The sequence below is a fragment of the Heptranchias perlo genome, chromosome 22, assembly GCF_035084215.1.
Source record: "Heptranchias perlo isolate sHepPer1 chromosome 22, sHepPer1.hap1, whole genome shotgun sequence".
NCBI lineage: Eukaryota > Metazoa > Chordata > Chondrichthyes > Hexanchiformes > Hexanchidae > Heptranchias > Heptranchias perlo.
In genome coordinates, this window is record NC_090346.1 from 49,427,271 (window position 1) to 49,654,008 (window position 226,738).

General features: G+C 47.9%; 5 protein-coding genes and 1 long non-coding RNA gene across 8 annotated transcripts in view; 2 read left to right on the forward strand and 4 right to left on the reverse strand.

The window, feature by feature from the left end:
- Positions 1–11,367: 11,367 nt before the first annotated feature.
- On the forward strand, positions 11,368–35,881 carry trap1 (TNF receptor-associated protein 1). Its single transcript, XM_068003590.1, has 18 exons — positions 11,368–11,596; positions 12,009–12,164; positions 12,709–12,791; positions 12,936–13,076; positions 13,896–13,967; positions 14,592–14,752; positions 15,137–15,246; positions 21,107–21,180; positions 22,852–23,007; positions 23,281–23,401; positions 26,087–26,156; positions 27,514–27,661; positions 29,264–29,449; positions 30,026–30,164; positions 30,535–30,620; positions 32,382–32,527; positions 33,749–33,821; positions 35,550–35,881. Exons 1-18 carry the CDS (start codon positions 11,401–11,403, stop codon positions 35,649–35,651), a joined length of 2,220 nt encoding a protein of 739 aa, XP_067859691.1. The 5' UTR covers positions 11,368–11,400; the 3' UTR covers positions 35,652–35,881.
- A 13,719-nt stretch (positions 35,882–49,600) lies between these two features.
- On the reverse strand, positions 49,601–70,611 carry atp6v0cb (ATPase H+ transporting V0 subunit cb). Its single transcript, XM_068003595.1, has 3 exons — positions 70,313–70,611; positions 57,458–57,641; positions 49,601–50,392 (listed from the first exon to the last, which is right to left on the reverse strand). The coding sequence occupies exons 1-3, from the start codon at positions 70,386–70,388 to the stop codon at positions 50,188–50,190; spliced, it is 465 nt and encodes a 154-aa protein (XP_067859696.1). The 5' UTR covers positions 70,389–70,611; the 3' UTR covers positions 49,601–50,187.
- Positions 69,984–142,471, forward strand: LOC137340803 (uncharacterized). Its single transcript, XR_010966869.1, has 4 exons — positions 69,984–70,087; positions 95,670–95,876; positions 127,030–127,129; positions 142,205–142,471. It is a non-coding gene; the product is annotated as an uncharacterized lncRNA (long non-coding RNA).
- On the reverse strand, positions 102,647–145,364 carry tbc1d24 (TBC1 domain family, member 24). 3 transcript variants are annotated; one of them, XM_068003591.1, is made up of 8 exons: positions 145,314–145,364; positions 135,607–135,667; positions 125,205–126,269; positions 115,942–116,100; positions 112,298–112,361; positions 110,509–110,604; positions 107,849–108,128; positions 102,647–107,266 (listed from the first exon to the last, which is right to left on the reverse strand). In XM_068003591.1, exons 3-8 carry the CDS (start codon positions 126,191–126,193, stop codon positions 107,112–107,114), a joined length of 1,743 nt encoding a protein of 580 aa, XP_067859692.1. In that variant the 5' UTR covers positions 126,194–126,269; positions 135,607–135,667; positions 145,314–145,364; the 3' UTR covers positions 102,647–107,111. The 3 variants fall into 3 exon arrangements, with proteins under 3 accessions (XP_067859692.1, XP_067859694.1, XP_067859693.1); XM_068003593.1 differs by lacking the exon at positions 115,942–116,100; XM_068003592.1 differs by lacking the exons at positions 135,607–135,667; positions 145,314–145,364 and adding an exon at positions 144,600–145,306.
- A 14,833-nt stretch (positions 145,365–160,197) lies between these two features.
- On the reverse strand, positions 160,198–195,707 carry coro7 (coronin 7). Its single transcript, XM_068003073.1, has 21 exons — positions 195,623–195,707; positions 187,831–187,876; positions 182,312–182,366; positions 181,623–181,680; positions 181,155–181,300; positions 179,776–179,871; positions 175,656–175,811; positions 174,437–174,578; positions 173,583–173,758; positions 172,811–172,919; positions 170,514–170,600; positions 168,713–168,855; positions 168,300–168,404; positions 168,052–168,137; positions 167,332–167,473; positions 166,555–166,644; positions 165,518–165,634; positions 163,973–164,108; positions 162,196–162,287; positions 161,378–161,464; positions 160,198–160,879 (listed from the first exon to the last, which is right to left on the reverse strand). Exons 1-21 carry the CDS (start codon positions 195,705–195,707, stop codon positions 160,871–160,873), a joined length of 2,163 nt encoding a protein of 720 aa, XP_067859174.1. The 3' UTR covers positions 160,198–160,870.
- Positions 195,708–224,520: 28,813 nt separating this feature from the next.
- Positions 224,521–226,738, reverse strand: part of telo2 (TEL2, telomere maintenance 2, homolog (S. cerevisiae)) — a 13,711-nt gene continuing 11,493 nt past the window's right edge. Inside the window, exon 12 of the mRNA XM_068003074.1 lies at positions 224,521–224,536. Within this exon, the coding sequence (XP_067859175.1) occupies positions 224,521–224,536 (16 nt within the window). The remainder of the gene's footprint in view (positions 224,537–226,738) is intronic.

Here is a 226,738-nt window from a genome sequence, read left to right on the forward strand (position 1 = left end):
TGTTCCTCACCTCACATCCCCCTTCAGGCGTGACCAAACCCCCGGCCAAGTTTTGTCCACAATCCTTGGGCCACTGTGGTTGATTTTGAAGCTTATTTTGAGATTTTATACAGCATGGAAACTCCAAAGCAGCAGAAAACACGGTGATTAACACAGTTGCTTCGATATTAGCCTCAGCCTCTTGACTGGGGAGCAGTGCAGACAAAACAACATTCAAATGTCTGATTCCCAAAACTCTTAACACCAGGCTGACTAATCAGTTCACATCCAGCGACTAAAAGTTCAAATCCAACCACAGCAAGGTGTGAAATTTAATTTTGTTAAAAATGATCATGAAAGTTGCTGAATTATTGTAAAAGGCCAACTGGTTCGTTGGTGTCCTGCAGGGATGGGAACCTGCTGCCCTTACCTGGTCTGACCTACATGTGGCAACCAGTCCCACACCATATGGTTGATGTTTAATGCCAACAACGCATGGGCATTAGGGTATTGCCAGTGTCACAAGAACAAATATTAAAAATATAAATGTGTAAATGTTTCACTGTATAGTTTAGGGTGTGTCATGTACACATTAGTGTATATCATTTTATTCTGTCTTGTATGGTTGAATTTAGGTTTCTCTCACCAGATTTTCAGGATAAAGCTGGCCCCTTGTGGGAGGGGATGTGATTGTTTTATGACCCGTTGCCTCCATGTTTGTGACTTATTTTTCCATAACTCTTTTAGAAATTCTCCAGCTACAATCACAGCTTCAGCGAAGGGCATTAGGAGGCGCAGGTCTCTGTGTGCAATCAGAACTTTAAAAACTGGTCCAAGATTTTTCATGTTTGAGCTGAGGAGCGTGCTGTTGCCGATTCCCTGTGGTGATTAGGACGGTGTGTTCTGAGCCTCAGCTCTTCTTTCTATTGGCAGGAAACGTCAAGCTTCTACAGTCTACTCGGCATGTGTGTGTATCAAGTGCAAACTCCCATGTGTAGTCTTCAAAAAAGTCACCATTCCCCCAGTCCTCTTATTTCTGTAGAAGCCTCTTTCAAAGGGAGGACGGTATTCTGTTGTATTGTACCACAGTCTTAAAGTGGAACAAAGACAGCTGGATACAAAATGTTGGATCCCAAGTTACCTCAAACCAGCATTGCTGGGGCATAAAATGAAGGGGGGGAAGAGAAGGAAATCTGAAGTGCACACATCAGAGATTGTGGAACAATTCAATGAAATATACTTACAACTTTGCAAACTATAATTATAAATGATGTGGAGATGCCGGTGATGGACTGGGGTTGACAATTGTAAACAATTTTACAACACCAAGTTATAGTCCAGCAATTTTATTTTAAATTCACAAGCTTTCGGAGATTTTCTCCTTCCTCAGGCAAACGTTTGCCTGAGGAAGGAGAAAATCTCCGAAAGCTTGTGAATTTAAAATAAAATTGCTGGACTATAACTTGGTGTTGTAAAATTGTTTACAATTATAATTATAAAGACAGATCCCAATAGCTCTGCTACACTCATCACTCACTGCCTCTGCCCATTGTGGAGAGAGACAAAACCCTGCAATGGCCCTTCTGAAGCCTTGATGAAAGGCTGACACTGCAGACATATAGATCCTAACAGTACCAGCTCCTCTCTCAGTCATGGAATGCCTGAACGTTTGGAAGAGGTCACTGTCAGCAAGGATCTCCAGTACAATCAGGTCCTTCCCAGTGCCAGATGTTGCTAAATATGGGAGTGCTTGCTAGTGGCAGCAGACACTCCGTGGTGAGACTGGAGAACTGGATCAGCGGGTCTGAGTGGAGTTGTGCAAATAACATCTAACTTAAAATGTCTCCTTCAAGCTAAAACAGCTTTTCTAAACTAGACTTTAATTGAAAGTCATTCTTCTCGAGCACTCGTGCATGTTAAATGTATTCACGTAATATGAATAACTTATTCCCATTATTACATTTCTAATCCCATCATTTCCTACAGGGGTTAAAGCAGTTTCTCAGTCAAATTAAATGTTCCACTCCCTTGGGTAAAGCTGAGAGCCTAAACCATTGGCTCAATCTGTCCTTGGATCTCTCAGGAAAGTCTGGGATTGTGTCTCCAATTGGTTCTCTTGAACTTTGGACCTCAATTTGATTGGACTAGACCGTGGAGAATAGTGGTTGAAGATTCTGGACAAGTCATGGGACTGGTCATAAGAACATAAGAAATTGGAACAGGAGTGGGCCATGTGGCCCCTTGAGCCTGCTCCACCATTCAATAAAAATATGGCTGATCTTTGACCTCAACTCCACTCTCCCACCCTATCCCCATATCCCTTGATTCCCTTGGAATCCAAAAATACATTCAATGACTGAGCATCCGCAGCCCTCTGGGGTAGAGAATTCCAAAGATTCACGACCCTCTGAGTGAAGAAATTCCTCCTCATTTCAGTCCTAAATGGCTGACCCCTTGTTCTGAGACTGACCCCTAGTTCTAGACTCTCCAGCCAGGGGAAACAACCTCTCAGCATCTACCCCATCAAGCCCCCTCAGAATCTTTTATGCTTGAATGAGATCACCTCTCATTCTTCTAAATTCCAGAGACTATAGGAGCCCATTTTACTCAATTTCGTTTTTTTTATTCGTTCACGGGATGTGGGCGTCGCTGGCAAGGCTGGCATTTATTGGCCATCCCTAATTGCCCTTGAGAAGGTGGTGGTGAGCCGCCTTCTTGAACCGCTGCAGTCCGTGTGGTGACGGTTCTCCCACAGTGCTGTTAGGAAGGGAGTTCCAGGATTTTGACCCAGCGACAATGAAGGAACGGCGATATATTTCCAAGTCGGGATGGTGTGTGACTTGGAGGGGAACGTGCAGGTGGTGTTGTTCCCATGCGCCTGCTGCCCTTGTCCTTCTAGGTGGTAGAGGTCGCGGGTTTGGGAGGTGCTGTCGAAGAAGCCTTGGCGAGTTGCTGCAGTGCATCCATCCTGTTGATGGTGCACACTGCAGCCACAGTGCGCCGGTGGTGAAGGGAGTGAATGTTTAGGGTGGTGGATGGGGTGCCAATCAAGCGGGCTGCTTTATCTTGGATGGTGTCGAGCTTCTTGAGTGTTGTTGGAGCTGCACTCATCCAGGCAAGTGGAGAGTATTCCATCACACTCCTGACTTGTGCCTTGTAGATGGTGGAAAGGCTTTGGGGAGTCAGGAGGTGAGTCACTCGCCGCAGAATACCCAGCCTCTGACCTGCTCTCGTAGCCACAGTATTTATATGGCTGGTCCAGTTAAGTTTCTGGTCAATGGTGACCCCCAGGATGTTGATGGTGGGGGATTCGGCGATGGTAATGCCGTTGAATGTCAAGGGGAGGTGGTTAGACTCTCTCTTGTTGGAGATGGTCATTGCCTGGCACTTATCTGGCGCAAATGTTACTTGCCACTTATCAGCCCAAGCCTGGATGTTGTCCAGGTCTTGCTGCATGCGGGCTCGGACTGCTTCATTATCTGAGGGGTTGCGAATGGAACTGAACACTGTGCAGTCATCAGCGAACATCCCCATTTCTGACCTTATGATGGAGGGAAGGTCATTGATGAAGCAGCTGAAGATGGTTGGGCCTAGGACACTGCCCTGAGGAACTCCTGCAGCAATGCCCTGGGGCTGAGATGCTTGGCCTCCAACAACCACTACCATCTTCCTTTGTGCTAGGTGTGACTCCAGCCACTGGAGAGTTTTCCCCCTGATTCCCATTGACTTCAATTTTACTAGGGCTCCTTGGTGCCACACTCTGTCAAATGCTGCCTTGATGTCAAGGGCAGTCACTCTCACCTCACCTCTGGAATTCAGCTCTTTTGTCCATGTTTGGACCAAGGCTGTAATGAGGTCTGGAGCCGAGTGGTCCTGGCGGAACCCAAACTGAGCATCGGTGAGCAGGTTATTGGTGAGTAAGTGCCGCTTGATAGCACTGTCGACGACACCTTCCATCACTTTGCTGATGATTGAGAGTAGACTGATGGGGCGGTAATTGGCCGGATTGGATTTGTCCTGCTTTTTGTGGACAGGACATACCTGGGCAATTTTCCACATTGTCGGGTAGATGCCAGTGTTGTAGCTGTACTGGAACAGCTTGGCTAGAGGCGCAGCTAGTTCTGGAGCACAAGTCTTCAGCACTACAGCTGGGATGTTGTCGGGGCCCATAGCCTTTGCTGTATCCAGTGCACTCAGCCGTTTCTTGATATCACGTGGAGTGAATCGAATTGGCCGAAGACTGGCTTCCGTGATGGTGGGGATATCAGGAGGAGGCTGAGATGGATTATCCACTCGGCACTTCTGGCTGAAGATGGTTGCAAACGCTTCAGCCTTGTCTTTTGCACTCACGTGCTGGACTCCGCCATCATTGAGAATGGGGATGTTTGCAGAGCCTCCTCCTCCCGTTAGTTGTTTAATTGTCCACCACCATTCACGACCATTCACATAGAAAAACCCTCTCATCCCAGGAATTAATCTGGTGAACCTTTGTTGCACCGCCTATAAGGCAAGTATATCCTTCCTTCGGTAAGAAGACCAAATCTGTATTCCAGGTGTGGTCTCACCAAAGCCCTTTACAATTGCAGCAAGACTTCCTTACTCTTGTACTCCAACCCCCTTGCAATTAAGGCCAATATACCATTTGCCTTCCTGATTGCTTGCTGTACCTGCATGTTAACTTTGTGTGTTTCGTGTACAAGGACACCCAAATTCCTCTGAACACCAACATTTAATAGTTTCTCACTATTTAAAAAATACTCTTTTTCTATTCTTTCTACCAAAGTGAATAACCTCACATTTCCCCACATTATACTCCATCTGCTACCTTCTTGCCCACTCACTTAACCTGTCTATCTCCCTTTGCAGACTCTGTGTCCTCCTCACAACTTACTTTCCCACCTAGCTTTGTATCGTCAGCAAACTTGGACACATTACACTCAGTCCCTTCATCTAAGTCATTAATATAGATTGTAAATAGCTGAGGCCCAAGCACTGATCCTTGCAGCACCCCGGATGTGCTCTGTAAATGGCCAAGAAATGTGTGCAGAACGTGAGTGGTGTGTGGGTGAAATGTTTTAATCACTCAATGATGCCTTAAAATAACCTTTTTTTCCCCTCAAAAGAACTTAACATTTGAAAAATTGTGTGTACATGGGGTTGGGGTATTAATCTTTAAATGGAAATACTCCAATCCCTTTTAATTGGCAGGTTACATATATCTTTCTCAAAATGTCTTACATTTGGTAAATGCTGCTATTCCGTTCTTATTTGTCTCTGGCCAACTCCACACAACCATTGGAACCAATATTACTGAGTACATGGCTCCCACTCAACGTCCTGGTCTGGGAATCTCCAGTCTGATTGGCTCACTCTGGAGCCCCGCCCATGAGATCCTCACTCCTGATTGACTCACTCTGGAGCCCTAGCAACATAACCAGATTTTATATTATTATCAGGTCTCTGATTTCTCAAAACAAAATCATCAGTGTCCATTCGAGAAACATATGAACAAGAGTAAGACATTTAGCTGTTTCTGCTGGTTGGGGAGTCTAGGAGTGGGGGACGTAGCCTAAAAATTAGAGCCAGGGGTGAAGTTCGGAAACACTTCGACACGAAAAGGGTGGTAGAGGTTTGGAACTCTCTTCCGCAAACGGCAGTTGATGCTAGCTCAATTAATTTTAAATCTGAGATTGATAGATTTTTGTTAGCCCCATACCTTTGGTTAAGGCGGGCATATGGAGTTAGGTCACAGATCAACCGTGATCTCACTGAGGGGCTAAATGACCTACTCTTGTTCCTATATTCCTCAAAGCCATCATCTTGAACGTAGGAATTCACAAATCCAGCAGATCATCCGTGGAGGGGTCAGAGAATTGTTTCTTCTCTGGATCATATGTGGCAAACAACCACAAAACTATGTGACATGGACAATGAGGCTGTTAATGGATTGATGTGGAAATGATCCCAGGCCTCAGAGTCCAAGATCATTCCATATGATTGAAGCATTGAGAGAATCCATGAGAGAGAAGGGTGAGGTTGAAGTGTTAACAAGTGCTTTGAACCTTTCAACACAGTCTTGCTTGCAAACAATTGGACCCACGCCAGCTTGAGATTCCAATGTGAGACGCTCAACAATGGAGACATTCCACATTTCAAAGCACTCAATGGTTTCTGGTTAAGTTGTATGAATGTTAAATTTACAGTTAAAGTTGAGACACAGTCTCTTAGTGTTAATGAAGTAATTGTTCTAATGTGATTGAGTTTTGTTGCCTGTTCATTGTATCTCTTTAGACACTCCATCCTTGCACAGCAGCTAATTCAGCCAATGTGTAGGTAGTTGTAAACAATTTTACAACACCAAGTTATAGTCCAGCAATTTTATTTTAAATTCACAAGCTTTCGGAGACTTCCTCCTTCCTCAGGTAAATGTTTCAGGAGCTCCTTGAAGCCTACGCATTTATACATATAGAACAATACATGGTGTTTACAGACTGCCCCTGCAACTGCCCGTTGCCAAGGCAATCACCGTGTTCAGACAGAGAGGTGTCACCTGCAGAACCCCCGAATACACATTCAACAAAAAAACAAACAGGGAAAAAAAAAGAGAAAAAAAACAGAGAGAGGCAATGTGTAGGTACACTAAGCTGGAAAACTACCAAAAGCTGACGAACAACTTCAAGACTGTCAACTCCAAAACCACCCTGAATATAAGCCAAGAGACAGAGAGTTTGGAGGGAGGGAGCGTGTAGAACGGGAGGAGGTTACAGAAATAAATGGGGGGGCTGGTGGTGGTGAGGCTGTAAAAGGATTTGAAGACAAGGATTAGAAATTTGAGGTGTTGGAGGACTGGGAGGCGATGTAGGTCAGTGAGCGCATTCATGAGCGATGGATGAATGGGACTTGGTGTGGGATAGCAGAGTTTTGGATGAGCTCAAGTTTAGAGGGTGGAAGATTGGAGGCCGGTCAGGACAGCTTTGGAATAGTCAAGTCTGGAGGTGACAAAAGCATGGATGAGGGTTTCAGCAGCAGATGAGCTGAGGCAGGGGCGGAGACGGGCGATCTGGAGGTGGAAGTAGGTGGTCTTGGTGATGGAGCGGATATGCGGTCAGAAGCTCACCTCAGGGTCAAATAGGATGCCGAGGTTGCGAAAAATCTAATTCAGCCTCAGACAGTGGCCAGGGAGGGGGTGGAGTCTGCCTCTGAGTATAGCAATTCACTTTGCTATACTTTTACTGAATCACTGTTGTTTCTTTTTATCAAGAAGTACATCTTTTTTCTATGCACTTCTTAGCTTGCAATCAATATCACATTAAACAACAGCAGCATAAACTCCAGAAAAATAAATTATTCAACCATATTCAACGAAAAGTGTTTGGAAAAAAAGCTTTTTTTCATTTGTTCATCAACACATGATGTGACAGTGTAAACATATCATTGCATCACTTGTGTGAGATGCCATTGAGACAGAAATTGCTCTTCTCCTTTCCTAAACAAAATAAAGATTAATTACTATAAGTATATCCTTCCAATCCAGGTCTTGAATCCATAATCTAGGCTGACACGTCAGTACAGTACCGAGGGAGTGCTGCACTGTCGGAGGTGCCTTCCTTTGGATGAAACGTTAAACCCAGGCCCCATCTGCCCTCCCAGGTGATTGTTAAACATCCCATGATACAATCTGAAGAGCGGTAGGGAGTTCTCCCAGTATCCCAGCCAACATTCCCCTCTATACCACCAGAAAACAGATTACTCATCTATTCATTTCATTGCTGTTTGTGGGATCTTGCTGCGTGCAAAATAACAGTGTCTTGGCCAACATTTACGCCTCACCCAGCATCACTAAAACAGATTATCTGGTCATTATCATGCTGCTGTTTGTGGGACCTTGCTGTGCACAAAACGGCTAGGAACATAGGAATAGGAATAGGAGTAGGCCATTCAGCCCCTCGTGCCTGCTCCGCCATTTGATAAGATCGTGGCTGATCTGTGATCTAACTCCATATACCTGCCTTTGGCCCATATCCCTTAATAGCTTTGGTTGCCAAAAAGCTATCTATCTCACATTTAAATTTAGCAATTGAGCTAGCATCAATTGCCGTTTGCAGAAGCGAGTTCCAAACTTCTACCACCCTTTGTGTGTAGAAATGTTTTCTAATCTCACTCCTGAAAGGTCTGGCTCTAATTTTTAGACTGTGCCCCCTACTCCTAGAATCCCCAACCAGTGGAAATAGTTTCTCTCTCTCCACCCTATCCGTTCCCCTTAATATCTTATAAACTTCGATTAGATCACCCCTTAACCTTCGAAACTCCACAGAATACAACCCCAATTTGTGTAATCTCTCCTCGTAACTTAACCCTTGAAGTCCGGGTATCATTCTAGTAAACCTACGCTGCACTCCCTCCAAGGCCAATATGTCCTTCCGAAGGTGCGGTGCCCAGAACTGCTCACAGTACTCCAGGTGCAGTCTAACCAGGGTTTTGTATAGCTGCAGCATAACCTCTGCCCCCTTGTACTCCAGTCCTCTACATATAAAGGCCAGCATTCCATTAGCCTTATTGATTATTTTCTGCACCTGTTCATGACACTTCAATGAACTATGTACCTGAACCCCTAAGTCCCTTTGGACATCCACTGTTTTTAACTTTTTAACATTTAGAAAGTACCCTGTTCTATCCCTTTTTGATCCAAAGTGGATGACCTCACATTCGTCTACATTGAATTCCATTTGCCACAGTTTTGCCCATTCACCTAATCTATCAATATCGCTTTGTAATTTTATGTTTCCATCTACACTGCTTACAATGCCACCAATCTTTGTGTCATCAGCAAACTTAAGATATGAGACTTTCTATGCCTTCATCTAAGTCGTTAATAAATATTGTGAATAATTGAGGACCCAACACAGATCCCTGTGGGACTCCACTAGTCACATCCTGCCAATGTGAGTACCTACCCATTATCCCTACTCTCTGTTGCCTTTCACTCAGCCAATTTCCTAACCAAGTCCGTACTTTTCCCTCGATTCCATAGGCTTCTAACTTAGCTAACAGTCTCTTATGTGGGACCTTATCAAATGCCTTCTGGAAGTCCATATAAATAACATCCATTGACATTCCCCAGTCCACTACTTTAGCCACCTTTTCAAAAATTCAATCAGGTTTGTCAGGCACGACCTACCTTTCACAAATCCATGCTGGCTCTCTCTGATTAACTGAAAATTCTCGAGGTGTTCAGTCACCCTATCCTTAATTATAGACCCAAGCAATTTCCCCACAACAGATGTTAAGCTAACTGGTCTATAATTCCCTGGTTTCCCCCTCTCTCCTTTCTTAAAAAGCGGAGTCACATGTGCAATTTTCCAATCTAGAGGGACAGTTCCTGAATCTAAAGAACTTTGAAAGATTATAGTTAGGGCATCTGCAATGTGCTCACCTACTTCCTTTAAAACCCTGGGATGGAAACCATCTGGTCCTGGGGATTTGTCACTCTTTAGTGCTATTATTTTCTTCATTACTGTTGCTTTACTTATGTTAATTTTATCGAGTCCCTGTCCCCGATTCAGGGCTGCTGCATTTCCTATGTTACAACAGTGACTACACTTCAAAAAGTACCTCTTTGGCTGTAAAGGGATTTGGGTCATCTTGAGATGGTGAAAAGCGCTATATAAATGCAAGTTTGTTTGTTCTTCTAATAATGACTATAATCCAAAAGGAGTTCAAAAGCAAACTACTGCGGATGCTGGAAATCTGAAATAAAAACAGAAAATGCTGGAAAAGCTCAGCAAGCGAGACAGCGTCTGTGGAGAAAGAAACAGAGTTAACGTTTCATGCCGAAGACCTTTCATCAGAACTGGAAGATGTTAAAGATTTTAAGCAAATACAGGGCCAGGGAAGGGGGGGGGGAGCGAAGTAAAGAACAAAAGAGAAGATCTGTGATAGGGTAGAGGGCAAGAGTGATTAAATGACAAAAGGGATGATGGTGCAAGGCAAGGAGTTTACTGCGAATACAGTATACATTTAGTATACTATGTTCGCTGTATACATTTAGTATACTATGTTCGCTGCTGACATTGAATACAGTAGTTTACTGTATTTGCTGCTCACAATGCAGTCTCCTCTATATTGGGGAGACCAACCGTAGATTGGGTGATCGCTTTGCTGAACACTTCCTCCACTCAGTCCGCAAGCGTGACCCTGACCGGTCGTCTTCCATTTTAATTCCCCGTCCCTCTCCCACTCTAACCTCTCTGCCCTCGGCCTCTTACACTGTTCCAATGAAGCTCAACATAAGCTTGAGGAACAGCACCTCATTTTTCGATCAGGCATTTTACAACCTCCCGGACTCTAGATTGATTTCAATAACTTCAGATCATAACCACTGCTCCCATTTTAAAAAATAATTTTAAAAAATTTATTGGACTGCAGCTGACAGTTACGGTTCTGCTGTGACCATTTACAGCTTACTCTAGACCGATCTTTTGTTTCTTAATCTGTCTCATTAACTCCTTGCCTTGCACCATCATCCCTTTTGTCATTTAATCACTCTTGCCCTCTATCCTAGCGCAGACCTTTTGTTCTTTCCTCGGCTCTGTACTTGCTTAAAAACTTTAAATTTTTAATATCTTCCAGTTCTGACGAAAGGTCTTCGACCTGAAACATTAACTCTGTTTCTTTCTGCTGTCTCACTTGCTGAGCTTTTCCAGCATTTTCTGTTTTTACTCCAAAAGGAATTCACTGCCTATGAGGTAATTTGAAATGTTTCTGAGATGTTTAGTGTTGGTTATTCTCGCTTAAAAGTCTAATGACTGTCGGTCAGTGAGAGCTTTTAAAATACAGTAGTTACACTTACTGGTGTTCTAACCTTTAAACACTTCAGTTCAAGTTTGTGCTTCGTAGAGTTGAGCAGGTTGGTCAAATCTCCCTGAAACCACCTTTTAAAGGTAGTTTGACAGTTTCCTTATTAAAATAATATAAAGGGGAGAATCTGTGTTTCATTCCTTTGACACTGAGTTTACACCTCAGTGACCTTCACGGTGATCTGTGGGAGGTGAAGGGCCAGTTCATCACTCAGCGACACACCTGTTCTACTTTAGGTAAATTAAACTTTAAGGAAATGTAAACAAAAATTAAATATTGAAAATAAAAGTTAATTAGTTATAAAATGAGGACAAAGGGCCTTCAATCCAGGCTTCTCTCTTGAAATTGGTTCAACGTCCTCGCCGCTCTCTGCTCCAATTAAATTCACTTTTTCTCTCAGTGAGAAGGAGGGAAGATGATTAATTTTGCTCTTTTTAATTATTTTTTTCTCCGGTTTCCAGTTCTAATCAGGCGCTGAGCGGGCAGCCCGAGTCGCGCCGTCAGCCTGGGAGGACCCCGCCCGCGCAGGGACGTCACTGGCGCGACGGGACAGGCTGAGCAAACATGGCGCAGATCCGGCTGACCCGCGGCTGCTCGCTCCTCCGGGCCGCCCGCTCACCCGCACCCGGGGTCCGGGCCCTGCCCTGGGCCGCCCGCTCACCCGCACCCGGGGTCCGGGCCCTGCCCTGGGCCGCCCGCTCACCCGCACCCGGGGCCCTGCAGGCGGCGACCCGAGGGTTGGGGAGCTGTGCCTCAGCAGGTGAGGGGGGAGGGAAGGAGGGAGGGAAGGAGGGAGGGTGGGCGAGCGAGGGAAGGAGGGAGGAGAGAAGGGGGGACGGGAGAAGGGGGACGGGAGAAGGGGGGGGGGGGGGGGACGGGAGAAGGGGGGGGGGGGGGGGACGGGAGAAGGGGGGGGGGACGGCGATGGGCGTTGATAACTTTAATTATTGGAAATTGTTTAGATGGAGTTGGAGCAGGTTGGATGAGGTGATTGGCATCAGTAGGAGGGCAGCGTTGCTCCTCGTTGCATTGGCGAGGGGGTACGGGAGGCAAAATGAAAGTTAGAAGCTCTGAGGGGGTTTGTTTGTAACGGGGGAAGATTTTTGGGATTTCTCTGTAAATAGAAATTCCCTTTTTTGTTCTTGACATCTTGTTGCTGATCATTTTTGTAGAAAGAGGGACTTTCGACCTCCGATGTTCCGTCTTTTTGGGTGACCACCAGGGCTGTGACCCCACTCTCACCCGGCGCCCTTACAGCACGCAGACAGCACAGAGTCAGGAGGAGGAGCCGTTACATAACATTATCACCGATTCCGAGAATGTGGAAGGTAGGTGAAGACACGGGCAGCTCCTCTTAAAGTTATAAAGCACATGAGCTTTCTTTTTGTGGTTTATAAAGTCATTTCATAGAATCTTACAGCACAGAAAGAGGCATTTGGCCCATTGGGTCTCAGCTGGCTCTTTGAAAGAGCTATCCAATTAGTCCCACTCCCCTGCTCTTTCCCCATAGCCCTGCAAATTTTTCCTTTTCAAGTATTTATCCAATTCCCTTTTGAAAGTTATTATTGAATCTGCTTCCACCGCCCTTTCAGGGGATGCATCCCAGATCAGAACAACTCCTGCGTAAAAGAAAATCCTCTGGTTCCTTTGCGAATTATCTTAAATCTGTGTCCTCTGGTTACTGACCCTCCTGCCACTGGAAACAGTTTCTCCTTATCAAAATCCTTCATAAATTTTGAACACCTCTATTAAATCTCCCCTTAAGCTTCTGTGCTCTGAGGCGAACAATCTCAGCTTCTCTAGTCTCTCCACTTGTGGTACATTTTAATCCATTTGTTCCTCGATTTCTCTTAAATTCCATCCTTTTTGCAGGATCTTTCTCCAAGTATGAATTCCAGGCAGAGACGAAAAAGCTTCTGGATATAGTGGCACGGTCGTTGTATTCTGAGAAGGAGGTATGAAATGAAATATCTCCTTTCCTAACAAGAAGTGTCTTGCTGGTTTTATCGCTGTAAATTCAGATGGTCTCGGGCCTGTTCTGAGTCTCAGCCTGAATGAATGGTTCTTTACCCCGTTATTTGTTCCTTAATGTTTCCTAGGTATTTATTCGCGAGTTGATATCCAATGGAAGTGATGCCCTTGAGAAGCTCCGTCACAAACTGGTGAGCGATGCCCGGGACCAGGGGCCTCTGGAACTTCACCTGCAGAGCGATACGGAGAAGAGAACCCTAACCATCCAGGTGGGTACAGTCACAGTGTTCTCTTACTTAAGTGATGCTTCAGTTGTACAGAGCTCTGGTCAGGCCCCACCTGGAGATACTGGGTCCAGTTCTGGTCACTGCACCTCAAGGAGGCTATATTGGCCTTGGAGGAGGTGCATCGTAGATTCACCAGAATGATGCCAGGGCTTAAAGGGTTAAATTATGAGGACAGGTTGCACAGACTTGGCTTGTATTCCCTTGAGTTTAGAAGGTTGAGGGGTGATCTAATTACGGTTTTTAAAATGTTAAAAGGATTTGATGGGTAGATGGAGAAATATTACTTCCTCTGGTGGGGGGAGTCCAGAACTAGGGGGGGCATAACCTTAAAATTAGTGCTAGGCCGTTCAGGAGGGAAATCAGGAAGCATTTTTTCTTCCCACAAAGGGTAGTGGAAACGTGGAATTCTTTCTCCCCCAAAAGGCTGTGGGTGCTGGGGGTCAATTAGAGCTTTCAGTCCTGAGATCGATAGATTTTTGTTGGGTAAGGGTATCAAGGGATATGGAGCAAAGGTGGATAAATGGAGCTGAGGTGCAGACACAGGCACAGAGAGACACACAGAGACAAGTGTAAATCCTGGAATCATTTAAGAAACAATTAGCTGCTGCAGTGAGGGGGAAATGTAGAGTCTCTGTCCTCATCTGTGATTGTGTTGTAATCCTGTGCCAGTCGGGAGTGTAAATGGTGCAGCTGCATTCGATGGGTTCTGCTGTACATAGTTAGAGTAATACTGAAAAAGACAATTCTGACACTGAGCCTCTGGATTTAATAGTGCTGTTAATGTACTCTCTCCCCTCACAGGACACTGGCATAGGGATGACCAAGGAAGAACTCGTTCAGAATCTGGGAACTATTGCACACTCTGGATCTAAGGTGGGAAAAGCCTGGGATTGGTTCATTTCTCTTTCTCTCTGACAGACCAGGACCCATCTACCCCACCCACTCCCTCCTCCTCTCCCCGTGTTCTCCCCTTCTCTCTCCAAGGTACTTGTGTTTGGCTGGGTATCGTTCCACAGGCAGCCCTCTGGTACCTCACCCAAATGGCCATTCTTCACTCCCGAGCCTGAATTGGCCGTGTCTGCTGTTCAGTCATGGGAGGCACCACTATCGGGCTGAATCCTGTCCTCACAGGTGTCACCTCAGCCGGCAGCAGGAGTCCAGGCTGCCCCACACCCCCCTCCAATCCTGGCCCAGGGGCCACCTCCCCCTGCTGAGAGCAGCTGAATGACCAGAGCCCAGGGATTGAATCTGGGGCTTTCTGGTCACAACTATGCTTTTGAATGTCACAATATAGCTTCCGTACAGTTAACCAGATACCAGGACAAGCTGGGGCGGGGCTCACTGCTTCTGTCCCTTTTTTAAACTTTGGCGAATGAAAATGTGATTGTTATGTCTGTCTGTTTGATTCTAGATATGAAATTTCTATGGTCGATTTCCTCCTTTGCAAATGAGCCTTTTTTAAATTAAAAATTGTCTTTCCTTTCTCGTTGAGCCTAGTCTTTCCTCGAGGCTCTGCAAAACCAGGCAGAGGCCGGCACTGGGATCATCGGGCAGTTTGGGGTTGGATTCTACTCTGCGTTCATGGTGGCTGATAAAGTGGAGGTGTACACACAGGCCGCGGAGACAGGAAGCACCTCGTACAGATGGGCCTCTGATGGGTGAGGAATGTAAACCTCGTCACCTCCGCAGTTCATACCGTGGGCGCCATCTTCCAGCTGGTAGGAGGAGCTGGTGAGAGGGGGGTGGTGGGGGCCCTTTTTATTCATTTTCAGGATGTGGGCGTCGCTGGCAAGGCCAGAATTTATTGCCCATCCCTAATTGCCCTTGAGAAGGTGGTGGTGAGCCGCCGCCTTGAACCGCTGCAGTCCGTGTGGTGAAGGTTCTCCCAGAGGGGCGCGGGGCGGTGAGGGGTGGGGCGCAGCGGGGCGGTGAGGGGTGGGGCGGTGAGGGGTGGGCCGGGGCGGTGAGGGGTGGAGCGGAGGGTCTGAAAGCAATGATTAAAGTCTTGTCGTGATGCTGTGCTCTGGACTCTGTACCTCCAGCTCTGGGATGTTTGAAATTGCTGAAGCCACTGGGGTGAGGCCGGGCACCAAGATCGTGATCCACCTGAAGGAAGATTGCAAGGAGTTTGCAAATGAAGATCGGGTTAAAGGTGAGCGGTGAAAATATACCAGAACAGCTAAACTTGGTGAAACTCAAAGATGCTGTTTTCAGAGTCATGCGACGTAATCCCTCGCCCACTTTCTTGCCGTTTCTCTCTCTCCCGGTTGGTGAGCCTGGCTGGGCCTCCCTCTGATAATTTGCACAAGTGGCCATTCTTTGTGAGTGAAGCCAGCCCGTGTACGCCAGGCTATTCTTCACAGGAGGGCATCGCAGCTGAATGTGATCCTATCGTCTGGCCGGCTGGAGAGGAGCGGGGAAATGTTGGAGTGGGTTTGGATAGCGATCATGAGTGGGAATCTTGGCTGATTTGTCCAGCCCAGGGCGTCCCATTTACAGCCAATTAAGTACAGTCACTGTTGTAATGTAGAAAACGTGGCAGCCAATTTGCACACAGCAAGATCCCACAAACAGCAGAGGTAAATTAGCAGAAAATCTGTTTTATTGATCTTGTTGAGGGTTAAATATTGGTCACGACACCGGGAGAACTCTCCTGCTCTTCTTCGAATAGTGTCATGGGATCTTTTACATCCACCTGAGAGGGCAGATGGGGCCTCGGTTTAACGTCTCATCCAAAAGACGGCATCTCCAACAAAGTGGCACTCCCTCAGCAACGTGTCAGCCTGGATTATTTGCTTATGTCTCTGAAGTGTTGCTTGAACCCATGACCTTTTGACTCTGAGGCGAGAGTGATACCCACTGAGCCAAGGCTAACATTAAGGCCAATTAAACCATGCTGTGCGCTGCCCCAGCGAACTCGGTAAAGACCAGGAACTGTACCCAGAGTCTTATTGCCTCGGTATTACACTAGTGGAGCTGAACCAGCTCGGGAGTTAGGAGGGATTGATTTTTAAACAACTTACTCTGTTCTCTCAACGCCTTCATGCCCTGTTCTCCGGCCAAGTATACAATGGTTGACCTGTCCCTGAACCTCTGCCTGTGCTTACCTTCAGCTAGAGGATTTGGGAGAGCTCCTGCTGACTGATATTTAACAGTTTCCCCTCAGCCCCTCTCTGGGGGATGCACTAGGGTCTGTATGTGGCCAAGATCAGGAACACTCTGTGTAGTTAAGTGCAGTGTGAGCCCTTTACCTACGTTGTAATGTCAGCCCTCTGTGTGTATTCGAGCTGGTGAACGGTTTAACTCTGCACTGTGTGTATTCGAGCTGGTGAACGGTTTAACTCTGCACTGTGTGTATTCGAGCTGGTGAACGGTTTAACTCTGCACTGTCTGTATTAGAGCTGGTGAACGGTTTAACTCTGCACTGTGTGTATTAGAGCTGGTGAATCATAGAATCATAGAATCATAGAAGTTACAACATGGAAACAGGCCCTTCGGCCCAACATGTCCATGTCGCCCAGTTTATACCACTAAGCTAGTCCCAATTGCCTGCACTTGGCCCATATCCCTCGATACCCATCTTCCCCATGTAACTGTCCAAATGCTTTTTAAAAGACAAAATTGTACCCGCCTCTACTACTGCCTCTGGCAGCTCGTTCCAGACACTCACCACCCTTTGAGTGAAAAAATTGCCCCTCTGGATCCTTTTGTATCTCTCCCCTCTCACCTTAAATCTGTGCCCCCTCGTTATAGACTCCCCTACCTTTGGGAAAAGATTTTGACTATCGACCTTATCTATGCCCCTCATTATTTTATAGACTTCTATAAGATCACCCCTTAACCTCCTACTCTCCAGGGAATAAAGTCCCAGTCTGTCTAACCTCTCCCTGTAAGTCAAACCATCAAGTCCCGGTAGCATCCTAGTAAATCTTTTCTGCACTCTTTCTAGTTTAATAATATCCTTTCTATAATAGGGTGACCAGAACTGTACACAGTACTCCAAGTGTGGCCTCACCAATGCCCTGTACAACTTCAACAAGACATCCCAACTCCTGCATTCAATGTTCTGACCAATGAAACCAAGCATGCTGAATGCCTTCTTCACCACCCTATCCACCTGTGACTCCACTTTCAAGGAGCTATGAACCTGTACTCCTAGATCTCTTTGTTCTATAACTCTCCCCAACGCCCTACCATTAACGGAGTAGGTCCTGGCCCGATTCGATCTACCAAAATGCATCACCTCACATTTATCTAAATTAAACTCCATCTGCCATTCATCGGCCCACTGGCCCAATTTATCAAGATCCCGTTGCAATCCTAGATAACCTTCTTCACTGTCCACAATGCCACCAATCTTGGTGTCATCTGCAAACTTACTAACCATGCCTCCTAAATTCTCATCCAAATCATTAATATAAATAACAAATAACAGCGGACCCAGCACCGATCCCTGAGGCACACCGCTGGACACAGGCATCCAGTTTGAAAAACAACCCTCGACAACCACCCTCTGTCTTCTGTCGTCAAGCCAATTTTGTATCCAATTGGCTACCTCACCTTGGATCCCATGAGATTTAACCTTATGTAACAACCTACCATGCGGTACCTTGTCAAAGGCTTTGCTGAAGTCCATGTAGACCACGTCTACTGCACAGCCCTCATCTATCTTCTTGGTTACCCCTTCAAAAAACTCAATCAAATTCGTGAGACATGATTTTCCTCTCACAAAACCATGCTGACTGTTCCTAATTAGTCCCTGCCTCTCCAAATGCCTGTAGATCCTGTCCCTCAGAATACCCTCTAACAACTTACCCACTACAGATGTCAGGCTCACTGGTCTGTAGTTCCCAGGCTTTTCCCTGCCGCCCTTCTTAAACAAAGGCACAACATTTGCTACCCTCCAATCTTCAGGCACCTCACCTGTAGCTGTCGATGATTCAAATATCTCTGCTAGGGGACCCGCAATTTCCTCCCTAACCTCCCATAACGTCCTGGGATACATTTCATCAGGTCCCGGAGATTTATCTACCTTGATGCGCGTTAAGACTTCCAGCACCTCCCTCTCTGTAATATGTACACTCCTCAAGACATCACTATTTATTTCCCCAAGTTCCCTAACATCCATGCCTTTCTCAACCGTAAATACCGATGTGAAATATTCATTCAGGATCTCACCCATCTCTTGTGGTTCCGCACATAGATGACCTTGTTGATCCTTAAGAGGCCCTACTCTCTCCCTAGCTACCCTTTTGCCCTTTATGTATTTGTAGAAGCTCTTTGGATTCACCTTTGCCTGATCTGCCAAAGCAATCTCATATCCCCTTTTTGCCCTCCTGATTTCTCTCTTAACTCTACTCCGGCAATCTCTATACTCTTCAAGGGATCCACTTGATCCCAGCTGCCTATGCATGTCATATGCCTCCTTCTTATTTTTGACTAGTGCCTCAATCTCCCGAGTCATCCAAGGTTCCCTACTTCTACCAGCCTTGCCCTTCACTTTATAAGGAATGTGCTTACCCTGAACCCTGGTTAACACACTTTTGAAAGCCTCCCACTTACCAGACGTCCCTTTGCCTGCCAACAGACTCTCCCAATCAACTTCTGAAAGTTCCTGTCTAATACCATCAAAATTGGCCTTTCCCCAATTTAGAATTTTAACTTTTGGGCCAGACCTATCCTTCTCCATAGCTATCTTAAAACTAATGGAATTATGATCACTGGTCCCAAAGTGATCCCTCACTAACACTTCTGTCACCTGCCCTTCCTTATTTCCCAAGAGGAGGTCAAGTTTTGCCCCCTCTCTAGTCGGGCCATCCACATACTGAATGAGAAATTCCTCCTGAATACACTCAACAAATTTCTCTCCATCCAAGCCCCTAATGCTATGGCTGTCCCAGTCAATGTTGGGAAAGTTAAAGTCCCCTACTATTACCACCCTATTTTTCTTGCAGCTGTCTGTAATCTCCTTACATATTTGCTCCTCAATTTCCCGTTGACTATTTGGGGGTCTGTAGTACAATCCTATCAAAGTGATCTCTCCCTTCTTATTTTTCAGTTCTACCCATATGGACTCAGTGGGCGAACCCTCGGATATATCCCCTCTCACTACTGCCGTGATGTTCTCCCTAATCAAGAACGCAACTCCCCCTCCTCTCTTACCTCCTGCTCTATCTTTCCTATAGCATCTGTACCCTGGAACATTGAGCTGCCAGTCCTGCCCCTCCCTTAGCCATGTTTCAGTAATAGCTATAACATCCCAGTCCCATGTACCCATCCATGCCCTGAGTTCATCTGCCTTGCCCATCAGACTTCTTGCATTGAAATAAATGCAGTTTAATCTAGACTTCCCTTGGTCTTTGCCCTGCTTTCTCAGACCATCTGTCCGGTCATGTTCTGTACACTCTCCCTTACTGCCTTTTGTTTCTGTCACCACTTTATTTCCCACTGACTTCCTGCATCGGTTCCCATCCCCCTGCCACATTAGTTTAAACCCTCCCCAACAGCACTGGCAAACACTCCCCCTAGGACATTGGTTCCAGTCCTGCCCAGATGCAGACCGTCCAATTTGTACTGGTCCCACCTCCCCCAGAACCGGTTCCAATGGCCCAGGAATTTGAATCCCTCCAGCTTGCACCATCTCTCAAGCCACGTATTCATCTTAGCTATCCTGTCATTCCTACTCTGACTAACCCGTGGCACTGGTAGCAATCCTGAGATTACTACCTTTGAGGTCCTACTCTTTAGTTTAACTCCTAACTCCCTAAATTCAGCTTGTAGGACCTCATCCTGTTTTTTTACCTATATCGTTGGTGCCTATATGCACCACGACAACTGGCTGTTCACCCTCCCCCTCCAGAATGTCCTGCAGCCGCTCCGAGACATCCCTGACCCTTGCACCAGGGAGGCAACATACCATCCTGGAGTCTCGGTTGCGTCCGCAGAAACGCCTGTCTATTCCCCTTACAATCGAGTCCCCTATCACTATAGCTCTGCCACTCTTTTTCCTGCCCTCCTGTGCAGCAGAGCCAGCCACGGTGCCATGAACCTGGCCACTGCCACCTTCCCCTGGTGAGCCATCTCCGCCAACAGTATCCAAAACGGTATACCTGTTTTGGAGGGAGATGACCGCAGGGGACCCCTGCACTGCCTTCCTACTCTTCCTCTGTCTGTTGGTCACCCATTCACTATCTCCCTCAGTAATTTTTATCTGCGGTGTGACCAACTCACTGAACGTGCTATCCACGACTTTCTCAGCATCGCGGATGCTCCAAAGTGAGTCCATCCGCAGCTCCAGAGCCGTCAAGCGGTCAAACAATAGCTGCAGCTGGACACACTTCCCGCAGGTGAAGGAATCAGGGATACAGGAAGGAGCCCTGAATTCCCACATCCCACAAGAGGAACATGACACGGCCCTGGGATCTCCTGCCATGACTTAACCCTTAAATTAGCTTAAGAACAACTACAATGTCAAGAGAAAAAAAACTACTTACCACTCCCTTTAAGGAGTTTACTCCTTTAAATTGTTCTCAATTTAGAGAATGTTAACTACACTAGGGACCTTGATTCACTAAAAAATAAACGCTACTTCCTATAAGACCTGCAGACCTTCCCTTTCCTTTTACTTCAGTTACTGTCGATAAGGAGAAATACTCACCTGAACCTACTCACCAATCAGGTGCCTCCCCTGTGTCGCGTCCCGATCTGATTCCTGACGTCACTTCGAACTCGGTCGCAGCTCCGCTCGGCTCGGCTCCTCTCAGCGCTCTGAAATCCCGCCTTTTATCGGACCCTCCCTCCGCTCGGCTCGGCTCCTCTCAGCTCTCAGCTGGTTTAACTCTGCACTGTCTGTATTCGAGCTGGTGAACGGTTTAACTCTGCACTGTGTGTATTAGAGCTGGTGAACAGTTTAACTTTGCACTGTGTGTATTAGAGCTGGTGAACGGTTTAACTCTGCACTGTGTGTATTAGAGCTGGTGAACGGTTTAACTCTGCATTTGTTTATATTCCAGAGGTGGTGAACAAGTACAGCAACTTTGTGAGTTTCCCGATCTACTTGAATGGGCGCCGATTGAACACACTGCAGGTGGGTGGATGAAGAGGCCCCTTTTCACCAAGTGGTAATTGGAATAGAAACCAGACTGAGCTGAGCTGCGGGATTCTGCTTCAAGCAGAGTGAGGATTTTATGAAGTAGACTCTTGTGCTGTTGAATCAGCTGGTAGAATAATTGATGCTGTGGAGGGAGTTAGAAGGTGGTCATAACATCGAGGGTTTCATCTGACATCATTAACTGCACTGGGAATGGGTGAAAAATTGGCTGATGGGAAGGTATCAGTGTGTAATTGACGGAGGGGTTAATTTGGGATGGGGGGGTGCGGGGCGGTGGTGTTGGGGGGTGCGGGGCGGTGGTGTTGGGGGGTGCGGGGCGGTGGTGTTGGGGGGTGCGGGGCGGTGGTGTTGGGGGGTGCGGGGCGGTGGTGTTGGGGGGCGCGGGGCGGTGGTGTTGGGGGGCGCGGGGCGGTGGTGTTGGGGGGCGCGGGGCGGTGGTGTTGGGGGGCGCGGGGCGGTGGTGTTGGGGGGCGCGGGGCGGTGGTGTTGGGGGGCGCGGGGCGGTGGTGTTGGGGGGCGCGGGGCGGTGGTGTTGGGGGGCGCGGGGCGGTGGTGTTGGGGGGCGCGGGGCGGTGGTGTTGGGGGGCGCGGGGCGGTGGTGTTGGGGGGCGCGGGGCGGTGGTGTTGGGGGGCGCGGGGCGGTGGTGTTGGGGGGCGCGGGGCGGTGGTGTTGGGGGGCGCGGGGCGGTGGTGTTGGGGGGCGCGGGGCGGTGGTGTTGGGGGGCGCGGGGCGGTGGTGTTGGGGGGCGCGGGGCGGTGGTGTTGGGGGGCGCGGGGCGGTGGTGTTGGGGGGCGCGGGGCGGTGGTGTTGGGGGGCGCGGGGCGGTGGTGTTGGGGGGCGCGGGGCGGTGGTGTTGGGGGGCGCGGGGCGGTGGTGTTGGGGGGCGCGGGGCGGTGGTGTTGGGGGGCGCGGGGCGGTGGTGTTGGGGGGCGCGGGGCGGTGGTGTTGGGGGGCGCGGGGCGGTGGTGTTGGGGGGCGCGGGGCGGTGGTGTTGGGGGGCGCGGGGCGGTGGTGTTGGGGGGCGCGGGGCGGTGGTGTTGGGGGGCGCGGGGCGGTGGTGTTGGGGGGCGCGGGGCGGTGGTGTTGGGGGGCGCGGGGCGGTGGTGTTGGGGGGCGCGGGGCGGTGGTGTTGGGGGGCGCGGGGCGGTGGTGTTGGGGGGCGCGGGGCGGTGGTGTTGGGGGGCGCGGGGCGGTGGTGTTGGGGGGCGCGGGGCGGTGGTGTTGGGGGGCGCGGGGCGGTGGTGTTGGGGGGCGCGGGGCGGTGGTGTTGGGGGGCGCGGGGCGGTGGTGTTGGGGGGCGCGGGGCGGTGGTGTTGGGGGGCGCGGGGCGGTGGTGTTGGGGGGCGCGGGGCGGTGGTGTTGGGGGGCGCGGGGCGGTGGTGTTGGGGGGCGCGGGGCGGTGGTGTTGGGGGGCGCGGGGCGGTGGTGTTGGGGGGCGCGGGGCGGTGGTGTTGGGGGAGTGCTGAGCAGATTCCCCAGGGATCAGTGTCTGGACTTGGATTCTGAAGCTCGATGAAAACTGGTCACGGAGTGGGTTGGGGAGATGTAATGTGGAATTCGTTGTCAGCTGGCCGGCCTGACTGCCAGATTTACCCGGTGAAAAGGAGAATTAAAATAATTTAACACTGAATTTGTGTCTGTTTCAGGCTCTGTGGACGATGGATCCAAAGGAGATCAGCGAATGGCAGCACGAGGAATTCTACCGCTACATCGCGAAGGCTTACGACAAACCGCGTTACACGCTGCACTACCGGACCGACGCCCCTCTCAACATTCGCAGCATCTTCTACGTGCCAGACATGGTGAGTGCGGCCGGTCAGAGTCTGGTCTCGTAACTCCACCTCGTCACTGGCAGTAAATCCCCCCCGTGTGCAGCATATAAGGCATCACGCCGTCTGCAACCCTTCAGTGTTCATTTTGTTTAATGATACGTAGCTGGTTAGCCCAGAAAGACTCGTGTTTATACAGAATCTTCGAGACTCTGGGGGGTGAGGGGCACGGGGTGGGGGGTGAGGGGCTGGGGGACACAGTTTGTATCTTTCACTCTTCGCTGAATCCTTTCTCTCCGTTGGCAGAAGCCCAGTATGTTTGACGTGAGCAGAGAGATGGGATCCAGTGTGTCCCTGTACAGCCGGAAAGTGTTGATCCAAACCAAGGCCAGTGAACTCCTGCCCAAGTGGCTCCGCTTTCTCCGCGGTGAGTATCAGGCTCCGCATTCCAGATTCATAGGAACATAATAGGAGCAGGAGTAGGCCATTCGGCCCCTCGAGCCCGCTCCGCCGTTCGATAAGATCACGGCTGATCATCTATGTCAGTGCCATTTTCCTGCATCATCCCCATATCCCTTAATGCCTTTAATATCTAGAAATCTATCGATCTCTGTTTTGAATGTACTCAATGACAGCCCTCTGGGGTAGAGAATTTCAAAGATTCACCACCCTGTGAGTGAAGAAATTTCTCCTCATCTCAGTCCTAAATGTCCGACCCTTTATCCTGAGACTATGACCCCAGGTTCTAGATTCTCCAGCCAGGGGAAACATTCTCCCTGCATCTACCCTGTCGAGCCCTGTAAGAATTTTGTATGTTTCAATGAGATCACCTCTCATTCTTCTAAACTCTAGAGAATACAGGCCTAGTCTACTCAATCTCTCCTCATACAACAATCCCGCAGTCCCAGGAATCAGTCTGGTGAACCTTTGTTGTACTCCCTCTATGGCAAGTTTATCCTTTCTTAGGTAAAGAGACCAAAATTGTACACAATACACCAGGCGCAGTCTCACCAAGGCCCTATATAATTGCAGTAAGACATCTTTACTCCTGTACTCAAATCCTTTTGTAATAAAGGCCAACATACCATTTACCTTCCTAATTGCACCTGCATGTTAGCTTTCATGTGCAAGGACACCCAGGTCCCTTTGAACATCAACATTTCCCAATTTTTCTCCATTTAAAAATACTCTGCATTTCTGTTTTTCCTTCCGAAGTGGATAACTTCACATTTTTCCACATTATATTCCATCTGCCACATTCTTGCCCACTCACTTAGCCTGTCAAAATCCCCTTGAAGCCTCTTTGTATCCTTCTCACAACTCACATTCCCACCTAGTTTTGTGTCATCAGCAAACTTGGAAATATTACATTTGGTTCCCTGATACAAATCATTGATATAGATTGTGAATATCTGGGGCCCGAGCACCGATCCCTGCGGTACCCCACTATTCACAGTCTGCTAACCTGAAAAAGACCCCTTTATTCCTACTCTCTATTTTCTGTCTGTTAACCAATTTTCAATCCATGCCAGTATATTACCCCCAATTCCATGTGCTCTAACTTTGTTCACCAATCTCCTGTGTGGGACCTTATCGAAAGCCTTCTGAAAATCCAAATACATCACATCCACTGGTTCCCCTTTATCTATTCTACTAGTTACATCCTCAAAGAACTCCAATAGGTTTGTCAAACATGATTTCCCTTTCATAAATCCATGTTGACTCTGCCAAATCCTAAGTGTTCTGTTATCACATCCTTTATAATAGATTCTAGCATTTTCCCTACTACTGATGTTAGGCTAACCGGTCTGTAGTTCCCTGTTTTCTCTCTCCCTCCTTTTTTAAATAGTGGGGTTACATTTGCCACCCTCCAATCTGCAGGAACCATTCCAGAATCTATAGAATTTTGGAAGATGACAACCAATGCATCCACTATCTCTATAGCCACCTCTTTCAAAACCCTGGGATGTAGATCATCAGGTCTTTGGGATTTATCGACTTTTAGTCCCATTAATTTCTCTAGTACTTTTTTTTACTAATAACTTCTTTCAGTTCCTCATTCTTGCCGGACCCTTGGTTCTCTAGTATCCACATCGATCCATTGCCAGGGTCGCTGCTGTCCGAGCTTGAACTACTGTTCATGAGTGCACCTGTCAGAGCGGCCTACTCACCTTTATAAACAACTCGATGTTATCTGCCTCTCTCTTCCTTTCCCCACCAGTGCATTTTCTCCCTTTGTCTCCTTGAGGCGCTGACACATGCTGAGCCTCCAGTACCCGAATGGCAGGCCTTAGAGAGTGAGTGCTGTTAGGCTATTGCACAGTGGGAGGAATCACAGCAGAGCGTGGATCTCAGACAGGTGGACTTCCACCGGGTAGGGGGTATCCGCGACTGGCCTTTCCCCTCCTAAACTCTGGATCCTCAGGGATTTACCCCGTCTTGGGGCCGATCACCGGGGCAATTAGGGATGGGCAATAAATGCCGGCCTTGCCAGTGACGCCCACACTCCATGAACGAATTTCAAACCAATCAGTGTCACCCGGTGATTACATAGAATTACATAGCAGGCACAGCACAGAAACAGGCCACTCGGCCCAACGGGTCCATGCCGGTGTTTATGCTCCACACGCGCCTCCTCCCTACTTCATCCAACCCTATCAGCATATCCTTCTATTCCTTTCTCCCTCGTGTGTTTATCTAGCTTCCCCTTAAATGCATCTATTCTATTTGCCTCAACTACTCCATGTGGTAGCAAGTTCCACATTCTAACCACTCTCTGGGTAAAGAAGTTTCTCCTAAGTTCCCTATTGGATTTATTAGTGACTATCTTATATTTATAGCCTTTAGTTCTGGTCTCCCCCACAAGTGGAAACATCTTTTCTACGTCTACCCTATCAAACCCTCAGTCTTTTTTCCAGAGAAAAGAGCCCCAGCCTGTTCAATCTTTCCTGATAGTTATAACCTCTCAGTTCTGGTATCATCCTAGTAAATCTTTGTTGCACCTTCTCCAGTGCCTCTATATCCTTTTTATAATATGGAGATCAGAAGTCCATCAGTTATATTAAATGTGTTTTTCATACAACTTCATCTCTTTGCCTTGTGCTCGGTGCAGGTGTTGTGGACAGTGAGGATATCCCACTAAACCTCAGCAGAGAGCTGCTTCAGGAGAGTGTGCTTATCAGGTAGGTGGGGTTAGAGAGTGAGATGTAACCTGGAGCTCGAACAAGGCGCTGAGTGACTGGAATCATGAACCCTTCAATTAGATTCCAGCCTGTAACTCACTCCCGGGTAACGGTTATTCTATACATAAGATTGTGACAATGCCGCAGATACTGCCGTTCCTTCAGTACCCTGGCCAAATCACCATTCTTGTGAGTCTAGACTGTGGGAATTGGGGGTAGTGAGATGGGATAATGCTATTGCAGCCAAACCTCACCCTATTCTCCCCTGATGTCCGGCCATGCACTTTCCAGCAGGAATGTCTGGGTATCAGTTACAAACATCAGCTGCTTTCTCCCCCCTCTCATAGCTTGAGATTAAATATAGAACTCTCGCTGCTGCCCCTGCTGAGATCAGCTGCCTCAGTACAGGCTGGAGATCAGGCTCGGTGCAGTACCACACTGGTCAGTGCATTTACTAGGGCGATGGGCAGCAAAGCTCAGTGAGCCTCCTGGGCCCCCCCACCCCCTTTTTGGGTCTGTATAAATCACGGGAATGTGTTTCTGCCTGGGTCTGTATAATTCGCAGGAATGTGTTTCTGTCTTGGTTTGTATAACTCACGGGAATGTGTTCCTGCCTGGGTTTGTATAACTCGCGGGAATGTGTTCCTGCCCGGGTCTGTATAACTCACGGGAATGTGTTCCTGCCTGGGTTTGTATAACTCGCGGGAATGTGTTCCTGCCTGGGTCTGTATAACTCGCAGGAATGTGTTCCTGCCCGGGTCTGTATAACTCATGGGAATGTGTTCCTGCCCGGGTCTGTATAACTCGCAGGAATGTGTTTCTGCCTGGGTCTGTATAACTCGCGGGAATGTGTTTCTGCCTGGGTCTGTATAACTCGCGGGAATGTGTTTCTGCCTGGGTCTGTATAACTCGCGGGAATGTGTTTCTGCCTGGGTCTGTATAACTCGCGGGAATGTGTTCCTGCCCGGGTCTGTATAACTCGCGGGAATGTGTTCCTGCCCGGGTCTGTATAACTCGCAGGAATGTGTTTCTGCCTGGGTCTGTATAACTCGCAGGAATGTGTTTCTGCCTGGGTCTGTATAACTCGCGGGAATGTGTTTCTGCCTGGGTCTGTATAACTCGCGGGAATGTGTTTCTGCCTGGGTCTGTATAACTCGCGGGAATGTGTTTCTGCCTGGGTCTGTATAACTCGCGGGAATGTGTTCCTGCCTGGGTCTGTATAACTGGCGGGAATGTGTTTCTGCCTGGGTCTGTATAACTCGCAGGAATGTGTTTCTGCCTGGGTCTGTATAACTCGCGGGAATGTGTTTCTGCCTGGGTCTGTATAACTGGCGGGAATGTGTTTCTGTCTCTGTAGGAAGCTGCGAGATGTTCTGCAGCAACGACTGATCAAATTTTTCCTGGATCAGGGGAGGAAAGAGCCCGAGAAGTTCATCAAGTTCTACGAGGATTACGGATTGTTCATACGCGAGGGGATTGTGACGACAGCGGAGCAGGATGTGAAGGTGAGCTGGTGTGAGATCTCGATTTAATGGCAGTGAAGGAATGACTGATTCACTTCTACATGGGGCAGGGGTGTGTATTTTTTCCTACTTTTTCTACGATTTTCAGCCCTCCCTCCCCAAACGCCATGTGTTCTCGGTGTACAGATGGTTTGGAACTGGGTTGTAGGGGCGGGAATCTCAAAATTTGACAATGACATGGAATTAAAGGGTTTGTCAAACAGTGAGGAGGGCTGGAAAAGTCTTCAGGAAGATATAGGCTAGTGGGATGGGCAGACAGGTGATTCAGTGCGAGGAAAAACGAAGAATGGAAGCGGAGAGTCTCTGGAAAGGTGCTGAAGGGTGTGGATGTTCAGAGGAACCTGTGGGTCCAAATATATCATTCACTGAATGTGAGTACAGGGAGATCAAAGTAAAAGAAGGCTGCCAGTGTTCTGGGTTTTATAAACAGAAGTGTAGTATTGGTAAATAGTAATATTGTTATGATCTGGAATGCGCTGCCTGAAAGGGCGGTGGAAGCAGATTCAATAGCAACTTTCGAAAGGGAATTGGATAAATACTTGAAAGAGAAAAATTTGCAGGACTATGGGGAAAGAGCAGGGGAATGAGGCTAATTGGATAGCTCTTCCAAAGAGCCAGCACAGGCATGATGGGCTGAATGGCCTCCTGTGCTGTAAGATTCTATGAAATGATAAATTTGTACAAAACATTGGCTAGGCCACAGTTAGAGACTGTGTGCAGTTTTGGGCACCCCATTATGGAAAGGACATTAAACCCAGAGAGAGCGTACAACATAGATTCACCAGGATGATGCCAGGGAAGAGAAACTATAGTGTGATGAGAGACTCGAGATACTGGGACTGTATCCTGGAGCAGAGAAGGCTCAATAGAGGTGTTTTTTAAATTATGAAGAGTTTTGATAGAATAGGGAAAGGATAGTTCCTCTGTCTAGGAAGTCAACAGTGAGGAGCCATCAATTTAAAATGATCAGAGAATGAGGCGAGCGGTTAGGAATTTCTTCTCTGAGGATTGTTGGAGCACGGGGTGTTTTACCGCATGGAGTGGTTTGAGGCCAGAGACCATTGCACCTTTTTTTAAGGGAAAATTGGATAAATATTTAAAGCGGAAGATGCAGGTCTGTGGGGAGAGAGGGGAGCAGTGGGATTAGTTTTGGATTGCTTTAGCAAATAGCTGGCACAGACAAGATGGGCAGAATGGCCTCCTTCTGTGCTGTAAACTTCTCCTGGTTCTACGGAGTGCTGTTGGGGTCCAGAACCATGTGCTGCATCAGCCCCCTGGTACCTTGCTCATGTGAGTTTATGGAGAGTGTTGAGTGAGCCTGGTCCTGTTAGTACTCGAGGTTCACACACACACCAGGGGCAGGAGCCAATTCTAGTGCCCAAGCTGCAGCCCTAGATCACACCTGCAAACCGAACACAGACCGGGGATTCAACCCGGACTCTCCCGGCCTGCATAACTCGCTTCCATACTGTGTAGTCCAGCCTGTTAACCATCGGAGTTACTGAATTAAACGATGACCACGGGCGTCATTGGTCCTCATCGAGGTTCTGCTGCTACTTTTAACCGACTGCATTGTGTGTTCAGGAGGATATTGGAAAACTGCTGCGGTTCGAATCGTCTACACTGCCCTCGGGTCAGGTGACCAGTCTAGCTGAGTACGGCAGCCGTATGAAGGCGGGGAGCAGAAATATTTATTACCTGTGTGCGCCAAACCGTCACCTGGCAGAACACTCTCCGTACTTTGAAGCCATGCAGAAGAAGGAAATGGAGGTGAGGGGGCGGTGGGGGGGACTTCTAATGATGGGTTTTCTGACTGTTACTTTACGGTTCCTGTCCGCTGTGCCTGAAGATGGGATTGGTGTGGACCAATTTCCCTGCTTCCTACTGATCGTTAAATGAGTTTTCCATCAGCGTTCTTGCCAATGGCTTTCTGTTACGCTGCACTGATGGAGTAAGTCGTAAATCAACCAGAATACCTGCCCTCATCTCCAGCAGGGTGACGTATTATTCCAGCCCCTCCCCCTCCCCCAGGCTCTCACTCTCCCCATACCCAATGTACATCTAACTATGCAGCAAGTGAAGGGTCTCTACATAATAGTCACAAGTGTGGACCCTGCCTGATTTTCTTTACCCCCTCTCCCCTCGCCACCACTCCCCCAGAATCCAGGGACCAACCATGGGATTTTCCCAGTCTTATACGGCTCAAGACTTCAGTGGGCGCATTTACCCACTGAGCGAGGCAGAGGACCCAGCTTCATGTGACTCTCAGGCCTTCCATCTCTCCCTGTGCTGGTTGGACAGGTTCTAAACTGATCCTTCCACTCTCCCTGTATCTTTCCCCGGTAGGTTCTCTTTTGCTACGACCAGTTCGATGAGCTCACTCTGCTACACCTGCGGGAGTTTGACAAGAAGAAGCTGATTTCTGTGGAGACTGACATTGTGGTGGATCATTATAAGGAGGAGAAGTACGAGGACACCAAGCCAGGTACGGCACACACCAGGTACTGTGCTCTGTAGGAGGGGCCGCAACTGTTGAGAGCAGTGTTACACGTCCTGGAGGGTTAAGACTGGCTCAGTCCCACATTTGTCACTTATCTGAAGGGCACTAGTGACCATCCTTGGGGGGATATCGCCATGTCTCTCATTTTGTTGGTGTGTGTGTGTGTGTCTCTGTCACACTAACTCTTGTTTGCCCGCGGGCCTCGGTCGCGCCCGCTCTGGAAAGGTACATGAAGAGAACGGGTGTGATTTTTATTAAAAAAATAACGGTGAAAAGTACAGAAATTTTGGACATTTCTTGAATTATCGTCTTCTCACTGATTCCACTGACAGCGGAATTGCTTCTCCTTTCACAGCAACTGACCGTCTGTCCGAACCTGAGGCTGAGGGGCTCATGGCATGGATGAAGAATGCACTTGGGGAACGAGTGGCAAACATTAAGGTAATAATAATAATCCGACTAAATCCCCGTCCATCAGCTCAGCAGCGCCGATGAGGTAGAGTGAATTCCCTCCACGGCGGTTCTGAACTGGCCCCTTCAGTCACCAGTATCCCTTTCTGTGACAAGTCACTCTTGACAATGTCTATCCAGTACTTCCTTGGTCTATCTGGGCCTCTTGCCCATGAAAGGTATTCTAGTCGTTTCCACTCTTCAGACGTGCTCAAACCACTGCTGTCGTCTTTCTCTGATCTGTGTAAGTGTCGTTTCTTGTCCAAGCCATTCTTGATTCTCTGTATCCTGGATACTCCGTGTTCCTCTCGCCCAACCCGTCTCTGCTGTATCTTTTGTTCATCAACCTGAACCATTCCAACACGCCGATCTGTGTGATAATATGGGCGATAACCATCACCACATAAACTCTTACCTTCGTTTTTACCAGAATATCTTCAGCCTTCCACATCCTGCTTAATTTTCCAAAAGCAGCGGAGCCAAGTCCTACCCTTCTGTTGTCTTCACAACTCCCATTCTCTGACACTAACCACAGACGTTTCCACCCGTTCGACTGTATCTCCTCCGACTGGAATGTCTAGAGCATAGAACTCGGAGCAGGCCACACAGCCCCCTGAGCCTGCCCCACCACACCTTCCTGTGATGATAGACCATTAAGGAAGCCCTGAGAGAGGATTAAATGATGCAGGCTCCTCTCCTACAGGAATAGCAAGCTTGTAGTTACAGCTCTAGTTTGGCAGTGAGCACAGGGACCCAGTCTGAACACTAAGAACCAGTGTAAGTGTTAATGCCACCATCGTAGGGCAAAAGCACCTCGACCATTTTTCACCTGAGCCTGGATGGCGAACATTCGCGAGCTATTCAACTGTGCTGGGCCGTTGCCTCTGAGCCTGAGCCTGCCCTCGCCCAACCTCCACACTCCAGCGAGCGTCACTGGATAGCGATCAGGAACGGGAATTTATGCCACCCCCTCCCAAGGACCTTTGAGTTTAATTGTAACTTTGCAGCACGGTTGAGATAGGGCGCTCTGCAGTGGGTGGGATTAAACATGTTGCCCCGTCCCCCTGACCCTGTCGCACTGCCTGTGATTAACAATATTTGTCCAGTTCTCGCCTCCCTTTTCCTAATTTTTTTTGTTGTTTAAAAACAAATTTAATAAAAGTTCAATAAAAGGAAGAAAGGCTTGCATTTGTATATAGTGCCTTTTAAGATGTCTCAAAGTGCTTTACAACCAATGAAGTACTTTTGAATACAGCAGCCAAATTGTGCACAGCAAGATCCCAGAAACAGCAATATGATAATAACCAAATAATCTGTTTTTAGTGATGGTTGAGGGATAAATATTGGCCAGGACACCGGGGAGAACTTCCCTGCTCTTCTTCGAATAGTGGCCGTGAGATCTTTTATGTCCACCTGAGAGGCAAGACAGGGCCTCAGTTTAACGTCTCATCCAAAAGACGGCACCTCTGACAGTGAAGCACTCCCTCAGTACTGCACTGGGAGTGTCGGCCTGGATTATGAGCTCAAGTCTCTGGAGTGGGACCCACGACCTTCTGACTCGGAGGTGAGAGTGCGACCCACTGAGCCACGGCCGACACCTCTGCATAACCACCCTGGAAGGGGAAAACTCTCCTCTTCAGTTAGTGCTGTGGGAGTCTGAACATTCAGGCGGGGCCTCGGGCTTGTGTTTCGTGTTAGATTGTCTCTCCAAATCAATTCCAATTTCCCTTTTTTCCCGGTGTGATGAATCAGTTGACGCCACGGTTGGACACTCACCCGGCCATGGTCACCGTGCTGGAGATGGGCGCCGCACGGCATTTCCTGCGCACGCAGCAGCTCGCCAAGACTAGTGAGGAGCGGGCTCAAATCCTGCAGCCCACGCTGGAAATCAATGCCGGGTAAGTTTGTGGCAGGCCGGGTAGTAGGGAAGAGAACGAGTGTGCTTGACTCCACCGCCAGAGATTACCCTGAGAGAGAGCTGGTGGGGGGGCCAGGATCTACCTCCCCCTCCTCCCACCTCCCTCGGTCGTGGTTACAGCTTGGCTGCTGAGTGGGTCTGGGTGTGAACCTGCTACAATACAGTGCTGGCAAGATGGTGTCAAGGTGCTGCAGTAATGTGTCTCAGTAGTTGTCCGTAAGTTGCACCATATCACCATGTGTACATGCGCTGAACATCAGGGCAGTGCAGTCCTGTGAAGCATCAATGTGCAGCGTAACTGAGCGGTGAGATTTGGGTTCGTGCCTCTAATTAATTACCAGCTGTTCAACTTTGGGGGGAGGTGCCTAGCAGAAGCCGAGTGCAGTCTCATTGGCAGAGAGGTGCGCCCAGGGCTGATACCGAGAGGCGTGCGCCCAGGGCCAGGCTCAGGCTCCTGCTGACTTGTGCCACGTGGGTTTGATGGTGAACGATCCATATCTAAATCGGCTGCATCCAGTTTAAAGGATTGCCAAGAATAATTGCTGTTCGCTGTGACCTTTTATTTTAATATGATGAGGGGCGAAGCTGCCATCTGGTGAGATGGTAGAGGTCTTCCTGACCGCACGGAGCAGGAAGTTCCGGGGGAGGGGGTCTAGTGTTTCACTTTGGCTGTTTTTCACTCCCAGGACCGAATTTCCAATTTGCGTTTCTGGTTCTCAAAATTAGCCCCCCATCCCCATATGTCCATTCGGGACCTCATCAACATGATTATTCTTAACTGCCCTCTGAAGTGATCTAGCAAGCCACTCAAGGGCAACCAAGGATGGGCAATAAATGCCGGCCTTGCCAGTGACGCCCGCATCCCAAGTGAATTGTTAAATAGTTTTAATGGAGTACAGGTGTTTAATGGGCATTGTGGGGTTTGCAGGTGAGCTCGGCCTGGGAAACTGTTGTGGAGCAGCCTCCTGGGATCAGCATGGAACCGATTTAGACACATCAGTAGAACAAATCACTGGACCAGCCAGTGTAACCTACAGTGAGGCCGGCTCTCTCTATATATAATATATATACACACACTCTCTCTTCTTGCGCTCGCTGCCCTCTGTCAAACACTGTGCAGTCTGATGTATCCTTCACTGACTACAGATTGTGGTCATTTAGGAATTGTCCATTTATTGACCTGTATCCTGTACTGTTTCAGTCATACTCTGATTAAGAAGCTGAATGAATTACGAGACAGGAATCCAGAGCTGGCTCAGCTGCTGCTTGACCAGGTGAGTGAGGGTCTGAGTATAATTATCCGCTTCCCCATGTGCATCGATTTGCCCCAACCCAGCGGCATTGGGGTCGGGGCAAATCAGAAAGTGCGGTTTGAACCAGTTAGTTGTGCTGGTAATGAGACAGTGATCCCAGAGCTACACATTCCTAACGATTGGAATTTGGGGTTTTTATGGGGAGGTATATTTACTTTGGGTGACTCGACACCATCACATGGTGGTGATTGTTACTGAGCCCTACAGACCAGGAAGGTCCTAGGTTCAGGGCCTTGGTCCTGAGTTAGCCAATCTCCGTGACAGGGCTCGGCTGTAATGGGCCGGGGCAAGGGTTCCTGCTCTTTTTATTTGGTAATGAACTGCAGGATACTGACATACAACCCAGCGTGTAACACAGAACATGAAGTAGTGAAAACAAAGAAAGAACTTGCATTTATATGGCGCCTTTCACAACCTCAGGATGTCGCAAAGCACTTTACAGCCAATGACGTACTTTAAAAGTGTAGTCACTGTTGTAATGTAGGAAACGTGGCAGCCAATTTGTGCACAGCAAGATCCCACAAACAGCAATGAGACAAATGACCAGATATAATGTTGGTTGAGGGATAAATATTGGCCCAGTACACCGGTGAAAACTCCACTGCTCTTCAAATAGTGCCGTGGCAGACAGGGCCTCGGTTTAACATCTCATCTGAAAAACAGCACCTCTGACAGTGCAGCACTCCCTCAGTACTGCACTGGGGTGTCAGCCTGGATTATGTGGTCATGCCTCTGGAGCGGGGCTGGAACCCACAACCTGCTAACTCGAGAGGTGAGCGTGCTACAGCTGACACCAGAGGAGGTGCTCTGCTCCACCCCAGAACAGGACACTCAGACCCTGCCTTCATCTCCAGCTGTGAAATCAGTTGAGAATTTGTAGAAAAAATGTTATCTCTTTTGCCTGTTTTCTTGCTTTCAGAAAAAGTCCCTCACTTAAGAGGGAGGTAGGCGCATGTCACGTTACCACTGTTTGAAAGCAGCAGATTAGTGCAGCCGCTGGTCATCAGCCTGAATGGGGGCAAAATGTCTGATTTTGGGGCAGATTTTCAGTGTTGAATTTGCTGCAGTTCCGGCTCCTGCCACGTGGTGGTGACGTTGAGCTGAGGAAAGTGGTGATGCAGCACCTCCGGTGGCAGAGGTCGGGACTGCAGCTGGCTGAAGGCATCAGGAAGAGACTGGGCAGAAATTTCATCTGGCAGCTCAGGTTGAGGATCAAGTGTTTCGTATTTTGCTTTTCATCTTGAGGTACAGGACTTGCCCTTTCTGTCGCAAAGCGGTCATCCTGCTGCGAGGAGGAAGGGTGGGGGATTGGGGCAAGCTCTGATTGATTTATCCTCCCTGTGCAGAAGCGATCGGCAATGGGTCAGAAGCCCCGTGTTTGACCCTGCACACTCCGTCATTGTATCATTGCACTGATTTTCATTTTATTGCACCCTTCTCTGACACGCTCCCCTCCTGTGGGGCAAGGGATGCTGGGGCCGCAGTTGACGTTGATTTGCCCCGGCTGTGAGTGGGAGGTCGCTGTGTGTGTAGTTTCCACGGTGAGCCTGCTGTGCAAAGGCAGGGGGGTAAAGAGCAGTCACCAGTGAGCTGATTACATTTGAAAATCGACTGGGGTGGTGTGGGGGGAGAATTAACAGGCAGTTTGTTTGGGGTTTGATCTAACTGTCGGTGTGTCGTTCCTTTCAGATTTACGATAACGCCATGATAGCCGCAGGTCTGAACGACGACCCTCGACCTATGGTCGGCCGATTGAATGACCTCCTGACGAAAGCCCTGGAAAACCATTAGTGACCTACGGGGGGCCTTTGTGTCCCAGGTCGCTGCGTGTGGAGAGTCCACCTGGGATAGTCGAGACAGGTCCAACTATCAATTGAGGCAGCCAGTTGTGATTTGACTCTGTCATCGCTGGGGCCTGAGTTTGACATCGTGCCTCGTAATTTCTCCAATCACAAACACTTGATACAAATGTTATAAATTGAGATAAACGTGTCTGCCAGTAAAATGTTTCCAAATGATAACTTTCCTCAGTCTGAGGGCGCTGCAGTTCCTTGTGATGACTCATGTCTCTGGGCTGTTAGACGGGAGTTTCACTTACCCCATTTTACTCGATCGCTATGGAGGAGATTGCCTCTCTTATTTTCTGCACTGCTTTGGTTTCTGGCACCGAGACACCGATCAGGCGAGGTAGCCCACTCTCTGCCCTCGGCCAATCCTGCTACAGGCAGTGACCTGGGATGGCACTTACTCCGCCTTCCCACTCCCTGTGGGAGACTGTCTGCTTGGCATCTGTCCGTGGGGCGTGATTCCGACTGGCAGATCCACGAGTTCTGAGCCTCGTCCCACAGAACAGCTGGTTGGTACCTCTGGCCACCACCGTGCTCAGCGCACTGCCACTCCTCGCCCTGCGTGTCCACACTGACTGGTTCCCTGAGCTGCATTGCAGTAACCTGACAGCTCTCTGGTGCTCATAGTTTATGCATCGCAAACCCGGAGATTTAATTAACATCCATCTGTACAACCTGTAAACCGTGCTATAAACAGAATGTGCGTCTGAGGAAGATTCCAGTCAGTGTATTGCATCGATTGAGTAAATCTAAGATCCTAACACACACCTGCAGCTCTGTGCGGAGTCGGGCGAATATCGCGTGCTGTGCCTTCGGGCCCACAGTGAGTGCTCTACCAGACAGTGTTTTATCAAGCCCCTTTAATTCTCTAACCTTTAGCTGAGGTTAAGTGGTGACCGTGCATTAGTTTCCTGTTATGTTGCAGCAGCCACTCCCTGCAGACCTGGGCTCGGGGCTTGTTTTTTTTGCACTGATTGAAAGTGATCTTTAAAGGGGAAGCACTAGAAACGTGGCCAAAAACACCAGAAATAAAATCGTGTTATTGCTGCTCACCTGCCGTACTGAGAGTGAACCCTTCAATGGCTCAATCAGAAATCTGTCCTTTTCTGTATTTGCAAACAATCCACTTCTCTCCTGCGGCCTGAGTGTGGTGACGTTGCAGAGTCAGACAGGCGTCTCCTTGCTCACTTCCTCATTTGTGTTCACAAGTTAATTTCAGATGAGAAAGGCCATTTGATTCATCCATCCAGAGACATTCTAACCTAGTGATGGTTAGTTGGATGATAGGGGTTAGAGATGACAGTTATGGTTGGTTAATAGTGGTCAGTTAGATGAAAGTGATGGTTAGTTAATAGCAGTAGTCAGTTAAATGATAGTGATGGTTAATAGTGGTTACAGAGTCTACAGCACAGAAAGAGGCCATTCGGCCCAACTCGTCCATGGCAGCATTTATGCTCCTCACAAGCCTCCTCCCACCAGTTAGACATACAGTAGTGCTGGTTAGTTAATATGAGTTGTTAGTTGGATGACAGTGATAATTGGGTGGGAGTGGGGCCTTATCGGCTGCAAAAAAAAAGTCAGGGTGACTTCAGTCAGTAGCAGGATTGGTGGATCTGCACGGGTTTCCTTCAACCAGGAGTCAGGCACCTCTGGTTCACTTTCCTGCTGCCTGAAAGGTGGAATCGGCAGGGGATGGGGGTGAGAGGTTTAAATATAAATCATGTTGGCTGCTTTGAGTTGGGATTTGGCTGCTGCTGTGTGTAGGTGGGAAGGTGTTGATTTGAGGGTGTTGAAAGTAATTTGCTTATTTATGGAGCAGAGTCTGGTGCAGATCGCACGGCTGCTGTTGCGCTCTGAGGTTTAAAAAGAAATCACTGAATTTTAAAGTGGGATCTTGGTGTTCTCAGAATATTTTGGCACTTGCACAAAGCCAGTGAATGATATTGTTTGCTGAGAATACTGGAGGCAGAACAGTCTTTTAGAAGAAAGAATGTGAACTGTTCTCATTGGGGTACGATTTCACAGTTAACAGGCACTGGCTCATTTAGTTCCTCTGCCCCTCACCCAGGGAGGTGAGGCACAAGCTTGTGATCTGGGTGAGATCAAATCAAACTCAGAACAGGTTGAGGGTCGAAACCGGGACATTCTGGGTCCGTGTGAGGCTTGCAATGCAGGATGTGAAGATTATGAACAGATAATACCCTTTTGCATGTAGAAAATGTATTGGGGGCAACGCATGCCTTTGTGTTTATAGAGCAGGACTTTAACCCACCTTGTCAGTTACTAAGTTCCCACTGGCTGTGAAACATTGAAATATTAATGAGAGAACCAGGTGCGGGAGATTTTGTCATGGCAATCTAAACGCTGCATTAATAGTGTCACAAGCCGAGGGAGAGCGTAGGGCAGGAGCAGAGTTAGGAAATGGCCAAAGGAACTGGGCAAAATTTGCCACAAAACGTCTCCACAGGGTTTCTGCGAGGGAGCTGCCTCTCCGTCCTGTTCTGATTTTTTAACTGAATTCAAATTCCCAAACTGCTACGGTGGGATTTGAACTCACGTTCTCTGGATTACAGCATGCATGGATGTAGTGTAAAGCTCCCTCTTCCCTGCCCCATTGCCCCAATAACAGAAGAGCAGCCCCTATTGTACCAGTGGTGCCCCGTTCCCATTTCCTACATCTGAGTTTCAATTAGTTATAGAATCATAGACGTTTACAACATGGAAACAGGCCCTTCGGCCCAACATGTCCATGTCGCCCAGTTTATATCACTAAGCTAGTCCCAGTTGCCTGCACTTGGCCCATATCCCTCTATACCCATCTTACCCATGTAACTGTCCAAATGCTTTTTAAAAGACAAAATTGTACCCACCTCTACTACTGCCTCTGGCAGCTCGTTCCAGACACTCACCACCCTTTGAGTGAAAAAATTGCCCCTCTGGACCCTTTTGTATCTCTCCCCTCTCACCTTAAATCTATGCCCCCTCGTTATAGACTCCCCTACCTTTGGGAAAAGATTTTGACTATCTACCTTATCTATGCCCCTCATTATTTTATAGACTTCTATAAGATCACCCCTTAACCTCCTACTCTCCAGGGAAAAAAGTCTCAGTCTATCCAACCTCTCCCTATAAGTCAAACCATCAAGTCCCGGTAGCATCCTAGTAAATCTTTTCTGCACTCTTTCTAGTTTAATAATATCCTTTCTATAATAGGGTGACCAGAACTGTACACAGTATTCCAAGTGTGGCCTAACTAATGTCTTGTACAACTTCAACAAGACATCCCAACTCCTGTATTCAATGTTCTGACCAATGAAACCAAGCATGCCGAATGCCTTCTTCACCACCCTATCCACCTGTGACTCCACTTTCAAGGAGCTATGAACCTGTACTCCTAGATCTCTTTGTTCTATAACTCTCCCCAACGCCCTACCATTAACGGAGTAGATCCTGGCCCGATTCGATCTACCAAAATGCATCACCTCACATTTATCTAAATTAAACTCCATCTGCCATTCATCGGCCCACTGGCCCAATTTATCAAGATCCCGTTGTAATCCTAGATAACCTTCTTCACTGTCCACAATGCCACCAATCTTGGTGTCATCTGCAAACTTACTAACCATGCCTCCTAAATTCTCATCCAAATCATTAATATAAATAACAAATAACAGCGGACCCAGCACCAATCCCTGAGGCACACCACTGGTCACAGGCCTCCAGTTTGAAAAACAAATCCAATACAACCACCCTCTGTCTTCTGTCGTCAATCCAATTTTGTATCCAATTGGCTACCTCACCTTGGATCCCGTGAGATTTAACCTTATGTAACAACCTGCCATGCGGTACCTTGTCAAAGGCTTTGCTAAAGTCCATGTAGACCACGTCTACTGCACAGCCCTCATCTATCTTCTTGGTTACCCCTTCAAAAAACTCAATCAAATTCGTGAGACATGATTTTCCTCTCACAAAACCATGCTGACTGTTCCTAATCAGTCCCTGCCTCTCCAAATGCCTGTAGATCCTGTCTCTCAGAATACCCTCTAACAACTTACCCACAACAGATGTCAGGCTCACCGGTCTGTAGTTCCCAGGCTTTTCCCTGCCGCCCTTCTTAAACAAAGGCACAACATTTGCTACCCTCCAATCTTCAGGCACCTCACCTGTAGCTGTCGATGATTCAAATATCTCTGCTAGGGGACCCGCAATTTCCTCCCTAACCTCCCTTAACGTCCTGGGATACATTTCATCAGGTCCCGGAGATTTATCTACCTTGATGCGCGTTAAGACTTCCAGCACCTCCCTCTCTGTAATATGTACACTCCTCAAGACATCACTATTTATTTCCCCAAGTTCCCTAACATCCATGCCTTTCTCAACCGTAAATACCGATGCGAAATATTCATTTAGGATCTCACCCATCTCTTGTGGTTCCGCACATAGATGACCTTGTTGATCCTTAAGAGGCCCTACTCTCTCCCTAGTTACTCTTTGTAACTAGGGATTTGTAGAAGCTCTTTGGATTCACCTTTGCCTTATCTGCCAAAGCAATCTCATGTCCCCTTTTTGCCCTCCTGATTTCTCTCTTAACTCTACTCCGGCAATCTCTATACTCTTCAAGGGATCCACTTGATCCCAGCTGTCTATGCATGTCATATGCCTCCTTCTTCTTTTTGACTAGGGCCTCAATCTCCCGAGTCATCCAAGGTTCCCTACTTCTACCAGCCTTGCCCTTCACTTTATAAGGAATGTGCTTACCCTGAACCCTGGTTAACACACCTTTGAAGGCCTCCTACTTACCAGACGTCCCTTTGCCTGCCAACAGACTCTCCCAATCAACTTCTGAAAGTTCCTGTCTAATACCATCAAAATTGGCCTTTCCCCAATTTAGAATTTTAACTTTTGGGCCAGACCTATCATTCTCCATAGCTATCTTAAAACTAATGGAATTATGATCACTGGTCCCAAAGTGATCCCTCACTAACACTTCTGTCACCTGCCCTTCCTTATTTCCCAAGAGGAGGTCAAGTTTTGCCCCCTCTCTAGTCAGGCCATAAACATACTGAATGAGAAATTCCTCCTGAATACACTCAACAAATTTCTCTCCATCCAAGCCCCTAATGCTATGGCTGTCCCAGTCAATGTTGGGAAAGTTAAAGTCCCCTACTATTACCACCCTATTTTTCTTGCAGCTGTCTGTAATCTCCTTACATATTTGCTCCTCAATTTCCTGTTGACTATTTGGGGGTCTGTGGTACAATCCTATCAAAGTGATCTCTCCCTTCTTATTTTTCAGTTCTACCCATATAGACTCCGTGGGCGAACCCTCGGATATATCCCCTCTCACTACTGCCGTGATGTTCTCCCTAATCAAGAACGCAACTCCCCCTCCTCTCTTACCTCCTGCTCTATCTTTCCAATAGCATCTGTACCCTGGAACATTGAGCTGCCAGTCCTGCCCCTCCCTTAACCATGTTTCAGTAATAGCTATAACATCCCAGTCCCATGTACCCATCCATGCCCTGAGTTCATCTGCCTTGCCCATCAGACTTCTTGCATTGAAATAAATGCAGTTTAATCTAGACTTCCCTTGGTCTTTGCCCTGCTTTCTCAGACCATCTGTCCGGTCATATTTTGTACACTCTCCCTTACTGCCTTTTGTTTCTGTCACCACTTTACTTCCCACTGACTTCCTGCATCGGTTCCCATCCCCCTGCCACTTTAGTTTAAACCCTCCCCAACAGCACTAGCAAACACTCCCCCCTAGGACATTGGTTCCAGTCCTGCACAGATGCAGACCGTCCAATTTGTACTGGTCCCACCTCCCCCAGAACCGGTTCCAATGTCCCAGGAATTTGAATCCCTCCCTCTTGCACCATCTCTCAAGCCACGTATTCATCCTAGCTATCCTGTCATTCCTACTCTGACTAGCCCGTGGCACTGGTAGCAATCCTGAGATTACTACCTTTGAGGTCCTACTTTTTAGTTTAACTCCTAACTCCCTAAATTCAGCTTGTAGGACCTCATCCCGTTTTTTACCTATATCGTTGGTACCTATATGCACCACGACAACTGGCTGTTCAACCTCCCCGTCCAGAATGCCCTGCAGCCGCTCCGAGACATCCCTGACCCTTGCACCAGGGAGGCAACATACCATCCTAGAGTCTCGGTTGCGTCCGCAGAAACGCCTGTCTATTCCCCTTACAATCGAGTCCCCTATCACTATAGCTCTGCCACTCTTTTTCCTGCCCTCCTGTGCAGCAGAGCCAGCCACGGTGCCATGAACCTGGCCGCTGCCACCTTCCCCTGGTGAGCCATCTCCCACAACAGTATCCAAAACAGTATACCTGTTTGAGAGGGGGATGGCCACAGGGTACCCCTGCACTACCTGTCTGCACCTCTTACTCTGCCTGGTGGTCACCCATTCATTTTCTGCCTGTACTCCCTTTACCTGCAGTGTGACCAACTCGCTAAACGTGCTATCCACGAGTTTCTCTGCATCGTGGATGCTCCAGTGAGTCCACCCGCAGCTCCAGCTCCAGCTCCGAGATACGATCGGTCAGTAGCTGCAGGTGGACACACTTCCTGCACACATGGTCGGCAGGGACACTGGTAGTGTCCATGACTTCCCACATCTTGCAGGAGGGGCAAATCACGGGTGCGAGGTCTGCTGCCATGACTTGCCTTAGCTTAGTTACCCCTTTTAAATTACGTTGAAATTAGAAAATGTTAACTATACTAGGGACCTAGGTTCACTAAAAAAAACACTACCTGCTATAAAAGCTGCTTAGTTTCCCAGCTCTTAGTTTAAACCAATGCCCTAATTTAGAGAAAATAAAAACAGTAATACTCACGAACCAATCACTTACCTGCTGTCCTGTGACGTCACTCCTTGGTTTTCTGTTGTTGTTTTTGATCCGCTCAGGTCCCCCACCGCTCTGGTCTCGGGCCTGGGGCCGCCGCTCTTTTATCCCCGCTCTCGGTCTCTCTCCTCTGCTCCCGCTCAGGTCCCCCACCGCTCTGGTCTCGGGCCTGGGGCCGCCGCTCTTTTATCCCCGCTCTCGGTCTCTCTCCTCTGCTCCCGCTCAGGTCCGCCGCCGCTCTGGTCTCGGGCCTCGGTCCGCCGCTCTTTTATCCCCGCTCTCGGTCCCTCTCCTCTGCTCCCGTTCAGGTCCGCCGCCGCTCTGGTCTCGGGCCTGGGGCCGCCGCTCTTTTATCCCCGCTCTCGGTCCCTCTCCTCTGCTCCCGATCAGGTCCCCCACCGCTCTGGTCACGGGCCTCGGGCCGCCGCTCTTTTATCCCCGCTCTCGGTCTCTCTCCTCTGCTCCCGCTCAGGTCCGCCGCCGCTCTGGTCAAACTGGTCAGTTCTGAATTGGATAGAAACCCATAACCCATGTTACACGAGACAGCGAGAGGATAATTCATCCCATCAGTCTGCCCTGGATTTGAATCCAGTTCCTGGGAAAGGCCAGTGTCTGACCTACTGTGTCATTCATTTCCCTCAATGACGTCTCAATTACACAAACTATCATTATTGATGACCTCTGTCCTCACTGATAATAAACCCAATCCCGCTCCTACCACAGATTTGTGCAGTGTTTTTTTGAAAGAGTTAGGTACAGGTTAGCTGCCCTTGCTGTGAGTCTGGTTCGTGTCACCCCTGCCTTCTAATGTTGCGTCAGACCTGTTAATTTTGCCACACCCATGTACCGTGCGCTGACTGTGACCCGGTGCAGTGTGTGTGTTATAAATCACACTCCTGAGCATGGTGGAAGGGAGAAATCAGTGACATTGCGGAATCAAGGCAGCAAGGTCAGCATCGATCCCCTGTATCAGTGCCGGCCCCAGGGGGCACACAGGACTCTGCCTCTTACTGTGGTACACAACTGGGAGAGAGCCTGTAATCTGCCTCTCTGGCCTACACTTACCCACTTACATGGAGGGGAACTGGGGGTCAGTTTAAAAAAAATGAAAAACATTTTTTTTAATTATCCACTTGAAAATGATTCCCATCAATTATTAATCATCTATTTTTTTAGACTTAGCTGCAAATTGGCAGCTGGAAGGAGAAAATAATTTTGACAAATGTTTTGTAAGCCTACCAACTGAGACAGACCAAGTGGGATTTGAGAGATGGCAAAGCCCACCTGGCTATACGATTCCCCCACAAATTGGGGTTGTGTTCTCTAGAGTTTCGAAGGTTAAGGGGTGATCTGATCGAAGTTTATAAGATATTAAGGGGAACGGATAGGGTGGATAGAGAGAAACTATTTCCGCTGGTTGGGGATTCTAGGAGTAGGGGGCAGAGTCTAAAAATTAGAGCCAGACCTTTCAGGAGTGAGATTAGAAAACATTTCTACACACAAAGGGTGGTAGAAGTTTGGAACTCTCTTCCGCAAACTGCAATTAATACTAACTCAATTGCTAAATTTAAATCTGAGATAGCTTTTTGGCAACCAAAGGTATTAAGGGATATGGGCCAAAGGCGGGTATATGGAGTTAGATCACAGATCAGCCATGATCTTATCAAATGGCGGAGCAGGCACGAGGGGCTGAATGGCCTAGTCCCGTTCCTATGTTCCCTCCCCAGCTCTAACATCTGCTCTGGGTGAATGGCCACGAACACCTCAGGCAACAGAAGGACAATCGTGGTTCTAATTCGATTAAACAGCCTCGTCATCGTCAAGAGTTTCCTGCAATAGTTCCTGAATCAAAGGCCGGCTGCAGGGGCTGGGCCTGTCGCTCCTTCAGAGGCCTGGGGCCAGGTGCATACAATAGTGTCATCTGTGGCTCAGTGGGTCGCACTCTCACCTTTGAGTCAGAAGGTTGTGAGTTCAAGTCCCATACCAGAGACTTGGGCACATGATCCAGGCTGAAAGGTGCAGTATAAATGTGTCTTTATTGCTGCAGCCAGGAGTCGGTCAGTCACACGGGACTCCTGATTTTCCCCCAACAACGCCTGCACCCAGTCAACAGCTGGGCAGCCCCACCCTCCAGCAAGCCCCTTGGTCAACATTACTAGTATAGGAGAAATGTAAGGAATCTTACAACACCAGGTTATAGTCCAACAATTTTATTTTAAAATCACAAGCTTTCGGAGATTATCCCCTTCGCCAGGTGAAGGAGATAATTTCCGAAAGCTTGTGATTTTAAAATAAAATTGTTGGACTATAACTTGGTGTAAGATTCCTTACATTTGTCCACCCCAGTCCATCACCGGCATCTCCACATCATGGCTAGTATAGGAGAAGGAGAGGACGGATTCAAGCCTGGGGAAACCAACCGCTCGAACACACAGGCTCAGTGGAGGAGACAGTGGAGAAACCATCATTTGAAGAATTTGACTTGCTGCAGTCAGTGTGAGTTCAGCTTTTTGCAGCAATAATTCAGTCAGGATTGGCATCAGGCCACTGTAACTACTTAATAAATTAAATGTACTTACCACACATTGATATCTGTTCTCGTTCTATTTGGTAACTCCTCCACGATTTAATCTACTGCAAAACCAATGTCATTGAGAGCGAATGAGCTTATCGTTATTCAGCTCGATAATATCTACCGGCCTTGAAACCATTCCCACAGAAAATGATAAAACAAACGCAGGCTAAAGCTCTGCTTCTGTCTTATACCAAAGAACGGAAGAAATTACATTTATATAACACTGTTCACAACCTCAGGATGTCCCAAAGCTACACCTATAATTGTACAAATTAAAACAAAATAGGAATCACAGGAATATATTCTGTACCTATTACTGGATACAATACTCCTGTCTTTTATTCTTTAATTCATTCTCAGGATGTGGGTGTTGGCAATGCTGGCATTTATTGCCCATCCATTTCAATGGAAATTAGTGCTCACTCCCAAATGATTCCTCAGACCAAACTGGTTTAATTAACAAAGTATTATAGCTACTTTTTTGGTTAAACACAATGAACATGCAAATTTGCTTTTTACCTTCCAGCCCACATTGCAGAAAGAAGACCTGCTATAGAGAATCATTGGCTGTAATCCAGCATGAGCAGGACAACGTGTAAAGAAGTGACTCACCTGTTGCACTGCAGACGGCACGGTCAGGGTATTAATTAGTCTCGTTGCTGCAGCTGTTGGATAAAATGGGGTCAAGAAGCAGAGGAAGGTTCAAACAGAGGGAAGTATCTACAGGCAGTGCACGTACAGCAATAATAGAACTAAAATATTCATTGAGGATGTGGGCGCCGCTGGATTTATTGCCCCATCCTAATTGCCCTGAGTTTGATACAACTGAGGAGTTTGTTAGGCTACTTCAGAGGGCAGTTATGAGTCAACTACGTTGGTGTGGGACTGGGATCACATGTAGGCGCAGATCAGGAAAGGACGGCAGGTTTCCTTCCCTAAAGGACATTAGTGAACCAGTTGAGTTTTTACAACAATCCGACAGCTTCATGGTCACTTTTATTTCCAGATTTAAAAAACTGAATTCACATTCTCAAACTGCCCATGATGGGGATTTGAATTCACATTCTCTGGATTATTAGTCCAGTAACAACTTCTACACAACCGTACGGTATCTTACCTCATTAAGGAAGGCAGATGAATGGTGACATCTCAGGTAACCAGATCAGCAGTGTGGAAAATGTGACACTACTCAATCCCTTTGTAACCAGCCGCTCCCCAGGCAACAGCAGAAGGATCCTAGTTACTGTCTGCGATTCACCCCTGCATTGCTGGTGTGGCTGATTACCTCTTTCGACATGGTGAATACATTAAAATCAGAGTCAGCATGCAGCAAGAGACAAGGGCAGGATTTTGCAAGGATTTTGCATGGATCCGAGGAATCACTGCTGGAAGACCCTCGTGGATGAAGTGGACAGCAAATCACTCAGGAGGGTGAATCTGAGCAACTTTTCAGCATACTGGGTACCCAAGGTGGTAAGAGACAGGTAGATTGTAAGAATAGGAGTGGGAGTAGGGAGATAGTCTATAGTCAGGGTATAGATGGCCTTTTGGTGTGATTGGGGGTCCCTAATGGTACATCAGCTCCCTAGAGCCCGGGTGAAAAACTTCTGGAAAGGGAGGGAGAGCAGCCAAAAGTCATGGTCTGTGTTGGAACTAATGACAGAAGTAGGTTTGAGGTTGCAGAGTGTTTAAGGAATTTGATTCCAGATTGGAAAACAAGATCTCAAGGGTAGTAATCTGCAGATTGCTTCCTGCGCCACATTAGGCAGGTTAAGGAGAGACAGATCAGGAAGCAGCTGGTGCTGGAAGGAAGGGTTCACATTCTAAGGGCATCAGAGATTTCTAGAATAAGGGAAAGCAATATCCAGAGAATGGTCAGCACTGGAACCAGAACAGCAGCACTGTCCTTGTTGCAAGCTGTGGGTGAGGATTTAAACTAATCCAGCAGGGGCAGTAGGTTTGAGGCTAGAGAGGGAGAGCAGGATTAATAAAACTGTTGGATTAGAAACAGTCATCTTATCTGAAATTAAGAGTGAATCAATATCAGGAGAAAGAGGCTTTGTGGTTAATCGCGATTAACCGTGATTAACAATTTCACTTAGTTTTAATTGCATATTAAATGCTCTTTGAGGAAGTAAGCAGCACACTGGACCCAGTTTAGGTTTGGACAGGGCTGAGAACTTAATATTCCTGGTTAACATTCAAGGAAGATAGGGAGAGATAGAGGGTGGGGTGTCTGTTAGTGACAGACAATCACGATACTAGAACATAAGCATGCCATGGGGTTTGTTTTAAGATAAAAATTTGCTTTTACGTAGTGCTTTTAATATAGAAAAGCAATGGTGCTTCACAGGCGATCAAACAGACACCAAGCAGAAGGAGATATTAGGACAAGTGACCAAAAGCTTAGTCAGAGGTGGGCTTTAAAAAGGAGCAGGGAAGAGGTGGAGGGGTTTAGGGAGCAAATTCCAGAGCATGGGGTCTAGACGGCTGAAGGCAGACACCAATGTTGGGTGAGGTGAAACGAGAAACACAAAAAGACCAAAGTCAGAAGAATGGAGTGTTCATGGGAGGGGTTGTCAGGCTGGAGGAGGTTAGATAGGGAGGGATGAGGCCATAGATTAAAACTGAGAATTTTAAATTGGAGGCATTGGGATTAAACAGAATCTGGAATCTAAACAAGGGGTTTGGTAGTTTATATATAAATGGGATACCAGGGGAGTGAATTACAAGCTGAAATCTAATTGTGGGGTATGCATCATTTAGAAAGGTGTGCCAAGACAATTACAGGAATTCAATGGATATTTAGGAATGACACTTACCAGCAATCGGCCAGCAACCAGGAACAGGAACCCTGACCGTTTCTGCCTTCCCTGTGCCAAGCATATAGATCACTTTTAGCAGCCGTATCTCCACACTGGCTGTGATCAGAAAAACTCAACCAACAGGATCAAACCCAAGTCTATCGGCTCAGTACCATACGGCAGAAGATTTACTAACTGAATCATAGGGGTTTTTTTGCAGGGGCGGAGGAGAGGGGAGAAGCTTAACATCCAGTTTATGCCCTGTTGCATTGCAAATAACATTCCTGCAATCAGCACTACTTGCTTGGCGCACACGCAAACAGGAACATTATTCCCTGTTTGAGAAGTTAATGTTCCATAACATTATTTGATGGCGGATACACCAGTCGGTGGAGGGAAGTGTAATTGTAAAGTTCCAAGGCCCGGTCTGACATTCAGATCAGTGCCCCTCTCGTACACGAATGAGGGGGGGCTTTTTTGGTAGTCACTTCTCCCTGACTGAGGTGCTGACCTTTGCTGGGGTCCAGTTTAATCAACTTTCACTACATTACTGGATTCCCCTCCCCCCCCCCCCCGATGGTGGATTGGTTAAAATGATTTCTTCCCAAATTTAAAAAATGCCCCCAAAGTTTAGTGTCTTACAGAAAATGTCATGTTTAAAAATCAGCAACAAAAAATCTTAATGATCAAGAATTCAGCACAGTACTATAGAACATTCTGGAGGCGAGCGAACAGACATGCCTGCATGTAATGGGATCAAGAGATTGAAGGGATGTATACTATACAAGCTGATTGGCCTAATCTTGCAGCCAATAAGGCATAAACCAGATCACAGGTCTTACTGTAGTCTGTTTATACCACATTTAATTAATCTGGCAGCTAATTAGGTAAAAAGGTGGCTAAGTGGCATGTGATATTCCTTGATTGGGTTCCAGTGGAGTTGGCAAGTGCAGCTGCTAATTAGGCTGGTGTGCAATTAAATTCTTATGCTTTGATAAGACTGTTGGAACAAGTGACAGTCTAAAACATACATTGCCCCTACCAAAGGGTAGAGAGCTCCACATCTACTCATTTCACCACAGGAAGGAGCTTGACTCAAGGCACTTGCATTGAAAGATGTTTTACCCTGGGATCTGAGCAGCTGCACTCAGCCAGGCTTCGGAGGAGAAAGGTGGTCTCCATTTCAAACTTGCAGTTACAAAAAGCCATTAAATAGCTTCTCATTACTCCTTAAAAAGATATCTGAATTACAATACAATCTTTTGACTGTTCCTTTTATGTCATTTTTGCATAACTCATTTTAATAGACATGAATAATATTTGAGCAGCTCATCTCAATCCTACGAGATCTGACTTGTCAGGTGAAGCAATTCACCCAGCCCACACCTGAATTGCAACAAGTCACTTCCTTTCCTTGTAACCTACATGAATTTTTAGCATTGGTGTCAATGTTCAGGACTTTAGTAAATGAATCATGTTACCTTTCAAAACAAGCACAATGTCATCACAAGAGAGTGAGTGCTCTGGTTAAGTCAGTGATTATAGATATTCCAAGACAGGCAATAATTAGTACTGAAGACCTGGAATGCCAGGCTTTGACCAATCAATGCATAGGAACGTTCAGAAATAAAATGGGAGGCAACTTCAAAACTTAGTTGAGGAAATTTTTTATTTGGAAACATCAGAAATGCGAAACCCAACACTGGGTGCACACCTTTTATGAGTAGGCATACGTTTTACTACTGGAAACATTTACATGTGCCTCAGGATGTTAAAAACACAAGTAGAACTCACTCCAATACCAGGACACAAAAGTAGGACTATGATCAGATCCAATCTTTTAACCAATTATTACATCCAGGGAGATCTGAGCAAATACAATTACCGACAGTGCAATAATCTACTATATCATGGGGACTCCAGAAACTCTGCTCCATTATAACAATGTATGAACATGTTAGATCTTTATAAATAAAATCCAGTGAAAAGAAATGAAACATTACAATTCTAATTTATCGAGTGCTCCTCAACAGTAATATGGATTGGAAATTGCACAGGTGTTTAGGAGCCACTGAACCTGGCTCTTAAAACCAAGACAATTCAATATCTAAATACACAGGACAATCACTAACATACATTGCGCATTTACAAGAGATTGACTACCAAAGTGAGACAACTGTACACATTCTGGAGTTAAGACCATTAGAATGACGGAGCTAAATGCTGTATTTGCAGGATTTATTTCGTGGAAAGGATCAGAGCGACAATCAGACCATAAAGACCCAACACTTCAGCAAAAATGAGGATCAGGATCATCCCAACAAATAACCTTGGCTGCTGTGCAGTTCCTCGTACACCAGCATCACCTACTATGCCAATAGCAAATCCAGCAGCAAGACCACTCAGTCCCACGCTCAAACCAGCACCCAGCTGAAGGAAGCTCCTGTAACGTGAAGATAAAAAAGTGTTATATTCAAGTTTGTGGTATGTTTTATTTGCTGAGAACACTCAGCCCTCAAACATCCCAGAAGTACTCCACAGAATTACATTATGCTGTGTTGTGAGTAAACATTCAGCTGTCAAACATGGCAACTTTGAGCATCAATTTCACAGCAAATACGCTCAGTTTCATCCTCTAACCTCCAGATACAGTTTTCAGTCTAATCCAGAGAAAACACTGCCCTTTAAGACTTGCAGCTTTCTGAGCAAATACTTTCTCACCCATCAAAACTTTGCAAGCCAAGTCCTGACTACAGATTACAGACAGTAAAGAACACTTTGAACAACTGCAAATTGCACTAAATCAGGAGAACCAAGGGGGATTGTTCATTTCTACATTGAGAATGAAGACAATTTAACAAGTGAAATTAGTACAAAGACTGAAGTGTGGGAACTGGTAACCGCCCCCCCTACACCCAGAGGGTCAATAATGCACTGGGGTAGATACACATTTTGATACAAACCACATGTGGAGGGCAGTTACTGAAGCACCAATCTGCAGGTTAAAAGTTATCCACAGGCACACAATAGGCTCGAGGGAATGCCAGTCACAAAGGGCCTTGTGCAGGGATATTTATCTCAATCAGCCTGCTGGATTCTTTAAGGGGGGTGGGGAGGAAAAAAGACAGGCCTTCTTAAACAAACCTGGATGTGGACTGCAGGGAACTCCATAAGGTGAAAGAAGAGAATAAATTAGACACTCATTGGAGCAAACAGACCTAGAGTTGATCCTGGGTTTAATGAGCCTCAATGAAAATCTAGATTATAGCCCACAATTTAAAGAAATGCAGAGATCCAACTAGGGGGTCATTCAATGACAATTCTTCAGAGACAAACCTTGATTCTGATCATAAGCTTTAGACTCCACTGCAGAGCATTGGTTGAGTCAGCAAGTTAGAGGCAAGGGTCAATATCTTTGGTTTGCATTGATGAATGAAGAGTGATGTCTGCCAGTATCAATGCCTCAGCACTGGTACAAATATTTCTACTTACACTGCAATCTTGGAGATGAAATGAAGGCTATGCAGATGAAGGAAATATTCCATCAATAGGAGGATTTGCTACCCAATACCAACACATATCCATCTGGTTCAAGTCTTCCACAAACTTAACTTTGATGCCAAGTTACTTGTAGTTTGACCACAGCAGGTAATACCGTAGCCACCTTCTCTGCTCCAGTGTTAGCTGACACTAGTGAGGTTAGAGCTGATTTGAAGTCAAAATAAGCACCTCAGAAGATCTGAATGGATGTGAAATATAGCTCATCCACATCTTCTGGTGTTTCAAACATGTCCCAACTTGGAAAACAGGGCTTTGGTTTGAATCAAGGTGGAAGTAAATGTCGAGAACAAGATCTTCAGCACAAACATGTCTATAAAATCAGGAGCTCAAAATGTCACCAGGCAGAAGCTTTCTAATCATTCAACACTCTACATACAATGATATCTTGGATCAAACCTGAAGCCACAATAACAGTGCATTTAGCTGACAATGGCCAGTGGGAAGGCTGATGTACACAATTGACCTCATCTGATATCTGGGGATGGGCATTAGGTACTGAAATTCCTGCTTTCCTGCAATGCTCAGTGGTAACTTTTTGTAGCAGCATCCCCTCCAATATGCACATCATGGAGCAATAGGAAAAAATTATAAATAATGGGCTAGCTTGATTTGTCTACAGTATATTTGTAAATATCTACATCAGAGGTTGGAAACTAATAGGGATTCTATGTGCAGAGGGTACTGCAGCAGACAAAAGCAATTTAACCATATTCTTGACCAATGACTTACTCCATACAGAACATTGGCATTCTGCAGGTGGCTAACCAGCTGCATCATCCTACAGCACTAGACAAGTTATCTTGGAGTGGAGCTCAACTGTATCCTGACCCATGTCCATTGCAGGGTCTTATGCAAACATTGGATTAACAGTAGAAACTAGCTACCACCTGGTGTGCTGGCCTCTACAATAGATTAACCAATCGATTTGAGATATGCTTTCATAGACAAAATGGAAGGACTAGATCATTTGAACTCACATAATGGAAATGCCAAAGCATCAGTGGTTTAGGAAGTTAGATTAAAAAAGGACCAGAGTTTGCCCAGAGGTTGAACAAGGAAATATCTTGGAAATGTAAAGGCTGCTGCATTATTGCTGTATCAGCACAGATCCAGCATACCCACACCCAGGTCAATGTGACACGCTTAAACTTCAAACACTGATCCAAGTCCAATTTGATCAAGATTTCCAGACTACATGTGTTTTCACAAGAGGAACAGAACCATGCTATTCCACAACATTTCAGCAGCTAGCAGCAGTAAGGCACTTAAAACTGCTAGTTTAATTTACACCTCAACACCAAATCACATCTTTACATGAATAATATTGTCTCTGCAAAGTATTTTAAGACAGAGACCCATCACATGGATAACCAGCACTGACTCATCTAACACCTCAAGTTATCTTTTAGTTACCAGTGCAAAGTGACAGTGACAAATAAGTACAGCAGACATGGCTCAGTGTCCCACTTCAAAAAAAAAATCCAGGACCAACAATCCTGGTCAGAGAGAACCATTTTCCAATGGTAAATGTAGGGTTTTGAATTTAGTCTTTACACTTTGTACACTGCATTGACAGTCACTTGGTTGCTATGCTCAGAAAGCTACCAACTACATGACTTTCGTGTTCTCATCCAACAAAAAAAGCAGCCAACACACCCACCCACAAACTTTGTTCTGCAGATCCTTTTGCCTCCGACATAAAGGCACAGCACGAGGGAATTCTGCACTTAGTGGGCCAGCTGTTCTAATGTCAGCTCATCCAATAATGTTAAACCACAGCCATTCATGAGTAGCTTTTACCAGTCATTTAAAGTATTAGTTCCAAAAACATTTCAAAAGCTACATCTGCTCTGTCCATCCTATAACTTCTACCCCTTTTAAAGCTTCAGCTGGTTTTGCTGCCCTCTTCCAACCTCCTGGTCTACAACTACTGCAATATTTATACATTAGATCCTAATGCTCAAATATTGCACTCTTCAAGCCTGTGAATCAGAACAATAATCACAGAATGCAGCCATTCAGCCTGCTTTTTGAGGGCACTAAATATTTATAATATTTTGTTTCTAATCAACTGGAGACAAGTTGTCCCTTACTTGACCCTTTGTGCAGTGGAACTACAGCACACAAGTTTAAGAGCCAGAATGCTCCACTAACCCTTCAGAGACACTGCTTCCTCCATTGGCTGAGTCATCTTGCAAGTTGATTCCAGCAAAATCTCCCAAGCTCAAAGCAAAACCAATTGCTCCAATATCACCTGCACAAGTTACAGACAACTGTACCTCTCCATTAGTATTTGAAATGCATCACTTGCAAAAATTGAAATTTAAGAATGCCAAAATATTTTAGAATGACAGGCTGTTCAGCACAACCAGCCCTTGTTACAATTTATCCTCCACACAAGTTGCCCAAATCTCTCATGCCCTTTCCTAAACATTCACTCCCTTCACCACCGGCGCACTGTGGCTGCAGTGTGTACCATCCACAGGATGCACTGCAGCCACTCGCCAAGGCTTCTTCGACAGCACCTCCCAAACCCGCGACCTCTACCACCTAGAAGGACAAGAGCAGCAGGCGCATGGGAACAACACCACCTGCACGTTCCCCTCCAAGTCACACACCATCCCGACTTGGAAATATATCGCCGTTCCTTCATTGTCGCTGGGTCAAAATCCTGGAACTCCCTTCCTAACAGCACTGTGGGAGAACCGTCACCACACGGACTGCAGCGGTTCAAGAAGGCAGCTCACCACCACCTTCGAGGGCAATTAGGGATGGGCAATAAATGCCAGCCTTGCCAGTGACGCCCACATCCCGTGAACAAATAAAAAAACATCCTTCATTCATTTAGGGCTTTGTGGCTGTCAAACTTTGTTTGATAACACTAGATGCTAGAACAGTCCCCATGGATTGGAAGGTAGCAAATGTAGCTCTGCTATTCAAGAAAAAGGGAGCAAACAGGGAACTATAAGCCAGTTAGCCTGACATCGGTAGTAGGGAAAATACTGGTATCATTAAGGACATAGTGACAGGGCACTTCAATCATTAAGTCAACATGATTTATGAAAGGGAAACTGAGTTTGAGGGTGTAACTAGCAGGGTAGATAAGGGGGAAACCAGTGCATTTATTTTCAAAAGGCATTTGATAAGGTGCCACATAAAAAGGTTGTTGCACAAGGTAGGGGCTCATGGGGTTGGAGGCAATATATTAGCATGGAGAGAGGATTGGTTAACAGACAAATCAGTCATTTTCAGGTTGGCAGGTGGTAATTAGTGGGGTGCCACAAAGATCAGTGCTTGGGCCTCAGCTATTTACAATCTATATTAATGACTTGGATGAAGGGACAGAGTGTATTGTATCCAAGTTTGCTGATATAAAGCTAGGTGGGAAAGTAAGCTGTGAGGACAGAGTCTGCAAAGGGATAGTTTGCATAGGTTAAGTGAGTGGGCAAGAAGGCAGCAGATGGAGTATAATGTGGGGAAATGAGGTTATTCACTTTGGCAGTTAGAAAAATTGATTTTTTTTTAAAAAAGGGTGAGAAACTATTAAATGTTGGTGTTAAGGGATTTGGGTGTCCTTGTACAAGAAACAAACATACAGGTACAGCAAGCAATTAGGAAGAGAAATGGTAGGTTTGCCTTTATTGCAAGGGGGTTGGAGTACAAGGGTAAGGAAGTCTTGCTGCAATTGTATAGGGCTTTGGTGAGACCACAACTAGAGTACTGAGTGCAATTTTGATCTCCTTATCCAAGGATGATATACTTGCTTTAGAGGCAGTGCAACAAAGGTTCACTAGATTGATTCCTGGGGAGAGGGTTGTCCCATGAGGAAAGATGGAGTAGAATGGGCCTATGGTCAAGAGCAGCAGGCACACGGGAACAACACCACCTGCATGTTCCCCTCCAAGTCACACACCATCCCGACTTGGAAATATATCGCCGTTCCTTCATCGTCGCTGGGTCAAAATCCTGGAACTCCCTTCCTAACAGCACTGTGGGAGAACCGTCACCACACAGACTGCAGCAGTTCAAGAAGGCAGCTCACCACCACCTTCTCAAGGGCAATAAATGCTGGCCTCGCCAGCGACGCCCACATCCCGTGAACGAATAAAAAAAAATGAGTGGCGATCTCATTGAAACAAGATTCTGAGAGGGCTCGACAGGGTAGATGCAGGGAAGATGTTTCCCCTGGCTGGAGAGTCTAAAACTAGGGGACATGGCCTCAGAATAAGGAGTCAGACATTTAGGACTGAAATGAGGAGGAATGTCTTCACTCAGGGTTGTGAATACTTGGAATTCTCTACCCCAGAGGGCTGTGGATGCTCACTGAATATATTTAAGACAGAGATTTTTGGACTCTAAGGGAACCTAGGAATATGGGAATAGGGTGGAAAAGTGAAGTCAAGGTCAAAGATCAGCCCTGACCTGACTGAATAGCAGAGCAGGCTTGAGGGACCATATGGCCTACTCCTGCTCCCATTTATGTTTCTTATGCTCCTGTGAAGCACTGTGGGACAGTTTACCATGTTAAAGGTGCTATATAATTGCAAGTTGTTGACAAACTATCTAACCTATTCTTAGATTTTGGAATGGTCTGTTTCAAATCATGCACTTTAGTGCATTCCCTTAAAAAAATCCTTCTGTCCTAAATCTATGCCCTCTTGTTCTAGACTCAACAACCATTGGAAACTACTGTTGTCTATCTAGTCCCATCCCTTCATAACTGTAATCACCTCTATCAACTCACTTACCTGCTGTAATGAAAACACCTCAATTTTTTAAGTCTCTAATTTATTTCCCAATAAGCAGCAGCCTGGTGATTCTGTGATGTACCCTCTATTGCCCCACCATCCTTCCTATGGCATGGAACCCAAAATTGCACAGTACTCCACTGGAGGTCTAAGATTTTAAATAGTCACCATTACATCTTGACTTTGCTATTCTGTAGCACTTGCCATAAAACCCAGTAACTTCATTGGCTTTATGGCCACATCCACTCAATGCTGAACCCCCTGCAAATCACTGCTCTTCCACATCACCCAACCTCCCCTCCAGACTAATGTTTAAAACCAATATATTTTACACTTAGACATTGAATTTCTTGCCCATTCCAGCATCTCAATACCACCATGCAGCTTTTGCTCAGATTTACTATGCTCCTATTTTAGGATCATCTTCAAACTTGGATGCCACTCCCTCTAGCCCTATATTCAAATCATTGAGGTACATATATAGTGAATAGTCCCAGAACAGAACCCTGCAGGACACCACTACCCATTTCTATCCAAAGAAATGGTCATCAACTCTAATCTGATTTGCTACCTTTCCCTTAATTCCATACCCTTTAATCTTCCAATAGTCTGTGGGGTACCCTGTGAAAAGCTTTGATAGTCCATGTACACTACATTTACCACCTTCAGATCTAGCAGGATTGTCAAGCATGATTTTTTCTGAAATGTGTTGTCTGCTTCTAGGATTCTCATCTAGATATTCTGCAATTTCATTTAATGATTCCAATACTTTCCCTACCACACATGTTAAATCAACTGGCCTGTAATTACCCATATTAGATCTGCTGTAAACTCACCCTCTATTTACTGGAGCAGCATAGAACATTGTATTCATGGTGTACATCCACCACATGCAGTTTTGATACAGTACATAGGCCAGTATCTAGTGTTCAAGAAAAGCTGTATCCCAAATATTTCACCATGAAGATCACAACTTTAATGTTTGTGATACGATTGACTTGTCTAATGCACTCAAATAGCTTTCTCTGGCAAATAGTTTGTCACTGAACACTATGCAAGCTAAATATGTCACTGCCAGACCCATGTTAGCAGTTACTTACTTCAAGGACAATTGTCCTGGACAAAATTTTGAATCGATGAACTGAAAGAAAAATGTTACCACTCCCACACCCTAAAATATTCTCAGTAATGTGACTTACTTGAATAGCGTTATCTTTTCTGTGAGTGAGTTGGCAATTAGTACTGCCACCACCAGTCCATAGATAGCAATGATACCTGCCATCACAACTGGAATGATGGATTTCATGATTAGCTCAGGCCTCATGACAGACATGGCAGCAATTCCTGTTCCACTCTTAGCAGTTCCATATGCAGCTCCTAGAGCTAAGGAGAAAGCATCAGAAAGTCAGAACACTGCAAATCAGCCATAAAACAATTATACTCTTACAGAAGGGACTCAAGAAACAGCACTTTTCATCCTTTATACTATCTGCACACAACTGGTTTAGACTCCCAGTTGTAAAGGTTGATTCAGATCTTTTTAATGCATACCCTAGAACAATGGGACAAATAGTTCATTAGGTGTAAACTGCTAGGAAGTAAGTTAGAGGACAGTAGATAACTAAGCAGAGCAGCTTGTGAAAACCTCAACCCCTGTAATTCAAGTAGGCACACAGCTACCACATTTTATAGTTATGCAACAGGCATAGTAAGGCAACAGATGGCACTGCCAGCTGCAACATTGGGGGGTCTGATTTTACCAACTGAGTTGCTGTATGTTACTCTGGTTTAGAAGATACCAGTTTTCATTTTTTCCACTACAAATCCTTTTCCTTTGTAGACTAGGAATTCACAAGTTACTTACCCCAGGAGCACTGCATTTTTACAAGTTCTTAAATAGCTTGTCAACATTTACTCTTCCTAAAAAGAATCCATATGTAGCAGTTAACTATAACAAAAGCATGAATTCTCCACTTCAGCCCCTAGAGATACACCAACTGTAGCAAGGACAGTCAGTGAATTTCAGCTGGCTGTAACAAGAACAGCCCCAACACAATGTCAAGTATTTCTAAGCCGCACATGTTTCTATTACCCAACAGTGGCATGACATTCTTTGGGTGCTGTGGCAACAGATGCCTGAAGTTAGGGAAAAAGAACCCTAGCCAGCAATCCCCACTAGAATTGTGTCGGTAGAGACATTTGGTGAGGACAAGTCCAAGTTCAGCTATGATGCAATCGATAATTTAATAAATTGATCCACTATCAAGGCTCCCATGTACAGAATGTCTACTTACATTCAGTGTAGAGCACAAACAGGCCATTTGGCTCAACTGGTCCATGCGCCACACGAGCCTCCTCCTACCCTTCAACACTCAAGAAGCTCGACACCATCCAGGACAAAGCAGCTCACTTGATTGGCACCCTATCCACCACCCTAAACATTCACTCCCTTCACCACCGGCGCACAGTGGCTGCAGCGTGCATCATCCACAGGATGCACTGCAGCAACTCGCCAAGGCTTCTTAGACAGCACCTCCCAAACCCGCGACCTCTACCACCTAGAAGGACAAGAGCAGCAGGCACATGGGAACACCACCTGCACGTTCCCGTCCAAGTCACACACCATCCTGACTTGGAAATATATAGTCGTTCCTTCATCGTCGCTGGGTCAAAATCCTGGAACTCCCTACCTAACAGCACTGTGGGAGAACCTTCACCACACGGACTGCAGCGGTTCAAGGCAGCAGCTCATCACCACCTTCTCAAGGGCAATTAGGGATGGGCAATAAATGCCGGCCTCACCAGCAACACCCACATCCCATGAACGAATAAAATAAAACCCCATCAGTATTACTTTCTATTCCTTTCTCCCTCAAGTACTTCTCTAGCTTCCCCTTAATTGGGTGAGGAATTAGAGAGTGACTACATTCTGATGGAATAGTACCCTAGCACAAGAGTCCATCACCACTGCAGAAGCGCACAATGTTTGAGTACTAAAACTTGATCTGCTGGATGCTAAAAAGTTACTTCTGAATGCTTCTGCTTAGGATAATTATAGATTAGAGCCATGAGATACTGCTACCGCACAGTACTAAAATGACTGCTAAATGAACATTAGAAAAATTGCCTCAAATTGAGGCAAGCACAAATAAATTTATACTTCTCGCAACAGCAATCTTTGATGGGGAGAAATAAATCATGTATAGTTTAGTCTTGAGGTAACATCCAGTAATTTTAAGCTCGAGTATGTGGTCTTATAAACAACTTCCTTTAATGAGATACCACAAAGTTTACACTATATGCAACATTTGTATAAAGCAAGATACAATCAGATTATGCAAACTTTAGTCAGTGCTAATAAGACCACAGACTGCTTAAACCAGCACCATCATCACACTTGATATGAAGCCCAATCGTTGACTCTATACAAGCAAAGCTGACATGAAATGTAACAGCATTGGATTTCATAACTGCACATTGAGGAGCTCAAGTATAGTCGCATCTCTACACCCAGCGGAGGGGGAAGGTAGACAACCAGTTTCCTGTAATAACTCCATTCCACCAGAAGGTGCAACAGGAAATCCCTTCAAATCTTGTGGGGAACTGGCCAGCTAACAATCAAGACATAGGGTGCAGGAAAAAAAAAGTTAGGCCAAGTTCTATTTAATTAGAAGATTCCCTACCCAAGTAACTTAAATGTTGATATTATGGCTGGCTAGAGATTCTTGTGGAATGTCCCTCCCTGCTAAACCAGGCCAATATGATCAATTGGAGGGAGCACTGCCCATGTACCATCAGTTTGGCAGCAATTGGTGATCCACCAAAACAGCTAAGCAGCATTGGCTGCAACCTGTCAGTCCAAGGAGAGAAGCACAGCATTACTAGAATGCTTCTGTAAGTTTCTAACCACAAAGATTTAGCATGAAGCCCCAAATGAGAACAATGTTGACAAAGGACAACACTTAACTGTCAATTTACTTTTCTCCTAGTTTATCACCCCTACCACCATTCCAAACAAACTCCACCCACCCAAGGTTGTTCCCAAGAACTGAAATAGCAAGCTAAATGGCACATACTGTATTTCATTGGGATTAGATGGCACACTATATCAGGAACACATAGCAATGGCTAGGTCTCAAATTTTACTTGTTCAGGAATAGGAGATGACTCCCATTTCTCAAGGATTTCAAAAAGCAGTCTAGAGACTGCCATTTGTGTAGACAGCTAAAATTGCATCAACAGGGTTTGAAGTAAGCTGCCAAATCACTACACGTTTACTTACTAAATAGCTAGGTCTGCATTAAATGCAAAAGGTAGTCCTTCAAACAGCTAATAACAGCCCAAAGTAATTACATTCACAGACAGAACATCTTTCAGCACATTATTCCCAAAAAAAAAATCTGTCCAGTAACTCAGATTTTTGCTAAACAAACCCAACCCCCAACTTCATGTTGGATCAATGTTGCTAATTGACTGCAGGGCAACACATCAAAAGCAGAGACTGCCCACATTCCAAGGTGAAGGAGTGAAGATTAGATAGTAATCAAGTATAGGAACCCCAGCCATTATTCCAGGAGAGGGCAAGTGAGAGCTTCCACTGCTGTACCAACTGTCATCAGCAGAGTCAAACATGTAGTGTGCAGCAGAGACACCCAACACAATTAGCTGCAGCAGAGAAGACCCATATTCAGAACTAGTGTGTAATGTCTGAGCATCACTAAGGCTCTTTTTAAAAAAAAAATTCAAGAGCGGAGAGTCAGAAGGGAATAAAATTGAGAGCAGCAAGAGAGGGGAAGACCCAGGGGAAATCTACAATACAAATAGTACAAACAGTTGTTCAAGAACAAGTGAAAGGGAAAAGCATAGAGCAGCAGAAAAAGTGTACTTTAGGCACGACAGAAAAAATAAAAACTAGAAGGCGTAAGGCAATTAACCCAGCATCAAAGCTGTGGCAGGGGGTTGGGAACCTGAGCAGGGAGACAGGAAAGCGTGTCAGGAAGGGACAGAAGGTATGGAGTAAAAGGTAAAGTGTTAAAAAAGGAAAAAGCAGGAACTAAGTGTCACAAAACATATTTGAAAGTTCTTTATCTGAATGCACATAGCATTCGTAACAAAATGGACGAGTTAACGGCACAAATAACTACGTATGGGTATGATCTTGTGGCCATTACAGAAACATGGCTGCAGGGTGACAACGACTAGGAATTAAATATGCCAGGGTATTTAACAATCAGGAAGGACAGGCAGGAAGGAAGGGGAGGTGGGGTGGCTATGTTAGTAAAAGAAGGAATCACTAATACAGATAAATGATATTGGGACAAAGGATTAGGACAATGAAACAGTTTGGGTAGAGATAAGGAATAATAAGGGGAAAAAAACACGAGTGGGCATAGTATATAGGCCTCCTAATAGTTGCAACTCTGCTGGAAGAAGTATAATCAGGAAATAGTCAGGGCATGTAATAAGGGAACAGCTATAATTATGGGGGATTTTAACTACCATATTAACTGGACAAATCAAATTGGGCAGGGCAGCCTTGAGGACGAGTTCATTGAGTGCATCAGGGATGGATTTTTTTTTTTTTTTTATTCGTTCACGGGATGTGGGCGTCGCTGGCAAGGCCGGCATTTATTGCCCATCCCTAATTGCCCTCGAGAAGGTGGTGGTGAGCCGCCTTCTTGAACCGCTGCAGTCCGTGTGGTGACGGTTCTCCCACAGTGCTGTTAGGAAGGGAGTTCCAGGATTTTGACCCAGCGACAATGAAGGAACGGCGATATATTTCCAAGTCGGGATGGTGTGTGACTTGGAGGGGAACGTGCAGGTGGTGTTGTTCCCATGCGCCTGCTGCCCTTGTCCTTGTCCTTCTAGGTGGTAGAGGTCGCGGGTTTGGGAGGTGCTGTCGAAGAAGCCTTGGCGAGTTGCTGCAGTGCATCCTGTGGATGGTGCACACTGCAGCCACAGTGCGCCGGTGGTGAAGGGAGTGAATGTTTAGGGTGGTGGATGGGGTGCCAATCAAGCGGGCTGCTTTATCTTGGATGGTGTCGAGCTTCTCGAGTGTTGTTGGAGCTGCACTCATCCAGGCAAGTGGAGAGTATTCCATCACACTCCTGACTTGTGCCTTGTAGATGGTGGAAAGGCTTTGGGGAGTCAGGAGGTGAGTCACTCGCCGCAGAATACCCAGCCTCTGACCTGCTCTCGTAGCCACAGTATTTATATGGCTGGTCCAGTTAAGTTTCTGGTCAATGGTGACCCCCAGGATGTTGATGGTGGGGGATTCGGTGATGGTAATGCCGTTGAATGTCAAGGGGAGGTGGTTAGACTCTCTCTTGTTGGAGATTGTCATTGCCTGGCACTTATCTGGCGCGAATGTTACTTGCCACTTATCAGCCCAAGCCTGGATGTTGTCCAGGTCTTGCTGCATGCAGGCTCGGACTGCTTCATTATCTGAGGGGTTGCGAATGGAACTGAACACTGTGCAGTCATCAGCGAACATCCCCATTTCTGACCTTATGATGGAGGGAAGGTCATTGATGAAGCAGCTGAAGATGGTTGGGCCTAGGACACTGCAGTATGTAACTGATCCTACAAGGGGGCAAGCAACCTTGGACCTGGTCCTGTGTAATGAGCCAGGATTAATTAATAATGTCCTAGTTAAGGATCCCCTTGGAATGAGTGACCATAACATGGTTACATTCCATATCCAATTAGAGGGTGAGAAGGCTGGTTCTCAAACAAGCGTACTGAGCTTGAATAAAGGAGACTATGATGGTATGAGGGTGGAATTGATTAAAGTGGACTGGGAAAATAGATTAAAGGGTAAGACGGTACATGAGCAGTGGTGTTCATTCAAGGAGTTATTTTACAACTTTCAAAAAATATATATTCCACTGAGGAGAAAAGGGTGTAAAAGAAATGACAGCCATCTGTGGATAAGTAAAGAAATTAAGGACAGTATCCGACTAAAAACAAGGACATAAGGTAGCCAAACTTAGTGGGAGGATAGAAGATTGGGAAGTCTTCAAAAGACAGCAAAAAGTAACTAAAGGATTGATTAAGGGAAGATAGATTATGAAAATAAATTAGCAAAAAATATAAAAAGATAGCAAGAGTTTCGACAGTTATATAAAAAGAAAAAGGGTGGCTAAGGCAAACACAGGTCCCTTAGAGGATGAGACCAGGAAATTAATGGTTTGAAACATGGAAATGGCAAAAATGCTGAACAAATATTTTGTTTCAGTCTTTATGGTCGAGGACACTAAGAATATCCCAACACTGGACAAACAGGGGGAGGAGCTAAATACGATTAAAATCACTAAGGAATTGGTACTCAGTAAAATAATGGGACTCAAGGCAGATAAATCCCCTGGACCTGATGGCTTACATCCTAGGGTCTTGAGGGAAGTGGCAGTAGGGATTGTGGATGCTTTGGTAATAATTTTCCAAAATTCTCTGGACTCGGCAAACGTCCCGGCAGATTGGAAAACTGCTAATGTAACATCCTTATTTAAAAAGGGTAGCAGGCAGAAGGCTGGAAATTATAGACCAGTTAGCCTAACATCTGGGGTGGGTAAAATTTTGGAATCTATCAAGGAGACAGTAGCAGAACATTTGGATAAACATAATTTAATAGGACAAAGTCAGCATGGCTTTACGAAGGGGAAGTCATGTCTGACAAATTTGCTCGAGTTCTTTGAGGATATAACGTGCAGGGTGGATAAAGGGGAACCAGTGGACGTAGTGTATTTAGACTTCCAGAAGGCATTCGACAAGGTGCCACATAAAAGATTATTGCTCAAGATAAAGAATCACTGGATTGGGGGTAATATTCTGGCATGGGTGGAGGGTTGGTTATCTAACAGGAAGCAGAGAGTTGGGATAAATGGTTCATGCTCGGACTGGCAACCAGTAGCCAGTGGTGTTCCGCAGGGGTCGGTGCTGGGTCCCCAACTCTTTACAATCTATATTAACGATTTGGAGGAGGGGACCAAGTGTAACATATCAAAGTTTGCAGATGATACAAAGATGGGAGGGAAAGTGGAGAGTGAGGAGGACATAAAAAACCTACAGGGGGATATAGACAGGCTGGGTGACTGGGTGGAGGTTTGGCAGATGCAATACAATATTGGAAAATGTGAGGTTATGCACTTTGGCAGGAAAAATCAGAGAGCAAGTTATTATCTTAAAAGCAAGAAGCTGGAAAGTACTGCAGTACAAAGGAATCTGGGGGTCCTAGTGCAAGAAGATCAAAAAGTTAGTATGCAGGTGCAGCAGCTGATCAAGAAGGCCAACAGAATGTTGGCTTTTATTGCTCAGGGGATAGAATATACAAACAGGGAGGTATTGCTGCAGTTATATAAGGTATTGGTGAGACCGCACCTGGAATACTGCATACAGTTTTGGTCTCCATACTTAAGAAAAGACATACTTGCTCTCAAGGCAGTACAAAGAAGGTTCACTCGGTTAATCCTGGGGATGAGGGGGCGGACATATGAGGAGAGGTTGAGTAGATTGGGACTCTACTCATTGGAGTTCAGAAGAATGAGAGGCGATCTAATTGAAACACAAGATTGTGAAGGGGCTTGATCGGGTGGATGCGGTAAGGATGTCCAAGGATGGGTGAAACTAGAACTAGGGGGCATAATCTTAGAATAAGGGGCTGCTCTTTCAAAACTGAGATGAGGAGAAACTTCTTCACTCAGAGGGTAGTAGGTCTGTGGAATTTGCTGCCCCAGGAAGCTACATTAAATAAATTTAAAACAGAAATAGACAGTTTCCTAGAAGTAAAGGGAATCAGGGGTTACGGGGAGCGGGCAGGAAATTGGACATGAATTTAGATTTGAGGTTAGGATCAGATCAGCCATGATCTTATTGAATGGCGGAGCAGGCTCGAGGGGCCGATTGGCCTACTCCTGCTCCTATTTCTTATGTTCTTATGTTAGTGGGCCACTTTTATTACCCAAGTTGGTGGTTAGGGTACCTTCGTGAAGGAATTGTTTTTAAGTGACTTGCTTGCTAGGTTACTTCAGAGATGATCAAGAGTCAACCACACAGCATGGGATTGGAGTTGGTAGTGAACTAGACCAGTTAGGGGCAGCAGGTTCCTCTCCCTGAAGGACAGGGAACCAGTTTGGTTTTTACAACAATCCAGCAGTTTTCATGGCAATTTCTTCTGGTGCCAGCCCACAAGTGACTGGATTTATTGAATCCACTTTCCCCAACCTATCATAGCAAGATTTGAATTCAACCTCATTAATAGAGGACAATAACCAACTAAACCAACATCCCAACTGTACACAGCACCAGGATATTAACAACTGCTTTGGCAGCCAACTACTGAAACCATGCACAGTTCAAGCTCTTGGCCTATGGCTTCAGATATTCTTAAAAATAGCCAAATATATACACAGGTCTCAAAAAGGACAAGTTAGCAAAGCTTCAGTTAAAATTTAGAGTTCACAGAATTCATGAGATTCAATTAGAAAGTGGCTTTAAAAAGTTACTGAAAAGGGAAAAGTTACAATGTGTGAAACCTTCATTGTGTTCCAGAATAGAGGGGATCCCTTGGATTACCACACTGCAGCTTAACATCTAATACGACCTTAGCAAAGAAAATATAACTGTCACTGAAGTGCACAAAAATCCAGATACTGCCACTTAGTAGCTGATTATAGAACCTAAATTCCCCAGTTGAACTTCAGTACCTGGCTACTTATAGACCACAAGTTTCAGTTGCAAGGAAAGTTTTTGAAATGATATAGATCTTGCAGATGAACACTTGGAATAGTACATGAAGTCAGAGAGAAGGCTGAAAATCATTTACCATTGTGTCTGAGACAGGGGAAATGTACAGTAGTTATTTTTCAAAAAGCTTTGAAAAGATAAGATAGGCAAGTTAAGGAGTCACAAATTGAAGGTATCATACCAGATGGAAAATTGGCTTAAACAAAGCTATAAATGGATTAGTGAGCCATTCAAACCCTGCCATTTGATTATAGCTGATCTGTACCTCAATTCTTTTTACCCACCTTTACTCTACATCCCTTGATATACTTACCCAACAAAAATTTATCAAATAGAAACTTCCCAGCATGGAAAGAACAAATGAGGAGCAATGCAAGTAGAATGAGGATTTTGGTCTTTTAAACAGTAGTTCTCAAACACTCAGCCATGTCCTCATTCCAGCCTCCTGGACATACCACCCTCCTGCATCCCCATCACTGGCAGAGCCTTAAGTCATTCCTGTCCTCAAACTCCCTCTGCATGCTACCCCTCATTTAAAAAAACTCTTCAAAATTGTTTGACCTACTTTGTCAACTCAGCAAGTAATGCTTGGCCATTTACCCTGGGACTTGTATTGTTAAAGGCTTCATACTAGAGGCTATGGCAGTATAATAGTTATGGTACTTATGAAACTGCATTCAATAAATCTGGTAAATTTGTGGACTGGTACCAGAAAAAATGACATGGATTGTAGTACATACCCAGCTGGTTCATTAATTTTATGCAACCAGGATGGTACAAGGTGAACTAAATGAACTTCCCCCACCACCCCCCCCCCCATTCTTGCAATTCCTATAAATGGAAGGTGAAACAAATTGAACAAAGGGTTCAAGAAAATGGAACTCTTCTGGAGAATGGACTGAGGATGTGGCAAGGCAGTACTGTTCAGCCAATGGACATTTCCAGTCCTGAAGACTTCCAGGCTCATTTCCCCAAGTTGGGCCATTCTACCTTCAAGTTGAGGTCTGGGAGGTGGAATAAGCTGCAATGATGCAGTAAACATGCTTAAAATCCACACATGTGGAGATGCCGGTGATGGACTGGGGTGGACAAATGTAAGGAATCTTACAACACCAGGTTATAGTCCAACAGTTTTATTTGAAAATCACAAGCTTTCAGAGCTTACCTCCTTAGTCAGGTGAGTGAGTGAGGGACAAAGGAGGTAAGCTCTGAAAGCTTGTGATTTTCAAATAAAATCCACACAGGTTGGTGACAATGCTGTGTCGGATACACCAGGCAGAATCAATGCTTACAATGGGATTACATGATCAATATATTTCAACACTTATCACACCAATTTGTTGCAGGTGGAATTTTCCACTTACAAATTTAGTAAAAGAACAAGCTGCTCCAGCAAGTCACACCCTAAAGATGAATTATGCAACTAACTGGGAGATGCCCGTCAAAGCAGCTCAGGACAAGATTATTCTGCTAGTTGTTTTTTTAAAAAACCTTCACCTCCATTTAAGGCAACAAACAGAGCAATTTTTTTTAAAAAGATAAACTTGCAAGGTCAAAAGGGACACTATGCCTTTCCTTGTACAAAGGTCAGGAGACAACCAGACTAGATGGTAACCAATACAAGATCCATTAAAGAGATCAGTGAACAATTTAGAATCACACAGAACCATGCTCTTAAGTTGTTTGTCAAATGGGAGCACATCAGCATTTGGCAAATCATTTACCACAGCCAAGCTGACAGTTGTTAATATTTCAGTGACACTAGTTACATTAAACATGGGGAGGCAGTATCCAGAATGGGCAACTTTTGTCCAAACTGTTCAGGCCTTGTTTCTTTGTACATGCTACATTTACACGTGAACACCTTCCCAAGCCAGTGTGGCTGGCTATAGTATAAAGGAAGAGTCCATACTTCCACAGATGCACCCTGACTTGGTGTATTCAGCATATTCTGTTTTTATTTGATTGCCAGCATCTGCAGTATTTTGTTTTCGTTCTAGTGCGGCTATATCCTGTCACCACAAGAGCTATTTTTAGACTGGATCAAGTGTACACACCTTTGATCTCAATTTGAAAAATGTTGCATGTATTCCACATTGTTACCTGGAACCAACATGTTGGAATAAACTGGCAGCTGGCATTGATGTGTCTGCTGCTCAATAAATCAAAAGCAACATGCCTGTTCTAAACAGAAAGGTTTCAAGATGGCTGCTTAATCTAATTCACTGTAGGAACACAGGACATATCCCTAATAAACTGGTGGGCAAAAGTAGGGAGTGAGCATGATCTGATCTTGTCACAGGCTCAGACATTTTGTAAGCTGTAGAATTTCATGACATTTTTAAAACCTCATACCAAAAAAGTGGCTATTCTCTGAACCTACACAGTGATTGTTAGCACTGTATAGGAGTATCTATTTTTCACATGCACACTCTTCCTTCTCCTCCCTCCCCACCTTGCTGGGGAGGCAGGGGGTGTGGTGGGATGGAGAAAGACGACCAGCTAACTTAGGCCAGTAATTCAACCTGGGACCCTCCAGTCTATGCTAGAAAAGGTAGGAGGATGTGCGGTTATAAGTTGTGCAACCCAGTTACTTTCACTTTCTGGGTGGTCATTTCCACAGTCCTTTTGGTTACTGTGAAGATTTCCAATGAACTTTAAAAATCACTAAAGTGGTCAACACCAGTGTAAGGAATTTCATTAGTCGGAACAGAGCCAAACAAAAAATAGGCAAAGCAAAGTTTCCACCAGTCAAAACATTTCCAAACTGCATACTGCAGTCCTATACAGTAGCAATTTGAGGACTACACTGAGCAATGAAACAGACCAAACAATTTAAAGGTTAAGTGTTACACCACTAATATTCTAGTGCATGCCAACTGAACTGCTTTTAATGTGGTTAAAGATTGCCTGTTAGTGGCATACATATACAATCAACTCATAGATCACATCCAATACAAACAGCTATTGGCCAAATCAGTGTTAACAGCAGTCTCACCCCATTCAGATGTTTAACAGGTTCAAAGCAGGTTAGTATTTTAATTTTTAAAACTTCCCTTCCCTCCAATTCAATTACAGAGTAATCACTTGAACGTGACATTCTTTGGAATATTTTACTGTGAACCCAGCCCAGTTTCTTAGTGTTTGTAATCATTTAAGGAATTTACATTATTGCAGCATAGTGGAAGATTTAAGCAAGTCAAGGCAACAGCTTTTGCAATGATTACAAGAATCAAACCAATGAGAGATTACAATGCCACTTGCTCACTGCATGAGTCCAAATGCATGATGGCAACTGTGCAAAAGTATAGATCTCCACAGTTGAGCTTCATAAATATAAATACATACACTGGATATAAAACACACCCTAGTATCCATTTGGGCAAACCAATTTCAGTTCCTGTGTAAAGGATTTACATCTTTCGTGAAACCACACCATTGCAGCATCAAGCAAATCCCAATTTCAAAGGGTGCTCCTTTAGGCTTTGAAAGCTACACAGGAAATGTGTTTCCAACTATACTCAATTCATTTGCTACTCAATTATATTCATGCAGCAACCCAAACCTATCAATGATAAAAACTAGAACATCTCATTGTTCGTTTGGGCAGCTATAAGCATTTGTCTCACGACAAAATAGTTTCAGGTGGAAAAATAAAATTTTACGGTGGGTTGTGAAAGATCCGAATCTATTTTAAGTTAATATTTTCCTTAAAAAATTAGACTGATCTTTGAAAATGCAGAATGTCACATTATTGCAGAATTGGGAAGCGAAAAAATGTTGCAGTACACGTATATACAAACTAACACCCGCACCCCGGTCATATGATCGGCTCGGGACTGCCCGCTCCGGAAATTGCCGAACCCCCACCCCCAGATCCGCTATGCAGCACGGAGACACCCAGCAGTCGCTTGACGAGGCAGAAGAGCCGGCCGGAAACACCCGAACGCGGCCGAGTCGCTCACGGAAAGAGCCGAAACGGCTTCGGCGGCGGCTCGAGCTGGCATCGGAGCAGGATCGTCCACCTACGCAGGCGAGAGCGTCCGCCGCAGGAAGCAGCAGCAGCAGCAAACCCGTCCCAAGCATAGGTGAATAGACGCGATATCATATATAAATAAATAAAACACGCGGCCATTTTACATATATATCACATTCAAAAATAAAAGCCGCTGAGAGGAGTGTTTGCCGATCGACTTCGCGCCCCCCTCAGCTGAAGCGGGAGAGGGGGTGGGGGGGGTTTACGCCGATCATTAGGCCGAACAGCAGCAGCTGGCTTCCCGTCCCCTCCCGCCCAAAGTAAATGCGCGACTCACCGCTAAAAACCATGGCAGCCGAGGCGCCCATCACCGCGAAGAAGGGCGAGTATTCGGGAGCGTCGGGGGTGGACATCTTGTCAGCTACTCGTGCGGGGACTAACACTACCTACAGTTAATGTACACAAAGCGGGGCGGCTTGTCCTGCTCTTTTTTGTTTCCTATTTTTTTTTCCCCCCTCGTGGTTTTCTCTCCCTCTCGCCCGCTGCCGGTTGCCTAACGCCGCCACCTGTAACAGAGACTTCGGGAGAAGCTCCGCTCCTACTCGACCCTAAATACAAACTACTGACAAAATGGCGGTGCGGGGAGAGTCACGTGACGGCGCCCGGGGAACCTGCCACCGCCGCAAATAGGGGGGGGGGGCGCGATCGCACACTCCACGCATCAATTTATCTTCAAAATTACTGTTTAATTTACCTCTCAGCGACACGATACTTTGGATCTGATAATAGGTTTATGAATCTATACACGAGCATTTTCTGTCTTTTATAAGTTTGATGCAATGGTTGTCAGCGACCTTTCCTCCCCGTCTCCCCTCTGCTTGGCCGCTGTGTTGGTCGCCGCCTCTGCGGGCGGTCCTGTGAATCTGCTTCATTATTGAACAGGGAAGGGAAGGGCCATTTAAATGAATGTATTTGCAATGCATTAGACACTAAATGCAACACCACTCACCTCTGATCTCAGCTCAGGTCATTCAAATCCTTTTCATTATTTAGATAGTGTCACACTAGTTTGCAAACCTTGACTATGTTCAACATCTTTTCTGCTTGTAGAAGACACCAAATGTGCAGGAACGTGACATTTCATTCAATCTACAGGACAGGTTTTGCACAATACACTGACATCTACATGGACAGATGTAATCTCCATTCCAGGACATTCAGGGTACCCAAATCACAGAAGTGGCCAAGAGTGTGCTACAATGCCTGAAGGGCTGAGGGCATTTTTATTGCAAACTCAAGGTCATTTGTGTAACCCAAAGAAGAAAAGATTACCCTCTAGTCTGATACCTACAGTAAATGTTTGTTTCGATGTATTGCTGGACTTAAATTTAGTTTGAAAGCAACAAATCTGAAGGTGGCCTAGTAGTGCAGAAGGTTGTCCATGAAGTTCCTATTCTTAATTTAGGTGTAGTCACCAAGTGGAGATGATGTGCTTCTTGATACGGTTAGTGGGCAGTCAGTGGGTGGGTCACCCTGGGTGCTCTTGTGGAGCTTCTCGTTGCCAATTACAGACCCAGACATGGACAGTTTACTGTTCAGATCATTTGAGAGAATGCTGAATCGCCTGCACAGGCTCCTGACTCCAGGTACAAAACAGAAAACACACAGCAGGCCCATTAGCATCTATAAAGAAAAGACAGGTTAATGTTTCTGGCCATCATCATCATGGGAGCACCATCACCACAAGGACTGCAGTGGTTCAAGGAGAAGATCCACAGACACTTTCTAAGGGCCACGAGGGATGGACAATAAATGCGGCCTTGCCAACATCACTCACATCCCAAGAACAAATAAAAAATAAAGCTGTAGGCAAACCTTCTGACTTCACAGCTCCAGGTTGCTGAGACAGGATTTCCAGACAGCCTTTTAAAAAGTTGCATATGAAAGGCTGCCACACAAGCTTAAGGCCATGGATAGCCTAGTTAAAACTAGGTGGACAAGGAGTTGGCTGAAACGGAGGAAGCTTTGGTTATTAGTTATGTAAATGATGTTGGAATGGGGAGATGAACTGAGTGGAGTGTCCCAGGGGTCAGTACTAGACCCCCTACAGTTTCTGATCTGTATAAATCACCTAGAAAGAAAGAACTGGCATTTATATAGCGCCTTTCACAACCTCAGGATGTCCTAAAGTGCTTTTCAGCTAATTAATTACATTTGAAGTGTAGTCACTGTTGTAATATAGGAAACGCGGCAGCCAATTTGTGCACAGCAAGGTCCCACAAACAGCAATGAAATAATGTCCAGATAAGCTATTTTAGTGATGCCGGTTGAGGGATAAATATTGGCCAGGACACTGGGGAGAACTCCCCTGCTGTTCTTCGAAATAGCACCATGGGATCTTTTACGTCCACTTGAGAGGGTAGACAGGGCCTTAGTTTAACGTCACACCAAAAGACTGGAGTGTCAGCCTGATTTATATGCTCAAGTCTCTGGAGTGGGAATATGAACTCACGACAGTCTGACTCAGAGGTGAGAGTGCTGCTCATTGAGCCAAAACCTAAATTCAGAAAATAAGTTGGTGAAATTCACAGAAGATATCAAACTAAGGAGGAGTTGAGAGTGGAGCAGTAGAGACTGATTGAACAGCCATGGAGTCACAGAAGAACCGAGACAGTAGGGCGATTTTCCAATTTGTTGCTCCCAGAAGGCAGTGGCATTTGCAGGGATGCATCTTGGGAAGAAGTCATGGCCTGCATGCCTCCCCGTGAGCACAATCTCCCCCGCTGGGAGCACCAACACAATCTCCCCCAATATTTGCAGGTGGACAGATGGAATTCAATACAGACTCGTACAAGGTTTTACACATTTGAAGGAAAAAATGGGGGACAATAATGAGTGTCGAACTAGCTAGAGGAAAAGATCTGGGAACAAAAGCAGATTCACCACTGACCGTGTCTGTTGTTGCAGAGAGGCAATTGACGAACAGCCGGTAGCATCAGCAGAGAATAGGGTAGATTAATCTCTTTAGGGTGCGCTGTGCCTGGAAGGAGGCGGCTGCCTGTGTTTGCCCATTTGGAGGACCCTGGAGTACTCCAGACCCACTCTCTGCTGGGCCTTGCACCTCAACATCAGAGAAGAATTCAGTGCTACAGACCTCTCATAATATAAATCTTCTGTTTTATTTGCATTTTGCTATGATGCCTGGATAAATATGGGATCGCCCCAAAATCTCTCAGTAGCTCAGATGTCATTGTAAAGTTTCCAACTGATGCACTAGTTCATGCCTGAGTCTGCAGCGAGCTCCTATAACTTTGCACTTCCCATGTGTTGTGTAAGACTGTACAGAATAAAGCAATTTCCCTGTAATGAAGCAAGGGAACAACAATTTCAACACTTATTATCTCAGCACTTTTTGAGGGATGAGGAGGAGGATGCTGGAATTTGCTCGGTTGTTGGATGGAAATTAATTCCTGCAATTTGGCAACTCTGGAGGGTCACATTCACAGTGGTGATTTCATCGTGATCAAGAGGCTGAAGGAAAGTGAGTGTGTAATGGTGTGTATCTATATTTGTGTGCTTGTGAGTGTGTTTGTGAACATGTCATTGTATTTGTGTGCATGTGAGTACATGCACACTAGTGGGTGAAAATGAGTGTATATGTGAGCATGTTTCTGCATTTGAGCGTCTGCGTGTGGGCATACATGTGTTTGCGCATGTGTGTGTACACACTAGTGTGTTGTGCACATGAGTGTGTGCATGCGTGTGAGTATGGGCATGTGTATATGTGTATATGTGTGTGCATGCATTTGATTATGCACATGTATGTATATGTGCACGTGTGAGTGTTTTTATGCACATGTGAAAGTGTGTTTGTACATGTGCAACGGGAGACTAGCAAGGGTGGGGTTTTGAAAGCACACTTCTTGATTTCAGAATGGCAGCGATACCATGACACTAGTGATGGAGATGGTGCAGCAGAGGCCATGATAACTTCTTACTGAAGAAGAATCATGTGGTGAATGGGAGGCAAAGCGGAGGGCCCATAATAAGCCCCTGGGCCTAATGGCCTACATCCTAGGGTTCTAAAAGAGGTGGCAGCAGAGATAGTGGATGAATTGGTTGTGATCTTCCAAAATTCTCTAGATTCTGGAATGGTCCCAGTGGGCTGGAAGGTAGCAAATGTAAACCCGCTATTTAAGAAGGGAGGGAGGGAGAAAACAGGGAACTACAGGCTACTTAGCCTGACATCGGTCGTCGGGAAACTGCTGGAATCCATTATTATGGAAGTGGTAACAGGGCACTTAGAAAATCATAATATGATTAGGCATGGAGTCAACATGGCCTTATGAAAGGGAAATCGTATTTGATAAATTTATTAGAGTTTTTTGAGGATGTAACTAGTAGGGTAAATAAAGGGGAACCAGTGGATGTCGTATATTTGGATTTTCAAAAGGCATTTGATAAGGTGCCACATAAAAGGTTGTTACACACGGTAAGGGCTCATGGGGTTGGGGGTAATATATTATCATGGATAGAGGATTGATTAAAGAACAGAAAACAGAGAGTAGGGATAAACGGGTCATTCTCAGGTTGGCAGGCTGTAACTAGTCGGGTGCCGCAAGGATCGGTGCTTGGGCCTCAGCTATTAACAATCTATATTAATGACTTAGATGAAGGGACCAAGTGTAATGTATCCAAGTTTGCTGACAACACAAAGCTAGGTGGGAAAGTAAGCAGTGAGGTGGACACAAAGAGTCTGCAAAGGGATGTAGACAGGTTAAGTGAGTGGGCAAGAAGGTGGCAGATGGAGTATAATGTGGGGAAATGTGAGGTTATTCACTTTGGTAAGAAGAATAGAAAAACAGAATATTTTTTAAATGGTGAGAAACTATTAAATGTTGGTGTTCAGAGAGACTTGGGTGTCCTGGTACAAGAAACACAAAAAGTTAGCATGCCGGTACAGCAGGCAATTAGGAAAGCAAATGGCATGATGGCCTTTATTGCAAGAGGGTTGGAGTACAAGAGTAAGGAAGACCTCACCTGGAGTACTGCATACAGATTTGGTCTCTTTATCTAAGGAGAGATATACTTGCCTTGGAGGTGGTGCAACAAAGGTTTCACTAGATTAATTCCTGGGATGAGAGGGTTGTCCTATGAGGAGAGGTTGAGTAGAATGGGCCTATACTCTCTGGAGTTTAGAAGAATAATATTATGAGGGGGCTTGACAGGGTAGATGCTTTGAGGTTGTTTCCCCCGGCTGGAGAGTCTAGAAGTAGAGGACATTGTTGCAGGGGTCGGCCATTTAAGACTGAGATGTGAAGGAATTTCTTCACTCAGAGGGTTGTGAATCTTTGGAATTCTCTACCCCAGAGGGCTGTGGATGCTGAGCCATTGAGTTTATTCAAGGCTGAGATTGATAGATTTTTGGACTCTAGGGGAATTAAGGGATAATGGGATCGGGCAGGAAAGTGGAGTTGAGGTTGAAGATCAGCCATGATCTGATTGAATGGCGGAGCAGGCTCGAGGGGCCGTATGGCCTACTCCTGCTCCTATTTCTTATGTTCTTATAATAAGGATATATTTTATTTTTTTAAAGAACTCATGGTCTGATCCTCCTCCCACTGCAGGAGGACACCTGGAAATAAGGACTTCACTTCATGGGCTTTATTGATAGCGACTGAATTTGGCTCCCAGTTCAGACTGATGTTTCAGACACATTACTGTGACACGGCTGCAATTAGGAATTCGAAGATGTTCCTTCGCTCCACCATTGGTGGCCGTGCCTTCAGCTGTCTAGGCCGTAAGCTCTGGAATTCCCTCCCTAAGCCTCTCCGCCTCTCTCTCCTCCTTTAAGATGCTCCTTAAAACGTACCTCTTTTACCAACCTTTTAGCCACTTGTCCTAATAGCTCCTTCTTTGGGACGGTGTCAATTTTTGTCTGATTACACTCCTGTGTAGCACTTTGGGACATTTTATTACATTAAAAGTGCACATAAACACAAGTCGTTGATATTGAATGTCACTTCGAGAAAAATACAGGAAGCAAGTGTATCCAACCTTCAAGGAGGGGGGGGGAGGGGAGAAATAGAAAATTAAAAAGGAAATGATATGTTTAAACGGTTATGACAAAAGTACTTTTGATAATAGGGTGACATTTACAGGAAGAGACTGCTTTAATAGAAGACTGCTAGCTCTCTTTTATTGGATTATTAATAGTCCTGTAAATAGTGTATCGTATTCTAGGAACTAATGGATTCATTACTTATATAAAGCTAAGTCTTATGGGTCTTTGTGTAGAAGGCAGAACCAGAGTCATGAGTCGATCACAAGCTGTTGCCCAGTTTCCCAGATCCTGGTTCAATAAGTGTGTGACTGGCTCATGAGAGGGGCCTTCTGCTCCGTACCTCTCATTCCACTCCTACCTCCTAGACATTTGTTACTTTTCCCAGTTCATTTTTTTTTTCTAATTTTATTTCCTTTTCTCCCCCTTCCCCTCTCTGGAAACCTGGGATCCGGATAGCTCATTGCTATCTTACCCAAGCAGCCGTTCTGGACATGTGAGCCCAGATAACCGGATGTAGGGATGGATCTTGAATTAGCGCTGCCGCTGTGGAGCTTCGCGTGGTGGGAGCACGCATCGGAAATTTGGGCGTGGAGTGCGGAAGGAAAACTAATCTGTAAACTCTGCCCCACGTTTTCCTGCAATCGCCATTTGGAACAATTTGAGACCTTGCTTTATACTCACACTGACTTTTTCAGTGATATTAGTTTTACAGCCAATGAATGGAGCAACTGTTATTAGTGAGGCAAACATGGCATTCATTCTGCGCACAGCAAGATCCCACAAACAGCAGTGGGATGAATGATGGGTATTTCTGTTTTTTTAGTGGTGTTTGGTTGAGAGAGCAATGTTGGCCAAGAGACCAGGAGAACTCCTTGCTCTCTGATAGTGCCATGGGATCTTCGATGCCCCTTTTATTAAGCAGCCGGTACCCACATTTAACATCAAATCCGCAGCACAGTGTCTCTGATAATGCTGCACTCCTTCAGTACTGCATTGGAGTGTCAGGCACATCAGGCTCCCCAATCCTGATGTCTGGCAACTCCTCAATTTTAAAATTCTCATTCTTGTTTTCAAATCCCTCCATGGCCTCGCCCCTCCCTACCTCTGTAACCTCCTCCAGGCCTACAATCCTCTGAGATCTCTGCGCTCCTCCAATTCTGGTCTTTTGCGCATCCCTGATTTTAATCGCTCCACCGTTGGTGGCCGTTCCTTCAGCTGCCTAGGCCCTAAGCTCTGGAATTCCCTCCCTAAACTTCTGTATCTCTCTCTCTCCTCCTTTCAGACGTAAACAATTTTACAACACCAAGTTATAGTCCAACGATTTTATTTTTAATCCCACAAGCTTTCGGGGGCTTTCCCCTTCCTCAGGCGGTGTGGAATGACGGAGCAGAGGGTGAGGAGAAGGCATTGTTTGCCTCACTAATAACAGTCGCTCCATTCATTGGCTGTAAAACTAATATCACTGAAAAAGTCAGTGTGAGTATAAAGCAAGGTCTCAAATTGTTCCAAATGGCGATTGCAGGAAAACGTGGGGCAGAGTTTACAGATTTTTTCCACACCGCCCGAGGAAGGGGAAAGTCCCCGAAAGCTTGTGGGATTAAAAATAAAATCGTTGGACTATAACTTGGTGTTGTAAAATTGTTTACAATTGTTAACCCCAGTCCATCACCGGCATCTCCACATCCTTTAAGACGCTCCTTAAAACCTGCCTTTTTGACCAAGCTTTTGGTCACCTGTCCTAATATCTCCTTATGTGACTCAGTGTCAAATTTTGTTTGATAATCGCTCCTGTGAAGTGCCTCGGGACGTTTTGTTACGTTAAAGCTGCTGTATAAATAAATGCAAATCGTTATTGAATCCACAGATTACTGATCCAGGAGCAAGGTTGCTGGTGCTGACAATAAATGTAATTTATTTAAAGCATTTCTCTCCATACACAGCCAATTTCCTTACTCAATGCAGTTATCAAGAGCCGCTGGTATTGTCACCAGTCTGATTGAGTGGCTGATTTTCAGCCCCTGCTCTCATGCTCTTTGTTGTCCAGCTCACAGTCAGGGCTGTGCAACCATTATCTTTAAGCTGCCTGCCTTCTCCTCACCCTCTGCTCCGTCAATCCATAGTGATTTTATTACCACCGCTCCCAGGCCTCTTTTGGTGCAGCTGTAAAACCTACTGACTGCCAGGAGGGCCACAAGAGTGTCCCCGGGGGGGGGGGGGGAGGGGAGGGGGTCGCATGGGGGGGCGGGAGAATAATCACAGAAAAAAATCTGCCTCCTGACCCACTTTTATTCCAAATCTCATTCGGAAACCATAAAAATGAGTTGGTTTCTGAGCTTGAATACTGGTTCAAAGGTGATGGTTGAGGCTGTTACCCGTGTGTCGGGGGAATTAAGACTGTCGGTGATTGTGTGCTCGGTCCTGTGCTGACAGTAAGAGCACGGTGATAGTGATGATGATGATAGTGGTGATGGTGATGGTGGTGATAGTGATGGTGATGGTGATAGTGGTGATGGTGGTGATAGTGATGGTGATAGTAATGATCATGTTGATGGTGATGGTGATAGTGGTGATGATGGTGATAGTGGTGATGGTGGTAATAATGGTGATGGTGATAGTGATGGTGGTGATAGTGATGGTGATAGCGGTGATGATGGTGATAGTGATGATGGTGGTGATAGTGATGATGGTGGTGATAGTGATAGCGGTGGTGATGGTGATAGTGGTGATGGTGATAGTGATGGTGGTGATAGTGATAATGGTGATAGTGATGGTGATAGTGGTGATGATGGTGATAGTGGTGATGATGGTGATAGTGATGATGGTGGTGATGGTGATAGTGATGATGGTGATAGTGATGATGGTGATAGTGATGATGGTGGTGATGGTGATAGTGATGATGGTGATAGTGATGATGGTGATAGTGATAGTGATGGTGATAGTGATAGTGATGGTGATGGTGGTGATGGTGATAGTGGTGATGGTGATAGTGATGGTGGTGATAGTGATGGTGATGGTGATAGTGGTGATGGTGATAGTGATGGTGGTGATGGTGGTGATAGTGATGGTGATGGTGATGTTGATAGTGGTGATGGTGATAGTGATGGTGGTGATGGTGATAGTGGTGATGGTGATAGTGATGGTGATAGTGATGTTGATAGTGGTGATGGTGATAGTGATGGTGGTGATGGTGATAGTGATGGTGATAGTGATGGTGATGGTGATAGTGGTGGTGATGGTGATAGTGGTGATGGTGATGGTGGTGATAGTGATGGTGATGGTGGTGATGATGGTGATGATGATGATGGTGATGGTGATAGTGGTGATGGTGATAGTGATAGTGATGGTGATGCAGCATTGCGGTGATCTGCTCTAACCTGCCTGATGCTTTCCTCTTGCTTTTTGTCTCTTTACAGCCGCTGACGCAATTATGACTCAGAAATAAAGCTCGGAAAATGCTGGAAACACACAGCCGCTGTTAAGAGAAAAGACGATTTAACGTCCTGTCTTCATCGGACGTGTCTTCTGCTGTCGAGTCTCCACCTGCGCCGTTAACCTGTCTTTGTACAGTCGCCGGCCCACCTGCTGTGTATTTCCAGCAGTTTCTGTTTTTATTTCAGGTTTCCAGCTTTGCAGGTTTTTATTTTTCCGTTTATCTGCGTTCTGACTCAGTGCCGTCAGTTTGAAGCTAATTGTTTGCTTTATTGTCACCAGTGAGTCACCACAGGGTAGAAGCGATGGTGGATGTGATGTGTTGATGTCCCAGATCTGTGACCTTTCCCCTCCCTTTAGACACAGGATTATAGCGTGAAGCTCCCAGGCTGCACAGACTGGTGCCAATCCCTCAACGAGTAATAGTGATCTAGTCTATAATACCAATAATTCAAGATGATCTGGGTGTGACAAACAATCATCATTCAACCACTGCTGAGCTGTAATGATGTGTTTCTTTATCCATTTCCCAACATATTTATCTGTATATATTTATCTGTATTTATTTATCTGTATATATATATAGTGGGGAATTTTAACCTAACTCTCCCGGCGGGAAAGGGATGGCTGCTCGTTTTACACCCCGTGCGATTTAACTTTCTGTTGACTTTATTCGGGCGGCTGATCGGCACCCGTCAGTTTCCCGCTGGGTGAGTGAGGTTGAAATGACCTACCCACCAATCTATCTACCTGGAGGGTGGAGAACGGCAGGCTGGCCAGGAGAGCATTGGAATAGTTAAGTCTGGAGGTGACAATGGCACAAATAAAGGTTTCAGCAGCAGATGGACTGTGGTAGGGTGGAGGTGGGTGATGTTACAGAGGTGGATGTTATTTGGCTGATGTGGTGGTGGTAAGGGGTTTAGCCTTACACGTCCCCATGGTGCAAGGTGCAGTATTACTCACCAATGCAATAGTGCTGCACCAGGACACCTTGTAAAAATAACCACTGCCAGCTGCACTGGTGGCTCGGTGGATTAATGCACCATCCTTTGTGGACCCGAGCTATACCCGGCACACAGAGGGCCTAGACTCAATTCTTGGTCTGTGCTGAGTTGCCTGATCGCAGCCAGGGTAGTGGTAAGGGTGTTAAGGTTGTTCTCAGTGCCCCTGGGTTAGATGAGGAAACATTAACCAGGGTTCCTGCTCCTGATCCCTACTGACTTGCCAGTTAAATGCTTGGTTATATTGCTGACTCATGTTGTGCAATTGTTTGGCTATAACACCCTGTCATCGTCAATTGGTTGGAGTTTAGGAATGTTAATAGGATGTAGGGGACTGCTGTAGCATTAATTATCGGAATATTGCTTTAAGGGTTCATTGCCTAGGGTTCTTGTGAAGTACAATCACTGAATATTGACAAATCTCAGACCATAAGAACCAACAATAAACTACTTTAAATTGCCTTCCATTCCACAGTGAAGCTCAATCGAGACCATTGGGGGGTGAGGCACTATCCACCGCACTGCTCAGCTGTCCTGTTTTAAAATGAGCCCCCCCACACTGAGAAAAGGGGATGCTGGTGTACAAAATCCTAGACCAACAAATTCAGCCGACCAGTCAGTTCCACAGAAGACTGCGTCCCTAACCCAAGGCCTGACCCGCGTTCCAACCCTTCCATACACCGCTGCTCTCGAGGGATTCCAGGCGGCACTCCCCCACAGAGAAGGAAATCAGGAAACCCCTTACCACTTAGCTACCCCGCTGCATCGGCAGGGAGCTTGGAATAGGCAGGGTCATAGGAGCAGGGTCACGGGGGCGGGGTCATAGAGGCAAGGTCATGGGGGCGGGGTCATGGAGAGAAAAAAATACAAAGTGGAGAAGGGGAAGAATTTATATTCATAAAGGAAACTGCCCCCTTTGCCCGGTGGGCGAACCTGGTGTGGTCCTGAGCATCACACTGGGTGGGTGGCAGACTGCAGGTGTATACCTGGTGAAGCTTTGAAACCAAAGTTCATCTCCTCAGCAGCTCATTGAGTAATTGCTGGGTACAATCTTTACAGAGGTAGCTGAATTCGACCGGAGCAGCATGGTACCCTACGGTTGGCCTCAGTGCCCTGGACTAGTGGGAGGAAACAATTAGCCAGCGTCCACAGTCCTGATCGTTTTCCAGAACCCTGTGTTGATGTCTGTTGAGGACTTGGCTGATGGCCCCCATGGTTAAGTGACCATGAACCTCACTATTTAGGTTCTCACATGAAGAATGGCTCCTTGGGTGAGATGGGAAAGGGCTGGGGCACCAGGGGAACCGCACACAATCGGAGTCCGTGACTTCAGGAGATTGACGTATTTTGTGATATCATGACCCAAGCTGAAGCTGTGGGATCTTTTACATTCACCTGAGAGATGGCCCAGCACTCCCTCCATACTGCACTGGGAGTGTCAGCCTAGATTATGTGCTCAAGTCTCTGGAGTGGGATTTGAACCCATGACCTTCTAATCCAAAGGTAAAAGTGCTACCCACTGAGCCACAGCTGACACCTAACCTTAGCTGATCTTAGCCAGGGCAATGCAGAGAGCATCGCAGTTGGCCTCAGTGCACCCAAGCTGACGAGGGAAAAGAATCGGCCAGGATTCCCCTTGTGATTGGAAGCCAGTGACCCTGATGTAAAATGTACGTTTGTGGGTGTCTGGCGAGGACACGATTGAGCTCGGCTGAGATGCATTCCTGCTCCCCCACTTCCCAATGGTTGAACAGCCTGCTCACCAACGATGAATGGGACATGGGCAGGGTACCAAAGAGCTGTACCCCAGCAGGGGGCGAGGACTGCAGAACGAAAACTGCTGGAAGCTCTCAGCAACATAACCTGAAACCTAAAGAATAATACTGGCCGTGTTTACAGGAGCTGAATTTATTGCTTTCATTGTACACAGTCACAGTTTACAGTGTACAGCCCATAATGATGATATTACACTAATGTGCAGCTTTCTGTAAACTTACAGCCAGCCCACTGTAAGCTACGCTGGCGGTGGTATTAAGGCAAGAAAGGACTTTCATTTATATAGCGCCTTTTACAACCTCAGGACGTCCCAAAGTGCTTCATAGTCAATGAAGCACTTTTTGAAGTGTAGTCACTGTTGTAATGTAGGAAACACGGCAGTCAGCTTTCACACAGCAAGATCCTGCAAATGCCAAATGACCAAATAATTTTAGTGATGTTGATTGATAGATAAACATTTACCAGGATACCAGGAGAACTCCCCTGCTCTTATTCAGATATTGTCATGGCATCTCTTAAATCCAGTTGAGAGGATAGATGAGACCTTAGTTTGTATATCATCTGAAAGTCAGATGACATACAGTTGTACTGAGCTATCAGTCTAGATTACATACAGAAGTGCCTGGACTGGGCTAGAACTCATAACCTTCTAACTCAGAGGTGAGAGTGCTACCAACTGAGCCAAGCTGACACTTGAAGCTCATATTAGCAAGTTATCATCAAGTTGGACTGCAGTGTAATAAATATCCGCCCCAAAACAAGTAAGTCAGCCCACACAAGTAAGGGTTGAAATTGCAGAGCCTCTGGCCACAATCTTCCAATCCTCCTCAGATATGGGGGTGGTGCCGGATGAGGCAGGATTGCAAATGTTGCACCCCTGTTCAAAAAAGGGGAGAGGGATAAACCCAGCAATTACAGGCCAGTCAGCCTAACGTCGGAGGTGGGGAAAGTTTTAGAGACATTAAGCCGGGACAAAGTGAATTGGCACTTGGAAAAATATGGACTAATAAATGAAAGCCAGCACGGATTGGTTAAAGGCAAATCGTGTTTGACGAACTTGCTTGAGGTCTTTGATGAAGTAACGGAGAGGGTTGATGAGGGTAGTGCAGTTGATGTTGTGTATATGGATTTCCAGAAGGCGTTTGATAAAGTATCACATAATAGACTTGTTAGCAAAATTGAAGCCCATGGGATTAAAGGGGCAGTTGCTGTGTGGATATGAAATTGGCTAAAGGACAGAAAGCAGAGAGTAGTGGTGAACGGTTGTTTTTCAGACTGGAGGGAGGTGTACAGTGGTGTTCCGCAGAGGTGGTTATTGGGATCACTGCTCTTTTTGAAACACATTAATGACCTGGACTTGGGTATAGAGGGTATAATTTCAAAGTTTGCAAATGACACAAAACTCAGAAATGCAGTAAATAATGAAGAGGATAGTAACAGACTGGTGAAATGGGTAAAAGAACCAGAGGCGACATGAAGAAAAACATTTTTACGCAGGGAGTTGTTATGATCTGGAATGCACTGTCCGAAAGGGTAGTGGAATAGTGGAATTGATTAGTAGGAGCAAGCCTGAGGATTTCTATTCCATAATAAACTGGTAACTAGCAACAAAAGGGGACCATCCTACCTGATTCTATATTTCCTAATCTGGGTCCGCAATGACAGCATCACGTATTCTGAGGTCAGGTAGTATATCAGAGTGAACGATGTATATAGAATCATAGAAAGGTTACAGCACGGAAGGAGGCCATTTGGCCCATCGAGTCCGAGTCTATGCAAGAGCAATCCAGCTAGTCCCACTCCCCCACCCTTTCCCCGTAGCCCTGCAAATTTTTTCCTTTCAAGTACTTATCCAGTTCCCTTTTGAAGGCCATGATTGGATCTGCCTCCACCACCCCCTCGGGCAGTGCATTCCAGATCCTAACCACTCGCTGTGTAAAAAAGTTTTCCCTCATGTCATCTTTGTTCTTTTGCCAATCACCTTAAATCTATGCCCTCTGGTTCTTGACCCTTCCGCCAATGGGAACAGTTTCTCTCTATCTACTCTGTCTGGACCTTTCATGATTTTGAATACCTTTATCAAATCTCTTGCAACTTTCTCTGTTCCAAGGAGAACAACCCCAGCTTCTCCAGTCTATCCACGTAACTAAAGGCCCTCATCCCTGGAATCATTCTAGTAAATCTCTTCTGCACCCTCTCTAAGGCCTTCACATCCTTCCTAAAGTGCGGTGCCCAGAACTAGACACAATACTCTAGTTGTGGCCGAACCAGTGTTTTATAAAAGGTTCATCATGACTTCCTTGCTTTTGTACTCTATGCCTCTATTTATAAAGCCCAGGATCCCGTATGCTTTTTTAACCACTTTCTCAACCTGCCCTGCCACTTCAACGATTTGTGCACGTATACCCCCAGATCTCTCTGTTCCTGGACCCCTTTTAGAATTGTGCCCTCTAGTTTATATTGCCTCTCCTCGTCCTTCCTACCGAAATGTATCACTTCGCATTTCTCTTCGTTAAATTTCATCTGTCACGTGTCTGCCCATGCCACCAGCCTGTCTATATCCTCTTGAAGTCTATCACTATCCTCCTCACTGTTTACTACCCTTCCAAGTTTTGTATCATCTGCAAATTTGGAAATTGTGCCCTGTACACCCAAGTCCAAGTCATTAATATATATCAAGATATATTTTAATGACCTCTGGGGAACACCACTGTACACCTCCCTCCAGTCCGAAAAACAACCGTTCACCACTACTCTGTTTCCTGTCCCTTAGCCAATTCTGTATCCATATTGCTACTGCCCCCTTTATTCCATGGGCCACAATCTTGATGATAAGCCTACCGTGCAGCACTTTATCAAACACCTTTTGAAAGTCCATATTCACCACATCAACTGCATTGCCCTCATCGACCCGCTCTGTTACCTCATCAAAAAACTCTATCAGGTTAGTTAAACACGATTTGCCTTTAACAAATCTGTGCTGACTTTCCCTAATCAATCCACCCTCGTCCAAGTGACTGCTAATTCTGTCCCGGATTATCATTTCTAAAAGTTTCCCCATCACTGAGGTTAAACTGACTGGCCTGTAGTTGCTGGGTTTATCCGTACACCTTTTTTTGAACAAGGGTGTAACATTTGCAATTCTCCAGTCCTCTGGCACCACTCCCGTCAGGTAAATCTTCCTCCTGCTGCCCCGGGAACAGCTCCAACCTCAGAAGAACCCCTCCATGACATTCAGCCCAGAGTGGCAGGTACTGAGTTCATTTTCTGAGGGCAGCTCTGTTAAAATGATCCGGCAGCTGATGACAAGTTTTCAACCGACCACTGGGTGGTTGCATTCGAATCCGTTCAGTGTGCGAAGCTGACAGAGGATCTCGGAGCAAGTCACTTTAATAGAAGGATCAAGCTCTCTGACTGATTGAGATGCTTATCTTAAGCTAGGATTTATAGAAGAAGCAGGACTCAGATTGACTCAGACTGAACGGCTCATTGTGCTTCTCTCCACAAGTAATGAGTCAGTGCACACAGGGCGTGAGACCGCCTAACTTTGGGAGAGTACTGGTATCTTTAGATATGACCTAACAAGGCTGTTTCTAGACGTTGATTTAAACACTCGTGTGGGCCTCCCCAATAAGTCAACAGAGGTAAATAAGTCGACCCTCCCTCCCCGACCCCCCACTGTAACTCCAGCAGGAGACCAGCTGAACCCCCACAGAGACCTGGTCTAATCCGAGCCAGGTCAGGTCTCCACCATTTTTCGGGGAGTTCCAACAGTCAAAGAATCTTACAGCACAGAAGGAGGCCATTTAGCCCATCGTGCCTGTGCCAGCTCCTTGAAAGAGCCATCCAATTAGTCCCACTCCCCCTCCCCCTCCCCCCCCCCGCCCCCGCTCTTTCCCCATAGCTCTGCAAATTTTTCCTTTTCAAATATACAATTCCCTTCTGAAAGTTACTACAGAATCTGCTTCCACCGCCCTTCAGGCAAGGAGGGTGGGAATGGGACAAGTAAAGAAACAAAAGATGGGTCTAGAGGAGCTGTAAATGGCAACAGCAGAACCATTACCAGCAACTGCTGCCCAAAAACACTGTTTAATCTTCAACTTCTTCCAGTTCTGTTCAGGTTGTCGACCTGGAACGTTAACTCTGTTTCTTTCCCCACAGGCGCTGCCTGACTTGCTGAGTATTTCCAGCATTTTCTATCTTTATATCAGAGGTGTTTAAAGTTGGGACGAGAGCCAGCTCGAAATTCCAAAGTCTCCTTTAGTTGATTGCAGGGTCAAAGGTTAAACTCACTCCCGCTGAACAAGAACAGGCTTCCTGTTTGCCTTTTACTTTCAGCTGATAAACCAATGATTGTGGAGAGGAACGGCAGTTCAATCCAATTGGCTAATCTTTGCTGAGCCCCAGTCTTCTTGATGAAGCTCTTGTATGGAACTTTATCAAACGCCTTCTGAAAATCCAAGATTAAAAAGAGTAGGAGATGAGGCCGATCAGCAAGGAGTGATTGGGCAATGGTGAGCTTGGGTATTAGGAAGAAGGAAAGTAAGTAACGAGTTCCACATTGTTGTGGGAAAGAATCAGTCGGACAACCATGTGATGAATCTTGATTTCAAGAGCATATGGAAGGAAATCAGAAAGTTAACCACAGGCTGATAAAGTCAAACTGTGAGCAGAAACCACAGCAAAGTGAAACTCTACAAATGGTTTGACACCAGGAAACGAAACACCTTTTATGGAAATTAGACATCTCTATCCAAACATATTTAATACAGATGTTATAAATATTAAGAAACATAAATACAGTGAGTGGCCTTTTTCGTGACAGTGTATTAAAAACAATGATTTCTGAACAGGGGATCTGGTCATTACATTGAAATCCCAGACTCTGTTCCCGTTTTCCGATTTTAGTTCCTCTTTCACCAGCACTGGAGGTTAGAGATTTTCATTTCAAAGCGACACAAATGCTGGAAATATGTTTCGTAAGAGAACAGCTGGCTTCTGTTCCAGTCTCCTCCCAGTGAGAGGCAGTTCAAGGAAGAGATGTGTGGTTAGCAATGGAGAACAAGGTTATATCTAAAATGGGGGAGCAGCTGCAACAAGTAAAGAACTGTACACCCTCACGTCACATGGTGATAAACACCCTACACCCTCACATCACAGGGTGATAAACACCCTACACCCTCACATCACAGGGTGATAAACACCCTACACCCTCACGTCACAGGGTGATAAACACCCTACACCCTCACATCACAGGGTGATAAACACCCTACACCCTCACATCACAGGGTGATAAACACCCTACACCCTCACATCACAGGGTGATAAACACTGTACACCCTCACATCACAGGGTGATAAACACCCTACACCCTCACGTCACAGGGTGATAAACACCCTACACCCTCACATCACAGGGTGATAAACACCCTACACCCTCACATCACAGGGTGATAAACACCCTACACCCTCACGTCACAGGGTGATAAACACCCTACACCCTCATTTCACAGGGTGATAAACACCCTACACCCTCACGTCACAGGGTGATAAACACCCTACACCCTCACGTCACAGGGTGATAAACACTGTACACCCTCACATCACAGGGTGATAAACACCCTACACCCTCACGTCACAGGGTGATAAACACCCTACACCCTCACGTCACAGGATGATAAACACCCTACACCCTCACGTCACAGGGTGATAAACACTGTACACCCTCACATCACAGGGTGATAAACACCCTACACCCTCACGTCACAGGGTGATAAACACCCTACACCCTCACGTCACAGGGTGATAAACACCCTACACCCTCACATCACAGGATGATAAACACCCTACACCCTCACGTCACAGGGTGATAAACACTGTACACCCTCACATCACAGGGTGATAAACACCCTACACCCTCACGTCACAGGGTGATAAACACCCTACACCCTCACATCACAGGGTGATAAACACCCTACACCCTCACGTCACAGGGTGATAAACACTGTACACCCTCACATCACAGGGTGATAAACACTGTACACCCTCACATCACAGGGTGATAAACACTGTACACCCTCACATCACAGGGTGATAAACACCCTACACCCTCACGTCACAGGGTGATAAACACTGTACACCCTCACATCACAGGGTGATAAACACTGTACACCCTCACATCACAGGGTGATAAACACCCTACACCCTCACATCACAGGGTGATAAACACTGTACACCCTCACATCACAGGGTGATAAACACTGTACACCCTCACATCACAGGGTGATAAACACCCTACACCCTCACGTCACAGGATGATAAACACTGTACACCCTCACATCACAGGGTGATAAACACCCTACACCCTCACATCACAGGGTGATAAACACTGTACACCCTCACATCACAGGGTGATAAACACTGTACACCCTCACATCACAGGGTGATAACACTGTACACCCCTCTTACTATTATATTCCCATTATAAATTCCTGTATCCACATTTCTGATGGAAACTGTCTATGTAAACTTGTCACAATGTAATTACATCCTCCTACCACCAGTGATGCTGTGGCACCTCACAGCAGGGAGAGTTTAATACAGTGTGTTAAGTTTACATGAGCTGTTTCCATTAGAAATGTGGACATAGAAATCTATAAAGGAAAAAGTTGACATGAAGTACATACAGATGCAAGATTTTTAATATCTGTACTGTCAACCTTTTGCATTATAAATTCCCATGTCAACATGTCTTGAGTTAACATCCTATGTAAACTTGTTATGCCAGTGGAGGCACTGCAGCAATGACACTGGCAGGAGGCTGTAATTACACTGTGATAAGTTGACAGGCAGTTTCCAGCAGAAATGTAGACACAAAAACTTAAAATGGAAATAAAAACACGGACAGAATGTCTGACTTTAAAATGAAGCTGTGTTCTGTCTGTGCTCCCTGGTCCAATTAACCGCTGCTCTCGAACCCCACTTGCCCTGAAGACTACACACAGTCTTGACTCTCTGTGCAACATCACGGGAGATCGACAAGTGTTACAGATGGATATCTGAACTGTGAATCAGACAGGAGTTCCTATTGTGGCTTGTTTCTCCTTTGGCTGGCTGGAGTAGGTGGGTACATCATACCTCCCATAGCCGATGATAACATTGTACCAGACATAGCTCAGTACAGGCTGCCCTGCAACTCTCTGGTGCCAGGCTTCAGTATGCTCTTATTAAGAGACCTGTTTAAAGGTTCTGGATTGCTCCACACTCTCATGTAGAGCACTCACTGAAACAGGCCCCCAGTAACACATAAATCCGTGGCTCTGAGGCCTGCGATTTTTCTGCTGATTTTCTCCCCGCGGGCCCCCTCTCCTGAAAGAGTTGACTCCATAACCGCAGGTAATTTCACCATCACCGACTCTTCACATCGCAGGCCGGGCTGTGGGTGTCACGTGATGTGATGACACACACTCAGGATGAGAAAGGCCGGCAGGTTCATGTGGTTTCAGTGGCTCGATTGTGTTTTCAGTGTAGTCTTCAGGGCAAGTGGGGTTCGAGAGCAGCGGTTAATTGGACCAGGGAGCACAGACAGAACCCAGCCTCGTTTTAAAGTCAGACATTCCGTCCGTGTTTTTATTTCCATTTTAAATTTTTGTATCTACATTTCAGCTGGAAACTGCCTGTTAACTTATCACAGTGTAATTACAGCCTCCTGCCAGTGTCATTGCTGCAGTGCCTCCACTTGCATAACAAGTTTACATAGGACATTTCCACTAGACATGTTGACATGGGAATTTATAATGCAAAAGGTTGACTCTTGAGTTTGGTGCCATTAGCCCCACAACGCAGTGAAATGTTGAAAACCTCCACTCGTTCTGTCAATAACACAGAGCTGGCATGAAAAATGGCACCGGGGAATCAATAGACCAGTGACATAGTGCCCCGATCACCAGAAGGACTGGATAAATAGAGGACACTTCCCTGCAGATGGAAAGCACGCTTGGATGAAGACCCCAGACTATTATTGTGCCCATGTCAGAGTCACTACATGAGGGCTGCTAAAGTCACCCGCCTCGTCCCAGGTCAATGCTGGTGTCCATGTGTACAAGAAACAGTCAGGCACAGGACGGGTCTACTGATTCCATGTGATCCTTCTATAGAAAAGAGCTGGGGCTCTAGAAAAGAGAAGACTGAGGGGTGACCTGATAGAGGTCTTTAAGATTATGAAAGGCTTTGATAGGGTAGACGTAGAGAAGATGTTTCTACTTGCAGGAGGAGACCAGAACTAGGGGTCATAAATATAAGATAATCACTAATAAATCCAATGGGGAATTCAAGAGAAACTTCTTTACCCAGAGAGTGGTTAGAATGTGGAACTCACTACCACAAGGAGTAGTTGAGGCAAATGGCAAAGAAGAATTTAAGGGGAAGCTAGATAAACACATGAGGGAGAAAGGAATAGCAGGTTATGCTGATAGGGTTAGATGAAGAGGGGTGGGAGGAGGCGCCTGTGGAGCATAAATACTGGCATAGACCTGTTGGGCCGAATGGCCTGTTTCTATGCTGTACATTTTATGTAATAACACTTTTTTCTTGAGTAGCAGCTGATGAAATCTCTGCTCTGTTTTGCCCCAACCAGTTTTATACCTGTATCAATTGCAGGAAACCCTATAGTGTGTGTCTCCAGTCATGTAGCACAGTGTTTTATCAACTAGAGTGAACAAACGGCACCTGAATTTGACCCTGAGGAGTGCACAAGGATCTATCGGAATTACAGGGCAATGAAGGGAGAGGGGGGTACAGTAGCATAGACGCTGGCCTTTCACCTCTAATACCCAGGTCCCAATCTGGTGCTAATTAATGGTTCGAAAGTTGGTGAAGGTTCTCCCACAGCGCCTCATGGATGCCCAATTTTGAGCTACTAGATCTGTTCTGAATCTATCCCATTTAGCACGGTGGTAGTGCCACACAACACGTTGGATGGTGTCCTCAGTGTGAAGACGGGACTTCATCTCCATGAGGACTGTGCGGTGGTCACTCCTACCAATAATGTCATGGACAGATGCTCTAAGGGTTCAACATGAATTAAGTTGGTGCAGTTTTTTTTATTCATTCATGGGATGTGGGCGTCGCTGGCGAGGCCGGCATTTATTACCCATCCCTAATTGCCCTTGAGAAGGTGGTGGTGAGCCGCTTTCTTGAACCGCTGCAGTCTGTGTGGTGAAGGTTCTCCCACAGCGCTGTTAGGAAGGGAGTTCCAGGATTTTGACCCAGCGACGATGAAGGAACGGCGATATATTTCCAGGTTGGGATGGTGTGTGACTTGGAGGGGAACGTGCAGGTGGTGTTGTTCCCATGTGCCTGCTGCTCTTGTCCTTCTAGGTGGTAGAGGTCGCGGGTTTGGGAGGTGCTGTCGAAGAAGCCTTGGCGAGTTGCTGCAGTGCATCCTGTGGATGGTACACACTGCAGCCACGGTGCGCCGGTGGTGAAGGGAGTGAATGTTTAAGGTGGTGGAAGGGGTGCCAATCAAGCGGGCTGCTTTGTCCTGGATGGTGTCGAGCTTCTTGAGTGTTGTTGGAGCTGCACTCATCCAGGCAAGTGGAGAGTATTCCATCACACTCCTGACTTGTGCCTTGTAGATGGTGGAAAGGCTTTAGGGAGTGAGGAGGTGAGTCACTCGCCGCAGAATACGCAGCCTCTGACCTGCTCTTGTAGCCACAGTATTTATGTGGCTGGTCCAGTTAAGTTTCTGGTCAATGGTGACTCCCAGGATGTTGTTGGTGGGGGATTCGGCGATGGTAATGCTGTTGAATGTCATGGGGAGGTGGTTGGACTCTCTCTTGTTGGAGATGGTCATTGCCTGGCACTTGTCTGGCGCGAATGATACTTGCCACTTATGAGCCCAAGCCTGGATGTTGTCCAGGTCTTGCTGCATGCAGGCACGGACTGCTTCATTATTTGAGGGGTTGCGAATGGAACTGAACACTGTGCAATCATCAGCGAACATCCCCATTTCTGACCTTGTGATGGAGGGAAGGTCATTGATGAAGCAGCTGAAAATGGTTGGGCCTAGGACACTGCCCTGAGGAACTCCTGCAGCAATGTCCTGGGGCTGAGATGATTGGCCTCCAACAACCACTACCATCTTCCTTTGTGCTAGGTGTGACTCCAGCCACTGGAGAGTTTTCCCCCTGATTCCCATTGACTTCAATTTCACTAGGGCTCGTTGGTGCCACACTCAGTCAAATACTGCCTTGATGTCAAGGGCAGTCACTCTCACCTCACCTCTGGAATTCAGCTGTTCTTTCCATGTTTAGAACCAAGGCTGTAATGAGGTCTGGAGCCGAGTGGTCCTGGCGGAACCCAAACTGAGCATTGGTGAGCAGGTTATTGGTGAGTAAGTGCCGCTTGATAGCACCGCTTGATAGCACTGTCGACGACACCTTCCATCACTTTGCTGATGATTGAGAGTAGACTGATGGGGCGGTAACTGGCCGGATTGGATTTATCCTGCTTTTTGTGGACAGGACATACCTGGGCAATTTTCCACATTGTTGGGTAGATGCCAGTGTTGTAGCTGTAGTGGAACAGTTTGGCTAGAGTATTCAGCACTACAGCTGGGATGTTGTCGGGGCCCATAGCCTTTGCTGTATCCAGTGCACTCAGCCGTTTCTTGCTATCACGTAGAGTGAATTGAATTGGCTGAAGACTGGCTTCTGTTAAGTTGCGGATATCGGGAGGAGGCCGAGATGGATCATTCACTTGGCACTTCTGGCTGAAGATGGTTGCAAATGCTTCAGTCTTGTCTTTTGCACTCACGTGCTGGACTCTGCCATCATTGAGGATGGGGACGTTCACAGAGCCTCCTCCCGTTAGTTGTTTAATTGTCCACTACCATTCACAACTGGATTTGGCAGGACTGCAGAGCTTTAATCTGATCCATTGGTTGTGGAATCGCTTAGCTCTGTCTATAGCATGTTGCTTCCGCTGTTTAGCATGCATGTAGTCCTGTGTTGTAGCTTCAGCAGGTTGGCACCTCATTTTTAGGTACGCCTGGTGCTGCTCCTGGCATGCTCTTCTACACTCCTCATTGAACCAGGGTTGATCCCCTGGGTAATGGTAGAGTGAAGAATATGCCGGGCCATGAGGTTACAGATTGTGCTGGAATACAATTCTGCTGCTGCTGATGGCCCACAGCGCCTCATGGATGCCCAATTTTGAGCTACTAGATCTGTTCTGAATCTATCCCATTTAGCACGGTGGTAGTGCCACACAACACGTTGGATGGTGTCCTCAGTGTGAAGACGGGACTTCATCTCCATGAGGACTGTGCGGTGGTCACTCCTACCAATAATGTCATGGACAGATGCATTTGCGACAGGTAGATTGGTGAGGTCGAGGTCAAGTAAGTTTTTCCCTCGTGTTGGTTCGCTCACCACCTGCCGCAGGCCCAGTCTGGCATCTACGTCCTTCAGGACTCGGCCAGCTCGGTCAGTAGTGGTGCTACCGAGCCACTCTTGGTGATGGACATTGAAGTCCCCCACCCAGAGTACATTCTGTGCCCTTGCTACCCTCAGTGCTTCTTCCAAGTGGTGGTCAACATGGAGGAGGACTGATTCATCAGCTGAGGGAGGGCGGTAGGTGGTAATCAGCAGGAGGTTTCCTTGCCCATGTTTGACCTGATGCCATGAGATTTCATGGGGTCCAGAGTCAATGTTGAGGACTCCCAGGGCCACTCCCTCCTGACTGTATATCACTGTACCGCCACCTCTGGTGGGTCTGACCTGCCCGTGGGAAGTTTCCATCCACTTCCTCATGGCGCATAAATACCATCGATTTGCCCTCATAAATACTGTATTGGCAAACTCGCTCAGAGGCTACAGAATGGCACACTGGTGCAATGGGGGGCATTCTGCTGGGATTAGGGTAGAGACACATTGTTGGAACCGTGTACAGAGAGCTTTACTCTTTTCACAGATTTATCAAGCAAGTGATAAAGACCTTGTTTCCAGAGGAAAGAAGGCATCAGCTCAACAGTGCACAGTGTCAGGATTCCCAAGGGTGCAGAGCGGTCATGTACCCTGTACAGACTATTGAGCCCGACTCCCACCTCCCGATAGGCAAGGTGCACTGCTACCCTCTGGGGAGGGGAGGGGAGGGGAGGGTCACCAATTCTGCTTGGACGTATTCCTGGAGGTTTCAGCACATGACCTCCTGTCTCCAACCGCCCCACCCAGTCAAACAGCCTTTGCCCCCAGCTCCAATATCAATTCAAAGATAATGGAAAAAAATCATACCATTTTTTAAAAAATGCCCCAATGATTTTTCTCCTGGGTTGCCCAGGAAATTAATCTTTAATTCCTGAAGAGACCAGGACAATCCTGGAGGGTCAGTGACCCTAGGAGAAGGTGCCCTGAAACACTCAAAACAGGGCGACTCCCTTCACACCTACCTCAAACAGCACCATGTCCATTTTGCCAGTCCCCAAACATCAACAGCTCACCTGTACATAGTGCCTTTAACAATAACTTGCATTTATATACCACTTTAACATGGAAAAACATCGCAAGGCGCTTCACTGAGCCAAGCTGACAGCCTAGGTCCTAAGCTCTGGAATTCCCTCCCTAAACCTCTCCGCTCCTTAAAACCTACCTCCTTGTCCGCGCTTTTGGTCACCTGTTCTAATATCTCCCTATGTGGCTCGGTGTCACACTTTGTCTGATAATCGCTCCTGTGAAGCGCCTCGGGACATTTTACTACGTTAAAGGCGCTGTGTAAATGCTGCTGTTGTTGTCATCGGGTGTAATATTAACAAGGTCTTTAGAATGGAGGGTTGCTGCTCACAGGCATTGTACATATTGAGCAAATGACACCTGCTGGTTATCAGAGAAATCTGTGCAATGCTGGGAGGCTCTGCCTCAATCCAGCCTCTCCTCAGCCTGCGACACATTCTATCTGGATAGAACAGGGGCTGGCTGAAGCAGCTTGTGACTGTTCTTATGCTGTGCACAGTGCACGGGAATGAAGGACATTCAGGGCATGCAGTATCCACAGCCCATCGTTATGTCAGCTGTGGCTCAGCGAGTCGCACTCTTGCCTCAGTCTAGGCTGACACTCCAGTGCAGTACTGAGGGAGTGCTGCACTGTTGGAGGTGCCGTCTTTTGGATCAGATGCCTGTCCTCTCAGGTGGATGTAAAATATTCCACGGCACTGTTTGAAGAGCAGGGGAGCTCTCCCCGGTGTCCTGGCCAACATTTATCCCTCAACCAACACCTAAAAACAGATTATCTAATCATTTATTTCACAGCTGCTGCATTTCCTACAACAGTGACTACACTTCAAAAGTACTCGTTACTGTAAATTGCTTTGGGATGTCTTGAGGCCGTGAATGGTGCTGTATAAATGAAAGTTCTTTCTTTTCTTTTTAGGGAGTGATGGGGAACTGTGCAGGAGCTGGGGAGAGGGAATGCTACACACTCAATACTGGCTTTAAATGAACTACCAGCCTGTCCCTCCGCTCTCACTGGCACAGCAATTGACATCAGTCAGCTCCAGAGGAAGATTCATAACCCTTTCAATACTCTCTTGTTCTGATTTTTTTTTGAGAGAAGAACAAGCTGTTCTCCATCAGTCAGGTACAGTCGTGAAGTGGTTACGTTACTGGACTAGTGATCTCGGGAACGCGAGTTCAAATCTCTCTGTGGCAGTTTGAGAATTTGAATTCACTATTAAAAAGCCGGTCAGTAAAATTGACCATGAATCTGTTGTAAAAACCCACTGATGTCCTTTAGGGAAACTGGCCGTCCTTACCTAGTCTGGCCTCTATGTAACTCCAGTCCCATGCCATCGTAGTTGACTCTTAATAACCCTCTGAAGTGGTGTAGCAAGACACTCAGTTGGATCAAAAGTGCTAATGGTTCAAGAAGGCTCAGCACCCCCTTCTAGGGCAACTGGAGATGGGCAATAAATGCTGGCCTTACTAGTGACTGACTCATTCCAAGCACCAGACCCCCTAGTCTGTGGTCTTCATATTTCTTACTTGTTGGTTTGTTCCATTTGAATTTCGTGGATCCTGGAGGTTTGGGAAGGGCTGTTCTTCGTACTATTGCCTCATTGGTGGATAAACCCTGAATCAGAACCCCAAGATCTGTTAGTATGGCAACTTTTGATGTCAGCAAATTAATGGGAACAAGGGTTTAAATTTTTATCTGTGGCCCCCAAGGCTCCAGGGCCTGCAGACAAAAAGCTGCCGTATGAGCTAACTGACCCTTTATACAAGAGCAATTAGATAAAATCTTCAAATGACAAGTTGGTGGCAGATGAAACTGAGGTACAAGACAGGAGTTTAAAATGACTCCTGGGCATCCTGAGCCTTATCTTTACATAGGTTGTGAAATTTATTATAGTCTCCTTGGTAACAAATTCGAGAGGAGTGAAACACACAATTACAAATATACAGACTTCACACTTGGTTCAGTTATGGTTATGACAGCCTGCTCTTTTTGTTTTGAGAGAGGCTGGAAGATATGAACTTGAGATGATCCGCAACAACCAGAAGAGAAGTATAAAAAGGAACAAAGCACAAACCACCCTGTGATATAGATTTCTACTCCAGGATCTTTATACACAGTGATATGGCCAGCGATACACAATGATTGTCTCAGCCTGTTCACACAGGCTGACTGCACTCCTGGCCTCACCCTACGTTCACTGGCAGAGTATCCAGCGTTAGTTATTGGGGGGCGATCACGAGAGGGAGCCTTCATCAATTTTTTCCTTCCCTAGTTCAGGGTACTGAGGTCAACGGTCATAGCCACCTGCTGCCCCCCCAGAGTTCAGCTAAGTGAACAGAGCCCAGGACTTCAAGCTGTAACTATCTGTGTGTACAGCTGAGTGCTAAAGCAGGGGGCTGGCTGGCTGGCTGCTTCCTCCATTCAACCAGCGAGGGATGGGCTCTGGTCATTTCGTCCCTCTCTGAGGCAAGGCATCGCCGCCACAGCACACTGCTCCCTCCAGTGGTCCAGTGGAGAACTACAGGAAACAAACAGCAGATTTGAGCATCGGACTTAATGCAACCGCTTTGGAATCTGGTGCTTTTTCCACAACCGTTTATATAAATACATAAAGTATCTCTAGTTGGTGGATTTTATATTTTGACGGTGAGTCAGTCAGACCGAACTTCCTGCCTGACAATCTCAATGTTTTTTTCATTCTGCTCTTGTAGGTGTTGGAATCACAAGTGTTTCTTCTCACTAACCTCTGAAGGTGCCAATGGCTGATTTTGTTCCTAGCCTAGGGGCACCCCTTACAGAACCCTAGTTGAGATTAGCTAACTCAATCTCTCTCTAATTACTGGGGTCTGTGAGATACATGGGGGTATAGTAGTGTAGTGGTTATGTTACTGGGCTAATAATCCAGAGAACATGAGTTCACAATCCCTCCATGGCAGTTTGAGAATTTAAATTCAGTGAAAAAAAAATCTGGAAATAAAAAGCTGGTTATTGGTAACAGTGACCATGAAATTGTCAGATTATTGTAAAAACCCAAATGGTTCACTGATATCCTTTCGGGAAGGAAACCTGCCGTCCTTACATGGTCTGGGCCTACGTACGACTCCAGTCCCACACCCATCTGAAGTGACCTAGCAAGACACTCAGTTGTATCAAAGCCGCAGTCGGAGGAGGCAGCCCCCCTTCTCCGGGCAGCCCCCCTTCTCAGCCCTGGATGGGAAATTGACTTTGACCTCCTGCCCTCCCGTCCTCATTACTGAAGTCTGCTACCCTCTGGAGGCCAAAGAGGGAACGACACCTACAAAATGCAAAAATAACTTCCCCCCCCCCCTCTCAGGTGCCCTGTGTTGCTGCACCCCGTCAATTTGTGCTGGATTCATATCAGGTTTGTGGGGCTAGTCCACTGCACCACCCAGCAACCTTAGCAATCTCACCCATCCGCCATTCATTTCCTAACTAACCAGCTCCTTAGTCACAATCTCGCTCAAAGATTTGCCACTCCCCACTTCCTGCAGCTGCACGAGTGTCCCTAGGTGACGCAGTCTGTCCTCGCCTGTGTCAGGGTCACACCATAGCAATTCCTATGTCCGTTCTCTCCTCACCCACCTCCGCCCTTTAGAAACTCCAGCTAACTGAGAGTTCTGAGGCAGGACTCAGAACCATGCCCTCACCCAGTTCCACTGGTCTGTGCCCCAGTGAAGATTCCCGTCCTCAGATCCCCCATGACATGCTCCACCCTAATTGGGAGTTCATCAGCCAGACACCCCGGCCTGACTATCCATTCCTTGGATTCTGATTGCTGCCCTCGTCCACCCTTTCACTCCACCATCGAAGGCTGATCAGTCAGCCTGTGTACCCGTCCTCTGGAATTCTCTACCAAAACCACTTCACCGTGTCACATCTCCCCCTGACTTAAAAAACCCTCCGAAAACAAACCGTCTCCCCACTAAATACCTTTACTTCCTGCTCGGCATCCTCCTGCCCTGGTTGTCAGAGGGATTCTTTAACAAGATGGTGATCCAGGGAGCCTGTGACAAAGATATACTTTCATTGTGTGAGATTATTGATTTGAATTCCACATTACTAGTAACAGCACGCGAGGGGTTAAAAGCCTAGGTGCACACAGAAAATGACTAGCCTGTTCGATACACATTCAACTCGGAACCCAGGCACTACAGGAATGGGAATTGAAGGGTCAGTAACCAGAGGACAGAGATTTAAGATAACTGGAGAAAAAATGGGGGCGGGGGACACGAGACTTTTTAAAAAAAACTTAGCAAGTTATTATGATCTGGAATAGCTGAAAGGGCGGTGGAAACAGATTCAATAGCAACTTTCAAAAGGAAATTTAATAAATACTTGGAACTAATCAGATAGCTCTTTCAAAGAGCCAACACGGGCTCGATGGGCCAAATGGCCTCCTTCTGTGCTGCGTGATTCTATGTATAGGTATTTAGTAAGTCTGTCGAAATGAAAAGCTTTCATGTGGTAATGTTGGCTTTCATGTGGATATGGGGAAAAAGCGGGAACAGGGTACTGAGTTAGACGATCAGCCATGATCATTTTGAATAGCAGAGCAGGCCTGAAGGGCCGAATGGCCGACTCTTGCTCCTATTTTCTATGTTTGAATGCCGTGGCGTGGATCGCTCTAGTTTATAGTATCTTTGGCGGTTGGTGGGACAAAGTGTTAAGTTTGCTCCAAACTAGGAGACAAACATCCCATGTAATTGGTTATTCATTGAGTATGCATATAGGTAGCAGGACAAGTTGAGAAGCTATTAAAAAAGCATAGGGGATCCTGGGCTTTATTAATAGAGACATAGAGTACAAAAGCAAGGAAGTTATGCTAAACCTTTATAAAACACTGGTTAGGCCTCAGCTGGAGTATTGTGTTCAATTCTGGGCACCGCACTTTAGGCACGATGTCAAGACCTTTGAGAGGCTGCAGAGGAGATTTACTAGAATGGTACCAGGGATGAGGGACTTCAGTTACGTGGAGGGATTGGAGAAGCTGGGGCTGTTCTCCTTAGAACAGAGAAGGTTAAAGGGAGATTTGATCGAGATGTTCAAAGTCGTGAACGGTTTTGGCAGAGTAAATAAGGAGAAACTGTTTCCAGTGGCAGAAGGGTTGGTGACCAGAGGACACAGATTTAAGGTGATCGGCAAAAGAGCCAGAGGCGACATGAGGAAACATTTTTTTTTACGCAGCGAGTTGTGATGATCTGGAACGCACTGCCTGAAAAGGCAGTGGAAGCAGATTCAATAATAAATTTCAAAAGGGAATTAGATAAATACTTGAAGGGAAAAAAATTACAGGGCTATAGGGAAAGAGTAGGGGAATGGGACTAATTGGATAGCTCTTTCAAATAGCCGGCACAGGCACGATGGGCAGAGTGGCCTCCTCCTGTGCTGATACTATGATAAGTTTCTGTTAATGGGATTTATTTCTGAACACTTTCAAAGTGTTTGGAACAACACTTCTGTGGCTGAGTTTACCCCAGGAGTCAGTCAGTCTACAGCCATGGAAGGGACTGGGCCAGTTTGATTCTGCGGTGGCTTCACATCCAGTGCAGTGGCAAGGATTTTCTGTTCGACCCCGGAGTGTTACTACATTTAACCAGATATTGAGCAGGTAAAGGCACACATATGCTCGTAGGAGGCACGAGGCCAAACCAGACAGAATATCCAAAGTCAAATCCAAAAACATAACAGACACTCACTAATAGAAAGACTTGCATTTATGTAGCACCTTTCACAACCTCAGGACAACCCGAAGCTTTTTACAGCCAATGAAGTACTTTGAAGTGTAGTCCCTGTTGTAATGTCGGAAACATGGAAGCCAAGTTGTGCACAGCAAGATCCCACAAACAGCAATGAGATAACGATCAGATAATCTATTTTAGTGATGTTGGTTGAGGGATAAGTATTGGCCCAGGACACCAGGGAGAACTCACCTGCTCTTCATCGAATAGTGGCCGTGGAATCTTTTACGTCCACCTGAGAGGGCAGGCAGGGCCTCAGTTTAACGTCTCATCCGAAAAATGGCACCTCCGACAGTGCAGCACTCCCTCAATACTACACTAGAGTGTCAGCCCGGATTATGTGCACGAGTCCCTGGAGCGGGACTCGAACCCACAACCGTCTGACTCAAGAGGCAAGAATGCTACCCACTGAGCCACAATGTATCACACAGGATGCGTCAAGGTGGTCTGCAAATGGAGAGTTTGCTGCTTAAACACAATTGTACCAATGCAAATACATTCAGTATAAACCATATGTCACAGATTAGAAATAAATTCCATATTGTATAATTTTAAGTGGAATTTGCCACCATGAACAAAGGCTGCATTAACAAGCTAGAAAAAAATTCACCCCACGTCTCTTGTTTTTGTCTCTCTGCACGGGTAGTGAACCCAGACACAGTACTGGAAGAAAACACTGTGACCGATACTTGCCTGTGATGTGGTATCAGACAATGTGCCAAGTGAGCTCTGCTGTTCTGCTGTGGGCTCGGTTGCATCATTGTGTTGTTTTAGCCTTTGTTTCACTGTAATTAATCCTATTTCCCTCACAAAAAGTGCATTTTTTTTTGGTTAAATAGTCTTGCCACAGGATCTGATTACTCCCACGCTGTGAAATATTGAAGTGTTAAGGTCATTAGCAACAGCCACTTGGGACAATGTTGCGTGAGGCTGTTTGATGCTGGAATACAGGCAGCATGTGTGTAAGGTTAGCCCAGTAAATATCAGACATTTCTTTTCTTTGCATGTAATATTACCTTGTGTTGAACAAGTGGAGTGAGCCTTTGGCTCAATGGTAGCACTCCCGGCTCAGTCAGAAGTGCAGATTTCAAACCCCATTCCAGAGTCCCGGCAAGTGGAGACCAGCGCTCTGGCTCTAAATTCTGGGCTGACATCCAGCGGGATTCTCGTGTCCGGTGGCTGGCCCCCTCCCGCCCCCCATCATCATCATATGGACTGTGGGATCCCATAAAACCCTCTCTCCATGTAGGACCAATCCCCTATCGACTGGTATAAAGATGGTTACAGCCATGGAAGGAGTGTTCACGTCGCACAGACTGTTAAACAGCCTGCAAATCCTTCCCTACTTCACATTGTTCTCCAAGGGAAGATACAAAAAACATGTGGAACAAGCACTTCCACCATCAGGTCTGTACAGCTCAGTAGCACTACCATTGCCAATTAAGCTAGCGGGAAGAACATCAATGATTCTCAAACACATTTTTGCCCCTACTTTTTCCCCCTTAGTCTCCTGAAGGTGCAGACGTATCCTGGGGTTTGGTTCCCTCTCTCAAGCGTGTGGCCTTTCTTCAGGTCTGACCCATGGCACTGAGTGTTGCCAGGTAACATGATTAAAGTGCCATACCACTGCGTATAACCGTTAAGTTGCAGGGACAGTCCTTGCCTTCAAGGCTGATGCAGCTGGCCAGGGCATTTATAACACAATATTAAGCCCATTGCAATAGGCTCCAGTCTACCTGCAAAGAAGAGCAGAAGCACTTGTGACAACAAAGGTCCACTGGGTGGTGCTGCAGAACCTCTGGATGGAACCAGAAGGGTAGAAAGGTCCTAAAGGAGCCTCAGCCAGTGATCCCACTCCACACCTCTAATGCCACTGGATAACACATCTACAGAACACCACTGCTAGGCCCACTCGATAAAATCTCCTTCCACCCCACTCTTCCCCTCCCTCCCTCCCTCCGTCCTCCCCTCCCCTTCCTGTGAAGGTGGTACCCCCCTGCTGAGCTAGGGTTTCATGGATATCAGCATGTGACCGGCACCTCGCCCAAACAGCCAGTCTTCAGCTGTGTCCCAAGCAGCCCCTGTAACCTCTCTCAACACTAAACATCAGTTTCACAGAAGGAGGAGTCAGACTGCAGCAGTAAAATCTCATTTTAATATTGTAGACAAATTTCAAATAGTGCACATCTTATTGCACTGTCAACTTCAACAATGGTGTAAGACAGGATTGCTTTTTAAATATGTAATCTATTCTACACATGAACACACTTGAGACTGGGGTAGTTTCAGGAATCCCATTTTCACTCGGGCCCCGAGACACTCACTGGTCAGGTAGGCTGATGGGTTTTCTCAGCTAGTGGCTGCGACACTCAAGTTAATGACAACACACAAATCTGATAACACTTGACAATTTCCTGAACACGAGTTTGAAGTTGCCTCGACCGGGCAGTGTTGTGGCCAGCGCTGCCTCCACTGGGGTCTGGCAAACTCCTCAATGCCCCGTTAATGCTGTCACCTGGGAGCAGGATTGCTTCCAATGCTCGCACGCCCCAAGTGGTGACTTTCTGAGTGAGTGCACACTGCTGCAGGGATTCTCAGAACCAACAGCTGATAAACTGGAGTCACACACGATCCACCCACAGAGTGACGCAATGTAAACAGGATACACTGGATATGCAGATCATTTCAGCTGCTTGTAACTCACTCAATGACACTTTGAAGATTGCCTTTGGCCACCTTGCCACAATATTGCTTCCAGCCCGGCTGCAATGGTATCTGAATATAGCTCAATTGCGACATTATACACAATACAAGCATCAGGAAGCAATTTTACTCTGTCACAACACACAGCCCTCACGCTTAGGGACTAGAACACAAGTCAACAAACAAATTAAGGGGAAAAAGAACACAGATCTGGCCTGAAATATATATGGGACATTCACAGATTACATCTTGAAGTGACACAATAAGTAATTGTAGAAGAAAGATATGGTGCAATCACATTCATTTAAAACAAACACAGACATAATCCATTTCTATTTTATAGCACACAGGACCGTTTAACCTCTGTAGCCTGGTGGGACGGCAGGTTATGTCATCGCTGCTCGAACCGGTTTTACCTGTCACTTGGGGTGTGGGTCAGCCAGAGGTGACCAGCGTGTGCTGCTCCACCTGCTGTGTAGGGGGGCTCCAAAATCGAAGACCCCCCCCACCTGGGTCCCGTGCGCTGGCACTGTGAGCTTGCCAGCGTGGTGTGTGCGCGAATAGTCAACGCAGTGATGTCACAGCGACACTCGCCACCAGCCGAACCGGCTCAGCGCTATTACAGTGCGGAGGGAGCTCGGAGCAGTGGCAGATCAGGAACCCCAGGGAAAGGGAGTCCCAGCTGCACAATAGTACCAACGGTACAAGCCCTGTGTGTTAACAGTAATGCGATAATGTGACAGCACCTTCAGACTGCTAAAGGTTTTAGCGCCTCTTAATACAAAACTAAACATTTGCTCACCAACTTTTAACCAATTACACGGTTTCCACATAATATTTAATAAAATACGAGTCCGTTATTACATGCAGCATCTACACAACACAATGCATTCGCCTTGACCCCAGACCACTTTTACAATAGTACTGCACCAGAATGAACCACAAACACAAAGTTGCATAGCACGTCACAGTTACATAGAGATATTTACAATGGCTTGATGGTAAAAGTGAACCAGCTGTTGCCATTTTCTCAGACACTATGCTGCGTGCCCACTGCTATTGCAGGAACAGTCCCACTCCCGGCATTCTGCTGGCAGCTGGGTGACTTGGACACAGATATGTAGCAAACATCCCACACTAACGCACGGTTTCAGCTTACGTTGACAGGTTTCTAGAGATATGGTTCACTGATTTTAAAAAAAATTGCACACTTATACAAAACAAGGCCTTTCCTAAAGCAGGCAGCAAGCTGCACGGTCTCAGAACTCTGAAAATTCAGGACCTCAACTGGAGATCTTGGAATCATTTTATGATTATTCAATTTAAAACCCTGAGCAAAAAAAAACACTCCACCAATTCAAACTGCTCTTTACAAGACTTCAGCTCTGAAATATGAAGCCCAACACTCCGTGAACTTCAGATAACCCAAATTGAAACTCTTCAACAAATAACTTGTGATGGGAGCTCTTTAGACTGGAGACCTCTGGCTTAGCACAGTGACTAGAAACAGCAGCTTGTGCAGTGCTGGCTCCCTAGCCTCAAGAGGCCCAATTGGAGCAATGCTTGTGATGGCGTTTGCAAACTCCCTGCCCAAGGCAGGTGACCGTAGCGAGCTGCCATTCTCTCCACTGGACTTCAGTTACTTTATGTATTGAAGTGAGAGTCAGCCTGAAATGCAGCCTCAATCATCTATCTCTTTCATTGCTTTTCATGACCATTTGACTCTCTGTATCCAGTGAGTACAAGTTTTCATCAGTTACTGACTGCATTGTTCTATTTTTGATCTTTGGCAATTTAAGTTATACTTTAACACCATTTCTATGCTTACAGTTCTGAAGGGTCAAGTTTAAAGATGCTCATTGGGGCTCGATATGTAATTTTTTGCCTAGGAATTATGGTGCCTAGTGAGCTTCATGGAGCAGTTTTTCCAGGACTGTAATCCAATGACACGAGGTTCACGAGGCACCACAAGTGAATCACTCGGCAATACAAGAGAAAGAGAAACCCGTGGCCCTGAAATTGCGCTCTGTGAATATTAGTGTACAAGTGTGTAAGCACGTTCAGAGAACATTCCTCTATCCACTGTTTTAATGGAGTCTTTAATCAGTTCATTTTAAGTGTTAACTTTTCCATTAAAATAATGGACAAGGTAATTTCTCAAACACAATGTCCGCGGAGAGTAATTTCACGGCCAGTAGTTCTTCATTTCTAATGTATTCTGGTTAACATCTCAATTAATTGTGTAGAATTGGTGGGGGTATTGGAATAATTAAACTGCAAACAGGAAAAGCAATTTACACATGTAAACTTCACTCTGAACTGGCGTCTTTTAAATCGGTAAAACTCACAAGAGCCTCCTTGAAGTTGTCTGAAAGTAAATCTGGGTACCATGAACATTTGGTATCCCAAATGCAATAAAGGATTTATACCTGCTCGACGATGCAGCTTGAACTCTGCTCCACCCAGCCCGGGTACAGCAAGTTTCCAAACTAACATGGACCTTTCACGGTTGGGGATATGTGGGCACTGGGATATGTGGTGTCTTTTGCATGTAAACAAACAAGCAGCTGCTCCCGAGAGTTTAGTATTAACACTAAGGACTGCATTTCATATATACTTCTAGAACACTGCGAAAGAAATCCTTGATGGTTGTGCACACTTCTGCAATTCCACTATACATTTAGCATTAAAAAAAAAAAATCATGTTAAAGATATGCAATGTCAGGTTCCCTGAGTCAATAGCTGGGCCACACAGGCCAGAAGGTGCTCGGTTCATTCTCCAGCCGGTGATAGATTTGCTAATCTCAGCCTAGCCAGCAGCAGGCTGCTAAAATCGGGAGAAGGGAGGGGGACAAGAATTGGACAGGGCTCCCTCTCCTGACTGATACTCAGTGACTGCTCCTTAAGATGGAATCGTATATCTATCTGGGTGTTGGAGGCTGGACCAAGCTGGCTGAGGGCAATAACTGTGTGTGGAGAGAACAGGTTTAAAGCATGCAAAGTGTCACTTCAAATGTTCCCAAAACCTAGTGACATGGTGCATTCTCATCACCTCCTTGTATAAGATCAGTCAAACTGATGGCTTCCAGAGAGCCTGTTCTGCCAATGACATTTTGCTTGAAAAGAGCAACGTAAAGCAATAAAATGAAAAGATACGAAACTAAACAAAACAGCCTCTGGGAGATGTGCAACAGATTGTACACAGTGCTGACCCAATTAGATTAAAATAAACTCTTCTTTTAATGATGTGTATAAATGAACCTCCTAGTTCCCCCCAAAAAGTGGCATTATTCCAACTACAGGAGCAAGTTTGATCCTCGCTACAATGTAGACTTCACTGAAACGGACTCTGGGATCGCCAGTGCCGAAGCTGTGTTATAATGTGATAGCGAGGAGGAGAAACTTTTAGTGTGCAATGTCACACAGGAACCTAATTTCCCATCGCCATGTGATAAACTTAATCAAGCTTTTTTTTTCAAAATAAAAAAAACTATTAGAAAGGCAGTCTAGTTCTCAGTAATATAACTGAAGTATTGAGCTACTTCACACAACACTGTAGCACTCTCACTGAGGGGCCATTGTTAGATCCACTTGGCTGAAACATTTGCTACAGCTAGGTTCATGATTAATTAAACTAGCATTAGGTCACAAACATACACACGGTACAATCATAGCACATCGATTGCTGCCTCCTCTCCGAGAGCGGTTTAATTTTCCTACTACTGACCCTCCCACCCCCTGGTGGCCCGAGGTAAAAATAATACTGTACTAACAGAAACAAGGAGCCCCACCTTAGCAGGAATCCAGTTCACTAGGTAGACACCAGACCCTGACCAAAAGGGGATGGAGTAGTTGAAGAGATTCCTCGAGACAGAAATATAACCTAAAGATGTTTTCAATTGGTCATGATGTCCTGGAAGCCCCACACTTCCAGCACACTAATCTGGAAAGTTTCTGAGCACAGAGGAAGATTGTCAAAGGTACTGGAGCGTCCTGTCGTGCCACGGTTCAGGTTTCCATCAATGTACAATGCAGGGCAGCCGCCACCACCTGATGGAAAGGTAACAGCAACACCTTAGTTCTACTTTACTAATAAGTTTACAAATTTAAACGTAATAGGCATTTTGCTTTGCCAACGTGAACAGGTGAGCAGTTTTTGGTTGGGGGCGGGGTGGGGAAAGAGGAGGAAAGGATGTAATTTCATGCATTTCCAGAATTATCAACTCTGCCCTAACAATTCTTTGCGTAAAAAAATCCTAGTATCTATACGCTTTCTGAACCGCCTTATCAACTTGCCCTGCCACCTTCAAAGATTTGTGAATATGCACCCTCAGGTCTCTCTGCTCTCACACCCCCCTCAAAATAGTACCATTTACATTATACTGTTGTTCCTCCGAAAGTGCATCACTTCACATTTATCCGCATTAAATTGCATTTGCCATGTGTCTGCCCATTTCACCATTCTGTCTATGTCCTCCTGAAGAATGCTACTATCCTTCTCACTATTTACTATGTTGCCAAGTTTTGTGTCATCCGCAAACTTTGAAATTGTACTCCCTCTACCCACATCCAGATCAGTCATTCACACACACACACACACACACACGCACGTATCACTTAGGCTTCACTCACCAACTGTAATGTACTCCGCACTTCCAGCCATGAACATCGAAGTAGCCTTGGATGTCAAGTTGAAGTGACGTGTGGCAAGGAAGGGTGATAATCTGTCTGAGGGGTCTTCGGAAGAAGCCAGCAAACCCTGTTCTTGGGGGAACTCTGTGCAACTTTTTGATGAATCCAGCATACCAGGTTGTTGCGGTGCCTCTGGGCAAGCATCGAGAACACTTTTAGGAGCTTCTAACTCTGGATGTTTAATGATAACCCATTCATATCGCTCCATTTCAGGTTGTAGCTGAAAGTAACAAACAAAAAAGTTTACATTTCAGATACAAGAGGCACTCTTCAAAGCAGCATTTAGTAATGGCTGTCAAACCAGTTCTTTTTAACTGTACTGCTGAGATGCGATTACCACTATTTCTGTTAATGCTGTAAAGCAGAAGAATTGCGACTGGATATTTGAAAAGAGCTTTGCATAGGCACATGCTTGCCATATATGCTTGATAGGTTGTTACATAAGATTAAATCTCATGGGGTCCAAGGTGAGGTAGCCAATTGGATACAAAATTGGCTTGACGACAGAAGACAGAGGGTGGTTGTAGAGGGTTGTTTTTCAAACTGGAGGCCTGTGACCAGCGGTGTGCCTCAGGGATCGGTGCTGGGTCCGCTGTTATTTGTTATTTATATTAATGATTTGGATGAGAATTTAGGAGGCATGGTTAGTAAGTTTGCAGATGACACCAAGATTGGTGGCATTGTGGACAGTGAAGAAGGTTATCTAGGATTGCAACGGGACCTTGATAGATTGGGCCAGTGGGCCGATGAATGGCAGATGGAGTTTAATTTGGATAAATGTGAGGTGATGCATTTTGGTAGATCGAATCGGGCCAGGACCTACTCCGTTAATGGTAGGGCGTTGGGGAGAGTTATGGAACAAAGAGATCTAGGAGTACAGGTTCATAGCTCCTTGAAAGTGGAGTCACAGGTGGATAGGGTGGTGAAGAAGGCATTCGGCATGCTTGGTTTCATTGGTCAGAACATTGAATACAGGAGTTGGGATGTCTTGTTGAAGTTGTACAGGACATTCGTAAGGCCACACTTGGAATACTGTGTACAATTCTGGTCACCCTATTATAGAAAGGATATTATTAAACGAGAAAGAGTGCAGAAAAGATTTACTAGGATGCTACCGGGACTTGATGGTTTGACTTATAGGGAGAGGTTAGATAGACTGGGACTTTTTTCCCTGGAGAGTAGGAGGTTGAGGGGTGATCTTATAGAAGTCTATAAAATAATGAGGGGCATAGATAAGGTAGATAGTCAAAATCTTTTCCCAAAGGTAGGGGAGTCTATAACGAGGGGACATAGATTTAAGGTGAGAGGGGAGAGATACAAAAGGGTCCAGAGGGGCAATTTTTTCACTCAAAGGGTGGTGAGTGTCTGGAACGAGCTGCCAGAGGCAGTAGTAGAGGCGGGTACAATTTTGTTTTTTAAAAAGCATTTGGACAGTTACATGGGTAAGATGGGTATAGAGGGATATGGGCCAAGTGCAGGCAATTGGGACTAGCTTAGTGGTATAAACTGGGCGACATGGACATGTTGGGCCGAAGGGCCCGTTTCCATGTTGTAACTTCTATGATTCTATGATGAAGACTTCAAAGACTGGCAGTATGAAACCCAGGGGTGTGGTGAGGTTTTATATGGGTTTCAATAACTTATTCAAACTGTTCTGTCTCCAGTCCCCCAATGGCTTTAATAAATGTCTAGGAAACCAACTGCTAATTTGCAGTACACAAGATTCAATTGAGAGTTAGATTTCTGGAGTTCTTATTGAAGAACGAACGAACAAACTACAGCGCCTTTTAAATCCTCAGGATTCCCCCAAAGCGCTTCACAGCCAATGAATTATTTTGAATTGTAGTCACTGTTGCAATGTATGGAAATTACAGGGTGCATTCCCTTGGGTATTACTCTTGGATAAAACCACAACAGGGGCTGCTATACTGCACTGTTACAGCTACATGTTCCACAGCCCCCTGCCCTCCCCCCCCACCTCCAAAAATATTATTTATTGTAGAAAACAACTTAACCAATAAAGATCTGTTCCTTTTATCAAACCTCAACTACATTTTCTACAGCAGAGTGATAGAGGTGGAAAACACATGCAAGAAGACCACCAGTGGAAAGCTATGCCAAAAGCCTTCCTGCCCACCATTAGATTAGGCTTGAATGCTAAAGGTAACGGATAACTTGAAAGTTACCAGCAGCTGCTTTAATTTGAGAACATACAGATGGCACTATTTGGGGACAGAACACCTCTCACCCTCTGAGGCAGGTCGATCCAATAGTACTGCATGTCAGAAAGGAGTTACAAAAATTAGATTAGCCCAACCAAGATAGCTGTTATTCGGCAAATTAGTGATTATAGAGGAAATGCATACAGGAAATCATTTTCTCTAAGGACGGACTGTTCTTTAGGAATAGTTATCTCCAGGGCACTTGTGTGCAGACTACGTGCTAAAACCAATTTCTCTACAATTCTGCTTCAGTGAACACTCGCTGTTTGTCACAGTGCCACTCATGTGCCAAAGCTAGGTCAGCATAAATTTCTGGCCTTTCAGCAGTAAGCAGCCAGAGGCCATGCAATATTAGCCAAAGGAAACCAACGACAGTACCTTGAATACAAAACATTCCCCAGTGCCAAAATAACTCAGCTTGTTTCCTCCTCGTTTTCGTTCTCTCCAATCCGTTGAAAGGTAGGCGCCACAAACCTGTTAAAGTAAGGACATAGTAACAGTGTTAGGCAGGATATTAAGACCGTCGACCTACCTATCTACCGATGGTGAACTTCCAGTAACCCTGAATCCCATTCTCGTTCCTTCTCGAATCCCATTAAAGGTTTCTTGTTCCACCACCCATTGTTTAAATCTGTCCTGCATACTTACCACCCTTTTAATAAATAAAAATTGCTCCTGCATTTTCTATTTTCTTTTCTTGTCATTAATTTGTAAATATGACTCCTTGTGCCTAAATTCTGTACGTGGCAGAAAAACTTACTTGGATCTAATCTGTTCAAACCTTTCATAATTTTAATACTTCTATCGTATCCCCTCTCAATCGTCTCTTTTTAAAGAGAGAAAAGACCAAGGGTACTCAACCCTCGTACCTCATTCTCTTAAGCTCTGGGAACAACAGGGTAACATGACTTCAATGCAGGGACGCCAGCTCAAAACACATTCACTAACCTTGTGGTGCCGTAAAATTGTATGGGGTGGACTAGCCTGCTCATTATTCCCATAATTTCCTGGTCCAAACCCAAGTTTTAGTTCCTGGATTCCAAACAATAGATGGTCTCCAGCTGGCCAATGCTAAAAGTCCTCATATTAGTTAATTAAGGATGTCAATGGGAAAAGTAGTGTTTAATATCACAAGGTTTTGCTGCAACCATCAAACCAACCTGGGGATAGGAAGAAAGGTCAAGTTTTGTATGTGATCAACAGCATTGTGAAAACTAGGTCCTGAACCCTGAAGGAGACGGGAAGCACTTTAGCTACAGGTGTACCTGAAAATTAGTTGGATGAGGTAGGGCAGGTTGGGCATTCAGCTGATCCTGCTCCAGGGCAGCACTCTGTGGCCCTGGAGTTCCAACAGGCTTTCTAATTCTTCCCCTGCTATCTCATGGAGTCCCCCCATCCCAAGCACCATCAAGGCTGCACCTGTCCTTTTCCGCTATGTTTGACGGTTTTCCTCCAATTTCTATCTTCCGCAGTGATGGTCACCTATCTGCCCCATTGCTCATTTTCTGGTCTCATCCTTCAGAATTTTACAGCAAACAGAGCAAATAGCAAAGCAAACAACATTTATTTACTCAGCAAACAAGATCTATTCAAAGAGTCTCTACGAACTACAACCAATAGAACTCATGTAAAATCAATCCCAGTCACTCACAGCAGTGCGGTCTCCAGGCGTGACTGACGGGGGAAATGATCCAATCATTTCCATTCTGGCTGGGAATAGCGGTGTCACTATATGCAGCCATTCATGACCTATCGTGGTGTAAATTCATGACCTGCTGACTTAGACCCAGTCATCCCTGCCAAGATTGGCCCTGAATAGGTTCTCCTTGGATTAGTCCTAATCAAGACTCTCATATCTATTGTCATAGTTTAGAAGATCTTTCGAGGTAACTGTTAATAGTCAGACACCTGGAACAAGATTACACCAGTTAAGAACTTGTCCTTAAACTGGTTAGACTGATACTGTTCTCCTGCTGTGTGTACCTTTCCTTTTTTCCTATTTGTATTTTGTTTGGGTTCTTCCCACCCCCCCCCTCCTCCTCCTCCTCCTCCTCCTCCCACCCCACATGTTGTAGTAATTGCTCTCTGCAAATCAAAAGGTGCAACCAATTATAACCCTGAAAGTGTTTTCTGACATACAATAGACAGTGTTAAATACTCAACCTACCTCTGCTTCCATCGTTTTGATGAGAACGATGGTTGGTTCGTACCCCTCACAGTGAGCATAAAATCTGGGAAAAAAAGTAGTACATTTAACTATATGGACAAACCTTTGCTTTAATTTTGTGATCTTCAGGGTGAAACGCACACAACGGAGAATTTTACCACTTCTGTCAGCCACTGATGTTTTTTTTTTATTCGTTCACGGGATGTGGGCGTCGCTGGCAAGGCCGGCATTTATTGCCCATCCCTAATTGCCCTCGAGAAGGTGGTGGTGAGCCGCCTTCTTGAACCGCTGCAGTCCGTGTGGTGACGGTTCTCCCACAGTGCTGTTAGGAAGGGAGTTCCAGGATTTTGACCCAGCGACAATGAAGGAACGGCGATATATTTCCAAGTCGGGATGGTGTGTGACTTGGAGGGGAACGTGCAGGTGGTGTTGTTCCCATGCACCTGCTGCCCTTGTCCTTCTAGGTGGTAGAGGTCGCGGGTTTGGGAGGTGCTGTCGAAGAAGCCTTGGCGAGTTGCTGCAGTGCATCCATCCTGTGGATGGTGCACACTGCAGCCACAGTGCGCCGGTGGTGAAGGGAGTGAATGTTTAGGGTGGTGGATGGGGTGCCAATCAAGCGGGCTGCTTTATCTTGGATGGTGTCGAGCTTCTTGAGTGTTGTTGGAGCTGCACTCATCCAGGCAAGTGGAGAGTATTCCATCACACTCCTGACTTGTGCCTTGTAGATGGTGGAAAGGCTTTGGGGAGTCAGGAGGTGAGTCACTCGCCGCAGAATACCCAGCCTCTGACCTGCTCTCGTAGCCACAGTATTTATATGGCTGGTCCAGTTAAGTTTCTGGTCAATGGTGACCCCCAGGATGTTGATGGTGGGGGATTCGGCGATGGTAATGCCGTTGAATGTCAAGGGGAGGTGGTTAGACTCTCTCTTGTTGGAGATGGTCATTGCCTGGCACTTATCTGGCGCGAATGTTACTTGCCACTTATCAGCCCAAGCCTGGATGTTGTCCAGGTCTTGCTGCATGCAGGCTCGGACTGCTTCATTATCTGAGGGGTTGCGAATGGAACTGAACACTGTGCAGTCATCAGCGAACATCCCCATTTCTGACCTTATGATGGAGGGAAGGTCATTGATGAAGCAGCTGAAGATGGTTGGGCCTAGGACACTGCCCTGAGGAACTCCTGCAGCAATGCCCTGGGGCTGAGATGATTGGCCTCCAACAACCACTACCATCTTCCTTTGTGCTAGGTATGACTCCAGCCACTGGAGAGTTTTCCCCCTGATTCCCATTGACTTCAATTTTACTCGGGCTCCTTGGTGCCACACTCGGTCAAATGCTGCCTTGATGTCAAGGGCAGTCACTCTCACCTCACCTCTGGAATTCAGCTCTTTTGTCCATGTTTGGACCAAGGCTGTAATGAGGTCTGGAGCCGAGTGGTCCTGGCGGAACCCAAACTGAGCATCGGTGAGCAGGTTATTGGTGAGTAAGTGCCGCTTGATAGCACTGTCGACGACACCTTCCATCACTTTGCTGATGATTGAGAGTAGACTGATGGGGCGGTAATTGGCCGGATTGGATTTGTCCTGCTTTTTGTGGACAGGACATACCTGGGCAATTTTCCACATTGTCGGGTGGATGCCAGTGTTGTAGCTGTACTGGAACAGCTTGGCTAGAGGCGCAGCTAGTTCTGGAGCACAAGTCTTCAGCACTACAGCTGGGATGTTGTCAGGGCCCATAGCCTTTGCTGTATCCAGTGCACTCAGCCGTTTCTTGATATCACGTGGAGTGAATCAAATTGGCCGAAGACTGGCTTCCGTGATGGTGGGGATATCGGGAGGAGGCTGAGATGGATTATCATGTATCCTAAGGCAAGATGCAGTCTACAAATCCTACGGACCCAACAAGATGTCTCAGCAAACCTATTGTACGCTCTTCAAGTGGAAGGCCCTGACATCCTAGGCTACCAATGCTGTGGAAACCTCACTGTTTACATTGTGGCATAGATACCACGGCACAGAGTTTGAAGCTCATAATCCACTGCATTATTTCTGGTTGCAATGGCTGGGAAAGGTAGGTAGAGACCAGCAATTAGGAAATCGCATTACCCGCCTGTACGAGCAGGCTGTGGTGGTCAGAAAACAGAGGCAGAGACCCTATCCAAAATACAGGACCTCCAGCACTCCCTCAATGCTGCACTCAAGTGTCAGCTTAGGTTATGGTCTCAAGTCCTGGACTGGAGCTTGAACCCACAACCTCCTGATTCAAAGATAAGACTGCCTTTTCTTCTCTTTCACACTTCCATAGCTCGCACACCCAGAGTCCAGCACCAAGTTTTTTTTCTAAAAAATTAAAAGATACTTTGTGCGGGACTCAGAGTGAATCGGAACAGGGTTCTGAAAAAGTCATTGGAGCTCTGAGAAGATATAGTGGGGTGGGAGAAGAGAGAGGTGGACAAGGAGGAGGAGACTGGGTGGGGGCCCCAAGGCTGGAGACAGACATCTGGTTGAACCTCTCACCATGCTGAAAATTGGTGTAAGTTCCATAGATGGGCCAGTCAGATAAATTGTTCCACAGAACAATCAAATCCCACAGATCAGCACTCGACAGAGACTCAAATTCTGTAATAATACTAGTCAATCGCCCATGGCTTTGGACATTGGGAGTCAAATCCAAGTGAAGTGGACGGTGGATAATTAGACCAGGCACACAGATTAAATTCAGCCCCCATTTTAAAGTCATACATTTTGCCCTTATTTTTATGTATTTCCATTATGAGAGGGTTGTCCTATGAGAGGTTGAGTAGACTGGGCCTATAATCTCTGGAGTTTAGAAGAATGAGAGGTGATCTCATTGAAATATAAAAGATTCTGAGAGGGCTTGACAGGGTAAATGCTGAGATTGTTTCCCCTGGCTGGAAAGTCTAGAACTAGGGGGCATAGTCGCAGGATACGGGGTCGGCCATTTAAGACTGTGATGAGGAGGCCTTTCTTCACTCAGTGAGTTGTGAATCTTTGGAATTCTCTGCCCCAGAGGACTGTGGATGCTGAGTCGTTGAGTACATTCAACGCTGAGATTGATAGATTTTTGGACTCGAGGGGAATCAAGGGATGTGGGGATTGGGCAGGAAAATGGAAAAGATCAGCCACGATCTGACTGAATGGCGAAACAGGCTCGAGGTGCCGTATGGCCTACTCCTATGTTCTTACAAATTCCTCTGTCCACATTTATGATGGAAACTGTCTATGTAAACTTGTCACATTGTAATTATACCCCCTGCCACTGATGACGCTGCAGTGCTTCCACCAAAGGGGGTGTAATTACAGCGTGACGCGTTTACATAGACAGTTTCCATCATAAATGTGGACATAGGAATTTATAATAGAAGTGCATGTAGACGCAAGATTGTTAATAAATTGTATAGCTAAATATATGTTTCTTCCATTTATGACTTCAGTGCTAGTGAGTTATGGAGCCTTCACCTCGTAGAACACAGTATTCAACAACTTCCTACGCAGTATCCTTGGTCACCCACTGAGGTCTGTGATTACTCTGTCATGCACAGAGGAAACAATAGTTTGCTATTTGAATGTAATAAAATTGTACAAATCCTCAGTTCTACTATAAGGAACCCTTCTTATACTTTACCTATTCAGGCTATAACCATGGTTCGATGTAGTAAAAAGCAACGTTGGTTGGCAAAGGGCAAATCGTTCTGGGATCCAGGACCAAATCTCTCTCATTTCCTTTGCGCTGACAATATCAGATTTGAAGTTTTCCACATGGACTGCTAGATGAACATTTTGTCTGCGAGAAATCCACAAAAAGGTCAAGAAAATACGAAGTAAAGGAGTGGATCAGAACCTTCAGTTAATCTATACTGCCTTTCGATTGTGAAACTAAAAGAAAGCCGAGAGCATTTACAGTTTAAGTGAAGTAAAACAATTAAAGGTGTCGAAACTTAACACTATACCAATGTATTAACACCCAAACCAGTAGTACAAAGAGAAAATTTTATTTTAACTTTTATACAAGGGAAGAGCACCTCAAGACAATGGTTGAGGATACATCTTCGCTGAGTTCAAGAAACAGCTCACGTTTATACAGCTCAGTAACAACGCCCACCTGTCACAGAATATGGGTGTACACGTACATTCTTTATTGGCTCAGGGAGTTGGTCAATCAAGTAATGAGCCTGCCCCTCCCGAACGTCCATAGCCCTTTATTACTTTGGCGCGTAGGCCTGAGCATTCCCATCCTCCTCACATTTCTGTCCTGGTAATCAGTAGAGTTGAAGTCAGTCTCAAGGCCACATGGCCTTTCAAGAAACTGTATTCTCATTATATTTTGTAGTCAGCAATACCCTTATCTGCTGCGGGGGGGGGGGGGGGGGGGGGGCAGACGGTACCAAGTACCTGCTCAGCTAACATGTGAGTTAATAAAGAGTTAATATGGTCAAGTATCCCTTCATGCACTTCCACATTCCCCCCTTTTGTCCTTCATAAAGGATGAACCCCAACAAATCGGCCACGCCAATCGGCCAATGTACAGGCATTTCAAAGTGGAATAATTTTACCCAAATGGAAATTCTGCTGAAAACATAAGCTGTTGCAGATATTCTATACTTGCACAAAAAACTGGACAACTGTGCCTTTAAGGATTAAGCCCTTTTATTACTGACTTTGCTTGGGTTAAGGCTCCTGCGATAATTCCTCAAATCGACAACTATTGGAAGAGCAATCAAACTGTATGTTTTTTTTTTGAAGTTGACAGAAAAGACCATTTCTTCAAATCTCCACATTTTAACAAAGTTAAGTTAGAGGATATAAAGGTGGGGAGTGGTGGTTTATTCGAAGAAAACAACAGCCTCTGCCATCAATGATTTTAAGCCAAATGACCTGCAACTATAGCGGGTCAAACGCATAAGCTGGTTCCCACATCCTATTTAAATTACATGCTACGTTTCACTGCCTCAAGTTTAAAATTTAATGCCACGTCGTCATTCTTACCTTTCCCTTACATAGCTATGCTGCCTCTGCAAGTGAGCTTTACACCAGTGGCTCAAGTATGTACTATATGGGGTCTTGGCAAAAGGAAGAGGAGAAATAAAAGACCCTCAATAGTAATTGCTAATTATTACTTTTTCACGCAATGCATTCTATTACTCTCACTCTCTGGAGTTCTGGTTGATTTTATCTGTGCCTACACTTTGCTCCTCTCATCATTTTCCCTCTTACCCCTCTCTCAGTTCACAGACTGCAGCCGCTGGTGTAAAACCCCCTTGCAGAGGCAGCGTAGCTTTATTCAACCATCTCTTTTCCCATTTAGCCAGCTCAAGATCAGCAGATAGTTAAGAGCTGCCGAGGCAAATAAGGGACTGCAAGAAAAACATACAAGGCACGGCTTTAGAGAACGCCTTCGTTGAGAGTGGATTTACATGATCCCACTGGACTGTGGTTGGTACCGAGGGCAATCATGAAAATACAGTGGCACAAAGTGCTCTCTACATAAATGGTCTTATGCACCTAGTTCAGACACATTGGGCTGACAGCCATGGCATCTTACCAAGCCATTGGGTATGTGTTGGCTTTCAAAGCGTTGGGCGGGGGAGGGGAAGAGAAAGAGATGGCTGAATGAACTTATACAATGGTCACACGTCCATAAATTTTCTCAGGTGTGAGAACTGGGACAAGAACAGTGCCAGTTAATGCTCCACAGAAAGTACAAGTTGTCTCAGATGCATCAACAGTGTAAACATAGCTTGGAAGCAATGCTCCTGTGACAGGCAGTCGTGAGGCAGGATGGTGGTGCTGAAGATTTTGTATGCTTGCAATACGAAACAATAACACTATCAGCTAGAAACTTAAACTCTTACAAATGAGCAGTTGTTCGCACCATACTGCATTACAATGCCCAATTTAACCCTCGAAACCCACGTCAGGAATACAGAAGGTATATGCCCGTTTTGCACTATTGCCAAAGACCAATTTCATCCCCCCAAATGCCTTGAGAGATTTGCATCAACGAGAGCAACTGCTAATGTTCTGATTCCAAGTTTTAAACTGTGAAACTTTAACCAGAGTGGCCCTTTTACAACACCTACAGGGCTACTCTTTTGAATCTGCTGCAGGCTGACCAAGACTGCAATTATACTTGCCCTCCCACCTGCAGTCCAAATGTCCCAGGTAGCGAGCAGTGCAAGAACATGTGATATTGACTCTCCGGTCAGTCCACTGTTGATTTGGGCACGAGATCAGCTGAGCTGGGGGGAGGGGGGAGAAAGGGGTGTTGGATCTCTATCCTCTCTCCTTTTATCTCCACCCTCTCCCAACTCTTACTGGGGGGCAGTTTGATGGACACCAGCAGCCCTGTGGCACTTCACCCAAGTGGCTCCTCTTCATCCACAAGCCACGACAGTAGGCTAATCAACTATGGAGAGAGTCGCAGCCGAGTCTGAGCCTGTTGTCACAAGATATGGACGAGCACGCTTTCCAGTAAGAGTCAGTGGCGATCAGAAGTCGGGACCCTGACCAATTTATTTTTTCCTACCTCAGGGGTACTGAGGCCAATTGTAACTCTCCTCTCCTCCCCCCCACTTACCAGCTGATCGCGTCAGCCACCCAACTAGCAATTGAACATGGGGCTTCTCAGTATCACACCAGGTAATGCATTTGGAATTTTGCTGCACCAGTCATAACCTCAATTTGCAAACCTTTGCCAAGTGCTGTGTGTGTGCGTGTGTGCATGCGTGTGCGTGCGCGGGTGTCCCAAGTTTTGTGAAGGAAGTCTTTCTATAGCCTACCTTTGTCTGTAAATCGGACATTGAGGACGTAGTTTAACAGGAACAAATTTGGATGTCATAAAGAACACAGACATAATGAAGGAGGGAAAAAAAAAGAGAAAGCAATCAATATAATTCCCACATCCCAGAGAAAAAAAGAGAAAGCTTCTACCCACAAAACACAAGAACGTTAGCTACTACATGCTAAGCACGTAAATAAAATCACAATCACTCTGGCTCTGTGCACAATAAGGGTTCCCTTGTAACTGTTCTGACAACTCTCAACAAAAGCCAATATTTAATTATACTTAAAAGGAACTGAAATTTACTTTTGGCATTGCTCAATTTTATTCTGTTTAGTTTTTGCACCGTGAACAATTCTAACCTTGGTACTGTCTGATGCGACTGTTCAATGATCTAAGGTGATGTGAAAAGCATCACAATCCCACCGGGGTTTTTGGGAGAGGGATGGTGCTGTGCAAAGGTTATTTGATAACCCTAAAATCTCATGACTTTTATGCTCTGGAGGTCCATCGCTACAGTCCCCGTTCAGTTTTAAACTCAGTGAAGTATATTAATATGAAGGGTCGGAGTTCAGCTTCGCAAAGGAGGACCTCCTCTAGAAGCCCCTTCTGAATAAAAGGAGCATTTTAAAATTGAGTCTGTGGCAGGATTGTAATTCCACTCCTCCTCAGACCTGCATTCTTTTACTAGTCTGCCAAGAGCAGTATGTGTTTAACAGACTGTTTAAAAGAAAAGGACTGTTCCTGTGAGTAGTCATCTCTTCCTTTCCAAAATTAACCAAAGAAATCCACAAGAAACAGAGTGACTCAAACCATGCTGTGAAAGAATGAAGAAGAAAAATTCCATGATAAGGTGATCTCACCTTCCAACAATACAAGCTCGCTGGCCCTCAAACTGGAGGAGTGGGATACCTCCCAACACCTCCCCCTATTAGCAGAGTGTATAGAAGTCTAGTTTCTGAATTCACTAATCCACTTTCTCTTTCTACCTAAGATGGTATCCCAGCCGGTAGAGCGAGAGGCAAACGATAGGCATAATGCAGGCTGTGTGAAGGACAAGCCATTCTATATGCTGAGAGTTGGGATTGTACAGTAGGACAACTTGAATCAGTAGCTCTCACTTGCTCCCACATCTGATACAGCAAGGTGTTGAAACCAAAGTTTGAACCCAAGAGCACAGTGGTGTCAGGTGTAAATGCACTGGGTAAGCATGGATTAGGAGCGTATAGTGTCACTAAGTAGTGCAAATACAGTAATATATTCAGAGGGAGATGAATTAATTAAATGTGAAACTAATTGCGTTAGTGACGAATTCCAGCCAACAATTGAACCCTGATTGAATCTGCTCTGTAAGCTGCACTTTCCTAATAGTTACCTGCTTTTGTTACCTGTTCGGTCACTTGCTATTTTAATGGAATATAGTTCAAATGAAAAACGGATGGAAAATAGTTACCAGTTATAACACACGTGAATGCTGTTTTAAGGGGAAAAATGAGTTGTCAGAACATGATATACTTTAAACTCTTTAGTTGATAACCCAAAGTGCAACTAACAACAGCACCAAAAATGCTTGAAACTACTCCTGTAAATGACAATTCGATTAGCTGTGCACAGAGCCAGCACACATGGATCACCAAGAGAAAAATGTCTGCGTATGATTTGTAAACACATATAGGCATCAGGATTACTGGTTCAGGACCAACACTTCCCTAAAGTTGTTGGCCCTAAATTCAAAGGCCCACAGATCAAAACAATTTATAATTTGACTGCCATTATCTGGCATCGTTCTGCACTAAAAGCATAAAGTGGGGCTAGATGAAAGTCTCAGCACAATGCTCTTTCATCTCCGAAGCCTGGGTCTGAATCTAGTCCAGACTGATGGGATGATAAAGGCACCACTCTGCTGGCTGAAAATGACACTCTGTGTTGAAAGTTTAGGGCAGTCGCGAGCCATCTCCCAGTGTGCACAGATGCACAGCATAAAACTGCTCGTACTTTGGTACAATCACCAGAGAGAAATGGAAATGTCATCCTGACAAAGAACCCTCTTCCGAGTTTGGGACAGAATAGAGGAGAGTTTATACTGCATGCGCTATACTTCACTTGGGACTCTCGATGGGAAGTGCAGGGAACTTTATCCCGATTCTGATCTGATATTGCTTCTTTCCCAGGACAGATATACCTTGTCTTTATCACAAAAATAAACTGAGTAAAGGCTAATTTCTCCATGTAAATGAAAAACCAATGTAGTAGACAGCACAATGCAAAATGAAAAGACAAGTCAATATTACCCATGTAAAGGCCAGTGCAGGACATGGTGCTGCGGTCTGACACACTGTCGTGCAACGGCAGAAAATAGGACACAACTCCAGGCACGATACAGAAAGCTGCAGAACAGAGACTTGGTTCTTCCCCAACCAGGCTTTTTAGGCACTGCCAAGTAATCAGCTCACAGCTGGTGTTGGCAGAGGTGTAGCCAATATCAAGAATGGAAAATGGCAAGTGGTATGGGTTGGATCAAATGTAGACAGATGATTTTTTTTAAATATAAAAGGGCAAAAGATTAACTTTTATGAATAACCTACTGCCAGGTGAGGCTCGAATACAACACGCTGACATTTAATTGCATACACGAGTTTAAAGTGTGATCGAGGCAGTATCCTACCGATGATTACAACAGGTCATTTCACAAATGCTGTGGGGGAAGTCAGAGACCAAGGAGAGAAGAGGGAGGATACAAAAAGTTAAAAGGAACCAAGGCTAACAGCAAAACAAAAAAACGTGAAATGGAGGTGTAGAAATCTACAGCAACTGAATTAAGGAAAAGCACATCACAGTGAGGCAGGGACTGTGTGTGAGAGTGAGTGTGTGAGAGTGCGAGTGACAGACAGCGAGACACACACACACGCGCATGCGTGCAGGCACGGAGGGCGAGGCGCGTGCGCGCAGGCACACGCACAGACACACAGTATTCCAGCACAATCTGTAACCTCATGGCCCAGCATATTCCTCACTCTACCATTACCAACAAGCCAGGGGATCAACCCTGGGATTCCTGGGATGGCAGGACTGACTTATGAGGAGAGATTGGGTCGACTAGGCCTATATTCATTAGAGTTTAGAAGATTGAGAGGTGATCTCATCGAAACATATAAAATTCTAACAGGACTAGACAGACTAGATGCAGGCAGGATGTTCCCGATGGATGGGGAATCCATAACCAGGGGTCACAGTCTCAGGATACGGAGCATGCCATTTAGAACCGAGATGAGGAGAAATTTGGTGAACCTGTGGAATTCTCTACCACAGAAGGCAGTGGAGGCCAAGTCATTAGATGTATTCAAGAAGGAGATAGATATATTTCTTAATGCTAATGGGATCAAGGGATATGGGGAAAAAGCGGGAACAGGGTACTGAGTTAGACGATCAGCCATGATCATTTTGAAGGGCCAAATGGCCTACTCTTGCTCCTATTTTCTATGATTCTACGATTCTATGATCACAGAAGCCAGTCTTCAGCCAATTCGATTCACTCCACGTGATATCAAGAAACGGCTGAGTGCACTGGATACAGCAAAGGCTAAGTGCCCCGACAGCATCCCGGCTGTAGTGCTGAAGACTTGTGCTCCAGAACTAGCTGCGCCTCTAGCCAAGCTGTTCCAGTACAGCTACAACACTGGCATCTAACAGACAATGTGGAAAATTGCCCAGGTATGTCCTGTCCACAAAAAAACAGGACAAATCCATTCCGGCCAATTAACGCCCCATCAGCCTACTCTTAATCATCAGCAAAGTGATGGAAGGTGTCGTCGACAGTACTATCAATCAGCACTTACTCACCAATAACCTGCTCACCCACGCTCAGTTTGGGTTCCGCCAAGACCACTCTGCTCCGGACCTCATTACGGCCTTGGTCCAAACATGGACAAAAGAGCTGAATTCCAGAGGTGAGGTGAGTGACTGCCCTTGACATCAAAGCAGCATTTGACCGAGTGTGGCACCAAGGAGCCCGAGTAAAATTGAAGTCAATGGGAATCGGGGGAAAACTCTCCAGTGGCTGGAGTCATACCTAGCACAAAGGAAGATAGTGGTGGTTGTTGGAGGCCAATCATCTCAGTCCCTGGACATTGCTGCAGGAGTTCCTCAAGGCAGTGTCCTAGGCCCAACCATCTTCAGCTGCTTCATCAATGACCTTCCCTCCATCATAAAGGTCAGAAATGGGGATGTTTGTTGATGATTGCACGATGTTCAGTTGCATTCGGAACCCCTCAGTTAATGAAGCAGTCTGAGCCCGCGTGCAGCAAGACCTGGACAACATTCAGGCTTAGGCTGATAAGTGGCAAGTAACATTCGCTCCAGACAAATACCAGGTAATGACCATCTCCAACAAGAGAGAGTCTAACCACCTCCCCTTGACATTCAACGGCATTACCATCGCCGAATCCCCCATCAACAACATTCTGGGGGTCACCACTGACCAGAAACTTAACTGGACCAGCCACATAAATACTGTGGCTACAAGAGCAGGTCAGAGGCTGGGTATTCTGCAGCAAGTGACTCACCTCCTGACTCCCCAAAGCCTTTCCACCATCTACAAGGCACAAGTCAGGAGTGTGATGGAATACTCTCCACTTGCCTGGATGAGTGCAGCTCCAACAACACTCAAGAAGCTCGACACCATCCAGGACAAAGCAACCCGCTTGATTGGCACCCCATCCACCACCCTAAACATTCACTCCCTTCACCACCGGCGCACTATGGCTGCAGTGTGTACCATCCACAGAATGCACTGCAGCAACTCGCCAAGGCTTCTTCGACAGCACCTCCCAAACCTGCGACCTCTACCACCTAGAAGGACAAGAGCAGCAGGCACATGGGAACAGCACCACCTGCACGTTCCCCTCCAAGTCACACACTATCCCGACTTGGAAATATATCACTGTTCCTTCATCGTCGCTAGGTCAAAACCCTGGAACTCTCTTCCTAACAGCACTGTGGGAGAACCTTCACCACACAGACTGCAGCGTTTCAAGGCGGCGGCTCACCACCACCTTCTCAAGGGCAATCAGGGATGGGCAATAAATGCTGGCCTCGCCAGCGACGTCCACATCCCATGAACAAATTTTTAAAAGTGAGACAGACAGACACACAGACAGACAGAGAGAGAGAGAGACAGACAGACAGACAGACAGACAGAGAGAGACAGACAGACAGAGAGAGAGAGACGGAGAGAGACGGAGAGAGACGGAGAGAGACGGAGAGAGACGGAGAGAGACGGAGAGAGACGGAGAGAGACGGAGAGAGACGGAGAGAGACGGAGAGAGACGGAGAGAGACGGAGAGAGACGGAGAGAGACGGAGAGAGACGGAGACTTAACACGATGGAACATTTTATCAAAATTAGAAAAGCAACTTGTCACCTATAGGCCAGATGAAGAAAAATTATTTTTCATCTTTCCCTCTCATTACTCTAAATACAGATCAGACTCATCAGTTTTGAACATTTTCAAAGCTTAATGCAGCAAACTGTGAAGTATAAAGCTTGACTTTAATTCATTTTTCTCTGCCCTCTGGGGTTGCTGCGGCCAGTGCCAAGTGCTGTTTCAATCCACTTGAAGCAGCCACTCGGCAGCGCACAAATGAGACCAAAGTTGACTCAGTGTCAGGGTGTCTCTCCATCCATGGGAGGCAGCTCGACCTTACTCAGCACCTTGGACAAGATGGTCACTGGGTGCAGCCAAGGCAACAGGTGCAGAAGAAGTGAACAAACTTGACGCAGGGATTGAAAGTCGATGTCATTGTACAACCAATGCTGTAGTTGCACCAGTTCCTCTGCAGAGTGCCATATATTTTCACAGCACTGCAGCTTCATGCAGAACCTCCAAGGTTATGTTTTTGAATGATGTGTCAATCTTCAATTAATGGCTACGGATAAAGGTTAGAATTCCCTTCCAGCTCCCCTTAATTCAAAATCAACTGATAGAAAATTGTCTAAAAAAGGTGTTGGGGAGAGAACATTTAAACAAAGAGTTATACATTGGAATGCTTGTTTTACTGTTTAAACAGTGCTCAAAATATTTTAATGTTGCAATAAACCAGAGAAAATACCTCTTTTGATTTACAGTGATGCCTTTTTGCTTCAGTGCTTTTTCATTGGCATCACGGAGCAAGCGAATCTCCTTCCTGGTAAAGAGGCGGATAGAAAACGCTTTCTCCAACAGCTTCTCCACCGGGACGTGTGCAGCAATGCCTTGGACAAAGCTCTGGATGTCAGCTCGAACATTGGCAGATTTCTCAGGCTGTCCGGTTCTGATTTTTCGGAAGAACTTGAGGAGAGCCAGCGCTACCCTGTACAGTACCTTAAACCCTTCGACAAAGAAGATATCCAAGACACGGGCTGCATAATTGAAGGGCAGGTCTCCAAACATCCACCGCAGCCAATCGGAATAAACCTCCAGCACATCCTCCGAAGCACTCACTATCAGCTTGTGAGCGCCCTGGCAGTATTTGTTGGCCAGGTCTCCGAAAGTCATGCAGGAGGATTCGTAGGCCAGGAAGGTTTGGTCTACAAAGTGTTTTGTACGGTCGTTGCAGGCCAAGAGACGGCACACCTTCTCGAAGCATTCCGCCTCGTCTGCGGTGTAGTGCAGGAGCAGCGCCACAATGGCTGGCAGCACAGGACAGAAGGAGATGTCTGGAAACTGGCTGGAAATACACACCACGATCTTCCTAACGGCACTGATCCCATCTGCGTTCAGAAAATAGTTCGGGATGGTGCTGCCATCCACAAATTCTGGCAACGATAACGTGGAGGCGTTTCTTTTCCCAGCGATTTTCCCCACAATATCGTTGTACACCTCAGCGTCAGGAGTCACGGTTCTGCAGGGGACTGCTTTGATGATTTGCTCGTAGATTTTGGCTCTTAGAGAGTGGTTCTTTGCCCAGTAACCTTGTCTGGCGTATTGCTTTAGCAAGTTGCCATCTATGTAAGATGGCACCACAGGACTGTCCTTCTCGTGGTCAGACATTTTGTCCCAGGTCACGAAGCGGTTACACTGCGTGTCAGACGCAGCCGAGGAGTTCACCAATTCTTCCATTTCAGTGCTGGGAGGGGGTGGGGGTGGGGAGAAAGGGGGAGGGGTATTTAATTTTCAAGGTGCACCCATGTTTTCACTGTTGGGCAAACAAAAAAAATCACAAATTAGCACTTTACACCCATTACAGCTTTAACATCTATAAGGATACACACATTAAACAGAGGACAAATCACTGACTGCAGGAATATGGATTGAATACTCAAATAGGAGGGGACAGAATTCCCATTTCAAAAGGGAATCAAAGGGATAAAGGGTCAGGACACAGGCAGGAGGAAGATGCAAGTAGCATGCAGGACATGACCTTGAGCAGCAGGAAGCTGCACATGTGCCAAATAACCTTTACTCTGTCCTATATATTTGTAGGTTAGTTTACATTTGAAAATGACTGGGGTTCCAGAACTATCACGTTTCTCCTGTCTGACCTGTTCATGTCCTTTTGAAGACAAGGTCCCCAAACATCATACTAAACAGGTACGGCCTACCCAAGAAAAACAAAATAATTTTTTTTTAAAATGTAGTGCCATTCATGTGATCAGGGTGAGACGTTAAACTGAGGCCCCATTTTCCCGCTCAGGTGGACGTAAAAGATCCCATGGCGCTATTCTGAAGAGCAGGGACTTCTTCTGGTGTCTAGGCCAACAATCCTCCTCTCAACACCATAAATAACAGATTATCTGGTAATTCGTTCCATTTGCTGTTAGTGGGGTCTTGCTGTTCTCAAATTTGCTGCCATGTTTCCCCATGTAATAGTAACTGTACTTCAAAAGTAATCCATTGGTTGCAAAGCACTTTGGGCCATGCCAAGGAGGTGATTCAAGATCATTCTTCTTTTACAGCAGGCATCCCATCCCATCAGTGGGGTCATACGAGTGCAGCATTGAGCTATGGAAAGGCACTTTCTCCAGAGGGACGAACAGGAGCTGAATGAAGATGCAGGTAAATTTATGGTGCAAACCTGTTACTCCTTAAAAAATTTGCCTTTAAAATTTGTTTTTGCCAGAAGAATTGTTATGCTCTGAGTAAGTTAGTAACAGTTTGATCGGTCCATAGATCAAAATACTCCATTTAGAAAGCTCCTAGAAGGATATTTTTGCCCAGCAAAAATCAGACAAATGTTTGGCAGGATCCCACTTGTTCCTTTTTAACTAAAATGTTATTGTGTGGCTGTATGGACTGTCAAAATGCAGAAAAGTGTGAAGTGATACATTTTGGTAGGAAGAACGAGGAGAGGCAATATAAACTAAAGGGTACAATTCTAAAAGGGGTGCAGGAACAGAGAGATCTGGGGGTATATGTGAACAAATCGTTTAAGGTAGCAGGGCAGGTTGAGAAAGTGGTTAAGAAAGCATATGTGATCCTGGGCTTTATAAATAGAAGCAGAGTACAAAAGCAAGAAATCATGATGAACCTTTATAAAACACTGGTTGGGCCACAACTGGAGTATTGTGTCCCGTTCTGGGCACCGCACTTTAGGAAAGATGTGAAGGCCTTCGAGAGGGTGCAGAATTAGATTTACTAGAATGATTCCGGGGTGAGGGACTTTAGTTACGTGGATAGACTGGAGAAGCTGGGGTTGTTCTCCTTGAAAGAGATGGTTGCGAGGAGATTTGATAGAGGTATTCAAAATCATGAAGGGTCTAGTCAGAGTAGATAGAGAGAAACGATTTCCATTGGCAGAAGGGTCAAGAACCAGAGGACATAAATTTAATGTGACTGGAGAAAGAACCAAAGGCGACATGAGCAAAATCTTTTTTTTAAACACGCGCGTGGTTGTGATCAGGAATGCACTGCCTGAGGGGGCGATGGAGGCAGATTCAATTGTGGCTTTCAAAAGGGAACTGGATAAGTACTTGAAGGGAAAAAATGTGCAGGGCTACGGGGAAAGGGCGGGGGAGTGGGACTAGCTGGATTGTTCTTGCATAGAGCCGGCACGGACTTGATGGGCCAAATGGCCTCTTTCCGTGCTGTAACCATTCTAAGATTCTATAAAACAAAGACAAGCAATGGTGCTTCTGTTTCAAAGTTATGTTTCAAGTTGTGAGTGCTGATGAAGTTACATCATCCTGAGAGTGTTTAGGGTCAACACACTGTGTGTACAAATCACAAAGGCTGGAAAAACAGTCAATATCGGAGACAATTACTTTCAATGCAGTATAAACAAACTGGGTTAACCATTAAGCTCATTAACCTCTAGGTCACAGCACCAAAGACAGTGACAACACAGCTCCAAACAGTGACAACACAGCTCCAAACAGTAAAGCTATTTCAGTTTGGAATACAAGATTAAAAGCAATCATTTCAACCCATCCCTTTTGTACATCCATTATTGTAGATTCATGGGGTTTAAATATCAAGGTTGTAAGTTCTATGTGACCTTGTAATCCAACTGTAAACTCACAACTTCTGTGTTTAAAAATGTAAAGCTGAATGGAAGCAGCTTATCAAAAGTGAAATATTGCAGATGCTGGAAATCTGAAATAAAAACAGAAAATGGAAGATGGAAATACTCAGCAAGTCAGGCAGCGTCTTTGAGAAAGAAACAGAGTTAACGTTTCAGGTCGATGCCCTTCGTCAGAACAGGTTATTTTGTGTGCTCTGGGAATACTTCTCCAATGGGTTTGCTCTTACATTTCTGTCAGCAGATACAAGCTTTCATAGAAACATAGAAAATAGGAGCAGGAGTAGGCCATTCAATATGATCATGGCTGATCCTCTATCTCAATACCATATTCCCACTCTCTCCCCATGTCCCTTGATGCCTTTTGTGTCCAGAAATCTATCTAGCTCCTTCTTAAATACATCTAATGACTTGGCCTCCACAGCCTTCTGTGGTAGAGAATTCCACAGGTTCACCACCCTCTGAGTGAAGAAATTTCTCCTCAACTCAGTCCTAAACCGTATCCTGAGACAGTGACCCCTCGTTCTGGACTCCCCCAGCCAAGAGAAACATCCTCCCTGCATCCAGTCTGTCTAGTCATAGAATCATAGAATCATAGAAGTTACAACATGGAAACAGGCCCTTCGGCCCAACATGTCCATGTCGCCCAGTTTATACCACTAAGCTAGTCCCAATTGCCTGCACTTGGCCCATATCCCTCGATACCCATCTTCCCCATGTAACTGTCCAAATGCTTTTTAAAAGACAAAATTGTACCCGCCTCTACTACTGCCTCTGGCAGCTCGTTCCAGACACTCACCACCCTTTGAGTGAAAAAATTGCCCCTCTGGATCCTTTTGTATCTCTCCCCTCTCACCTTAAATCTGTGCCCCCTCGTTATAGACTCCCCTACCTTTGGGAAAAGATTTTGACTATCGACCTTATCTATGCCCCTCATTATTTTATAGACTTCTATAAGATCACCCCTTAACCTCCTACTCTCCAGGGAATAAAGTCCCAGTCTGTCTAACCTCTCCCTGTAAGTCAAACCATCAAGTCCCGGTAGCATCCTAGTAAATCTTTTCTGCACTCTTTCTAGTTTAATAATATCCTTTCTATAATAGGGTGACCAGAACTGTACACAGTACTCCAAGTGTGGCCTCACCAATGCCCTGTACAACTTCAACAAGACATCCCAACTCCTGCATTCAATGTTCTGACCAATGAAACCAAGCATGCTGAATGCCTTCTTCACCACCCTATCCACCTGTGACTCCACTTTCAAGGAGCTATGAATCTGTACTCCTAGATCTCTTTGTTCTATAACTCTCCCCAACGCCCTACCATTAACGGAGTAGGTCCTGGCCCGATTCGATCTACCAAAATGCATCACCTCACATTTATCTAAATTAAACTCCATCTGCCATTCATCGGCCCACTGGCCCAATTTATCAAGATCCCGTTGCAATCCTAGATAACCTTCTTCACTGTCCACAATGCCACCAATCTTGGTGTCATCTGCAAACTTACTAACCATGCCTCCTAAATTCTCATCCAAATCATTAATATAAATAACAAATAACAGCGGACCCAGCACCGATCCCTGAGGCACACCGCTGGACACAGGCATCCAGTTTGAAAAACAACCCTCGACAACCACCCTCTGTCTTCTGTCGTCAAGCCAATTTTCTAACCAATTGGCTACCTCACCTTGGATCCCATGAGATTTAACCTTATGTAACAACCTACCATGCGGTACCTTGTCAAATGCTTTCCTGTCAGAATTTTATATGTTTCAATGAGATCCCCTCTCATTCTTCTAAACTCGAGTGAATACAGGCCGAGTCGACCCAATCTCTCCTCATACGACAGTCCTACCATCCCAAGAATCAGTATGGTGAACCTTTGCTGCACTCCCTCAATGGCAAGCATATCCTTTCTTAGGTAAGGAGACCAAAACTGCACACAATACTCCAGGTGTGGTCTCATCAAGGCCCTGTATAACTGCAGGAAGACATCCTTGCTCCTGTACTCAAATCCTCTTGCAATGAAGGCCAACATACCATTTGCCTTCCTAACTGCTTGCTGCACCTGCATGTTTGCTTTCAGTGACTGGTGTACAAGGACACCCAGGTCCCTTTGTACATCAACAATCCCCAATCTATCACCATTTAAATAATACTCTGCCTTTCTGTTTTTCCTTCCGAAGCAGATAACTTCACATTTATCCACATTATACTGCTTCTGCCATGTATTTGCTCACTCGCTTAAATTGTCTAAATCGCCTTGAAGCCTCTTTGCATCCTCCTCACAACTCACGATCCCACCTAGTTTTGTGTCGTCAGCAAACTTTAAAATATTACATTTGGTTCCCTCATCCAAATCATTGATATATATTGTGAATATCTGGGGCCCAAGCATTGATCCCTGCGGTACCCCACTAGTCACTGCCTGCCACCCCGAAAAAGACCCATTTATTCCTACTCATGTTTCCTGCCTGTTAACCAATTTTAAATCCATGCCAGTATATTACCACCAATCCCATGTGCTTTAATTTTGCACACTAACCTCTTATGTGGGACTTTATCAAAGGTCTTCTGAAAATCCAAATAAACCACATCCACTGGTTCTCCCATATCTATTCTACCAGTTACATCCTCAAAAAACTCCAGTAGGTTTGTCAAATATGATTTCCCTTTCATAAATCCATGTTGACTTTGCCTAATCCCGTTGATATTTTCTAAATGTCCTGTTATCACATCCTTTATAATAGACTCTAGCATTTTCCCTACTACTGATGTTAGGCTAACCGGTCTGTAGTTCCCTGTTTTCTCTCTCCCTCCTTTTTTAAATAGTGGGGTTACATTTGCCACCCTCCAATCTGCAGGAACTGTTCCATAATCTATAGAATTTGGAAGATGACAACTAATGCATCCACTATTTCCATGGCTACCTCTTTTAGTACTCTGGGATGCAGATTATCAGGCCCTGGGGATTTATCAGCTTTCAGTCCCATTAATTTCTCCAGCACTATTGTTTTACTAATACTAATTTCCTCTAATTCCTCCTTCTCACTAGTCCCTTGGTTCCCTAGCACTTCTGGGAAGTTATTTGTATCCTCTTCCGTGAAGACAGGACCAAAGTATTTGTTTAATTGCTCTGCCATTTCCCTGTTCCCGACTGTAAGGGCCCTACATTTGTCTTCACTAATCTTTTTCTTTTTACATACTTGTAGAAGCTTTTACAGTCTGCTTTTACGTTCCTTGCAAGTTTACTCTCATACTTTATTTTTCCCCCTCTTAATCACTCTCTTGGTCCGTTTTTGCTGAATTCTAAACTGCTCCCAATCCTCAGGCTTGCTACTTTTTCTGGCAACTTTATATGACTCCTCTTTGGATCTAATACTATCCTTAATTTCTTTTGTTAGCCATGGTTGGGCCGCTTTTCCTTTTGTGTTTTTGCGCCAGAAAGAAATGCATAATTGTTGCAATTTATGCATTCGATCCTTAAATGTTAGCCATTGCTTATCCACCGTCATGCCTTTTAATGAAGCTTCCCAATCTATCATAGCCAACTCACTCCTCATACCTTCGTAGTTTCCTTTGTTTAGATTTAGGACCTTAGTTTCAGATTGGACTACTTCACTTTCCATCTTAATGAAGAATTCTATCATGTTATGGTCACTCTTCCCTAAATTATTAATTAACCCCTTCTCATTGCACAATACCCAATTTAGGATAGCCTGTTCCCTGGTTGGCTCCTCAACGTACTGGTCTAAAAAACCATCTTGTACACACTCCAGGAATTCATCCTCCACAGTATTGTTGCTAATTTGGTTTGGCCAGTCTATACGCAGATTAAAGTCACCCATGATTACTGTAGTACCCTTGTTACATGCATCTCTAATTTCCTGTTTGATCCCATCCCCTACATTACCACTACTGTTTGGAAGCCTATAGACAACTCCCACCAGTGTTTTCTGCCCCTTGGTGCTTCTTAACTCCAGTGTGTCATTGTGACATTCTGTTTACTAAACACCAGCAATGGTCTTGGAAAAAGATTTGGTAACCATAACCTTTCAAACAGCAAGCTTTGTTTTGATATTTGCCCTCTCCAGTCGTCTCCCGATCTCTGCGGAAGGTGCTGACTCATGCTGGGTACCGCTCACAAGGGCCCTCCAGTATCCAATTCAAGCCCCTAGTCCTCCCCTCCTATGTATGCCTAGAACTGTTAGTGTAGGCAGATTGATTGTGGAGAGCATCAGTGTCATCTCAAATCTGTGGCCACCCAATGTCCATTCATGCGCACTTTTCAGGTTCTGCAATTGAGAGCAGGAAACCTGGCCAATTCCGTCCCACACCCCCAGGAACACTGAAACCAAGTGTAGTGCCCAAATTACTCGTCCAATTTTACTGGGAGGTTATCAGCTAGAATCACTTGGTGTTAATGCAGCATTACACTGCTTCTGCTCAATGCAGCCTCAGCTGAAGTATGGTGCTATAATGTGGTGCTGGAGACTGGCAGCATAGTCCTTCCCCATGCCACCAGAGGCAACACGGCAATAGCAACCAAATTTTCAACACTGGCATGGTTTAAGGTCACAAGTAGGTGAACCTGTCAACCTAACCACACAGGGAAGCTTTTGGATTATTGGCCAATAAATAACCTTTTTCTGACATTGGAGGAAGTCCATGGACATAAACGTTGGTGATTACAGTTTGGAAGGAATTTCGCAAAAGCAGTGGTTCCCCTTTTGTTGTTTGCACTCTGAAATCCACACCCCAGCGCCCTGGCAGGCTCACGTTGTGGAACCACTTCAGAAGCAGTTCTGCAAGACAATTCAGTTTCCTACAGGCAGCCCTTAATCAAAGAGTGCCTATAATGGTGTGCCCGTTCTTTCACAAGACGCAAGGCCAGGAGTGTGCGGTCCATGCGGAAAGTAGTCAGTCAATCATGCAAGACTCCTCTGTTAACTTCCAAGCTTTGCCAGTAGCTGAGTAGCCTGGAGCCCATTTACACTCAAAAGGGATTACTTGGGTAAGAACTATCATTGGTAATGAGATATGAATAGGAATATGCAAAAAAAGACAGTGACACTGACATTAATTCAAAACACACGCACACACATGGACCGGAGTTTAAGGCAGAAAAGGCTATTGTACCACAGAATTGAAAAGCCCAATATCCAACACCTGGGCCACAGAAGCTCATTCTGTAAGGTAAACTCTATGTCGCAGTAGATGCTGGAAGTGTCACAGTGCACATTTCTGTAATGTGGTTCTTATTTTAATCTGATAACACAGTAAACTCAAAAAGTGTAGCACGAGAGCTGGTGCACACAGTCTTTACACTAGGCATTTGAGTAGCACAAGATTGCTCTCGTTTGTGTGGTAGTTCCATAGTCAAGTTCCCGGGTCCTAAACTGCACCCTCCGTTAACTTCAGCTCATCCAAAACTCTGCATCTTATCCCACACCAAGCCCTGCTCGCCCATCATCACTGCCCTTACTGACATACACTGGCACCCAGTCCCCCAACACCTCAAATTTTAAATTCTCATGTTTAAATCATTTCACGGCCTCGACCCTCAATATCTCCAACCTAATCCAGCCCTACAACCATACCCCTGAATTCTCCGTTCCTCTATCTCAGATGCTGTCATGCACGCCTCCCCCTCTTCATAAAAAAGAAATACATTGAATTGATGGAAGTGTTTAAACATCCAAGCTGCTTAACAAAAGGGACCATAAAATAGGTTGAGAGTGGGTTAGGCACCAAGGAGCCCGATTAAATTGAAGTCAATGGGAATCAGGGGGAAAACTCTCCAGTGGCTGGAGTCATACCTGGCACAAAGGAAGATGGTAGTGGTTGTTGGAAGCCAATCATCTCAGCCCCAGGAGTTCCTCAGGGCAGTGTCCTAGGCCCAACCATCATCAGCTGCTTCATCAATGACCTTCCCTTATCATAAGGTCAGAAATGGGGATGTTCGCTGATGATTGCACAGTGTTCAGTTCCATTCGCAACCCCTCAAATAATGAAGCAGTCCGAGCCTGCATGCAGCAAGACCTGCACAACGTCCAGGCTTGGGCAGATAAGTGGCAAGTAACATTTACGCCAGACCAGTACCAGGCAATGACCATCTTCCCTTGACATTCAACGGCATTACCATCGCTGAATCCCCCACCATCAACATGCTGGGGGTTACCATTGACCAGAAACTTAACTGGACCAGCCATATAAATACTGTGACTACAAGAGCAGGTCAGAGGCTGGGTATTCTGCAGCGAGCGACCCCCCTCCTGACTCCCCAAAGCCCCTGCACCATCTATAAGGCACAAGTCAGGAGTGTGATGGAATACTCTCCACTTGCCTGGATGAGTGCAGCTCCAACAACACTCAAGAAGCTCGACACCATCCGGGACAAAGCAGCCCACTTGATTGGCACCGCATCCACCACCCTAAACATTCACTCCCTTCACCACCGGTGCACTGTGGCTACAATGTGTACCATCCACAGGATGCACTGCAGCAACTCGCCAAGGCTTCTTCGACAGCACCTCCCAAACCCGCGACCTCTACCACCTAGAAGGACAAGAGAAACAGGCACATGGGAACAACACCACCTGCATGTTCCCCTCCAAGTCACACACCATCCCGACTTGGAAATATATCACCGTTCCTACATCGTCGCTGGGTCAAAATCCTAGAACTCCTTTCGTAACAGCACTGTGGAAGAACCTTCACCACACAGACTGCAGCGGTTCAAGAAGGCGGCTCACCACCATCTTCTCAAGGGCAATTAGGGATGGGCAATAAATGCCGGCCTCGCCAGCAATGCCCACATCCCATGAACGAATAAAAAAAATGCCAATTGTGATCAATTATACATAGGACACTGGGACCATGAGGAAGCAGTCACCAGTACAACCTCAAATGAAAGATGGAAGAAAATAAGTTGGATTTTAATTAAGGGAAATTGAGAAAAGAATATATAAAATAAAAACTAGAAAAGGAAATAGCAAGAGCTTGCACTGTACCAGAGTCTATGGTGTCTGGAATGTCTCATTGTCAGTGTTTTCCTTCAATGCTTGCCTCGTTCTGAAAGTATATATGGGAACTTGATGAGTACATGTTGTACATTTGGCACATCATACCCCAAGACAGATATTCTGCAGCCCCAAGCTGAACAAGTTATGATCCAATTCAAGAGGACATATTGTACCTCCCACAGAAAGCTGAGGTAGATCAACCCTACTTAGACATAAAAAAGTGAATGCCAACAAATTTGCATTTTGAAAGCTGTACAATGGAATGCATATCCAATCTGAGATGATCAGCAATCTGTACAGACTGCAGAACAAAGACCACGATACCAAAGTACAACTTCATTCACATTTTTTAAAAATTCATTCTTGGGGTCTGGGCATCGCTGGCATTTATTGCCCATCCCTAGTTTCCCTCGAGGAGGTGCTGGTGGGCCTTCACCTTGAACCGCTGCAGTCCGTGAGGTGAAGGTACTCCCAGAATGCTGTTAGGTAGGGAGTTCCAGGGTTGTCACCCAGCAACCTAAGGAAGGATATACTTCCCTTAGAGGCAGTGCGATGAAGGTTCACTAGATTGATTCCTGGGATGAGAGGGTTGTCCTATGCGGAGAGATTGAGTAGAATGGGCCCATATTCTCTGGAGTCTACAAGAATGAGAGGTGATCTCATGGAAATTAGCTCACCACCACCTTCTCAAGGGTAATTAGGGATGGGCAATAAACGCTGGCGTCGCCAGCAACGCCCATATCCCATGAACGAATAAAAAAATGTACAAAATTCTGAGAGGGCTTGAAAAGGTGGATCCCGAGAGGCTGTTTTCCCTGGCGGGATAGCCTAGAACTAGGGGTCATAGTCTCAGGATAAGGGGTTGGCCATTTAGGACTGAGATGAGAAAAAATTTCTTTGCTCAGAGGGGCATGAATATTTGGAATTCTCTACCCCAGAGGGCTGTGGATGCTCAGTCGTTGAGTATATTCAAAACGGATAGATTTTTTGACACTAAGGGAATCAAGGGATATTGGGATCGGGTAGGTAAGTGGAGTTGAGGTCGAACATCAGCCACAATCTTATTAAGTGGCGGAGCAGGCTCGAGGGACCGTATGGCCTACTCCTGCTCCTATTTCTTATGTTCTTATGAAGAAAGGGCCGATATACATCCAAGTCAAGAAGGTGTGTGACTTGGAGGTGATGGTATTCCCATGCATTCCTACCCTTGTCCTTCTGGAGGGCGTGCCGAAGAAGCCTTGGCGAGTTGCTGCAGTGCATCCTGTAGATAGTACACACTGCAACCACAGTGCGCCGATAGTGGTGCTGGAATTTATGACCTAAACATTGAGCTCAGCTTCCAACGTAGCCATGCCAAAGCACTCATTAGTTTGAACAGTCAGATCAAGATAATAATGTTTAGTGAATGCATGTTTACATCTAGTAGCTGCTTTGCAAATACAGAAGGCTGCTCTTAATGCTTTAATTCATCCACAATGTGGCCACAACACAATTAGAATGGGCTCTAACTTTCTTTGATGATTCCTGACCAGCAAAAGAATGAAAAAATACTACAATCCAGTTTGATCTTTGTCGTCGAGTGCTGGATTTCCTTAAGGTTTTGGTGCCAGATCTAGTCAATCTAGATACAGAACTGTGAAGCCTGTAACAGAAACAGCCGAGTGCCAGGTTGAATCTCAGCGCCATCATTTCCCGAGACAAGTGAAACACAATTTTAGGCAAAAATGTCAGTAATACTCTTATCTTCCAAAAAGATGAGGTGGAGCTATCAAAATGTAAAGTTCACAAAATGTGAAGTAAAATTGCAGGAAGACAATAGCTGCAAAGAAATGGATTGATGTCCGAATCAGCTTCTGTTAGCGTAGGCACCATTGGTAGTTCAACTTCAGTTCTTGCCATACATGAGGAAAAGGCAAGCAATCTATTACAGACCTGTACCAGTTACAGGGGAGTATGCAGAAGCAGCCCAGTTTACTCATCTCCAATTTTTCTTCTCCTGGTAGGGAATGCAACACACCTTTACTTGTCACCTCAACAGCCTGGCCAAGCCTGGGAACTCTCTACATGCGGAACATAGGGATCGCTAAACTGCACATTTCCATGCTCGTCTTCATTGGCAGATTCCGACAGACTGGCTATGATTTATACACAAGCCACAAAGCTAGATTACTGCAATACAACATCACTTGCTCATTGGGTCATAGTGCAAATACCTTACTACACGTACGGAGGTTCTGACCTTGGGTAAATTGGTTGTACTACAACCTCGCATGTGACTAATCTAGCTCGTAAAACCAATTACAATGCAATATGGTGCTTTTAACGCACAAAAGTCAACAGTGTACTCTCCAGCTAATACAGGCTGCATGCAGTAGGAATACATAGATATATACAGTACAACCATAAAATGGCAGCTCAGCTAAAGGTAGCTAGGCCCGATTAAGTTACTCAGCAAGATCACTGGCTGATTAATTCCTGGCAATACGCCAGGAGAGAATGCAGAACAAAACCTGTGTGTACACTGCTGGTAAATTACACTCATCTTCCAAGGAAAATACCATTACACTCTGAGAATGGCAGTCATTTTTAAAAGGCATTTGCCATATCGTATGGTTGGTTCTCAGAGAGGATACTGGAGCACAAGTTAGGAAAAAAAAATTGAAACAAAGTTTTATTGAATTATTTTATATTTGCAAAACACTAATTGTGGTTCCCATGGTGATGAATAGCATCAGATGTCATCGGCACTCCTCGTGATGTTAGTGTGGCCATCAGCTTTGTGGGGTGTACTATTTATGCAGATTGGTAATTGGGGAGGGGGGGAACTGATCAGTTCTCCTCCCCCTCCACCCACAGTAGGGACTAAGAGTGATACTTTTACCTGCACATTATATTTGCACTATTAAACCAGTAGTTGATATAGACATTATATTTGGTTGCAGTCACAGTGGATATCATTGATTTTAATCCAAGGCAGCCCTGAGGCCTGGGAGAAAGAGAAGCTGGCCTGCAGGTACTTGATATGCGAGGGGCAGGCACAGAGAACATTTGTTAATACAGAATGCTAACGTTATGTAACAAGTGCATATCATGCATGCTGGAGCACATGTACAGTAATAGTGCGACTTCTGTTCTGATCACTATGCTTTTTTTTTAAATGGTGTTATAGTACATGTATTTGCTCAAGCTTCCTCAAAGTGTCTCAGCCACCTGTCCAAATGTTTAACCAATCTGATGTTTCAGTATAAAATACCGACAGAAATTACAACACAGAAACAGGCCTTTCGGCCCAACCAGTCCATGTTGGTGATTATTCACCACATTATCCTAATCCCATGTCCCTTTATTCCCCTTTTCTTCAACCACCTATCTAACCTGTTCTTAAAAATTGACACAGCCTCTGCTTCAATCACTAATTCCGGTGGTGAATTCCACAGCCTCTCAACCCTGTGTAGAAAAATAAAGTTTCTCCTGCTCACTGTCCTAAATCTCTCGCATTTAACCTTATATCTATATCCACCAGGTCTAGACCCCTCGACCACTAGAAACAGTCTGTTTCTATCTACTCTGTCCCATCCCTTCATCATTTTGAACACCGCTGTCAAATCATCCCCTAATCTCCTGTTATAACAAAAACAGCCTCAATTCTTCAAGTCTTTCTACGTATCTGTATTTCCTCATACTGGATAGCATCAGGGTGAATCCATGTGTACCCTCTCTATTGTTTCAACGTCCTTCCTATAGCGTGGAGTGCAAAACTGCACACAGTACTCCAACTGTGGTCTTACTACGGTTTTATATAGATTCACCATTACCCCTCTACTTTTAGATTCTATCGCTTGTTCAACTATGTGCCCTGGATTTTATGACAACAATAAAGGGGAATCGGAAATGAAAACAGAATCTGCTGGAATTGAGCAGATCAATCAACTGAAAAAGATGGGTTTGATATATCGAACGGGACACTTCTTCGAAACTCAGCGTGCAGATGTTGGGAAACAATTCACCATTAAAAAGAGAGCATAACATTAAACCCACTCTCCTCCTTTTCAGATGCCGCCTGACCTGCTGTGCAATCCCGGCACACTGTTTTTGTTTGTGTAGTCCAGGTGCTGAAGGTTTAATAGAACAGTGTTCACAGAAACAGGACCAGAGGCAAGATACTGTACTGTCTGTCCTTACATTATACACACTGCATTAACCCACCCTCTCCCCTCCCCCAGCCCTAACGGCAGCGTATATTTGTGTGCCATGTACTACACCGCAGAGTGATACAATGTGGGCTGGTGTCCACAATTCACCAATCAGGTTGTCCTGGTGGTGGGGATGGGTCACACTGATGCGTAGGAACACCTCACCTCCCCACTTATTCAATGGAGTAAAATGCTACATGAGAGAATCAAACTGCATTATCCTTTCACAATGATGCAGCGGCAGCAACACTGCATCCCCTGGAAAAATGCAAATGCTGAGGGCATTCAGCATCACAGGTATCAGTTAACACGACACTAAGTCTCAGGATTTAAAAAATTGGAACTGGAATATATTCTGTATCTGTACAAGCATTTCCTCTTCATCCACACGTTTATCAAAAATATGTTTAGGCAAGCAGATTGTCGAGTGCGCAGGGAACACATGACTGAGAAGAACAGCAAGGACCTTGAGCAATGGGCCAAATTCAATTTTTCTGAAGATAAAGAGCAGCAGATCTTTTATGATGCTTTTAGACATACTGCAGTCAGACACAGTGAATTGATGCCTTCATTTAAAACAGGCCAGCCTTACTGTTAGGGTTGCCAACCCTCTAGGGTTGTCCTGGAGTCTCCAGGAATTAAACATTAATCCCCAGGACACCGTTGCAAGCAACTCAGGAGCAACATGATAGAATGTACAGCACAGAAACAGGCCATTCGGCCCAACTAGTCCACGCCAGCGTTTATGCTCCACATGAACCTCCTCCCACCCTTCTTCATCTAACCCTCTCAGCATAACCTTCTATTCCTTTCTCCCTCATGTGTTTATGTAGCTTTCCCTTAAATGGAACTACTCCTTGTGATAGCAAGTTCCACATTCTAACCATTCTGAAATAAAAACAGGAAATACTGAAAAAGCTCAGCAAGTCAGGCTTATCTGTGGAGAAAGAAAGAGTTAACGTTTCAGGTCGAAGACCTTTCGTCAGAACTGGAAGATATTAAAGAGTTACGTTTTTAAGCAAGTACAGAGCCAGGGAAAGTGGGGGAGGGGGAAGAAGAGGGAAGGTCCATGATGGGGTAGAGGGCAAGAGTGATTAAATAACACCACTCTCCGGGTGGATTTGGGGCAGTGTAGTACATTGGTACACAAATATACAGCGCCGTTAGGACTGGGGATGGGGAGAGAATGGGTTAATGCACTCTATGGGCATTAAAAATATCATTTCCTTTGAACATTGTTTATTCGTTATGAAAATATTGAAGATGGGGAAAGAAGGCTGTTTGGGTGGAGCAGTTGGAGGCGGGAGGTCACGTGATGAAACCTCCAGGAATACGTACAAAGTTGGCAAACCTACTTATTAAACAAGGCTTCTTTTGCAACAGGCATTGTACGGAACTCTGCTAAAAGAGGGGTGCGTTCTAACACGAAGCAGGCTGTTCTGCAGAGCAAATTGAGTTAAGTTTATCTGGCATGGGAAATTCCTTTTGGGAAGAGGAAGCAAGAGAACTGTTTTGGAATATTCTTTGCAAAACAGGTAACGAGCTTTGCAAAAGAGAGGAGGCTCGGTAGAAAGCATCCAAGGCACTAATAAAAATTCACATTTTAATAAACCAGTCTTCGCTGAATCAAAGTGGGCAGGATAACCATACTGAATATCTTATTAGACATGCAATTTTAAAACTAAACCATAAAGGCATTTTTTTCCCCATCAGTTTTATTTTATTTTGGAGGCTTTGATGGATTTGAAGTCTGATATCAACAGAAAAAGTAAATTGGCAGTGCCAGTACTGAGTAAAGGCACATGTTGGATTTGGGCAGTCATACCCTGCTCTACACAAATTGGTTTGGTTGTTCCTGCACAATCAATATTGAAATTTAGCATTAAGGAGCATTGCTTAGATCACTTGTCTTTCATTCAATGACACATTAGAGAGGGCACATTTCAATGGACCATACTATGTTTATGTTAGTTTACTGGCTGAAGTGGAGGATATTAAAGTGTACCTTGCACACAGAGGACATCAAGGATCATTCGATTGTTGCCCGGCAGGGACAGCTCGCTCAGCCCTGTGTCTTACAATAACTGCGCTTAGGAAGCCCAAGAACTTGTACCATGTGGCATATACAGACTTCTGAAAGTGGTGCTTCAGTAGAATACAATAGCTCAACTCAGCACTACTTCAACTGATCGTTTGAATAAGATTGCACTAATGATCCAAATGTATTTCACAACCAGTCAACTTTATTTTCGTGGGGAGATGCGTTCCAAAAAAGCAATGCAAATATGCCCTATTATTTCAGCAAATTCAAACATTTGCATTGCACGCATCATGGATGCAAGCTGTCAATTATTTCTGGCAGGGTTAACTTTTTTTGTTGTTGTTTTCTGCAGGGTACTCAAAAAAAACACAAGTCTTTGGTTGCCTGACTGGACAAGAAAACACTGCTCTCAAGTAGTCACAGTGAGAAAACAGGACTTCAGGATGAAACGCAATTCATGCTCACATAAATGTGCTTTGGTATTAGGGTGGTCACAAAACAAGCAACAACCTGGAAAGCTCTGGTTTACAGCCCAGCCCAGCGTTGGCAGCGTTCTAGTTCTAGTTTGTGTAACATTTATACTGAAATCACTGATTTAATATTAAATGTTACAATAAGACAGCTTGCTACAGATTTCGTCGATCAGTATGCTATCTTACGGGGCCTCGAGAAACTTGTTCTATTCTCTGACATGGGCCCTTTTGGAGAAGGTTGGTTACAAGTGGTCTGAAATTTTGTTCTCACATTTTCCTCCCCCACCAGTCGCACTTCCAAAGAAAATGCACAGATTGCAGGTATTGTGAACTTTTAAAATCAAGTAGGCCCTAAATGAGCGCAATATGTTTTAAATAGGTGGGTCAGTGTTCTTACAAAATACAATAATATTTTTTTCTGGCAAACTCTTTCTAGAAACAATAATTCATGTTGTTCTTATCCTGTTCAAAATGTGAGGAGGGTGGATCACACTAATCACTGTGTGTATCAACATTTCAATGTATTTACAAAGACCATGTGTACAATTTTGACACAGTGACCAAAGCAATTCTTCCCTACTTACTGTGGAACACTCTCCTCTTCCTCTTCCTCTCCCCCACCACCCCAAAAAAAGGCTGTGCATGCTGGGGGTCAATTGAAATTTACGACCGAGATCAATAGACTTTTGTTGGGCAAAGGGTAACAAGGGGTCTGGAGCAAAGGCAGATAAACGGAGTCGAGGTACATATCAGCCATGATCTGATTGAATGGCAGAATAGGCTCGAGAGGCGGAATAGCCTACTCCTGTTCCTATGACTTAATTACATTGAGCAGCTGTGTCAGACATAGCCTGATGTCCAACATTCCCAAATGGGCAACTTGATGTAAAAAAAAGTCAAGTAAAGATTACTACAGTATCAACACTCTGTCGAGCATTTAGTGACTATGACATTATATGCATGGCCAATGCTAGGAACTCCTACGGGGAGATTCCATCAATGCCAGCTTGGAATTTGGGAAATTGAGACACAAGAGCCCAAATGGATTCTTGGTTTGATGGTCTGGAAACTGAAGCGCTGGAAAATTGGGAATTTTTCTGACCACAATTATGCATGCTCACAATTCTCTCCAATGTAAAACATCACAGCTGAAAAATATTATGATCCTGAGCACCATTTAAAGAGGAGCAATCATGCCAAGATCAGCACAAACAAGTCAGCAGAGATTAGAGGAACACTATGCAGGACTACCATTCCACATCCACACTGGCCCAGGGTGCTACAACCCAACAGCTTGATCATATTTCAGTTTTGCCGGCACCACAAATATGACAATGCAAACTTTCCACAGTACAGCCGAGCCCTAGTTACTGTGGCTAGCGTAGAATTCAAGCTTGTACTAAGTATAGTTCTTGCTCAACTTTGAAGATGGAGAATAAAACCATTAACTTGCTTTCTGACCCCAGAAGCCAGCAAGCAGTACATTAGCAATACTCCTTCCCCCACGTGTTAAAGAGAAATGTGAACAATCTTACAACACCAAGTTATAGTCCAACAATTTTATTTGAAAATCACAAGCCTTCGGAGGCTTCCTCCTTCCTCACATTCACCTGACGAAGGAGGAAGCCTCCGAAAGCTTGTGATTTTCAAATAAAATTGTTGGACTATAACTTGGTGTTGTAAGATTGTTCACATTTGTCAACCCCAGTCCATCAGCGGCATCTCCACATCGTGTTAAAGAGAATTATTACAGGAGCACAGCTGCTGAAAGACTCAAATCTGAGTCACAGGTTAATTTGCTCCTTGGCAAAGAATTCAAACTGCTCAAAGGCTGTCCAAACAATAAATAAACTACCCTCTCAGAAGACATAATTTTGGTCTGAAGGTTTTATTTTAGCATTGATGAGTGGGAGGAAATGGAGCCTCAATATTCAGCACTCCCACACTGCACCAAATATGGGAACAATCTCTGGGGAAGTCTTGGGAGTTTCCTGTGGGGGTTTCATTCAAACTAAGTGCCAACACTTCCCAATTAAGGAGCTGTTAGTTTTATGGTTTAAAAGGCAGTGCATTATCTGGGAAAGATTCTGCATTGGTCGGCAACACTGTCCTCGCTAGTCATGGGACAACAAATTTATTTTCGGATTAAAGTGACGCTTGGCACAAAACTAATGGGGGAAGAGTTAGAAAAACAATCAAAGACATCAGCAACAAATTCCTTTTTGTTTTTCATCTGCTTTATAAATACAATCAACGTTACATAATAAACGGTACCTGAAGTGACAGGAATGCTGCGGCTCAGCCCGTAGGCTCAGATAACAACCAAAACTTCTGTTTCTAAGTAATGCTTGTTACTATCAAAGCGTCCTTTCGCACTATGTTCCAAAACACCCTCAATCTGTATTAAATGGCTTTTTAAACGTTGCATTCAGTTTGCCTTGAACATGCTTTGCAAATTATGTAACCTGTTGCAAGAGCCAACTAAAAAAAAAATCAATTTCCAATCTGGACGCGTAATGAAGTTAGAACGTGCACATTTTCCAATGCAAAATAAAGTCTAATTCTAATGAATTGCCAATTTACCGAGCAAAAACAAGGCAACAGCAAAGCAGCCAGGCTGCAATTATCAGTGTGCATTTGTCAATTTGCAATGCAGCCCTGATGGAAAGGATGGCTTGTGGAGCCCCGACTCAGGTCCCCAATTGCACCGAGGTGGGTCGAGCGGCGGCGCCGACTCCCTCCTGCACGGGCTCGCTCGAGCTCCGGGTCCCTGACGCTCGCGACCCGGGGGGAGGGGAGCGGCGAGCGGCGAGGCGAGGGGGACATCTCCTCATAAACCGAAAGAGGGACATTTAAAATTTAAACGGCCGCTACAGACGTGGCTTTTCAGGTTCCCAAAAGGGCCCGGACCGTGTCCGGCCGCCGCCCCGGGCTGTCAGTGCAGACCACGGGGCGTTTTCAGCGCCCGCTCACCCGCCTGTCACTCACCGTCCTCCGCGCCCAAGCTGTCGCTCGGTGTCCCACTGGCCAGCGGCGCCAACGCGCATGCGGGCTGCGCAGGCGCAAGACGTAATTTGATGAGCAGCGGTTGACATTATAACCGATTATTTTTTTAAAGTTGTTTTCCAGTTTCAAAACCAACAATCAAAAGAATAACTTCCCTCCGCGTCTCCAGTGTTTTAATGGACTACATCTTAAGGTAGTAGATGCACCTGATCTGCCTTCGCTGAATATATTTAAGATGTGGAGATGCCGGTGATGGACTGGGGTTGACAATTGTAAACAATTTTACAACACCAAGTTATAGTCCAGCAATTTTATTTTAAATTTTAAAATAAAATTGCTGGACTATAACTTGGTGTTACGAATATATTTAAGGAGTTGGATAGATTTCTAGACACAAAAGGCATCAAGGGGCATGGGGAGAGAGCGGGAATATGGAGATAGAGGATCAGCCATGGTCATATTGAATGGCGGGGCAGGCTAGAAGGGCCGAATGGCCTACTCCTGCTCCTATTTTCTATGTTTCTATGACCAAGTGTAAGGAGTCTTACAACACCAGGTTATAGCCCAACAGCTTTATTTGAAATCGCAAGCTTTCGGAGCCTTGCTCCTCACTTCACCTGGCGAAGGAGAAAGCCTCCGAAAGCTTGTGATTTTCAAATAAAGCTGTTGGACTATAACCTGGTGTTGTCAGACTCCTTACATTTGTCCACCCCAGTCCATCACCGGCATCTCCACATCTATGACCAAGGGGAGAAATTTTTAGTCACAAGCCACAAACCTGAGGTCTCCCACCAATAAATGTAGTTAAAAACAGCGATTTGTACGCACCACAAGGCTCGCTTGCCCCTGTTTTTCATCCTTATTGTTGGACTGGAAAAATAGGCTTGTGAACAGAAATCCAAAACCTCCAGCCTCCCCTCACCTAACCTGATATATATATATATATATATAAGAATGATTAGCCACTCCTATCCTCACATACATAAGTAGTTAAATCACACATGTCGCATTTAGGTAGCAGCAAAGCATGATGGGATACTTGACCATTATGGGAGCAGTTCGTGACTCACACTGTAAAAGCTGACAAAGGCAAGTTTGTTGGATTTATGGCCACCACCTCACTTATCTCCAGAACACATTAAGGAATGTTTACCCAAGGCCGAGGCTGACATTGTTTATCCTAACCAGCTTGCTTCGGATGGTTAAGGGAGGAGCGGTGGATATCTCCAAGGTCACCCCAGCACAAAAGGGAGTAAGGGATGAGCTGATCAGGACTTTGTGAAGACCCCCGTGCAGTCTCAATGTCTGGGACTTATGTGTTTACTGATAAGGGTCCTCCTCAGGAATATGAGATGTTTAATGTCATGGGACGACCCAAGGTAGCCCCTGACAAGAGAGTGGCAGACTATACCACCCAATGAAACCCACTGTAGTTACGTAAACATGTACCCTCACCTTTCACAGCAGGTGGGTGTTGCTTATTGAAAGATATAAACATGCTTGTAGTGCTGATGTTCCTTTGAGAGTTGGGTGCGAGCTCAAGGAAGCTTACCACTCTCCCTTTGTGCAGAAAGCTTTCAAATAAACTTTAACTTGGTCAGCAGTTCCGTCTCCGTGCGGTTTTGCTCCAAAAATTCGAGTCTAACGTTATTTTTCTCATTTGTTACTGTTGGGGTGGCCCTTCAAGGTCACTATGTTCTTTACAATAACTTTCATTTATATTGCGCTTTTAACGTAGTAAAATGTCCCAAGGTGCTTCACAGGAGCGTTATCAAATGGAATTTGACACCGAGCCTCATAAGGAGACATTAGGACAGGTGAGGTAGGTTTTAAAGAGCATCTTAAGGGAGGAAGCGAGGTAGAGAGATTTAGGGAGGGAATTCCAAAGCTTAGGGCCTAGGCAGTTGAAGGCACGACTGCCAATGTTGGAGCAAATAAAATCGGGGATGCACAAGACACAAGGATTGGAGGAGCGCAGAGCTCTCAGAGGGTTGTAGGGCTGGAGGAGGTAACAGAGATAGGGAGATTACATGCCATGCATGGACACTGTTTAAACTATGTACTGCAGGCATAGACTGGATGTTAGGCAGTTCTTCTTTTCCCAGAGAATAGTGAACCTCTGGAATACTTTGCTGGCTGGTGTGGTGGGTACTGACTCTGTGCCATCAAGAGGGAGCTGGACTGGTTCTTGACTGGGACAGAGAGCCCATCATATAGAATGTAAGTGTCTTTATAGATAATACTTGGTCCACATGATCTCCTGGACTGGTTTTGATTGCATGAGGGTGTCAGGAGAGGAATTTTCCAGAGTATTTTTCCTTTATTGGTCCTGCGTTCTTTCTCTTTTTTTCTTCTCCCAGGAGATTACATGGCCTTGATATCTGTTCCTCTTTTTGTTACAGCCCTTTCACTAGCAATATTTATGGTCAAACTCCTGACGCAAGATTAAGCCAAAGAACAATAACGTCCAGGAAACCAAGGGCCACATAGGTGTGCACCATTGAGTCTCAGGAGCCACATATAAAGTTTGTTCTCATTCATTTGTACATAGCCTAAGTTGGTGATAAGAACCCATCATGGCATGTAATCTCCCTATCTCTGTTACCTCCTCCAGCCCTACAACCCTCTGAGAGCTCTGCGCTCCTCCAATCCTTGTGTCTTGTGCATCCCCGATTTTATTTGCTCCAACATTGGCAGTCGTGCCTTCAACTGCCTAGGCCCTAAGCTTTGGAATTCCCTCCCTAAATCTTTAACGTTTATCTACCCACGAGGCAATAGTGCTAAAAGTAGCTCTTTCCAATCCTCCAGACCCACAAAATCCAAGAAGAAACCAGTGAATGAGAAACGTAAATGCAAATAGCATTGGATTGCCAGGGTCTAGAGGCTGTAGTTTGGATATTGCTGACATGAATTAAGACAAGTATTATGACGAAAGCCTTGGCAAAGACTAAGCCAAGCAGAACCATAAGATACCTATTCAGGGTCAACATAGGCAAGGATGGTTGGGATCAGCACAGCAAGGCAACTTACACTAAGGAAGGTCTTCATTTTAGTCATGATGTGGAGATGCCGGTGATGGACTGGGGTGGACAAATGTAAGGAATCTTACAACACCAGGTTATAGTCCAACTGTTTTATTTGAAAATCACAAGCTTTCGGAGGCTTTCTCCTTCGTCAGGTGAGTGTGGGATTCGGATTCCATGGAAGGTTACTGCATTATAGTCAGAGAACAATACCTGGTGATTACAGATAATCTTTCCAACTGCCCGTTGTCAAGGCAATCAAAGTGTTCAGACAGAGAGATGTTACCTACAGGACCACCGAATACACAAACGGCCAGAACAAAAGACAGAGAGAGAGAGAGAAACATCCGAAAGGAAGAGAAAGACAGAGAATGACCCGTTGTATTAAAAACAGATAACTTTTTTTCGCTGGTGGGGTTATGTGTAGCGTGACATGAACCCAAGATCCCGGTTGAGGCCGTCCTCATGGGTGCGGAACTTGGCTATCAATTTCTGCTCGACGATTTTGCGTTGTCGTGTGTCTTGAAGGCCGCCTTGGAGAATGCTTACCCGAAGATCGGTGGCTGAATGTCCTTGACTGCTGAAGTGTTCCCTGACTGGGAGGGAACCCTCCTGTTTGGCGATTGTTGCGCGGTGTCCGTTCATCCGTTGTCACAGTGTCTGCATAGTCTCGCCAATGTACCATGCTCCGGGGCATCATTTCCTGCAACGTATGAGGTAGACAACGTTGGCCGAGTCACAGGAGTATGAACCATGTACCTGGTGGGTGGTGTCCTCTCGTGTGATGGTGGTATCTGTGTCGATGATCTGGCATGTCTTGCAGAGGTTGCTGTGGCAGGGTTGTGTGGTGTCGTGGACGCTGTTCTCCTGAAAGCTGGGTAATTTGCTGCGAATGATGGTCTGTTTGAGGTTGGGTGGCTGTTTGAAGGCGAGTAGTGGAGGTGTGGGGATGACCTTAGCAAGGTGTTCGTCGTTATCGATGACATGTTGAAGGCTGCGGAGAACATGGCGTAGTTTCTCCGCTCCGGGGAAGTACTGGACGACGAAGGGTACTCTGTTGGTTGCGTCCCGTGTTAGTCTTCTGAGGAGGTCTATGCGATTTTTCGCTGTGGCCCGTCGGAACTGTCGATCAACGAGTCGAGCGTCATATCCCGTTCTTACGCACCCATGAGGACTGCCTCAACTGGGATCTTGGGTTCATGTCACGCTACACGTAACCCCACCAGCGAAAAAAAGTTATTTGTTTTTAATACAACGGGTCATTCTCTGTCTTTCTCTTCCTTTCGGATGTTTCTCCCTCTCTCTCTCTCTCTGTTTTGTGTTCTGGCCGTTTGTGTATTCGGTGGTCCTGTAGGTAACACCTCTCTGTCTGAACACTTTGATTGCCTTGACAACGGGCAGTTGGAAAGATTATCTGTAATCACCAGGTATTGTTCTCTGACTATAAATGCAGTAACCTTCCATGGAATCCTAATCCCACACTCACCTGACAAAGGAGAGAGCCTCCGAAAGCTTGTGATTTTCAAATAAAACAGTTGGACTATAACCTGGTGTTGTAAGATTCCTTACATTCATTTTAGTCAGCGAGGCTGTGAAGAATCAGCCTAACAAGAGGGAAACACTATTTTTTTTTGTTATTCGTTCTTGGGATGTGGACGTCGCTGGTGAGGCCGGCATTTATTGGTGAGTGAGCCGCCTTCTTGAACCGCTGCAGTCCGTGTGATGAAGGTTCTCCCACAGTGCTGTTAGGAAGGGAATTCCAGGATTTTGACCCAGCGATGACGAAAGAACGGCGATATATTTCCAAGTCGGGATGATGTGTGACTTGGAGGGGAACGTGCAGGTGGTGTTGTTCCCATGTGCCTGTTTCTCTTGTCCTTCTAGGTGGTAGAGGTCACGGGTTTGGGAGGTGCTGTCGAAGAAGCCTTTGTGAGTTGCTGCAGTGCATCCTGTGGATGGTACACACTGCAGCCACAGTGCGCCAGTGGTGAAGGGAGTGAATGTTTAGGGTGGTGGATGGGGTGCCAATCAAGCGGGCTGCTTTGTCCTGGATGGCGTCGAGCTTCTTGAGTGTTGTTGGAGCTGCACTCATCCAGACAAGTGGAGAGTATTCCATCACACTTCTGACTTGTGCCTTGTAGATGGTGGAAAGGCTTTGGGGAGTCAGGAGGTGAGTCACTCGCCGCAGAATACCCAGCCTCTGACCTGCTCTCATAGCCACAGTATTTATATGGCTGGTCCAGTTAAGTTTCTGGTCAATGGTGACTCCCAGGATGTTGATGGTGGGGGATTCAGCGATGGTAATGCCGTTGAATGTCAAGGGGAGATGGTTAGACTCTCTCTTGTTGGAGATGGTCATTGCCTGGCACTTGTCTGGCGCTAATGTTACTTGCCACTTATCAGCCCAAGCCCGGACTGCTTCGTTATCTGAGGGGTTGCGAATGGAACTGAACACTGTGCAATCATCAGCGAACATCCCCATTTCTGACCTTATAAGAACACAAGAAATAGGAGCAGGAGTAGGCCAATCGGCCCTTCGAGCCTGCTCCGCCATTTAATAAGATCATGGCTGATCTGATCCTAACCTCAAATCTAAATTCATGTCCAATTTCCTGCCCGCTCCCCGTAACCCCTAATTCCCTTTACTTCCAGGAAACTGTCGATTTCTGTTTTAAATTTATTCAATGATGTAGCTTCCACAGCTTCCTGGGGCAGCAAATTCCACAGACCTACCACCCACTGAGTGAAAAAGTTTCCCCTCATCTCAGTTTTGAAGGAGCAGCCCCTTATTCTAAGATTATGCCCCCTCGTTCTAGTTTCACCCATCCTTGGGAACATCCTTACCGCATCCACCCGATCAAGCCCCTTCACAATCTTGTGTTTCAATTAGATCGCCTCTCATTCTTCTGAACTCCAATGAGTAGAGTCCCAATCTACTCAACCTCTCCTCATATGTCCGCCCCCTCATCCCCGGGATTAACCGAGTGAACCTTCTTTGTACTGCCTCGAGAGCAAGTATGTCTTTTCTTAAGTATGGAGACCAAAAATGTATGCAGTATTCCAGGTGCGGTCTCACCAATACCTTATATAACTGCAGCAATACCTCCCTGTTTTTATATTCTATCCCCCGAGCAATAAAAGCCAACATTCCATTGGCCTTCTTGATCACCTGCTGCACCTGCATACTAACTTTTTGATTTTCTTGCACTAGGACCCCCAGATCCCTTTGTACTGCAGTACTTTCCAATCTCTTGCCATCAAGATAATAACTTGCTCTCTGATTTTTCCTGCCAAAGTGCATAACCTCACATTTTCCAATATTGTATTGCATCTGCCAAATCTCCGCCCACTCACCCAGCCTGTCTATATCCCCTTGTAGGTTTTTTATGTCCTCCTCACTCTCCACTTTCCCTCCCATCTTTGTATCATCTGCAAACTTTGATATGTTACACTCAGTCCCCTCCTCCAAATCGTTAATATAGATTGCAAAGAGTTGGGGACCCAGCACCGACCCCTGCGGAACACCACTGGCTACTGGTTGCCAGTCCGAGAATGAACCATTTATCCCAACTCTCTGCTTCCTGTTCGATAACCAATCCTCCACCCATGCCAGAATATTACCCCCAATCCAGTGATTCTTTATCTTGAGCAATAATCTTTTATGTGGCACCTTGTCGAATGCCTTCTGGAAGTCTAAATACACTACGTCCACTGGTTCCCCTTTATCCACCCTGTACGTTATGTCCTCAAAGAACTCAAGCAAATTTGTCAGACATGACTTCCCCTTCGTAAAGCCATGCTGACTTTGTCCTATTAAATTATGTTTATCCAAATGTTCTGCTACTGTCTCCTTAATAATAGACTCCAAAATTTTACCCACCACAGATGTTAGGCTAACTGGTCTATAATTTCCAGCCTTCTGCCTACTACCCTTTTTAAATAAGGGTGTACATTAGCAGTTTTCCAATCTGCCGGGACCTTTGCCGAGTCCAGAGAATTTTGGAAAATTATTACCAAAGCATCCACAATCCCCACTGCCATTTCCCTCAAGACCCTAGGATGTAAGCCATCAGGTCCAGGGGATTTATCCGCCTTGAGTCCCATTAATTTACTGAGTACCAATTCCTTAGTGATTTTAATCGTATTTAGCTCCTCCCCCCCAGAGCATGATGATGGAGGGAAGGTCATTGATGAAGCAGCTGAAGATGGTTGGGCCTAGGACACTGCCCTGAGGAACTCCTGCAGCAGTGCCCTGGGGCTGAGATGACTGGCCTCCAACAACCACTACCATCTTCCTTTGTGCTAGGTATGACTCTAGTCACTGGAGATTTTTCCCCCTGAATCCCATTGACTTCAATTTTATTAGGGCTCCTTGGTGCCACACTCGGTCAAATGCTGCCTTGATGTCAAGGGCAGTCACTCTCACCTCACCTCTGGAATTCAGCTCTTTTGTCCATGTTTGGACCAAGGCTGTAATGAGGTCTGGAGCCAAGTGGTCCTGGCGGAACCCAAACTGAGCATCGGTGAGCAGGTTATTGGTGAGTAAGTGCCGCTTGATAGCACTGTCGACGACACCTTCCATCACTTTGCTGATGATTGAGAGTAGACTGATGGGGCAGTAATTAGCCGGATTGGATTTGTCCTGCTTTTTGTGGACAGGACATACCTGGGCAATTTTCCACATTGTTGGGTAGATGCCAGTGTTGTAGCTGTACTGGAACAGTTTGGCTAGAGGCGCAGCTAGTTCTGGAGCACAAGTCTTCAGCACTACAGCCGGGATATTGTCGGGGCCCATAGCCTTTGCTGTATCCAGTGCACTCAGCCGTTTCTTGATATCACGTAGGGTGAATCGAATTGGCTTGTTGATGTTATCGTGTAGTCTCTTTAGTGATTCCTCACCGTGGGTCCATAGAAAGAAAATGTCGTCGATGTATCCATAGAAAGAAAATGTCGTCGATGTAACCAGCATTATACACCAGATACATCGACGACATTTTCTTTCTATGGACCCACGGTGAGGAATCACTAAAGAGACTACACGATAACATCAACAAGTTTCATCCCACCATCAAGCTCACCATGGACTACTCCTCAGAATCAGTTTCTTTCTTGGACACACGAATCTCCATCAAAGACGGGCACCTCAGCACCTCACTCTACCGCAAGCCCACGGACAATCTCACAATGCTCCACTTTTCCAGCTTCCACCCTAACCACGTCAAAGAGGCCATCCCCTATGGACAGGCCCTGCGAATACACAGGGTCTGCTCAGACGAGGAGGAACGCGATGGACACCTACAGACGCTGAAAGACGCCCTAGTAAGAACGGGATATGATGCTCGACTCATCGATCGACAGTTCCGACGGGCCACAGCGAAAAATCGCGTAGACCTCCTCAGAAGACTAACACGGGACGCAACCAACAGAGTACCCTTCGTCGTCCAGTACTTCCCCGGAGCGGAGAAACTACGCCATGTTCTCCGCAGCCTTCAACATGTCATCAATGATGACGAACACCTCCACTACTCGCCTTCAAACAGCCACCCAACCTCAAACAAACCATCGTTCGCAGCAAATTACCCAGCCTTCAGGAGAACAGCGTCCACGACACCACACAACCCTGCCACGGTAACCTCTGCAAGACATGCCAGATCATCGACACAGATACCACCATCACACGAGAGGACACCACCCACCAGGTGCACGGTTCATACTCCTGTGACTCGGCCAACGTTGTCTACCTCATACGTTGCAGGAAAGGATGCCCCAGAGCATGGTACATTGGCGAGACCATGCAGACGCTGCGACAACGGATGAACGGACACCGCGCAACAATCGCCAAACAGGAGGGTTCTCTCCCTGTCGGGGAACACTTCAGCAGTCATGGACATTCAGCCACCGACCTTCGGGTAAGCGTACTCCAAGGCGGCCTTCGAGACACACGACAACGCAAAATCGTCGAGCAGAAATTAATAGCCAAGTTCCGCACCCATGAGGACGGCCTCAACCAGGATCTTGGGTTCATGTCACACCACACGGACCCCACCAGCGAACAAATGTTATCTGTTTTTAATATAACGGGTCATTGACTGTCTTCCTTATCTCTCTCGCTCTCTTTTTTTTGGGGGGGTTGTATATTCAGTGGCCTTTTAGATGACACCTTTCTGTCTGCTCACTGTGATTGCCTTGGCAACGGGCAGTAATCACCAGGCTTTGTTCTGTGATCTTAAAATGCAAAGGATTCAAAATTGTCTTTTCCACACCACCTGAGGAAGGGGAAAGCCCCCGAAAGCTTGTGGGATTAAAAATAAAATCGTTGGACTATAACTGGGAATAAATTAGTCATGCTTCTTGCTCCTGATCAGAATCTAGTGACTCTTGCTCAAAGCTGCGTGTGTATGGTACATTGAAGGAGGAGGGGATCAGGTTTGGATCATTAATGCCTTCCACAGTCAGATAACCTGCCAACCCTCACTGCCCGGGCTCTCTCACAAATAAATGTCCTGGTCATTTTGGCTGGGTATCGGAGATCTGCTGGCAGCAAGCAGAACCATACCCCTGCAACTGTGAGTACTTCCAGACAAGGGGAGGGGATATCAGAAAAACAAATCAATGAGGTATTCTCACTGAGCATATGGATTTATAATGAGGTGATCACAGCATCGGTATCAATATCACTGTGATCTGATGCATATGTACAAGCAATTAGTGAGTGGTTAAAAATCCATAAACTGCATGAACAATGCTTTTGGTAAAACAGTCCAACACCATAAAACCATTGGGTAGGCACAACAAACTCTCTAATACAGTAAATAATTCCCAGTTGTTCCCCTTCCTGCTTCAGGATCAGTCTGCGTTTCATTGTAGGGTCTGCAAATCACAGAATGCAAAATGCAGAGAAGTTAAAAGAAGGGAACATCTTTCAACTTATATCTCAGCTTAGATCAATTGGTAGCGCTCGCAACTCTTAGTCAGAAGGTACACTCCATGGACATGAACACATAACCTCGGCAGACACTTCAATGCAGTTTTGAGGGAGTGCTGCATTAACTGAGGCACCATCCTTCAGAGGAGATGTTAAATTAAAATCAACAGAAAAGAAAATCGTCTGGAGTGAAAGTGGGCTGCTGATTCGCTATCGCTGGTTTTGAGCTGCCGGGAAAGACAGATTTATGGCCCAATATATTTCTTATATAAGGTATCTTGTATATGGATTTAGTGTTTCTCTAGCTTACAATATGTAGATTCCACCACATCTCACCTCACTTCAGAAGGCACAAGTGAGCTCGGCACTTTTGGTAACAGGCTAAACTATTAAAATGGTTTATTCATGAATAGTTACTTATAGAAGTGAGTAATATAGGCAAGATACTGAACAGTTTTGATTTAGACCAGAAGTCTGGAAACAGTACACAAGAGATTAATCAAATAAACCAGTCACATTCCTTTGAATTCTTCTTAAAGAATTTGAGATTAAGTACTTTTCAGAAAGAAAATAAGCAATCTTGTTTCTGAGAAAAAGCAGAAAACAGTCTTTGTATGAATTATGCAAGTTAAGTAATTTAGTTTACCCCATGTGACTTGGCAAAATAAATTAATCTTTTAATAAAATGAATCTTTCTCTTATATATTCTTAGTCCCTTTGAAGCACAGGCCCCATCTTTGAAACTCTGCTGAACAATATCACATTCCTTATAAGCTGTAAACACACATATTTGTGCCTAGGACCAGCGACACAGAGGTCGTGTGTTCAAATCTCACCATAGCGCCAGGAAAAAAAAAATGACCATGAAAGGATTGTCCTTCAGGGAAGGGAACCCACCACCCCACGGCAATCTGGCCTACACGTGACTCCAGCCCCGCACTGTTTCTATGCCCTTTGAAGTGGCCTAGCAAGTCACTCAGTTGTAAACAGAGATGGGCAATAAATCTAAGTCTTGTCAGTCTTATCTACCTGCTGAAAGCAACATATAAAAAATTAAACACACAGGCTATTTGATGAGGAATGTAACTATACCATTGCTAGGTCTGCATCACCTGGCACATTCCATTAACACCTATTTCAAAGCATCTTTAACTTAATTGACCTTTCCTGAAAGCGAGCAGTCTTCTCCTCTCAGCCCATCTTAACGAATAGATCAGAATATCCACGTACTTTGTTCCCTTTAAAGACAGGAGGTTTCTTGTCCCTGAGCAAACCTGCTGACAGTAATGAAGGTGAACCTTCACTTTGAGTGTGGTATTTTTAAACTGAGAATGTAAACAGGAGAAACACAGACATTGTTCTCACTCAGGCCAAGTACCTGAACCTCCTTTTAGGGTTTGATAAAGGAACCTTGTGGACCATTAAGCAGAACCTCAGACTGCAGCACTGGATCCCTGGGTTGATGGGGAGGAGCGCGATAAGGACATGGAGGTTAATGCCTAAAATCACAAGGTGGTAGGTGAATCAAATAAACTATGTCAGCTGTGGCGCCATGGTCACACTCTTGTCTCTGAGTCAGAAGGACATGGGTTCAAACCCCACTCCAGAGACTTGAGCACAAAAATCAGTAACTTGTCTGTTCTTTTTACAGATGCTGACTCACCTGCTGACTGCTTCCAGCATTTTCTGTTTCAGGCTTCCAGCATCTGGAGCATTTTTCTTTTTACATAAGTGTCTTAATACCTGCCCGAAATCACTGCCCCGCACAGATTCCATTTAAAAACAGATCCACAAAGGAAGTGGACGCCACACGCTGGTGATTTAATCAGCCGGCTTTGCTTTTTTTTCCCTCTCGAAGAAATAATTTAACTCACCTGTTAGTTTTCTCTCTCGTTTCCAGCTGCTTGGTTTTAATGGACTGAGATCTTTCTTGGACCAAGGCCAGCCATTGTAGATCAGAATTGTTTTTATACAACAGGTAGAAGCTTGTCCTTTAATCCCAGGATTAACTGCTTAAAATAGACGTTGCCTCGAAATAATGGTTCATCAGCTGCATTCAGGAAAGACTGGCTGTCTGTGCTTTTTAAATGAAGGAGCTACTCTTAGATGCTGGAAACAATGAGTCATGTACAGTAATCGTGAATAATATACAGTTTCAGCTATTTCAGGTAGCTGGGGCTGTTAGAAAAAATTAATTTACCACAATAGAACATAAAAGCAGAAGATATTTTATAAACCAGGAAAAGCCCATTAGACCCAACAGCTTGTCCCTTTTGTTCCCCCGAGATAAACCCCACCGTATATCTCAATCCTCTCCCTCTCTCTCCAGCAATGTATCTGATCAGATCCTTGACCATAGTGAACAATTCACACAATCGCCATCAATTCCTTTCATAATCCTGAAAACTTCAATTAGGTCACCTCAAAGCCTCCCCTTTACCAAAGCCCGACTTCCTTGATCTTTCCCCGTAAATTAGATTCCTGGGGTTATACCTAATGATGTGTGTCTGGTTAATACTGAAACACATTTTTATACATTTACAGATAACACAGTGTAAACTGTAACCACCAGAAAAAAAACGCTTGCATTTATAAGGCGTGTCTCTCGGGAACGTCTGTGTGTCACATACAATGAATTCCTTCGATATGTAGCCACTGTTATATACACAAACACCAGTGTGTTTCAAGGGTTATCACAATGCTCACAATAGGTTGCTGGAGCCCAGAGGTGACAGGCTTTAGCCTGGTTCAGATGACCCCTTCAATAATATCCTATTAACTTACACATAAAATATTGTTTGGATATTCAAAATTGTGATGTCAAATTTCTGTTGTGATATCCTGTCAGATTTGACCCTGGTTATCGATCGCCCTTACCTGATTCGCCATTTTGATCCTGTGATGCTTGCGATTTATTGGCTGGGTTTCCTGCCAAGTGTAATATCCCATTCTCATGTCCTGTCCAATTGAAATTGCCGATTAGCCACAGGTGTGACTATGGTGACGCTGTTTCAGCACTAATTTCCCAGCAACACTAGGAACATGCCATTGCAGGGACTCAGTTCGCAGAGACAGGGCATTCCTCTCAAGAGATTACGTTTTGATTGCAAAGTGGATAGAAACGAAGGCTTGCTGGTTTGGTTCCAAAATAATCATTTGAAGTTAAAGGTGCTTGGAATCAAATGCAAATGGATTTGTGCCCAGTCTCTGGCTGAGGTTCAGGAAACCATCACTTCAAGTTGACAGCTTTGTTCAAATGTGAAATCACCTTTGTGATTTCCTGGGTCCTGGTTTGAGCTTCACTGTGGACAGGAGGCCCACCTCACCTGGGCTACTGCAGCTCGGGATCTTCCTGTTCCCCTTTACTGCAACCTCCAGTAGAGCTGAGCACATGAAGACACAGAGAGTAGACTGGAACCTGAACACAAGCCTGTGTTATGGACGCTGGGTGACATTTAGTATTATTAAGTGTGAGTGATGTAGTGTCTTATTTTCATACCCAGGGAAATAAAAGGTAAATGATCTGTAACTGTGTGAAAAGCACTGTATTGAATTTTTTGAATTCACAGACTCACAGCCCAGACCGGTCGATGCGTCATTGTGACCAGGTCACAGACTCACTGTCTAGACCGGTCGATGGGTCACTGTGTCCAGGTCACAGACTCACAGCCCAGACCGGTCGATGGGTCACTGTGTCCAGGTCACAGACTCACTGTCCAGACCGGTCGATGGGTCACTGTGTCCAGGTCACAGACTCACTGTCTAGACCGGTCGATGGGTCACTGTGTCCAGGTCACAGACTCATGGCCCAGACTGGTCAATGGGTCACTGTGTCCAGGTCACAGACTCACTGCCCAGACTGGTCAATGGGTCACTGTGTCCAGGTCACCACAAACTGAAGATCAGGTTTTCAGAAGATTACACAGGAACCCAACAAGCTTTTGGTTAAATTCAAAGTCGATCAAGTGTCAGGTTTCCCCGCACATCCTCCTGAGCAGCAATTGAACAACAGGACAACTCTAACTCTCACTCTTTGGCTGCAAGTTTTTTTTAATGAATATGCATTCCTGATTAGAGAAGAAACTGGAAACAATGCAAAATATTGACCCAGGCATAAATCCACATGGAGGGTGCACATGGGGAGGGAGAGGCTGTGTGGGGGGGCTGGGGAGGGAGAGGCTGTGTGGGGGGGGGCTGGGGAGGGAGAGGCTGTGGGGGGGGGGGCTGGGGAGGGAGAGGCTGTGGGGGGGGGGGCTGGGGAGGGAGAGGCTGTGGGGGGGGGGCTGGGGAGGGAGAGGCTGTGGGGGGGGGCTGGGGAGGGAGAGGCTGTGGGGGGGGGGCTGGGGAGGGAGAGGCTGTGGGGGGGGGGGGCTGGGGAGGGAGAGGCTGTGGGGGGGGGGGCTGGGGAGGGAGAGGCTGTGGGGGGGGGGGCTGGGGAGGGAGAGGCTGTGGGGGGGGGGCTGGGGAGGGAGAGGCTGTGGGGGGGGGGCTGGGGAGGGAGAGGCTGTGGGGGGGGGGCTGGGGAGGGAGAGGCTGTGGGGGGGGGGCTGGGGAGGGAGAGGCTGTGGGGGGGGGCTGGGGAGGGAGAGGCTGTGGGGGGGGGGGCTGGGGAGGGAGAGGCTGTGTTGGGGGGCTGGGGAGGGAGAGGCTGTGGGGGGGGGGCTGGGGAGGGAGAGGCTGTGGGGGGGGGGCTGGGGAGGGAGAGGCTGTGGGGGGGGGGCTGGGGAGGGAGAGGCTGTGGGGGGGGGCTGGGGAGGGAGAGGCTGTGGGGGGGGGGCTGGGGAGGGAGAGGCTGTGGGGGGGGGGGCTGGGGAGGGAGAGGCTGTGGGGGGGGGGCTGGGGAGGGAGAGGCTGTGGGGGGGGGGCTGGGGAGGGAGAGGCTGTGGGGGGGGGGCTGGGGAGGGAGAGGCTGTGGGGGGGGGGCTGGGGAGGGAGAGGCTGTGGGGGGGGGGCTGGGGAGGGAGAGGCTGTGTTGGGGGGCTGGGGAGGGAGAGGCTGTGTTGGGGGGCTGGGGAGGGAGAGGCTGTGTTGGGGGGCTGGGGAGGGAGAGGCTGTGGGGGGGGGGCTGGGGAGGGAGAGGCTGTGGGGGGGGGGCTGGGGAGGGAGAGGCTGTGTTGGGGGGCTGGGGAGGGAGAGGCTGTGTTGGGGGGCTGGGGAGGGAGAGGCTGTGTTGGGGGGCTGGGGAGGGAGAGGCTGTGTTGGGGGGCTGGGGAGGGAGAGGCTGTGTTGGGGGGCTGGGGAGGGAGAGGCTGTGTTGGGGGGCTGGGGAGGGAGAGGCTGTGGGGGGGGGCTGGGGAGGGAGAGGCTGTGGGGGGGGGGCTGGGGAGGGAGAGGCTGTGTGGGGGAAATGTTGCGGCTGTACGTATGAAGATTGCAGAAGAGATGTTTATGAGGGATGAGGGAGAAACGCATCCCTGTGCATGCAGTGGGGGGCGGGGGGGCGGCCCCGTGCGTGACGGGCGGGGAAGATGCGCTCTTGCCCATTAATGTGCTTGTGATTAATGGCACTTGATCAGACAGGAAGCTGCAGCTCAGCCAATAGGAGGGTCTGTCAGGAGATGAAGTACTGTAGAGATGTCTTTGGCTGAAATCTAGTCATCCTGAAACAGCAAGAAAGCAACAGGTTAGCTTTTAACACACAGCACCGAGGAAAAGTCATCAAGGTATCATTTATATCCTCAAGACCATTAATGAGCAGAGGTCACGAGGTTGACGACGACACTTGACCTCCCTGTTGAAATGAGCAGTACTTCCTCCCCCTCCCCCCAAGCCGCCAACCTCTGACCCATTGATCGCACAACAGAGATGCCGATTAAAGCCCAAAGACCCCACCCGAGGAGCCCAGAGACCCTCCTCCCAGTTGGGGAGTGCAGAGCCTCCTGTCTGTTGAACCCCGAACTCCCTGCCCACCATCTTAGAAGCCCAGGCCCTTCCACCTGTACACTGAGGAGCCCAGAGACCCCTCCCAGAGCTCGGAGAACCCTGCCCATCAACCTTGCTCCCTGCCAGCAGTCAACGTGCCCAGGACCTCCCCCACCTGCCCGCCCCCAGTCACAAGCTCAGATCAGTAAGAACAGCACAGCACTGACATCACTCACCCATTCATCCTCATCCACCCCCTCAAACAAATCCTGAGGCAGGGGATCTTCCATGTTCCCGAGCTTTGCCACCATGGCACTCAGCAGCTGTGAGGAGAAAAGACAGTGAGGGACTGCTCACACACAGAATTACATCAAATGTACAGCACAGAAACAGGCCATTCGGCCCAACTGGTCTAGCCCGGTGTTTATGCTCCACACGAGCCTCCTCCCCCCTCCCTACTTCATCTCACCCTATCAGCATATCCTTCTATTCCTCATGTGTTTATCTGGCTACCCCTTAAATGCATCAATACTATTCGCCTCAACTATTCCTTGTGGTAGCGAGTTCCACATTCTCACCACTCTCTGGGTAAAGAAGTTTCTCCTGAATTCCCTATTGGATTTATTAATGACTATCTTATACTTATGACCTCTAGTTCTGGTCTCCCCACAAGTGGAAACATCTCTACGACTACCCATTCAGTCTCACTCCCTGTTGCTGTCTCCTGAGCGAGAGGGACAGACTGAGCGAGAGGGACAGACTGAGCGAGAGGGACAGACTGAGCGAGAGGGACAGACTGAGCGAGAGGGACAGACTGAGCGAGAGGGACAGACTGGCACAGACAAACAGAGAAAATAAGTCTGGCACAGAGCACGAAAGAGACATATAAAGAGAAGATATAGAAAGCGAGAGACAGCGAGCGAGAAAGTGTCACTCGCAGGCAAGAAAGTGAGAGCGGGCGAGGGAGGGGGCGGGAGGGAGACCGAGAGACAGACACAGAGAGGGAGAGGGCGAAGCAGAGATGGATATATACATATTTTGAACTAAAAATTACCTCCTCCTTTTTCTCCTCGTCTGTTTTCTCCTCCAGGTAGAAAGCTGAGGGCTTGTATTTCCTGACTGGGGCCTCTTTAGGGGCATCACTCACTGCAGAACAAACACAGCATCAATATCAGGCTCTGCTCTCCCCAGGCCCGTCACAGACAGGAGGCAAAGCACAGATCTGCATCCCAGCCAACAAGCTACAGTGAAGAACTGTCAATACCCCTGACCCCTGTCGCAGCGCGGGGCGGGTACAGAATAACCAGCATTGTACAATTAACAGAAAGGTGTGGGTGGGAAGGGGGAGTGGGGCGGAGGTTGTCCCTTGTTATATAACGGATGCAGTGAGTGGAGGATGGTCCCCTTGTTATATAACGGATGCAGTGAGTGGAGGATGGTCCCTTGTTATATAACGGATGCAGTGAGTGGAGGATGGTCCCCTGGATATATAACGGATGCAGTGAGTGGAGGATGGTCCCCTGGATATATAACGGATGCAGTGAGTGGAGGATGGTCCCCTGGATATATAACGGATGCAGTGAGTGGAGGATGGTCCCCTGGATATATAACGGATGCAGTGAGTGGAGGATGGTCCCCTGGATATATAACGGATGCAGTGAGTGGAGGATGGTCCCTTGTTATATAACGGATGCAGTGAGTGGAGGATGGTCCCCTGGATATATAACGGATGCAGTGAGTGGAGGATGGTCCCTTGTTATATAACGGATGCAGTGAGTGGAGGATGGTCCCCTGGATATATAACGGATGCAGTGAGTGGAGGATGGTCCCCTGGATATATAACGGATGCAGTGAGTGGAGGATGGTCCCCTGGATATATAACGGATGCAGTGAGTGGAGGATGGTCCCCTGGATATATAACGGATGCAGTGAGTGGAGGATGGTCCCTTGTTATATAACGGATGCAGTGAGTGGAGGATGGTCCCCTGGATATATAACGGATGCAGTGAGTGGAGGATGGTCCCTTGTTATATAACGGATGCAGTGAGTGGAGGATGGTCCCCTGGATATATAACGGATGCAGTGAGTGGAGGATGGTCCCTTGTTATATAACGGATGCAGTGAGTGGAGGATGGTCCCCTGGATATATAACGGATGCAGTGAGTGGAGGATGGTCCCTTGTTATATAACGGATGCAGTGAGTGGAGGATGGTCCCTTGTTATATAACGGATGCAGTGAGTGGAGGATGGTCCCCTGGATATATAACGGATGCAGTGAGTGGAGGATGGTCCCTTGTTATATAACGGATGCAGTGAGTGGAGGATGGTCCCTTGTTATATAACGGATGCAGTGAGTGGAGGATGGTCCCTTGTTATATAACGGATGCAGTGAGTGGAGGATGGTCCCCTGGATATATAACGGATGCAGTGAGTGGAGGATGGTCCCTTGTTATATAACGGATGCAGTGAGTGGAGGATGGTCCCTTGTTATATAACGGATGCAGTGAGTGGAGGATGGTCCCTTGTTATATAACGGATGCAGTGAGTGGAGGATGGTCCCTTGTTATATAACGGATGCAGTGAGTGGAGGATGGTCCCTTGTTATATAACGGATGCAGTGAGTGGAGGATGGTCCCCTGGATATATAACGGATGCAGTGAGTGGAGGATGGTCCCCTGGATATCTAACAGCGATAGTGTGTAGATTACTGAGCAGTGGGTGTATAATATTGGATGGTAGTGAATGTTATCAGGTCCCAGTGCTTCATTAGACTCAGGAGCTCGCAAGGTCAGCATGTGCTCGCTAATAGGAGAGACGGGGGACGCAGATACCTGGGGTCATGCCTTCAGGCTTCAGGCCCATCTTCTTGTGCTGTCCGTTGGAGCCAGCCAGCCAGGCAGAGGCCGAGAGAACTGGTCTCCACCACACGGTGGTGTCGGGGAAAATATCATCTTGGAAGAATTCTCTCTGTGAGGTGAGAAGAGCAGAATAATTTTTTTTAAAAAGGAATGAGAGAAATATCTGTAAGGAAAAGGAAATTCTGAGAAGGGGCCAGAGAGATTGGAACTGAGGGAATCTGCTCAGCGTCTGACTCTGGCACCAGACTGGGGGTACACTGGGGCTGGTCCAACTTACACACCAGACTGGGGGTACACTGGGGCTGGTCCAACTTACACACCAGACTGGGGGTACACTGGGGATGGTCCAACTTACACACCAGACTGGGGGTACACTGGGGCTGGACCAACTCTCACACCAGACTGGGGGTACACTGGGGCTGGACCAACTCTCACACCAGACTGGGGCTCGACCAACTCTCACACCAGACTGGGGGTACACTGGGGCTGGACCAACTCTCACACCAGACTGGGGGTACACTGGGGCTGGACCAACTCTCACACCAGACTGGGGGTACACTGGGGCTGGTCCAACTCTCACACCAGACTGGGAGTACACTGGGGCTGGTCCAACTCACACACCAGACTGGGGGTACACTGGGGCTGGTCCAACTCACACACCAGACTGGGGGTACACTGGGGATGGTCCAACTTACACACCAGACTGGGGGTACACTGGGGCTGGTCCAACTTACACACCAGACTGGGGGTACACTGGGGCTGGTCCAACTTACACACCAGACTGGGGGTACACTGGGGCTGGTCCAACTCTCACACCAGACTGGGGGTACACTGGGGCTGGTCCAACTCACACACCAGACTGGGGGTACACTGGGGCTGGTCCAACTCACACACCAGACTGGGGGTACACTGGGGCTGGACCAACTCTCACACCAGACTGGGGGTACACTGGGGCTGGTCCAACTCACACACCAGACTGGGGGTACACTGGGGCTGGTCCAACTCTCACACCAGACTGGGGGTACACTGGGGATGGTCCAACTTACACACCAGACTGGGGGTACACTGGGGCTGGACCAACTCTCACACCAGACTGGGGGTACACTGGGGATGGTCCAACTTACACACCAGACTGGGGGTACACTGGGGCTGGTCCAACTCACACACCAGACTGGGGGTACACTGGGGCTGGTCCAACTCACACACCAGACTGGGGGTACACTGGGGCTGGTCCAACTCTCACACCAGACTGGGGGTACACTGGAGTAGTTGTTTGCTGATGTCCAGACTGGAGTCAGTATAGAGGAGCATTTCACCCCAATAGCCTGGATTCAAACCCAGTTCCCAGCTGTCAAAGACTTGTGTCCAGCCCATTGCACCACCCGGTCAGGGATGGACGAGATCTTGCACCGAACAATCGAGCCACACAGGAGGTCTTGTACTCAGACTTGCCCCACTGTGTTCGCCCATGCCAGCCCCAAAGCTTCCACATTTCCAAAACAATGTTGATCTTCTCACCTTAACCCGTGGAACTTTGAAAACGATGTACTCCATGGAACTGTGCCCCAAACGCAAGGCTCGCGCGACCTCCACCTCCCTCACGTTGCATTCAGTCTTTGGTAAGAAGCCAAATCCCTGGAAAGGGCAAATAAAGGGGGCGATTCAGATTAAACAGGGTCACAGTGCAGTGTGTGGGGTGTCCAAGGGAGAAAATGAGCCAATTGCATCCCGGCTTTGTAGCAGACCGCTAATCCCCACCCCATCCCCCACCCCAGTCATTAATCCCGCCCCCTTACCACCCGACCCTCTCCATTCCCCTCCCCTCCTTATTGTAAAACACTCACACACCTTTCTGCTTGTGGAGAGCACCATATAAATCTAAGTTCTTACCTCAGTGTTTTATGACTCCAATGTTGTATTCAAGAATCAGAAGCTGGACTGGTGGGCTCCTGCTCTCCGGAGGCCCCCCCCTCTCCTATCACCACCCCGACAGTGGTTGCATTGCCGGGTATGGGCCAATTACAGATACAGGATTCTGACTCTTTGCTGGTTAATCCTGCAGCAGGAAATGCTGCTACAAGGAAGAAGGGAACACGGATGGAAAGACTCCCGTTCTCAGATCCCACATATTTGTTTTAGAAACCAGGTTGTGTAATATCCAGGGACAGGCACCTAATCACCCGAAAACCAAACAAAACGACCCGTGACTGTACCAGAGGGAAGAACAGCACGACCCCCGACCTCAACTTCCAGTTCAGCTGTTTGGGTCATCATTCCCTCCCTGAGAGCCCGCACTTTTCCCAAACTCTCCCGCCTGCTCCATCACCTGTCCTAATCATTCTCCATGTACACAACCCACCCTCATGGCCTTGCTCCACACGGGGAAGATTCCCCCTTACTCTGCATTACTCCTCCTGAGGAACCCCCTCCTGGTTACTCATAGCCCAGCGGACTGTGTCTGATACCCCCGGGTATAAGACCGGACCACCGTGGGGTATAGGTTGTAATGAACAAAACAAGAACTCAGTAACACCACAGCTCGGCCCCACTCCTACCTTGTGCGGATCGGTCGAACTGAAACTGCTGCACTGCAGGAAATAGGGATCTTCAGTCTGAACCTCGTAGATATGGACCCTGGTATCACCCTGTAGGAGAGCAGCGCCATTAATGATAGAGGAAGAGGCAGCATATCCTGACAATGAGCAACACCGGTCGCCCAGCGCGGCAAGCGAGCAACGCCGGTCGCCCAGCGCGGCGAGCGAGCAACGCCGGTCGCCCAGCGCGGCGAGCGAGCAACGCCGGTCGCCCAGCGCGGCGAGCGAGCAACGCCGGTCGCCCAGCGCGGCGAGCGAGCAACGCCGGTCGCCCAGCGCGGCGAGCGAGCAAAACCGGTCGCCCAGCGCGGCGAGCGAGCAAAACCGGTCGCCCAGCGCGGCGAGCGAGCAACGCCGGTCGCCCAGCGTGGCGAGCGAGCAACGCCGGTCGCCCAGCGCGGCGAGCGAGCAACGCCGGTCGCCCAGCGCGGCGAGCGAGCAACGCCGGTCGCCCAGCGCGGCGAGCGAGCAACGCCGGTCGCCCAGCGCGGCGAGCGAGCAACGCCGGTCGCCCAGCGCGGCGAGCGAGCAACGCCGGTCGCCCAGCGCGGCGAGCAACACTGGTCACCCAGCGCAGCGAGCGAGCAACGCCGGTCGCCCAGCGCAGCGAGATGATGATGAGCTGGGGAGGGAGAGGCTGGTGAGAGAGAGAGAGAGAGAGAGAGAGAGAGATAGAGAGAGAGAGATCATGGCTGTGACAATCGGCTGCCGCTGCGAGGAGCCTGCCCTGATACTGACCTTGCCAGTGAGATAGACGGTGCTGGTGTCCTCATCGTAGAAAGGGATGAGAGTGGATGGCGCTGCGTCGATGCCAGCCGTTGCCAGCGGTCCCGCCGACAGCGACCCCACGTTGTAGAGGTAGATCTGACGCTCGCTGCGGCTGCAACACAAAGCACGGAGCAGTCAGGCTGAATCCTCGAAGGGATCGATGTGCAGCTTGGGATTTTATTCACAAACTACATTTCCAGACGTGTTATCCATAACGGTTAGTGTTTATGTGGTCTGTTAGCCGGAGTGTGGCAGATGCCAAGTCCAGCTCCCAATCCTGGGCCACTGCTATTCCAATCATCATTCAGCTGGTCCTGGACATGTCGGGAGCACTGCTGTACGGCTCAGATTTCAAATCTGACCTTAGTGGTGGGACCATCCTGTTTTGTGTTTATAACCCAGAAATCAGCTGCATCAGAACAAGGCGGCAAATGGACCCAGCCTGGCACAATGTAGCTCCCCAGACCCCACCCTCCCCTTACACATACAGCCCATCTACACTTGTCAGCCGTGACTCAATGGTAGCTCTCTCGCCTCTGAGTCTCAAGGTTGTGGGTTCAAGCCTCACTCCAGGAATGTCATAGGATCATAGAATGACGCAGCACAGAAGGAGGCCATTCAGCCCATCGTGCCTAGCCGATATCTGATATCGCCCAACCCTAATGCACCTTTTTGTTATTTCTTGCTTACCCGTCGAAGCCAGATACCAGCAGGTACCGCGCGTCGCTCACCCACAAGATCCGGGCCCCTCGACTTCCCGCTGGTCCGGGGCCTTCCTGCAAAAGCGAACCAGGAGTGTAATTGACACAACACGGACACCGCGTGATACAGAGGGCGGGCGGCGCGCACCGAGCGAAAAACAGCACAAAGTTTAAACTGAGACACAGACAGCGCGGGTCTGCACGATGCCAGGTGCTACCTGAGAATGTGGTCATTACCTGCACTGGGTTCACTGAGCGGCGAGGATCGTACACACGGACTTTGCCGTCCTTGCTGACCGTTGCCAATTGCTGCCCACTGGGGCTCCAGGACAGGCTGAAGATCTGAAAAAGAACAAATAAAGATTTAAAAAAAGAGCGAGGACGAGAGAAAGGGAGCACAAATAACCCTGGACGAGTGTTGAGAATTGCACTCGATCTACAAGCTCCACTTTCTCACTTGCCTGAGCTGCTCGGAATGTCGGACAGTGGCTGGAACTAAACCTTGTGACCCAGTGCTGTGATGGAATCTTTATACCCACCACTGACCAGGTCAGTCCAAAATCACTCTCACCTTCACAGGCCTAAAGGTACAGAACCTGAGGTGGATACTGTGCTGTGTCCCACTCCCCATGTTTTTACGTTTAGCGTACCTGGTCTGTGTGTCCCCTCAGTACGATCTCCTCTTTCCCTGAGCTGAGGTTCCAGATCCTCACAGTCATGTCGTAAGAGGATGAAGCTAAGATATCAGATGCCAGTGGATGGAATCTGATGGAATAGATTTTCTCCGTGTGACCTGCCGGAAAATGGGAATGAAAATTCAATCGGCACAGTGATCGGCATCCAGCTCCCAAAGCACTCCTGCACTCAAAACTGGGGGTACATGACAATTTTTAGAACCAGCAAATGGCCATTTAGTTCAACAAGTCGGTTCCATTGTCATGGACCAGCTGTTACTCATCATCTCACCATGTGTCAATCCCCTCTCCCTGAAGCACACTGCCGCCTGACTCTATTTATACTGCCCATTTCAATCACTTTCTCCGGTACCTTGTCCTATAACTTCACAACCCTTTGGGTGAAAAGATTTTGCTTGGCTTCCCTTCTCACTCCAAACTCCTTAATTTTTAGTTGGTGTCCCTGGGTGGAGAATCAGACAATTAACAGGAGGAGGAGAAGGTTCCAGCAACATCCCCAACCTCATCCATACCCGAGTGTGAGACACAAGGCAACCGTAGCTGGCCAGATCCCAGGGTCCGCACCCAGATCCCAGGGTCCTGCCAATTCCATTCACTCCATGTGACAAGAAGCAGCGTCTCAATGCTGCGGACTAGAACCAGTTGCACCTCTTGCCGAACTGTTCAATTGCATCTACGACATTGGCATCTACCCAACCATGTGGAAGATGGTCCAGGTATGTCCCGTCCACAAAAAAAAATACAGAATAATTCCAACCCAGCCAATTACCGTCCTATCAGCCTCCTCCCAATCACCAGGTGATTCATCAATACTACGGCACCCTCTCAGTGACGACCGGTTTGGGTTCCACCAGAATTATTTGACTACAGAAGGCATCACAGCCTTGATCCAGACAAGACATCAATTTTCAACCAAGTATGGCACCAAGGGGCCCGAGCAAAACCGAAGTCAATGGGGATCAGGGGGAAGCCCCTCCAGTGGCCGAGGTTATACCTGATGCACACGGAAATGGCTGTGGTTGTCAGAAGCCAACCATCACTGCAGAAGTTCCTTTGGGCAGTGTCCTTGGCACAAATATCTTCAGTTGTTTCATCAAAGACTTTCCCTCTGTCATGAAGTTTGGAGTGAGGCTACTCACTGATGATTCTACATTGTTTGGCTGCATGAACAACTCCACCAACAACGAAGCAGCCCATGCCAAGTCTGTTCCTTCACTGCCACTGGACCAAAATCCACCGAGTTAAACATCACCCTCCCTCTCCTGAAGCCACACCGACTCTCCTTTAACAGATTATGCATTTCGAAGAGCTCACCCACTAGATCGCTCCAAATCAGTTTGCAGAGTTCCCCGACAAACTACAATAAACTTACTGATCTATAGTTTCCAGGTAAACAATGGGGTTCTGTTGGCCAAAGTCCAGACCTCAGGAATCTCTTGGAATTCAAATCATTTACAAAAACATCAGCTAAAGCTTCAATAATGTCTGACTTCATCTCGTTTAAGGCTCACAACACTCAGTTGCCTGAACTACGTCCTTGGTCTGTTCTCATTGCTTCTGATGTTTTATAACCTTGTCTGGCCTTTCTTTGCCTGCTCTCCACCTCCTCCTCCGTCATCCAACTTTAGGCACATTTTTCACCTCTTTGGCTAAAGATGGTTTGTGAAATAGTTTTAATAACTCTGCTTCTCTCAATATTTTTCAGTGGACCAATAGCAAAGAGACACTCACAGCACGTCTCTCAGCACTAACTCACCAGGGAGGGTTTTCTCAGGGACGGAGAGGATCTCAGTCAGCCCTCCAGATGGAACTCTCCAGATTCGAATCTTTGCATCCTCACCAGCTGAAACCAAACAGTCAAACATACTCAGGCTGACACACATGCTCAGGGGGAATTCCAGTTACATAGAATCCTACAGCACAGGAGGAGGAGGCCATTTGGCCCATCGTGTCTGTGCCGGCTCGTTGAAAGAGCTATCCAATTGGCCCTGCTCTTTTCTCAAAGCCCTGCAATTTTTTTCCTTTTCAAGAATTTATCCGATTCCCTTTAGAAAGTTATTATTGAATCTGCTTCCACCGCCCTTTCAGGCAGCGCATTCCAGGTCAAAACTTGCTGAGTAAAAAAAAAAATTCTCATCTCCCCCTCTGGTTCTTTTGCCAATTATCTTAAATCTGTGTCCTCTGGTTACCGACCCTCCTGCCAGTGGAAACAGTTTCTTCTTTGTGCGATTATGTTCACAGGGTAACCAATTCACCGGGCTACTCGCAGGGGAACCAATTCACCGGGCTACTCGCAGGGGAACCAATTCACCGAGCTACTCGCAGGGGAACCAATTCACCGAGCTACTCGCAGGGGAACCAATTCACCGGGCTACTCGCAGGGGAACCAATTCACCGGGCTACTCGCAGGGGAACCAATTCACCGGGCTACTTGCAGGGGAACCAATTCACCGGGCTACTCACAGGGGAACCAATTCACAGGCTACTCGCAGGGGAACCAATTCACCGAGCTACTCACAGGGGAACCAATTCACCGAGCTACTCACAGGAGAACCAATTCTCCGAGCTACTCACAGGGGAACCAATTCACCGAGCTACTCGCAGGGGAACCAATTCACCGGGCTACTCGCAGGGGAACCAATTCACCGGGCTACTCGCAGGGGAACCAATTCACCGGGCTACTCGCAGGGGAACCAATTCACCGGGCTACTCGCAGGGGAACCAATTCACCGAGCTACTCGCAGGGGAACCAATTCACCGAGCTACTCACAGGGGAACCAATTCACCGGGCTACTCACAGGGGAACCAATTCACAGGCTACTCGCAGGGGAACCAATTCACCGGGCTACTCGCAGGGGAACCAATTCACCGAGCTACTCACAGGGGAACCAATTCACCGGGCTACTCACAGGGGAACCAATTCACAGGCTACTCGCAGGGGAACCAATTCACCGGGCTACTCGCAGGGGAACCAATTCACCGAGCTACTCGCAGGGGAACCAATTCACCGGGCTACTCGCAGGGGAACCAATTCACCGGGCTACTCGCAGGGGAACCAATTCACCGAGCTACTCGCAGGGGAACCAATTCACCGGGCTACTCGCAGGGGAACCAATTCACCGAGCTACTCGCAGGGGAACCAATTCACCGGGCTACTCGCAGGGGAACCAATTCACCGAGCTACTCGCAGGGGAACCAATTCACCGAGCTACTCGCAGAGGAACCAATTCACCGGGCTACTCGCAGGGGAACCAATTCACAGGCTACTCGCAGGGGAACCAATTCACAGGCTACTCGCAGGGGAACCGCTGGTAACGGGAATGTATGCGCGGAGCTGGTATGGGAAGTACTGAGGATTGTGCTCATCACAAGGACTGATCACCATGTCCACGACCAGCTGTTCAGTGTATCTCATCATTTTACACACTTGCACTAACGCTCAGCTCTCGGTGCACAAGTGGGAGTCACTGGATAAGGCAAGAAATACCTCGATCAGTTGTCGGGTAAACAGACCAGAAATGGAAAACAGTCTGGTTAAAGGGGAGAGAAGGTAGTGGAATCAAGAGAAGATCAAGAAATTGAGTCTCCAAAGTGAATGGAGAGAATGAAGTTAGGAGGAAGACAACATTAAACACGAGTGGGAAAGAGACTGTCCATGGGGAACCCTGCTGAGAAAAGGGATGAGAATTAGAGAGTGAGCACAGATGAGAGATGAGGATTAGAGAGTGAGCACAGATGAGAGATGAGGATTAGAGAGTGAGCACAGATGAGAGATGAGGATTAGAGAGTGAGCACAGATGAGAATTAGAGAGTGAGCACAGATGAGAGATGAGGATTAGAGAGTGAGCACAGATGAGAATTAGAGAGTGAGCACAGATGAGAGATGAGGATTAGAGAGTGAGCACAGATGAGGTTCACAGCGAACGATAAGGAGGAGACAAGCAAACTACGATTTGAACATTTACAACATTGCTTCCCCGATAAAGGATCTCCCCCAGACTACAGCAGTGCCCCACGTGCTGGGAGGTCAGAGCCTGAAGAATGTGACAGTACCGACAGCGAGACGATGGCAATCGAAGGGATCCCAGCTGAGGTCTGCTACAGCGGAGCTGTTCTCGATGGTGGGGAGGGAGCTGTCAGGCAGCCGGCCAGGTTTCGAGAGCTGTGGGAGACAAAGAGCACTGAACAGAAAGATCTGTAACAAACCGAACATACGAACAACCGACAAAAGATTTCAGAACTCCAAGGCACTATCACTGGCCTGGACAGTGATAGTGGGTCAGATGAGACATCACAAACAGCCAGGCCACACTTAGAGTGGTAGATACAGAGTAAAACTCCCTCTACACTGTCCCATCAAACACTCCCAGGGCAGGTACAGCATGGTTAGATACAGAATAAAGCTCCCTCTACACTGTCCCATCAAACACTCCCAGGGCAGGTACAGGGTTAGATACAGAGTAAAGCTCCCTCTACACTGTCCCATGAAACACTCCCAGGGCAGATACAGCACGGTTAGATACAGAGTAAAGCTCCCTCCACACTGTCCCATCAAACACTCCCAGGGCAGGTACAGCACAGGTTAGATACAGAGTAAAGCTCCCTCTACACTGTCCCATCAAACACTCCCAGGGCAGGTACAGCACGGATTAGATACAGAGTAAAGCTCCCTCCACACTCTTTACAGCCCAGGCAGTGTTCTTCTCTATGAGCCTCAGCCCTGACCTGGGCTTCTCCTGAAAGTAACATTTTCACATAATACAGTTGTATTGTTAACATTGGGCTGGTCGGTACAGAGTGACAGAATCCACTGCCAAGTGATCACCTCCAGCACGGCGATCTGCCCCCCCGACACCGATAGTGGAACTGCAACTCGCTCCCGATTCACGCAGAATCCGTCTGACTCGCCTGGCGTGGTCAGGTTCAACCCTCTCAGATTGGTGATGTGCGTGTCCCGATGGGAAACTGTGCCCTGCACGTGTCTGAACCTCGAATTGGAGCCTGAGAAATTACATCGAAAAGCAGATGTTGAGAATGTGCTCGTCAGACATGGAAACACCAACTCATGACCTCCTCCTGCAATTGGTTCAAAACAATCCAACTTCAAGTGGCCACAGTGAGCACGTCGCGCGGTCCGTCCTGACCCCGCCCCCGCGGTCCGTCCTGACCCCGCCCCCGCGGTCCGTCCTGACCCCCCCCCCCGCGGTCCGTCCTGACCCCGCCCCCGCGGTCCGTCCTGACCCCCCCCCCCCGCGGTCCGTCCTGACCCCCCCCCCGCGGTCCGTCCTGACCCCCCCCGCGCGGTCCGTCCTGACCCCGCCCCGCGGTCAGTCCTGACCCCACACAGTGAGCACACCGCCCGGTCAGTCCTGACCCCACACAGTGAGCACACCGCCCGGTCAGTCCTGACCCCACACAGTGAGCACACCGCCCGGTCAGTCCTGACCCCACACAGTGAGCACACCGCCCGGTCAGTCCTGACCCCACACAGTGTAAACACCCAGTTTGTCACCCAAATCTATCTACCAATCCTCTGCCCCTTGGCACATTGCTCAACCATTGTATTCAGATTGCACCTCATCTTCAGTTTTCCTTCCGGTGTCAGATACTCTGAACAGCAAATCATTCCAACCCACCCGGAGCACTGATAGCGATTTTATTGGCCTCTCTCTAACTCACCCAGGATGCTGTGCAGGGATTTCTGGCTCTGAGGGGTTGTTACAAAATCGCTGGACTTGGTGCTGGTGCTGGTTGGAGAGGTGATGGACGAAGAGGTCATTGAGGTGATGGAACTAGAGGATGATGTCTGTCCACTGAGAAGCTGCAAGGTGATAAAAAAAAACACACAACCCCAAACAGGGGGCTCAGGAACAAGGGGAGGACATGCAGCAACATTTCCAGCTGCTGCTTAACAGAAATTAACATTCAGTTGACACGTTTCTACATAAAGATCCCAGGGTGAGAGAGAAGTGGAGAAACAAACACCACAATCAGGGAGCTGCACTACTTCCTGACCCCTGTCCGCAGATATCTGAGCAACAGTCCTCGACCTGAGCTCAGGGCCTCTCCCCTCCCTCTCTCTATAACCTCCTCCAGCCCGACACCCTTCCCTCTCTCTGTAACCTCCTCCAGCCCTACACCCCTCCCCCTCTCTGTAACCTCCTCCAGCCCTACACCCCTCCCCCTCTCTGTAACCTCCTCCAGCCCTACACCCCTCCCTATCAATGTAACCTCCTCCATGGCCTCGCCCCTCCCTCTCTCTGTAACCTCCTCCAGCCCGACAACCCTCCGAGATCTCTGTGCTCCTCCAATTCTGGCCTCTTGTGCATCCTCGATTTTAATCGCTCGACCATTGGCGGCCGTGCCTTCAGCTGCCTGGGCCCTAAGCTCTGGAATTCCCTCCCTAAACCTCTCCGTCTCTCTCTCTCCTCCTTTAAGACGCTCCTTAAAACCTACCTCTTTGACCAAGCTTTTGGTCACCTGTCCTAATATCTCCTTATGTGGCTCAATGTCATAAATACCTTGTACATCTACCCCCCACCCACACCCACTCCGGTGATGTCCCACTTAAACTGTAATCCCCTCTACCATTCTTACCCCACTCACTGTCAATCAAACACGAGCCCCACATACGCGATGAGTGGTTATGATTTTGGTGACAGTGTAGAAAGGGCTGTTTGGTTTCCCTTGCAGTCTGTTCAGAGGGGTGGAAACAACTGGTTTCTCCAAGAGAGTGGGAATATTCTCCTGCTCCCAGTCTGCACCTGTGTGAAATATTCCAATGGTTCGTGAGACCAACACATGGGGCCTGGAATGGAGGAGGCGACTAATCAGTAAACAAAGGCAATGTTAGACCAGCACTGACGGGGAGCTCACTGGCGATTGAAATACTCCTTACTGGCTTTTCCGTTCCCCAGGACACTTCTTCCGTTTCTTCCTCTTCCCTTGGGCGCTGTTCCTTCAGTTGTGTTGAAGAGCCCTGCAAGCTGGGGACAGTGCTGGAGATGAATCTCTGCCTTGTGCATTTGCTTGGGTGTAAACAAACTTTCTGCACCTACAGGAACAAAAACAGCAGTTACAGGAACTCGTGAGACCCCACAGACCGAAATCTATAATCCTCTGTCTAGCACAGAGACAGTGTGTGACAGGACCAGCTCCGCTGTCAGGAGTGACAGTTTAATGACTCTAAAAGGACTTACAATCGTGATAAAGAAACTCTCAATGTAACCAATAATTCCACAGCTCAACAAAGAAGCCGAGCGATAGTGAATTAAACTCCAATGACCCTGAGCGATAGTGACACTGAGCGATAGTGAATTAAACTCCAATGACCCTGAGCGATAGTGACACTGAGCGATAGTGAATTAAACTCCAATGACCCTGAGCGATAGTGACACTGAGCGATAGTGACACATAGAAACATAGAAAATAGGAGCAAGAGTAGGCCATTCGGCCCTTCGGGCCTGCTCCGCCATTCAAAATGATCATGGCTGATCGTCTAACTCAGTACCCCGTTCCCGCTTTTTCCCCATATCCCTTTCGCATTAAGAAATATATCTATCTCCTTCTTGAATACATCTAATGACTTGGCCTCCACTGCCTTCTGTGGTAGAGAATTCCACAGGTTCACCATCCTCTGAGTGAAGAAATTTCTCCTCATCTCGGTTCTAAATGGCATACCCCGTATCCTGAGACTGTGACCCCTGGTTCTGGAGCCCCCATCCATCAGGAACATCCTCCCTGCATCCAGTCTGTCTAGTCCTGTTAGAATTTTATACGTTTTGATGAGATCACCTCTCATTCTTCTAAACTCTAGTGAATATAGGCCTAGTCGACCCAATCTCTCCTCATACGTCAGTCCTGCCATCCCAGGAATCAGTCTGGTAAACCTTCGTTGCACTCCCTCCACGGCAAGGACATCCTTCCTCAGATAAGGAGACCAAAACTGCACACAATATTCCAGATGTGGTCTCACCAGGGCCCTGTATAACTGCAGTAAGAAATCCCTGTTCCTGTACTCAAATCCTCTTGCAATGAAGGCCAACATACCATTCGCCTTCCTAACTGCTTGCTGCACCTGAATGCTCACTTTCAGCGACTGGTGTACAAGGACACCCAGGTCTCGTTGCACCTCCCCTTTTCCCAATCTATCACCATTCAGATAATCTGTCTTTTCTGTTTTTACAACCAAAGTGGATAACCTCACATTTATCCACGTTATACTGCATCTGCCATGTTCTTGCCCACTCAGCCAACTTGTCTAAATCACATTGGAGCCTCTTTGCATCCTCCTCACAGCTCACATTCCACCCCAGCTTTGTGTCGTCTGCAAACTTGGAAATGTTACATTTAGTTCCCTCATCCAAATCATTGATATATATTGTGAATAGCTGGGGCCCAAGCACTGATCCCTGCGGTACCCCACTAGTCACTGCCTGCCACCCCGAAAAAGACCCGTTTATTCCCACTCTCTGTTTCCTGTCTGTCAACCAATTCTCAATCCATGCCAGTATATTCCCCCCAATCCCATGTGCTTTAATTTTGCACACTAACCTCTTGTGTGGGACCTTATCAAAAGCCTTCTGAAAATCCAAGTACACCACATCCACCAAATCTCCCCTATCTATTCTACTAGTTACATCCTCAAAAAACTCAGTAGATTTGTTAAGCATGATTTCCCTTTCATAAACCCATGCTGACTTTGTCCAATCCCGTTAATGCCTTCCAAGTGTTCTGTTATCACATCTTTTATAATAGACTCTAGCATTTTCCCCACTACTGATGTTAGGCTAACTGGTCTGTAATTCCCTGTTTTTTCTCTCCCTCCTTTTTTAAATAGTGGGGTTACATTTGCCACCCTCCAATCTGTAGGAACTGTTCCAGAGTCTATAGAATTTTGGAAGATGATCACCAATGCATCCACTATTTCCAGGGCCACTTCCCTTGGTACTCTAGGATGTAGATTATCAGGCCCTGGGGATTTGTCAGCCTTTAGCCCCATTAATTTCCCTGGCACTATTCTTTTACTAATACTGGTTTCCTTCAATTCCTCCCTCTCACTAGACCCTTGCTTCCCTAACATTTCTGGCAAGTTATTTGTGTCCTGCTTTGTGATGACAGAACCAAAGTATGTGTTTAATTATTCTGCCACTTTTTTGTTCCCCATTATAATTTCCCCCATTTCTGACTGTAAGGGACCTACATTTGTCTTCACTAATCTTTTTCTCTTGACATATTTATAGAAGCTTTTACAGTCAGTTTTTATGTTCCCTGCTTGTTTACTCTCATACTCTATTTTTCCCCTCTTAATCAATCTCTTTGTCCTCCTTTGCTGAATTCTGAACTGCTCCCAATCCTCAGGCTTGCTGCTTTTTCTGGCAATTTTATATGTCTCCTCTTTGGATCTAATACTATTCCTAATTTCTTTTGTAAGCCGCAGTTGAGCCACCTTTCCTGTTTAATTTTTGCACCAGACAGGAATGAATAATTGTTGTAATTCCAGCACACATTCTTTAAATATTAACCATTGCCTATCCACTGTCATCCCTTTTAGTAAAGTTCCCCAATCTATCATAGCCAACTCACACCTCATACTTACGTAATTTCCTTTATTTAGATTCAGGACCCTAGTTTTGGATTCAACTACTTCACTCTCCACCTTAATGAGGAATTCGATCATGTTATGGTCGCTCTTCCCTAAGGGACCCCGCACAACAAGGTTGTTAATTAATCCTTTCTCATTGCACAATACCCAGTCTCGGATCGCCTGTTCTCTAGTTGGTTCCTCAATGTATTGGTCTAGAAAACCATCACGTACACACTCCAGGAATTCCTCCCCCACAGTATTATTGCTAATTTGGTTTGACCAATCTATATGTAGATTAAAGTCACCCATGATTATAGTTTTACCCTTCTTGCATGCGTCTCTAATTTCCTGTTTAATGCCCGACATCTCCACTACTGTTTGGGGGCCTATAGACAACCCCCACCAACGTTTTCTGCCCCTTGGTGTTTCTTAGCTCCACCCATACAGATTCCACATCGTGATTTTCCGAGCCAATATCCTTCCTCACTATTGCATTGATTTCCTCCTTTACTAACAACGCTACCCCACCTCCTTTCCCTTTTTGCCTGTCCTTCCTAAATATTGAATACCCCTGGATGTTCAGTTCCCATCCTTGGTCACCCTGCAGCCATGTCTCCATAATCGCAACGATATCATACGCGTTAATATCTATCTGCGCTGTTAATTCATCTAGCTTATTGCGAATGCTCCGCGCATTAAGACACAATGCATTTAGACTTGTCTTTTTATGATTGCTAGTCATCTTAGTTTTATTTTGCACTTTGGCCCTATTTGTTTCTCGCCCTTGTTTTCTCTGCCTTCCACTATTGCTTCTTCCCTTTCTGTCTTTTGTTTCTATCCTTGTTTCCCCCTCCTCTGTCCCCCTGCTCAAGTTCCCATCCCCCTGCCATTCTAGTTTAAACCTTCCCCAACAGCACTAGCAAACACCCCGCGAGGACATCGGTCCCGGTCCTGCTCGGGTGTAACCCGTCCCAAATGTACAGGTCCCACCTTCCCCAGAACTGGTCCCAATATCCCAGGAATCTAAATCCCTCCCTCCTACACCATCCTGCAGCCACGCATTCATCTGGTCTATTCTCCTGTTCCTATACTCACTAGCACGTGGCACTGGTAGTAATCCTGAGATCACTACCTTTGAGGTCCTGCTTTTTAATTTATCTCCTAACTCCTTAAATTCACCTTGCAGGACCTCATTCCTTTTTTTACCTATGTCGTTGGTACCAATATGGACCACGACTACTGGCTGTTCACCCTCCCCCTCCAGAATGCCCTGAGCGATAGTGAATTAAACTCCAATGACACCGAATGATAGCGAACCTGAGCGATAGCGACCCTGAGCGATCGCGAATTAAACTCCAATGACACCGAATGATAGCGACCCTGAGCGATAGCGAATTAAACTCCAATGACCCTGAGCGATAGCGACCCTGACCTTCTCATCAGATCCATTGAACCATTCCAGCGCAGACATTGAAGGAATGTTACCAGGAGTGTCCGGGAATAAATCATCGTGGAATTCCTGCAGAGACTGGGATAACAGACACGGAAAATAAAGCATTACACCACTGGTACTTTCTGGTGAAGGGACTTATTGCCTATGGTTAACTAGTTATTGCTGCCATGGCGACTTCACACTGAAATAATTGGTGAGGCCGGGAACCGATTGTGTTGGGGGGTGTTTATTGGGGGAGGGGCTGTGGGGGGTTTATTGATGGGGCGGGGACTGATTGTGGGGGGTCTATATTGTGGGGAGGCGGCTGACTGCCGGGGTGGGGGGGGGGAGGGGGTTTGACTGCCGGTGGGGGGGGGGCTGACTACTGGGGGGGATGGGGGAGGGGGCTGACTGCCGGGGGGGTGCGCTGACTGCCGGGGGGGGGGGGGGGGGCGGGGGGGTGCGCTGACTGCCGGGGGGGGGGGGGGGTGCTGTTTATTGTGGGGAGGAGACTGATTGTGGGGGTTTATTGTGGGGGGGACTGACTGGGGAGGATGTTTACTGATGAGGAATTAAATGGTGTTGAAAACCCTCAGAGTTTGTGAGGGTGAAAGGGTGAACGGTGAAAGATTATATCTGCTGATCAAGGAGTGTAAACTCTGGATGATACTCAAGGCACAAAGAGAGAGGAAGATTTTCATGCAAAGGGCAATTACAATATGGGATAGATTGTCACAAGTGACTGAGGGGAAACATGATATCTGAGAGGAATTAGGGTAAACGAAGAAAAATATTACAGGGAAATGGGATGGTGATTGGATCGGTTGAGTGGGTGGGGGAAGGGGCTAGCATTGGCACAGATATAATGGGCCGAATGTCTCCCCTCCCCAGTCTCTACATGTTGGGGTTGGTGGGTCCACAGTGAGGTCTCTGTAAATGAGCTGTAACTCTGCTCATCCGGTCCCAGAGTCATGGGCCAAATGGTGCCCCGCCTCCCCAGCCCCGGGCCCGCCTCCCCGGCCCCGCCTCCCGGACCCCACGTCCTGGGCCCCGCCTCCCTGGCCCCGGGGCCCCGCCTCCCCGGCCCCGCCTCCCGGACCCCGCCTCCCGGGCCCCGCCTCCCCACCCTCCCGGGCCCCGCCTCCCCACCGTCCCGGGCCCCGCCTCCCCCACCTCCCGGGCCCCGCCTCCCCACCTCCCGGGCCCCGCCTCCCCACCTCCCGGGCCCCCGCCTCCCCACCTCCCGGGCCCCGCCTCCCCACCTCCCGGGCCCCGCCTCCCCACCTCCCGGGCCCCGCCTCCCCGCCTCCCGCCCGCCCCCCGCCTCCCGCCTCCCCGGGCCCCGCCGGCCCCGGCCCCGGCCCGCCTCCCCGGGTTACCTTGCGAGGCACGTTGTAGCTGATGGGCACGATGGCGTTCTGAGTGAGCTGCAGCACTCGAATCACTTCACACGACATCACATCCAGCGCGAGTTTGGGCACCATGGCGACGCCCTTGGATTTCACCTCCGTCAGGCACTGATTAACTGAGGAAATTTCACAAAGTTACAACAAGACCCGAGTGGTACCAGCTCGCCAATAGCTGGCAGTCTCTGTGCCAACGTATCGACAATGACAAGTCAAAGCCTCAGTAGAGGAGCGCAGCGAGAGGCCAATTCTGTGCAGCAGGTTCCAAGTTCGGCTGCAACTAATACATTAGAACAGGTTCATTCATAAACTACAGCACTGGTGGAAAGATAGAAATATTGACGTGTAGGGATGTAAAAGTGGAGGCCCAAAAAGCTGCTGTGTTTCTCAGGCCCGCACTGTGATTTGCTGAGCTAATCATTCCCAGTGACTGAGCCTCACCTTGGGTTAAAGTGGCCTCCGCAGCAGACACTTCAAAGCAACGCAGAATGTTATCACCCTGCAAGGAAGAACAGAAATGATTAGATGCAGCACAGCCGTATATAACCTCACACACGTGCACACACTCATACGCGAGTGTGCGCGCGCACAAACGCACAGAGCGCGCACAAACGCACAGAGCCGCGCGCGCGCACAAACACGTACAAATCAACTCCATTGACCCCTCACTCAGCCAATGATATTGAGAATAACTGAGTTTCCAAGACCCAGACGTTTGCCCCCAAACCGCTGCAGGTGTCTCCCCCTCCTGATCGCTGGTGGTGGTGGTGGTGGGTGGGGGAAGTGCTGAGCGAGTCACTGCTGTAGGAAGACACCCGTTGGGAGCCAATAAATATGGGGTTAGCCCCGGGGTTCTTGATGGTGATCTGGAAATCAGGTTCTGAAATTGAATCGTGTTGCAGCCACCAACTCCCAGAGGTTCCACTGATGTAAATGCCAGTGGAATTGCTCGCTTTAACCAGGCTGAGATGTGTGATTTATCTCGCTGCTGTGAGCTGGTTGGAATTGTCTGGGTCTACACCTCGACTTGTGCCCCGTCGATTACTGCAGTGATTTTCAGCTTGTATCTGCATGTTAAAAAGTGTTGAGAAAGTCAGTGACTAGCTGGAGCATCAGGTCCTATTGCTCACCTTTCCAGCCAGGATCAGCAACCCAGAGTCAGCGTCGTACAATGGGATCAGCGGCCTGGGGAAAGGAGACAGAGCAGATCAGGAGTCTGATCACAATACACAGACCCACAGACCCTCCCCCAATCTGATAATACACAGACCCTCCCCCCAGTCTGACAATACACAGACCCACAGCCCCTCCCCCCGTCCGACAATACACAGACCCACAGCCCCTCCCCCCGTCCGACAACACACAGACCCTCCCCCAGTCTGATAATACAGACCCACAGCCCCTCCCCCCATCCGACAATACACAGACCCACAGCCCCTCCCCCAATCTGATAATACACAGACCCTCCCCCCAGTCTGACAATACACAGACCCACAGCCGCTCCCCCCATCCGACAATACACAGACCCACAGCCCCTCCCCCAATCTGATAATACACAGACCCACAGCCCCTCCCCCCGTCCAACAATACACAGACCCACAGCCCCTCCCCGGTCCGACAATACACAGATCCACAGCCCCTCCCCCAATCTGACAATACACAGACCCTCCCCCAATCTGATAATACACAGACCCACAGACCCTCCCCCAATCTGGTAATACACAGACCCACAGCCCCTCCCCAATCTGACAATACACAGACCCTCCCCCAATCTGATAATACACAGACCCACAGACCCTCCCCCAATCTGGTAATATGATGTGGAGATGCCGGTGATGGACTGGGGTTGACAATTGTAAACAATTTTACAACACCAAGTTATAGTCCAGCAATTTTATTTTAAATTCACAAGCTTTCGGAGATTTTCTCCTTCCTCAGGTAAATGTTTCAAGATCTCCTTGAAGCCTACGCATTTATACATATTGAATAATACATGGTGTTTACAGACTGCCCCTGCAACTGCCCGTTGCCAAGGCAATCACCGTGTTCAGACAGAGAGGTGTCATCTGCAGAACCCCCGAATACACATTCAACAAAAAAACAAACAGGGAAAAAAAACAGAGAAAAAAAAACACAGAGAGAGGCAGAAACATCCGGAAGGCAGAGAGAGCCAGCAAATGACCCATTATATTAAAAACAGATAACATTTGTTCGCTGGTGGGGTAACGTGTAGCGTGACATGAACCCAAGATCCCGGTTGAGGCCGTCCTCATGGGTGCGGAACTTGGCTATCAATTTCTGCTCGACGATTTTGCGTTGTCGTGTGTCTCGAAGGCCGCCTTGGAGTACGCTTACCCGAAGGTCGGTGGATGAATGTCCATGACTGCTGAAGTGTTCCCCGACTGGGAGGGAACCCTCCTGTTTGGCGATTGTTGCGCGGTGTCCGTTCATCCGTTGTCGCAGCGTCTGCATGGTCTCGCCAATGTACCATGCTCTGGGGCATCCTTTCCTGCAACGTATGAGGTAGACAACGTTGGCCGAGTCACAGGAGTATGAACCATGCACCTGGTGGGTGGTGTCATCTCGTGTGATGGTGGTATCTGTGTCGATGATCTGGCATGTCTTGCAGAGGTTACCGTGGCAGGGTTGTGTGGCGTCGTGGACGCTGTTCTCTTGAAAGCTGGGTAGTTTGCTGCGAACGATGGTCTGTTTGAGGTTGGGTGGCTGTTTAAAGGCGAGTAGTGGAGGTGTGGGGATGGCCATAGCGAGGTGTTTGTCCTCATTGATGACATGTTGAAGGCTGCGGAGAACATGGCGTAGTTTCTCCGCTCCGGGGAAGTACTGGACGACAAAGGGTACTCTGTTGGTTGCGTCCCGTGTTAGTCTCCTGAGGAGGTCTATGCAATTTTTTGCTGTGGCCCGTCGGAACTGTCGATCGATGAGTCGAGCGTCATATCCCGTTCTTACTAGGGCGTCTTTCAGCGTCTGTAGGTGTCCATCGCGTTCCTCCTCGTCTGAGCAGACCCTGTGTATTCGCAGGGCCTGTCCATAGGGGATGGCCTCTTTGACGTGGTTAGGGTGGAAGCTGGAAAAGTGGAGCATCGTGAGGTTGTCCGTGGGCTTGCGGTAGAGTGAGGTGCTGAGGTGCCCGTCTTTGATGGAGATTCGTGTGTCCAAGAAAGAAACTGATTCTGAGGAGTAGTCCATGGTGAGCTTGATGGTGGGATGGAACTTGTTGATGTTATCGTGTAGTCTCTTTAGTGATTCCTTGCCGTGGGTCCATAGAAAGAAAATGTCGTCGATGTATCTGGTGTATAGTGTTGGTTGGAGGTCTTGTGCAGTGAAGAAGTCCTGCTCGAACTTGTGCATGAAAATGTTGGCGTATTGGGGTGCGAATTTGGTCCCCATGGCTGTTCCGTGTGTTTGGGTAAAGAACTGGTTATCGAAGGTGAAGACATTGTGATCCAGGATGAAGCGGATGAGTTGTAGGATGGCTTCCGGAGATTGGCTGTTGTTGGTGTTGAGTATTGATGCTGTCGCAGCGATGCCGTCATCGTGGGGGATACTGGTGTATAGTGCCGAGACGTCCATCGTGGTGAGAAGTGTTCCTGGTTCAACTGGTCCGTGGGTACTGAGTTTTTGTAGGAAGTCTGTAGTGTCGCGACAGAAGCTGGGGGTTCCCTGTACGATGGGTTTCAGGATGCCCTCGATGTATCCAGAGAGGTTCTCACACAGGGTTCCGTTGCCTGATACGATGGGACGTCCGGGTGTGTTGGCTTTGTGTATCTTTGGGAGGCAGTAGAAGTCTCCCACGCGGGGATTACGTGGGATGAGAATGCGTAGGATGCTTTGAAGGTCTGGATCGAAGGTCTTGATCAGTTTGTTGAGCTGGTGGGTGTGTTCTTTGGTCGGATCTGCGGGTAACCGTCTGTAGTGTTCCTGGTTGTCCAGTTGTCGGTATGCTTCTTTGCAATAGTCTGTTCTGTTCTGTATGACTATGGCTCCTCCTTTGTCCGCTGGTTTGATGACGATGTTGCGGTTGGTCTTGAGAGCGTTGATGGCGTTGCGTTGTGCTCGGGTGACATTCTGGACTGTCTTCTGAGTGCGGCTGATGAATCTGTTACCCGCAGATCGGATCTGCGGGTAACCGTGACGGTTACCCGCAGATCCGACCAAAGAACACACCCACCAGCTCAACAAACTGATCAAGACCTTCGATCCAGACCTTCAAAGCATCCTACGCATTCTCATCCCACGTAATCCCCGCGTGGGAGACTTCTACTGCCTCCCAAAGATACACAAAGCCAACACACCCGGACGTCCCATCGTATCAGGCAACGGAACCCTGTGTGAGAACCTCTCTGGATACATCGAGGGCATCCTGAAACCCATCGTACAGGGAACCCCCAGCTTCTGTCGCGACACTACAGACTTCCTACAAAAACTCAGTACCCACGGACCAGTTGAACCAGGAACACTTCTCACCACGATGGACGTCTCGGCACTATACACCAGTATCCCCCACGATGACGGCATCGCTGCGACAGCATCAATACTCAACACCAACAACAGCCAATCTCCGGAAGCCATCCTACAACTCATCCGCTTCATCCTGGATCACAATGTCTTCACCTTCGATAACCAGTTCTTTACCCAAACACACGGAACAGCCATGGGGACCAAATTCGCACCCCAATACGCCAACATTTTCATGCACAAGTTCGAGCAGGACTTCTTCACTGCACAAGACCTCCAACCAACACTATACACCAGATACATCGACGACATTTTCTTTCTATGGACCCACGGCAAGGAATCACTAAAGAGACTACACGATAACATCAACAAGTTCCATCCCACCATCAAGCTCACCATGGACTACTCCTCAGAATCAGTTTCTTTCTTGGACACACGAATCTCCATCAAAGACGGGCACCTCAGCACCTCACTCTACCGCAAGCCCACGGACAACCTCACGATGCTCCACTTTTCCAGCTTCCACCCTAACCACGTCAAAGAGGCCATCCCCTATGGACAGGCCCTGCGAATACACAGGGTCTGCTCAGACGAGGAGGAACGCGATGGACACCTACAGACGCTGAAAGACGCCCTAGTAAGAACGGGATATGACGCTCGACTCATCGATCGACAGTTCCGACGGGCCACAGCAAAAAATCGCATAGACCTCCTCAGGAGACTAACACGGGACGCAACCAACAGAGTACCCTTTGTCGTCCAGTACTTCCCCGGAGCGGAGAAACTACGCCATGTTCTCCGCAGCCTTCAACATGTCATCAATGAGGACAAACACCTCGCTATGGCCATCCCCACACCTCCACTACTCGCCTTTAAACAGCCACCCAACCTCAAACAGACCATCGTTCGCAGCAAACTACCCAGCTTTCAAGAGAACAGCGTCCACGACGCCACACAACCCTGCCACGGTAACCTCTGCAAGACATGCCAGATCATCGACACAGATACCACCATCACACGAGATGACACCACCCACCAGGTGCATGGTTCATACTCCTGTGACTCGGCCAACGTTGTCTACCTCATACGTTGCAGGAAAGGATGCCCCAGAGCATGGTACATTGGCGAGACCATGCAGACGCTGCGACAACGGATGAACGGACACCGCGCAACAATCGCCAAACAGGAGGGTTCCCTCCCAGTCGGGGAACACTTCAGCAGTCATGGACATTCATCCACCGACCTTCGGGTAAGCGTACTCCAAGGCGGCCTTCGAGACACACGACAACGCAAAATCGTCGAGCAGAAATTGATAGCCAAGTTCCGCACCCATGAGGACGGCCTCAACCGGGATCTTGGGTTCATGTCACGCTACACGTTACCCCACCAGCGAACAAATGTTATCTGTTTTTAATATAATGGGTCATTTGCTGGCTCTCTCTGCCTTCCGGATGTTTCTGCCTCTCTCTGTGTTTTTTTTTTCTCTGTTTTTTTTCCCTGTTTGTTTTTTGTTGAATGTGTATTCGGGGGTTCTGCAGATGACACCTCTCTGTCTGAACACGGTGATTGCCTTGGCAACGGGCAGTTGCAGGGGCAGTCTGTAAACACCATGTATTATTCAATATGTATAAATGCGTAGGCTTCAAGGAGATCTTGAAACATTTACCTGAGGAAGGAGAAAATCTCCGAAAGCTTGTGAATTTAAAATAAAATTGCTGGACTATAACTTGGTGTTGTAAAATTGTTTACAATCTGGTAATACACAGACCCACAGCCCCTCCCCCAATCTGACAATACACAGACCCTCCCCCCAATCTGATAATACACAGACCCACAGCCCCTCTCCCAATCTGACAATACACAGACCCTCCTCCAATCTGATAATACACAGACCCACAGACCCTCCCCAATCTGATAATACACAGACCCACAGACCCTCCCCCAATCTGGTAATACACAGACCCTCCCCCAATCTGGTAATACACAGACCCACAGCCCTCCCCCAATCTGACAATACACAGACCCTCCCCCAATCTGATAATACACAGACCCACAGACCCTCCTCCAATCTGACAATACACAGACCCACAGACCCTCCCCCCGTCAGACAATACACAAACCCATAGCCCTCCCCCAGTCCGACAATACACAGAATGTACAATTGGCCCAGCACCTTTCAGTCAGTGAAAGGAAGGGAGCATCAGCCCAGGTGCCTGCTCCTGATCACGGTCCAGTGATCCTATTGGCGAGTATGCACATGTGGGGAGCATCGGGTGAGAACGGGATCAGAGGTGGTGCCCTCCATGGTTGAATAGTTTTCCACACTCACTTGGATGAGACACTGAGGAGCAATCAATATTTGCAGAACTGTACCCCAAGCAGGGAGTCAATGTTTTCAGGACAGAAGACAAAGTGTCACGAAAAAGACCTACAGATGTGGGGAGCCAGATATCTCCACCATCTTCAATTAGGTAAGGAAACAGCTTCCAATTTATCTGTGGTCGGATCACAGCTCTCACATTAGAGACAGTTAATATATTTATGATTTGCTTCTTTTACAAGAGCTCAAACACACAGACAGAAGGCGCAATTAAGAGTCTTACTGAACATGACTGACTGTCTGGCTCTGCGGCAGCGATTAAAGTCACCGCTGGGATCTGAGTATCTGAAGCTGTGCAGAATCGAGTGAAGCTGTCACAGGAGGCGGCACAGGTCGAGGACAGACCTGCTGGGGGCTCTGTCCTACAGAGTCCATTCAGTGCTGTCCTGCCTTGTGTTTAGTAACTAAAGGCACTCGACTATAATTTTACAGCTACCAGTAGCCCACCACATGTGAGCCTAACCACCAAGTGTCATCACGGAACCCAGGGGGTGCAACAGAGGGAGCAGAGGGAGAGGGGATAACCTGCGAGTCTGATTCAGTCAATGCTTCCCAGCAGCAGTCAGTGGGCGATGATCAGGGGTGAAAACCTGGCTGACCTTTTACCCTCATTAGCTCAGTGGAGCCAAGACTGGACCGAGACCCCCGACTCTTCCCTCTCCCTGTGGCGGACGGACTAGTAAAACCCGTCTCCTGTCGCATCACAGAGCCTCGCTCAGACTCTCTCACAATCAAACACCACATTACAATATAAACAGAGTGCGGTCACAGAGGCAGATTGAACCTGTAGTGATGCAAACTTCCATTAGAGGGCAGGCTCAGTCTGCTTAATATCTGACTATAAAACACCAGGAGCCTGGGGGGCACCACGAGGGGGGGGCGGGGAGGGGGGCACCACGAGGGGCGGCGGGGAGGGGGGCACGGGGGAGGGGGGAGGGGGCGGGGAGGGGGGGCACGGGGAGGAGGGGGCGGGGAGGGGGGGCACGGGGAGGAGGGGGGGCGGGGGAGGAGGGGGCACGGGGAGGGGGGCACGGGGGGGAGGGGGGCTAAAACGGGGAGGGGGGCACGGGGAGGGGGGCGACCGGGGGAGGGGGGCTAAACGGGGAGGGGGGGCCACGGGGGAGGGGGGCACGGGGAGGGGGGCACGGGGAGGGGGGCACGGGGAGGGGGGCACGGGGAGGGGGGCAACGGGTGAGGGGGGGCACGGGGAGGGGGGCACGGGGAGGGGGGCACGGGGAGGGGGGCACGGGAGGGGGGCCAAACGGGGAGGGGGGGCACGGGGAGGGGGGCACGGGGGGAGGGGGCAGGCTCAGGAGGAGGGGGGCACGGGGAGGGGGGCACGGGGAGAGGGGCACGGGAGCGGGGCACGGGGAGGGGGGCACGGGGAGGGGGGCACGGGGAGGGGGGCAAACGACGGGGGGAGTGGGGGGAGAGGGGGCCGGGGAGGGGCATGGGGGGGGCAGTGTGTGGTGAGGGGTTGAGGGGGGTGGGAGGTGAAGATTTGTGAATTTTGACGAGGTTCAAACAGCGACCGTTCCTCTTTAAAATGACTGAGATCCCGATTCCAGCTGTGCAGAGCCTCCAGTCTCAGAGTCTCACTCTCCAAATCCCTGCATGTTCACAGGACTGACTGCCCCACTCTCTCCTCCCCCACTCTCCCTCCCATCCCCCCTCCCCTCCACTCTCCCCTCCTCCTCACTCCTCCCTTCACCTCACTCTCCCTCCCTCCCCCTTCACCTCACTCTCTCCCTCCCTCCCCCCTCACCTCACTCTCCCTCCCCCTCACCCTCCCCCTCCCCTCACCTTCCCCTCACCTCCCTCCACCTCACCTCACTCTCCTCCCTCCACCTCACCCTCCCTCCACCTCACCTCACCTCACTCTCCCTCCCTCCACCTCACCTCACTCTCCCTCCCTCCACCTCACCCTACTCTCCCTCCACCTCACCTCACTCTCCCTCCCTCCACCTCACCTCACTCTCCCTCCCTCCCTCCACCTCACCTCACTCTCCCTCCCTCCACCTCACCTCACTCTCCCTCCCTCCCTCCCTCCCTCCACCTCACCTCACCCTCCCTCCCTCCACCTCACCTCATCTCTCCCTCCCTCCACCTCACCTCACTCTCCCTCCCTCCACCTCACCTCACTCTCCCTCCCTCCCTCCACCTCACCTCACTCTCCCTCCCTCCCTCCACCTCACCTCACTCTCCTCCCCTCCCCCTCACCCTCACTCTCCCTCCCTCCCTCCCTCCCTCCACCTCACCTCACCCCTCCCTCCCTCCACCTCACCTCACTCTCCCTCCCTCCACCTCACCTCACTCTCCCTCCCTCCACCTCACCTCACTCTCCCTCCCTCCTCCACCTCACCTCACTCTCCCTCCCTCCCTCCACCTCACCTCACTCTCCCTCCCTCCCTCCACCTCACCTCACTCTCCCCTCCCTCCCTCCACCTCACCTCACTCTCCCTCCCTCCACACCTCACCTCACTCTCCCTCCCCCTCCCTCCACCTCACCTCACTCTCCCTCCCTCCCTCCCTCCCTCTCCCTCCCTCCCTCCCCACTCTCCCCCCACTCCTCCGTCCCCTCCCTCCTCACAAACAAAACACTGAACAGTTCCCACACACCCTATTTACATACTGATCCTCCAGTCTTCCCACACTGACTGTCACACGAGGCTCTGGCAGTGTCCCAGCGAGTGTAGAATATCCAAACAAATGCTCAGCACTGCACTGTTCATCCTCCCCTCCCCTCGCTTGCTCTCGATGGTGAAAGCAGACTACAGAGATTTTAAAAGCTGGACTGGGGTCTGGAAGCGATCCCTTCACTGAGCTTTACGTAAACACAGTGCTGATGTCATGCATCTTATGGAAAATACTTCATGTGAAAATGTACAGATTAAAAAACATCGAACAGGAACTGCACGAAACCCAAGACCCACAGGAACCAACGTCTGAGGATGGAACTAAACTCAACTTGAGGGAACATGATTCCTCCGAACCGCAATCAAAACTCAAACAGGTCACGTTTCTCTCCCCACCTCTCCCCTGCTCCCCTACTGCAAAACCGAGTCCAGTGAGGTGGCTCCGTGAGTCGCTCTCTCACCTCCGAATCAGGAGGGCATGGGTTCATAGTCCCACTCCAGAGATTTGAGCACAAAATCCAGGCTGGCTCCCGGTGCAGTATTGAGGGAGTGCTGCACTGTCAGAGGTGCCGTCTTCTGGATGAGACGTTAAACCGAGACCCCCCGTCTGCTCTCTCAGCCACTATTCGAAGAACAGCAGGGGAGTTCTCCCCAGTGTCCAGGATAATATTAATCCCTCAACTAAAATCACTGAACATCTGGTCACTATCTCACTGCTGTTTGTGGGATCTTGCTGTGCGCAAATTAGCTGCTGTGTTTCCTACATTACAACAGTGACTACACTTCAAAAGTATTTCTTTGGCTGTAAAAGTGGTTTGGGACGCCCTGAGGTTGTTAAAGTCTTTTATTTAGTGCCTCGTCACTTCAAATCCTCTCCTTTCCAGGATCAATTGTTTCTGACATGGAGTGACCATTATGAGAGTGTCGACAGGCTCTCCTACCACAGAGGGATTTGCAGCCGGGCACCATCCTGTCTCCGACCGAGGTCAACACCCCTGCACCGGGGCAGAGGTCACCGGGCAGTGGTCAGCAGGGGAGGTGGTTAGCTGATTCCCCCTCCCTCACAAGCTCAGCTCACTAAGGTCATTTGCAGCACCCCTCATTGGCCCCTCTGCACTGTGCGAGACCCCCCCCCACAATAAATCCACACCATCCCAGAGACCCCCCAATAAATCCACACCCAGAGACCCCCCCAATAAATCCACACCCAGAGACCCCCCAATAAATCCACACCCAGAGACCCCCCCAATAAATCCACACACAGAGACCCCCCCAATAAATCCACACCCAGAGACCCCCCCAATAAATCCACACACAGAGACCCCCCAATTAAATCCACACCCAGAGACCCCCCCCCAATAAATTCACACCCAGAGACCCCCCCCAATAAATCCACACCCAGAGACCCCCCCAATAAATCCACACCCTCCCAGAACCCCCCCCCAATAAATCCACACCCTCCCAGAACCCCCCCCCAATAAATCCGCAGCCTCCCAGAGACCCCCCCAATAAATTCACACCCAGAGACCCCCCCAATAAATCCACACCCAGAGACCCCCCCAATAAATCCACACCCAGAGACCCCCCCAATAAATCCACACCCAGAGACCCCCCCAATAAATCCACACCCAGAGACCCCCCCAATAAATCCACACCCAGAGACCCCCCCAATAAATCCACACCCAGAGACCCCCCCCAATAAATCCACACCCAGAGACCCCCCCAATAAATCCACACCCAGAGACCCCCCCAATAAATCCACACCCAGAGACCCCCCCAATAAATCCACACCCAGAGACCCCCCCAATAAATCCACACCCAGAGACCCCCCCAATAAATCCACACCCAGAGACCCCCCCAATAAATCCACACCCAGAGACCCCCCCCAATAAATTCACACCCAGAGACCCCCCCAATAAATCCACATCCAGAGACCCCCCCAATAAATCCACACCCAGAGACCCCCCCAATAAATCCACACCCAGAGACCCCCCCAATAAATCCACACCCAGAGACCCCCCCAATAAATCCACACCCAGAGACCCCCCCAATAAATTCACACCTAGAGACCCCCCCAATAAATCCACACCCTCCCAGAACCCCCCCCACAATAAATCCACACCCTGCCAGACCCTCCCAATAAATCCGCACCATCCCAGAGACCCCCGAATAAATCCACACCCAGAGACCCCCCGAATAAATCCACACCCAGAGACCCCCCAATAAATCCACACCCAGAGACCCCCCCAATAAATCCACACCCAGAGACCCCCCCAATAAATCCACACCCAGAGACCCCCCCAATAAATCCACACCCAGGGACCCCCCCCAATAAATCCACACCCAGAGACCCCCCCAATAAATTCACACCCAGAGACCCCCACAATAAATCCACACCCAGAGACCCCCCCAATAAATCCACACCCAGAGACCCCCCCAATAAATCCACACCCAGAGACCCCCCCCAATAAATCCACACCCTCCCAGACCCCCCCCCCCCCAATAAATCCACACCCTGCCAGACCCTCCCAATAAATCCGCACCATCCCAGAGACCCCCGAATAAATCCACACCCAGAGACCCCCGAATAAATCCACACCCAGAGACCCCCCCAATAAATCCACACCCAGAGACCCCCCCAATAAATCCACACCCAGAGACCCCCCCAATAAATCCACACCCAGAGACCCCCCCAATAAATCCACACCCAGAGACCCCCCCAATAAATTCACACCCAGAGACCCCCCACAATAAATCCACACCCAGAGACCCCCCCCAATAAATCCACACCCTGCCAGACCCTCCCAATAAATCCGCACCATCCCAGAGACCCCCGAATAAATCCACACCCAGAGACCCTCCCCAATAAATCCACACCCAGAGACCCCCCCAATAAATCCACACCCAGAGACCCCCCCAATAAATCCACACCCAGAGACCCCCCCAATAAATCCACACCCAGAGACCCCCCACAATAAATCCACACCCAGAGACCCCCCCAATAAATCCACACCCAGAGACCCCCCCAATAAATCCACACCCAGAGACCCCCCACAATAAATCCACACCCAGAGACCCCCCCCAATAAATCCACACCCTCCCAGACCCCCCCCCCAATAAATCCACACCCTGCCAGACCCTCCCAATAAATCCGCACCATCCCAGAGACCCCCGAATAAATCCACACCCAGAGACCCTCCCCAATAAATCCACACCCAGAGACCCCCCCAATAAATCCACACCCAGAGACCCTCCCCAATAAATCCACACCCAGAGACCCCCCCAATAAATCCACACCCAGAGACCCCCCCCAATAAATCCACACCCAGAGACCCTCCCCAATAAATCCACACCCAGAGACCCCCCCAATAAATCCACACACAGAGACCCTCCCCAATAAATCCACACCCAGAGACCCCCCCAATAAATCCACACCCAGAGACCCTCCCCAATAAATCCACACCCTGAGACCCCCCCAATAAATCCACACCCAGAGACCCTCCCCAATAAATCCACACCCTCCCAGACCCCCCCCCCCAATAAATCCACACCCTGCCAGACCCTCCCAATAAATCCGCACCATCCCAGAGACCCCCCCAATAAATCCACACCCAGAGACAGAGACAGAGAGAGTGAGGTTAGACTGCCTGTGATCGCAGTAAGCAGTGAGTGAGTTGGGCCGAACCTGTGGTTGTGGCTCTGCCAATATTGGTTTTGGCTGCTGGTCACTCGCTCTGTCCTGTGGGATCGGGTTGAAGATCTGTTTGTGTTTCACCAACACAGGGGTTGGGGGAACATCAATCAGAGAGCGGGAGGATTTAGAGGTCGAGGACAGCAGACAGTGAAGGCTTGTCAAGTCAAGGCAACTGTGAACCCGAAGCTCTGTTGCCCAGTTTGGCCGAGTACGGGGTGATGATAAAGGTCGATGTGGCTCCCTGGTGGTTCAGTCAGTACCAGAAACTTTCCAGGAGCAGACCGCCAAAGGCCCTGATTCGTGTTGGGATACGGATCCCACCCGGGGGGGGGGGGCCTCGGGCTCGGGGCCTCGGGTGAGGGGCGGGGCCTCGGGTGAGGGGCGGGGCCTCGGGCTCGGGGAGGGGGCGGGGCCTCGGGCGAGGGGGCGGGGCCTCGGGCGATCACAGCTGGTTCTTGTCACTTTGTTTGTCTCCTCTTGTTATGTGATGACTTGTCGCCAGCGTAGCCTCGAACCTGCTCACAGGCCCGAGGGAGGCGGCCTGACCCTGACCCCAGCCCTGACCCTGACCTCACTCTGGCCCCTCAACCTACGGCAAACGCAGCTTTAAATATTCTCCTCTTGGCTGGTTGCCAGTTCGAAATAGAATAAAGTTTTCTGAATTCCACTCTTCCCAGACAGATGTCGACAGCCCTGCAGAGAGAACGACGCAGAAAATACAAAATCCTCCATCCACAGACCGGCCACTAAACTGGAACTCAGCCCCACCCAAGACCCAGAGCAGTTGGCAAACGACTGCTGCCATATTTGGGCAATTGCCGAGGGCCGGCCTGGATGTGTGCGGACAAACTTGACTCAACTGTTTTGCCCTAAAAATAAGCGGGTGAAGACTTGGCAAAGGTTTAGGAATTTTGAAGACATTACGGCTTGAAGCGGAGCGTATTGCCAGGGCCCACAGGGGGGCACATTGCTCTCCACCTCCTCAATCCAAGTACAACAGCGAGAGCGCATCCAAACATGAACACACTGTGCCCGGGACTCGCCCCAGCTCATTCCAGGACCATCTGTGTCACGGTAATTGGGAGTCAGGCTCCCAGCACTGAATCTGGGAGACCAGATGAGATCAAATCGGGACCCAGACCAGCAAGGGGGAGGCCGCACCAGAACAATTAGGCCGTGGGCTCCTGGCGCCAAGACTACTGGGACCCAGGCTGGCAATACATAGGACCAGGAGCAGGCCATTGTACCGGGTTACCTCGAGAGATCTTCCATTTGCGAGGGTGAATCTCAGGTGGATTCAAGTCATGGCTGATCTGCTGTCCACCCACCTCTGCCAACATACTGTGCCAAGAGTATGACCCTTTCGATTTTCGCACCAATGGGGATCGTCACTGTGTCCTGACAGAGGGTCTGACAGCAGCGCCCGTATCCAATGAACACAGACTGACACAAAGCCAACATCACCCCCCCCCCCGAGAATCCAGTCTGGACTCCGGCCTCGAGTCCTAGCATCCTGAATGAAGGCCCTCCGTCCAAACATGGAGGCGTAGGTCATTAGCTGCAGGTTGTCGTGGGTCTCAGTACAAGCTCTGGAGCCTTAGCTGCAATGGCAGCTGCGCCTGACTTGGCCTGTAAACTGGGCATTGTTGCCAGGAGCAACAGCACCAACTTTAACACAGTAAAAACGGCCCACGGCACTTCACAGGAGCGTAATCAGACAAAGTCCGACACTGAGCCACGTAAGGAGATATTAGGACAGGTGACCAAAAGCTTGGTCAAAGAGGTAGGTTTTAAGGAGTGACTTAAAGGAGGAGAGAGGTAGAGAGGCAGAGAGGTTTAGGGAGGGAATTCCAGAGCTCAGGGCCTCGGCAGCTGAAGGCACGGACGCCGATGGTGGAGCGATTAAAATCGGGGATGCGCAAGAGGCCGGAATTGGAGGAGCGCAGAGATCGGAGGGTTGAAGGACCGGAGGAGGTTACAGAGAGAGGGAGGGGGCGAGGCCTTTGCTGTTGGAATTTAGAACCTGGAAGAGCCGCCAGCTGCTCACATGAAAAGGCCTTTTCTACCTGAGGGTCGGGGACAAACCCAGAAACATGAATCAGACCCGACAGCACCGCACAAATCCCCAATGCCCCCCCCCCAGGGGAGTCTTGCTGCTGCCAAAGGGCCTGGTGTTATCTTGCTGACAGGAAAGGGTCTGAAGCAACTGTGCAACATGGACCAAATATTAAGCAGCAAGATGCTTTGCAATCCGCCGATGAGCAGGGGTCAATGAGGCAGGAGAGCCAAGTGCTGCTTCTGCATCAGCGGTGTGTAGAAATCCTGACCCAAGCACATTTCTTGACAACATCATTGTGTTTAACACAACTGGCCTGTATTTTGGGGCACTAACAGGCTCTTTCTAAACACTGTTTCGATGATCAATGTCAGTAAGAAACCACTTATAATTAACAATGAAAGGAGCAGAGTTTCTTTAAGTCCATGGGAATTTTAATTTGCACTTTCAGTACAAATCAATACTGTGGGCCATACATTAAAGAGACTCTCAGATGTCACATCCCTGGTTAATTTCCTCTAAATTAGAGGATGCTCTCGGACTATAGTTGCATGGTGTTATTACCAAACTGCACCCTGACAGTCCCTTTGACCTGATCCTGTGCCATTACCGCTCTTGGATTGTACCAGACGGGATGTACAATGGGAGCAGGACCTGGGTCACAGGGACGCTCGGTGAACGAGCTAATTGCTGATGTGAATACTCTTCTGCCTTTAACATCAAGAATTCAAGGGCTCTCTGTTTGGGCCACTAACAGATCCCTTGTTAAAAAACTCCATGGCACCACAGGAACACATATATAATCAGCAGAGAGAGAGACTTTCCCAAAATACACATGGAATTTTAATTTGCACTTTTAGAGACAGTATTTCTGCTGCCAGGCATCTGTTGAAGGGACTTTCTGATGGCCTCGTGGTTTGAAGGCATAGCCCAGGGTGGCAGTAAGCCACAGAGACAAGAAGGTCCCACATTTGGTCAACAGTCTGTGCGGCTCCCAGGGTCCCTGGGCTAGGCAGAGGGAAATTATAAAATAATCAGCCAGAGTTCTCGTTCCAGAGTCCTCCCCAGTGTAGGGCATGTGGATGTCGGGTGAAGAACAGGATCGAGCTCAGTTGCGATGCCTACACATGGTTTAATAGCCTACCAACAATACAATGTGCACTTCTGTGTTAGAGTTTGGGCTGGGGGGGGGCGGGTGGCAGGGGGGAGAGAAGACCTGAGTTAGTGGCTAATGGGGGACCCCCGAGTTAGTGGCTAATGGGGGACCCCCGAGTTAGTCGCTAAAGGGGGACCCCCGAGTTAGTCGCTAAAGGGGGACCCCCGAGTTAGTCGCTAAAGGGGGACCCCCGAGTTAGTCGCTAATGGGGGACCCCCGAGTTAGCCGCTAAAGGGGGACCCCCGAGTTAGTCGCTAAAGGGGGACCCCCGAGTTAGTCGCTAATGGGGGACCCCCGAGTTAGCCGCTAAAGGGGGACCCCCGAGTTAGTCGCTAAAGGGGGACCCCCGAGTTAGTCGCTAAAGGGGGACCCCCGAGTTAGCCGCTAAAGGGGGACCCCTGAGTTAGTCGCTAAAGGGGGACCCCCGAGTTAGTCGCTAAAGGGGGACCCCCGAGTTAGTCGCTAAAGGGGGACCCCCGAGTTAGTCACTAAAGGGTGACCCCCGAGTTAGTCGCTAATGGGGGACACCCGAGTTAGTCACTAATGGGGGACACCCGAGTTAGTCACTAAAGGGGGCTGCACAGAAGAGCCTTAAGTTGGAACTCACAACACCAACATTTGAGAAACAGGAATTGAGTTGCGAGGGCATCAATGAGTCACAGAGTGTAACTGCGCAATGTCGTCCACTTCAACAACAACAACCTGCATTTATATAGCGCCTTTAACATAAGCACATATGACATAGGAGCAGGAGTAGGCCATACGGCCCCTCGAGCCTGCTCCAGCATTCAATAAGATCATGGCTGATCTTCGACCTCAACTCCACTTTCCTGCCCGATCCCCATATTCCTTGATTCCCCTAGAGTCCAAAAATCTATCGATCTCAGCCTTGAATATACTCAACGACTGAGCGTCCGCAGCCCTCTGGGGTAGAGAATTCCAAAGATTCACAACCCTCTGAATGAAGAAATTCCTCCTCATCTCAGTCTAGGATGGCCGACCCCTTATTCTGAGACTATGCCCCCTAGTTCTAGACTCACCAGCCAGGGGAAACAATCTCTCAGCATCTACCCTGTCAAGCCCCCTCAGAATCTTATATGTTTCAATGAGATCACCTCTCATTCTTCTAAACTCCAGAGAGTATCGGCCCATTCAACTCAACCTCCTCATAGGACAACCCTCTCATCCCAGGAATCAATCTAGTGAACCTTCATTGCACCGCCTCGAAGGCAAGTATATCCTTCCTTAGATAAGGAGACCAAAACTGCACACAGTACTCCAGGTGAGGTCTCACCAAAGCCCTGTACAATTGTAGTAAGACTTCCTTTCTCTTGTACTCCAACCATCTTGCAATAAAGGCCAACATGCCATTTGCTTTCCTAATTGCCTGCTGTACCTGCATGCTAACTTTTTGTGTTTCTTGTACCAGGACACCCAAGTCTCTCTGAACACCAACATTTAATAGTTTCTCACCATTTAAAAAATATTCTGTTTCTCTATTCTTCCTACCAAAGTGAATAACCTCACATTTCCCCACATTATACTCCATCTGCCACCTCCTGGCCCACTCACTTAACCTGTCGCTATCTCTTTGCAAACTTTGTGTCCTCCTCACAGCTTACTTTCCCACCTAGCTTTGTATCGTCAGCAAACTTGGATACATTACACTCAGTCCCTTCATCTAAGTCATTAATATAGAATGTAAATAGCTGAGGCCCAAGCACTGATCCTTGCGGCACTCCACTAGTTACAGCCTGCCAACCTGAGAATGACCCGTTTATCCCTGCTCTGTGTTTTCTGTCCGTTAACCAATCCTCTATCCATGCTAATCTATTACCCCCAACCCCATGAGCCCTTATCTTGTGTAACAACCTTTTATGTGGCACCTTATCAATTGCCTTTTGAAAATCCAAATATACGACATCCACTGGTTCTCCTTTATCTACCCTGCCAGTTACATCCTCAAAAAACTCTAATAAATTTGTCAAACATGATTTCCCTTTCATAAAACCTCGTTGACTCTGCCTAATCACATTATGATTTTCCAAGTTCCCTGTTACTACTTTCTTAATAATGGATTCCAGCATTTTCCCGACGACTGATGTCAGGCTAACTGGCCTGTAGTTCCCTGTTTTCTCTCTCCCTCCTTTCTTCAATAGTGGGGTTACATTTCCCACCTTCCAATCTGCTGGGACCTTTCTAGAATCTAGGGAATTCTGGAAGATCATAACCAATGCATCGACTAACTCTGCAGCCACCTCTTTTAGAATCCTCGGATGTAGGCCATCGGGTCATGGGGATTTATTGGCTTTTAGTCCCATTAATTTCTCAAGTACTTTTTCTCTACTGATAATTACTTTAAGTTCCCCCCTCTCATCAGCCCCTTGGTTTCCCACTATTTCCGTTATGTTTTTTTGTGTCTTCTACTGTGAAGACAGATACAAAATATTTGTTTCACGTCTCTGCCATTTCCTGATTCCCAGTTATAATTTCTCCTGTCTCAGCCTCTAAGGGACCAACGTTTACTTTTGCTACTCTCTCCCTTTTTACATACTTGTAGAAGCTCTTACAATCCGTCTTTATATTTCTTGCTGGAGGGTTGTAGGGCTGGAGGAGGTTACAGAGACAGTGAGGCCATAGAGGGATTTGAAGCAATGTGGACACCCGGATGCCCTAACATTACCCACCTGTGTTCCGGCACAGTCTGCCCGGCAACACCTGGATATCACCAAACACAACACCACTATGGATCTGAAAGGGTTCATTGTGCGAATGGCCTGATTCCCCCTCCGCAGTAACAGTCCTGTCTGCAGGAATGCGGAAGTGAGTGCTGCTGGTGAGGGGAGATTTATTACTGTCATAACACTGTGAGCTGCTGTCCAAATCCCAGGCTCAGAAGTGTTGCCAAGTCGGGCCGAGCTTATCAGATGTTACTTCCTTCAAAGAGTGAAAACAGGCTTCAGATAGCAACTAATCCCCTGATTTATGGCACGCAGCTCTCTGCACCGTTCAATCCACCTCCCCATATCTCCTGACCGTCAATACGTACGGCACGGGGGCCGAACCGGGGTGTGTGTACAGCACGGGGGCAGTGCGAGGGCGTGTACACAGCACGGGGGCAGTGCGAGGGCGTGTACACAGCACGGGGGCCGTGCGAGGGCGTGTACACAGCACGGGGGCCGTGCGAGGGCGTGTACACAGCACGGGGGCCGTGCGAGGGCGTGTACACAGCACGGGGGCCGTGTCGGGGTGTGTGTACAGCACGGGGGCAGTGCGAGGGCGTGTACACAGCACGGGGGCCGTGTCGGGGTGCGTGTACACAGCACGGGGGCAGTGCGGGGGTGCGTGTACACAGCACGGGGGCCGTGTCGGGGTGCGTGTACACAGCACGGGGGCCGTGTCGGGGTGCGTGCGCAGCATGGGGGCCGTGTCGGGGTGCGTGCGCAGCACGGGGGCCGTGTCGGGGTGCGTGCGCAGCACGGGGGCCGTGTCGGGGTGCGTGCGCAGCACGGGGGCCGTGTGAGGGTCTCCGTACGATAGGGGACACTGCCCAGGTGCCCACTTTTCACCTGTGAGTGAGAATTATTCGGGCTATTTGACTGTGGAGAGAACACAATCCCGATCCTGTCCTCACCACATTCCCACACATCCACTTCCAGCGGGAGTCGTCTGGCAGCAATCGGGAGCGGCTGAAATTCCCCCCATTAAATCTCAGGGGTCTGAAGCCCAATTGCAGCAACTCGATGACAGGACAGCAACCAGCTAACTCGGCGCAGCCCAAGGGCGGGCGTATCTCGGTCTCCCTCACCTGTTCAACTCAACTACCGACTGGCTAAAACTCCGAGCCATGAGCGGGAGAGAGGAGTCTGATTTTAAGAGTGAAAGTCTTCTCCCAGCTGATTCTGTGCCCCGTGACGTGGAGACATTAGTTGTTAATTCTGCAATGAACTTTCATCGACAGTGAACCTCAGATTTCGGGCCATTATCCCGTGCCCCCTTGACCTGCTGGTTTTGGACTCTGCAAGAGGTAGTGACTCAAATGCCACTATCTGCAAAATCAGACACATGACTTCCTGCAGCATCAAGGGCTGAGTGTCTCTTCTCTGTTTGTGGGATGTGCGAGCAGCTGTGTGTCTAACCCGCCCCTCAATAACCAAACCTGGAGGCCGTGTGTCCATCTCCAGGGGCCCATCACCAAAGCACAGAGACATTCCCACCACACTCGATTCTGGCCTCTGGCAGGCTAAGTGGCCCCTCACTGATGCCCCCCCCATGTGCTGGAGTGAAGGGAATGAGCTGAGCTCCCTGCACGGGGCCGTCTTCAGGCAAAACACTTTCTCACAGAACTCAGTAACTGGCTGTGAAAACCTGCAAGAATGAGGCCATCGCCCCTTCTGGGCTGGCGCTCAGTATCCAGTGGAATTCGCCCACCTCCAGCAAGCAGCACTCACTGTAAACAGAAACTCCTCACTGAACTGATGGGCTCCCAACTCATTCACACACTGTGCTGCTCTGTTTTGGGAAACATGCAGCTTCATTGGGTTGTAAAACCAAACTCCATCACTTGCTACGGGGTTGGAGGGGGGGGTCGATTTTAACTGTTCCAGGGGGAGGGAAGCAGCTCAGCTGCCCCTTTTACCTATTCAAATGAGGCACCCAACAGCAAGTTAGGTTTTGGCCGGGGCTCAGTGAGTCGCTCTCTCACCTCAGAGTCAGAAGGTCGTGGGTTCGAGGCCCACTCCAGAGACTTGAGTACATAATCCGGGCCGACACTCCCAGTGCAGCACTGAGGGAGTGCTGCGCTGTCGGAGGTGCCGTCTTTAGGACAAGACGTTAAACCGAGGCCCCGTCTGCCCCCTAGGGTGGACGTAAAAGATCCCACGGCCACTACTGGAAGAAGAGCAGGGGAGTTCTCCCCAGTGTCCTGGGGCCAATATTTATCCCTCAACCAACATCACTAAAAACAGATTATCTGGTCATTTATCACATTGCTGTTTGTGGGATCTTGCTGTGTGCAAATCGGCTGCCGATATTACAACAGTGACTACACACTTCAAGGGTTGTAAAGTGCTTTGGGACGTCCCGGGGGCTGTGAAAGGCACTGTATTCCCAAGTACTCCAAGTAACACCTTTCAGCAGCTCATCAGCTGCAGACTGGTTGTGTACTCTGAGGGCAAGAGGCGGGCCTACTCCCTCTCTCCAACCACAAAATAAACGGTTTAATAAACAACTGCATTGGGAAAGACATCAGTCACATGGTGCCTGTGCTGTACAGACTCTCTGAAGGGTCAGTGTGTGTGAACAGGAGATCCGGCTCATGGAATCCCTCACACTTGTGATCATTCTGAACACCACACTCCCCTCAAGGGGGGAACTGCAGCTCCTAAACTTTCACAGTCATCAGGCAATGTACACGTGAAAGTAGTCAACATGAACCAAACAGCCAGAAAGAATTAGTTCATTTCGAAAAGCAGGAGGGGCGAGAAGAGCTGAAGGAGTGTACTGGCTATACGCCAAACATTAGTGAACGAGAGGGTGTTTGGCCATTTTACAAGAACAACCAACAGATCAGCATTTCATAAGGACATAGGCACTGCTGCTTGAGGAAGCATTGTGAACACAGAATGGCACTGACTGGATAAACTAGCACTGGGGCCAGGAACTGGCATCATCATCACTGGTGCGCAGAGACCACACAGGGACTCGGGCTGCGTGCAGCAACGTGTGTACACTCTCACTCTGTGCATATGGACTGACACTACTGATGGAATTCCATCAGCCCAGTCTACATGGGATGGCACCATCTACATGCAACTGGGCTGTCTCTGCGCTGAAGCTGTGAGTGAGGGCTAACGGTACTTGTACATGAAAGAAGGACTCGCAGTTATACAGCGCCTTCCCCCATCTCGCACGTCCCGAACTACTTCACTTACAGTGAATGGCTTTGAAATTGTTATGTGGGCATGACATAACCCGTGCAGTGACACCGTGTATACGGAGTGTCTCTGTGTTTATTGACTGTTAGTGAGTATACGTATTGGGCCTCGGGTGGTATATGTGGAACAGTGTGTCCATATGGACAGAGACAGCCTTATATGTACATATTACGTAAATAGAATTGGCGAATAGAGAGCAGCCCATGCACATACCGACTAACTCGCTGTCTGCGATATATGTATGGACACAGGGGGAACCATTGGTTGGAAGGGGTCAGGGTGCACATGCTTTTGGTCAGTCTCAGGGATTTCTTCACACTCTCCACTGGATTTAATGAGGAAGTCGATGCAAAACGAACAGACCCAGGGTTAGACACAAGCAACAAACCCATACGAGGCACGCTGTGATGCCCGGATCAATTCACAGTGCTTGCACTAAACACAGGGGTTGAATAAAGGCCCATTCATTCCCAAAGAAAACCACTTTGCTATAACCAGCTGTTTGTCTCAAACAACCAGTTATTAGGGTGAGAGGTGGGGCATGAAGGGATATTTGACCCTTGTGGGCTAAAAATGTTGTAACATTTTTTTCCTGTCAGAATTGTATTAGTGTCTATTAGAATGCTGCTCCGACCCCACACACAAAGTCTCTGGAGCTGCACTCTCAGCACTATCGCGACCCCCCTCTATAACACAGGCCATATCCCACCGTTCCGCAGAAATACTCCTGCTCCTGTCTATTCACATTAAGCTTGTAGTTCATGGAAGTTACAACACAGAAACAGGCCATTTGGCCCAACCAGTCTGTGTTCACATTTCCATATCTCTTCATGCCCCTATCCAATCTAATCGTGAATGTTGACAGTTTCTGCCTCAACCGCGAAACTAGGAAGTGAATTCCACAGCCTCAAAATTCTGTGTAAAAAAGATTCTCCCGCTCTCTGTTCTAAATCTCTTACATTTAATCATGTATCTTTGGCCCCTCAATTACTGGAAACAGTTTGCTTCCATCTACCCTGTCCCATCTTTCATAATTTTATACATTTCCATCATATCGCTTTATAACCTGCGTTGCTCTAACAAAAGAAAAGCCCCTCTCCACAACACGCCCTGTACCGGCCCCTCTCTCCACAACACGCCCTGTACCGACCCCTCTCTCCACAACACGCCCTGTACCGACCCCTCTCTCCACAACACGCCCTGTACCGACCCCTCTCTCCACAACACGCCCTGTACCGACCCCTCTCTCCACAACACGCCCTGTACCGACCCCTCTCTCCACAACACGCCCTGTACCGACCCCTCTCTCCACAACACTGTAATCATAGAATCATAGAAAGGTTCAGCATGGAAGGAGGCCATTCGGCCCATCGAGTCCGTGCCGGCTCTCTGCAAGAGCAATCCCGCTGGTCCCACTGCCCCGCCCTTTCCCCGTAGCCCTGCAATTTTTTTCCTTTCAAGTACTTATCCAGTTCCCTTTTGAAGGCCATGATTGAATCTGCCTCCACCACCCCCTCGGGCAGTACATTCCAAATCCTTATCACTTGCTATGCAAAAAAGTTTTCCCTCATGTCACCTTTGGCAAAAGAACCAATCGTCTTAAATCTATGTCCTCTGGTTCTTGACCCTTCCGCCAATGGGAACAGTTTCTATCCACTCTGTCTAGACCCTTCAAGATTTTGAATACCTCTATCAAATCTCCTCACAACCTTCTCTGTTCCAAGGAGAACAACCCCAGCTTCTCCAGTCCATCCACGTAACTAAAGTCCCTCATCCCTGGAATCATTCTAGTAAATCTCTTCTGCACCCTCTCTATGCCCTTCATACCTTTCCTACAGTGCGATGCCAAGAACTGGACACAATACTCCAGCCGTGGCTGAAAGAGTGTTTTATAAAGGTTCATTATGACTTCCTTGCTTTTGTACTCTATGCCTCTATTTAAAGCTCAGGATCCCGTATGCTTTTTCAACCTGCCCTGCCAACTTCAACGATTTGTGTACGTACATCCCAAGATTTCTGTTCCTGTACCCCTTTTAGAATTGTGCCCTTTAGTTTATGTTGCCTCTCTTCATTCTTCCAACTGAAATGTATCACCTCGCATTTTTCTGCATTAAATTTCATCTGCCACGTGTCCACCCATCCCACCAGCCTGTCTATGTCCTCTTCAAGTCTATCACTATCCTCCTCACTGTTCACTACCCTTCCAAGCTTTGTGTCATCTGCAAATTTGAAAATAGTGTCCTGTACACCCAAGTCCAAGTCATTAATATATATCAAGAAAAGCAGTGGTCCCAGCACCGACCCCTGGGGAACACCACTGTACACCTCCCTCCAGTCTGAAAAACAACCGTTCACCACTACTTACTGTTTCCTGTTACTTAGCCAATTCTGTATCCATTGCTGCTACTGCCCTTTTTATTCCATGGGCTTCAATCTTGATGTCGCCTATTATGTGGCACTTTATCAAACGCCTTTTGAAAGTCCATATACACAACATCAACTGCATTGCCCTCATCTATCCTCTCTGTTACCTCATCAAAAAATCTAGCAAGTTAGTTAAATACGATTTGCCTTTAACAAATCTGTGCTGGCTTTCCCTAATCAATCCACACTTGTCCAAGTGGCTGCTAATTCTGTCTCAGAATTCTTCACTTCTCTCAAATGACTGCTAATGCTGTCACTACAAGGGTGTAATATTTGCAATTCTCCAGTCCTCTGTCACCACCCCGAATCTAAGGATGTTTGGAAGATTATGGCCAGTACCTCCACAATTTCCACCCTTACTTCCCTCAGCAACCTAAGGTGCAGCCCATCTGGACCAGGTGACTTTTCTACTTTAAGTACAGCCGGCCTTTCAAGCACCTCCTTTATCAATTTTTAGCCCATCCAGTATCTCCATTACATCTTCCTTTACAGACACTCTGGCAGCATCTTCTTCCTTGGTAAAGACAGATGCAAAGTACTCATTTAATACCTCGGCCATGTCCTCTGCCTCCATGAGTAGATCTCCTTTTTGGTCCCTAATTGGCCCCACTCCCCCTCTTACTATGTTTACTGTTTTCATGTTTATAGAAGACTTTTGGATTCCTTTTTATGTTGGCTGCCAGTCTATTCTCATAATCTTTCTTCACCCCTCTTATTTCTTTTTTCACTTCCCCTCTGAACTTTATATATTCAGCCTGGTTCTCACTTGTGTTATTAACCTGACATCTGTCATACGCCCCTTTTTTCTGCTTCATCTTACTCTCTCTCTCTTTTGTCATCCAGGGAGCTCTGGCTTTAGTTGCCCTCCCTTTCTCCCTTGTGGGAATGTACCGAGCCTGTACCCGAATCATCTTCTCTTTAAAGGCCGCCCACTGTTCATTTACAGTTTTGCCTGCCAATCTTTAATTCCAATTTACCCGGGCCAGATCTGTTCACATCCCACTGTACCGGCCCCTCTCTCCACAACACGCCCTGTACCGACCCCTCTCTCCACAACACGCCCTGTACCGACCCCTCTCTCCACAACACGCCCTGTACCGGCCCCTCTCTCCACAACACGCCCTGTACCGACCCCTCTCTCCACAACACGCCCTGTACCGACCCCTCTCTCCACAACACGCCCTGTACCGACCCCTCTCTCCACAACACGCCCTGTACCGACCCCTCTCTCCACAACACGCCCTGTACCGACCCCTCTCTCCACAACACGCCCTGTACCGGCCCCTCTCTCCACAACACGCCCTGTACCGACCCCTCTCTCCACAACACGCCCTGTACCGGCCCCCCTCTCCACAACACGCCCTGTACCGACCCCTCTCTCCACAACACGCCCTGTACCGACCCCTCTCCACAACACGCCCTGTACCGACCCCTCTCTCCACAACACGCCCTGTACCGACCCCTCTCTCCACAACACGCCCTGTACCGACCCCTCTCTCCACAACACGCCCTGTACCACACCTGGATCGCGCCAACCCGGGGAGGAAGCCGTTGGGGCCTGTGTTCCTCTCAAGCAGTTGGTGGAGACCCAGCGTGAGCTTGAGGCAGCAGGAATTGTATCAGGGCTGCAGTTGGAAGCTGGCCTCCCTCGTTGTGCCATGTCTAGTGAGAGTGGCTGAACTGGATGGACAACTTCCTCAGCAGTGAGCAGCGATGAGCAGGTATCTGCGTTCTTATCGCACCATCTATCCGAGACTCCCCGGCCCCACTCGGCCCGTCACTGTCACCGGTGACCCCAGGGTATGTTCACAGCGGGGTCATTGTCCCCTTTCATACAAATCAGGGATTGTTCCTGTGCAGGAGGCTGCCATTCGGCCCATCATGCCGGCTCTTTCAAAGAGCTGCCCAATTACTCCCACTCCCCTGCTTTATCCCCTTGGCCCTGCAAATTCTCCCCCTTCAAGTATTTATCCAATTCCCTTTTGAAAGTTACTATTGAATCTGCTTCCACCGCCCTTTCAGGCAGCGCGTTCCAGATCACAACAACTCGCCGCGTAAAAAAAATGTTTCCTCATATCGCCTCTGGTTCTTTTGCCAATTACCCTAAATCTGTGTCCTCTGGTTACCGACCCTTTGAGACCCCGCTGTCTGGGAAAAGGTTTAATCCTCCTCTGCAAAGGCAAAGCAGCGAGTGGATCGTGGCAGAGTTAAGACACAGGAACATAGGAATAGGAGGAGGCCATTCAGCCCCTCGAGCCTGTTCCACCATTCAATCAGATCATAGCTGATCTGTATCTCAACTCCATTTACCCGCCTTTGCTCCATATCCCTCGATACCCTCACCCAACAAAAATCTATCGATCTCAGGATTGAAAGCTCCAATTGTCCCCCAGCATCCACAGCCTTTTGAGAGAGAGAGTTCCAGATTTCCACTACCCTTTGTGTGAAGATGTGTTTCCTGATTTCACTCCTGAACAGCTCAGCTCTAATTTAAGATTATGCCCCCTTGTTCTGGATTCCCCCACCAGAGGAAATAGTTTCTCCATATCTACCCTATCGAATCTTTTAATCATCTTAAATACCTGGCTACAAGGTATTCAGGAGAGACAGGGAAGGAATAAAATGGAGAGGGGGGGGGGCAGTATTGATCAAAGAATCTATTATAGTACTGGAAAGAGATGATGTAATTGAGGGGTCAAAGACAGAATCTATTTGGTTAGAATTAAGGAATAATAGAGGAGCTATTACACTACTGGGTGTGTACAATAGGCCACCAAATAGTGGGAAGGAGATAGAGGAGCAAATTTGCAGGCAAAATACAGAAAGAAGCAAGAACTATAGAGTATTAATAATGGGGACTTCAATTATTCCAATATAGACTGGGACAGTAATAGTGTAAAGGGCAAAGAGGGGGAGGAATTCCTGAAATGTGTTCAAGATAACTTACTGGAACAGTGCATTTCCAGCCCAACCAGAAAGGAAGCAGTGCTGGATTTAGTTCTGGGGAATGAAATAGGCCTGGTGGAGCATGATTCAGTGGGGGAGCATTTGGGGAACAGTGATCATAATATCATTGGGTTTAGAATAGTTATGGAAAAGGAGAAGGAACAATCAAATGTGAAAATGCTTAACTGGAGGAGGGCAAATTTCAGTGAGTTAAAAAAGGACCTTGCCCAGGTGAATTGGAATCAAAAATTGGTGGCAAAACAGCAATTGAACAATGGGAGGCCTTGAAGGGGGAGATGGTTCGGGTACAGAGTAGACACATCCTTACGAGGGGGAAAGGAAGGGCACCCAAAGCTAGAGATTAAAATGAAACAGAAAAAGGAGGCTTATGACAAATGTAAGGTTCATAATACAGTAGAGAACCAGGCTGAATACAGAAAGTACAGAGGAGATCTAAAAAAGGGAATAAGGGACAAAGTGGGAGTATGAGAATAGATTAGCAGCTAACATAAAAGTGAACCCAAAAGTCTTTTATAAAGATAAATAGTAAAAAGGGTGGGGCCTATTAGGGACAAAAAGGAGATCTTCTTGTGGAGGCAGAGGGCATGGCCGAGGTACTAAATGAATACTTTGCATCGGTCTTCACTAGAGAGGATGCTGCCATTGTAGCAGTAAAGGAGGAGGGAGGTAGTAGCGATACTGGATAGGATAAAAATAGATAAAGAGGATTGGCAGTACTCAAAGTAGAAAAGTCACTTGGTCCAGACGGGATGCGTCCGAGGTCACTGAGGGAAGGAAGTAAGGGTGGAAATTGCGGAGGCTCTGGCCACAGTCTTCCAATCCTCCTTAGATACGGGGACGATGCCGGAGGACTGGAGGATTGCAAATGTTACACCCTGTTCAAAAAAGGGGAGAGGGATAAACCCGGCAATTACAGGCCTAACGTCGGTGGTGAGGAAACTTTTAGAGACAATAATCCGGGACAAAATTAATTGGCACTTGGAAAAGTCTGGGCTAATAAATGAAAGTCAGCATTGATTTGTTAAAGGAAAATCATGTTTAACTAACTTGCTTGAGGTCTTTGATGAAGTAACGGAGAGGGTTGATGAGAGTAGTGTTGTTGATGTTGTGTATATGGACTTTCAAAAGGCATTTGATAAAGTATCACAATATAGACTTGTTAGCAAAATTAAAGCCCATGGGATTAAAGGGTCAGTGGCATCGAGGATACAAAATTGGCTAAAGGACAGAAAGCAGAGAGTAGCGGTGAACGGTTGTTTTTCAGACTGTAGGGAAGTTTACAGTGGTGTTCCCCAGGGGTCAGTATTAGGACCACTGCTCTTTTTGACATATATTAATGACCTGGACTTGGATATCGGGGGTATAATTTCAAAGTTTGCAGATGACATGAAACTCAGAAATGTAGTAAACAATGTGGAGGATAGTAACAGACTTCAGGAGGACACAGACAGACTGGTGAAATGGGCAGACACATGGGGGATGAAATTTAACACAGAGTGAAGTGATGCATTTTGGTAGGAAGAATGAGGAGAGGCAACATAAACTAAATGGTACAATTTTAAAGGGGGCGGAGGAACAGAGAGACCTGGCGGCTTTGATACACAAATCTTTAAAAGGTGGCAGGCCAAGTTGAGAAGGCTGTTAAAAAGCATACGGGATCCTGGGCTTTATTAATAGAGGCACAGAGTACAAAAACAAGGAAGTTGTGCTGAACCTTTATAAAACACTGGTTTGGTCTCAGCTGATTATTGTGTTCAATTCTGGGCACCACACTTTAGGAAGGATGTCTAGGCCTTAGAGAGAGTGCAGAGGAGATTTACTAGAATGGTACCAGGGATGAGGGACTTCAGTTATGTGGAGAGACTGGAGAAGCTGGGGCTGTTCTCCTTAGAAGAGAAGGTTAAAGGGAGATTTGATCGAGGTGTTCAAAATCATGAACGGCTTTGACAGAGTAAATAAGGAGAAACTGTTTCCAGTGGCAGAAGGGTCGGTAACCAGAGGACACGGATTTAAGGTGATCGGCAAAAGAACCAGAGGCGATATGAGGAAACATTTTTTACGCAGCAAGTTGGAATGATCCTGAATGCACTGCCTGAAAAGGCAGTTTAAGCAGATTCAATAATAACTTTCAAAAGGGAATTGGATAAATACTTGAAGGGAAAAAACTTACAGGGCTATGGGGAAAGAGTGGGGGGAGTGGGACTAATTGGATAGTTCTTTCAAAGAGCCGGCACAGGCACGATGGGCCGAATGGCCTCCTCCTGTGCTGTACCTGCTATGAACTATGATGCCTCGGTTAGATCACCCCTCAACCTTATACGCTCATGGGAACACAAGACAAGTTTATGGACCCTGTCCTCATAATTTAACCCTTAAGGCAGATCTGGGCAGTGTTTGAGCCACAGTGGGTTGTCAGTACAGACAACACTGAATCTGATCGCAGTGTTACCCTCCCAACCCCCTCAAGGGCAGTAAACTCCCTGCAGTTACGAGGTTCACCTCATGGGCTTGGGAAGCTCGTCTGACCTAAACAGCGCTCCACCCTCAGTCTTCAGCAACTTCAGGCCTCTGGGGAATTCTCCACGGTGTCCTGGCCAATATTAATCTGTCAATCAACATCATTATAAACAGATGATCTGGTCGTTTATCTCATTGTGGGATCTTGCTGTGCACAAATTGGCTGCCGCGTTTCCTGCATTACAACAATGACTACACTTCAAAAAGTACTTCATTGGCTGTGAAACGCTTTGGGGCGTCCTGAGATCTCCTCAATGGACTCATTCACAAGAGTGCTTGAAAAAAATGGTGGCACAATTTCCATACTATTGTTAATATTGCACCTGCATCAGGGATTGGACACTGAGAGCCCCATGTGATTGGACACCGGGGGACCCGTGTGATTGGACACTGAGAGCCCCGTGTGATTGGACACCGGGGGACCCGTGTGATTGGACACTGAGAGCCCCGTGTGATTGGACACTGGGGGACCCGTGTGATTGGACACCGGGGGACCCGTGTGATTGGACACCGGGGGACCCGTGTGATTGGACACTGAGAGCCCCATGTGATTGGACACTGGGGGACCCGTGTGATTGGACACTGAGAGCCCCGTGTGATTGGACACCGGGGGACCCGTGTGATTGGACACCGAGGGACCCGTGTGATTGGACACCGAGGGACCCGTGAGATTGGACACCGGGGGACGCTGAGGAGCGCAATCTGGACAACGAATGGACAATTGGGAGACCAATAGTGGACCTTACAGGTCCCCCCGGCTCCCCCGGAGGACACTGGACCACCCCCGCCACAGAACCACACCCGAGCCCCTCTGTTACACCCAAACCTTCCCACTGCACCATTCCATTGACCAGTCTGAAACAAGGCAATCAGGAGGTGGGTTTGGTCATCTGAGATTGCCCCGAGTGACCTGTAGCTTACACTGTGGATCAAGTGAATCACAAACCGGACAGTTGGGAGCCCTGTGGCTGGAGCGATGTGTGAATTGGAACAGTTGTTGACATTATAAACAGTACACGGATTGGTTTAACAATTATATTTTTAAATGCCAGATGGTAGGTTCATGCTGTATTGTATCGGAATGTTTAAAGGAGGGAAACGAACCAGCCCACGGAATATTTCCACGTATCTGTCACCCTCTCTGAATAGACAGTGTAAGACGTAACATTTAGGGGAACGTGTCCAGGCAGCACTCACAGGGTTAATGAGTCTCCAGCCCCGCGTCTCTCCAGTCAGAGGGGTGTGGCAATCAGTGCTCCCTCCTCCTGTCCTCCCTCTGAGAAGCACAGATTGCATTCATTAGTGCTGCTCTTAACCATACGCCTTGCAGGAGTGGAGCGGGGGAACAGTGCAATGCTGCTGGCTTGTTCCTGGCTCCAGCAGTCTTTTTCTGTGTGAGTGCCCAGTCTATGTTCGCACTGGAGGCATCCTGCTAACCTGAGGAGAGATCATACACTCCACACGGGCACCAGAACACGCCTGTCTTTCCTCACTCAGTGCGGCTAACAAGGTAAGGCTGGTTTAATGTCTCTCCCAGTCACTGATCTTGGTCTGGTTACTGCCTCTGTCTCTCAGAGTTCTGGTCAATGAATTGAAACAAAATCTCTCAACAAAATAGCACCTGAATGTTAGTTTGCTGGGCTATTGCCTCCAGTTGATATAGAAGGTGTCTCTCTCCTCTCTCTTTCTGCCCCACTGTGCACATTTATTAGAAAGCTGCAGCCTCTAAATCTTTCAGTTCAGTTATCCCAGCACTGCACCAACACACTGAGCACTGACTGCTGGTATAATCTCAAACATCTGAGTGGTGCTAACCAATTCCCAAACCAGTCAAAGATCAACAGCTCAGCAGAATTTAAAAATATATTATCTTTAAGGAAAATGAGGCAAAATAAACTTCACGTATTAGTCAGCGGATTGCAGGCCAGTCGTGTACAGATCATTCCAGTATAGCGTGAAAGGGTAAACATCATTTGGCTCTGCATGGTACACTTGCTTTATTGCTACAGAGATACTGCTGAATAAACAGTGTAAGAGCTATTTACCATCTAACTACAGAGTTACTGTTTATTCAGAATAACTTGCATTTATATAGCACCATTAACATAGAGGAAACCCCCAAGGCGATTCACAGAGGAGTAAATCAGATGCAAATGGACACACAGAGTCGAAGAAGGGGATATTAGGAGGGGTGATTAAAAGCTCGGTCAAAGAGATGGGTTTTCAGGGGGTTCGTAAAGGAGGAGAGGGAGGTGGAGACACGGAAAGGTTTAGGGAGAGAATTCCAGAGCTTAGGGCCTCGGCAGCGGAAGGGATGGCCGTCAACGGTAGGGCGAAGAGAGAGGGGATGCGCAAGAGGCAAGATTCAGAGGTATGGGATGTAGGGCTGGAGGAGGTTACAGAGATAGGGAGGGGGCGAGGCTGTGAAGGGATTTGAGAACAAGGATGAGAATTTTTAAATCGAGGTGTTGCTGGACCAGGAGCCAATGTAGGTCAGCGAGCACAGGGGGTGATGGGTGAACGGGACTTGGTGCGAGTTAGGTAATGGGCAGCAAAGCTTTGGATGAACTCAAGTTCACGGAGGGTGGAAGGTGGGAGGCCGGCCAGGAGAGCATTGGAATAGTCCAGTCTGGAGGTAACAAGGATATGGGTGAGGGTTTGAGCAGATGAGATGAGGCGGGGGCAGGGGCAGGGGCAGGGGCAGAGACGAGCGATGTTACGGAGGTGGGAGTAGGTGGCCTTGGTGACGAAGCAGATATGGGGTCAGAAGCTCATCTCAGGGTCAAACAGGAAGCAGAGGTTGTGAAACATCTGGTTCAGCCTCAGACAGCGGCTGGGAAGGGGGATGGAATCGGTGGCAACAGAATGGGGTTTGTGCCAGGGAACGAACATGATGGCTTGGGTCTTTCTGATGTTTAACTGGAGTAAATGTTTAACAGCAGAGTAAGGATTACTCCCTGTGTAACTGTAGAGTTACTGTTTATTCAGCAGGGTAAGGGTTACTCGGTGTGTGAATGGAGTTTCTGTTTAATCTGCAAGGTAAAGGTTAAGATATTAGTCACACTCGTAAATTAACGAGGCTAGTAAAGGAACAGGGTGAGCCTGATTTACCAGCTGACCCTGTTTTGAGTCTCCATTAAAAAGGCGGGATTTCAGGTTTCCAGGTGAAGATGTACATGCATCGCCTGCTGTCGGAGATCTCTGTGCAGAGAGCAGGACAAGGACAGGATGCAGCAAGGATCTCCTGTTATAAATAGATTTATCATATTCTGAAGGTCAGTGGAAATCGAGAGGATTTTATAACTACGCACCTTTAAGAAATGAGTTATTCCGCCAGACAGACATGAAGTAATTCTGTGGGCAACTCCACCTACCCAGCGCCTGCAGAAGGCAGGGGAATAGAGAGACCCCCACTCCCCCAGGTACAGGGGGATAGAGAGACCCCCACTCCCCCAGGCACAGGGGGAATAGAGAGACCCCCACTCCCCCAGGCACAGGGGAATAGTGAGACCCTCACTCCCCCAGGCACAGGGGGAATAGAGAGACCCCCACTCCCCCAGGCACAGGGGGAATAGAGCGACCCCCACTCCCCCAGGCACAGGGGGAATAGTGAGACCCTCACTCCCCCAGGCACAGGGGGAATAGAGAGACCCCCACTCCCCCAGGCACAGGGGAATAGTGAGACCCTCACTCCCCCAGGCACAGGGGGAATAGTGAGACCCTCACTCCCCCAGGCACAGGGGGAATAGAGAGACCCCCACTTCCCCAGGCACAGGGGGAATAGAGAGACCCTCACTCCCCCAGGCACAGGGGGAATAGCGAGACCCCCACTCCCCCAGGCACAGGGGAATAGAGAGACCCTCACTCCCCCAGGCACAGGGGGATAGTGAGACCCTCACTCCCCCAGGCACAGGGGAATAGTGAGACCCTCACTCCCCCAGGCACAGGGGGAATAGAGAGACCCTCACTCCCCCAGGCACAGGGGGAATAGAGAGACCCTCACTCCCCCAGGCACAGGGGGAATAGAGAGACCCTCACTCCCCCAGGCACAGGGGGAATAGAGAGACCCTCACTCCCCCAGGCACAGGGGAATAGAGAGACCCTCACTCCCCCCAGGCACAGGGGAATAGAGAGACCCTCACTCCCCCAGGCACAGGGGAATAGAGAGACCCTCACTCCCCCAGGCACAGGGGAATAGAGAGACCCTCACTCCCCCCAGGCACAGGGGAATAGAGAGACCCTCACTCCCCCAGGCACAGGGGAATAGAGAGACCCTCACTCCCCCAGGCACAGGGGAATAGAGAGACCCTCACTCCCCCAGGCACAGGGGGAATAGCGAGACCCCCACTCCCCCAGGCACAGGGGAATAGCGAGACCCCCACTCCCCCAGGCACAGGGGAATAGCGAGACCCTCACTCCCCCAGGCGCAGGGGGATAGCGAGACTCTCACTCCCCAGCATGCAGGCGCAGGTACTGCGATCGAGGAGTCGCAATTACGGTGTTGGTGCAGGGGAGATTTTTCTTGGCAGTGGTTGGTGAATGTGGGGTGGGGTGGGGGAAGGTTTGATAAACAGGGGATTCTGTTTCTCCAGCCGCTGAACAGAGTGGAATTTATAATAATGTTCTCATTACCTCGGGTGGTATGCAGGGTGTAGCCTGCTCCAGGAGACAGGGAGTAACAGAGGCCAATCTTTGGACAAGAGGTTTGAGAAAGAGAAAAGTAAACATGCTTTTAGCTGCCACTGGCCTTTAATTAAAAGTGGAGAACTCGACGGGAGTTTCTTTTTTTCTTGTCTGGAGCTTTTCAGATGGATTTGGGCTGTGGGTTTGACCCCGGAGTAATCCTTCGCCAGGGTCAAGCTGCATTCAGACTAGAGCCGGAGAATGGAGAATGTCAGATATGTAAACTGACAGCTCTCTGCTGCCTCTCAACTCCCCCCCCCGGCGGACACACCAATTCACCCACCCTCATCGCAGGGACCTGCGGCCAGAATGCTCGTCACAGACCACACACCCCCTCCCCCTCCCCCCACTCTCCCCACCGCCCCCCTCCCCACTCCCCCCACACACACCCCCCTCCCCCCACTCTCCCCACCGCCCCCCACACTCCCCACACACACCCCCCTCCCCCCACTCCCCCCACACACACACCCCTCCCCCCACTCTCCCCACCGCCCCCTTCCCACCACACCCCCCCTCCCTACAAACCCCAACTCCCCACCTCCCCCTCCCCCCACACACACCCCCCTCCCCCTCCCCACACACCCCTTCCCACCGCCCACACTCTCCCCACCCCTCTCCCCCACACACCCCGCCCACACTCTCCCTACAAACCCCCCCCCACACACCCCCCACGCCCCCCCCTCCCCCCACACGCCCCCCCTCCCCCCACCCGCCTCCCCCTCACCACATGCTCTCTCCCCACCGCCCACACTCTCCCCACCCCTCTCCCACACACACACCCCTCCCCCCACTCTCCCCACCGCCCCCCTTCCCACCACACCCCCCCTCCCTACAAACCCCACCTCCCCCTCCCCACACACCCCTTCCCACCGCCCACACTCTCCCCACAAACCCCCTCCCCACCACACCCCCCCCCTCCCTACAACCCCCCCTCCCCCACACACCCCCCGCCCACACTCTCCCTACAAACCCCCCCCACACACCCCCCACGCCCCCCCGCCCCACATGCTCTCTCCCCACCCCCTCCCACACGCACTCCACCCCCTCCCCCCACCCACCATTACTCAGTTACCCCTCCCCCAGCGCCTTGTGTTAAATGTAAAAGGGGTTTGTTGCCAGGCTTGGAACCGCGAAGATAAAACCCCTTTATTGAACCCCTGTCCGCGGCACTCGCTGTTTAAACAAAGAATTCTTCAAAGGCAGAGCTTGCAGGATGAGCCAGAGCTCGCGATTTGAGAGAGGAAAGCAGAGGTTAGCACTCAATGCAGCAACTTCTTTTAAAGGGTTAGGGTTGAATGTGGTGACAGGAAATGAATTCAGTCTTGTTCCATTTCAGGGTTAGGAAGATATCAGAGAGGGATCAGCGGATTACTACACAGTGCAGTTTAAAAACAAAAAGTATAGAATGTAACGGGGAGGGGGCAGGTAATCGGGATTAATGTAGAAAGCTTCAGTTAAGATGTGGGCCATGGCTCAGTGGTCGCCCTCTCACCTCTGAGTCAGACAGTCACGGGTCCGAGTCCCAATCCAGCAATTTATGCCCCATAATCCAGGCTGACACTCAGTCCCAGTACCGAGGGAGCATTGCACTGTGCGAGGGGCTGTCTTTCAGGCCCCGTCTGCCCTTTCAGATGGACGTAACAGATCCTGTGGCATTGTTTGAAGAGCAGGGGAGTTCCCTCCGCTGTCCTGGCCAACATTTATCCCTCAACCAACATCACAAACACGGAACATCTGGTCACTATCACAACGCCGTTTGTGGGATCTTGCTGTGCGCAAAACGGCTGCTGCATTTCTTACATTACAACAGTGACTACACTTCGAAAAATAATTCATTGGCTGTAAAGCACTTTGGGACGTTCTGAGGATGTGAAAGGCACTATATAAATGCAAGTCTTTCTTAGCATCGGTGATGATGCATTGCCCTCAATGTCCTCCTTCAATTGATGCCAATCCATGTTATACAGTGGTTAATATGACCAAGCAGCATTCATTACTGCACCAAATAGCAGTACAGTCCCAATATCTCTGTGCTTTTCTTTACGGCTGTGTTTAGTTTCTGACTGCACACGGGAAGATGTTAAAACTACAAAGGAAAAGATTGGTAACTGAGCAGCGAGGGGCTGGGACCCTGGGCCAGGGCAGAGACCCCTCGCGGGGCTGGGACCCTGGGCCGGGGCCGGGACCCCTCGCGGGGCTGGGACCCCGGGCCAGGGCCGGGACCCCTCGCGGGGCTGGGACCCCGGGCCAGGGCAGAGACCCCTCGCGGGGCTGGGACCCCGGGCCAGGGCAGAGACCCCTCGCGGGGCTGGGACCCTGGGCCGGGGCCGGGACCCCTCGCGGGGCTGGGACCCCGGGCCAGGGCAGAGACCCCTCGCGGGGCTGGGACCCTGGGTCACGGCAGGGACCCCTCGCGGGGCTGGGACCCTGGGCCAGGGCAGAGACTCCTCGCGGGGCTGGGACCCCGGGCCAGGGCAGAGACCCCTCGCGGGGCTGGGACCCTGGGCCAGGGCAGAGACCCCTCGCGGGGCCGGGACCCCGGGCCAGGGCAGAGACCCCTCGCGGGGCCGGGACCCCGGGCCAGGGCAGAGACCCCTCGCGGGGCTGGGACCCTGGGTCACGGCAGGGACCCCTCGCGGGGCTGGGACCCCGGGCCAGGGCAGAGACCCCTCGCGGGGCTGGGACCCCGGGCCAGGGCAGAGACCCCTCGCGGGGCCGGGACCCCGGGCCAGGGCAGAGACCCCTCGCGGGGCTGGGACCCCGGGCCAGGGCAGAGACCCCTCGCGGGGCTGGGACCCTGGGTCACGGCAGGGACCCCTCGCGGGGCTGGGACCCTGGGTCACGGCAGAGACCCCTCGCGGGGCCGGGACCCCGGGCCAGGGCAGAGACCCCTCGCGGGGCCGGGACCCCGGGCCAGGGCAGAGACCCCTCACGGGGCTGGGACCCCGGGCCAGGGCAGAGACCCCTCGCGGGGCTGGGACCCTGGTCCACGGCAGAGACCCCTTGCGGGGCTGGGACCCCGGGCCAGGGCAGAGACCCCTCGCGGGGCTGGGACCCCGGGCCAGGGCAGAGACCCCTCGCGGGGCCGGGACCCCGGGCCAGGGCAGAGACCCCTCGCGGGGCCGGGACCCCGGGCCAGGGCAGAGACCCCTCGCTGGGCCGGGACCCTGGGTGTACGCGGAGATAGCACTGGATCACTGACCGCATTGAAAAGAAAACTGCTGCTGAAACGAGGTCAGGAATTCCCCCTCTCCAGCCTTGCCAAGGATTATTAGAGCAAGAATGTGTTATCATCACAAGTAGCTATCAAAGCAGAGGCTGAACACATCATTTGAAAGTGGAATTGGATAAGTATTAGAAAAGGAAGTCGGGATCCATCCCAGCCGGACATCAGACAGCAGACGGCCGGATTAGTGGCTATCCACCCGACCAGCTCCCACTCAAACTCCCTTAGACTGAGATGTAACTAAACCCACACTCTCTGATCAGCTCTCAACGCCTGCAGCTGCATCTCCCTGACCATCCCGTATCAGGCCATCCGTCACCAAACCAACACGAACCATTTTACCGAGCCTCACGCAGCTATCAAGAGCGTGGATCCAACTCACGTGTTTATACCCAAGTCGCAGTCAGAGTGTTACTGTTACAGACTCGCTCAGCACCATTTGGTACAATACGGAGACGGTGCCGGGGCCGCGTGTACAATACGGAGACGGTGCCGGGGCCGCGTGTACAATACGGACACGGTGCCGGGGCCGCGTGTACAATACGGACACGGTGCCGGGGCCGCGTGTACAATACGGACACGGTGCCGGGGCCGCGTGTACAATACGGACACGGTGCCGGGGCCGCGTGTACAATACGGACACGGTGCCGGGGCCGCGTGTACAATACGGACACGGTGCCGGGGCCGCGTGTACAATACGGACACGGTGCCGGGGCCGCGTGTACAATACGGACACGGTGCCGGGGCCGCGTGTACAATACGGACACGGTGCCGGGGCCGCGTGTACAATACGGACACGGTGCCGGGGCCGCGTGTACAATACGGACACGGTGCCGGGGCCGCGTGTACAATACGGACACGGTGCCGGGGCCGCGTGTACAATACGGACACGGTGCCGGGGCCGCGTGTACAATACGGACACGGTGCCGGGGCCGCGTGTACAATACGGAGACGGTGCCGGGGCCGCGTGTACAATACGGAGACGGTGCCGGGGCCGCGTGTACAATACGGAGACGGTGCCGGGGCCGCGTGTACAATACGGAGACGGTGCCGGGGCCGCGTGTACAATACGGAGACGGTGCCGGGGCCGCGTGTACAATACGGAGACGGTGCCGGGGCCGCGTGTACAATACGGAGACGGTGCCGGGGCCGCGTGTACAATACGGAGACGGTGCCGGGGCCGCGTGTACAATACGGAGACGGTGCCGGGGCCGCGTGTACAATACGGAGACGGTGCCGGGGCCGCGTGTACAATACGGAGACGGTGCCGGGGCCGCGTGTACAATACGGAGACGGTGCCGGGGCCGCGTGTACAATACGGAGACGGTGCCGGGACCGCGTGTACAATACGGACAAAGTAGCGGGACGTGTACATTACATAACATATACAGGATCCTTGTACTCTATACTTTTGTTTATAAAGACAACAGCAAGGAAGTTATGATTTTAAAAAGTTACATTTATCCAGCGCCTTTAACACAGTAAAATATCCCAAGGCGCTTCACAGAAGTGTAATCAGATAAAATTTGACACCGAGCCACATACGGAAATTAGTACATGTGACCAAAAGCTTGGGCTAAGAGGTAGGTTTTAAGGAGTGACTTAAAGGAGGAGAGAAAGGCGGAGAGATTTAGGGAGGGAATTCTAGAGCTGAGGGCCTTATTTACTTTTATAAATCACTAGTTAGGCCTTAGCTGGAGTGTTGTGTCTAATTGTGGGTGCCGCACTTTAGGAAGGATGTCGAGGCCTTAGAGAGGGTGCGGAAGAGATTTATTAGAATGGTGCCAGGGATGAGGGACATCAGTTCCGTGGATGGACTGGAGAAGCTGGGATTGTTCTCCTTAGAGCAGAGAAGGTTAAGGGGAGATTTGATCGAGGTGTTCAAAATCATGAGGGGTTTTGATAGAGTAAATAAGGAGAAACTGTTTCCAGTGGCAGGAGGGTCGGGAACCAGAGGACACAGATTTAAGGTAATTGGCAAAAAAGCCTGAGGTGAGATGAGGAGAAAGCTTTTTTGCGCAGCGAGTTGTTCTGATCTGAAATGTGTGCCTGAAAGGGCGGTGGAAGCCCTTTCATAACTTTCAAAAGGGAATTGGATAAATACCTTGAAAAGGAAAAATTTGCAGGGTGATGGGGAAAGAGCAGGGGGAGTGGGACTAATTGGATAGCTCTTTCAAAGAGCCAGCACGGGTATGATGGGCCAAATGGCCTCCTGTGCTGTAAGATTCTATGATTACAGGACAGGGGCAGTGCACTGCGCATACATTACAGACACAGTAGACTGAAGAGTCTTCATGTGGGATGTCACAGCAACGGTCCAGGAACAGGTCAGTGAGGTACACTGCAGACAGAGCTGGGATATGCACGGAGTGGTATATTACAGTCACGGTACAGCGAAATGCCTCGCCGGTGATATCACAATCACAGGTATTTTTGCACTACATCTGGCAGATGATATTCCCAGTCTCTGGGTCCGGAGAGTAGGGGTCAGTGTGGTAACTGACCGTGGTCCCCAGTCCCTGGGTCCAGAGAGTAGGGGTCAGTGTGGTAACTGACCGTGGTCCCCAGTCCCTGGGTCCAGAGAGTAGGGGTCAGTGTGGTAACTGACCGTGGTCCCCAGTCCCTGGGTCCAGAGAGTAGGGGTCAGTGTGGTAACTGACCGTGGTCCCCAGTCCCTGGGTCCAGAGAGTAGGGGTCAGTGTGGTAACTGACCGTGGTCCCCAGTCCCTGGGTCCAGAGAGTAGGGGTCAGTGTGGTAACTGACCGTGGTCCCCAGTCCCTGGGTCCAGAGCGTAGGGGTCAGTGTAGTAACTGACCGTGGTCCCCAGTCCCTGGGTCCAGAGAGTAGGGGTCAGTGTGTTAACTGACCGTGGTCCCCAGTCCCTGGGTCCAGAGAGTAGGGGTCAGTGTAGTAACTGACCGTGGTCCCCAGTCCCTGGGTCCAGAGAGTAGGGGTCAGTGTAGTAACTGACCGTGGTCCCCAGTCCCTGGGTCCAGAGAGTAGGGGTCAGTGTGGTAACTGACCGTGGTCCCCAGTCCCTGGGTCCACACCTTCAAAAACAGGACTTGGATGTGCTGATGCAGCTCACACAGTGACAGGCCTGTGTCACTGTCACACTTCCCAGTGTGAAATCAATGGGAGTAAAGACAGGAGATGCTGAGCAGGTGGTCAACGCCTGGGGTGGAATCATTGAGACAGGAGCTCGGAGGAGAAGGGTGTCCGGCTGGGACTTGGACCCTGTCTTTATCTGTCGGGCCTTGGTTTTTACTTCAGGACTTGTCGTTTTTCTTTGCATCTCAAAGTGCAGAGATGCATTTAAGGGGAAGCTGGATAAACACACAAGGGAGAAAGGTCTGGATAGATGGGGTGAAGTCAGCACACAAAGGGGAGTGGAAACCTGGAACTCTCTCCCCCAAAAAGCTGTTGAGGCTGGGGGTCAATTGAAAATCTCAAAACTAAGATTGATGGATTTTTTGTCAGGTGAGGGGATCAAAAGTTGCAGAACCAAGGCGGGTAAATGGAGTTAAGATACAGATCAGCCATGACCTAATTGAATGGCAGAACAGGCTCGAAGGGCTGAATGGCCTCCTTCTGTTCTGATGTTCCTAGAATGGCTCAGACCAGCTGGACTGAATGGCCTGTTTCTGTGCTGTACATTCTATGTAATTCTACGCAAGTCACAGACACGACACACGGCTGAAACTGTGCTGAGTTCAGCTCCGGTCTGATCTGCACGGAGGGATCTTTCCGCTGCCCAACTCCCCTTCACACAGGAGCTGTCCTGGGCCAGAGCAGGACCGTCTCCGCGGCTCAGCTGTGTCCTTCTTACAATAACCCGGCTAAAAGCAGCATCTCACATTACAGCAAACATCTTGAAATTTTCCCTTGGAAAAATAAGCCCGAGGCCGAGGCACTGTTATCTTACCCTGAAACTCAGCGCACGGTCATATTGTTTTTGGAAGGAGGAGAGATCAGTGAGTGGTGAGGGAGACTCTGCTGCAGATCCTGCTCTCCGGCTGTGCATTCCGCAGGCTCACGGAGACACAGATCTATACAGCGATTGGCACAATCATGTGTCGTCCCTCGAGACCAAAACAATCGTGCAAAGCAGTGTGCTGGTGAGCTTACAACACATAACAGGAAGTAACTAACCGAAATAAGGCCAGTGGACCAAACACGCCCGTCCACTGTCGATGGACAACACACCCCCTTCTCACCGTATCGCTCAATCCCCATCTCCCCAGAAACGTGGCCAACTCTCTCGAACCCACTGCTGTCGGGATTTTCAACAACTTCCTCTGGTAACTTTTTCCACAGCCGAGTGCAGTCAGTTCCATCTGACCCCCCTTCCGACTCAGTACATAACCTGCCCCTGCCCCTCCCGCCACCCTCAACCTACAGCTCCCCCGCCGACTGGCTCCAGCTCTGCTCACTACACCTCCCCCGCCTCTCCCCGATATCGACGGTGAGCTTCACCCCCCCGCCCCCAATTCCCCGAGCGGATGGTCACTGAGCTGCTCCGACCTTCGTGCCCTGAACCTACTCAGATACAGGCAGCGAGATTTCTCCCTCCCTCCCTCAAACATTCACCACCCTCCCGGGGACACGGGGAGGCTCCTTCAAATCCCTTCTTTCCCAAGAAATATACGCACTCGGTGCCCTCCCCCCGCACCACACAAGCCCAATGGGACAGCCCGAGACCCCCCCCCCCAGCCCCCAGAGTACGGGCCGAGACCCGACCCCCCCCCCCCCCCCCGGCCCCCAGAGTACGGGCCGAGACCCGACCCCCACCCCCGGCCCCCAGAGTACGGGCCGAGACCCGACCCCCCCCCCCCCGGCCCCCAGAGTACGGGCCGAGACCCGACCCCCACCCCGGCCCCCAGAGTACGGGCCGAGACCCGACCCCCACCCTGGCCCCCAGAGTACGGGCCGAGACCCGACCCCCCCCCCCCGGCCCCCAGAGTACCGGCCGAGACCCGACCCCCCCCCCGGCCCCCAGAGTACGGGCCGAGACCCGACCCCCCCCCCCGGCCCCCAGAGTACGGGCCGAGACCCGACCCCCCCCCCCCGGCCCCCAGAGTATGGGCCGAGACCCGACCCCCACCCCGGCCCCCAGAGTATGGGCCGAGACCCCCCCCCGGCCCCCAGAGTACGGGCCGAGACCCCCCCCGGCCCCCGGTCCCCAGACTACGGGGTGAGACACCTGAAAAAAGAAAGACTTGCATTTATACAACGTCTTTCACAACCTCAGGACATCCCAAAGCACTTTACAGACAGTGAAGTACTTATGAAGTGTAGTCATTGTTGTAATGTAGGAATTTAGGGGCTGTTCCCTGAACCCCCAAATACACTCAGTACCCTCAAACCCCAGGGTACAGGCCCTGAACCCCAGAAACAGTTACTAATGATCTGATCCAGACCAGAAATTTTTGATAGTGAAACGACTGAGTCCCATTTTGAGGTGCTGCTGAAGATTTATATTCAGGGATCATCCTTTCCCCAAACTGGACTGGCTTAAGAATGACCAGGGTTAATAAAAGCCCAGTTCCTCCCATACCCTGTGCTCCCCCTTCCAGGGATCGGAGAGTATCGAGGAATGACAGAGTGAACCCCACAGTCTGACGGGTGAGTCAGAAGCAGTGACCCTGAGCCCGAGGTCAGTGCACAGAATCTCAGAGAGTTAATGGGGCGGGAGCACAGCTCTGGTCAACGCCTGTCCGCAGTTTAACATCTCGGGACTGAAACCAGACAAGCCGACCACACCCTCCACTCAACATTCCCTCCACTCCGTCTTCAATGAGCACAGCTTCCAGTCACAGACATGTGGACACGTCTGTGTCTGTGCCGAGCTGAGCTGAGCCGAGCTGAGCATCCAGCTTCAGCACGAGACAAGACCGAGAGTGCAGCGCAGTCTGGAGGGGTCAGAGAGTCAGACTCGACCTTCAGGACTCAGGCCTCTGTTGTTGTCAGTGTCTCAGAGAGAGAGAGAGAGAGAGAGAGAGAGAGAGAGAGAGAGAAAAAGCCAAGGAGTTCGGCTGATGCCAAACTCTGGCTTTGGAAGTTGACAGAGCAGAATGACTTTTCACTGAGAGAAAAACAAAACTGCGTCAGCACTGAAACACCAAACGGGGAAAGGCTTGGGGCTGGGAGGGAGCAGGCCTCTTCCAGCCCGACAACCCTCCGAGATCTCTGCGCTCCTCCAATTCTGGCCTCTTGCGCATCCCCGATTTAATCGCTCCGCCATTGGCGGCCGTGCCTTCAGCTGCCTGGGCCCTAAGCTCTGGAATTCCCCCCCCTCTCTCTCCTGCTTTAAGACGCTCCTTAAACCGACCCCTTTGACCTGTCCTAATATCTCCTTATGTGGCTCGGTGACAAATTTTGACTGATAATCGCCCCTGTGAAGCGCCTCGGGACGTTTTACGACATTAAAGGCGCTGTGTAAGTGCATGTTGTTGTTGTTGTTGTTCTTGTTACAAAAAAAAACCATGTTTAAAGTTTACAAATCGATAGATATTTTTCTGGAGTCACTGGTTGCTGGATGATACAGTAATATATTAAGGGACGTTAACCAATGACGGGCAGCCTTGGCCCACAGCACTTCAGTAAATTTGATTCTAAGGCAACAATCTCACTCAGAGGCCGGAGTGGAAAGTGCCGGAATCCCCTCTGCCCGGACTCTGCCTCACTCACCTTCTCAAACTTGCAAAGAGCCCCAGTCTCTCCCACTCAAGTGATACCCCAAGCCCACTCCCCCCACTCTCCACACGGCAACTGCGTACTCTCTCCCTCACGGGCGTTTTCAAGCCCAACAGAAGTGTTGATATTTCCAATTCCATCTCTGTGTTCGAGACTAAACCGAATTGCACAGAAACAGCAGCTTATTCTGTGGGAGACGGCCATAAATCTGACACCAGGCATTCTGTACTTAGTCACTGCCATCGGTTTGGCAGGAGAGAGAGAGAGAGAGAGAGAGCGCAAAACGGAGGTGAGAATAAATACAACACCCATTACAGGAACACTGACATTTCACTGAATAAATAGGATAACCGACAGGTCCCAGAGTGACACGCTGACGTTTCTCACTCTGCATTCCTCCAATTGCACATCCCCGATTCCCTTCGCTCCACCATCGGCGGCCGTGCCTTCAGCTGCCTCGGCCCAAAGCTCTGCAATTCCCTCCCTAAACCTCCAACTTTCTCTCCTCCTTTAAGATGCTTCTTAAAACGTACCTCTTTGGCCAAGCTTTTGGTCACCTTATGTGATCTAATAATATCCCCTTACGTGGCTCGGTATAAAATTTAGTTTGATAATCGCTCCTGTGAAGCTTCTCGGGACGTTTTACTATGTTAAAGGTGCTGTATAAATGCAGGTCTTCCTTTACAAATGGCAACCAGGCAGAGGCAGA

What these genes read in the sequence shown, in the direction of transcription:
- tbc1d24 (XM_068003591.1), bottom strand. Translation starts at nt 126,193, where the DNA reads ATGGAAGAATTGGTGAACTCCTCGGCTGCGTCTGACACGCAGTGTAAC. An exon ending in CATGGTTATAGCCTGAATAG is followed by an intron (nt 112,362 to 115,941) that starts GTAAAGTATAAG and finishes TTTTTTTCCCAG; the next exon opens with ATTTTATGCTCACTGTGAGG. An exon ending in TGCGGAGTACATTACAGTTG is followed by an intron (nt 107,267 to 107,848) that starts GTGAGTGAAGCC and finishes CCTTTCCATCAG; the next exon opens with GTGGTGGCGGCTGCCCTGCA.
- atp6v0cb (XM_068003595.1), bottom strand. Translation starts at nt 70,388, where the DNA reads ATGTCCACCCCCGACGCTCCCGAATACTCGCCCTTCTTCGCGGTGATG. An exon ending in GGCTGCCATGGTTTTTAGCG is followed by an intron (nt 57,642 to 70,312) that starts GTGAGTCGCGCA and finishes CTTTCTCCTTAG; the next exon opens with CTCTAGGAGCTGCATATGGA. An exon ending in GAAAAGATAACGCTATTCAA is followed by an intron (nt 50,393 to 57,457) that starts GTAAGTCACATT and finishes TTCACGTTACAG; the next exon opens with GAGCTTCCTTCAGCTGGGTG.
- trap1 (XM_068003590.1), top strand. Translation starts at nt 11,401, where the DNA reads ATGGCGCAGATCCGGCTGACCCGCGGCTGCTCGCTCCTCCGGGCCGCC. An exon ending in AGAGAACCCTAACCATCCAG is followed by an intron (nt 13,077 to 13,895) that starts GTGGGTACAGTC and finishes CTCCCCTCACAG; the next exon opens with GACACTGGCATAGGGATGAC. An exon ending in GTACGAGGACACCAAGCCAG is followed by an intron (nt 30,165 to 30,534) that starts GTACGGCACACA and finishes CTCCTTTCACAG; the next exon opens with CAACTGACCGTCTGTCCGAA.
- coro7 (XM_068003073.1), bottom strand. Translation starts at nt 195,707, where the DNA reads ATGTTGGCAGAGGTGGGTGGACAGCAGATCAGCCATGACTTGAATCCA. An exon ending in ATCCCTGCACAGCATCCTGG is followed by an intron (nt 173,759 to 174,436) that starts GTGAGTTAGAGA and finishes GTAATTTCTCAG; the next exon opens with GCTCCAATTCGAGGTTCAGA. An exon ending in ACGAGGAGAAAAAGGAGGAG is followed by an intron (nt 161,465 to 162,195) that starts GTAATTTTTAGT and finishes TTCTCCTCACAG; the next exon opens with CTGCTGAGTGCCATGGTGGC.